Consider the following 272784-nt stretch of genomic DNA (forward strand, 5'->3'; position numbering starts at 1 on the left):
TCAGAGGTGGGGGGCTTACCAACCATCCCACAGGCCACGCAGAGCCTGTATTTGTCATCAGTGCCCCAGATTTCTCTAAAGCAGGCAGACAGCATCCCCACGGCATGCACCCCAGGGCCCGAGGCGGAAGTTTGGAGAAGGGGGCAAAGCCATGTTGGGGCTGCACAGTAGAGGAGGGTGGGACCCCCGAGGTGTCGGGTGCCCACCAAGAAAGGCAAGGAGGCCTCAGCAGCCCCTCCCCACGTGGGCGAGGCTGCGGGGCTCACCAGGCAGCCTGTGGATGAAAGGAGCCCAGAGGCCAGTGCGGCTGCACTGTGACCCAGGGACCCCCGCGGGCCCTCAGAAGTCCCCAGGGGAGCAGCAGCAAGGCCAGGCCCAGGCCCTCTCCCCGGCATTCCCTGGGGTGGGGTGGGCTGCGGCCCACACCCCCCACCCCCTCCCCCGGGACTGCCGGCCTCGCGGCGCCCCTCCCCCAGCGTCCGCCCCGCCCCCCGCAGAGGGAGGCACGAGGCGGTGGCCGCCCGGTCCGCGCCCCCTCCCCGCGCGGGCGGCGGTGACATCACGGCCACGGCGGCGGGAGGGGCGGCGGCGCCCCGCGCACATCACTTCCTCGGCGCCTCCCCGGGGGAGGACGGGCGAACGAGGCGCGGACGGACAGGCGGACAGCGGGGCGGACAGCGGGGCGGACAGCAGGGCGGGCAGGGGGCGGACGGCCACGGCGCGGGGGGCGCTCCCGGCTGCGGCTCCCGCGTCCCCGACCCATGGCGGGCCCGGCCCCGCCCGCGGCCGACGAGCTCCCGGGCCCGGCCGCCAGGCGCCTCTACTCCAGGTAGGACGGGCCGGGGCCGGGGCCAGGGCTGGGGCTGGGACCGGACCGGGCCGGGTCGGGACGCGGGGAAGGCTGCAGCTGGGAACAAAGGCAGCTCTGGCGGGCGCGCAGCGTGGCTGAGGACGCGCCCCTCCCTCCAGGCCGAGCCCAGCCGGCGGGCCGGCGTGTGCCCGCGTGGGCGTCCCCTGAAGCCCTCTTTCTCTCAAGCCAAGGGGAAGGGGGTGGGGGTCTGGGGGGCTGGAGGCGGGGTGGGCAGCTTCTCCAGCCTCACTCCCCTGGCACCTGGCAAGGGCACCATGGGATGCTTCCCTCCCGAGCCTGGCCCTGCCATGCCCGGGGCACTCAGGGGCATCATGGCCAAAGAGACCTGGCTGCTATGGATGGGGCTCTGCCCCTCACCAGCCCTCCATGATCCCAGTGGGATCCGGCTGGGTCGGAAGGGAGCCAGCCGGGTGGGTGTGTACCTGCCTCAAAAGGCATCTACCCACCGGGCACATTCCTGGGTGATCCCAGTGACTGGGCTCTGTGTCCCACGCCTTTGGGGATGACAGGGTGGCCCTGCCCCAGGTGGCATGACTGCCTGGTGACTCCCAATGTCCCCCCAGGGGGTGCCCTGGGCCCAGCCGGGCAGGTGCCTGGTGCCCCAAGCAAGGCTGGGTGGTGCCAGGCCTCAGGCAGAGCCACACGAGTGTGAGGTCCAGGCAGGGGCTTGCGAATGGGGGGCAGCCGTCAGAGGCAGGCCTGGCTCCCCAGAGTGAGGGACACTATTGTCCTCTGGACATCCCTAAAACCTGGTGACCTCCCTGATAGGGGTCCCAGCAGCTGACCCCTGGGGGCGCCTAGCCTGGCCCCCAAGGATTCTCTGGCCCCAGCCAAGCAGCAAGCCTCTGCCTGGGGCACCCGAAATTAGGTACTGGTGGCGGCAGCAGCGGACAGAGGCCTTGCTGCCTCCGGTCTGCTCTCTGCTCTGGTCCCAGACACAGCCCCATTGTGCCGTCCTGGATGGAGCACTGAGCCCCTAGCCTGGCTCCTGGGCCCCACACAGGGGAGGGGCGTGAGGGTGGTTTTGCTGGCAGCTGCTGCCAGGAGCCTGCCCTAAAGGATTTTCAAGGGCTTCCTCCGCTGATCTGATCGACTGTGCAGAGCCGCATGTGCTCCAGGGCGGCTGTGCTGTGAGGGGGATGGATAGCAGCCCTGGCTGGAGTGAGTTTGAGTGTGAGTGTGTGACTGTGAGAGAGTGTGTGTGGAGCTGTGAGAGAGTGTGTGTGTGGAGCTGTGAGAGACTGGTGTCCAAGACCTTAGCCTTGGGTGAGACCTGCACAGCTGACCACAGAGTTGGGCATTCTCCAGGCTCCAGCTAGAAGCCTGGGGTCCCCTGGGGACACGCCAGACAGGAGCCAGCCCTGGGCAGGGGCAGTGCTCAGAGGGACCACTCAGAGACACCCCAGACCCAGCCTTGCATCCCCCTAAGCAGGGAGTCCAGTTGAGCTCCAGGGTTGAGTCAGGCCCAGACTTGGGGGAAGTGCGCCAAGCCCTCCAGCAGGGCCTGTGATGAGGTCCCCCGGGAGTCTGGACCCCACCGTGTGGCCACAGCCCGGTTTGGGCAGGCGGTTCCTGGTCGGAGCTGGCTTCAGAGCATGGATGCCTAGAGGTGTCCTGGGCCAGTGGAAGCTGTGGGCTGGACGGGAGGGCCCTTTGCTGTCATGCTGGGGCTGGAGAGCAAGACAAGGAAAAGTCTCCTGTCTCCTGAAACCTGCGTGCTGGGGGCAGCCCACCTGCTGGCGTGGGCAGTGGGTACGTGGATGCCCTGGAGGTGGGCGGAATCCGTTTGGGCACTCCTCGCGTGGCTGTACTGGGGTCCCTCAATGTGGATGGGGCTCCAGGTTGGCCCAAGGTCTCCTCTGCCCTGTCTACCCCCTTCCCACACTGACATTCCTTCCTGGAGAGAGGAGATCCAGCTTTTAAAATGGGGAACTGTGCCTGGAAAACACACTGAGAGCGAGGCCCATGAACGTGCCCATAAGCCCACCAGGTACCCTGAGGGCCCTGGGTGCTGGGTCGGTGGGGACGGGCCCCTGGGTGCTGGGTCGGTGGGGACGGGCCCCTGGGTGCTGGGTCGGTGGGGACGGGGCCCTGGGTGCTGGGTCGGTGGGGACGGGCCCCTGGGTGCTGGGTCGGTGGGGACGGGGCCCTGGGTGCTGGGTCGGTGGGGACGGGCCCCTGGGTGCTGGGTCGGTGGGGACGTGGCCCTGGGTGCTGGGTCGGTGGGGACGGGGCCCTGGGTGCTGGGTCGGTGGGGACGGGGCCCTTGGGTTCTGGGTCGGTGGGGACGGGGCCCTGGGTGCTACAGTTAATGCTCAGAATTCTGGCCCACTTGCCAGGGGATCCCTGGCCCAGAGCAGGGCTTTGGGGTGAAGAGGCCTGGCGGGGACAGGCCAGTGGCTGAGAAGGCCCCGGAAAGTGGGGAAACCCTGGGTGGTCCTCTCCTGGCCTCCCAGCTGCATTAAGGCCAGCTGAGTGCTCCCCGGGGCTGGGACCGGGAAGGGGCAGCAGAGCAACCCACCTTGGGGTGACCCTGTTAGAGGTGCCCTCCAAGCAGCAGCCATCAGCTCCCAGACAGGACGTCCTCAGGTGTGGATTGGGCCCCCCCGCAACCTCTCTGGCCACATGGCCATGCTACCCCCTACCCTCACTCCATCCTTCCTCCCTCCCCTGTCCCCGTCCTTGGCACCATCCCTGGTGGGCCGCTGGGCAGCGACAGGCCCTAGGAATTCCTGGCAAGCCTGACCCCAGGTGCTTCCTACAGCTGGGTGACCTTCAGTCCCCTCTCCAGTGATTCCAGCTCCCGCTGTGCTCCCAGCCTGGTCCTGCCCCTCACTCTCTCCCCTCCCCGGCCACTGAAGGGGAGTCAGTGTGGTTTTCCCTGGGGCTTTCTGGCTGGGGGATGGGGCAGAGAGAGCCAGCTGTGAGCAGGGTCTCTTGAGCATCTGCTCAGGGGCCAGCATGTAGGTGACGGCCTTGGGGAGGGGCAGGTGCCAATTCTGTTAGCAGGGCTGGGACTGAGGGACACGGCTTTCGGGGGGCCGGAGGTAGTAGGAGTTACAGTGCTGACTTGGGAGCTGGCCTTGGTGGTGGCACCTCAGCCACCACGGAGGGTTTGAGGGTTCAGTCTGTTGACGAGGACTGGGCAAGGGAGAGGCATTCTAGGTCCTGCCCCACCCTTTGGCCAAGCTGTCCTGAAGGTGGACAAATGGCCCGGCCTGAGTAGGACCCCTGAGCCCACAAGGCCTCAAGGTAAAGAGGAGAGAGCCCAGGGCCTGAAGACCCCCACCTGTCCTTGGATTCCTGCCTCTGCTCAGACCCCGTGGCCGTCTCAGGGATAAGACCCGCCCCCCCCCAATCTCCCGCCTCTGTCAGGTTCCAGCCTCCTCATGGGCCACAGGTGGCTGGAGAAGCTGGAAGCCCAGCTGAGAAGGACGCGGGGAGCTTGGGAAGTTTGAGGAAAGGAGCCAGGCTAGGGGAACGTAGTCCATGCCTCCCAAGCCCCATGACCTGGGGAGCGGCATCCCCCAGGCCCCACGTGGCCCTGACCCCATTAGACCTGGGCCCCTGTTCGCACCTTGGCCAGTCAGGTGAGGGAGAGCACAGAGGGCCCGGCGGACGTGGGGCTGGCATGGTGAGGACTCTGAGCCCAACCCCGCTGCCCCATGCTGGCACCGTGGGCAGGTGCCAGGGAGGCTGGGGAGGGGGCCGGGTGGGGTTAGGGGTGGAGCAGAGGAGGCACAGGGGCCTGGAGAACCGGGAGGTGGCCAGGGACCACCACTGTGCAGAATTCCAGCTTTGCCCAGCCCTGGGCCAGGCCCGGGGGAAGAGGTGCTGGGCTGGGGGCACTCACACACTCTGGACGCCATTCCTCTTTCCATTCACAAACGTGCCTGGAGCTCCCGAGTGAGCCCAGTCCTGGGGCAGAGCAGCCTCCGCTGGGAACTGGATAAACGTTTGCAGAGGAGTTGGCGGGTGACTGACGGGAGGGCAATGCTGCTGGTCCCAGTCCCCGGAGGAGCACTTTGGACGGGATTACCCCCAGGGCTCCCCGCCCTGCTGCTGACGAGGCTGACCCAGCCTCTGAGCTGTCCTTGATCCCTTGATCCACATCAGGGCTTGGGGAGGCCCCTGAGCACCTGCTGGAGGACTGGCGGTCCCCCGCCAAGCTTTAAACCCACCATCCTGGAGGTCAGAGGGCAGGGAAGCCTGAGGCCAGCTCACCCCCCAGGACCCGTGGCCATGGTAGGGCGAGGGCTGGCTTGGGGGAGGAGGGCCTGGGGCCTGGCGATGCCATCTTCTGCTGTGGAGGGCCCGCCTCTGGCCCTGAGTTTGGCAGAGAAGGCCGTGTGCAAGGTGGTGTATGGCGCCCCCCGCCCCCGCCCGCTGCTGCTGCCCGTGGGCCTGGAGCTGTGGCTCTACGTGCAGAAGATGCGAAACCTGCAGAGGAAGAGGTGCGGCGGGCAGCGGGTGGGGTGGTCACGTGGGTGTGGGTGCCAGGGCATGGTTGGAGGCTGTCTTGGGATGAGTGGAGGGGACACCCCACCTGGTGCAGCTGCAGGTGGCTGGCTGCATTGCCTGGATCCCAGATTGGAGGTGCAGAATGACAGAGGCCCATCCGTGCACCCATCCCTGACTTTTAGGCCCGGGCCCTTCCCAGGCCAGAAGCCTCCTTCGCCTTGAGCCTCAGATGCCACATCTCTGGCCGGAAGGGAGGTGGGAGGTGGCTCCCATAATCAGATCTGCGGAGCAGCAGCGTCTGGGCTCCGCAGACACCCAGGCCTCAGGCCTGAAGCCCCTCTCCTCCGATGTTGCCTGGAAGGAGGGGGCAGTAAATCAAGTGAGACCATTTGACAAGCGGCTGGGTGGGGCAAGTGGGCCTTAATTAGGAAGCCCCGTGAGTGGCACTGGCCGCAGGATGGGGCTTGGCTGGTTGTCATGGCGACGGTGGGCTCCCGTGACCCACGTGGCATCCGGATGGCCATTCCCAGAGGGATGGGTGAGGTGGCTGTGAGGTGCCTGGCAGGTAGTGGGTGGGAGGTCCTGGCCCTGAAGTGAGAGGATCGCTTGAGCTCAGGAGTTTGAGACCAGCCTGGGCAACATAGTGAGACCCCCGTCTCTACCAAAAAAAAAAAAAAAAAATGAGCTGGCCATGATGGTGCAAACCTGAAGTCTCAGATACTTGGGAGGCTGAGGTAGGAGGATGGCTTGATCCTGGGAGATGGAGGCTACAGTGAGCCGAGATCGCACCACTGCACTCCAGCCTGGGCAACAGAACAAGACCGTGTCTCTATAAAAATAATAATAGTAACATAAGTTTTAAAAATGAAAAATGAAAGCAACAGAAAGCAAACAGGAATGATGGGGCCAGCCTGCAAGCAGCCGAGGCTGAACCCTTCCCCCACTTCTCTGAAATCAGGTCCCTCCTGGGCTCCAGCTGTGCCTGCCACCTCCTGGGGCCCCCCAAGCTGCGCCCTTGCTGAGTCTTCTGTGGCTCTCCAGGGGCACCCTGCAGATGGGGGCCCGCCTGCTCACACTGGGCACCCCATGGCATCTGCTGGGTGTGTCCTCCCCCCACAACCCTCCACCCGGGGCAGCGCAGCAGCCTGAGGTCCATGGGACCTGTGAGAGTAGGATGGAGGAAGACACCAGGCCCCAGAGCAGGCAGCAGGGAGGTGCGGAGCCGGGCAGCCAGGGAGTGACCCCACACTTCTCCCCAGCAGCTGAGTGCCGAGGGCAGCTCCCCAAGGCCCAGGGTGGGGGTCCCTTGGTGAACAGGGCTAGGGTGGCAGCTGACGCACGGGGTGCTTGGGGGTTGTGCAGGGCCCAGGGTGAGGCGTTTCTTCTCTGAAGTCCCTGCTCGAAGGTGGGGGACCACGGCCAGCCAGGGCGTTGGTGTTCAGAAGAGGGCCTGGCCCTTGGGGTTGGGTGGCGCTCACAGGGCGGAGTTCATCTTGGGATGGGGTGCCATCCACATCTTCCCACAGCAGCACTGGGGGTGGTGAGCAGCACGTGGGAACAGCGGGTTCTCAGGCCCGTCCTGGCTGGCAGCGGCGAGCACTTAGCTCTGTGAGTGGGGGACCAGGAGGAGAGGGGCTGGGACTGGCTAACCCACAGCCACACCTCAGCAGCACTGGTCTCCCCTGGAGACTTGGAGGCTGACTGAATCCCCAGGCCCCAGCTGGGAGAGCTTGGGGGTGGGGGTGGAGCTGAGATCAGATCCCCACCCCACCCAACCCCAATGTGGCCTTCACCAGCCCCCACTACCGTCTGGGAGCCTCAGTTCTTGGTGGGAATTAGGGGGGCCTCTCCCAGCAGCTGTGGTCGCTCAGGAGGATGGCGAGGGTGCCTGGCCCCTGCAGCCCATACCTCTGGGATTTGGGTGAAGGCAGGGTATGGGGGCCACACCCCCTCCAGCACCGGCCCCTGGGCCTGAGGGTCTTGCCGGGGTCACAAGCTCACACTTTTGCCCCAGTGGCGTCCCTGACCTTGGCCACACAAGGGGTGGATGGGAGGTGCTGGCAGAGGTGTGCTGGCTGGGGCGCCCTTGGGCCCCACACGTGCTTCCAGGCCTGTATCCCAAAGAGACACTTAGGTCTGTGAGCACAGATGTGGCGTGGGCCCTAGCCCACCCAGGGGCGTCGTCTGTAGTGAAGCCACGGAGGTGCTCCGGCCCCGGGACAACTTTGCCAGGGGTGGGCCATGACACCAAGTTCCTCTGCGCAGGATGGAGGCATCGTGCCTGGAGCTGGCGCTGGAGGGCGAGCGTCTGTGCAAGGCGGGCGACTTCAAGGCAGGCGTGGCCTTCTTTGAGGCCGCTGTGCAGGTGGGCACCGAGGACCTGAAGACACTGAGTGCCATCTACAGCCAGCTGGGCAACGCCTACTTCTACCTGAAGGAGCACGGCCGGGCGCTGGAGTACCACAAGCATGACCTCCTGCTGGCGCGGTGAGTGGGGCGGCCCTGCTGGCGGGTGAGTGGGGACGGCCCTGCTGGCGGGTGAGTGGGGACGGCTGTGCTGGTGGGTGGACGCTTCCTGTCCTCAGCAGTTACAGTTTGAGGAGGGGGACAGGGCAAGCAGGGTCTAAGGGAACGCAGCGGGGAAGCCCTCACCTGGAGGGCAGCCAGGGCTCTGGGAGCCCGGCAGGGAGCTGGGTTTCAGCTGACAGGCGTGAGTGGGTCTGTGTGTCTGCGTGTGAGAGTCTGGGCTGCGACCCGCGTGCTGGGCGTGAGCACTCGTGACTGTGCGGGGCCCGTCTGTGATCCTGTGTGGCTCAGAGCCCCACCCTTTCCCTGGCCCCAGGCCCCGAGCCCTGGGTCCACTCCTGGCCACTGCTCAGTGAGGTGTGGTCCTGCCCTGGGGGCTGTCCCTGCTTTCCCATGGACCCCAAGCTCCCACTCACAGCCTCCTTCCTGTCCGGCGTCATCTACTCCCCAGTCTCCCCAGCCCACTCCCCGCCGCCCCTTGGGGTCTTGGGGTCTCCAGTCGGGTCCAGCCCCCAGGCTGTGCCTCACGGAAGCACGCTTCCCTTGCCTCAGCCCTGTCCAGCGCCCTCCTCCTCAGCCCTGCAGCTGCCCTGACCTCTCAGCAGGGCAGAGCTTCTTGGAGCAACCCTCCCACACTGGCCAGTGAGCTCACACCTGCTCCTCATCACCCAGCCCAGTGTCTGGTGGGCATGCAGCAAATGTCCTCTGAATGAGTTAGCAGGCACCATCAGGCCCCCTAAGTCCTCCCCGGACCCTAACAACTGCAGACCCCAGCCCCCTGCCCCAGGCCCAGGCCTGAGGTCCTGTGTGTAGCTCCTGGCACTCTGCAGCCTGTGCGGTGATGGGCAGGAGCCTGTACCCCAGACACAGCCCAGCAGAGCCCATACCCAGGGCTGCCCTCGGGCCTCACTTGCCTGGCCTGTGGGCCCCTGCCCAGCATCGCCTCAGGGGATGCAGGCTCCTGTCCACTCCATGCTGGTCCCTGAGGCCCAGCTACCCCACCCCATGCTCAGCCTCCCCCCGGGCCCAGCGGCTTGACCAGTCCTCAGCCTGACCCCTCACTCCTCCCTGCCATCCAGGACCATCGGTGACCGCATAGGGGAGGCCAAGGCCAGTGGAAACCTGGGAAACACACTCAAGGTCCTGGGGCGCTTCGACGAGGCTGCTGTCTGCTGCCAGCGGCATCTGAGCATCGCCCAAGAGCAGGGAGACAAGGTGGGGGCTTGGTCCGGGGCTGGGTGCCTCCCACCCCTGCACCGGCCTGCGTCCAGATCCGGGATAGGGGCGGGCGGGTGACACACCACTCATCCAGCTCCTCATGGGAGGGATGACAGGGAGGTCAGTCCCCTAGATCCCGAGTGACTCGGGAGAGTGTGGGCCCCCAAAACAGGCCCCCCTAGCCCATGCTGACACTGCAGCCCAGGCCCCCACCTTCCACCCTCAGTTCTGCCGCCCCTCTCGGTGACCTCCCCCCAAATCCATCCACACCCCCAGTCACTCACTCCCTGGGGGGCCCAGCGGGAGGCAGGGGGTGGCTCTGGGCTGCAGCGGTGGGAGGCCGATTTCAATGGTGGTGGTGACAGCAGGAAGAGTGGCTCCATCTCTGCGTGTGCTGGACCCGAGACAGGCTTTGCTGACCTCCCTCTGGCCCTGTGAGGCGAGAAAACCGAGGCTGGGGGGACGTGACTTACCCGCCGTCACGCAGCTGGAGGTGGCCGAGGGGGCTTGAGCCTGCAGCATCTGGTCCCAGCTGGAGCTCTCAGCCTCGGGCATCAGAGGATAGAGCTGAGGACCTGGCACCCTGGCCACGCCAATCCGCAGAGGAGGGAGGGATGGCGAGGGAGGGCGGAGGCTGGCTTCCCGGGTGTGCCGTCCTCAGGCCTCCGCCCCTGCCTTAGTGTCTGTGACTCAGTGAGAGCCCCCAAGGCCCTCACCGTCAAGGGCTGGGACAGTGAGGACACCAGCGCGCCGGCTCTGCACATCCTGTGGGGGGCCATGGAGACACGCCCCCAACCCTCCGTGCTGCGCGCAGGTCGGGGAGGCGAGGGCCCTCTACAACATCGGGAACGTGTACCACGCCAAGGGCAAGCAGCTGTCTTGGAATGCCGCGAACGCCGCGCAGGACCCTGGGCACCTGCCGCCCGATGTCCGAGAGACCCTGTGCAAGGCCTCCGAGTTCTACGAGTGAGTGGGGCAGGGCCAGCCCAGGGACCGGGGCTGGTCTGTGCATTTCTGAGCTCCACAGACACTTCCAGACCCCCGACCCCAGCCCCACACCTCCCGACAGCTCCCAGGGCAGTGACGGCCAGGTCCGCCCACCCCCCCTTTCTCAGCTGCAGGCTCCCTCCCCTGAGCTTGCCCCTGTCAGGGACTGGGGGGACATGGCCAAGCCCTAGGTCTCAGAGCTCGAGGACCCTGGAGCCCACCCTAGCCACCCTCTTTCCAGGGCATGGCCCTGAGGGCCGCATGGAGGCCGCTGCTCAGCTCTTCTAGCCTGGGGTGGGTGAGGACATGGGCTGGGAGGGACACGGCTCAGAGGCACTTGGCCCCCAGGAGGAACCTGTCCCTGGTGAAGGAGCTGGGCGACCGTGCGGCGCAGGGCAGGGCCTACGGCAACCTGGGCAACACCCACTATTTGTTGGGGAACTTCACAGAAGCCACGACCTTCCACAAGGAGGTGAGCCGGGCAGGGTGACAGGGTGGAGGGGCCGGGCTGCTGCAAGGGCAGGGCTGAGCCACCCGCCTGGCAGTCACAGGGCGGGGTGGTGTGGCCCAACAGCAGGTGCACCCCACCGAGCCCTGGCCTCATCTGCGCTTGGTCCTGCAGCTCCTAGCTGCTCACTCGGACACACAGATCTCTGGCCCGCCACCTGGGCAGGGAGGCAGCCCCCGTCCACCCACGTCAGGCCCCGGGGCTGTGCCATGACCACCCGGCCTCCGGTCTGTCTCCGCAGCGCCTGGCCATTGCTAAGGAGTTTGGAGACAAGGCAGCCGAGAGGAGGGCCTACAGCAACCTGGGGAACGCCCACGTCTTCCTGGGGCGCTTCGACGTGGCTGCTGAGTACTACAAGTAGGTGGTCCCCACAATCTCCCAGGGAGACAGCAGGCCCGGGGGGGCTGGATACCAGGCCAAGGAGGTGCCCGCCCCAAGCTGGGAAACTGACTGCCGCCTCTCCCCTCCCCAGAAGCCAAGGTGGGGTTCTAGGCTGCCCCGGGAAGGGCAGACGGACAAAGCTCATGGGGAAAAAGGCGGAGGGGGAGCCGGCTTATGGGAGGTCTGGGCCATCTGCCTCCTGGCCTGAGCCACAGAGCAGTGCCTGCCAGGTGGAGCCTGGCTGTCAGCACAGGGTCCTGTGCCCAGCCCTAAACTTAACCCCATCTCAGCCTGAGCAGTGGGCACAGCAGTCTCAGGTCCTCCGGGGAGGAGTGGCGGCTCAGGGTGGTCAGGCAACTTGCCAGAGCCTGGCAGGACCCCCCGTCCCCCTGGGGCCAACAGTCCCGCTCTATGGCAATGTGAGGGTGGGGACGAAGCTGGACCCCAGAGAGGCCCCAGTGGGATTCCGGGGCAGGAGACCATCGGGCAGACTGCGTCCCCATTCTTACCTTCCACCCCTCACCCTGGAACCCTCCTCCTGGGGGCTGACCCTGCCACTCTGAACAGGAAGACGCTGCAACTGTCTCGGCAGCTCAGGGACCAGGCGGTGGAGGCGCAGGCCTGCTACAGCCTGGGCAACACCTACACGCTGCTGCAGGACTACGAGCGCGCGGCCGAGTACCACCTGCGGCACCTGCTCATCGCCCAGGAGCTGGCCGACAGGTGCGTGGGCGCGGACGCGGTGGGCAGACCCGGCCCGGCCCACAGGCTGAATTACCGCGACCCAGGCGAGGTGGCCTGGGTCCCATCCCCTGCTCTGCCACTGACCATGCTGTGACCCAGGAGTGGCCACGCCACTGTGGGGACTGAGCCAGACAGTGTGGACATTGGGCTGGCCACTGACCCCTGGCACAAGCGGGTGGGGTCCCCCTCCCATCCCTCAATTCGCCACCCTGTTGCCCCCACCACCCATGTATGTATGTAAATATCACTCTCTGGAGAGAGACAGGCTGGCAAACCACAGGCCCCTAAGTACTGTCCTGTGTGCAGGTCTGGGGTGGGTGGTGGCCGGAACAAGGGGCTCAGAGCCACAGGCCTGTGGCCTTTCACAGGCAGCGGAGAGGAGGGGTCTTTTGAAAGGCTGCCCTGCCTGGAGGCTTAAAAGTGGCCCAAGGTTTTCCTCTGTGGCGTGGTGATGAGAATGTTCTGGAATAGACAGAGGTGCCGGTTGCACAGCATGAATGTACAAAATGCCAGTGAATCATCCACGTGAAAATGATCAAATTCCTGTTAGACGCATTTCCCTCCAATATAAAAACAACTCCTTCACCCAGTGACTTGGGGGGTGCCTCTAAGGGGGGACAGAGTACAAGGAAGGAGGCTCGCCGGCCGCCAGGGGGCGAGCGAAGCCAAGGGCCCAGAAGCTGCCGGCAAAGGCAGAGCGGGCCACAGGCCAGGTTGCTTGGACTCTGTGCGCTAATCCTTTTAACAGGAAGGAAAAAGGCAGAGCTGATTGGGGCTTATGCTTGAAGGTGGCAGAATTTGTGGGAGGTCCGGCTGGGGACATTATCCTGCTGTCCGGTCGATGCCCCTTGGGCCTGGGGGCCCCTGATGACCCTCGAAGCCAGGGTCATGCTGGGGCCATGACCACCAGGGGAGGGGCTGGGGCTGGGGCTGGGGGCAGGCCTGGAGAGGGCAGGTATGAATCTGGTCTCCCTCTCTGGCAGAGTGGGCGAGGGCCGGGCGTGCTGGAGCCTGGGAAATGCCTACGTGTCCATGGGGCGCCCGGCGCAGGCCCTGACCTTCGCCAAGAAGCACCTGCAGATCTCCCAGGAGGTGAGCCAGGCCTGCCCCCGAAGCTCAGGGCACTGCCCAGCCCACTCCAGACGGGCCGGGTCCACTCTGCCCCGAGCGAGCGTTTGCGTGCCTGGGCCCCCCTCATCCTTTCAGGGCTGTTGCAGCTGCCTGGTCCTTCTGAGGCCTGGTGATGACATGTCTACCGTGCCCGGGGGTTTTTCCTGCAGCCCCCAGCTGGTGCCTTCCTGGGCAGCTGCGTCTCCTCCTCCTTGGAGAGGCTGCACAGGGTCTCTGTGGGCTCCGCCCATCAGCACCCTCCTACTGTGGTCAGTTCATCACAGATGAACTCTGGGCCTCCCGGCTCCTGGCCTGTCCTTACATCACCCACTCCCATGCCACTTCCCTCTGCACACCCCGAGCCTGTTCATGCTAAAGACGGTGCCAGCCCCTACTGACCACCATAGACCCGTGTGGGAGGTGGCTGGGTGGGGAGGCCTGCAGGTGCCCAGGTGAGGGTGGAGAGGGGCGGGCATGCGAAGGTCAGCAGAGCCCCCGTCTGAAGAGCTTCTCCACTGGCAGCCAGCAGGCAGCCCCCGTGTCCCTCTGAGTGCAGGCTACAGCCTCCAGGGCCTTCCAGGGCTCCATGTGGCCAGCCTCCAGGGCCTTCCAGGGCTCCATGTGGCCCTCCCCCCAACCCCATGCCACCTCTCTTCTGCTTGACTTAAGTAAACAGTTAGTCCCTGAGTGATGTGGATGTTCCTGGGAGGGTCCCCCACAGAGCCTCGGCGCACAAGGCAGCGGTTGAGAGAGGTGCAGCCGGGTGGGGCCAGGCCCCTCGCGCACCAGAGGGCACAGGCCCAGCCGCCTGGGACCCTGAGCATCTCTGGGGTGGGACTAGGGGCTGTTGAGGACTGTGGGACCACCTCACCTAGGGACAGATCCCCAGACTCCACCTCCGGGTCCACAGTGAGTCCTGGTTCCCTCAGAGGCCCAGGGGTCATTGACCGGTTCAGGTCACTCAGAAGGTCAGGGACAGGTGTACTGGGGGCCATTAAAGTCCCCTTGGAGCCCACAGCAGGGCCCCAGCCACACCTGCCCGCTCCGCCACCCCACTCGCCGCAGATCGGGGACCGCCATGGGGAGCTCACAGCCCGCATGAACGTGGCGCAGCTGCAGCTGGTGCTCGGCCGCCTGACCAGCCCGGCAGCCTCAGAGAAGCCTGACCTGGCCGGCTATGAGGCCCAGGGTGAGTTCCAGGGTTGTGGGGGGGTCTTGCTCGCCACAGGCACGGACCGCATCGGGAGCTGCGGAGGGGTGGGATAGAGTCCGGGCCAGCATGGCTGAGGTGGCAGCCGCCAGAAAATGGCACCTGTAAGCCAGTTCTTCTTGGCCTCAGGGACAGCACAGGCCTGAGGTTCACCCTGAGCCCCTCCCACCCCTCCTGGGTGGCGCCGCAGGGCTGCTGGATGAAGGACAGGAGGTGGTCGCCTGTTGCCCCGCTGGCTGCTCCAGGGCCTCCACCCCAACCTGCCCCTGGAGCACTCGATGCAGGGAGGGCTTCTGTCCTCAGACCCAAGTAGGAGAGGGCCGCTGGGAGGTGAGAGGGCATCAGCCAGAGGGCTGGGCTGGGCTGGGCTGGGCTGGGCTGGGCTGGGCTGTGGGAGCCCTATGTGCCTGGAGCAGTGATCAGGCAAGGCCCAAGGCCATGTGAGGCCACCGTGGTGACCTCATTCATGGACCGCTGGTCGTCCCATGCCAGTCAGCAGTGCTGCAGACACAGGACAGAACATCCCCTGCAAAGCGAAAAGACTAATAGGTGCCGGGGGGTGGTGCCAGGTTGGGCTGACTTCCTGAGGTGGCTGGCAGGTGGGTGAGGGGCAGGCTTGGGGGGAGCAGCTGCCCCACCCATGTGTCCCCCACCACCAAGGGTCTTGAGTTTGCCAGCCCCCGAGAAGGGATGCCTGCCTCCCAGAACGTACCTGGTGCCCCCCAGGCCTGCTAAGGACCAGGCTGGGAACACCAGGCTTGGACGTGGGGCTGGGCTGCCGGAGTTTCTTTTTCTTATTTTATTTTTAATAATTAAATGTTTTTATAGAGATAGGGCCTCACTATGTTGCCCAGGCCAGTGTCAAACTCCCAGCCTCAAGCGATCCTCTCATCTCGGCCTCCAGAAGTACTGGGATTATAGGCGTGAGCCACCATGCCCAGCCATCCCCTGGGTTTTTGTGCCACGGTGCTCATGGGTTTCTGACGATGACCTCTCCTGGGAAATTGGGGGTGCATGTCAGCCATCGCAGAGGTTGAAGACAGAGGAAGGAGCAGAGGCTCTGGGGCCCTCAGCGAGCCCGTGGGACCAGGTGCTGTGACCAATGGCAGTGCGTGGGTAGGGGATGGGCTGGAATGTGCCCCCCAGGATGTCCAGGCCTATTTCTACCCATGGCCGGGGTTTCCTAAGGGTGGGGAGCTCTGCCGAAAGCTCCTGCGGCACCCCTAGTAACCCTCCTGTGTCCCTGGCTCGCTACTGCCACCATCTGGGACCCCAGCAGCAACTGGCAGCAGGGCTGGGAGCAGCTCTGGAAAGGCTCCGCGGAGGCTGCGGCTCTGGGTCCTCCTGACGTTTTCTTTCTTGGAGCCAAGGAAAAGGGGGGCCGGAGTGGGAGGATGCTGGAACAATGCAGCTTCTGTCCCTCTCTGGCTCCTCTGTGCCGCCCCGAGTGCGGGACCCCTTCCAGCCGGCCCGACGCCTCCTCCCCCAGGGCTGGGGAAGGGTCCTCCTCCCCGCCCAGGGCAGCCCGGCAGCCTGGCTGGGGCCGCCGCCCCGCTGCCGCTGTGGGAGGCAGGCTGCACACCTAGAGTCTGGGCGGCCCTGGGTGAGACCCCCGCTCAGCTGAGCCTGGCAGGGACAGGGCCTTGAGGCCGGGAGTCTGGACCCGGCGCTGCGGGTTGGGGGCGCCACGGAAGGATCCACGCAGCCTCCCCATTGGGCAGGTGCGGAGAGCGGGGTGGATCTGCGAGCTGTGGGAGGGGGGCGAGGTGCAGAGCCGCGCTAGAGCCTGGCCGTGCGGAGGGAGCGCCAGTGCGGAGGGGGCGCCAGGGCTGGGGGCACAGGAGGGCGCTGCCCAGCGGGGTGTGGGCGGGGAGGAGGAAGTCGTCTGGAGGCGGGGCTTCAGCCCGGCGGGGACGTGATGGGGCGTGGCCTTGCTGTTGTGGGCGTGGTCCATGGGCGGTGGGCGTGGCAGAGGCTGGTGGGTTCGGTGTCCAGTTGATAAACACAAGGAGACTTACGTGCGGCTGGAGAACAAAGAGCCTCGGCGCGGCTCAGTCAGCGTATTAATCTCACCGCCCTCTGCCGGCCCCTCCCCAGCCAGCAGAGAAGCCCCAGAAGTGTGTCTGGGGGTCACCACCCTGCCAGCCACTGCACTTGTCCAGCTCCTCTGGGTGTGTGGCTTCTATGAGACCCTGACAGCAACCAGCCCCCGCCTCCCTGGCCAGAGGGCACAGGCCCGGGCCTCCCACACTTGCTCCTGGGCTGCCCCACCCCCCACCCCAGCAAGGGTGCCAGGCAGGACGGAGGCTCTGCTGCCACTCTTGTTGCCGGCAGCATGATTGGCATGTTGGGAGGAGGGAGCCGGCCCTGAGCCCTGCAGGACCGCTCCCTGCTCTTGGCCCGTCCCCGATGGCCCTGCCTGTCCCACAGGGTGTGCGACTGCCCTCAGCCCTGCTGACCGTGCTCCTCAGCCCTCCACCCTCTGGGCCCTGCTCAGGGTGTTGTGAGCATGGTACAGAGGAGTTACTGGGGGAGCATGCCACCAGCCTTCCTGGGAGAAGTCCCCTGAACGTCCCAGTGAGTGGCCTTGGGGTCAGGGATGTGCATGGCATAACATCCCCTGCAGTTTAGGCTGTGGGCTCCAGCTCTGGCCAGCTGATCAAGTGACTTGACCCACTTATGCCTCAGTGTCCCCATCTGGGGAACGGGCCCATCAGTAGTGCTGGGAACAGAGCTTGGCAGGAGTGAGAGGCCAGCGAGCCTGAGGGCCCATAAGCCTGTTACGTGCGGGCCCTGGGTGGACGAGGCAGGCGTGGCTGCAGCACCGTCCACCTGTTCCAGCAGCCCAGTGGTCCTTGGGCAGCCGCAGGGATAGAGGATGCACCCTCTGACCGTGTGCCTAAGAGGGCCCAGAGGGGACAGTGTGTGGGAAATGGCACACAGGGTCCCATACGCAGCAGATACAGAGTAAGTGCCTGCTGCTCCATCACCAGGCTCCTGCCGTGTACCAGGCACTGCTGGGGCCCTCGCTGGCACCAAGACCGCTGAGCCGCGTCCAGCAGCTGATAGGTGAGGAACAGGCAGCCCAGGGGTGAGCCACATGGGATGAGCTTTGGGAGAAAGAAAAGCCCAAGAGGGAGGTGTGGACAGGAATGGGGGAGGCGCGGACAGGAGCTGGGGAGGAGCGGACAGGAGCTGGGGAGGCGCGGACAGGAGCGGGGAGGGGCGCGGACAGGAACGGGGGAGGCGCGGACAGGAACGGGGAAAGCAGGCTGCAGCAGCTTCGGGAGGTGACCATCGTGGTCCGTTCCGACTGCCCTCACAAAGCACCGCAGGCCGGGGCAGCAACAGCAGATGTTTCCTCCTCACAGCTCTGGAGGCCAGAAGACCAGGGTTGGGGTGCCGTGTGCTCGGGCGCTGGCGAGAGCCTCTTCCGGGCTGGCAGACGGCGCTTTCTCGTTGTGTCCTCACATAGCAGAGAGAGCAAGGAAGAAGGGGGAGCTTGAGAACACTGGTGGCTTCTCCTAAGGTCACGCGTCATTATGGGGCTCCATCCTCATGACCTCATGTAAACCTCAGGACCTCCTAACACCATCCAATGGGGAGTTAGAGCTTTGATCATGATGCTGCAGCAAAGACTGGAAGTCAGAGAGAAACGAGCCGCAAGCTTAGACGGAGGAACAGCAGTCTGGGCAGAGGGAACAGCCTGTGCAAAGGGCCTGAGGCAGGGGCCAGCCTGGTGGGTGGAGGGATGGGAAGACTGTCTGGAGCTGACGGAGCAAGGAGAGGGCCTTGGCCGAAGAAGGGAGGGCCTCGTGGGCCCTTGTGTGAGACCCCCTCCCCAATGGGGCGGGACCCTCAGGACCCAGCAGAGAAGGGGCAAGGCCTAGGTCAGCCCTTACCAGCCCCCTGGTCCTTGCATGGAGAGGGGACTTAGAGGCAAGGCTGGGGCAGCAGGCAGGTGAGGGGCAGGTGATCCGGCTCCAGGGAGGTGAGGAGGGGTGGGACTCTGGATCTGCAGTGAGGCAGGGACTACCGGGATTTCAGACCAGAGGTGGACGTGAAGGAACAGTGGGCAGCTGAAAATTGGGGTTGCTGAGGTCTGAGCCAAGCCGGCGGGGCGGGTGCTGCCCTGAGGGGTCCGGCAGGCACAGGGGGCGCCAAGATGCTCGATGGGCTTGAGTTGGCCATTGCACATAAACGTCTGGAGCTGGGTGAGGACAGAAATGATGATGACAGTGTGACGGTCAGCGTCGGGTGACGGTCATGGGGCGGTGCTGGGAGAAGTTTCCAGACATTTCCCTCGTAGGCGGGAGAGACAGGAAGCCAAGCCAGTGGGCCGGGCCTGTCTGGGCAGCTCAGCCAAGGGCACTGGATTCACACTGAACGCCTCAGCCGACTACAGACAGAGGGTGCATTGAGCCGGGCACAGCGGGCCTTCCGCCCACCGTCTGTGCCTGGCCATGAGGGTACCCGCCCTGGGGCCAGACGCAGGCTGTGTCTCAGAAGGGCATTTCAGCCGCTGCTGCAGCCAGGGCCCATCCATGCAGCGTCCTGGTGGAAGGCCAGGCCTGGCAGAAGCAGCTGTGCCGGGCCCAGGACCCGGAGGATGCGGTGGGGAAACCAACTTAGGCCCCCACGGCACTGGGGGGCGGCGAGGGAGAGCCAGGCCCCCAGGCAGTGCACACTGGGAGATGGAGCGGGGCTCTAGCTCGGTGTGGTAAGTGAAGGGCCCACCCCAGCACAGACGTGCCCCTGTCATTTCCATGATGAGGGGAGCAGGCCCCGAACTGTGTGGGGTCAGGAGCTGTCCTCAGAGCTACCTTGCTAATCTGTGTGGGGGTGGGCAGCTGGTAGCCCTTCAGAGAACAGGCCGTTGACCCCAGCCCTGTTCTGTCCCTTCAGGCTGCACCACCCGAGGCTGGGGCGGCTCCACCTCAGTGCCTGGCCGGATCCTGAATGTGCCGGAGCTAACCCTGATCCCACTGAGCACTGTGGCCACAGGGTCGGGATGGGAGCCCTGGCCGGGGCGTTTGTGTTGGGAGTGGGAGGAGCAGTGGAGGGCCCCAGGTCCCAGCGTCCTGCTTAGGCCCCTGATGGGCCCCACGTGTGCCTCTGGCTGCACACGTTTCCATCCCAGGCCCCTGGAGAGCAGGAGCTCAGGGTGTGTCCTCGGAGCCCAGAGGCCAGGCCAGGGAAGCGCACAGCCCACACTCAGCCAGTTCCCGATCCCTGCCCAGCTCTCATGAAGCCCTAGGCATTCGCCGTGGGCTGCTCTGGGGCCAGCGGGCTGGAGGCAGAGGACCAGCCTGGGCCCCCAAGTCCTCGGCTCCCTCTGCTCCTGTCCCCGTCCCCCCAGCCGCGTTTAGGATGCTCACCATTTAAACAGGTCACATGGACAGACTCAGGAAGGGGCTGCTAGCAGCCAGGCCGGGCCAGGGGCTCCCCTCTGCCCCATAGGTAGCACCTTGCTGTCCACCAGGTGCCTTCTTAGCTGTCTGAAGCCCCCAGTGCATCCTCATCACTGCCATTCACTAGGTGGGAGCAGGACCCCCTTCCCAGTTGGGGGTGGAGGCTTGGACTCCATTTGGTGGCACAATGCTCCAACAGCAGCCCCCCAGCAAGACCCAGGCCTGTTCTCATCCACAGCGTGGACCTGTAAGGGAGACCCTGAGAGGCGCTGACACTCTGGCCCATTTCCTCCCTCCGTCATGGTTGGGGCCAGGCTCATATTTAAATCAGGGCCCCGCTGAGGCTGGGGTCAGGGGGATGTTGGCTAAGTGACCCAGCTGTGCAGGTGAGGCTGGGACGGGCTGTGTGTGGGACCCAGTGCCTGAAATGACTGAGTGACTGCCTGCCTGAGCCGGCTCTCTCGCTCTGTGGATGTTGTGTTCCCCGGCAGGGCCCAGAACCCAGGGCTAACAGTGGGGTCCAGGTGCACCTGAGGCCCCGGCACCCTGACTGGCCATTCGTGCTGCTAACTTTGACAAGTGCCCCAGCCCTGGTGGCTGTGCCCCCTGATGCAGTGGGGCCTGGATGGGGTAAGGGGGTGTCTGGGCCTGCCCCCCACATCTGCCTGATGCAGGCAGCCACCAAGCAGCTTCACTTTAGGAGCTGAGCCCCTCGGGGGGATGAGTGCGGAGGGGAACTGCCCGGCCTGGCCTATCCCTGCCGGCGCAGTCTGATAAGGGGGGCACTGAGCTCCGAGGCGTAGTAATGGGGCCAAGTCTGCTGGTCCGGAGGTGCCAGGACTGGATTCTCAGAATGCCCACTGATGCCAGGGCTGGCTCTGGCCCCGCCCTCGGACTCACACCGGGTGTGCGCAGGGCTCCTGGGCACAGCCCGTGTCCAGTGTGTCCACGGGTGGAGGGACGCTTGGTTCCCAGGAATACTGGGTAAGGGTGGGCATAGGGGGGTGGGAGCTGTGGGTGAGCAGGGAGGAGGGCCAGGGTCCTGCCAGCTGCAAGAGGCTCCCTGGAGATGTGCCAGGCATAGGGACAGCAGAGACAGGGTCCTCAGTGTCAGCCTCGTTCCGCTGTCATCCCCTCTGCCTAGAACGTTCTGCTGCCTTTTCCACAGCGGCCGTGCCCCCGTCCGTCCTGCCGCTGCCTCAGGGAAGCACCTGCAGACCCTGGCTCTCAGCCACAGCATCAGGTCCTTCCCACAGGGCTTCTTGCCTGGTTGAGGACATTCCCCACTTCCCAGATTCCATCCTGTTTTTCCGTTCGCCACCTCATTTCTGATCTGCCAGGTCTGTTGTGCCCTGGATACAGGCTCTTGAGAGTGCTCAGGGAGCGGCTGGGCTGAGATAGGGCCCACTCTCCCAAACTCCCAAATCCTTTCAGGCCCCACAGGGCTGAGCGACACCCGTCTCTGCCAGGGCCATGTTGGGACAGAGACTTGAAGGTGGGCCTGGCTGTGGGGCTGCCCAGGGGCCCAGGACAGGCACTGGTGGCTCCGCTGAGTCTGTAGCTGGCCAGTATTGGGTCAGGCAGCTGCGCCCCACCACCCCACTGCGGCTAGAGGAGATGGGGGTCCCTTGGGTGGAGACATGGCCAGTAGGGTGAGCCCAGGGCCAGGAGGGATGGACAGGAGCCCGGGGAAGGTCCCACGGCAGAGCTGGTCTGAGGGATTCATCTGAGGCCTTTGCCTCCCCGAGCCTGGCCTGGGCTGCCTGCAGTGAGCTGGGAGTGGACCCAGAGGCCTGCCCCACCTGCCTCTGGGGCACAGCATGATGCACCCTCAGGAGGGGGGATTGGGTGGCCTCACAGAGGTGGCCAGGGGCCACAGGAAGGGTGTCCAGGCAGAGGGAACAGCAGGAGCTGACAGGGGGAGGCCCTGTATGTGGCAGGGGAGAGGCCTGTCCAGAGCCAGGCCCTTCCAGCATGGGGAGCCAAAGCCAGACCCCACCTGGCCCCAGCCAGGGTGCGCCCTGTCTCGACACCTGTCCCCTTTGACTCTGACAGTGCAGTCGGGGAGATGCAGAGGACACTCAGACATGACACTCGCCTCCACAAGGGGGGCTGGCTGTCAGAAAGCCATGGCCGGGCTGGTCCTTGGCCCCCCAGAGACTCTGGCCTGGCCCACCCAATGCGAGGTGCCAGGGTGGTGCTGGGCTGACCGGGTCCCTCTGTCTTCAGGGGCCAGACCCAAGAGGACGCAGAGGCTGAGCGCGGAGACCTGGGACCTGCTGAGACTCCCCCTGGAGCGGGTGAGCCAGGGACACGGGACCGATGTCAGCACAGCCGCTGCCAGAGCACGGGCAGCGGGGTTAATGAGGCAGAGCCACCGCCACCCACCTCAGTCCCTGTCTGCTGGGAGATAAATGTGCCCTCCTCGGCCTGATGCCCTGCGTGGGCCCATCTGCCACCTGCTCACCCATGTCCCTCAGCGTCTGGCCAGCTGTGCCCCAGGCGAGGCGTGGTCCTCACATTTCAGGCCCCCATGCTCCACCCAGCTGCTATGCCACCACACCCTCGGGAGCCCACAGACAGGGACACCCACTCCTGCCTGCTCCCTGCCCTCTCGGACTCTGACCCAAAGTGGGGACAGCTGCTGCAGGTGCAGATGCTGGCTGGGGTTCAGCAAACCCACACAGACAGATTCGGGGGCTGCCTGGCGTAGGGCCCTGGGCTGGCCCTGTGCCTGCCGGCAGTGGGTGCTGTGTGGCCTGGGCCGGCAGCCTGACCTCTCTGAGCCTCTGGTTCCTCTGGTGTGGCCTGTGTAGAGTTGTGGATGGCCGTCAGGGTTCTGCTGTGGGGACGAGACCCAAGGATGCCCACAGTCACTGTCGTTGCTGGTGTAAGCCGGCTGACATTTGGGGGGCCCACTGGCCCTCAAACGCCCCACCCTGCCTCTCCCGGCCCCAGCCAAGGGCCCACAGCCCCAGTCCTCTCCTCCTCTCTGGGTACTGAGCACCTATGGTGTGCGTCCATGAAATGCAGGCGGCCTGGCCTTCCCTTCAGGGTCCTGGGATGGGGACATTGGTTCACAATTGCCCAGGCCATGCGCAGCCTTACCCCTCCCTAGGAGCAGAATGGAGACAGCCACCATTCAGGGGACTGGCGGGGGCCCAGCAGGGACTCGCTACCCCTCCCCGTGAGGAGCAGGAAGTACCAGGAAGGCCCGGACGCTGAGAGGAGGCCCCGGGAGGGCAGCCACTCCCCGCTGGACAGTGCCGACGTCCGGGTGCATGTGCCGCGTACGGTAGGCGTCTCTGACAGCAGAGCCAGGCCGAGAGGGAGGAGAGCTTGGCAACTGCGCCCCAACTCCACTGCCAGCCAACGGGGCCAGGCCAGGCCCAGGCACTCCGGGGAGACAGGGGTCCCTCCCCAGTGCACCTGGTGCAATGCTGTCCTGGGACCCCGGTGGGGGCTCTGGGAAGGGCTGAGTGTTTAGCATGGTGGTCGCACTTGGCCTCAGAGGCCCCGGCCACCGAGGAGCCTCCTGGGGACTCTGGGCTGGGCTCTTCTGCATGGAAGGCCCCACCTCTCTTTGGGCCTCAGTTTCCATCTTGTTCACCAGTTGGGGGCTGGCTCTTCCCAGCCTTCCGGTGGCCTCTCTCTCTGACTCCAGCCCCCACCCTCCTTTGTCGGGATCCTCCAGACCCATCCGCTAGTCGCAGGAGCATGTCCCTGAGAGGGACTGGCTGCCTTCACTGTGAGAGCCGGGCTGCACAGATACCCCGATGGGGTGCCCCTTTCTGAGGCAGCTCTTGGAGGCTCTGGCCAGTGAGGTCAAGCCTGTGTATCCTACCAGGGCCCCAGAGAGGTGGACGAGGCCAACACAGTCCCTGGGGGAATCCTGGGATCTCTGACACCTGGCGGGGTTCCCTGAGCAGAGGGGCCTGAGGGGCACCCAAGGAGCGGGTGGGAAGCCCCCAAGCCCACCCATGGTCAGGCCCTGGTGTGGAAGCACTTGCAGCTCCAGCCGGGCCAAGGTGCTGGGGCCGCTCCTTGTCGGTGCAGGGGCCAGGGCAGGACCGATGGTGAGTGGGGTCATGGAGAGGATGCAGCTGGGTGGCCTGTGCATGGCTGCAGAGCCCCTGGTGAGGGGACAGCAAGGGGCTAGGTCCACTCAGGGTTCCTCCTGGTCAGGGGCTGGGAGGCCCCACCCTGCCCTACCCAACCTGGGCTCAAGGTCACGAGTGGAGCAGAGGGTTACAGCCCAGCAAGCAGCAGCAGCGCAGCCTGGGGGCCACCCGGGTCCTCAGGGCTAGCCAGGAGCCCCCCGCATTGCTGTGGCACACAGAGGTGGCGGGAGGGGTGGGGCAGTTGCAATGACTGCCAAGTGTATGGGTGGACGGACGGGGGACAGACAGACCGGTGGTCAGACTCGGGGACGGTGGGGGGACAGGGGACAGGCCGGGCCTGTGCCTGGCAGGTGGCAGCTGTGCCAGGGCCACCCCAGCCACGGGGGAGCTGGTTGGTGTTCAAGGGCACAGACGGGCCGAGTCCGGGTTCAGAGGTCAGCCTGGAGCACCCCCGAGCAGGACGGCTGGGTCCAAACCACTAGAAATAGTCTGAAACTGTTCTTCCGTGGGCATCAACCTGCAGAGGGGTATGGGTGCCAGGCTGGGATTCGCAGCCCCCCAAGGCTGCCCAAGCCCATCCTTCCCACCAGCAGAGCACAGCCTCCCCTCCCCTCATTCAGCCCCAGCACTGCCCAACCATCTGGGCTAGGTCCATCCGTCCACTGACGGGAGAGGTGCAGAGGGAAGGGCACCCAGGGAGCACCTAGTCAGTCCTTCCTTGGGGTCTCGGTGACCCCCCAGCCTCTCTGGGCCTGGAGGGAGGAGCAGGACTGGGACCCAGACACCTGTCCTGTCCACAGCTGGCCCTGCCCTGTCCACAGCTGGCCCTGCCCTGTCCACAGCTGGCTCTGCCCTGTCCACAGCTGGCTCTGCCCATCACATCTGGGCCGCTAAGAAAGGAGCGGGAGGCTGGCAGCATGTGTGGGACAGACCAGAGTCAGCCGGCCTCGGGAGCAGATGGCTTTCTGGAAAGCACAGCCTCTGAGGGCTTCCAGGCTTCACGTCCCCCCAACAAACTGCCCTGGGTCTGGGCCAGCAGGGCCAGGGGACACAGTTCCAAGTGTCCAGCTGCCTGGCCCAGCACTCTGGAGGCCTTGGCCTGTGCCCCAGGGAGCCCTCACCTGCTGCGGGCCCTGCTCCCCTGGCCTCTGCAGCCACCGCAGGGCAGGACGCCCAGGACAGCCAAGATCCTGGCCCCAGACAAACGGGGTTCCCAGGATCTGTGAGGACGTGGCAGGGCCTCTTGGCTTTCTGCTGACCTGAACCCCACTGGCCTTCCTGAGGTCAGAACCTTGGGTACCTCCGAGTAAGGACTGTCTGCATCTGCATCCTGGTGGCAGCCTGTATGGGGACTGCAGCGAGGGTGGGTGGGGGACACATCCCTGGGGGGTCAGTGGCCGGGTAGGACCCCTTCCCCCTCTGCTGGGGTCCTCAGGGGAGGGCTTTCAGCTCTTGAGTTGGGGTCCTCATCTGCAAAGTGCAGCTGATACCAATACTGCGCCGTTGCTGTTGTTGACCAACCGGCCCCTCCCCTCCCCACCCTGTGCCCAGACAGTGCAGAGGCCTTGCAGCCAGCACAATCGGGGCTTGGGGATCTCAGGCGGTGTGGCTGGGTGTGGTCTGGGGGTCCAGAGAACTCATTCCGGGGTGGAGGGTAGCGGGCAGGGCAGGGTTGGCCTCAGAGGCTGGAGAGAGTGTGGGTCCATCCGGGAATGAGACAGAGGGGCAGCAGCCAGAGGCTGGAGTTGAGCTGGCCAGGAGGCCCTTGAGCTAGGGCACTGGGGAGCCACCGAGGGCTGTGGGGCAGGAAGGGCCGTCCCGGACAGAGGAGTCCAGATGAGGACAGCAACCCGCCCAGGCCCTCTGTGCCTGCCTCCGTAGTCAGGCCGAATAAAGGAGTGGCTTTCCCCACCTGGCCCAGCTCTGGAGGGAGGCCCAGGGGCCCAGGTGTCAGCGGGAAAAGGGCTCTTCAGCAGGCTGTCCGCCCACACAGCCCTCCAGTGTGCCTGCCCACAGGCACGGGGAGGGGGAGGTTCACTGCTGCGCTCGCTGGGGGAGTGTTTACGGAGTGTGCCCGTGTTTTAGTGTGAGCCCATGTGCATGTGTGTGAGCTCGTGTGTGTGTGTGAGCCTGTGTGTGTGCATGCGCTCAAGTGAGCAGGGGCGGGTGCTAGGAGGGCTGAGCCCTTGCCCAGGGTCCTATTTAAGCCTCACGCATCCCAGCCCTGAGGCAGCACTTGGCACTTTGGGCAGGGCAGTGGTGGCCCTGGGCACCTTGTGTCCTGCCTGCGCTCTGTGTGGCCAAGCACCCAGCGTGGCTCCCTGCTGCTGTGGAGAGAGCCTGTGATCCACGTGAGTCTGGGGTCCCTGGGGTCCTAACAGGTGGAGGCTGAGGGAGCACACGGGCTTCTGTGAAGCCGGGTGGGGTGTTCTTGGTCAGGGTGCGTTCCCCTCCTCCACAGGAGAAACTGGGCTTGTGCTAAAGCAAGAGAGACTAGAGTCAGACTTAAGGAGGGACTCTGAGACCTCCGGGAAGGAGGGAGCCAGGGCTTGGGGCAAGGGAGAAGTTAGAGCAGGGAGGCGGAACCCCGAGTCCCACTGGATATGTTCTACTGGGACATAAATGCAGGGGCAGGTGGCCTTGGGGCCCAGGGTCCTGCTCCTGAGGGGCTCAAGGGGCCCCAAACTATCCAGAGCCTCTCCCCGTACCAGGCAGTGAGCCATGGTTTTGCACCTGCGGTCGTGGGCCCCTGCCCCCCATGAGAGGGACACATTAGCCCCTCAACAGTTGGCCCCAGCCTCAGGAAAGGGGAGGGCTGCCCGACATGGGACCCTGAGAGGGGCTCTGCCATGGGGCCTGGGACATGGTCCCTGACGGGTCCTGCCTTTCCCAGGAGGGGCCTTGCTCGGTTCACCTGGGCCCCAGGTCACCTGGAGGAGCCCAGCTTGAGCCAGACACAGAGGCCCCCCGCAGCTGTGCCCTAGGTCATCATAGCCCGGGAGCAAGTCCCTTTTGGACCAGGAGGCCACATCCTCCCGGGGAGGTACCTGTGTGGCCCCCCAACTGGCACTCAGAGAGGCTGGCAACCCCAGTGCCACCCTCTGCCTGGACCTGCAGCTCCCAGAGCCCTGGCCCAAGTGAATGTGGCCCTCCCCGCAGCCTGGGCCAATTCTCCCCTCCCTCCTGGCTGGGGAATCTGGGGGAGTGGGGGTGTTGCCCCCTGAGCCAGGCTGCAGGAGGAGAGCCCTGCGGGGAGAAGGGGGTGCTAGAACTCTCCCTCCCCGGGTCTGCCTCAGGGACAGGAGGTACCTGAGGTTTCCATGACAGCTGGGGACTGACTCTAGGGGCCAGAGCCAGGTGGGGTCTCTCCTAAAACAGGGCTGTCTACAGGGCCCTCGGCTCAGCTCAGGGGTCTGAATCCCAGCTCTTTTTTGCTCCAGTGTGACCTTGGGTAGGTCACACATGTCTCTGAGCCTCACTCTCCTGTGCCCTGGGCTGATTCCAGCAGAAAACTGGAAGCAGGACGGGAGCCCTGGTCCTGGGCTATGGGGGTCAGGTGTCGGGAATTCCAGTTGTCTGTCAGACAGCTGGCTGTCTCCTGGGCTGTGGGGGTCAGGTATTGGGAATTCCAGGCAGCATCAGGCACCCAGGAGGTGCCATCTCCACCAACATTGCATCACTTGTTAACTTGTTCAGCTGTGAGCCCAGCACTTGCAGGCCTGGAAGAGGCCACCAGCCGTGAGATGGACAGGCTGGGGCCAGGCAGGGTGTGCCAGCGCCAGTCGGGAGGTGGACGGGGCTTGGAACCATCACAGCCACGCTTCAGCCCTGGGGCCCGGACCAGGCCCTGTGAGGCTGGGTCACGGGGTGGACCTGCTTCAGCTGGGCCCCTCGGGGGGCCACAGGAGACCACGCCCTCCAGCCTCCCTTGTTTGGGTGTGTGGACTGAGGCCCACGGCGGGGTTCATTCCTTCGAGTTCATTCACACAGCAGACACCAGTGAGGGCTGTGTGGAGCACAGACGCAGGGAGCTCGTGGCAGGGCTGACACAGGGTGTGGTGGGCAACGGGACAGGAAGCACGGGAGGCTTCCTGGGATGTCTGGGGAGTGTTCCAGGCTGAGGCTGGGGAGGCTGGCCCAGGGCAGGTGACGGACAGAGGCCTGAACTGGGGTGGCACCCATGAGAGGGGAGAAGTCCGGGGCAGTCGGCGGGTGCCAAGGGTAGGTGGCACGTCCTGGGGGAGGGGTAGCTGGGTGCTGAGGGTAGGTGGCACGTCCTGGGGGAGGGGTAGCCAGGTGCCAAGGGTGGGTGGCACATCCTGGGGGAGGGATAGCTGGGTGCCAAGGGTGGGTGGCACGTCCTGGGGGAGGGGTAGCTGGGTGCTGAGGGTGAGTGGCACATCCTGGGGAGGGGTAGCCGGGTGCCGAGGGTGAGTGGCACGTCCTGGGGGAGGGGTAGCTGGGTGCTAAGGGTGAGTGGCACGTCGTGGGGGAGGGGTAGCCGGGTGCCGAGGGTGGATGGCAGGTCCTGGGGGAGGGGTAGCTGGGTGCTGAGGTTGGGTGGCATGTCTGGGGGGAGGGGTAGCCGGGTGCCGAGGGTGGGTGGCACATCCTGGGGGAGGGGTAACTGGGCGCTGAGGGTGAGTGGCACGTCGTGGGGGAGGGGTAACCGGGTGCCAAGGGTGGGTGACACGTCCTGGGGGAGGGGTAGCCGACAGGGGGCAGGTGAGAGTCCTGATCTTGGCCAGGGTCTCAGAAGTGTGTTTGGTCCAGGCAAGCAGCCCCCGGTCTCATCTGGGGGTCTGCGGGGCTAGCTTTGGCTGTGGTGACCCCACTCCCTCCCCAGAGCATCCCGAGGGCCCCGTCTTCGGACGAGGAATGCTTCTTTGACCTGCTGACCAAGTTCCAGAGCAGCCGCATGGACGACCAGCGTTGTCCCCTGGACGATGGCCAGACCGGGGCTGCCGAGGCCACAGCCGCCCCCACCCTGGAGGACAGGATCAGTGAGTGCCCCCCTCAGCCGGGCCCTCCCTTGGGCTTGTCTGCAGGGGCCAGGACCAGGGCTCCCGTCCTGCTTCCAGTGAGGAGCTTTCGGGGGCAGACCAGCAGGCCAGCTGCAGAGCATCCTGTCACTGAGGGTGCCCTCCACAGCCCCCGCAGAGCAGCATCCCGGGAAGTGTGTCATCAGCCCGCTCTCCGGAACACACTCAGGCCGCAGGGGCAGTCTCGGGGAGGGTGTGGGAGACCGGCGTTCTCCTCCTGTCACCCCCTGGAAGCCCCAGAGGTGGGCGTGGGACAGCAGGAGGAGCAGCTGAGAGCTGCCTAGGTCGGTCAGGGGAGACTCCCCCAGGAGCCATGGCCCCAGGAGCACAGTGGGCTGGGCTGGGCTGGGCTCAGAGGTCAGAGGTCAGGGCTCACTGTGGCCGCAGCCCGAGCCTCGGGCCTGACCCCGCACTGGGTCCCAGGCCTCACCCTCTGCCCCGCCGCAGCCCAGCCCTCGATGACGGCCTCACCCCAGACCGAGGAATTCTTCGACCTCATCGCCAGCTCCCAGAGCCGCCGGCTGGACGACCAGCGGGCCAGCGTGGGCAGCCTGCCGGGGCTACGCATCACCCACAGCAACGCAGGGCACCTCCGAGGCCATGGCGAGCCCCAGGAGCCAGGGGACGACTTCTTCAACATGCTCATCAAGTACCAGGTGGGCTGCGGCCCTGGGCGGGCATGGCTCATGGCCCCTTTGCCATCCACTTGTGTGGAGGCAACTTGTGTCCTGAGGAGTGAGGTGGGCGCTGGTTCCACCGTCTCAGGTCATGTTTGAGGGACTCCTGGGGGACTCAGCCAGTGTCACCAGATGACCAGGGGTGTCTGAGCCTGAAGCACTACTCCTGGGAACCCCGGGCTGCTGGAGACACCAGAGACCCCCCTGGCAATCCCAGGACACTCCCAGGCTGTGCCACCCCCCTGCCATGCGGGAACTCGGCGTGGGGGCTGGGGGTCACAGGTCCTGGAGCTCATGGCCTCAGGGATTCCCCACCAGCCCTCCACACCCAGCAGGGAAAACACGGGCCAGATAGCACCCCCAGAGTGGGGAGGGCAGGGGGATCCAGGGCTGCCAGCTGGCTGGCGGGACAAAAACAGGGACCATCCAGGGACCACACAGTGGATGGCATGGTCGGAGGGTCCAGCCCGAGGGCAGAGCCAAGGCTGGGGCTCCAGCCTGGCAGCCACGCCAGGAATGACCTCCTCACCTGTGTGGGGGTGAGCCAGGTAGGGTGGCTGGAGTGGAGACTGCTGAGCCAACTGCTGTCCCAACTAGGATCTCAAACTCTGGGGGTCTCGCCATCCCTGTGGGGCACAGCCACTGCTGGGAAGGGGTTCAGGGTCCGTAGACTCGGGAACAGGCTGGGGGTGGAGGCTGCTTGGCCCACCACGAACCAAGCCAGCAAATTTCCAGGTCTGCCATCCTCCCCACAGCAGAGAGGAAACCGCGGCCCGGGGCCAGGCGTCCGACCAGCCACCTCCAAACCAGCCCCACCCAAGAGGCCCAGAGTCCCCTGTCCGCACGCATGCCTGCACCAGCTCCCGTCCCTCCTGCTCCAGGCCCTTCAGAGAAGCCCAGACGCCCCCTTGGCCCCCCGGCCTGCACACTGGAGCAGACGAGGCCCACGGGGTCGGCCACCTGACCCAAGAGGGAGCCCTGGGGGGCGCCACACTTCGGGCTCTGGAAGCTGAGACCTCAGGCCTGCCGGGGTCAGTCCCAGGCTGTGCCGGTTTCCAGGGCCGGGCAGAGGGATGGCCACGCATGCCCGTCCCTGGGGATCAGCAGATCTGGGGAGCAGGCGTCCAATGCCGCCCTAGCCACTGTCTCCTGGGCCTGGCGCATCCATGCCCAGTGGGAATCGTTGGACCTGCTTTTCCTGGGTGGGCCTGCCCTGGGCTCCTGCGGGTTGGTGGCGGGGTCACCAGAAGACTGCGCTCAGGGCCTGGGCTCCCAGCACAAGACCCCAGAGCGAGGCAGGCCCCAGAACCAATTTCCTGGGTGGACAGGGGGAAGCCCGTGAACAGTGCACGCTGGCCTCTGGAACCGCCGCTGCTGACCAGCCCCGGACCACTGGGGCTGGGGGGGGTGAGGCCGCCAACTGCACTGTGTCCACCCAGTCCTCCAGGATCGATGACCAGCGCTGCCCGCCGCCTGACGTACTGCCCCGGGGCCCTACCATGCCGGACGAAGACTTCTTCAGCCTCATCCAGAGGGTGCAGGCCAAGCGCATGGATGAGCAGCGGGTGGACCTCGCCGGGGGCCCGGAGCAGGGGGCAGGCGGCCCGCCCGAGCCCCAGCAGCAGTGCCAGCCTGGTGCCAGCTAAGGCCCTGTGCCCACCGCCAGGCCCACCCTGCCCCCACTCCTGGACGCCCGGCTCACAGTCACAGCCATGTCCTCCCGAGGCCATTGCCGAGGACAGGCATTGGGCATGCAGCCCCACGGCCTCCCCGACCCAGGGCGGCAGGCTCAGGCCAAGCTGCCCATGGTGGGAGGGCGTGCTTCCAACCCGAGCTGGCCCCCCATGGCCCTCGGCTTCCTCCCTTCTGCCCCTGCCGCAGGCCGGACAGGGCCTTCGGCATGTCGGCCCCGACCTGGTGCTGTCAGACTCTCGCACCCTCTCCCCCAAGCCCTTCCCGTTCTGCCCCGCCCTGCCAAATGTGAAACCCTGCTGTCTCCCCCACCCTCCCCAAAGGTGTCTCTGAGCCGCCTCTTGGGGCCACCAAGGACAGGGCCATGTTCTATCCCCCCAGAGCTGGTCTTGGGACGGCCGTGTGGCAGGCATGCTCCACCCCTCCGGCTTCGTCCCGGGGCAGGGCTTCCTCCAAGCCTGTCTCCCCACTCCCTGGCCAGAGGAGGTCAGCAACCACAGAAGGCCCCCCAGACCAGGCATGGCAGACCAGGCTGCAGGGGCAGCCCTGAGGTGCCCCCCGCCGAGTCCCAGGGCCCTGCAGGGGCCTCGACGGGAGCTGGGCCTGTCTCTAAAGCAGAGAGAATGGCTAGGCATGAACTTCGACATTCCAAAACCCCAAGCCGGGAAAAAGGGCAGGGCCTGGTCCTAGGACGCTTGCTGGCAGCGAGAACAGTGCCCAATCACGGTGGGAGGTAGCACCAGGCTCTGTGACCCTCACCCAAGTGGGGGGGGGGGCGTTCAGTGGAAGCTGGGTAGGCTTCACTCAGCTCAACCCTGCAGACCCCCCCATATGAGAACTCCCCTCCTCCCACCAGCTGGGGGAGATGACATTACTGCTCTCTCCATGGGGAGGGGGCTCACAGGGCACCGGGTTCGGGATCCTGAGACTGGCAGGGCCTGCTGGAGCCTGAGATGGGCCCCAGGGGCCTGAGGTTGCCTCCTCCTGTCCAGACCCAGCCTTGGCACCTCCCAAGACCGCTGAGGGCCCTACCATGGCCCCACAGCCCCCAGGGCTGGCAGTTCCATCTAGGAGGCTGCCTCTAGGCCCCACTCTCAGGCTAGGATGGAGAGGCAGATCTGGGCCTGGCGAGGTGACCTGCTTCTGGAGGGGCAGGGCCGCACCCGAGGGCAGGGACAGGTGCCGGAACACAGGGTCTCCAGGACGTAGCGCCCCCCTGCATACTTGAATGTGTGTGCGTATTTATTGCTCACATGTGTGTGCCATGTTGTCAACGGGTCCTTTCCAACCCAAGAGGTACATCTGTTTTTGTTTTTCCTGAAAAATAAAGTCGGCCAAGTGAGTGTGGTTCGTATGGGCTTAGTCCCGGGGGTGGCCTGACCCGGGTAAGAGGCTGCACTGTGCAAAGTGTCCACAGATACCCACTGTCTGGGCCCTCTGAGACCTCAGAAAGATGTAGTTCCCACTGCATTTAACCACGGGGGAGCTGGGGCGCAGAGGGGTAAGGTGGCTGCCTGCTGTCACCACTGATTCCTGCACCCCTACCTCCTCACGCTCCCAGCCCCTAGGGAAACAGAGCATGCTCTGAGCTGACACTCGCGTAGCCGGGGCCAGCCCCCAAAGCAGCAGCCCCCAGGTCAGCCCCACGACCCCTTGAGGACCCAGCCTGCTGCCGCCCACCCAGCAACCGGGGGAGGGAGGTCCCTTCCTGGAGTCTGATCCGGCTGGGCTCAGGGTCTGGACACAGCCACAGTGGAGGAGCCGGGGCAGATCTGCAGTCTTGGGGCTTGTCTGGGCACTGCTTGTGGTGGGTGGCACCCCCACGGGGTCCCCGTCAGAGGACACACAGCTGCGCTGGGCAGTCCTGCTGCCCCTCGCCACAGCCCATCTGGCCATGTTGGCAGCCACAGCCTCTGTACTGGTTGACTCCGTTGCCTCTTCCACCCTAGAAGGGGCCTTGGGAACCAGAATCAACGTGTACTCCAGGTCCAGGGTCCCAGCCAGCTTGTGTGTGGTGGTACATGCACACAGGGTCCAAGTAACCATGCAGGGCCCAGGACCGCTCACAGCCAGGGAAGCGCAGCAGTGCCCCCCACGCTACTGGCTGGGACAGCCTCTGCAGGTGCGGCCGAGGAACCTACTTGGAGAGGCACGCTGTGGTGAGGGATGCCCAGGCCAGCAACCATCCCCGGGAGGCAGGGATGTCCTGGGTGGGCGGGGGGGGGGGGGGGTGCAGAGTGGCAGGAGATTAGGATGGCAAAGCCCCTTGCAGAAACCTGGCTGTGGGAGTGGGGCTGCGGGGAGGGAAGGGCGGAGGGAGACAGGGTCCAGGGGGCCTCAGGCAGGAGCTGGTGGGATGCTTCTGGCACGCGGGGGGTGGCCATAGGTCTTCTTTACTCTAGGAATGTGCCAGCCTTGGGAAGGGTGTCCCTCCAGGGCCAGCCTGGGCCCAGAGGTGCTGGCATCAGACGAAAAGACATGGTAACGTCCACATCCCAACTACCAGCCTCCATCTCCCCATCTGTAAGAAGAGGGGTTGGCCTGAGCGGCTCTCCTTGCTCTAATTCTGCATTTCCAGGTCCGGAGGGCTCCCTGGACCTCCCCACATGCTGGTCCAGGCCCTCTGGAGGCAGTGAGGCAGCCAAGCCAAGCCCAGCCCCACTGCACTTCCAAGTCCCCAAGAGACCCCCAGCCAGTGCCTCTGTGGAGGAGCAGGCCTGCGTGCGGGTGGCTCAGCCGAGAGGACACCTCCATGGAGGAGCAGGCCTGGGTGCAGGTGGCTCAGCCAAGAAAAGGACAGTTTCCACAAATGGCACAGAAGGCTCCGGGTGGCAATAATAGAGGGTTGTTGGCTGAGAGAAGGACGGGGTAATCGAGGCAAAGCCCACGCCACAAGCACACTGGGAACAATGCCGCTGCGCCCCGGCCTCCCACGGGCCAGGTGTAAGCTGGCAGTCCTGGCCGTGTCCCGCTGGGAGGGGCCACACTGGGTCCCTGTCGTGCTCAGTCCTGCCTCCACCTGCCACCTCGCCCCATTCGCTTCCCTGCCAGAGTGTGGCGGGTGATTGATTAATGCTGAAGGTCACGCTGCCCAGAACACTTCTGCAAATAAACAGGCTCCTGTGTTTGCTCGCTTTCATAAACACAGGAACATCCTGCGCACAAACAAGGCTGGGAGACAAACCCCACACACCTCAAAGGGCCCTGGGGGCGTCCAGAGCGCTGTCCACCGAGGGAAGGAGGCCAAGGTGGCTCCCCCAGGAGGGGCCTGGAGCTCCTAACACACGGCCACACCATAGCTGCTCGTCCCGCCTGGGCCAGCAAGCAGCCTGGTTTGCTCACTGTTTCGCCGACAGCCGGTGGCCGAGGGCCAGGGCTCAGGTCTGCACTGGCTCACGGAAGGGAGGCCGCCAGAGCTGGCCAGGGGGACGGCCAGGGGGACGGCAAGGGGCTTGCAGAGGAAGGCTTGAGGCTCACAGGGGTGGTGAGCTGCTCAAAGTCACGCAGCGACAGCCAGGAAGGGCTCTGACTCCACATCCAGCCCCCTTTCCACGCGACCGTGGCCCCTGTGGGCAAGTCCTAGGTGACTCCACGTAGGAGAAACTGTGGTGAGGCGAGAGGTCCTGCGGCTCCAGTGTCCCACCCAGCAGCACCAGGGATTCAGAGCCGTCGTTCTAACTCCAAAAAAGAAAGGCCACCAGGGCGACAGGCCACCAGGGCGACAGGCCCCAGCATCTGGAAGTAATGTCTGTTTATTGATAGAAAACAGACCATGTCCAGAGAGGCCCAGGGCCAAAGCATCCTTCTGGAAGGCAGAAGTCCCACAGTGCCGGGGAGCGCAGGGGTCAGCTCGGCTCCATCTTGCCAGGGCTGGGGGGACCCTCATCCTCACCCGCTTCCGGAGCTGCAGTGGATGTGGGGGCCCTTGTAGCCTCCAGAACCAGTTCCAGGGCCCCCTCGCCCGCCACGCGGTGCACCTGCTCGCCTCTGGCCGCCAGGATCTCTTCGATATTTCTGGGAGGCAGGGAGGCAACATGGCTCTTCAGGGCCCCCCACCCGCCCTGCACTTCAGTCACCTTAGGGCGCCCCATGGCCAGGCCAGAGCTGCAAGCACCAGGCCCAGCACTCCTGTGGCATCAGGCCACACGGGCACTTCAGACGCTGGCCTGTGTGCCCTCACCAGCCCTGTGTCTCTGCCAGTATGTGCCGCCTCAGGAACCCAGTCCTGCTCCTGCCCCCTATGCACCAGAGGGAAGAGTCTGCAGCCCCGGGTCTGATGGGAGGACAGTTCCAGCTCCAAGGGCCAGATACCACCAAGCGCCCGGCATGCTGGTCTCAGACCTGCTGTCGCTGTTACTGTCCTGCCCAGGACCTCCTGGCCAGGCAAGGCCCGGACCAGGCTCCTGGCACCACCTCCACTGCTCTCCCAGCAGCCAGGGCCCAGGCCACACCTCCTGGTCCACATCCCAAGCCTTGTTGTGGGCCAGCCACCCCAAGACGGCAGAGGGCAAAAAAGTTCCACGCCAGAGAGGGACAAGGCTGGCAGTGAGGGCAGAGGGCAGGCAGAGGCAGGGAGGTAGGGCCACAGGACTAGCAAGATTTAGCAAATAAAAACGCACCCCTTACTTGGGGCATACTTAAACTCAAAAGCTATCTGGAGTTTATAGGAAATTCTCATTTAACTGTGTGTCTTGTATTGATAAGGTGGCTGGATTGCCCAAGTGAAATCTATAAACCTCAACACTAGGGCAAGGTTCCCCTGGGGAGACCAGGGTACTTCTGGGTGAACTCCTGGCCCAGCCCTGGGGTACAGGCCTCACCTCTTCCCATTCAGGTCCGAGAACCAGCCGAGGTTGTCCGCGATGATATGGTGGTTCTGGCAGCCGGGGCAGGTCACAATGACCACGCCTTGGTGATAGGCCAGCTTGGAGATGCGCTTGGAGGACCTAGTCCCGCAGACCTGGCTGGGACAGGGTAGCTGGTGAGGCTGTGAGGGCCGCCACGCCCCTCCCGGGAAGACCCGCCCCTCTAGGGGTAGCTCCACCCACCTCACCCTCTCCAGGGAAGGCCCCGCCCCCGAGGAATAGCTCCACCCACCCTGAATCTCGCCCTCTCCCAGGAAGGCCCCGCCCCAGGGACGGTTCCACCCCTCCTCATGGTCTGCTTCCGCTCCCTCCCAGAAGCCCCAAGGGGTGGCTCCACTCCTTCCTGTGACTTGACCACGCCCCCTCCCGGATCCCCGGCGGGCAGCTTGTCCCCGCAAGCCGTGTAGCGTCAGATGCGGGTCTGTCCCCGGTTCCGTCCCGCCGCGCGCCTACCTTGCAGGTGTAGACGAGCTGGTAGTACGCCGCCTCCACGCGCCCCAGAGCCGCCGCGGGCCCCGGCCCCTGCTCGGAGCTTGAGCGCCGCCAGCCCCAGGCCCAGGCCCGCCGCCTCCCTGCGACCTCTGGACGGGCCCCGCGGCCCCACAGCCGCCTCAGGCAGGGCCCCCGGGGCTGCACGCGGCTCAGCAACCTCGGCGCGCCGCCCAGCGCAGCCCGCAGCATCCCGCTCGCCGGCTCCGTCCGCCCTGCTCTGGCCCCGCCCCGCCGCCATCTTGGAAGTGGGCACCGGGCGGAAGCGGCGTTCTTGGGCTTCCGTCGTCCGGGCCGGGGGCGCGCTGCGCTCTGCCGCCCCCTGGCGGCCTGATGGGGCCCTGCGTCCACGTGCAGCTTGCACTCCCAGGACACCGCGGGCCGCAGCGAGGAGGGACGGCCGCGGGGCTGCGCGCGAGTGTCCGAGCGGGAATGCGGGTCACCCGTGCTGTTTATTTATTTACGCAGCTATGTTTTTTGACACTTCTACAATGCATGCATGTACTGTGTGTTACATAGTGAAACAGAACAGACCCTGAAGTTACACAGATGGCGTGTGCATGGGGGTGGCGAGCACCCGCATGGCCTCCGCAAGCTGAGTGCCGCTTAAAAGCCCCAACGCCCGGCGGTCCGGCTGGGCCTTTCAGGGCACCAGATTCCTCGTTCCAGGCTAAGTGAGCGACGGCTCGGGGAAGTCTGCGCCCCAGGGCGTCGGCACCCCCGGGTGGCAGGAGGCCGGGCCGGTGGGTGTGCCCTGGTCGGGGCCTGCGCTGCTGTGGCTAGGAGCCCTCAGTGTCGGTGTTGTCGCTGCCCGTGGTGTTCTCCCGGTCTTCCTCCCCCTGCCGCCATCCTTTCTGCATCTTCCTGAGAGCTCGCTTCCTGCGAAGACACAGGTGTCTCAGGCGCAGACCGGGCTCCGTTTTGGAGAAGGCTGGGGGCCATCCGCCTACCTGCGGTAGTTCTCAAAACTCTCTTTGAGGCGCCGCCGCTCCTTCTCGGGCGGCTCCCCGCTGCTCAGGCCTGCGTCCTGGAGAAGGGGGAAGGCTCAGGCTCCGGCCGGCTCCCCTGAGGGAACCCGCCCTTCTCACGCGCCCCCCACTGGCCCCTGTAACTGCAGACTGGTGAGGAGGCGAGGAGCCCAGACAGCCTCAGCTCAGCGCCAGGCTCGCCCTGTGGGACCTGCCTGTACCCCTGGAGGTGAGCCGGTGTGGGTAGCCTGCATATCAGATGCCAAGACACACCCAGGAGGCCAAGCCACCGCTCCGGCCTGGGCTCCAGGCCATTGTTTCTACAACAAAGCCCGAGGTAGTCCTTGCTCAGGACTCCTGTGTTCACCTCCTCATCCACTGTAAAGGCCCTCTCAGGAAACCAGGACCAGGCACGTCCACTTCCAAAAAGCCCCCCCCAAGCTGCTGCAGTGCCCAAGAAAGGAGGGGGATCCACTTCGCAGCCCAGACACCGCACCCCGAGCACTGAGGGCAGAGACCTTGTGGTCACCCCTCGGCTGTCGTCGGGGCCGCCGCAGGGGGTGCCCAGGGCGAGGAGCCACCCTCCCTGTGATCGGTCACCCTGAGGCCCACGGCTGGGAGGACCCCACCCCAGGAAAGCCTTACGTGGGGGGTCCGCAAAACCTGCTCCTGGTGCAGAGCTGTCAAGGGCTGTTTCGGGCTCCCCCCGCCGGCAAGGCAGCCTGGAAAGGAGAGTCGTACCTGTGGGACCTGCCCACCTGCGGGGCCACGTACAGCACGGCTGCCCCACCCCTCCCCGGCATTGCGGACACCGTGTGGGGCTGTCTTCCAAGGCCTGGTGGGATCCCCACATGGGTCCAGTGTAGACTCTGCCTTCTGTAGATGAGACTGAGGCCTTATGGCCTCGCTTGCCTGTTCATTGCTCCAGGAGGCCGCCAGATGCCAGCCCAGGCCCAATGCTCCTGCCAGGGACCATCCCTCCCCCGAGCTGGCTGCCCGCCAGGCAGGAAGGCCTCCCAGACCTCAGGGGAGCTTAAACCCTGGGCCTGAGCAGCACCGTCCCCCATCACTCCAAAGCATCTGTGGGCATCGCGGCCCTGGGGAGAGAGTTGGGGACAGCTACAGTGGTTGTCTGGGTCCTCCTGATGTGGGGGCAGGGGTACTGCAGCAATTGGGAGAGAACCTTCAGGCGGCTGAACCCCCTCAGAAACCGCCAGGACCTGGGCAGACCAGGGATCAGGACCCTTGGGAAGAAACCATGCACGTCCAGTCTCAGCCCCACTGCGGGGAGGGCCAGGCCAGGACTGTCCTGGCCATTGGCAGCCCCTTCTTAGAGCCAGCCCCTCCCCTGCTCACCCTCCAACCTTCACACCTGCCCCTGCTCCTGCCACAGCCACCCAGGGGATGGGGGCAGTGCCTGAGCTGGACTCCTGGGTCCTGCTTGCCTCTGTGCCTACATGGGGGCTTGGCATCCCCATGTTCAAGTGTTCTGGGCTGCAGCCAAAGGCGCTGGTCTTCACTTCCCCATCTGCGGCTCCTCCTTCCCCTTCCGCCTCTGCTTGGAGGCCACGCCTGGTACTCAGGAAGCTTGTCCAACTCTGATGCAGCCTCCCAGGACCCCTCTGCTGGGCCCTCCCCAACCCCTACCTGACACCACCTTCAGAGCAAACACCTACCCCATCACCATTGCCCGCTCCTGGGCACTCGGGGGCTGCTCCCAGCCAGCCACCCAGTCCTTCCCCAGACAGGCAGAGGGGGCCTGCCCTGCCCGCTAGAAGCCCCTGCCACTGCCTTACCCCCACTGCACCGGGACACAGCAGGCCCTTGGCCACCCCTGCATTTGGCCCTGTCCCTCAAGCCACGTGGGGCCCCGTCTCGCCCCACTTTCTAGCTTCGTGCACCTGGGTGTTTGCTCGTTACCACCTCCCTCTGCCCAGGAGGAAGCTTGGAGCAGCTGGGACAGTGGGCCTGCTCACCTGTGCACCCCGTGGGGGCTGCCCAGAGGGGCCCCACACTCTCGGGACGGTGGGCCTGCTCACCTCTGCACCCCGTGGGGACTGCCCAGAGGGGCCCCACGCTCTCGGGACGGTGGGCCTGCTCACCTCTGCACCCCGTGGGGACTGCCCAGAGGGGCCCCACGCTCTCGGGACGGTGGGCCTGCTCACCTCTGCACCCCGTGGGGACTGCCCAGAGGGGCCCCACGCTCTCGGGACGGTGGGCCTGCTCACCTCTGCACCCCATGGGGGCTGCCCAGACCCCCACACTCTCCACCCCAGGGGACACTTGTCCCACTAGCTGGGGCCCCGGGTTCCAGCTGGGCTCTGTAGTTTGTTCTCTGGGTGACCTTGACCATTATACTTATCCCCAGCCCCAGTTTCCCTGTCTGTGGAGTCGGGGTTGTGGGGGTTGACACAGGCATTGCGGCACAGGCTGCCTGTGCTGAAGATGGGCCTCTCTTGGGGCCGCCGGGAGGCCTCTGGGTGCACTGCTGTCCCCACCTCACCTTTGTCTGAGAGCTGGGTGTCCTCCAGGTCCTGGGGGAGTGAGAGCTTCCAAAGAGAGGCAAGATGTCCCATTAGGCCACTCCGCCAAGGACTGGACCCGGCCACACTGCCCCCCCCAACCCTTGGCCCTCAGCTGGGTGCAGCCATTGCCGTCACCCCCTGCACAGAGCTTCTCAGAGACTCAGGTGCCCAGCAGACAGACGCAGGGAGCCCAGCCAGGAGGGTCCCGCCATGAGGATGCCAGGAGTTAGGCACTGTCCGTGCCTTACCTTACCCCTTGAGCCATCAAAGGCCTTGGCATTTGGCCACCTGCTCTTCCTCCACCCAGCCCAGCCCACCGAGCAGGGCCACGTGACGGGCAGTGTGGGGCTGTGCCTGGTGGCGGCTCAGCCAGGACCCCAGGTGAAGGAAGGCCAGCCTCGTGCTGGCTGGGGTCTCACTCACCTCCTGGGAGCTCCTGGGTGAGCCATCCTCCAGGTCGGAGCTCTGTGGTCATAGAAAATGGGGTGGGTGGGCTGTGGGGGCAGAGGGCTCCCCAGGCACAGGGTGGGCAGGGCACAGAGCGGGATCTTCCAGGGAGCCCTGGGCATGCCCTCAGCCACGCCAGGCCCCCTCCATGCCCTGAACAACCTGCTAGGCCGCCTGATGGCCAGGCCCAGGACCCACCCCAGCCCTGCAGCCCCACTTCCTGCTGGGACCCTGAGCTGCTCGTGTGCCCTCACCCCACTGCGAGGAGGGGTTTAGTTAGGTTGGGGCTTGTCACAGAGGAGGGTTGGGTTAGGAAGGCCAGGGGCTGAGGCTCCATGCTGCCCTGGCCCTGCACCCCACCCGCTGGCTCCCCCTCCTGCCCCAGGCCCCAGGCCCACCAGGACGAGCGTCTCCAGCTGCTGCCGCCTGAGCCTGCCCTCCACGGCCAGTAGCTGCGCCTCACACTGGAACACCTGCAGCTGCAGCTCATCCGCCTTCTCGCCCAGCTCCCGCACCTGCTTGCGCAGCATGTCCTTCTCCTGCAGGCCCCGGGCGTGCTGCGCGTGCAGCTCCTCCCGTGTGGCGATGGCCTGACGGACAGCGCAAGGCCAACCCTCAGTGAGGCCCCCAAGCTCGCCCTGGGCCCTCGGCTCGGCCGCCCAACTCCGAGCAGAGGCCCCGGAGGACGTCAAGCAGCTGGGCGCGGAGGACGTCAAGCAGCTGGGCGCGGAGGCTGGTCACAGCCCCTCCCTTTGTGTGCTCTGCGGACGTGAAGTCAGCATTTGGGGGATTGTAAATGTGACAGTTGTCCCCGCTGCCCTTCTGTCTCCTCCCAAGCCTGTACCCCTGGTGGACACAGCGTGTGCTATGTACCCTCACACATGCACATTTGATAAATTTTGGATGCGACTTGATATGGAGACCCTGACTGTCCATAGCCAAGACTCCTTCATGAGTGCAGCACTCTTTTCCACCCTTGTCCTCACTGCGGACACTGAGGTGCAGGAGCGAATGTGCAAACATGACAGCTTGACCACCCCGGCAGCCGAGGCTGGGAGGCCCTCACCTAACCCCTTCCGCCCGGACTGGAGCAACAGCTGGCAGCTTCCCTAATCTCTGGCCAACGCGCTCCCGCGCAGTCCCGTGGGAGCCCCCGCCCTGGGAGCCACACCAACCCCCATGGGGGCACAGCTGGATCTGCCCTTTTTCCCCTGCCTTGGGGTGGGCCAGACGCGAGTGAGGCTGAGGTGGGGCCACGACAGGAGCTTTGAGCCTGGGCTGCTCTCATGGGGGCCGGGGCTTCCTTTATGGCCCCAGGGGTCTCGTTTTAAGGCTCCTGATGTGGACAAACTGCCATCCAGCATTTCGCCGAAGCAGCAATGGTGTCCATTGGAAACAATGACACCCAGGATGGGACTCAGGACGGGGCATGGGAAGCAGACACAGCCCTGCCCCGCGACGCTCCATCCGGCTCACAGCATGCAGCGCTCGAGGCCTTGCAGGCCTCACTCCCGTGGCCCAGGCTGGAGTGCAATGGCGCAATGGTGACTTGCTGCAGCCTTAGCCTCCTAAATAGCTGGGACCACAGGCGTGCGCCACCACGACCAGTTAATTTTTTTTTTTTTTTTTTTTGAGATGGAGTCTCACTCTGTCACCCAGGCTGGAGTACAGTAGCGTGATCTCAGCTCACTGCAACCTCTGCCTCCTGGGTTCAAGCGATTCTCCTGCCTCAGCCTCCTGAGTAGCTGGGATTACAGGCACCTGCCACCACGCCCGGCTAATTTTTGTATTTTTAGTAGAGACGGGGTTTCCCCATACTGGCCAGGCTGGTCTCGAACTCCTGACCTCAAGTGATCCGCCTGCCTCGCCATCCTAGAGTGCTGGGATTATAGGTGTGAGCCACCGCACCAGGCCAATTTTTGTATTTTTTGTAGAGCCGGGATCTCATCATGTTGCCCAGGCTGCTCTGGAACTCCTGGGCTCAAGTGATTCGCCTGCCTCAGCCTCCCAAAGTGCTGGGATTACAGGCGAGAGCCACCACGTCCAGCCAAGCTTTTTTTAAGATTAAAAAAAGCTACTGGTAAAACAAGACGGAATGTGTCCATTTTTGTAAAACAAAACCAAAAATATATATACATAGATAGGTGATAGATGATAGATAGAGGGATAGATGACAGATAAGTCTGTAAGGTGGAGTGGGAAGGTTGAACACGGTTTTCCCTGAGAGTAGGCTGGGGTGGGGAAGTATTGACTTCATCATCGTTTACTTTTTTTTAGTGTTAAGTATTACTTCTGTCATTTAAAAAACAGGCCAGGTGTGGCAGCTCAGCCTGCAATCCCAGCACTTTGGGAGACTGAGGCCGGAGGATTGCTTGAGGCCAGTAGTTTGAGGCCACCCTGGGTAACATAGCAAGACCCCATCTCAAAAACACATAACAAAGATTAAAAACCGTCTGACAACTGCCCTCAAGGGCTGTGGCCCTGGTGCACCCACCCGCGAGTGGGGCGCTTTGTCCCACCCCTGTGAGTGCGCACCTGGTCCCGCTCAATGGCGACCTCCTCCATCTGCAGCAGGATGGCCTCGATGCGGTCCTTGTACATCTTGGAGTCCTTACGCAGGGCCAGGCACTGCAGCTCGAACATCTCCTTCTCCTCCATGCACTGCAGGGGGCGGCCAGCTCAGCCCCCACAGGCCTGAGGCCCCCCATTCTGGCCCTTGGGGTGTACTCCGGGCAGGGGCTCAGGAGCATGTGGTCAGGCCAGTTGGGATGTTGGGGGAGGCCATAGGAGCCCCCAGGCCCCTACCAGCCCTGCACTTCCAGACCACAGCAGGACAGGGCCCTCCCGCAGGCCTCAGACACTGCTGTGCCTCAGGCACCGTAAGCCCAGAGGTTGGCCTTTGCCATGGGGGGCAGGCGCGCAAGGAGAGGGCACCGTACACTGTGCCTCCAGGAGTGGATGAGTGAAGACGCTGCACTGGGGTCTCCACACCCCACCTTCCAGGCACGGAGTGGGTGGAGCTCAGCCTGCCCAGCCTGGCTTGGCCCCCAGGGGCCGTGTCTCCCCGCCTGCTCTCCTACCCGGAGGCGTCGGGCCTCGCCCTGGCGGAGGTCCTTGCGCAGGGAAAAGATGGTGTTGGCCTGCTCCTGGTGGTCCCGCAGCGCCTGCCGCCAGTCCTCCTCCAGTACCTGGATGTAGGGGCTGCTCCTGTCCAGCTTCCTCTCCTGAAGGGAGCAAAAGGCAATGGCCTGTCTGGGAAGGCCCCCACTGCCCTGCCTGGGCTGCACCTGCCCTGCCTGCGGCCCCACCTGGACGGAGGCCTCCAGCTCCTGCACCCGGGCCTGGAGCAGAGCCTTCTCCCGCTGCAGCTCCCACAGCAGCTCCTGGCTGGGCTGCTGCTCCATGGCGTGCCTGAGCTTCAGCGTGTGCTTGCGCTCCACCTTGCAGTCGTCCTCTGCCTTCATGAGGCTGTGCTTGAGTCGGTCAATCTGCAGAAGGTATGGTGGGCCTGGCTGTCCCCTCCAGGCGGTGACCGCAGACCCATGGGGCCACCCCCGACCGCCCCGGCCTGCAGACCCCGCCAGGCCAGGCGAGGGGGGCCTGGTTCCCCGGGGGCAGCGGGCACACCTCCAGCTGCAGGTCGCGGTTCCGCATGAGCGCGGCGCCTTTCTCCTCACTCTGGTGCGCCAGGCGCATGGCCAGGTCGTAGTTCTCCTCCTTGCAGCGCTTGAGCTCGCGGCTGCCAGCCTCGCACTCCTCCTTGAGCCTCTGCACGCGCTCCTGGTGCTTGCGCAGCAGGCTGTCCTTCACCCGCAGCTCCTTGATGAAGTCATCCTTGGAGCTCAGCAGCGCCGTCAGGTCGTGCACCTTCTTCTGCAGCTTCATGACCTCAGTCATCAGCAGCTGAGTCAGGCCTGACTCCCCGGACGCGTCTGTGGGCCAGGCCAGTGTCTGACGGTGCCGTGTTCCCCGGTGGCCCAGCTCCATCATGTCCTGCGCTGTGGCAGGAGCTCAGGGCTCCTAGGGATGGGGGCCAGGCAGAGGACCCAGCACCACTGCCTGCCCCCCGCCACTGCCTCCCCGTCAGCCCCGCCTCCCCCGTCACTCACCGATGATCATGGAGAAGACGCGGGCTGGCTCCTTGCCCGTGACTTTCTTGTACAGCTGCGGGTAGTAGAGCTCCAGGCTCTCGAGGAAGGCCACGTAGCCCTTGTGGCCGGTCCGCTGCAGGATGTCCAGGAGCACCCCTGCGGGCCAGAGAGGCGGGGCACAGGCGAGGCAGAGGGCTGGGGTGGGTGGGCCCAGGGGCAGGGACAGGTGGAGGCTGGGATGCAGATGAGGTGTGCTGTGGTCTGGGTCTTGGATGAGGTACCCTGCGGGTCTTGGTACTAGGCTGGGGACCAAGTGCTGCCCACCCGCCCCTTGGCCGTCTCAGGAGCCCCCGCTGCCCCTCTTGGCAGCACCGAACTGGCAGGAGAGGCTGGGGGACCGGGCGGCCACATGTCAGGGTTGAGGTTGGGCCTCAGTCGGAGGCCAGGGGCAAAGCCAGGCGGGGCTCTCCTGGGGTTGAGGGGCAGGGTGGCAGAGCGTGCAGCCACCTCCGAGCTGACTCCGTGGTTGGGTTTGGGGCCTGGGGCCCACGGGGCAACACTGACCCACTTTCCGTTTGCGGATGACCAGGTTGGGGTCACTGAGCACCTGCTCCTCATCATCAGGGTTCAGGACCTTGCACTGCCGCAGGTAGGGCGTGATGCGCGAGGGGTCGATGACCGAGGTAAGCGTCACCCGGAAGCCCTCCAGGATGCTCCAGCACTCGTCATCGTTCTCGTAGTCCGACATGGCCTCAGCAGGCAGGCTGGGGAGTGTGGGGCAGTGCTGAGAGTGATGCCGGCTCCTGCCCCCACCCGGGCCCGGCTCCCGCTCCTTCTCAGACGCTGGGCCAGGGCTCTTGTCAGGGCGTCGAGGGGGATCAGCCCAGGGGCATCCAGGAGAGGTGCCCAGCTCCATGTCCCATCCCCACGCTGGATCCCTCAGGGAGGCAGCAGAGACACAGTGACCCACTCCCTACCAGACCAGCCGAGGGCCCCTCCACAGCCTTTCCCAGCCCTTCCTCCTGCCTGTTGGCACCCATGTCACCCAGATATGCAGCGGGAGAGGCACAGATGGGGTCTGAGAGAGGAACTCCCCCCACAGCATGACCCCCTCTGGCCTCTGCCTCCTGGACACTCCCACCACACCCTGGAGCCTGCAAGGGCAGCCACCTCCATGGCTGGAATGGGCGGAGGAGCTGAGGGCAACTGCCTGGCACTATGGCCAGCCCAAGCTGGGTGAGAGCAGGTTGGCCAGTGACCCTCCCACCAGCACAGCAGCTGGGGGAACCGGTTCTTGTGGGACTTCCTCATTCCCCTGACCGACGCCTGCTCACATCCCGGGCTGTGCTCTCCCTCCTCCACAGCCGGCTGCTGATGATGCAAGAGTGGCCACCCAGCCCTGCCGCAGCTGCGGGGTCGCAGCACTGGCCGGGAAGAGCTGCCCACAGGAGCGTGTCTCTGTCACCCCCTGCCGGCCCCGCAACCCTGGGAGAGGCTGTCAGTGTTGCCCTTGGCTGGCCAGGAGTGCTGCTGCGGTGTTTTCTCCAGGTTCTTAGGTGCTGGGCACCAGTGAATCCCTGGACTCTTCTCCTGCCCCAGATGAGGCCCGGCCCCCATCCCACTGGCTGCAACAAGAGAACTACCCATGTTGGAACCAGCCACTGCTGTCCCTTTCTGCCAGCGCGGTGGAGGCCTCAGCCGCTGAAAGCCACTCCCTCTGGGACTGGAACTGCGGCAAGGCTGGGAGCAGCCACGTGGTCCTCAGACAGCCTCCAGCCCCACCGGGAAACGCTGGTTTCCAGCCCAAAGGAGCTGGGTCACTGCTCCTGGAGACATAGTTGCCCCAGGCTTGGTCTTTTGAGGCATTTCTCAACTTCCCGCTGCACTTTGTCACCCCATTCAGGACAGTTTTGACAGACAAGGGGCTGAATAAAAACACCGGCCACACGGTAGACAGTCCTGGGAACACTGGGCCCCTTCCCTGCCTCCCCAGCCTGAAATCCAGGGTCCCACCGGCCACTGTAATTCCACTGAAATGAACACATCTCCGCCCAGTGGCCATGAAAGGGATGAGACCGCATGGCGGAGGCTGCCTGGCTGCCTGTGGGAAGCTTCAGGCTGCTCTGGGGGATCAGTGCCAGGATCCTGAACGAACTAGGCCAGCGCCGACCTTCCTGGCCACCTTTCAGAAAAGCACCAGACCCACGCACCTGAGGGTCTTCCAGGAGCCACCTGCACGGCAGACGCGCCAGGAGCCTGGGCCGCGGAGCCTCTAGGAGATGCTGCCCAGGGCTGCAGGGAGGGAGGAGCGCGCCGGATGCCTGTGCACTTCCTGATGGGTTCTGCTTAACTCCACAGTCCCGCCAGTCCTCCCACAGGGGGACAGTCCCTGGTGACCTGCCTTCTGATTCGCCCAGCCCAGGAGGCCCCAAGAGGCAGACGGAAGTGGAAGTCCTCTGCCCTCCAGAGGAAAGCTGCTCCCGGCCCTCCCAGCCTGGCCGGGGGTCCTGGGGATGCCCCAGAGGCCCAGCCCTGGCACCTGGCAAGTAGAAGAGACAGCAGAGACCCCCAGGGGGCTGGACGAGGCCAGCCCGCACCCAGCCACTTTGACCTGGTCACAGGCTTCTGGAGGCTTCTTCAGTAGGGCATGCTCTGCTCTGTGCGAACACCCTCGCCCTCACCAGCATCTCGGGACAGCGGGGCAGGGCATGTGCAGGGGGTCACACAGCCACACAGCACGGCCAGCACACACCTTGGTCACGGAAGGGCTGCAGCCCACCTTATGGAGCTCAGGAGGCCACAGCAGCCTGCCAGGGGCCATGGCACTGGCCACCACCCAGCTGCACATGAGAGAGAAACATCCCTTCCAGTAGTGTCGCTCAATATCCTCGTTATCCCCATCACGAGGCATCCCTGCTCTCCACCAGGATGCCATGTGAGGACTGAGGCCACTCCCGGGGTCCCCCAAACCAGCTTCAGAAGAGCCGGTGACAGCAGGGCACAGCTCGGCCCCCATCCACGGACAACGGGCAGCAGAGTCTGCCCTGAACTGTGCACTTTGGCATGTGGACTGCCGGAGCCTCGTTCCTGCAGGCTTGGGAACCCCCAGACCCCGCCTCACCCAGTAAAGCTGGTTGAACCGAGTTGCCACCCTACAGCTTCAAGAAGGGGCCACCAGACTGGAAGGCCAGGAAGCTGGTGCGGAGCTTGCCTAACCGTTCTCAGCCTCCGGCCCTCAGGCCTCTGCGGGGACAGCGTCTGACATCACACATTAAGGAGCGGACAGTTAGAGGTCCTCTTGGACTCTTGGGAATGCCACATTCCAGGGGGCCATGCCCCTGCTGGGCCCCTCACCATCAGCGTGAGTGAGTGTGCAGGCAGGGGCCATCCTGGGCCCTGCCAGGGAGCGGGCCAGAGCTGGCGCCAGGCCCGCATGACCCACTGTTTCCCCAGCTTGTAAAAAGAGGACCCCAGTGACTTCCCTGTGGTGTGTGTCCTTAGAAGTTAACACACATACCATGTTCTCTAACCATATCGGAAGCTAAAAATAGGTAACAGATATCGGCAAAATCCCTAAATATTTGGAAATTAAATAATATACCACTAAATAACCCACAGGTCAGATTGGCCCCCAGGAGACTAGGCACCAGACTAGAGAACCAGGCGCAGCAACACAGGCTCAGGAGCGAAGCCGGCCATGGACCGCCCCCATCTGCCAGGTGCCCAGGGCTGAGGCCCCACAGTGGCTCCAGTGAAGGAGCGAAGCCCAGATAGCCAAGGGGGCGCTGCTGCCACAGAGACGAAGGAAGGCGAGCGAAGGGGACAGACGGAGAAGATGGGGGCTGGTCTTATGCCAAGAAAGGCCCATACAAAAGGAACAGTGGAAGTGGGGGAGGGGAGTGGGCTGCCGCCGTGTCTGGGTAGCCAGGTCATCTGTTCCAGGGAACCCCCTGGGTCAGCCGGGGCAGTGCGAGGGCTGGCAGCCATCTGGGGAGGGTGCCGGCTAGCCTGAAGGACAAAGCCACAGATACTTTCCAGGAGATGGGCGAAAGAAAGCCTGCTTCTCTGACGGGAGGGCAGCCGGGGTGCAGAAGGCCTCCAGGACCCCAGCGCTGGGCCCCCAGCATCAAGTTTGTCCCCGAACTACCTGCGCTAGGGTGGCTCAGCCACCATGCGGAGGCCTGACCCCAGCCAGGTGGGGGGTCCCTGTACACTGCCCGGTACCTAAGGACAACAAAACCACAACAGCCTGTGTCCGGCTCCACAATTAAAAACAGAACTTTATTCCTCCAAGTGTTCAGGTGTGCACTTGGGGAACAGCCATGCTCCATGCCACACGGTCAGTCGGCAGGTCTGCCTCTGTTCACTGCGGACCCGGTTGGTCAGTGGGCAGCAGATACCTGGCCTCTGGCTGCCTCTCTTGCAGGCTGGGGGTGGGCTGTCTCTTGTCAGCAGGGCCACGGGCTTCTGAGAAAGTGCTTGTCCTGGAACACAGGAACACCCAGGTGGTGGGGTGCCCTTGACCCCAGCCAGACCCCAAGCAGTGCTGGGACAGACAAACAGGAACCAAGCCCACCCCAGCGCCAGCCGCGCCCAGTCTGCTTGGTGAACCTGACCCACATGTGCCAAGGGCCAGGCCAGGGCACCAGGGCTCCAGCAGTGAAAAGCCAGCCTGGTGGGCTGTGGTTGGTGATGGTGGAGATGACGGAGCAATGCACGGGAACAGGGCCCTGCCAGAACACAGCGGCCAGGGAGGAGCCCAGACCCCAACAAAGGCAGGGAAGAGCCTACGGTCAGGGGCGCAGTGGTGCCAAGGCCCGAGGCACGGGTGGCCAGCAGGAAGGATGTGGGTTAAATGCTTCTCCCCTTAGAGGGCCTCCCTGACCCTGGACCTGCTGCAAGCGCCAAAGAGCCGAGCAGAGGCGAGGCCCCCCGCCATCTGGACACCACCTGTCCCCTGGGTTGTAGGGCAGTGGCCTCCCCACTCAGGACCCACCTGCTGCTCACACCAGCCGCCTCCGCTTCCGGGTGTGCCTGGCATGCCGGGTTCTGAGCACATCAAGGTCGTCAAGGTCCTTAGAAGCATCCAGGCAGGAGGAGGCAGAGCATTTACCGGAGTCTGGGGCTCCCTGAAATAAAATCCAGGCAGTGGGGACAAGAGTGACGCCCCCAAGCCACGATGGGCGGGGAAGGGACAGGGAGCGAGGAGGGGCCCTGGGGGTGAGTGTCCCACTTGGGACGGGGCACCGTCTGCTTGGGCGGGAGCTGCTCCAGGCACTCCTGGGGCCACACGTGACTGTGCTCTCCCTCCCTCGGGGGCTCTGAGCCCGTCTAAGCCATCCCTGTGGTCGGCCTCCTGCTCCCACATAGGACAGCCATCACACCCTGGCAGGGCAGGAGGCTATACACGGATGTGGCACAGGGGGCCTCTTCCCCTGGCTGGCCGGGGTCCTCCACCCACTGTTGGATGTTGCTTCCTCCCACACTTCAGCCCAGGGACTTGCGAGGCACAACCCTGGGGAGAGATGGATGGCCCTCTGCCACACTCCCTACGACAGGCCCACAGGTCCAGCTGAGGCTGCCTGCTTCTGGTGGTTTCCCAGGGAGGCCAGCCTCCTGGCTGCTGCCAAGTGGGCACCCTGGCACCAGGGAAGGAGGCCTCTCTGGGGCCCCCAGCTCCACATGCTTTTCCAGGGTTCCAAACACGGTTTCACCTGCAGAGCTTGGAAAACTCTTCCCAAGGATACTCAGAGAGGTGACAGCAAAGAGGGACCTTTGGGACCCCAGAAATCCAGAGACAAACACAGCTGCCACCCTCCATTGTGCCCATGGCCCACCCTGGGAGCACACGTGCGTGTGGCGTGTGCGGCTCAGAGCTGGGTCAGCGTCCATCCCAGAGCTTCTCGCTCAGACAAGGCCACCTGGCTGGGCAGCACCAGGATGGCCGGAGGCTCCTGCACGAGAATGAGGCCTCTCTTCTCCCCTTTTCCACACTGCCCCAAAGGGAGGCCACTTCTGCACAATCTACACGCAACTGGGCAGGCCAGGAGCCAGCTTCCTCCTCCTAAGACACCCAGCAGCCAGCCTTCCTGCCCGCAACTTCCACCAGCCCCCACCCCACTGCTCCAGGCAGGCGAGGGCACCCCAGGGACCGCCGCCTGCCATGGGGAAGTGGGGCTGGGCGCCCACCCTACCTGAATGGGGCATGTGGCTGTCGTGCAGCCCGGCTGCCCGTCCCTGTCTGCGAGTTCCAGCTCACTCAGGAGGTCTTCATCCTCACTCTCGGAGCCCACCCTCGAGGCTGCTGAGAGGGTGGTGCGGACGCCATGGGGGGCCAGGGTGGCCAGGAACGCAGGGAGGGTGAAGGCTGCCAGGAACCGCGCCCGCAACAGGAGGTAGGCCGGGTTGTCCTGGAGCTGCCCCCGCACCAGCCCCAGTGAGGCTTGCAGCGCTCCAGCCGGCCGCTCAGCCTCGCCCCCAGCCACCAGAGAGGTGGCTTTGTGCTCCAGGGCCTTCTTGTGCAGCAGGAGGCCGGACAGAGCTCGCAGGCTGCACAGGGCCGGGGGCTGGTAGGGCAGTCTGCTTCCCAGAAGAGGCACACGCACCCCCCGCTGGCCCCCCAGCCACTGCTGTGTGGCCACCTCGCCCTCCTGGGACAGCAGGCCCAGGTCCAGGGCCCCCTTCTCAGGCCCAGGCTGGGGCAGGGGCGGCTTCTCCAGGTCTAGGGCCCCCTTCTCAGGCCCAGGCTGGGGCAGGGGTGGCTTCTCCAGGTCCAGGGCCCCCTTCTCAGGCCCAGGCTGGGGCAGGGGCAGCTTCTCCAGGCCCAGAGGCCCCCTGGGCTCCTGTGTCCCTGAGGGGGACCCTGGTGTCCCCCCTGGCTCACTTGCTGGGATGACACCACCGAGGGCTGGCAGCCTCCTGGACCAAGGGGGTTCTGCTTCAGGGGGGTCAGCCTGGGAGGACGTCCTGAGCTCAGGTATCTCCCTGGCCACCTGGGCCTCTCCAGGGACAAAGGCCACACTGCCATCCACTTCTGCAGGACTTTGGGAGGGGGCGTGTGTGGGAGGGACTGGGGCGTCTGTCCTGCAGGAAGGCTCCGGTTCCGTGTTCATATTGGCTGGGGGCTGCCAAGTGCTGCTCAACGCCGGGGCCCTGGGGCCCTGGGCCGCCCCAGCCTCAGTCCGGGGAGGCAGCAGAGTAGCCAGCAGCCCTGCGGGGCCAGGGGTCCCTGGTGGCCCGGGAAGGCTCACCAGAGCTGGCACAGGAACAGGGAGAAGCCCCTGGGCTGTGAGCACCCAGGTGACAGACAGGGGGACACTGGCCGCCACACGTGGCCCTCCTACGTGTGTCAGGCTGAGGGGCTGGACGGGCAGTGGGGTGAGGCTGGGGGCTGCGGGGAGAAAGGGTGGCGCCTCAGGCAGGCCTTGCTTCTGGGATGCAGCGGGGGCCTGAGACTGTCCGAGACCACTCTCGGGGCAGCTCACAGAGATCTGGCCCGGGCCCAGGGCAGGGGCTTGGGAAGCAACAGGGGCTGTGCCCTCGGCCTCTGTGAAGGCAGGAGCGAGGGGCAGGGCTTGCATGGTGGAGAGTCTCTTGTCCTTGGCTGAAGTCCCAGCCTCCTGCCAGGAGCCAGAAGTGCCAGGCTTGGCTGCTGCGGGGGCCCCAGGCCCAGAGAGCGGTACATTTGAGACGGTGGGACCCGGGGCTGAGCAGCCGTGTGAGGTGTGTGGTAGAGGGGGCTGGAGGATCACAGGCGAGGAGACCAGCAGCTGGGACGGGAGCACCACCGGGCCCCGGACGGCCTCCCTGGCACGGGCCTCCTGAAGCCGCTTCTCCTGAAGCAGCTCCGATACAGTCTTGGGCTTGGGCCGGGGGCCGGTTGGAGCCAGCGGGGACGCCTGGGGTAGGGTGCGCTCCACCCGGCTGGACGCCAGTCTTCGGCTCCCTTTGTGGCTGGCACTCTTTGAGGCTTCTTGAGCCAGCACATTTGGGAAGAGGTGGCCTGTGGGGAGGAAAGACCCACACTTGATAAGCCCCAGGCATCTGGCCCAGGGACAGCCCTTCGCTGCCATCCCCTCATCAGGAGGGACCGTGTGGGGAGCCTGGGGTCTTGAGCCAAGAGGGGGCCAAGCGGCACGTCCTGGGTCTCCCAAGTCACAGCGGCTACCCCAGACGGCAATGCTCCGGCCAAAGCCAGGGCAGTGGGCACTCTGGGAAACCCAGCCCATTTAATGCTGGCTGAGACCAGCTGGGAGCCCAGCTTGTCGTTGTTGGGCATGGGCGGACCCTCACTCCAGACGACCCCTGCCCTCTGGGCCACCCCTGCCTCCAGGCCCCATGCTGGGGAAGCCTCAGGGCTGCAAGGGGAGCCCAGGGATCTCCAAGCTGGCCCAGCCGGACTCTCATCCCTGTGGTGGGACTCGAGGGAGCTCTGTCACCAGGGGCCACAGGCTGTGCTGCTTGGGGGCTGCGGGTGAAAGCCAGGGCCAGGTTAGGCCTCTTCCCCACCAGGGCAGAGAAGCAGAGAGTTACCTGGGGTGCTCTGGGCACTTGAGGATGCCTGGAAATGAAGGAGAGGAGAGTCAGCAGCTCAGGTGTCCTCTGCGGGCTTGGACCACCTCTCCTAGCATCTGGACTATCCCCTGCCACTCCCTGAAATGGGACGAGGCCCCAAGGGCTGGTGCTGGCCTCCCACATGCCTCTGTAGGAACTCTGGGGCCACAGAAACAGCCAAGCGTGTGGCACAGCAGGCAAAGGCCTGGCCTTGTGCCCCCCCAAGTGCAGCTCCTCCCAAGGGTGCCCTCGAGAGCTCTTCTGGGGGGTTGGGGGCAGGGTAGGGTCCGCAGGGAGAGGCAGGGGAGCTGGAAGCACAGAGGCCCAGGGGTACCCCACTGCTGTTCCTGCTCCTCCAATGAGTGACACTGCTTTGTCACCCCACCCCCAGGTGACGGGGCTCAGGGGTGAGGAGGCCTCGCTGAACTTGTGTGAGTTTGGTTTCTGGAGCAGAAAGGCAAGAACCAGGCATCCCCGGCAGACAGCGCCCATGTCCATGACCGCCCAGCGGGGCTATGGGGGAAAACAGGCACACGGACCCCAGTGTCAGCCCCGGCCTGCACCTGCCTGACTTCCCCGGGGCCTCTCAGGGCTGCGTCCCCTCAGGCGGGAAGCACAGATGCCTCCCTGAGGGGCTGCGGTGGAGCGGGTGGGGCGGGCAGCGAGCCTCCGTGGAAACCCACTCCAATGCCGGGGCGGGCAGTGGCCATCTTCACTTCTCACCCCAAGTGCCTGCTACCTGCAGAAGATGCACTGGTGGGTCCCGAGCGCCAGCCTGGGGCAGCCTGGGTGGCAGGGCCTTCCTCTCTCGGACGACCTCCAAGCAGCCGGCTGTATCGATCTGGAACAGCTGCGGGACACGGGAGGCAACCTAACCATAACTGCTTTCGGGAGCAGCTCCGAAGCTCCAGAGGCCTAGGCAGAACCTGGGGCAGCCCTGAGGCTGGGGCAGCTACCTCGAGACCTCAGCCTTCCTGCCCTTCTGATGCAGGTGCAGGGGAGGCCGTGAGGCTGTGGACATCCAGGATGGCCTCCCATGTGCCCCAGGCCTGCTCTCCTCCCCCGGCATCTTCCACTCATACTGGGGCCCTGGGGACCCGCTTCCCCGGACACTGTTTAGCCCGATGGGGGCAGTGCGTGCTGTAGCTGGCACCCCTTCCACTTTCACTTGCTAATAGTGTAAGGCATGGAAAGTGCATTTTCAAGGCCAGAAAACTTTAGAAAACTAGACTTTAAGAAATGAATCTACTGCAGATTTCAAAACTTCACCAAAAACTTTTTACAAGGCAAAGGAAAACGAAGCTCTGCCCAAGTAGCTTACCTGGGTAAACAGGGTAAACACAGGGGTGCTGGCCAGGCGGGCCTGCTGCAGCTGCTCCCTGAGGCCATCCGCTGCGGGCACAGGGGGACAAGTGGAAAGCAGCCCCAGCTCCCACGGGCACAGGGGGACGGGTGGAAAGCAGCCCCAGCTCCCACGGGCACATGGGGACGGGTGGAAAGCAGCCCCAGCTCCCACGGGCACAGGGGGACGGGTGGAAAGCAGCCCCAGCTCCCACGGGCCTTTCGAGGCGGCTCTGGGAGCCAGGCCAGGGTGGGAGGGCAGGCCTTGGAACCAGCACCCCACAGCCACAGCTGGACAAGGGTGGGTCCTGTGAGCCCTGTCACCACCAAGCTGCCACATGCTTGGCCCAGGAAGAGTGGTGGGGCAGGGAGGGAGGGCTGGCTCTGACTGGGTGTCCTGGAAACCTTCAGGGATGGGAAGCTGACCAGAGGTGGCACCCACCCCAAAAAGACTCCCCTGCTGAGGCCACTTCCCCAAGTGACCACCGTCTGCTAGGCTGAATGTACTCTTCATCCTCACCCCTCGCCCCCAGGATGCTCCCAGAGGAGCCCCAGGCCATACCTTGAGTCTGCACTGTGGCGGGTCTCTGGGAAGCCTGTGTGCAGGGCAGGACAATGTCCCCCACCCAAGGGGTCACAGCCAGCAGCAGCCTGCGGTTCAGGAGCCGCCGGTGCAGAGCGTGTCTCCAGCGCCGCTGCCCACTCTGGGTGGCTCTGTGCCGTAGCCACTGCACATGGGATCGGGCCACGCTGTCACCAGAGCTGACCCCTGGGGATGAGGTGGGCAGTGGTGACTGCCTCAGCTGCTCTTTCTGTAAGGAGAAGGCAGCACCTGGGGCCCATGGCCAGGCTCGGCCCCTGGAGTGGACCCTGCCCGGTGGCCAGTGCTGCCCTCCACCCCCATCAGGGCATGATCGGCGGGGAGAGGAATCACTCAGACCAGGGCGGGGCGCGTGGTGGTGTGCGTGTGGGTGTTTGCAGCAGGCCTTACCTGTGTGCAGCTCCGAGCAGCCGTGTTGGCCCTGAGCACCCTCAGCATGGTCTCCACAGGCACTGTCAGCAGACGCTTCCCACCCTGATGAGAAAACTGCCTGAGGCGGGGCATGCGGGGTGTACGGGACACATGGGGGCCCTCCCCCTCACTGCCTGCACGCGACTGCCTCTTCACCCAGGCTCCAAAGCGTGGCTGTGTACAGCCCTGCTCTGCCTCATGGGAACGTCCACCATGGGAAGTGTGGGTTCCCCAGGCAGGGCCTCCCAGCTAGGCCTGGCTCCTGGGACATTAACAGGGTCCCATGCCCCCCAGCCAGTTCCTCAGGCTGACAGCAGCAGCCCTTCCAGGTGACGCCCCGGCCTAGGGAGATGCTGGCTATGCAGCAGCGAGCCCCATGCACCTGGCTCTGCCAGTAGCTTCAGTGTCCACTGTCCCTGCCAATGACTCCCAGGACAGACCAGCCTGTTCAACTCTGACTGCTTCCACGGACACAGCCAGAGACGGGCCTGACACAGTGAAGACCAGCCAAGACCAGCAGACACACCACAAGCCAGGCTGGTCCCAAGCGGGTGGACAGGCCCTTCCCAGGGAGGGCCTCCAGGTGCACAGGCTCACGAGGAGGGAGGAGGGGCTCCTCCCACTGCTGCCTCTGCCCTCCCCAACCCTGGCTTGGGGGTGAAATGTTTCAGAAATGCCTCCAGGTCCAAGCGCCCATTCAGCCATACCCTGAAACAGTCAACGAGCCAGGAAAAATGGAGGCTTCCCCAACAGTCCCCCCCCACGCACAGCTCTCCAGAGCTCAGCCAGAAGTAGCACGTTCTGACGCGCACGAACCCTGGGGCCCCTGCTGCTGCACTATCCCCGAGCGTCAGCCCTGGCGAGCGAGTGCCGAAAGTACACTTCCCGTGGCACACCCGGGGCCGGGGCCTACCTCGAGGGCCTGCTTCTCTGCGCCCGCCGGGCGAGTGTCTGCTGAGTGGGAGGCCTGGGCAGCTCTCACGACAGGGCCATGGGCCCTGGCAGGGGCCTGCGCCGGACTTGTCTCCTCTCCAGGAGCCACGGCTGTGGTGGAAGCTTCCTTGCTGCCACCCTGGCTGGCACTGGACCCCTTGGGAGGGCTGAGGGAGGCAGCAGGGCCTCCCAGCCAGGCCCCTGCCCCTCCTCTCCATGGCTGGCTGGTGCTCTGCCTGGCAGGAACCCACAGATCCATGTCCGGGACCACGTACTGTGGGGACAGCACTGCTCTGTCACCCTCCCCGGCCTGCGCCTGCTCTGGCTCTGGCTCCTCCTCCTCACTGCTACTGCTGCTGCTGCTGCTGCCCCCTCCGCTGCTGCCACTGCCACTGCTGCTGCTGCTGCTAGAGCTCCACCGGATGCTGTGACGGGCCCTCCGCCGCCGCCTCCGGAGACCCTGCTTCTTCTGAGGGGAGGAAAGAGCTACTTAGGGGCCTTGGCAACCCTGGTTCACCCATGATGGCAGCAAGCAGGCCAGCCCTTTGGGGAGAGGCCCAAGTGGGGGCACCTCTGGGGTCAAGGGCAGCCGCTGCCGAGGCAGGGTCTCCCTCTGCCCTTGGCCACCCAGAAGAAGAAATGCCAAGACCAGAAACCAAACGCCCCCCTCCCTTCCTCCTGCCCCCTCCCTTCCTCTGGGGGGGGTCAACTGGACCCCACAGTTGACCAGACCGTTGTCTGGTTTCAGATAAAGAAGGAGCGAGTGGCTCACCCCCGTCATGATCTTCCACTTGCTCAGACACTGGGAGCCAGACCGATGGGGCAGCTCAGAAGCTATTTTTGCCCAGTGACCTACAAAAGCCAAACCCCATGGAAATGCCTTCATCCAAAGATTCTTCCCCAAGACAGGCTTGCTGCTCCCCAGGAGACTCGCCGTGGCCCCATCAGAGTGGGGCCTCCTGTGCACTCTCACGCTGGGCAAGAACCAGGGGTCAAGCATGTTGGGCGCCTACAATTTGGCAGCATCTGATTCTCATTGGATGCTCAGCCCCTTAGGAAAGTTCTGCCAAACATGTAACTGAGAAGGAAAAATCGTCCTAAGCGCACACTACGGCCCTCACGTATCTGCTCCTCACAGGCTTCCACACCAGCCACCTCCCACGATTCCCGCTCTTCGCACGGTGTGGGGCAGCGGGAGGAGCACGGCTGCTGCTCTCACAGGGCAGAGCCATGGTATTTGGTGTGTCCTTGAACATGGCAATACCACAGCTAGGATTTACTCTAAGGAGACATTGCAAATATAAGCAAAGACTTCGCTATAGAACACTCAGCTCGTCGGGTGTGGTGGCACACACCTGCAGTCCCAGCTACTTGGGAGGCTGAGGCGGGAGAATGGCTTGAGCCCAAAAGTTTGAGGCTGCAGTGGGCTATGGCCGCACCACCGCACCCCAGCCTGGACGACAGAGCTTGCTCTGTCTTTATCTTGATCTGTTTTCTAAGAAACAAAAAACAAAAAAAAGAAACTAGAAGAACAAACTATCAACAACTTACCAACACCATATTTTTCTATTAATTCAATTAACTGTTCCTCTTCTTTTAAATTCCACCGTCCCTTTTTCAAGCTGAAATGTAATCTCCTGAGATACCTGAACGTGACATGCAAAGCAAAGAACATTTTAGATGCTGAGATGCCGCCCGCCACTGCCCCAAGCTTCTTTAATGGTTTCTCGGATATGACACTAAAGGCGCAAGCAACAAAAGAAAACTACAGATAAAGTAGACTTCATCAAAAGCTAAAGCTTCCGTGTCCCAAAGGACACCATCAAAAAAGTAGAAAGACAGCATACAGGCTGGGAGAGAACGTTTGCAAGTCATGTGTCCGATAAAGGACTTGTATCTAAAACATACGAACAACTCTTACAAGTCAGTCCTAACCAGACAAGTAATGTCAAAAATGGGCAAAGGACTTAAGCAGACACTTCTCTAAAAATCTATTTCTATGAACAGTCACCAACCACATGAAAAGAGGCTCTACATCGGCCACAGGGAAGCACACGCCAAAACCACACCCAGACGCCACTTCACACCCGCCAGGACGGCTAGAATCACAGACAGATCACAAGTGCTGGTGAGAGTGTGGAAAACCGGGGCCCTCATACATTGCTAGTGGGAATACGAAATGGTCGACCCCTTTGGAAAACAGTCTGGCCATTCCTCAAAAGGTTAAACACAGCGTTACCCTGCCTGCCCCAGCAATTTCTCTCGCAGGATATAGCTGAGAAAAATAAACAGATATCTATGTAAAAACGTGCAAGCAAATGTTCAGAATGTTTTCAGGGTTCATCCATGTCGTACCAGAACTTACAGAAATGCGGTATTTATATAAGAATCCCACTCCCCCGCCTTTTTTTTTTTCAGATGGAGGCTCACTCTGTCACCCAGGCTGGAGTGCAGTGGCCCTATCCGGGCTCGCTGCAACCACCACCTCCCAGGTTCAAGTGATTCTCCTGCCTCAGCCTCCCAAGTAGCTGGGATTACAGGTGCCCACCACCATGAGTGGCTAGTTTTTGTATTTTTAGTAGAGACAAGGTTTTACCATATTGGCCAGGCTGGTCTTGAACTCCTGACCTCATGATCTGTCTGCCTTGGCCTCCCAAAGTGCTGGGATTACAGGTGTGAGCCACCGAGCCCTGTCAACCCCTTTTTAAGGCTGAATAATATTCCCTTGTATGAAAATTTTATTTTCCACTCATCTGCTGATAAACGCCTGGGCTGCTTCTGGCCTTTCACTCTTGTGAATGATGCTGCTGTGGACATTGCTGTATCTGAGCTCCTACTTTCGATTCTTTTGGGTTTTATGCTTATCAATCTTGGGGGTATAATTCCATGTTTAACTCGCTGAGGAACTGCCATGCTTTCCACAGAGGCTGGACCATTTTACAATGCGCAAAGGTTTCAATTTCTCGACATCCTTGCCAACACGCTGACTTTTTTTTTTAAATTAACAGCCATCCCAACGTGCGTGTGGTTTTGACTTGCACTTCCCCGATGACTCATGGCGCCGGGTGTCTCTTCACGTGCTCACTGGCCATCTGTGCATCTTCTTTGGAGAGACGGCCACTCAGGTTCTTTGCCCGCGTTTAGATTGGGTTGTTTTTGTTGTTGAATGGGTTTTGGGGTGATGAAATGTTTTACAATTGATTGTGCTGATGGCTGCACAGCTCGATGATACTAAATACTAAAACCACTGACCTCTACACTCCATTTTTTTTTTTTTTTTTTGAGATGGAGTTTCCCTCGTCGCCCAGGCTGGAGTGCAATGGCATGATCTCGGCTCACTGCAACCTCTGCCTCCCAGGTTCAAGTCATTCTCCTGCCTCAGCCTCCCGAGTAGCTGGGACTACAGGCGCCGCCACCACGCCCGGCTAATTTTGTATTTTTAGTAGAGACGGGGTTTCTCCATGTTGGTCAGGCTGGTCTCAAACTCTCAACCTCAGACGATCCGCCGGCCTCGGCCTCCCAAAGTGTTGGGATTACAGGCGTGAGCAACTGAAACCGGCCTTCTACACTTCATTTTAATTAATTAATTTGTATTTTTTTGAGACAGTCTTGCTCTGTCACCTAGGCTGGAGTGCTGTGGCGTGATCTCAGCTTACTGCAACATCCACCTCCCAGGCTCAAGTGATTCTCCTGCCTCAGCCTCCCAAGTAGCTGGGATTACAGGCGCCATCCCCACCATGCCCGGGTAATTTTTGTATTTTTAGTAGAGACGGGGTTTCGCCACGTTGACCTGGCCTTAAATAATCCGCCTGCCTTGGCCTCCCAAAGTACTAGGATTACAGGCGTGAGCCACTGCACCCAGCTTCTGAACTATATACTTTAAATGAACGCATTGCATGGTGTGTGAATTATCTCAATGAAGCTGTTTTTGAAAGGACAATAAGCAGGAAAAGGAGGGAGCTGCAGCTGTCTGCCCAGAGGTCCTGCCCATCAGCAGTCTGAGAGAACTGAGACAATAAGGGTCAGGAAAAGCCACCCAGTGAGCTGTCTCAAGTGGAGCCTGTGCCTTGCTCCGGGCAAAGAGCAATAAAATCAGGCTTGGAAAAAATAGCTTATCCAGGCCAACCCTGGCAACCAAGCGCCCACAAGCCACGCCCTGCTCCTGTGATAGCAAATCACTCCTGGCTGCTGTCGCCCAGCCTGCCCATGGCCCACACGAGTGCACCTGGTCAGCGACCCACACGAGCCCCTCCCTCACCCAGCGCTGCGCGACTCACCGATCTCGGCACTGGGCATCGCTCCTACCTGGCACCTCTTCCCGGATTTTAAACCAATCCTGCTCCCCGTATTTGGCAACAGCTTGAAGCAACTTCTGCAGGAAGGGACAGGCAGACAAGTGAAGCCTCTGCAGGCACAGCCACAGCCTCCCCACCCTGAACCCAGTCAGAGAAGGGACCACTGGGGCACAGCAGCCGCTGAACACAGCCGCGTTACCTTCCCAGAGCCCAGTTCTCCGAGGGTCTCGCACACTTACAGCATCTTCCTCCGGGGCCCAGTACCCCTTCTTCAGGCCAGGATCCAAGCTCTTGGTCCATCGGTAGATCAGCTGCATGGAGTCTCTCCCTTCCATATAGTAGACAACTAGGGACAGAGGAACAGGGAGATCCTGTGGGGCCGAGACACACACCCTCCATACAGTAGACAGCTAGGGACACAGGGGTCCTGTGGGGCTGAGACACCCACCCTCTGTTTGGTAGACAGCTAGGGACAACGGGGTCCCATGGGGCTGAGACACCCACCCTCCAGATGGGTCACATAGAAAAGAGTCACTTTGTCCAGGTGCAGTGACGTCATGCCTGTCATCCCAGCACTTTGGGAGGCAGAGGCTGGCGGATCACCTGAGGTCAGGAGTTCGAGAACAGCCTGACCAACATGGTGAAACCCCGTCTCTACTAAAAATACAAAATTAGCCGGGCGTGGTGGTGCATGCCTGTAATCCCAGCTACTTGGGAGGCTGAGGCACGAGAATCGCTTGAACCCGGGAGGCGGAGGTTGCAGTGAGCCAAGATCATGGCATTGCACTCCATCCTGGGCAACAAGAGTGAAACTCCATCTCAAAAACAAACAAACAAAAAAGTCACTTGAGTCACCAAGAAGCGAACTGTGGAATAGCCAGGACTGTCTTAAGCCCTTGCCTGTCTTGTTGCCTCTCTGTGAATTTTCCCTGCAAGTCTCCAGTGTCCTGATACGGGGCCCTGTGACAGCCTGAGAGCCGTTGGGGTGGAGGGGCCTCACTTCTGCGGTAGGGGATGTGGCTGCCGACGCGCATCTCCTGCACCAGCTGCGTGAGCATGCGGTCCTCCTCCTCTGTCCACTCCTTGCGTTTCAGGGCTTTGTTGCGCTGCTGGAATTTCTGCAGGCACTGGAAGGCGCTGCGGCTGGTCTTCCCAGGCCCAAACAAAAGCAAATGAGTGTTACTGAGTGGCGGGATGTCCAGATCTGGCTCTGAGAGTGCCCCAGGGCACAGGTGGGCCCATGAGCCACTGGGGTGACCCTTCTGCAGACCCCAGCTCTCCTCCCGGACTCTTGTGGGCCGATGGAGAGCACCCCATGGTAGGAAGACACTACACTCACTAAATAGGACCAGGAAGGACCAGGTGAGAGAGGAATCAAACCTTCACTTAAGAAAATATTAAGAAAAATTCACAATAGGTAAACTGATATGACTCCAAAACCACATTGCAACTCACTCAACAGAAACTCCCAGCTTGGCAAGGGCTGGGAGACGCACTGCTCTGCATGTGGCATGCTCTTTAAATGCAGCTGCTAGCACCTTCTCTCCCTTCTCGAGCTCTAGAGTATCTCGCAGCTAAGGGGTGTGGGGTAGGGGAGGTACGCGACAGCCCTTGGTTTGGTGTCCATGTCTCAGGAGATGCCCTCAGAAGAGAGTGCCCCAAAATGACTCTCCCAGCTTCCCTGTGTGGCTCGGCTCAGCAAACCCACCCTCGGTCCACACAGTGGACCATCTGCCCAAATCTTTTCCTCACTCATCTCCTCAAGGGGTTTTCCAAGAGCTGATGAGTGCTACCTGAACCCTGTTCTCTGAAAGTGAGCTGCAGGGTGGCAGAGGGCACGCGGGGCTGGACGTGCTATGAGGTTTGCTTTTTCTGAAAGTGAGCTGCTGGGTGGCAGAGGGCGCGCAGGGCTGGATGTGGTGCCACTGAGCTGTGAGTTTTGCTTCCAAGGCTTTCTTCCCCACCAAGTCCTTCCCAGCTCGCTACAGAACAGGTCAATCTGAGACTCCTTCACCACAAACAAAACCACCATCCCAGGGCGTGCAAGCTGCAGGGCAATCCTAGTCAACGTGTGAGAGCCTCGCCCCCACGCCCCCAAGGGAGTGCTTCTGGGAACATAACACACTCGAGGTCTCACCCGTCCTCCTACACTCAAGCTGGCGCTTCCCAACCAGTGGAAAGAGAGACCCTTCTCACACCTATCCCAAGCCTGCCGAAGGAGCTGGGAAGGCAAAGGACTAGGGGGTGGGGCGGGATTCAGAGCCGGGCCCTGCTCGGGTAGCTGAGAGCAGCAGCTCTCAAAGGGGGCTGGAGGGTGGCTGGAGTGAGGCTGGAGGGAGGCTGCTGAGGCCTTAGCCTGGCTTTTCTTTACCGTGACTAAAAACACTTCCCTGGAAGGAGAAACAATCTGGTGGGGGAAAGTGCTGGCGTCACGCTTTCTGATATTAACAGAGAAGCATGTCTGACTACGTGTTCCAAGGAGATAAAGCCATTAATGGATGGAAGACAGTTGAATTCCCAAAAATCACAAGGAGAAAAACCGGACTTACAGTTTCATCAAACCAGCAAGACAGAGTGGAAAGAAAAGAGGCCACAAAGTAAAACGGACTCAACACACCCAGGAGGGCACCAGGAACACCTACCCTCCCGCAAAGCCAGAGGCTGGTCAGGCGGGTGGGAAAGCAAAACCCAGGTGCATGCTGCTTTCATGAAAACACTTGGAAATGATGATTTGTTAAAAGGCTGGAAATACAGGGATGGGCCGGGCGCGGTGGCTCACGTCTGTAATCCCAGCACCTTGGGAGGCCGAGGCTGACGGATCACGATGTCAGGAGATTGAGACCATCCTGGCTAACACGGTGAAACCCCGTCTCTACTAAAAATACAAAAAATTAGCCAGGCGTGGTGGTGGGGGCCTTGTAGTCCCAGCTACTCGGGAGGCTGAGGCAGGAGAATGGCGTGAACCCGGGAGGCGGAGCTTGCAGTGAGCTGAGATCGCACCACTGCACTTCAGCCTGGGTGAAAGAGTGAGACTCTGTCTCAAAAAAAAAAAAAAAAAGAAAAGAAAATACAGGAATGGGAAAAAAATGTAAAAAAAAAAAAAAAAAAAAAGCAGGAGTGGCAACATTTCTACCAGGAAGATGGAATTTAAGCTTAAAAAGAATAAGGGAGGCCAGGCGCGGTGGCTCACACCTGTAATCCCAGCACTTTGGGAGGCCAAGGCAGGTGGATCACGAGGTCAGGAGATCGAGACCATCCTGGCTAACATGGTGAAACCCCGCCTCTACTAAAAAAATACAAAAAATTAGCCGGGCGTGGTGGCGGGTGCCTGTAGTCCCAGCTACTTGGGAGGCTGAGGCAGGAGAATGGCGTGAACCCGGGAGGTGGAGCTTGCAGTGAGCGGAGATTGTGCCACTGCACTCCAGCCTGGGCGACAGAGTGAGACTCTGTCTCAGAAAAAAAATAAAAAATAAAAAATAAATAAAAAGAATAAGGGAGATAGAAACATAATGACTTTTTAAAAAAGCATAGTTTGCAAAGTAAATATAGTCATCACGGCCAGGTGCGGTGGCTCACGCCTGTAATCCAGCACTTTGGGAGGCTGAGGCAGGCAGATCACTAGAGGTCAGGAGTTTGAGACCCCTAGCCAACATGGTGAAAATCCACTTCTACTAAAAATACAGAAATTAGCTGAGCGTGGTGGTGGGCACCTGTAATCCCAGCTACTCAGGAGGCTGAGGCAGGAGAACTGCTTGAACCCGGGAGGAAGAGGTTGCAGGCAGCCGAGATCACGCCACTGCACTACAGCCTGGGCGATAGAGCTGGACTCTGTCTCAAAAAAACAAAAACAAAAACAAAAAAACAAAAAACAGTCATCATAAAGTTATGTGGGCTGAGCACAGTGGCTCACGCCTGTGATCCTAACACTTTGGGAGGATGAGGCAGGAGGAGTGTTTGAGGCCAGGAGTTCAAGACCAGGTCTCCATTAATTACATAAAAAGTTATGTGTGTGGGGAGTAAGGGGTGGGGATGGAGGAGAGCATCATGAAAAAGAGCTAATGTGGCCAGGCGTGGTGGCTCATGCCTGTAATCCCACATTTTGGGAGGCCGAGGTGGGTGGATCACGAGGTCAGGAGTTCGAGACCAGCCTGGCCAATACAGTGAAACCCCATCTCTACTAAAAATACAAAAATCAGTCAGGCGTGGTGGTGCGTGCCAGTAGTCCCAGCTACTCGGGAGGCTGAGGCAGGAGAATTGCTTGAACCTGGGAGGTGGAGGTTGCAATGAGCTGAGATCAAGCCACTGACTCCAGCCTGGGCAATAGAGAGAGACTCCATCTCAAAAAAAAAAAAAAAAAAAGAAAAAGAAAAAGAGCTAATGAGCTAATAATGCATGCTGGGCTGAATCCCTGGGTGATGGGCTGATCTATGATCTATGCAGCAAACCACCATGGCACACGTTCACCTATGGAACGAACCTGCACATCCTGCACACACAGCCCTGGACTTAAAAAATATAAAAAACAAAAAAGAAAAAAAGAAAGCAGACCCCGATTAAAAAAAGTTACGTGTACCAAACTATGTAGCAGTAAAATATATATAAAAGAAAAACTGATCTCTATTTATTTATTATTATTATTTTTTTGAGACAGAGTCTTGCTCTGTTGCCCAGGCTGGAGTGCAGTGGCGCGATCTCTGCTCACTGCAAGCTCCGCCTCCCGGGTTCACGCCATTCTCCTGCCTCAGCCTCCCGAGTACCTGGGACTACAGGCACCCGCCACCACGCCTGGCTAATTTTGTATTTTTAGTAGAGACGGGGTTTCTCCATGTTGGCCAGGCTGGTCTTGAACTCCTGACCTCAAGTGATCTGCCAGCTTCGGCCTCCCAAAGTGCTGGGATTACAGGGGTGAGCCACCACGCCCGGCAGAATTAAACATCTTTAAAGGCAAACTCAATTTAATAGCTGATATAGATTAGGCCCTACTTACAGAGAGCATACCTTTTTCTTAAAAACAGTTTTGGCAAGTTTAGCTTGGTCTGCTATAATCAGGTGCTCTGCCATAAGAAAGTAAAATATATTTGAAAAATGGAGATTTTAAACATCACGCCCCTAGTTCACGTTGCAATCAAATTCAGATAAAGAACCACCACAAGAACTCCCAGAAATCCAACTATTTAAAAATGGAAACATACACTCCTAGATACACCTAGGTCCAAAGAGGCAATAAAAATGGAAACTAGAGCTACTCTGGAAATCCATGAGAACAGTTCACACCAAGCTGCTCTCAGTGTGGCCTAACAAGCCTCGTTATCAAGACGAGACCCGAGTCAGTAAAGAACTGAGTCCTCACTCAGGAAACCAGAAAAGCGGCAAGAACTCACACGAGGAAAAAGCGTTCTTTAGAAACATCAACAGAATAAACTCCCGAGGCTGGTGGAGACAGAGGAAGACTAGAAATAAGAAAGGAGACAAACTCCGGTAAACGGGGCACGCACCGCTGCATGGGGAGACCTGGAGGACTGGGAAGGCCCAGGGGAGCTGCGGCAATGGCCTAGTGGCAGAGAGGGCCGGGCAGGCTTCTTCCCCATGGCCACAGCCTGGAGGTGGCAACACATAGAAACCTGGCGGTGAGTGAGCACTGGGGACCCCGCACCCGCCCAGCAGCCTCCCGCTATAGGGCCCACACGCCCTCAGGTCTCCTGGCCCCTGGGGTCCAGGCCAGGCCCTTACCCCCAGCTCCTCTGCAATCTTCTGCCACTCCAGGTGGCCGTGTGCAGCCGCGATTGCCTGCAGCCGCTCCTCCTCCTCCCTGCTCCACTCCTGCTTGTTGATGCTGGGGTGCTCCGAGTTCTGCCAGAACTTCTGGATCTCCTCTGCACCGCGGCTGCCTTCAAACTGCACCGACAGAGACACTCAGCCTTGCAGACCACTGACCCCAGGGGCACCCTAGACACAGCTCCAGGCTGAGCTCTTGCTCTCTGCCAGCTGGAGGCTTCCATGGCTGCAAGTAAGCGGAATCTTCGTCCAACTCACTAGGCCTTGCATAGCCAAACACGTAGACTTGGCTCCAGATGCAAGGCCGGGAGCCTTCCAGACCATCTCAGAAAAGGGGCTGTGCAGCAGCGGGAAGGCCCTCACGAGGCCACTCGCCATTCCCGACCGCGGGACATGCGCTTGACCCGGGTGGGTGGGGGGCACAGCAGAACCTGTTGCCAGGGAGGGCGTGGCCTTACCACCCAATTCCAACTGCACCCGGGCTACAGGGAGCTGCGCTCCGAGCTGCTTGGGGCTCAGACCTGCCCCTGACTTACGTTAATATTGGAAATCTTCTCCCAGTCGTGGCTGTCCAGCCGGTTTCCCAGCAAGGCCTCTTCTGGAAGCTGGCTGGAGAAAGGGATGAGGGTATTGGCGCCACACCTGGCTTGTGGGCTCCCCTGGGCCCTCCCGGGAGGCCCCCCTCACTTGATGTCCTGGATCTCCTTCTCAGCTTCCCTGGCCTGCTTCTCCAGGGCCTGCCTCTCCAGCTCACTGGAGACTTTGCTCTGCTTCTGGTGCAAGTATTCGAGCCTGCAAAGCAGAGCGGAGGCAGAAGGGCTGAGGCACGAGGGCTGTGGGGCAGGATGGGTTCTCTGCGCATGACAGGGCGAGGTGTGTGAGCTCAGCAGAGATTCCGAGCCTCCCTCACCCTCCCTGCCTCGGCCTCCTCACCCACGAGGGAAGCTGTAGCACCCACCTCCAGGCTGCCACCGTGGTGGGAAGGGCTGCAGTGTCTGCTGACACAGAGGCTACCACCTGCTGGCCCCCGTGTCTCAGAGCCTTGCCACAGCCCTCCGGAGCCTCAGTGCCCCAGCTCCCAGCCTGTGCCTGGCACAGACACAGCCATAGGCGGATGTCCTGACTGGTGCCCAGTGAGGAGGCCAAAGGCTGTGAGGTCACAGTAAAGAACCACTCCCCAGAGCAGGCCAGGGAGGAAAACCCAGCTCACCCCGAGCCTGAGGAGAGACCCACCACCATCACTGTAAACCCTCACCATGCACATCAGGCCACGGGGGGCAGGCAGGACCCGGGACCCCTGGCATGGCCAAAGCCCTCTCAGTGCCCAGAGATGCCCTGGCAGCTTGCATTCTAAAGGCACCCCCTCTGCCTTGAGAGCTCATGGTGGCTACACAGAAGACAGGTGGGGACCTGCTATGCTATTGAGGGAGTGGCCAACCAGGTGCTGCTGGGTCTCTGGGCTCTGGGAGCAGCTCTGTCTTTGACCAAAGTCATCAGGACAGCAGCGCCTTCTATCAAGTGCGGACAGTAAGGCCGTGCTGTGCCTTGCTTTGGTCATGTGATATCACCCCATCAGCAAACAGCAGGTTTCAAGAATGGGGAAAGGGAAGCCCAGAGAAGAGAAGCTGCCTGAGCCACACCCCTCATCATGGCCGTGTGGACAGACCCCACGCCCCGAGCCACACCCCTCATCGCGGCCGTGTGGACCGACCCTGCGCCCTGAGCCACACCCCTCATCGCGGCCGTGTGGACTGATCCTGCGCTTAGCCGCCCGGCCATGGGGAAGCCCCCTGCAGGGGGAAGGGACATAAAGTCCAGGCATGAGCATCTCTCCGTGGCTTGGCAGGACCCGCTGCAGGGAACGGGCATGCAGCCAAGCTGAACCTCTGCCAAGCCCAAACCAACCAGCCTTGGCTTTTCCTGTTGGCCAGGAAAGGCTGTTGTGTTTGTTTTTGAGACAGGGTCTCGCTCTGTCACCCAGGCTGGAACGCAGTGGTACAATCACGGCTCACTGCAGCTTTGACCTCCTGGGCTCAATCCATCCTCCCACGTCAGCCTCCCAAGTAGCTTGGGACCACAGGTGTACACCACCACACCCGGCTAATTTTTTTACTTTTTGAAGAGATGGGGTCTCACCATGTTGCCCAGGCTGGGCTTGAACTGGGTTCAAGAGATTCTCCTGCCTTGGCCTCCCAAAGCACTGGGATTCCAGGCATGAGCCCTATGCCCAGCCTGAAGGCCGTTTTTCACCTTTGTTTTTAGACTTACTTCAGTAACTTGGGCTGAAGCAATCGCTGCAGGCGGTCGCTCACCACTGACTTTCGGAGCAAGGCCTTTTCCCAGTTTTTCCCTGAGAAGCCACAGCATCATCACTGAGGGTCTGGATCCTCTCCAAGGCCCAGCCCCCACAGTCAGTGTGCACTTCCCGAGGCAGTGGTGGGGGGCCCTACAGCAAGTAAGCAGCACGCCACACCCACAGACGCGGCCCCTCCACCCAGCCTACAGAGCTCCACCCGAGGCCTGGCGCCAGCTCACACGTAGGGCCACAGGGCTCTGCGGCCCAAGACAAGGGCGGGGAGACTGAGCGAGAGGGTGGGGAGCGGCCTGGCCAGCCCCTCATGACTGGTGTTCTGGAAAGGACCTGCTCAGTGTGGAAAGGCAGGAGTCAAGGGGCCAGTCCCCGTGGTCAAGGCCTGAAGGAGCCATGAGGTCACGACAGAGAGAGGTGTGAGAACTTGGGGAGAAACTGGGGAAAGCAGGGCCATGGGGAGGTGTCCCGAGCTCAGGGGTGCCACAGGGCCGGCCAGGGCTCTTACATTTGGTCACAAGGAGCTCCTCGAAAGCCTTGATCCCCTGGGCAGCCTTCTCTCGTGTGTCCTCGTTGGCAGGTGGCCCCTGTCAGGGTGCACAGCATCACCACAGGCACAGACCACATGTGCTCCCTGCAGGCTCAGCACATCCCTCCAGAGCCCACAAAAGGACTCGGGCTCCCCCTGCCTCCTGTCCTCCCGTATTGTGAGGCTGGGGGGTGTAACCCTGCCGGCCACTCCATGAGGCCTAATGAGGTCAGGCCTCGCACAGGCAACACTGGCACCTCCACGAGGGCTCGCTCATCGCTTCACAGGGCAGTCCTGGCAGCCCAGCGCAGAGCAGAGGGCAGCCTGCCCACCACGGAGGAGGCAGTTTGAAGGAGGCTGGCCAATGTTATCTTGAACTCACAGGAATTCAGGACTCCCTGCAGCAAGACTTGGGGACAAGAGCCCTTCCCACGGGGCAGAGCCGTGCCGACAAGAGTAGGGCCACTCACCACGCCCGTGACCCTGTCCTTGAAATATGGCTTCATGAAGTGCCCCATGTATGTGCTTGGGGGCAGGCTCTTGCCATCTTTCACCTTGGCGCCTTTGGATCCAGCCAGATCCCTCATGAGTTCCTCCTGTGACAGACACAAGGCAGGGACCCCTCTGTGGACCAGCAGCAATGACTCTCCCTGTGGAGGAGACCCGGGGCAGACGAGAGGCAGGGAGCTGGGGAGCCCTGGACCTGGGAGGCCCAGCTGTGGGGGGCTCTGGGGGTGGGGAGGTGTGGGCACCGGGGGGCCGAGGCCCGTCCCACCTGCTGCTCCCGGTTCTGGGCCAGCAGCAGGTTGGCCTCGGCCAGCTTCTCCTGGATGACCTCCTGGTAGACCATGTTCAGCTGCAGGCAGGTCTCTGGGTCTTCAGGGAGGGTTTTATCCTTGGGGTCGTCCTCGTCATTGCTGACTTCGCCCCACCTTTCTTCTTCCTGGTTACGAGCCAGAAATGGCACGTGAGGAGATGAGACATGGATGCTCCCCTGTCCTTGGAGGCCAGTCGCCCATCGCTGGGCCTCTGGGACACCAAGGCAGCTCTGGCATAGCAACACCCAATGTGGAAACAGGAAGTGACCCTGGTGGGCAGTGGGAGGGCGTCTGAGTTTGGGAGTGGAGCCTGTCACTCTCAAGGCAGCCTGTGTGCGCTTTTCCTAATCCATGGCAGGCAGAGCCTCCAAACTGGAACGCGCCAGGGCTGGGGCTGCTGCCCAGGACTGGGGCTGCTGCCCAGGACCACAGGCGTCCTGTGAACCCTGAACTCCACCCTCAGCCCCTGCCGTGTGTATCACCAGCAAAGCACGGGGAGCAAGCCTGAGTGGGAGGAAAGTCTCTGCAGAGCCAGGAACTGGACGCGGTGAAAATGCCCACTGGGAGGTGAGGTGCCCACAGGCTACGGCAGGGTGCTCACCCACAGAAGGTGAACCACACAGCCACGCAAACATGACGCAACTCAGTACCCACTGACTTCGTGGAAAAACGAAGCAGCAAATCGCCAACGTTTTCCAAGGTAAACAAAAGGCAGCTAATAAAATAATCACTAGCCTCATAGAGCAGTTGCCAGGTGCTGTTTGGGTGCTCATGTATTTTTTTTTTTTTTGAGACAGGGTCTCACTCCATCACCCAGGCTGGAGTGCAGTGGTGCAATCACAGCTCACTGGAGCCTCGGCCTCCTGGGCTCAAGTGATCCTCCTGCCTCAGCCACCCAAGTAGCTGGGTCCACAGCCACGTGCCACTCCACCAGCTAATTTTTGTATAGCTGCTCGTGTTAACTGACTTGTGCTGTAAATGTCCTCGCTGCCCCACAGGAATCTGAGGCACAGAGAGGCGAGCTGTGAGGGGCGGGACCCGGGTGCACAACTCACAGCTTTCCGCGAGTGACAGATGCCACACAGGAGACAGAGGCATACAGCTATGAGCTCAGAAAAAACCCAAGGGGTGCGATCACCAAGCTGTTAACAGTGGTTATTTCTGGGGACAATTTCAATGACAAATGCTTTTTAATTTTTTTATAACAAACGCGCATCATTTTTATAATGCAGAAAAACCAATATGGGTTCAAACCACGCCCCCTCCCAGGCTACTTTGGAAGGTGGTGGCAGGCCTGACTCAGTGGCAGAGCCAGATCAGGCCAGCAGTTACCGAGATCCGGGGATCGGCAGGATCCAAGTCCTCAGAAGCTGGTGAATCTGTCAGAAACACAAGCAACACAGTGTTGGTGACCAGCATCTGGGTCAGGGTAGGGGCACAGCTCACCACTGCTTCTTGGGCAGAGGGGAGAGGGCCTGGGCTGTGAGGTAGTGAGAGCGCCGCAGGCTGAGGCTGGCAGTGAGCGGACCTCCCCTCCCTGACAGCGGGGTGGGCACTGGACCAAGGCCGGGTTAGCCAGATAGAGAAAACTCTGACCACACACTGGGGACCTCCAGGCACACGGGACAAAGCTACACAGGGTTCACTGGACGGCACAAGCTATCTTGCACTGGAGAGACGGGGCAAGTTTAGCAGAAAATGGACCTCTCCTTCAGGAGCTCAGCTGCTCAGATGGGAGGCACGGACGTAGAGGCCCTGACCACAGGAGAAAGATAGGTTGCCTCAGAGGCAGGCCCTGGGTCTGGGAGAGGTGGGAAGCAAATCTGGGGGGGTCTCCTGTGAGGGCAGCAGCTGGTGGGGTTGGGATAGGCTCAGAAGCCAAAGGGAGCATGGAGGAGAGCACGTGGGGAGGGGAGCATGTTGGGAGGGGAGGCTGTGTGGTGGGGAGCCTATGGGGTGGGGAGCACATGGAGAGGGGAGCACGTGGGGTGGGGAGCACGTGGGGAGGGGAGCACGTGGGGTGGGGAGCACGTGGGGTGGGGAGCACGTGGGGAGGGGAGCACGTGGGGAGGGGAGCACCTGGGGTGGGGAGCACGTGGGGTGCGGAGCACGTGGGGAGGGGAGCACGTGAGGAGGGGAGCACCTGGGGTGGGGAGCACGTGGGGTGCGGAGCACGTGGGGAGGGGAGCACGTGAGGAGGGGAGCACCTGGGGTGGGGAGCACGTGGGGGCGGAGCACGTGGGGAGGGGAGCACGTGAGGAGGGGAGCACCTGGGGTGGGGAGCACCTGGGGTGGGGAGCACCTGGGGTGGGGAGCACGTGGGGAGGGGAGCACGTGGGGAGGGGAGCACCTCGGGTGGGGAGCACCTGGGGAGGGGAGCACGTGGGGAGGGGAGCACGTGGGGAGGGGAGCACCTGGGGTGAGGAGGGGAGCACGTGGGGAGGGGAGCACGTGCGGAGGGGAGCACGTGCGGAGGGGAGCACGTGGGGAGGGGAGTACCTGGGGTGGGGAGCACGGGGGGAGGGGAGCACCTGGGGAGGAGAGCACCTGGGGAGGGGAGCACCTGGGGTGGGGAGCACGTGGGGAGGGGAGCACCTGGGGAGGGGAGCACCTGGGGTGGGGAGGGGAGCACCTGGGGCGAGGAGGGGAGCACGTGGGGAGGGGAGCACCTGCAGTGGGGAGCACGTGGGGAGGGGAGCATGTGGGGAGGGAAGCACGTGAGGAGGGGAGCACCTGGGGTGGGGAGCACCCGGGGAGGGGAGCACGTAGGGAGGGGAGCACGTGGGGAGGGGAGCACCTGGGGTGGGGACCACGTGGGGAGGGGAGCACGTGGGGTGGGGAGCACGTGGGGAGGGGAGCACCTGGGGTGGGGAGCACGTAGGGAGGGGAGCACGTGGGGAGGGGAGCACCTGGGGAGGGGAGCACCTGGGGTGGGGACCACGTGGGGTGGGGAGCACGTGGGGAGGGGAGCACGTGGGGATGGGAGCACGTGGGGAGGGGAGCACCTGGGGTGGGGAGCACGTGGGGAGGGGAGCACCAGGGGTGGGGAGCACGTGGGGAGGGGAGCACATGGGGAGGGGAGCACCTGGGGTGGGGAGCACGTGGGGAGGGGAGCACGTGGGGAGGGGAGCACCTGGGGTGGGGAGCACGTAGGGAGGGGAGCACCTGGGGTGGGGAGCACGTGGGGAGGGGAGCACCTGGGGTGGGGAGCACCTGGGGTGGGGAGCACCTGGGGAGGGCCCCATGTGAGGAGAAGAGATCCTAGGGGTGTGAGCTGTGGTGACCATCCAGGCATGGACTGTCCAGACTGCCATCTGGTGAGGTCGAGGCCTGCCCCCTCCTCCCAGGATGGTCCACTCCAGAAGCCCTGCACAGGCCCAAGGAGGCCAGGGCCAGACCCTGGGATGCCTAGAGCCCACGGTACACACACAGCCAGCTGATTCAGGGGCTAGCAAAGGAGGAATTGTCAGAAGCTCTCTGGCTGGAGTACAGGCAGACACCAGTGTTGGCAAAAAATTGGGTCTGGTCCAAGCAGCACCAGCCATCGTTTATTATTATTATTATTATTATTATTTTTAGAGACAGGGTCTTGCTGCGTTGCCCAGGCTGGACATGAACTCCTGGGATCGAACAATGCTCTCGCCTCAGCCTCCGGAGTCCCTGGGGTTACGGGCCCAAGAAACCACACCCGGCTACCATCACACCCTAATGTGCCTGAGAGGAACCCAGGAGGCAGACCAGCTGTTCTTACCAGGAGGCCAGGTGCAAGGGGCTCACCTGCTTCAGAATCTGACTCGAGACTTGATTCTGAGATCTCCACGTGGGAGCCCGAGGAGCTGGGATCCAAAATCCTTTCCAGCTCCTTGATCTCCTGTGTTATCTTCTCTCTTTCAGCATCTACATCCATGACTTCCGCCTGCCTCCAAAACACACCCCAAGATGTTAGAAACCAAGACTGTGCCGGGATCCCATTCTCCTTCAGACACACCCGCCCACGAGGGATGGCAGGAGCCTGCTCAGCAGTGGGCACTGGGCTCCCCAGAGAAAGATTAAGAGGCCAGGCACAGAATCGGGGAACCCTGGGGCGGGGACCTCAGACCCCACGAACTCCTGCTATGTGTTCTGCCAGGAGCCTAAGCCCCAAGAACATCTCCTGCCTGCTCTGAGGCTGCAACCAGCACAGGCAGGGAATGGATGAACAAGGACAGGCCCCACTGTCCCGTCTCTGCTCCCACACCAAGCCACCCAGTGTAGAAGGTGTGGGGTGCAGCGGCAAAGTCACTACAGGGCAAGGACACGGCCTGTGACCCACTTTGGCCATCCTGCTCTCCCGTGACACAGAGCCGGACCACAGAGGACATTTGAGAAACGTTCACAGAGACACACACTGAGACTGCCCAGGTGACAGGCACTAACAGCATGGTTGGGAAGGAAGCTCCCAAAGGCAAGGCTGGCTGTTCTCTGTGCATCCAGAACAGCACCTGGAACGTGGCAATGCCTGACACTAACAAATGCTTGTCAAGCTTTTTTCTTAGGAACTGTGGTCCAGGAAGTCTGAAGGGAGAAGGACGCTAGAGAGAGAGAGTGGGAGAATGAAACATTAGCAGAGAAAATCTAAAGGAATCACTAGCACAGACGCGGGAGCCCAAAACACCCAACAACAAAGAGAAACGCCCTCCCCCGTCCTTGGCGTGGCTCTCCCTGCTGGAGGTTGACTGGGGCCCTGCCCAACTGGAACAAAACCAAAGCATCCACCGGCGAGCACCGTTAGCCGCATCAGCAGCCCAGGTCCCCTCACTCCTTCACAAAGCCCCTTGTTTATGCCCGAAATGCTTGTGAACCTGTAAACTCAGTTAACAGCCGGCCAGAGGCAGAGCTGGCAGCGACCGCAGGCTGATTCAGCGCCTCCGGGCCGGCGGAGACGCTTTCCCCTGGTAGCCTCACGCAAGAGGCTGCTGCCTCCCCCTCCCCGTGTCGCTCAGGTGAGCAATGATCAGCAGGAAGGAGGTCAAAGTCACATGTGCTGAGCCACTGACATCAGGGGCTGTCCCTCTCCCCGTACCCCTCTCCCAAGGACTGGTCATGAGGGCTGCCCACCAAGACGGAGCGCAGCAGGCGGTCCCTCCAGCCCCAGCTGCGGGGACGCCACCCAGACTCGGCTGGGCCCAGGGAACCCCAGGAAGCGCCAGGACGATGGCCGTTTAGGCACCGGCTTGGGAGAAGACCCGGCCCAGGCCCAGTTCCGCCTCCTGCTCGCTGCGGGACCTGGGGAAACCCCCTCCGAGGCTCGGCCACAGCGGAATCGCCGGCGCAGTACCCGAGACGCACGCGGGCGCCCTGCAGCCGGGGCCGCCCCGCCGGAGCCTCCTCGGAGTCCGCGGGGGCTGCAGCCCGCTCCCAGCCTAGAGGCTCCCAGGGCCGGAATCCCCGTGCGCCCAGGCCACGGGGCCTGGCCGGGCCACGCCGGGCCTCAGTTTCCCCGACTTTGGGCGCTGCCCCGCCCCCATCCCGGGCCTCGGCTATCCGCTCCTCGGGACAGCGCCCCCTCCACGGGGAGAGCCCGGGAGCTGCCGGCGCCACCCGCGCCTCATCCGCTTGGCGCAGACCTTACCTGTCCGCGCGAACCCCGCCGTCGCCCGGGCGACTGCAGACTCGACGCTTCCGGCGGCTGCAGAACAAGAGCGCCGCGCGCCGGAAGTCCCGCCTCCTGAGGGGCGGGGCACGCCGGGACGGCCGCTGCGGCCTGCCGGGACTAGAGGGGAGAACGGCTCGATGCTGCCCTCGCGCGGCCGCCCTGGGGGCCGCCTCCGCGCGCTCTGGAGGGGCGCGGGTGGACGCCGGACCTCAAGGCGGGGGACAGGCAGGGACAGGCACCCGGCCACCTGGTCACGATCCGGAAGACCGGCCCTCACTGGCTGTGACCTTCAGCCATCGCTGGACCTCTCTGTGCTTGTTTCACCCTCTGTTAACGGACATCTTGAGGTTTGGTTAAGCAACGGATGAGAAAGTCTACGTGAAAGGCTTTTCCCCAGCCTGCCCTGCAGGCTTAGGACCGCTGAGGCCAGGCCGATCTCCAGGCACGTGCAGGAGACTGAGGCCAGAGGGCGGGGGCCCGCACCACGCAAAACTCGCTTCCCCGGTCACCTGTGCACACCCTCTGGGCCCTCTGGGGTCTCCTGGCCTGGAGAGCTGCCCCGGGGCCCTCTCCTAAGTGGGCATTCATTCCTTCAGGAACGTGCCAGGGCTAACTCGGCCGGGAGCTGGGCAGGGGCCTACAGTTCCTGGCTCCTGAGAGCTTGTAAGTATCGGTGCTGCAGAGACATCCTGGGCCCAGCCAGTTGAGGGGGCCTCCACTCCACCCTGGGGTGAGCTGGGGGCATTAGCTGGAGAACTATAAAGGAGGTTTGCCCTGCCTACCCAGGAGGTGGGCTTTTGGTGGCAAAGGGCTAGGCCCAGGTGAGGCCAAACTGGGAGCTACGGATTGGCAAGAAACAGATGGAGGGGATGGAACCAGGCAGCTGTGGGCTCCTCGAGCGCCTCGTTTCAGTCCCTGCGTCGTTGGGAACTGCCTGAGTGGGGCTTGAAATCCAGAGGCAGAGGCAGGCACTAAATACCGTGCCACAAATTGTATTTTTAAAGTTCTTACTGTCAAACGCTTCAAACACAGACACCAAAAGAGAGGGGTGCGCAAAACCCACATGCCCATCCCCACCGCGCTTCCCTGGGCCCCACCTGCTCCATGAGCTGCTGGCATGAGGGCCAGGGGACCACCCCGCTTCACGCGCATCTGGCGGACGGGACCCGCCTGGCAATCTGGCCTTTGTGACCCCCACCCCATCAAATGCTGTCTCTCCCCAAGGGCCTCAGGGAAGGTCTGTGGCCTAAGGCATCCTCGCCAGATGCCCCCATCCTGCTGCTACAGGGCTCCCAGAGCTGCCTACACACTCAGAACCTCATTCCGGCACTTTCCAACCACAGCACCCTGTCTCAAGTCAGCTCTGCCAACAGAATCCAGAGCCTGCTTTCACCAACCAGCAGGCGCGGGAGGCGCATAGGGCTAGGCAGCAGGGCTAGGCAGCAGGACCGCTCCACAGTGACTGCTGGAAAGCTCTGGCCTTCACCTGTAGCTAAGGCCAGGGGTCTAGCGGTTCAGACGCCTTGTTTGAAAAACTCAACCACATGATCTGAAAAGATGATTCAATGCTAGAATCCAGTCTGTCCAGCTCTGAAATGTGCAGCTGCGTGACTCACACATCCATCATGTGTGGGTCCCTGTGGTCAGGCCCAGGCAGAAGTGGTCTGAGTCTGCCCCTAACCCCGAGGGCTGAGGACCTGAAGAGAATCTGCCAGCACAAGGCACCAGTTAGGGCAAGAGCAAGTGAGGTGTGGAAGGCCACGGCGTGCTCCAAGGACTGGCTAAGTCAGCAGACAAGAGACAGTGCGGTGAACTACAGAATTTATTAAATAAGAAAGCTATCAATTGGAACAGGAGGAAAAAAAAGTTTAAAAAAAATCTATAGGAAAATAGTCAAAAAAGCATTTAGTGCTTGTCGCCGTCCCTCTGAGGGGGCTGTCAGAAAGGCAGCTGGGACCTGACAGACCCAGGCACATACTTGAAATTCCTGAATTCTAAACTGCATTGTACAAAATGCCACTTGAAACGTCCACCAGAACCCCCAGCCAAAGAGGCACATCTGGACAGCTTCACAGCACGGAATGTGTGACCTTGGTCCCCGTGGGTCCCGGGGCAGGACAGCAGCAGCCACGCAGTGGCCCCTGCACACTCAGGCCATGACTGCAGGGACCGCCCGCTGGGGCCACAAGAGTGACCTGGGAGCCAGAGGGAGCCCTGAGTTTCGATGGAAGGCACAGGTCCCTGCCCAGGGTGGCCATCTCAGAGGCACATTTAGTGTTTGTTCTACTTATGAAATCAAGGACAACCAATTGTACTTATCTTACAACTGATGTTCTGGGATGGGATTGGAAAACACTGATTCCAGAACCACTCTTTTTCTTAAAATCGCTGGCTTTTATGACAATGTCTTCCAAGAGCTCATTAGAATCTATAAGATCGCAGGAATTTCGCCAAGAAGGGCTGCATAGAAACCACAGAGACGACTCGGCCAGGGCTGCTCCCATTGCGGAGGCCAAGAACTGGCCGAGGGCACGACACTGGACTCTTGCGATAAACACTTTACTCTGTGTGAAGACTGCATATTTAAGGACACAACTGCACATTTAGATCAAGCGGTGGTGACCTCAGGGCATACACGGAGCTTCATGCTGAGAACACCCAGGGGTCCTCAAGAGTCTTCCTCCTCGTCTTTAATTTCAGAAATTCTGTCTATAGATTTAAGGATTTCGGCAACAACATTCAGTGTCTCAGCTCCGGAAACCAGTTGCCTGAAAACAAACGCAGATATCAGGATGGGTGGCAGCAGCTACTCAGCAGCAACGGGGTTCTGGGGGGAGAAAGGGGAGGGGTTGGTAGGGGGAAAAACGGAGGGGTTCCAAGGGGTAGGGGAAGGGGAGAGGTTCTGAGTGGGAGGAAGGGGAGGGTTTCCAAGGGGAAGAATGGGGAGGGCTTCCACGGGGGGTGGGGGGGAGAAAGGGGAGGGATTGGTAGGGGGAAAAAGGGGAGAGGTTCTGAGGGGGAGAAAGGGGAGGGATTCCGGGGGGGGTGGGGAAGGAAGGGGAGGGTTTCCAGAGGGAAGAATGGGGAGGGTTTCCACGGGGGGGGGAGGGGTTCCACAGGGGAGGGGTTCTGGGGGGGGGGGAGAAAGGTGAGGGGTTCCGGGGAGAAAGGGACAGAGTTCTGGGGGGGAGAAACGGAAAGGGTCCCAGGGAGATTGGGGTAGGGTTTGCCAGAGGGAGTAAGGGACAGGGTTCCAGGGAGAAACGGACAGAGTTCTTGGGGGTGGGGGGGGAGAAACAGAAGAGGTTCCAGGGAGAAAGGGGTGGGGTTTGCCGGGGGGAGAAAGGGACGGAGTTCTGGGGGGAGAAACAGAAGGGGTTCCAGGGAGAAAGGGGTGGGGTTTGCCGGGGGGAGAAAGGGAAAGAGTTCCAGGGAGAAAGGGGTGGGGTTTGTGGGGGGGGAGAAAGGGCTGGGGTTTGCAGGGGGGCAGAAAGGGACAGGGTTCCAGGGAGAAAGGGGTAGGGTTTGCGGGGGGGCAGAAAGGGACAGGGTTCCTGGGAGAAAGGGGGGGGCTTGGGGGAGAACCACAGGTTTTCCACTCCTAGCTCCTCTTCGAGGAGACCCATACCTGACTTCACAGGAGACGGCTCCCTTGTTCACAGGGAGTGCTCTGGGGGGCCAACACCGCCCTGCAGAGCTCAGCCCAGTGGGTGGCAGACACTCACCACTGTCACAGTGATGGTGGCTGGCGTATCACCAGCCAGGCACAGTAGTAAGGGCCTTCTGGGAATTGCTTTTTCACCAGGAGGGAAACTACCACTATTTCCTTTATTTAGAGCTTTAGTGTCCACAGGTGATGGGGCTGAGATTCAATTCGGGGTGGTGTGGCTGTCTGCACCTCCCAGGTGGGATCAGACACTGCGAGGCAGGTTAGAAAGCTTGTGGTCTGTCCGCACAGTGACCCAGAGAGCTAACAGGACCACTGAGCATGCGTCCCTCCCTGCGGTTCCCTGGTCCTCCAGCCACGGTGCCATCAGCCTGGGCCCCCACCCAGGATCACTGACGACCACTCCAATCTCACCCCTTTCCCCGCCAGGCTTCCCAGTGCCTCCCAGGCACTCACTTAATGGAAGCCTGTGCGCTGTTCATGACCACCCGGAGGTTCTGCAAGGCCACGTCGGCGTTCTGCTTCACCACGGTAAGACTGGCGCCCTGGCCGCACCGCAGGGCTTCATTCTCTCGCTGGAAGTTGGAGACCTGCACCTGGGGGGACGGTTACGGCTAAGGAGCGAGCAGCTCCGAGGCAACCCGGCTGAAAGTCACCACCTGGCGAGGCGAGGGCTTACCCGTGGGGGCCTGGCACTCCGGATGGGTGCTCTGGCCTAACTGGGGGCTCGCCTCTGGAACTGGGGGCCAAATGGCTCCCCCTTCACTCCAGTATATGCCCAGCACCTAGCTCTATGGAAACAGGGACTCCTACAAGTGGACGCCCCGTGCCAGACCCCAAACTCCCAACAGAGCTCCAGGGCCTCCCTCTGCTTCAGGCCCTGACAGGAAGCGGCTGCTGTCCTCATTTGAAGTCCTTTCTCTGCTTGGGCTCAGGGGAAACCCCAGCAGAGTCTTTTGCCTCTTTCTTACTGAATTCATTATGTGACTCCACAAATCAAAGAAAAGCACTGAAGTCCTTTCCTTTAATTACCTGGAGCAAACTGATTTCCTGTTTCAGTTTCACGACGTGGTTTTCTGCCTTTACAGCCCGTTTCTGTTACCCCCAAAAAAAAAACCACAAAAAGCATCACTGATGTCCTCACATCCATACTGGACATGGGCCCCAACCCAGGGAGCAGGAGGCCACCCAACCTGGCTGTGGCCCTTCACAGCCCCTATGCCCCACCCAGTCCCGCCTCCACTCTCAGACCACCCCTGGGAAGGGCTCATCGTGCAGCGTCTGTGTTCTGGCCCCCCACTCCCCACGGATGCCCTCGTGGGCCAGCTATCCCCAGGCACAGTGAGACAGCGACGTCAAGGGACATCGGTCCCAGAGAGCCACATGGCCCTGCTCCCAAGGGCGGGCTGCACCGGCTGCTGAGGACAGCAGCACTTTCTCAGGAGCGCTCCTGCCCCACCCAGCTCATCCGATTCAGAAAGAAACCCATACGGTCATCAGCTCCAGGTTCTGCTCCACCTGCTGAACCACCGACTCCAGGTCGTGGTAGTCGCTTTCCTCCTTGATCATTTTTGCTTCTAATTTCCGCTCAAGTGTCCTCACCCTTGTTAAAGAAAAACCCGAGTTGTTAATTTCTGTGGCTACTTTTAAGAGGACTACAAAAAGATACCTCATTAGCCAGATAAAACCCGCTAAGAGCCTGTGATGGAATGGGTCTCAGGCACCGAGGGGAGGCAGCGGCAGCCTCAGGCCTGGACCTGCAGCCACCAGGCAGGCGTGCAGGGAGCGGCTCTCACAGCACTGCTGCTCCAACAAGGCGTTTGGTGGCTTTTTGTCTAAAGTTTAAAATAAACCTTGGCCAGGTGCCGTGGCTCACGCCTATAATCCCAACACTTTAGGAGCCTGAGGCGGGAGGATTCCTTGAGCCGAGGAGTTTGAGACAAGCCTGGGCAACATAGTGAGACCCTGTCTCTACAAAAATAAGATTTAAAAATTAGCCAGGTGCAGTGGCGAACGCCTGTAGTCCCAGCTACTCAGGAGGCTGACATGGGAGGATCGCTGGAGCCAAGGAGGTCAAGGCTGCAGTGACCCGTGATTTCGCCACTGCACCCAAGCCTGGGTGACACGGCAAGACTGTCTCAAAATAAACTTTTATGCAGAACACAGAAATGTGTTTGATGCTGAACATTTATATACAATAAAACCCAGATCCGGTTTGACTCTGATTACTTCATTATCATTTAAAAACGGATTTCCCTGTGTATTAGATGTTGTGGATTGCATTCCTAACTAAAAGCTTACATACATTTCTGTTTGAGCTTCAGAGAAGCTCTGAACCTCATTCAGCTTTCTTCTCAGCTTAGAATTTTCATCTTTCAGCTGTGGAGAGAGAATATCCTTATTAGAAAGTCAGCATGTCTCGCTCAAAATGGCGTGTGCTTCTGTGGTCTGGCTCCAGAGCCTCCTGATAAGCAGAGATGCTGGGTCAGTGCAGCGTCCACCTGCAGCCACTACAGAGGCAGACCACAGACGGAGGCAGGCGCTTTTCAAAGACCTGTGGTCACAGATGCCGGTTAATTTTACTCAGAGGCCGGGGGCAGTGGCTCGCGCCTGTAATCCCAGCACTTTGGGAGGCCGAGGTGGGCGGATCACAAGGTCAGGAGCTTGAGACCAGCCTGGCCAACATGGTGAAACCCCTGTCTCTACTAAAAATACAAAAATTAGCCAGCAGTGGTGGCGGGCACCTGTAGTCCTAACTACTCGGGTGGGTGAAGCAGGAGAATCACTTGAACTCGGGAGGCGGAGGTTGCAGTGAGCCGAGATCGTGCCACTGCACTCCAGCATGAGCAACAGAGTGAGACACTGTCTCAGGAAAAAAAAATTTTTCTTTTTTTTTGAAACAGAGTTTCGCTCTTGTCGCCTAGGCTGGAGTACAATGGCGCGACCTCGGCTCACCGCAACCTCCGCCTCCCGAGTTCAAGCGATTCTCCTGCCTCAGCCTCCCAAGTAGCTGGGACTACAGGCGCCTGCCACCACGCCTGGCTAATTTTTGTATTTTTAGTAGAGACAGGATTTCACCATGTTGGCCAGGCTGGTCTCAAACTGCTGACCTCAGGTGATCTACCCGCCTCGGCCTCCCAAAGTGCTGAGATTACAGGCGTGAGCCACCTCGCCCAGCTAAAATTTTTTTTTTTTTTTTTACTGAGAGCTTATAACCTTTTAGGTGATTATAATTTTTAAAAAATGTTCCTCCTCTTGGAATACTTAGCAAGCTGGCGACTGCAGCCCGCCTTTACTGAGGGTACAGCCCTGTAAGTGCCCAACTGCATCCAATTCACAGCTTCTAGCTCACCAGTCCTCTTCAGCCGGTTCTATTCCCACGTGTAACCAGAAGCAAAGTCAAAGGGAAAGTGGATAGCAGGCTGCCACGCAAGTCGTCTTGTCCCGGAGATCAAACCACGCCACCCAGGAGGTAGGATGGCTCCAGGTTCTCCCCGGGAGAAGCCGCTGGGACAGGCGCTGTGCCAGAGGGCGCCGCAAGGCTCACTTACTGCTTCGTAACTTATCTGCAGCGTCCGCAGGTGCCTGTCTCCCAGAGACTCTCCATGAGCCGCAAAGTCTGCGCTAGGACTCCCTGCCGGAGAGGCCGGAGACACGCGAGAATCAGTGTCACTCAACGCCCACGAGGGCAGAGACTCGGGCCCTGCCAGCTCCGACGGGGTGGAGAAAAAAGAAAGGTATGTGCTGCAGGGCAACGTGCCGGCAGGGACCCTCTCGGGGTGAGTCTGCTCGATGGCAGACGGCAGGTAGGCCCCACTCCATTGGGTGTCCTCATCCTCCTCCTCATCCAGAAGGTCACCGGCCCCTGTCGGGTCCTCGAAAAATGGCTGCTGATACTCCAGGCCATACCCCCCGGTTTGGGAGGGTGGGGAGTTGTGGTCAAGTCCCAGTAAATGCCTCGAGGCTTCCTAAAAAAAAAAAAAAAAAAATGGAGGCCATGCTTCTGACTCAGAGTGCATCTTCCTCTCTCTGTGTTCTGCCTCGGAACAAGAAGAAAGGCCCAATCTCTCTCATGGAAGGAGCCCAGCAGCTTCTGAGCCCAGAGCTGCTCCCCAGCACTGACGCCTGCCCTGCTCTGCCACACTCATGCACAATTCCTCCTAAGGAGGCTGCAGAGGCCAGAACAGAAACATCCCACAGAGCCATCGCCCACAATGCCGTGGATTTACCTTTGCATAAATTCTGCTGGCCGGATCCTCTTTTGACAGGCCGAGGTTCTTGGTCTTCAGAAACTCTTTAAAGGAGAATGGATTTGCTTCTTCAAGATCTTCAAATCTGTCATCTGAAATAACAGACATCACAAATGCATAAAGTCTACTGAAGAGCGTTGAAGGGGAACCTTCCTGTGCGCCTGTCTTTCCAGAGCATGGCCACATGTGAGATTGGGCAGCCACGCTCGTCACTCTACCATGACTCAGGCGGCACTAGGAAGTGTGAAGGCGGCTGAAGGTGGGCAGTGACACGGACGTGCATCTGCATTTGAAATCTTCTTCCACCCCTCGGCCCCTGCTCCCACACTGTGCTGCTCACTAAAGCTCCCCTGGGGAGCTTTAAAACGACCCAGGCCACTCCATTGCACACACCCAGTTCCCTGATGTGAGGTCAACCTGTGCTAGGAGCTCTCAAAGCTCCTCAGGTGGCCAGGTGTGGTGGCTCACGCCTGTACTCCCAGCACTTTGGGAGGTCGAGGCGGGCGGATCACGAGGTCAGGAGATCGAGACCATCCCGGCTAACACGGTGAAACCCCGCGTCTCTACTAATAATACAAAAAATTAGCCAGGCGTGGTGGTGGGGGCCTGTAGTCCCAGCTACTCGGGAGGCTTAAGCTCCATGTAAAGCTGGCTCCTGTGGCCCCAGCCACCCAGGTGGGGCCTCCCCACTCCCCGATGTCCCCTCGCTCAGGTTCTTCTGCCCTTGCACCTCGCTCCTATTCTAGGGTCGAGACTGAACCCTTGAAATCCCACCCCCACGTGCTCTTTTGGGCTCCAGCTACACCACATAGCCGGTCACATTGACAGTCCCGCCACCAGACACGTGCCTGGCACTGTGTTGGATGGAGACAAGAAGAAAAGGTTGCTGAACTACTCTACCTCCAAAATGTGTCCCGTGGGCTCCTGACGGGCTCTGCTTAGAACATTTCCCCTTTCCATAGCCAAAATCTGCAAAGAAACAATGTCACCCACCATGCTGGCAGGAAGTCTTTATGACCTCACATTTAGTTTTTTTCTTTTGCGCATGGAGTCTCCACTGCAGTGGTTCTCACGGTCTAGAGAACTTTTTTTTTTTTTTGAGACAGAGTCTTGCTCTGTCGCCCAAGCTGGAGTGCAGTGGTGCGATCTAGGCTCCCTGCAAGCTCCGCCTCCTGGGTTCACGCCATTCTCCTGCCTCATCCTCCCGACTAGCTGGGACTACAGGCGCCCGCCACCACGCCCGGCTAATTTTCTTGTATTTTTTGTAGAGACGGGGTTTCACCCTGTTAGCCAGGATGGTCTGGATCTCCTGACCTCCTGATCCGCCTGCCTCGGCCTCCCAAAGTGCTGGGATTACCGGCGTAAGCCACTGCGCCCGGTCAGCCGAGAGAACTTTAAAAAAAACACAAGCTCCCGGACTTGTGACCCTGGAGATGGCCTGACTTGCAGACTGGCCCTGGTGTCTGTGGTCTTAAAGAGGCTCCTCAGCAGGTTTTGAAGCCCAGCCGGGGCAAGCGCGTCCTCTTGTCTTGTGACAACCCCCGAATGTCCTCAGATCCTGGCATAACCACACAAACACTCCTGCACACCCTGGGCACCCAGCGGCACTTCTGCTTGGGTAGAACGAGGATGAACCAGATCGGGCCACTGCCCGGATGTGGAGGCAGATGGAATGCTCCAGCTCGGTTTCCAATCACTGCCCACTAGGTGAAGACACTCCCACTCCAGCCCCACGAGGAAAGCGGGCGTGCTCCTGTGCTCCCCGGGCATTAACCATCCTGTACTGGAACTGTCTGTGGGGAGGTCTCCCCGCAACCAGACTGTGAGCTCCTAGCAGGGGACTCCGCCTTTGAATTCCGAGTGCCTGGCACGCAGTGAGCGCTGTGCTCATTGATGGGTCAATGGACGAGCTCGTGCTGCAGCGGAGGTGCCACAGGTGGCGCGGGAACCGGAGGCGTCCCCGGGGCCTGCGCCCTCGTCTCTCACCTGTGTCTCCCACGGAAGCCAGCACCGAGTTGGGCACATAGCACATAAAGGCCGGCCGAATGCCGAGGAAGGGGGAGTCCAGGTCCCTGCCATGGGGGCGCTCACAGTCTAGCTGGGGGAGACAAGACCGGCGCTCATAGAACGCTGGAGCTGGAAGCAACCACAACAGCGACTTTACTGCGTGCCCGGGCGGCCGCCGCCCACCTGGACCGCTGGACTCGGCCCCTGCCCCGCTCACCGTCGGGAATGGCGAGGCTCCGGGCTCGGGACAGCGGGGTGGCGCCCGGGCGGCGCGGGTAGCCCGACATCGCCGCCGGCCCGGCTGGGCAGGACCTGCCTAGCCAGGCAGCGGCAGCTCCATGGCCCCGGCTCCGCCCGTGCCGCGGCCCGTGTCGCCCGCCCGCGTCGCCCGCCGCTGGGCCGCTCCCGCTCCTCCGAGCCTCTCGCCGCTGCTTCCGCTCCGAGCACCGGAAGCGCGCGCCTGAACGCCTCGGGCCGTCGGCGAGGGGGAGGGGAAGTCGTGAGCGGAAGCGGAAGTGACGACTGAAGCAGGGGCGGAGACGCAAGATGGCGGCTGTGGTGCTGGCGGCGACGCGGTTGCTGCGGGGCTCGGGTTCTTGGGGCTGTTCGCGGCTGAGGTGAGCCAAAGGCGAACCAGGCTTCTACCTGGGGCGGGGGCGGCTCGAGTCTTTCTGGACGCTCCGTCTTTGGTTTCTACTGGTGACATGGCGCCCGTCGGACGGGCTCGCACTTGGGGACACTGGTGTCGTCCCTGAGGCGACGGGGGCCCTGCCTTGCCTTGCGCCTCGAGCCCGGGGATGCAGTCCCATCTGTCTCTCCTCTCCCCGGCTGCTGGGTCCTCTCCCCCCCCTCACCTAACGGGTCGACGGGCTTTCTCCGAGGCCATGCCTCATCTCTGCCCCCGCGCTTCACCTGCCGCGTGCTCCCTCAGGAGGCTGAGCCGGTGGGGGCTCAGCTCTGTTAGACCCGCGGGGTTCTGACACCAGGGTCCTGGCTCTCGGTTGCTGCGCTCTGTCCGTTGATCTCTGACGTTTAAGAACCCTTTCCGTCCCCACCGCTCCTCCCGCCCAAGTGACCGGGCCTGCCTTTCCCCACGCTGGAACTTTGTTCCGACAGCACAGGCGTCGTGCCTCCCCACACAACTAGCGCTGTTTCAGGGGTGCGGAGGTGCTGCCTCCAGGAGATGGATACAGACTGGAGCGTGAACAAAATATCGGCAGTCGCGTAAATGCTTTGGAGTAAACAAGCAGCCTTTCGTGATAGAAAATAACAGGAAAGACTAGACTGATGAGAGATAGTCCTCCATCAGGGTGACATTTAAGGGAAGAGCTGAAGAATGAAAGAAGGGGTAGGCATGGGCAAAGGGCAAGCCCTGGAACGGTGAAGCAGCTTTGGGGATGATGAGTCAAATGTATTCCAGGAATTGACAGAAGAATCAGTGTGACCAGGACCTATGGGGGTGTGGGGGTTCAAGAGATGAGTTTGGAGAGGGAGACAGAGGCCAAGTCACACCCGGCCTTCAGACCAGGTTAATAAGGGATATGGCTTTTATCTAAGACTTCGGTGATGCTGTTGGAGGGCAGAGCTGTTAAATGCTTTATGTGTACAAACTGCACTTAGAGTGAGTTACTGTTAATAAGCCCTGTTTTTACAGAGATAGCTACTAAGACCCAAAGGATGGAACCGGCTTGCTCCGGGTCCCGTGGCTGAGCCTTTGTTGTCAGCCTCTGCTTTGTCTTCCAAAGTCTGTAGAAATAAGTCCTGTAGAAAGGCAGATGCTGACTTTTAACCCAGACAAAACATAACTAACTGCACCTAACACGTCATCACAGGTTCGTTGTCTCAAGCCTGTTGTAACTGGGCTGCTTTCTGTTTTAGGTTTGGACCTCCTGCGTACAGACGGTTTAGTAGTGGTGGTGCCTATCCCAACATCCCCCTCTCTTCTCCTTTACCTGGAGTACCCAAACCTGTTTTTGCTACAGTTGATGGACAGGAAAAGTTTGAAACCAAAGTGACCACATTGGATAATGGGCTTCGCGTGGCATCTCAGAATAAGTTTGGACAGTTTTGTACAGTAGGAAGTAAGTACTGTTGTGGTGTCGTGGGTGGTCCTGCAGTTTTAACATGCACATGCTTTAGTTGACTGTTAGTTGTAATTAGCATGCCAATTATGAATTGTACCCTGAGTGGAAACAAAGTGTACGATTTCGTAAATGTTGAGCTTCACATATACCTGTGAAACCATCAGCACAATCACCCTCATGTAATTAAATCTGATTATTATGTCGTATTGACGTTTTAAAATGTTTGTCTTGATTAAATCTTATTTTGAATATCTGATGCAACCTGTCAGTTTTCTTTTTACTACTAGTTCTCATCAATTCAGGATCGAGATATGAAGCGAAATACCTTAGTGGAATTGCTCACTTTTTGGAAAAATTGGCATTTTCGGTCAGTGCCCAGTTTTGTAATTTTTTAGACTATACTTTTGAAGGATGTTTGAGATTTTTCTTGTCTATAATTGTTATTTTAATAAATTATTAAGTTGCTAAGTTAATGTTAATAAAAGACTTTTAAGTTAAAAGATAATTTTTTGCGTGTGTTAAAGGCAAAAATAAATTTTTTTAAAAAAATTGTATTTTAGGGATAGCCTGGATTGCTTATTTAGGTTTTCTTATTTATTTTTACTAGTCTACTGCTCGATTTGACAGCAAAGATGAAATTCTGCTTACGTTGGAAAAGCATGGGGGTATTTGTGACTGCCAGACATCAAGGTACACCAGCTTTTACGTACAAACTGACTTTGGGTCCGTGGGAACTGACGTTCTTGTCGTTGCTCAGATTCCCTTTGAGCCCCTCCCATCGGGAGGCGTGGAGATTCACGGGGAGAAGGAGCCCTGTCCTGGATGGAGACTTGGGTGGGCAGCGCCTACGCAGAGAAGCATAGCCCCCAGGAGCTCAGTTCACCCCCGTCAGTTCATCCAGGCTGTTGGCTGCATGCCAGGGAGGTAGAGCAGGCCCTGTTCCCAGATAGAGCAGAGGACCTTATATACGTACTGGACCCAGTAGCCAAAGGCTGTAGGAGCCAGGAGGATGAGTGGCTGACTTGGTCTGGAGTTGGGAAAGGAATCATAGGAAAGGCAGGGTTGGGCTGGTTCCTGAAGGAGTTTGCTAGACACACGGGGCACAAAGCATTCCAGACCGGGAGACGGCAGGGGCAAAAGGCACCAAGCCAGGGAGGTGCCGGCTGCTTGGTGGAGGGAGGGGGCAGTGTTGCCTGGAGTACAGTACAGTGGTCTTTGCATGCCAGGTGTGGAGCTTGTTCAGAAAGCACTGGGCAATGTGAGATGGGTGAATATAGATCACAGATTTTTAAAATTGTTAATGATTTAAGTTTGAATGCTAAAGAAATTACACATAAAGGACACATTAAATGCTAAGAATTGAAATTAGCTTGGAGGTAACATATTCACGTTCTAAAACAAGGCCTCTTAATACTCCCTGACTCCCAGCTGCCCCTGCCAGGTTCCTGCCTGGTGTGTTTGATTCTCCGACTCTTGCCTCGAATCTCACTCATCCCAGATGAACGCCTTTCTCTGGCCAGGTGGCCGGTGTCATGACTCAGACCCAGCCCCCCTCGCCCTCAGCTCAGGCTTTTGTTCTTGCCATTCTCTCCATGTGGGCCAAAGTCACTGAGAATGGCTCCTCTTCAGGGTGATGGTCCAGCCAAGTCCCCTCTTCAGAGGCACTGGTGACCACGTCCTGCCTCCCAAGCTCCCTCTTCTTCGCGGCTGTTGCGTCTGTTCTGCATGGTCTCACTTGATCACACTTGATCTCAGATCACCTCATGATTTCGTGCCCGTCCCATGGGCCAGCTCTGCTCTTCTGACTGTGCAGTGCCTCATGCCGGGAACAGATGTTACAGCGAGACAGAAGCTCCATACGAGCCAGCCATTGCTGTCCCCCAAGCCAGCTGAGGCCGATCATGTTTCCACACTCACCAGTGGGTTCATTCAGTCAACAGGAGGCTGGGATGAAACACTTCACCTTTTGAGAGAGACTATAGTTACAAAAACCTCTATCAGAAGTGGCTCCATTTTGACTCAAGCTGTGTGTAGCTGTGAGTCCTGCCTACCAAGCATTCACACTGTAAGACAGGAAAAGAGAAAGGGGAAAAGTGTCTGCTGTTCCCCGACAAAGGGTAGGAGGTGCCCCCTGGCACGCAAAGGCCAAGTGTCCCTGAAATGTCTGCTGGGCCCCAACAAAAGGTAGGAGGTGCCCCTGGCACGCAAAACCCAAGCGTCCCCTGGCTGTTGAGCAGAGTGTGAGTTCAGGGCCTGGCATTGTGGGCTTGTTTTTTCTTCCAGAGACACCACCATGTATGCTGTGTCTGCTGATAGCAAAGGCTTGGACACGGTGGTTGGCTTACTGGCTGATGTGGTTCTGCAGCCCCGGCTAACAGGTGTGGATCCCAGCCACTGGCGTTTGAGGTGGGCCTGGACATAGGGAAGACCGGAAAGGTTTGCAGAAGCCCTGTAGCCATGAGGAAGAGCACCATGTAATTGGAGCTTTAGGCCAACACAAAGTGACAGCGAGATCTCATAAGAAATAGCGCTGGGGCTGGGCATGGTGGCTCACACCTGGAATCCCAGGACTTTGGGAGGCTCAGGCAGGCAGATCACTTGAGCCCAGGAGTTTGAGACCAGCCTGGGCAACATGGCGAAACCCTGTCTCTACAAAAAAGATACAAGAATTAGCTGGGTGTGGTTGCTTACACTTAGAGTCCTAGCTACTCGGGAGGCTGAGGTAGGAAGATCGTTTGAGCCTGGGAGGTTGAGGCTGCAGTGAGCCATGATTGTGCCATTGCCCTCCAGCCTGGGCAACAGAGTGAGGCTCTGTCTCAAAAAAAGAAAGGAAGAAAGAAATAGTGCTAGTAGCCAGGCGTGCTGGTTCATGCCTGTAATCCCAGCATTTGGGGATGCAGAGATGGGAGGATCACTTAAGCCCAGGAGTTCGAGACCAGCCTAAGCAACATAGCAAGACTCTGTTCTACACAAAAAGGAAAAAAAAACTACTGATGATTGTAAAAGTCCTTAGTGTTTGAGAGAGTGTGTATTTGAGACATCTGTGCCCTGGGATGTTTTTAGTGAAATTGGTCCTTTCATTTCAGAAGGGCACCTCAGACTGTCTTTAAACAAGTGGAATGGTATGTGCCAGAAATTTCCATTTCACTGTTTCCATTACCCTCCTCAGCCTTGCAGATGGCAGGACTTTGAGTCCCTGTCAGGGGTGGACCAGGAGAGGGGATTGTTGGCTTTTCCAGATACCCTAAGGGTGCAGTTTCACAGCAGCTTGGGCTTGGTGTTCAAAGGCTACAGTCCCACGTTAAGATCTTGTGGTCACAACTGATGAAAGGCACCCTTGACATCTGTCTGTGCCTCTGTTTCTTTCTGGAGATAGAGTCTCTCTCTGTCACCCAGGCTGGAATGCAGTGGCACGATCTCGGCTCACTGCAACCTCCACCTCCCAGGTTCAAGCGATTCTCCTGCCTCAGCCTCCTGAGTAGCTGGGATTACAGGCGCCTGCCATCGCGCCCAGTTAATTTTTGTATTTTTAGTAGAGACGGGGTTTCACAGTGTTGGCCAGGCTGGTCTTGAACTCCTGACCTCAGGTAATCCACCCACCTCGGCCTCCCAAAGTGCTGGGATTACAGGCATGAGCCACTGCGTCCAGCGTGTGCCTCTGTTTCTAAGCACCTTCGTGTCTGGTCTTGTGTCCTCACAGCAGCACTTGGGACAGACAGGTCCAGTGTCTTTGGTGCCTTTCACCAGCAAGGAAGCCAGGGCTTAGCAGGCTCACGTGGCTGCTTCATGGCTGAGGTGGGATGAGAGGCCCAGGCCCCCTAGCTCCTGCTCCCTGTAGCAGTCCCCCTTACTCACACAAGCACCCAGTCTGCCCCTAGATGAAAGCAGAGGTGACTGCCAACAGCTACCAACAGGTGATACTCAGGCCAGCATACAAGCTGTGGGTCACTGCTGTGTTCCTCATCTGCGCCTGTGCAGACTGAGCCCTCGCCTTTGCGTTCTCTTGCAGATGAAGAAGTCGAGATGACACGGATGACGGTCCAGTTTGAGCTGGAGGACCTGAACCTGCGGCCTGACCCAGAGCCACTTCTCACCGAGATGATTCATGAAGTAAAATGTCGAACTTGAGAATGCCCCCGCATCTCGAACAATGGTCCTCAGGACACCAGGGGTGGTGGGGAGGGTGCCTCCTTGATGTTGTCCTTGCAGGTGATGGATAAATACAGAGCATTTTTTTGTTTTTTGAGATGAGATTTCTCCACATTGCCTACGCTGGTCTCGCACTCCTGGGCTCTGCTCAGGTGATCCTCCTGCCTCTGCCTCCCAAGTAGCTGGGATTACAGGCGTGAGTCACCGCACCCAGCTTAGAACATTCTTGATTTCTGAGTCTGCTGTTTATACCATGTTCGTATTTTCCAGTTTTTATAGTAACTAGGTCTTTACTACTAAACACGATTAATCTTAGGCTTTTTGTGAATTTGTATTCTGGAGAGGCAGATTTTACTCTTTTTATAAATATGCACACAGCTGCTATTGCCAGACTGCAAGTAAAATATCAGCTTGCGTCGGATTTTCCCAGGGCTGGCTGCAGATGGGTGCTGGTGCTGCTTGTTGGAGGAAGCCTGGTCGTGCTGTCTTCAGTCACCTGTGTCTGTGACTCTTCCCCATTAGGCGGCTTACAGGGAGAACACAGTTGGCCTCCACCGTTTCTGCCCCACAGAAAACATAGCAAAGATCAACCGAGAGGTGCTACATTCCTACCTGAGGAACTACTACACTCCCGACCGCATGGTGCTGGCCGGCGTGGGCGTGGAGCACGAGCATCTGGTGGACTGTGCCCGGAAGTACCTCCTGGAGATCCAGCCGGCCTGGGGGAGCGCAGAGGCCGTGGATATTGACAGATCTGTGGCCCAGTACACTGGGGGGATTGCCAAGGTGAAGTGGCGGGAATGTCTCATGGCCTCGGGTGGGGAACACGTTCCCTGGCCCGTGGTGTGGCATGTTTTTGTATTGATTCTGAGGGTGATAGGTGTTGACTGCACCTGTAGCTTTGCCTTAACACATACTGTAGTCCCACAACAGGGCATGGAATATGTCTCCTGCTGAGGGTGAGTGCTGCTAGGTCTGAGTGCAACCCCCGCAGAAGGTGGACTCAGTTCTTTCCTCTAGGGGAGTGGGTCTGCCGCTGCCTGCATTGCGTTGTTTTGTTTTTTTTTTTTTTTTTGAGATGGAGCCTCGCTTTGTCACCCAGGCTGGAGTGCTGTGGTGCAATCTCGGCTCACTGCAACCTCCACCTCCCAGGTTCAAGTGATTCTTCTGCCTCAGCTGCCCAAGTAGCTGGGATTACCACCACGCCCGGCTAAATTTTGTATAGAGATGGGGTTTCACTATGTTGGCCAGGCTGGTCTCAAACTCGTGACCTCATGATCTGCCTGCCTCGGCCTCCCAAAATGCTGGGATTACAGGCGTGAGCCACCGCGCCCAGCTTTTATTTATATATATGTATATATATATTTTTTTGTCTTTTTGGTAGAGATGGAGTTTTGCCATGTTGCCCAGGCTGGTCTTGAACTCCTGGACTCAAGTGATCTGCCCACCTTGGCCTCCCAAAGTGCTGGGATTTTAGGCATGAGCCACTGTGCCTGGCTGGCATTGGATTTCTGTGTAAGCACTCTGAAGATGATCTCATCTGGGGTTTGCGAGCCCTCACTGTTTTTCACATGGCGACACTTGCTTGTTTTCTTGGTTACAGCTAGAAAGAGACATGTCTAATGTCAGCCTGGGCCCAACCCCCATCCCCGAGCTCACGCACATCATGGTTGGACTGGAGAGCTGCTCGTTCCTGGTGAGTCCTGGTGCTGAGTCTGATGGCGTTCCTGATGCAGTGTGGCCGGCTCAGCCAGCCCTGCCCTCCGTCCCTGGCGTCTGATGGCACTCCTGACGTGGCGTGGGTGGCTCAGCCCGCTTTGCCCTCTGTCCCTGGCATCAAGCGGTGCTCCTGATGCAGTGTGGGCGACTCAGCCAGCTCTGCCCTCTGTCCCTGGCGTCCGACAGCGCTCCTGACACAGCGTGGGTGGCTCAGCCAGCTCTGCCCTTTGTCCCTGGCATCCGACGGCGCTCCTGACGCGGCATGGGCGGCTCAGCCAGCTCTGCCCTCTGTCCCTGCAGGGGGAGGACTTCATCCCCTTTGTCCTCCGTCCCTGCAGGAGGAGGACTTCATCCCCTTTGCCCTCCGTCCCCGCAGGGGGAGGACTTCATCCCCTTTGCCCTCCGTCCCCGCAGGGGGAGGACTTCATCCCCTTTGCCCTCCGTCCCTGCAGGAAGAGGACTTCATCCCCTTTGCGGTGTTGAACATGATGATGGGCGGAGGCGGCTCCTTCTCGGCTGGCGGGCCTGGCAAGGGCATGTTCTCCAGGCTCTACCTCAACGTGCTCAACAGGTTGGTTGCACTCTTTTCTGTATCCTTAGGCCGCCAGGCCAGGCCAGGTGTATTTTTGGACCATGAGGCCACCTTCCAGGTGACTTTTCTCCAGTTTCCCGTGGCCTGATCCTGGCGAGTCCCCTTCACTCCCATGACTCTCGCTTCCTCCCAGGCACCACTGGATGTATAACGCGACCTCCTACCACCACAGCTACGAGGACACTGGCCTCCTCTGCATCCATGCCAGCGCCGACCCAAGACAGGTGAGGGCCCCGCCTGCCACCATCCTCGGCGCGGCTGCCTGTCCAGACCTGGGCGTCCCTGCCTAGATGGGTTAGCAGGCTGGCGGGCGCAGGCCACACTGTTATCGCCTTGCCCTTCTTCACAGGTTCGAGAAATGGTAGAAATCATCACAAAGGAGTTTATTTTAATGAGCGGAACCGTGGACGCGGTAAGTGCAGTGTGGTGCCATTTCCAGGTGTGCCTGTGGTGTCTGACAGGAGACAGCCATGTTGTAGGAGTGGCCACCTGTGGGCCTGGTCCCTGAGCCTCAGGGCCAAGGTTCCGGCAGGGCAGGGCAGGGCAGCCAAGGAGGCACAGCCTGGGGCTGAGCTGCTCCACCTGGGAGCCCGCTGAGGCTGTTCTTCCCTGGTCCAAACCCCGAAAACAGAAAAACAGACCACCGCCCTCCCCCAGCGCTCGGTCCACTTCTTTCTCTGAGCCACTGGGGACTGACCGTGTGACCCTCTCAGCTTTGCTGGTGAAACGCTGGAGGAGTTTGTGCGTCTTCCTCAGCCACTCCTGTGAGGTGACTGGGGTGAAGCAGCTAGCACAGGTGGGCTGCAGCATGGGGTGTCTCGAGCCTTTCCCTGGCTCCATTCTATGTTTGAAACTGTATTTGTTTACCAATTTTTTTTTTCTTTTTAAGATGGAGTCTTACTGTGTCACCCAGGCTGGAGTGCAGTAGCTCAAATTCGGCTCACTGCAACCTCCACCTCCCGAGTTCAAGCCATTCTTCTGCTTCAGCCTCCCAAGTAGCTGGGATTATAGGCATGCGCCACCACGCCTGGCTAATTTTTGTATTTTTAGTAGAGACGGGGTTTCACCATGTTGGCCAGGATGGTCTCAAACTCCTGACCTCAAGTGATCCGCTGCCTCGGCCTCCCAAGGTGCTGGGATTACAATTACAGGTGTGAGCCACCATGCCTCTCTGTTTACTAATTTTTTAAGCTTAGTTTTTGATGCTTTATATGTCTGGGAACCTCGTTACTTCCTGGACCAGAACTGGTACAAATAAGCAAGTTTTATACACACACACACACACACACTTTTTTTTTTTTTTTTTTTTTTGAGACAGAATCTTGCTCAGGCTGGAGTGCAGTGGCATGATCTCAGCTCACTGCATCCTCCACCTCCCGGGTTCAGGTGATTCTTCTACCTTAGCCTCCTGAGTAGCTGGGATTACAGGCGTGTGTCACCACCCTAGCTAATTTTTTTGTTTTTTGTTTTTTGTTTTGAGACGGAGTCCTGCTCTGTTGCCCAGGCTGGAGTGCGGTGGCACGATCTCAGCTCATTGCAACCTCCGCCTCCCGGGTTCAGGTGATTCTCCTACCTCAGCCTCCTGAGTAGCTGGGATTACAGGCACCCATCACCACACCTGGCTAATTTTTTGTATTTTTAGTAGAGATGGGGTTTCACCATGTTGGCCAGGCTGGTCTTGAACTCCTGACCTCAAGTCATCTGCCCATCTCGGCCTCCCCAAGTGCTGGGATTACAGGTGTGAGCCATTGCACCCAGCCCCGTGGCGAATTTTTGTATTTTTAGTAGAGACGGGGTTTTACCATGTTGGCCAGACTGTCTCGAACCGCTGACCTCAGGTGATCCACCTGCCCTGGCCTCCCAAAGTGCTGGGATTACAGGCGTGAGCCACTGCACCCGGCCAGGAAAAAAAGCATTCAAGAAATAAAATTGTGGTTACATTAATATGCTTCAGTTCCACTCATGCACTGCTAGAAAAACAGTCCTCCACTAATGTGAAGTCAACTTGAAATAAATATGAAGTATTTAGGTATTGCTTAAAGTTGCAAAAAGACCTGTCTAAATTAAGAATTGTTTTACTTAAAAGAAATGGTATAGAGGCCAGATCCAGTGGCTTTTGCCTGTTATCCCAGCACTTTGGGAGACCAAGGTGGGAGGATCACCTGAGCCCAGGAGTTCAAGACTGGCCTGGGCAACAGAGCAAGACCCTGTGTCTATTTAAGGGAAAAAAAAAAAAAGGCGTAGAATCTCTGCGGCCCATGAGTTTTTGGTGTTTGTTTTTCAGTGTGCTGGCTCCTAGATCTGCCGGCACGTCTTTCTCACAGCACCCCTGCCTGTTGCCTGTGCCCTGAGACAGTCTGAAGGCAGCCTAGGACCCGCACTGCCTCCCTCAGAACCTCCCAGGGACTTTGCTAAAATCAGCTGCCTGGGCCCTGCACTAGAGGCGTCTGGGGAAGCCCCAGAACCTGTGTTTCATTTGTTTCCCCCTGAAACAAATGAAACACGGCAAACCATGTTGCCACCTTGGGGTCCTGGCGTTTAGGAGTTGACTATTTTACCTTCTCCTGCTGCGTGTCACACAGACAGTGAAGAAGAACTCAAGGGAGGCACATTGTTCTCATATTTCAAGTGTGGTAGAAGCCAGGTAACACGTAGCACAGCCCTTCCCTAGAAAACCTGAAGGGGAGACCAGCAGGGTTGCCTGTGACTTGGGCCTGGGTTCCCGCCTTTTTTTTTTTTTGTGACGGAGTCTCGCTGTGTCGCCCAGGCTGGAGTGCAGTGATGTGATCTCGGCTCACTGCAAGCTCCGCCTCCTGGGTTCATGCCATTTTCCTGCCTCAGCCTCCTGAGCAACTGGGACTACGGGCGCCCGCCACCACACCCGGCTAATTTCTTTTTGTATTTTTAGTAGAGAAGGGGTTTCACTGTGTTAGCCAGGATGGTCTCAATCTCCTGACCTCGTGATCTGCCTGCCTCAGCCTCCCAAAGTGCTGGGATTACAGGCGTGAGCCACCGTGCCCGGCTTCCCTTCCCTTTCTTATATTCAGCTTTGGGCACAGAGATGGCCTTTTACCATTGCTCGAGTGGGGGTGGAAGGTGGCATGGGGCGAGTACGTGCTCACCTGACCGGACGCTGGCCCCAGGTGGAGCTGGAACGAGCCAAGACGCAGCTGACGTCAATGCTCATGATGAACCTGGAGTCCAGGCCTGTGATCTTCGAGGATGTGGGGAGGCAGGTGCTGGCCACTCGCTCCAGAAAGTTGCCGCACGAGCTGTGCACGCTCATCCGTGAGTACCGCAGGGGTAGTGAGGGGCTGCCGCAGGCCTCGGCTAGGCTCAGAGGAGGCCATCTCGCCCTCCCGCTGGCCGTGGTGGGCCTGTGGTATGTCCATCACACCCGGAATCTGGGGCCTTCACCAGTTGTCCTCAGCAGGGGCAGCCAAGGGCAGGGCCGTGGGGTCGCAGACCTGGTCTCACTTCCCGGCCCCACCATGTACCTGCTGCCTCCTTGGCAGGTGACCCCACCCTCTGCACCCCCGGGAGGGGCTGTCACTACTTTCCAGAGCTGTTAAAGAACTCAAGTTAGTAGGCGAAAAGGGCTCAGTAGAGGACTGCTACATTGTACGTGGAGCAGCGGCGGCTCGGAATGCCGCTGTACCGTTGCTGGCTCTCAGGCAGGAGTCTCAGCCCCAGGTTTCCGGGGCCCCCATGAGTGACCTTAGGAGGTCTGCATTTCCTGAAACTGTGTGCCAAGTTGTATGTACATCGGACTCTTCTGGGAGACAGGCTTAAAACCTGGCACAGGCTGCCTATTAAGTTGGGGTGGCTCAGGCTTATGATGTCACCTGTGGGCATCTCCTTTCCAGGCCTGGAGTCCCGGGCACTTGCCCTGTCCCGTGTGGGCCCTTGTCCTTCCCTCAGGAGCCCCCGCTTAAATCCTCAAGCGAGTGTCCAGCCTCTCTCGGGCCTCGTCTTCTGTAGAAAACAGACCCACCTGGACTCTATCCCTCCTGTCCTGAGGTTCCTGGGTGCAGCCCTTTGGCCCTCTCTCACCCCGCCCTTCTGTCCATGCGGCCCTCAGGGGCTCAGGGTTTTTTCTGCAGACCCGTCCTAAAGTGAGTTCGTCAGACATGGAGCTTGCTGTTCTGTAAGTGTAACTCTTCTTGGGTGGCTTTGTCCTACATTTTTAGGTCATTGCCATGTCCCCATTTACTGAGAACTCACTTCTGTCACTTTTGGACTCACCCTTGGCTACACCCAGTGGCTGCCTTTGGGCCCAGGTGCCCCCAGCAGCAGCACAGCGTGAGTGAGTGGTACAGACCAGCCACCCCCTCCGTGTGTTTACTGACGCAGCCTCAGCGTGGAGGCTGTGGCGCGCTTGTGTGACGTGCGTTTGCCCTCTGCACTAGGCAACGTGAAGCCGGAAGATGTGAAGAGAGTTGCTTCTAAGATGCTCCGAGGGAAGCCGGCAGTGGCCGCCCTGGGTGACCTGACTGATCTGCCCACGTACGAGCACATCCAGACCGCCCTGTCGAGCAAGGACGGGCGCCTGCCCAGGACGTACCGGCTCTTCCGGTAGAGCTGCTCCCCGGCCTGACAGACCTAGGAGCTGCAGCTGGAGTCCGTTTCCGTGCGTGTTAGTTTGGACATGAATTTAGTCTAAAAAGCTGTCTGGTTGTATACACGGTGCGAACAATGTCGCCGCAGCACCCACGCGGTTTGCATTATTTCAGAATTCAATGTGCCGATCAGTGGAGTCAGTATTGAGCCTGACCACCGCAAGCCAGAAAGCAGGTGAAGTGCCCAGCGCTGGAGTGCAGCGTGCCACCAGGAGGGCGCTCCTGGTCAGCGCTCCCCTCCTCAGGGGCTTTGGGCACATGGGGCCCCGCAGGTTCCTTGGAGGAGCCCTAAGCCGGGAGGCAGCAGAGATCAACCTATCAGAGCCTCCCCGGAGGCCACCGTGCTCCTGTGTTGGGTACCAGGACTCACCTCTGACAAACAGGACAAGGCAAGGGCCCAGTCAGCTCCGAGGAGCACGGTCCACGCGTGTGCACACGGCTTCCTTGGTAATAAAGAGCTGGCATCTTTCTTAGCACGGTGTTTTTCTTCTCGCCTGGGGAGGGGCGGTTCTTAAGGGCTGTCTGAATTGGCAGCTTTTCTAACATGGAGGCCTTCCTCCCTGTGAATCATCTGGTTTGACCCCGTGTCTTGAAGCTGTTCTCGTGCGACGCGCTGATGTCAGGGGTGTCGCAGCATGCATGGGGCAGGGTGACGGCGGGGGGTAATGGTGACCGGCAGTGAAGCCTGCAGGTGCCTTAGAGGTGGGGAGCACCGCCAAGCCAAGGAATGGCCGCAGATGTGGGTGTTTCCAGAGATCTGAAAGGCCGCATGGCTTAGGGAATAGCAGCTACAGGGTAACTTTTCATGTGGTGTAAAAACTTGTACAAGTGGCCGGGTGCGGTGGCTCACGCCTCTAATCCCAGTACTTTGGGAGGCCGAGGTGAGAGGTGACAGCGTGCTGGCAGTCCTCACAGCCCTCGCTCGCTCTCGGCGCCTCCTCTGCCTGGGCTACCATTTTGGTGGCACTTGAGGAGGCCTTCAGCCCACCGCTGCTCTGTGGGAGCCCCTTTCTGGGCTGGCCAAGGCCGGAGTCCACTCCCTCAGCTTGCAGGGAGGTGTGGAGGGAGAGGCGCGAGCGGGAACTGGGGTTGTGTGCGGCGCTTGCGGGCCAGCTGGAGTTCCGGGTGGGCGTGAGCTTGGCGGCCTCGCACTCGGAGCAGCCGGCCGGCCCTGCCGGCCCCGGGCAATGAGGGACTTAGCACCCGGGCCAGCGGCTGCGGAGCGTGTACTGGGTGCCCCAGCAGTGCCAGCCCACCGGCGCTGCGCTCGATTTCTCGCCGGGCCTTAGCTGCCTTCCCGCGGGGCAGGGCAGGCCTCGGGACTGCAGCCCGCCATGCCTGAGCCTTCCCCCGCCTCCGTGGGTTCCTGTGCAGCCCGAGCCTCCCCGAGGAGCGCCGCCCCCTGCTCCAGGGCGCCCAGTCCCATCGACCACCCAAGGGCTGAGGAGTGCGAGCGCACGGCGCGGGACTGGCAGGCAGCTCCACCTGCAACCCCGGTGCGGGATCCACTAGGTGAAGCCAGCTGGGCTCCTGAGTCTGGTGAGGACGTGGAGAGTTTTTATATCTAGCTCAGGGATTGTAAACACACCAATCGGCACTCTGTATCTAGCTCAAGGTTTGTAACACTCACCGCGAGGGTCCGCGGCTTCATTCTTGAAGTCAGTGAGACCAAGAACCTACCAATTCCGGACACAGAGGCGGGTGGATCACCTGAGGTCAGGAGTTTGAGACCAGCCGGACCAACATGGAGAAACCCCGTCTCTATCGAAAATACAAAATTAGCTGAGCGTTGTGGTGCATGCCTGTAATCCCAGCTGCTTGGGAGGCTGAGGCAGGAGAATCGCTTGAACCCGGGAGGCGGAGGTTGCTGTGAGCCGAGATCGCGCCACTGCACTGCAGACTGGGCAACAAGAGTGAAACTCCATCTCAAAAAAGAAACAAAAACAAGCAAAAAATGTGTACAAGTTAAAACTTGTAACGTGGTTCTCAAACACCCATAGAAGCCTCGGGAGCTCCAAGGGGTGTGGGGAGGTCGGGCCTGGAAACCTGCATGGGCCACCTCCAATGCTGCCTGTAGTGCAAGGGTAGCTTCCTGCATGTGTGACTCAGTGGGCTGCACAGAGCTGTGTGGCACAGTTTTGTCAGGAGGAGAGAACGGTCTCTGGGCCTGTCTTTTGGGTAGCTGAGAAGCGCAGCCTCTTTGCAGTACTGATGGGAGAGGGAGTGGATATTTTCAGGAAATTAAACTTGTAAGCTTTACTCCTCTTAGCCTCTTATTGTCCTCTGGCTGTTGTTTCTGTAAGACCTAGTGCCTTTACAACACACACACTCCAGCGACGGTGACTGCTTGAATTTGCCCATGTGGGAAGCGTCAGCTTGCTGCCCACCTGGTGGGATTGGAGGGCCGGAGCCGGAGGACGATGGTGTCTGTTCTAACAGTGGACTTTCTGTTAGAAACTTCCTATTGTTAACCACACCTGGGACAGAAGCTCCTGGCAGCACACAGGCCCTGATGTTCAGCTGCACAGTGAACGCAGAGCTCCGGTGCCACATGCGTCAGGCCTGGGGTTGAGCTTCTGAAGATTCCAGTGAAGCACAGTCCCTGCTCCAACTACCGAGTAGCCTGAGGACATTCTAGAAACTGCTACCAATTAGCCCTCAGCGTCTGTGTTTTGGAAGCTGAGGCCAACACAGGTTCTCTCCATTCCCGGCCACACAGCTGGCTCTCCCTCGCCACCTCCTCTCTAACTGAAGGTCGCACACCCGCCTTCCCTGCCACACTCCTCCCCACTTCGCTTTTTCCTTTTTTTTTTCCTTTCTTTTTTTGAAATGGAGTTTCGCTCTTGTTGCCCAGGCTGGAGTGCAATGGCGCGATCTTGGCTCACCGCAACCTCTGCTTCCTGGGTTCGAGCGATTCTCCTGCCTCAGCCTCCTGAGTAGATGGGATTACAGCTATGCGCCACCACGCCAGCTCATTTTGTATTCTTAGTAAGTAAAGACGGGGTTTCACCATGTTGGTCAGGCTGGTCTCGAACTCCTGACCTCAGGTGATCCACCCGCCTTGGCCTCCCAAAATGCTGGGATGACAGGCGTGAGTCACTGCGCCCGGCCCCGTTTCACTTTTTCTTTGGAATTAAGGTGCACTTGAATTTGTTTATAGTTGGCTGCCTTTTTAAGATGGTCACCTCCCCCAAGCAGGCTATTTGGTTCATTCCAGTGTCCCTGCTGGTGGCTAGACCATCTGGCCTGGAGCAGAGCTAGGAAAGCACTTGCTGAACAAAAGACACAAGCAAAGCATGCTTGAGAGAACGAGAGCTGAATTTTTTTTTTTTTTTTTTTTTTTTGAGATGGAGTCTTGCTCTGTCACGCAGGCTGGAGTGCAGTGGTGCGATCTCGGCTCACTGCAACTCTGCCTCCCGGGTTCACACCATTCTCCTGCCTCAGCCTCCTGAGTAGCTGGGATTATAGGCAACTGCCACCATACCCAGCTAATTTTTGTATTTTTAGTAGAGACAAGGTTTCACCATGTTGGCTAGGCTGGTCTCCAACTCCCAACTTCAGATGATCCACCTGCCTCGGCCTCCCAAAGTGCTGGGATTACAGGCGTGAGCCACTGCGCCCGGCCCCGAGAGCTGAATTTTTGAAACCACCTTCACACAGTCGTATTTCACAAATTTTTTTCTTTTTTTTTTTTTTGAGATGGAGTTTCATTCTTGTTGCACGACCTCGGCTCACTGCAATGTCTGCCTCATGGGTTCAAGGGATTCTCCTGCCTCAGCCTCCCAAGTAGCTGGGATTACAGACACCCGCCACCACACCTGGCTAATTTTTTGTATTTTTAGTAGAGACGGGGTTGCACCATTTTGATCAGGCTGGTGGTGAACTCCTGACCAGCCGCCTAGGCCTCAGGTGATCCACCCACCTGGGCCTCCCAAAGTGCTGAGATTACAGGCATGAGCCACCGCACCTGGCCACATTTTTTTTTCTTTTGCCAAATTTAGCAGTGGAGAATAGTATACCAAAGTTGACACTAATATTAAGTTCTAAGAACCCACTACTATCGAGCCAGCTTTTTTTTTTTTTTTTTTTTTTTTTTTTTTTGAGATGAGGTCTGGCTCTGTCGCCCAGGCTAGCCCTGGAGTACAGTGATGCAACCACAGCTCATGGTAGCCTTGACCACTGGGGCTCAGTTGATCCTCCCACCTCAGCCTCCTGAATAGCTGGGACTATAGCCGCGCTAATTATTATTTTAGAGATGTGATCTAATTATTAGTTTAGAGATGGGGTCTCACTAGGTTGCCCAGGCTGGTCTCTAACTCCTGGCTTCAAGCAATCCTCCTGCCTCAGCTTCCCAAAGTGCTGGGATTATAGATGTGAGCCACCGTGCCTGGCCGTATTTAACAACTCTTTTATTTTCCAGAGATTGGCCAACATCATTTGCATTCATTTAAACTCCTTTCTGAGTGAAATTCCATTAATCTAAGATCTAGCAGTGAGTGCCAAGGGAGTCACCTCACTTTCGATCCATGACCTTACTAGACACGCCATATCCTGCCCTCACCACAACCGCCGCCAGAAGACTTGGAGCCTCTTACTCTCAAGCCACATGAAAACACTCCAGGGTCGGATCAGAATCTCTTTAACAATTGTTTGGGTCGGAGAAAAGGCCTAGGAAGAAGCCATAAAAGCTGACTCATTTTAAGCCCCATTACCATAAACATCTTGGTACAGATTTTCAATGAATTAATTTGAAACTTAGGGCACATTTGTTCAGGCAAAGTCTTTTTTTTTTTGGAGACAAGTCTCACTCTGTTGCCCAGGCTGGAGTGCAGTTGTGCGATCTCAGCTCTCTACAACCTCCGCCTCCCGGGTTCAAGCAATTCTCCTAACTCAGCCTCCCGAGTAGCTGGGACTACAGGCGCACACCACCACACCCGGCTAATTTTTTGTATTTTAGTACAGACGGGGTTTCACTGTGTTACCCAGGCTGGTCTCGAACTCCTGAGCTCAGGCAATCTGCCCTCCTCAGCCTCTCAAAGTGCTAGAATTAAAGGTGTGAGGCACCACACCCAACCCAAAATGTTATACATACAGGACATCAGATTAGTTAACTGAAATTAGATGAGATTGGCTGTGCCCTCTCATTAATGGAATTTCTATTGACTTCTTTTTTTTTTTTTAGGAGTCTCGCTCTGTCGCCCAGGCTGGAGTGCAGTAGCACGATCTTGGATCTTGGCTCACTACAACCTCCGCCTCCCAGGTTCAAGCAATTCTCCTCCCTCAGCCTCCCAAGTAGCTGGGACAACAGACACCCAGCTAATTTTTGTATTTTTAGTAGAGATGGGGGAGTCTCACCATTTGGCCAGGCTGGTCTCAAACTCCTGACCTTGTGATCTGCCCACCTGGGCCTCCCAAAGTGCTGGAATTACAAGCATGAGCCACCACGCCTGGCCCAAGAGACTCATTTTTATCAAGAGACTGGGTGTTTGTTTCCCTACTTTTTAAGCTGCTGCTAATAAAAGTTTTCTGTATTATTCACTGAATTGTTGATAACCAGCATGTTTCATCAGGTCTGAAGTATTTGTGTCTTCCTCAAAAGACTCTTTTCCATCTAACGCTGATCTCTGGGGCAGTGAACTAGGAATGCAGGATTTTATGTATTTATTTATTTATTTTGAGATGGAGTCTTGCTCTGCTGCCCAGGCTGGAGTGCAGTGGCGCTATCTCGGCTCACTGCAACCTTTGCCTCCTGGGTTCAAGCGATTCTCCTGCCTCAGCCTCCCCAGTAGCTGGGATTACAGGCGCCTGCCACCACACCCGGTTAATTTTTGTAATTTTAGTAGAGATGCGGGGGTGGTCTCACCATGTTGGCCAGGCTGGTCTCGAACTCCTGACCTTGTGATTTGCCCACCACTCAGATGATCCACCTGCCTCAGCCTCCCAAAGTGCTGGGATTATAGGAGTGAGCCACCGCACCCAGCCGAATGTAGGATTTTAAAGATAGCAGAGATGAACTGGACAAGATCATAGTCAGCTGTTGAGGGTTGAGACCAAAGTTTTTGCCTGTGGATTTTACAGCCTTTCAAACAAGGACATTGTGAGAACGGGTTATCAGTCTTTGGCCAGAAAGAGACTTTAAGACTCAATATATGCATTTATTTAAAAATATAAATATGGAAAAATAAATAATTTAAAAGACTAGATTGAATGTCCCTAGATTTTCACACATTCAAAGACTACATTTTTTCAAGAGATAGAATGGGACACAAAGCAAGAATGAACGGTTCTATATTCTCGAAGAAAGAAACCCGGGACATGGTGGGGATCCCTGGCCTAGGTGTTCAAGGTGGTGGCATCCTAAACTTCCAGCAGTTCCCCAGCTAGGCTCCACTAATGTCATTCCGTGGCTGGAGCTGAAGCAAACGGTCGACATCACCAAAACCATGAGACGGTTTCACACAACAGGCTTGGCCTATGAGAGGAGGGGAGGTGGCTTCTTACTCAGCCGGGGAGGCCCTTATGCTGGGGTGCAGGCCTTCTCGCCCCACGGCAGGCGACCTGCAGCCAAGTGGAGGGGAACCGTGCTGCGTCCTGGAGGCTGTGTGGCTTCCTCAGCTGGCCTCTGGGGCCTGCTTAGAGGTCTGAGGCCCCAGGGGTCACCTAGCCCAGATCCAGCCTTGCTCTGGATACCTGTGTGACATGGGGTGCTGTGTGTTTGAGGGGCTGCCAGGAGGACACAGATGGACGCCTGCTTCAGGTGTGGAGGGAGAGGCTGGCACAGAGCACGGGGGTGTGAGGGGGGCTCTGTGACTGCCCCCAGGGCACGGGAGCTGCTCAGGAACGGATTCTGACATCTGCCCCTGAGAGTGGCTGGGGTCCGTGGTGCTGCTGGGTGGGTCCAAGCCCTGCCCACCCATGCCGTGTGGACCTGCCACGGAGGACACGCTCGCTCAGGGTTGGCTTCCTTCCTGGGACGCTGGCACAGCGGCACAGTCGCCACAGTCCCTCGGATCCCCGAAAGGCGGCAAACTCTTTGTCCTTCCCAGTGGGTTTTGATCAATACAATCACCCCACGTTGCAGTTGTGAGTCCTCGTTCAGCAAACTTCAAGAAACGGAACAGATGGTGCTGGAGTTCTGACTCTGTAGTGCTTGCTGCCTCTGAATCTCCTTTGAAATGCGTCTTTTAATTCCTAGTAAGTACAGTTCTCTATCAAATTTGCCAGCTGCCAACGGAATGCTGTGGAGGAGGACGGGGCGTTAGGAGGAGGTCGGGCCTGGAGGAGAGACCGTTAGGAGGGGGCTGGGCCTGGAGGAGGGGGCGTTAGGAGGACGCCCACAGCCAGGAGGAGGGGGCGTTAGGAGGGGGCCCAGGACCAGGAGGAGGGGGCGTTAGGAGGGGGCCCAGGGCCAGGAGGAGGGGGCGTTAGGAGGGGGCCCAGGGCCAGGAGGAGGGGGCGTTAGGAGGGCGCCCAGGACCAGGAGGAGGGGGCGTTAGGAGGGGGCCCAGGACCAGGAGGAGGGGGCGTTAGGAGGGGGCCCAGGACCAGGAGGAGGGGGCGTTAGGAGGGGGCCCAGGGCCAGGAGGAGGGGGCGTTAGGAGGGGGCCCAGGACCAGGAGGAGGGGGCGTTAGGAGGGGGCCCAGGGCCAGGAGGAGGGGGCGTTAGGAGGGGGCCCAGGGCCAGGAGGAGGGGGCGTTAGGAGGGGGCCGGGCCTGGAGAAGGGGGTATTTAAGAGGGCACCCAGGGCCAGGAGGAGGGGCTGTTAGGTGGGCACTGGCCCGGGTTGGCACTGCCTCCAAGCACACAGGGGCCTGTTCCTGGGACAGAGCCGCAGGAAGGATGGGGCGGATGCCTGAGTGCTTAAGGCCTTCCTCCCTCCAGCTGGGCCTCTCTTCACTTTCCAGAGCCTTTCCCCTTCTGCCTTTTTCCTGCTCCAGGATGAGTCCAACCGATCCCGGGGAGCACAGCCCTGAAGGTCCCAGAACAAAGCCCCAAGTGGAACCCCACGATGACAGGGACCCTCTTAGCTCATGGGAGGACAGCACGACCCCCGGGCCCAAGGGGGAAGGTGAGCTGGAGAACACTGACTTGTCTCGCCCCGGCCTCACTTTCACCCGGAAGAGGCCATACACCGGGCGGTGGTCGGACGTCTTGATCCCGGGGCAGGAAGAGTAGCTCACAGGACAGATGTCACCCTTGTGGCGGCTTCTGTACAAGACGCGGTCCTTCGGGAAGATGCAGAGGCAGGAGGCCCAGTTACTCCTGAAGAGCTGTGGGGCGTGGCCCGCTCACCTCCCCGCTGTTCTCAAGCGCCCCCCCACAAGGAAGCCTTCTGGGACCCTGGACACTCATGTCCATTTTGTTGCCTGGCATCTGTGGCCAGCTGGGCCAAGGCCTGTCCCTTGCCACTGGAGAGACCCTGTGGACAGTGGCTGCTGCTACCCTGCCCTGCCTCAGTGGCTTCCTGAGGCTTCCAGCAGACATCGGGACGTGCCCAGAGATGCAGCCATGGGCCTGGCGGGAGGGTGAGCGAGGGTGCAACGGGCAGAGGGCAGAGGCTCTGCAGGCCGGGGGCGAGGGCATGGCTGGTGCCCTGTGTGCCAGCCGGCTCACCCAGCCTTGAAAACACCCATGGAGAGGGCGCCGTTCTCCACCAAAGGGGACTCCCACAAGGCCAAGGTGCAGAGCTGAGGTTCAAGTCCAGGCCGTCCAGGCTCAGACCCCTGATGCCAGGCATCGGCTCCCAGCTGTGGGAGGCACCTACCCTGGAAGCACTCTGCACCGCAGCGGCGGGCAGGCCTCACCGTGTATGAGGGCGTCCTCTGCTTGGAGGTGCTGTCGTACGTGTCCTTCCCAATGTCAAACTTGTATGATGGGAGGAAGTGGATGTCCGGCTCCTGGAAGCCCTTGAAGATGGACCCTGCCACGGGATGGGCACTTGGACTGGCTCAGACCAGCTTGTGCCAGCCGCTGCACTCCAGGCCCTCAACTTTCTGTATCTCCCGCCATGCCCTCACTTCTCCTCATCTCCCGCCACGCCCGCCCCCGCCAGGCCCTCACCTCTCCTCACCTCCCGCCACACCCACCCCCGCCAGGCCCTCACTTCTCCTCATCTCCCTCCACACCCGTGTCCCCCACCGCCGGCCCTCACTTCTCCGCATCTCGTGCCACACCTGCCTCCCCCCAGGCCCTCACTTCTCCTCATCTCCCTCCACACCCGTGTCCCCCACCGCCGGCCCTCACTTCTCCGCATCTCATGCCACACCTGCCTCCCCCCCGGCCCTCACCTCTCCTCATCTCCCGCCACACCCGCCCCCACCAGGCCCTCACCTTTCTGCATCTCCTGGATGAGCTGGTCGTGCTGCAGCAGCGCCGGCACATCCACCACCAGGCCCTGGCACAGGAGGGCATCCACAACTGTGCGCCCGCCACTCAGGCGGAAGTTGAAGTCTCCAAACCAGAACACCTCATCGAAGCGGGTGGTGACGTCCGCTGCGGCACAGTGGGCCATGCGTGGGCACAGGCAGAGGGACGGCAGGTCCTTCCCCTTCCCCAGAACGTGGCCGGGCAGTGGCTCTCAGAGGAAGTGGGTCTTGGGCGCCTGTTGGTGGGGCCGGGCCCTCTGGGGTGGGATTCGCACTGGGACAGCTCCAGAAGGCACCTGGAGCAGCCTCAGGAGCAGACGGTGCCCACGGCAGGTGATGGCCACGTCTCTGCTCCTCTCCGCACAGCCAGGGGAGGCAGCAGGGCGGGCAGTGGTGAGGACCAGGACCCAGGTTAGCGGGCCACGCTGAGTGGACAGGATCCGCCCACCCCACTAACCGCGCTAAAGAACCACAAGGGGCCATGCGCTGGGGGCACTGGACTTTTTGGCCCTCGCTTCCCAAAGCTCAGGACGCTGCCTCTGCAGAGCTGCCCTAAAAACGACGGGCGCCCGTGTGTGAACCATGGCGGCACCACCCGCATGCAGCGTGGGCACCCTCACCTGCGCTAGAGCGATAGGGGTTGGTGTCAGGCACATTTCTGGGCAGGGCCAGGGCTTGCACGGTCCTGGTGTAGTCCAGCAGCCGCTCCGCCACCTTCCCGTCGCCCGCTGTGGGAACAGAAATGGGGTAGGGGCCACAGGGTTCCGGATGCTCGAGTCTCCCTAAAGCGCCACACCTCTGGACCGTGCCGACTGCGCACCCCCTGCAGACACAACCCCACCGGGCATCCGCTGCCAGGCCCAGCCGGTGACATTTCTGCCTCGGAGGACAGAGCACGGGCCCAGCACCGCACGCCCTCAGTGCCGGGGCTTGCCGGGGGTCCTCGGCGTGCATCTTAGCAAGCATGGTGCCCGCCCCACGGCCCTGGGTGGAAGATGACGCCAGCGGCCAGGACCCCTGCCTTGGACAGGGTCCCGGTCAGGAGAGGAAGGCTGTTCTCACGCAGCACCTGTGGTGCGGGCACCAAGCAACTTACAGGTGAAGTGGGACGTGATGAAGAGGAAGGAGGTGCCAAAAAAAGTGAAGCTGATGCCCAAGGCCCCCTTGGTCTTGATCTGAGACACGATGCGTGTGGTCACCGTGGAGCACTCCACCTCTGTGGGAGGGGCAGCCCTCAGCTCACCTGCGGGACGCTGCCAGGCCGGGGGTCGTGGCCGGACCCGCGTGCCAGTGGGGGCTCGCTGCGGAGCCCGGGTATGACACAGCAACCCCCAGATCCCAGACGCAAAGCGTGACTGTCCTGCCAAGGCCCCGGGTCAGCCGTGGAAAGGGGGGCTGCCACCTTCCTGCTGTGCTCACCCCTCCAGCCGCGCCCACCTGAGCAGAACCAGATGAGGTCCCTGCGGATGAAGAGCGACATGTAGAGCACGCCGTGGGCCGCCGAGGACAGCAGCACGTAGTGCGGGCCCAGCGTCTCCTGCAGACGGGTCTCCCACTCCCGCCTGCAGAGGAGAAGCGCGGCCGGCTGGGGGACGTGGCCTCCCAGCTCCGCCACCCACAGACCTGCTGCCCAGAGCCCCTCGGGGAGCTACCAGGGAAACCCCACGACCTGGCCTTGGTGTCTTGTGTGGAAAAGCATTTGCCAGAAGGCCTGGTGGGCCAGAGTTGGGACCTGCCGGGGGCCACAGGCCCCAGTTCCACTTGAGTGGCTCCACTGGATCCCCGCCGAGACCTCAGTGAGCAGAGCTCCTCCCACCTGCGGGACTCATGGGCCGGGGGCTGGGGCCCACCTCAACTCCTTCCCCCAGAGCACCTGTGTGGGCGGCAGCCACCTGCTGTTCCCGCCATGACATGGGGGCCCGGGAGGCCTTGGGGCCCGGCCCTGCTCCTGCTGCCCTTCTACTCTCGCACGTCAACAATTTGTTACCAAAATCAAATTTCATTGATTTTAAACTCTCCGAGTTGCCACTGGAAAAAAATCCGACCCATGCATCCCACCCAGGCGTGGAGGCCGCTACCCGGGTCTCAGCACCCAGCAGCTTCAGAGACGGCAGCCCCCGGGCAGGCACTGCAGATCTGTGCCCGGCCGCGACCCGGGTCTCAGCACCCAGCAGCTTCAGAGACGGCAGCCCCCGGGCAGGCACTGCAGATCTGTGCCCGGCCACGACCCGGGTCTCAGCGCCCAGCAGCTTCAGAGACGGCAGCCCCCGGGCAGGCACTGCAGATCTGTGCCCGGCCGCGACCCGGGTCTCAGCACCCAGCAGCTTCAGAGACGGCAGCCCCCGGGCAGGCACTGCAGATCTGTGCCCGGCCGCGACCCGGGTATCAGCGCCCAGCAGCTTCAGAGACGGCAGCCCCTGAGCAGGCACTGCAGATCTGTGCCCGGCCACGACCCGGGTATCAGCCCCTAGCAGTTTCACAGACGGCAGCCCCTGAGCAGGCACTGCAGATCTGTGCCCGGCCGCGACCCGGGTATCAGCCCCTAGCAGTTTCACAGACGGCAGCCCCTGAGCAGGCACTGCAGACCCGTGCCCAGCTGTGACCCAGGTCTCAGCGCCCAGCAGCTTCAGAGACGGCAGCCCCTGGGCAGGCACTGCAGGGCCTGCGGCCTCCCTACCTGTCAGAACAGCCCTCCTGGACCCCGATGACATACAGGTCCTGGGCATAGTCGGCCTCGGCTGGGAGCAGGAACTCATCCAGGCTGGGCGGGAGCTCCTGAAACGAGGGAGCATGTGGTGGGCCGGCTCCTCCCGAAACCTGTAGGCGCCTGTGGGTGAATCCCACTGCAGTGCCTTGAGTACCAGCGACTCCTCCGAATGAGGGGAAACTGAGGCCAGGGCCAAGAAGGGATCTGCCCGGTCTCCGAGGCAGCCTCTGACACACCAAACACACCTCAGGTTGGCCCTCGGCCTCAGTTTCCCTCTCCAAACACAAGTCTGTCCAACGACCACCCCGTACGACCCTCCCGTCAGCATGACCCCAGCCTGTGCTGCCCACCCTGCCCGAGCCGCCCCGCGCATGCTCCGCTGGCCGCCCCCCCGCTCACCTTGAGCAGACGATTCTCGGCCAGGCCCGTTGCCCCAACCCCCTCCCCTACTTTCTGCAGCCTCGCGACCAGGGAGGTGGAGGTGGGAGCTCAGGGAGACGGGGGTCCTTACCCACTCTCACCCTCCTGTACTGCGGTTAGCAGTGGGGTGCACCTTGGGGCTCTGCCCTTCCGGCCCCAGGACGAGGCGCAGAGCTGCCCCGTCTCCCTCACCCGCCTCTGTCCAGCACCACCCTGCCCTTCCCTGCCCAGCACCACCCAGAGCCACTCACCTTCTGGCCCTGCATGTTCCAGGTGGCCACAAAGAGTGCCACGTTCCGGTCTGGGAAGTAGCGGGCCAGCTCATCCGCCCCCAACAGGGCCCCGCTGGCCAGGAGGCTGCCCTCCAGGTAACTCCTGTGACGGGAGGACCCCAAGCTCAGGGCCAGGCACAGGACACATCCCTGGGGGTCTGGGCCAGGTCCCCAGGGACAACAGCAAAACCCATGGAATGTCAGGAGCTGCCCCCAGCCCCAAGCAAGGACTTTCCTGGACCCTGTGGCACCGCTGTCTGCTCTCCAGGAACACAAGGCCTGACCTGGTTGCACAAACACCCAGAGCAGGTTCACACTCACTCCCTACCTCCCGGGAAGAGGCATGAGAGGGTGACGTTTTGGGCTTTTTGGTGGTGGGATCCTGGGAAAGCCAGAGAGAGGAGCTCCCAAACTATAAGCCAAGGCGGTGCGCACAGGGTGCTGTTCGGGGAGGGGCTGGTTCTCCTCCTTTCTCCTTTGGCCCCAGCACCAGGCAGGACGGTCTAAGATACAGAGACCAAACGAGCCACACGGAAATGCGTCCATCTCCTCGACACCCCGTGGCTTTGATGCACTTTTGGGTTTGCTTGTTTTGGTTTCCGGTGGGGACAGGGTCTCACTCTGTGCCCAGGCTGGAGTGCAGTGGCACTAACACAGCTCCCTGCAGCCTCCACCTCCTGGGCTCAAGTGATCCTCCTGCCTCAGCCTCCTGAGTAGCTGGGACTCCAGGTGCAGTGCCACCACGCCCGGCTAGTTTCTTATTTATTTTTTATTTTTGTAGAAACAGGGTCTCGCCACGTTGTCCAGGCTGATGCTTTCAGATTTTAATACGGCAGTGCACACAAATGGTTAAACACCGTGTGGCACAGCAACGTCCCTGCCCCTCCCCACACTCAGCACCTTCTGCCACGAGGGCTGGTAACCCGTCAAGAGGCAACAGCACACACCTGCCGCTCCGTGGGCCATCCAGTGTCTGTCACTGTGGGCTCTGCTACTGTGGTGCAAAAGCCGCCGGGGATGTGGACACAAAGGGCGCAGCCGTGTGCCCAAGACGCTTGATTTACAGACACCGAAATCTGAATTTTACAATTTTCTTGTACTATGAAACATTATTAGAATGGTTTTGACTTTTTCCAACCATTTGGAAACGTAAAACCCGTTCTCAGCTCGCCGACTATACAGAAACGCCGTGGGCTAGGCTTGCCAGCCGTCCTCCCCACTCCCTCTCCAAGTAACACTTTTGCTGCTCCTTCTGGATACGCTGTCTTCTGACATGGTTCCCTTTCGCAAGGGCAGACGAGAGCATAGTGCCGGATCCTTGTGACCCCCCACGAGAACTTCTTCAACCCTGGCTGCAGCTCACCAAGCTTCGCCGGACACGATGAAATCATGTCAGCAGGGAGGAACCTCGCTACTCACCCCTACAACTGTTGACAATCCCGGTCGGGACAGCTGTGTTCACAGTGGTCGTTCGGGACAGAGAGCGCTCCTATGGCCACCACTGTCAAGTGACCCCGGGCCCAGCAGGGGCTCCTCGATCACCAGACCGGAGGCCCATGGCCCCTTTGCCGGCAGCGCCCATCATGTCCACACCAGCAGCCACGTGGTCGGTCTGCCCAGCTCTGTCCAGAGCATGGCTAGTAACAGCAGGCCAGGGGCGGCCCTCACAGCCATTCCTGTGTCTAGGCACAGGCAGGGGCAGAGCTGCCTCGGACCCCCATCCAGGGCCAGGACACTGCAGAGCTTCTGCATGAGGACACTCAGGCCGGCTGCCACAGCCTGGGCCAGCTCTCAGAGCAAAAGGAACGGGTGGGGAAAGGCCCCCTAACCCGCTCTGGCAGCCCCAAGGCACTGGCAAAAGCCAGCAGCCATTCTCAAACACGGCGGACCCAGCCCGTGCACGTGCGGCCTGCAAGCTCAGAATGGGTTTTACTGTGTGGAACGGCAGAGAAAGGAAAAAGAGCAAGGTTCCAATGTATGTCCCTGATAGACTCACTGGCACACAGACGCCCTTTGGTGCCCCCTGCCTGTGTCTCCCCCTTGACAGAAAGAGTGTGCCGACCCCTATTCTAGAACAGACCGGAGGTCTGGAAATGGGAAGTTTTTAGGCAGCAGAACTGGGTTAAAGGATCCACATCAACCCTCGTTTCCTGGTTGTTTGAAAACAATGACTTGAGGATCCAAATTTGAGACACGACTGTCATTTTCTCTAACAAGCGTCTCTATGTAAACCGGATCTAATTTTAAAATGTGATGCTTTAGATGCATTAACAAATCTTACTCTTTACAGGAAGCCCTGCAGTGAATTATTTTAACCAAAGCAACAATTTTGCCCTGTATGTGATCGCACCTGCTCCATCCATGCACAGGAGGGGATTATGGCGGGGGAGCCAGGCACGGGCCCTCACTCCAGGCCTGAGCCCACCTGCCTGCTGGTGGACTACAGGCGCAGGGAAGTGAGGCTACCTTCGGGGGCTGTGGTGAGCTGAACAGTGATCCCCAAAGCCATGTCCACCCCCAGAGCCCCAGAACCTTGGAATGGGACCTTATTCAGAAACGGGGTCTTTGCGGACGTGTTTAATTAAGGATCTCGAGATAAGACCACCCTGGATTTAAGGTAGGCAGTACATTCAATGACTGGTGTCCTCATAAAAAGAGAGGGGAACACAGAGAGACAGGGAAGAGGCCACATAAAGACAGAGGCAGAGACTGTAGTGTGCGGCCACAAGCCAAGGAACAAGTGGGGCCCCAGGAGTGGGAGGACCCTGCCCTGGGCCTCTGGAGAGAGGCTGCCCGGCCACACCTTGATTCCAGACCTCTGGCCTCTAGAACTGGGAGAGAGCCCCTCTGCTGTTGCAAGCCTCGCAGTCTGTGGTCATGAGTTACAACGGCCCCAGGACACCAACATAGAAACCACCTCACACCTCTCCCTTCTCACACCTGTCCTGCCTCCCACCGCCGCAGACAGACAAGACTTGGGCGCCATGGCAGTGGGGTGGAGGGAGGAAAAGAAGGGTGCGGGTGGCTCTGCCAAATCATAGTGGGAGCATCTCAGGACAGACCCCCAGACTGAGACCCCAAGACAAGACCAGGCTTGGGAGAGGTCATGGGTTCAGCTGCAGTTCCTTCCAGCAACAGCTGGAGCCCACCAAAATGTTCCTCGTGAGCAAGTGGCTAAACGAAAGTAGCCTCAACACATCTGGGGCCTCTTGCGGCAGAAAAAAACACAGGGGGCAGGCCGGGCGCAGTGGCCCACGCCTGGAATCCCAGCACTTTGGGAGGCCGAGGCCAGGAGTTCGAGACCAGCCTCGCCAACACGGCGAAACCCCGTCTCTACTAAAAATACAAAATTTAGCCGGGTGTGGTGGTGGGTGCCTGTAATCCCAGATACTCAGGAGGCTGAGGCAGGAGGATCCCTTGAACCCAGGAGGCAGAGGTTGCAGTGAGCCGGGATCACGCCACTGCACTCCAGCCTGGGCGACAGACAGAGTAACCAACAAAAACAACCAAAGGGGCGGATCATATACATTGACGACATTTCCCAAGACTAAACAAGAAAAAGCGCCAGATACGTAATTGTATGCAGGATGCCATCTTGTCTACCTTAACACAACGTCACGCCCATGAATGGTTCTGAAACACACAGGAAAAGTTCTGGGAAGTTCGGGAGAGATGGGAAGGGCGCTGCTGTGGGGAGGGGCTGGGAGATGGGGTGGCTGCGGGAGACCCGCTTCGTTCTTTCTGGTTAGGCATCTTAAACGCTGCTGATGGGAACGGTCTCACCAGGTTCCAGCAGCCTGAACACTACACTGAAGGCGGCGCAGGGGCTGCACCCGCCAGGCCCTACCTGCTGCGGACGTCCTTGCTGCGGATGGGCGCCAGGAGGCTGAAGGAGGATTTGGCCGAGCGAAGGGAACAGTCGTCGCAGGCCAGGGGGCTCCGGGGCCGGCCGGGGCCCAGGCTGCTGTGGGCCCGCACCAGGAGTGGCTGCGCGCGGAGCTTGTAGTCTGCAAGATCCGAGTCGACCTTGTTTGCTGTCCTCAGGGAGTCAGAGGCGATGTCCAGGCTCAGGGCAGGCGGTGGGCGCGGGGGCAGCAGGCTGGGCAGCCTGGGCGAGCTCCCCGACACGGCGGCGTCTCTGTGCGGGAGGTTCGGGGAGCTGCTGGCCACCCCAGAGAGAGGGTTACCCCCCGAGGACGGGCTCCCTCTCTCACTGCTCAGGACCCCGCGGGATTTGGGGATTTCCTGCAAGGAGGTGCTCAGGCAGGGCGGGGAGCAGCTGTGGGCGGGGGCCCCGGGGCCCTCGCTCTGCTCTGAGCCCCTGGAGGGACTGGTCCCATTCCGGGCTTCCAGGTCCTCCTGGCTGCCTCGAAAACGCCTCCTCCTCCAGCCCTTGTCGTCCAGGGACAGGGCTCGCTCCAGTCGAGGCCTGGCGGGGGGCCGCGGGGTGATGGGTGCTGCTCGGGCTGGCGGGTCCTCGCCGCTGGGCGTGGCCGGAGTGCTGCAGGCAAGCGCGGGGCTCTCGGAGCCCGGAGCATCGGGTGGGGACCCCGCGCGCTGGGCCAGCGGAGCGCCGGGAAGCTGTCCTTGGAGCGTCCTCCCTTCCGGCGGCTGCGGGGCCGGCTCCGAGGGCCGCAGATTGTCCGCCTTGGACGGCATGGACGGGCCCTCCCGGGGGAGGCCTCGGCGAGGGGCCGCAGGCAGCGCGAGGGGTCAGGGGTGCCGGGTCCGGGGTCGCCGGCGCAGCGACGAGCAGAAACGCCGCTGCGGCTCCCGCTTGGGCCGGGGGTGGTCGCGGAGGGGCGGGGGCGGCTGCCGCATGGCCCGGACCCCGAGTCCCACCAGCCCCTCGGGGCTCCCAGACGCCGTTCCCAGGGCGGTCCGCAGGCAGGGCCTGGGGGAACACGCGGCTGGGCGCCTGTTGCGGGGGAGGCTCGACCCCGACGGGGACGCCGCTCGGGGAGAGGGGTGGGAACCAGGCACCCCCGGCTGGGCCCGCAGACTCCGAAGTCGACTCGGTACTCGCGGAGGCCCGGCCGCCCAGAGGCGGAGTCAGCCCGGCCGGGACCCAGCAACGGCCGCCGCAGGGCCGCGCCCGGTCCCCGCCCCGCCCACAGCGGCCCCTGGCGGCCGGAGGACTGCGCCGCACCAGGCCCGGACGGGTCGGCCACGCCCCTCCCCACCCGGCAGCCCGGCAGCCCCGCAGCCCGGCAGGTCCCAGCGAGGCAGGTGCAGGTCCCCGGAGAGGACCTGGGCGCGGGCCAGGAGAGCGCCGAGGCCTGCGGACACCTGCACTCACTCGCTTCCAACAAACCAAAGGGAACCACAGGTGAAGGTGCTTGAAGGAGCGCAAAATATTTTATTCAACAATTTGCAATGTAACAATTCTCATTTAGGAAAAATAGCCGCTCCCGCCTGGAGGAAGCTTCTTGAATCAAAAGTCGTGGCAGTCGACCCCAGAACAGCGGGCAGGGCCGACCGGAAGAGGTCCCAGGAATCACACGAGCTGACCAAGGGACAGAGAGGGCTGTCCCGTCACAGGGACTGGCCTTTCTCCAAGTGACAAGGACAAACGGATCCAGCGGGACACGCCTGTGAAACATTTTGGAAAACATCCTGGGTGGGCTGGGCTAAATGATCAAGTGAAACAGAAAGCCAGGAAGGGCCTGTGCTAATTCCACATTCTACAATTTCTACACTTAAATTTAAAACACCAAACAGTTTATATTCCTCCAGCAGAACCTACAGAAATTATCTACTGATTTTTATTAGTATTTAAATCTTTTCTTCAGTCTCTTTAGACTTGACAAGAATACGAAGAGTTTTCAGAACAGTCAGAGAAGCCTTAAAGCTTTGCATCAGTGAGAGGAGGCCCGTCTCTGAGTTCAACAGGGCTGAGTCCACCAGGAGCTACTCAAAGTCTCAGTGTGGCAAAACTCGGGGCAGAAATACTAAGTTCCAGGGCTGCTGTCAAGAAACTGTGTTAAGATACTCTCCCCAAGATGTTACCAACCCCTGACCCAATGTCTCCCAGGTGAGAAAGTGGGTCACGTGGATTGCACCATGAAAAGTGCTCACGGAAAGTGTAGCCTTTTAGAGAAGTGCATCCAGCTTCCTTAACTGTGAGTCTAACCGTGCTCCTATACATGAAATGAAGCCCAAATCAAACATCACACGATCAGTTTTCAACCTGGATGACCACCGTGAGCCATCATGTCAGACAGCCGGCTCTCTGGGGCTCCTTCCCAGTGACTGGGCCACACGGTAGGCAGTCCCCAGCGCTTTGGGTACACAAAATCACCCATGGTCCTCATCAGGCCACAGAAAGTAAAGCGAGGCTGGAAATGTCTTTGCAACAGGAAAGAAATTCACTTCAGTAACTAGGGCCTCTCTCAAAAACTGTGAACTAATGCCGAAGGAACCCCGCGGCTCCTCGGAGGCGCTGATTGAGAACACAGCGCCCTCCACTCATTCAGCCAGGTTGAAACATGGTGAGGGCCCAGATGGTGCAGAGCAGGGGTCGGGGTCTGCCTCAGTCACTCTCTCTTTGCTCCCAGCACCTTAAAGGAATCGCGGGACTTGCTGGGCAGTGACTCACAGCTGGGCTTGGAGAGGCCCTGGTTACCACCGACCATGTGGCTCTCCTGTGGCAGAGACAGCTCCAGCTTCACTGAATGAACATTCTTAAATGACCAGGAATATTCTATCCTTAAATCATCCTAAATGACTAAGAAAGTCACATCATTCTTTTCGGCAAACAATTCTGAGTCAAAGATTCAGTCTTTCCATCCAGAATCTGAAAGGATGGTGGAATTAATTTTCAAAATAATTCATTACGATGGGCAGTGAGGAGGGAGGTGCAGCGTGTGACCAGCTCTGAGTCACTGCTGTGTCTCCCTGGGGGCGGGACGGAGATCGCGGAGGTTGGTCAGGTTCTTCGGGAAGAACAGCAGCGTCAGGGCTCCAAGTGCAAGTTCACAGCAGGGCGAGCCTAGTTCAGCACCAGGTGCTTCCTCTGGCCAATCCTCCCTAGCCTTGAGCTCCCGGAGGTGGCGCAGGCCTGGAACGAAATCAACAGCATGACCTCTGCATGCCTGCCCCCAGGGTGGGCAGTGCCCGGGCGCAGCGTGGCAGGGGCTGGTCCACATAATGAACCGCACCGGCCATTGGCGTAGACAAGCTGAAGGCTTCATTTTGTTTCCAAAAGCCTCTGGAAACCGACAAGTCAGTGCCAAGTCCTGGGTTCCCTTGAAAGCACTGAGTCCTTAACCATAAATGTTTACTGTGAGGGTTGCCAGGAGGTGCTGCGGTTTCGTCAGGGCCATGAGATCTAGAGCTGCTCTGCAGAGCCAGCCTGGCTGTCCAGAGTCCAGGGACAAGTGGTGGCCAGGCCTGGCTTACTGCAGGGGACGCGGGGACCCCAGTTGCAGACAGCTGGCCAATGCAGGCATCCACTCTTGCTCCCTCGCAAAGCCTCATGGAGGGGAAAGCCAAGGAATTTTTGTAAAGGCACTAACCACATGGTAAAGGGAGCAGGACAACACCAAAATCGACTAGTCTGGATACTGAAAAGCAAGTGACAGCCAGGAGCCAGCTGGGGGGCAGTGGTCCTGGGCCCCAGCCCAGGAAGCCTGCAGTGAAGAGTGTGTGAGGCCGTGAGGGCAGGCTGGGGTGACAATGGGGCTGAATCCCAACGGGCCCCAGACCTTGGCCCCCGCTCAGCTCCCCTACACTGGCAGCTAGTCTATACTCCACAGGCAAGGGAGAGGGGAGGAGAGAAGAGGCTGAGGGAGGGAAACCACAGGAAACATTCTAGAACACTCCCCAGCTGAAGGGCATGCAGTCAGGCCCAAGGGGGCTGAGGGTGAAGCCCTGCAGGTCCCAGGGAAACGGACCCTGAAAGGGGCTGCAGGCAGAACGGCCCTGGGGTCTCAGCAACCACAGGCAGCAGGAAACCTAAGGCCACTTGCAGTTCTGAAGAAAGTGACTTTGGCCCAAGAATTCTACCAGCCAGCCAGATAGGCCGGAGAAGAAAGGCAGCTCCAGACATGAAAGGCTTCTCCCAAGTCACCCCGGGACCTTTCTGTCAAGAAGCTACTAGGAAAAAGAAAGAAAAAACATACAAAAAAAGCAAGAGCTACCAGAGGATGTGTGTCACCAAGACAAACAGAATAACTAAGAAAGGCAGCAACATAGGATTCCAAAGCTGGGGGACCCACTCTGGGGAGACCCGGGTGCCCGGGCCAAGGGAGGAGAGATCACACTCGGCTCAGAGACCACAGGCTCCAGGAGGACAGAATAACAGGCTCCAGGAGGACAGAATAGCAGACGCGGCAGAGCTGGGGGCTGAATGAGGGATACACAAGTAGAAAGCCAAGCACGTTTTACAATCTACAACCTAGGAAAAGGCAAAGCGAATGCAGGAGCACCGAGGGCCTGGTGTCCACACAGAGCTCCACACGGGAGCAGGGAGGGCCTGGTGTCCACACAGAGCTCCACACGGGAGCAGGGAGGGCCTGGTGTCCACACAGAGCCCTGCACGGGAGCACGGCGGGCCTGATGTCCACACAGAGCTCTGCACGGGAGCACGGCGGGCCTGGTGTCCACACAGCCCCACACGGGAGCACAGAGGGCCTGGAGTCCACACAGAGCTCCGCACGGGAGCACGGAGTCCACACAGAGCCAAGCACGGTGGGCCTGGTGTCCACACAGAGCCGAGCACGGAGGGCCTGGTGTCCACACAGAGCTCCACACATGAGCACGGAGGGCCTGGTGTCCACACAGAAGGAGAAATGGCAGCCAGGGAGAGCCCAGCCTGGCTCCTCACAGTGCCCTGTGGACTGCCCCCCAGTAGGTGTGCAACTTTCATTCAGAAAAGAGAAGCTGGGCACGGTGGCTCAAGCCCGTAATCCCAGCGCTTTGGGAAGCCAAGGTGGGAAGATCGCTTGAGCCTAGTAGTTCAAGACCAGCCTAGGCAACAAGGTGAGACCATCTCTACAAAACATACAAAAATTTGCCAGGTGTGCTGACCGTGCCTGTAGTCCCAGCTACTCAGGAGGCTGAGGCAGGAGGATTGCTTCAGCCCAGGAAGTTATGGCTGCAGTGAGCTGAGATCAGAGATCGCACCATTGCACTCCAGCCTGGGCAATAGAGCAAGACCCTGTCTCAATACATAAATAAATATATTTTTTAAAAACAAAGAAAAAGAGAATCTAGGGAAGAAAGCTGCCATCACTGAGCAGCAGGGTCAGGAAGTCAGTGGGCATGTTAGGGTCTCGTAGGGAAAGGTAGGAGTCACTCACCTGTGCCAGCTGAGCAGGGTTGTAGAAGGGCACGGCCCCGCTGGGAAGGGCCCCTGCAGCAGGGAGGTTGCCAGGAGCCTGAGAAGCACAGAGAAGTCACCTCAGCAGGGCTGCGCTGCACAGCAGCTGGCATTTCAACTGCAGATACAGACACCACTTCTATGTGGGATTTACAGTACTTTTAAATAAGCTACAGAAGCAGATCAAAGACACTTCTTGCAATACTGGATTTAGTTATTCAATGGTTCATAGAAAAATGGTGAAAATCAAAGCAACGTGCAGAGCAAATGTTTTAAGCACCGGAACATGCAATGGGAAGGTGCACACAGCACTGAGGTGGCACCGAGCGTGCGAGGTGGTTAGGAGGTGCCCACGGCTGCAGATCTAAGACTCCAGCCATGACACGAGGCCCAGGGCTCTCATTTGCAGGCGGAAGGGTCGCCGCAAGCCTTTCTGCTGAGCCACGGCTGCAGCTGGTGCTGTGACAGGCAGAAGATGAAGCGTTCGTTCACCTCCCTCCCACACTGGCCGCAGGACACCGTCACTGCTGCACCCGCCCCGGCCTCAAACCAACGTTCTCATGCTTGATCAGAAAGGCGCAATTTTCCTTCCAAAGGAAAGCATCCTGACTGGGGAAACACTCACTCGGCGAGGCCACGACCCAGGCCCGTCATTGGAAAAACCAATTTGGAAAGAGCAAAGTGACAGCACCCACTCATTGACTAGGACACCTCAGGGTCAATCCAGTCACCCCGTGTATGTTGATACTGAACAGCAAACCCCCTTTAAGGCCATTTAAAGGAACACTGCTGTAATCTCAGCACTTTGGGAGGCTGAAGCGGGCGGATCACCTGAGGTTGGGAGTTCGAGACCAGCCTGACCAACATGGAGAAACTCCGTCTCTACTAAAAATACAAAATTAGCTGGGCGTGGTGGCTCATGCCTGTAATCCCAGCTACTCAGGAAGACCAAGACAGGAGGATCGCTTGAACCCAGGAGGTGGAGGTTGCAGTGAGCTGAGATCACACCACTGCATTCCAGCCTGGGCAACAAGAGTGAAACTCCGTCTCAAAAAAAAAAAGGAACCCTGTACCCTTGGTCACGTGACGCTGAGGGAGACAACGGGCGAGGTTAGTGGCAAAGCGCACGTGGCGAACCGGCACTGCGTGCTCAGGAACACAGGCGGCACACGCCAGCTCTCATGTTAGTGAGGACCACCAGCTGCAGGTACCTGATTAAAATGCTGGCTCACTTCACGTGATAATGAACTCATTGAACTACAGCGCGAAAGCTACAAAACAGCAAGAACACACATAAAACACGGACAAAAGTCAACATGCGCGTCACTGTCCAATCCAAGCCGTCAGTTCCATTTCAAAAGCTTTGTGATGCCATTAGAATCAATATAACTCAAAAGGGGAAAAAAGCCAGTGTTAGCTTAAGATTTCTGTCTTAATGTAAAGCTGTTATCCCGAAACAACCACTAGCTTAGGGGAGGGCTGGGAGGAAAAGTCCAGCCTCGGCCTAAGCCAGCTTCACCTCCTGACACCTCACAATTCAAGACGATTCCATGCTGTTGAGGGGAGAGGACCGGGACTGAGGCGACAACTCAAACCCCTTGCACCCCTCCTGGAGCTCCTAAACAGTTTTGCTAAAACAAGTGCAATTTTTTTTCCCCCAGGAACACCACCTTCGAGGTGCTCTTGTTTCTAAACTGCCTCTTCCTACCCAGTACCGCCCTCCATAAAGGAAGAGGCGCCTGGACAGTGAGCTGCTGGGGAGGCCTGGGCTGCGGGGGGCCCTGGCGTCGGCACTCCTTACCTCTCCTCTCTGGGAACCCTCAGGCCTGGAGGAGGGGAGTTCAGAGCCAGGGAGGGACGCTGCAGAGCTTAAAACCTGCCGAGAAAAAGAAGAATTGCAGCAACCAAATCCCAGGGAATTTAAGTCTCTCACACTAGGCCAAAAAATATGAAACTGTTCTGGCCTGGGTTACAAACGCCCTCTTCCACATAAAGTGCTCCTCAGAGAGAAGTGAAAAGTGCCTCATGTGGGTCCAGCCGCACAACCCTGTTGGCTCTAGACCCCTGCAGCTCTCTACCAGGTGCCTGTGTGTGCCCATGACAGGCTTGCAATCTGGGGCTACTGTTATTCTCATTTTACAGAGGGGAAAACTGAGGCTTAGAGAGGTGAGTGACTGCCCCATGCTTTACACAGCTGATGAATGGAGAACAGGATTAGGCCCAGGCCTGTCCCACCGTAGAGTGCAGTCTGAGCTGTGGGTTTTTTTTTTTTTTTTTTGAGATGGAGTCTCGCTCTGTTGCCCAGGCTGGAGTGCAATGGCGCAATCTCAGCTCACTGCAACCTCTGCCTCCTGGGTCCAAGCGATTCTTCTACCTCAGCCTCCTGAGTAGCTGGGATTACAGGCACCCGCCACCACACCCAGCTAAATTTTGTTTTTTTTTTTTTAGTAGAGACGGGGTTTTACCATGTTGGCCAGGCTGGTCTCGAACTCCTGACCTCAAGTGACCCACCCACCTCAGCCTCCCAAAGAGTTGGGATTATAGGTGTGAGCCACAACTCCCGACTGGTCTGAGCTGTTCTACTTCACATGGGAGTCATTTTTTTTTTTTTGGATGAAAATATACTTAACTTTTATTATCGGTAGGTAATTTCTCTTTTAACTTAGAGTAATTAATTTTTTTTTCCAACTTTAAAAATTGTAAAATATACATACCATAAAATTTGCCACTTTAATCATTTTTAAGTTTTAAGCACATTCACTGTGCTGAGCAACCATCACCGCCACTATCCCCAGATCTCCGTCTTCCCAAACAGCTCTGTCCCACCCGGCACCCTGCATTCTACCTTCCATCTCTATCATACATAAGTGTGAGGCGTTTAAGGCGGAACACTCTGCGTACACATTGGGTACTGACTTGCAGAAGGCAAGGCCCTGTCTGGCAGGATGGGGAGGTGCCTCCTCACTGGGTACCTTTCCCCTCTTTCCCACCGCACCCGCTCACCTTGGGCTCTGGGGCAGGCTCTGGATTGGCCAGGCCCCTAGCTGCTGCAGGCCCTTCCCTGTGAGTCCCGTCTGGAAGCTGTGGTTCTTCTGCATCTGGGGATGAGAGAGTGAGGAGGCCATCATTCCATCCAGAACGTCCCTGGGGTCTCACTGAAGACACCCCGAGAGGAAGAGAGTTTCACGCTGCACACGCGGCACACTCATGTAGAAACAGGCAAATCAAAAAAAAACACAAACCAACCCCAGGCTCTCTGCATGCTGGCCAGGTCATTCTTTTAACGGGAGATTTAGGAGAGACTCATAGAAAGAGGGTCAAAGGTCAGGAGACTGGGGACTGACCCGGAGGGGCTGGTGCTCGTGCTGCCTACCTGGGGTTGGCACGAACAAGTTAGAAGGAATTGGGAGTGGCGCGAGTGGAGCGACAAAGTCCGCAGGAGCAAGAGCCGGCTCACTCCGCTGGGTCCCGCTTGGGTTCAGGACGTCAACGTAGCGAGCTCTGGTTCCGGCTGCAAAGGGGAGGGAAGCAAATTGAGGTGAACGCGCCAGGTGGCCTCCAGCTTCCAAACGCTCTGCGCTCACTATGTCAGAGGAAAAGCACGCAGGAACGTGTGGGAAGCCATGTCGTGGCCCACCCCTGACGAGGACGCCTTTCTACACAGCAGATGTGTTTTGGCATTTGGCCCTGGGGTGGTTCCCTATCTCATCCCACTGTGGCACAGGCCCTGTGCTTCTGGATGGGACACGGCTGTGCCCACAGCTTGTCAATGCAGACGGCTGCTGAGCCACGCAAAGCTCTGGAGAGCTGCACTTGTCCGCAAGGATTCCTCCTTGTGACACCAGCATTACCTTCCACGGTGTGACACCCATCACCTCCTCCCCACGCACAACAGCTACACGTCGGCCTCTCTCTCTGGGACAGTTAATCGTTCAAGCAAGCTCCCACTCCAAGGCCACCCTTACCTGCTCTTCTAGAGTACATGTTTACGGGGGCTCCAGGAGGCCCTGCGAGAGCAGGCGGGGCAGCTTGCACAGTCTTGGGCATTGAGGTTGGAGGTGGGGGCGGGGCTTTCTTCTGCAGAGGGAAACACAGCTTCAGACACCCACTGTGTGCACAGAAACCCACCGGGACAGCATAGTCAGGAGACTCCAAAAGGGGCAACAGCCACCCAAATATCACAGGGCCACACAAGGCTGTTCCCTCCACTCACACTTCACACCCAACGGGAACTAGAATGACAATTTACCTCCTCTTCTGGCTCATTTAAATTCACCCACTGGTTTTTCTTTTCATCCCAAACAATCTGCCAAGATTTTAAAAAGAAAAAAGGTCAGTAGACTGAACCTAAACAGAATTAGAATCTGATTAATGATGACACTTCAAAACTTCAGGGAACACCTACTCAGGTCTGCTCTGAAAGTGACAGAAAAATCATTACAATTCCTCGGACGTCCCGTGCGTATTTGACAGCACTCACCGATTTGTTCTTGTCATCTGGCAAATAAGCTTCTGTCTTCTTCTTTCCAGGTAGCCAACGAAAGAACCAGGATTCGCCCTAAATATAAAAAACACAAGAACAATTTTGAAAACATTATGTTCCATGAAATAAGCCAGGGCAAAAAGACAAATTCTACAGGACTCACTTCTGTGAGGCCCCAGAGTCACCAGATCCACAGACACACCAGGAGGATGGAGGTGGGGAGCAGATCCAGAGACACCAGGAGGATGGAGGTGGGGAGCAGATCCACAGACACACCAGGAGGATGGAGGTGGGGAGCAGATTCAGAGACACCAGGAGGATGGAGGTGGGGACCAGATCCACAGACACACCAGGAGGATGGAGGTGGGGAGTAGATCCACAGACACACCAGGACGATGGAGGTGGGGAGCAGATCCACAGAGACACCAGGAGGATGGAGGTGGGGAGCAGATCCAGAGACACCAGGAGGATGGAGGTGGGGAGCAGATCCAGAGACACACCAGGAGGATGGAGGTGGGGACCAGATCCACAGACACACCAGGAGGATGGAGGTGGGGAGCAGATCCACAGAGACACCAGGAGGATGGAGGTGGGGAGCAGATCCAGAGACACCAGGAGGATGGAGGTGGGGAGCAGATCCAGAGACACACCAGGAGGATGGAGGTGGGGAGCAGATCCACAGAGACACCAGGAGGATGGAGGTGGGGAGCAGATCCACAGAGACACCAGGAGGATGGAGGTGGGGAGCAGATCCACAGACACCTGGAAAATGGAGGTGGGAGGGAACTGGGAGTTGTTTCAAGGGGACAGAATTTCTGTTTGGGAAGGTGAGACAGTTCTGGAGATGGATGGTGGTGATGGCAACACAACAGTGTGAATGTACTCAGTGCCACAGAACTGTGCACTCAGAAAATGGTTAAAATGTGCATTTTGTTCTGTGTATTTTACTGTAATTTAAATAGGTCAGAACACTGACAAAGCTTCCGACATCCTCCCCTTTGAGAAGTGGAAGGCGGGCTGTCCAAGTCAGTGTGTCTTGGAGGCAGACACAGCCCTCTGTGTTTCCCATGTGTGGAGAATTCGATTATTAGGAAACTTTACTTTATTCTTCACATGATGCACTTCATTTTTGTTTGTTAGTTTTTTGAGACAGAGTCTCGCTCTGTCCCCCAGGTTGGAGTGCAATGGCGCGATCTCGGCGCACTGCAACCTCTGCCTCCCGGGTTCAAGTAGTTCTATGCCTCAGCCTCCCGAGTAGCTGGGATTACAGGCGCCCACCACCATGCATGGCTAATTTTTGTATTTTTAGTAGAGATGGGGTTTCACCATCTTGGCCAGGCTGATCTTGTACTCCTGACCTTATGATCTGCCCGCCTCGGCATCCCAGAGTGCTGGGGTGACAGGCGTGAGCTGCCGCACCCTGCCTCCCAGAATGCTGGGGTGACAGGCGTGAGCTGCCGCGCCCGGCCTCCCAGAGTGCTGGGGTGACAGGTGTGAGCCGCCATGCCCGGCCTGATCCACTTCACTTCTACTGAAGAAAGAGAAGCCTCAGCAGCTACTACACACCCTCAATTCTGTTTCTCTGTGAGTTCTACTGGCCAGACAAGCTGTCCCGGGGAGGCCTGTGATAGCCTATGCACTGGAAACCTGCTCAAGTATCGTGTTTTATCTCAGAGCTCACACAAATTTGGAATTAAATGTGTGTTTATTTTCAAGACAGCAGCCATAAAAGAAAAATGTGATCACTGAACTTTATTAAAATGAGGAATGATATTCTTCATAAAATACCATTACTAGGCCGGGCATGGTGGCTCACACCTGTAATCCCAGTACTTTGGGAGGCCAAGGCAGGCAGATCACTTGAGGTCAGGAGTTTGAGACCAGCCTGGCCAACATGGTGAAACCCCGTCTCTACTAAAAATACAAAAAATTAGCTGGGAGTGGCGGTGGGCACCTGTAATCCCAGCTACTTGGGAGGCTGAGGCAGGAGAACTGCTTGAACCTGGGAGGCGGAGGTTGCAGTGAGCCAAGATCATGCCAATGCACTCCAGTCTGGCTGACAGAGCGAGACCCTGCCTCAAAAAAAAAAAGACAATCTACAGATTGGGAGAAGATATCACAATAAATACACCTAACAGAGGACTTATATCCATAATACAGAAAGGACTCCTGCAAGTCCTTAAGAGAACACCATTAAAAATGGAGAGGAAAGCCAGGTGTGGTGGCTGCACCTGCAGTCCCAGCTACGAGGCAGGAAGATCACTTGGGCCCAGGAGTTTGAGACCAGCCTGGGCAACATAGTGAGACCCCATCTTTATGGAAAAAAAACAAAACAAAACGGATAGAGACTTGAACAAACACTGCCCCAAAAGAGCGGTGAGATGGTAACAGGGACACGAGAAGGTGCCCAGCGTCACACCTCGCCGTGGAGATGCAAAGGAAGACACAATGAGATGTCATCAGCCCCAGCACAACGGCTAAGTTAAAGAACCGGCACTGCCCAGTATTGGTGAAGATGAGGGATATCTGGGGCCCTTGTCCTCTGCTGCAGGATGTGTGACTTGGTCCAACCAACCATTTAGGACAACTGCTCAGCAGTGTCTCCTAAAGCTGAACACATGCTCATCCTGAGACCTAAACCCTCAGCTCCTCGGCGCGCACCTAAGAAAAACAAGCACATTCGCCAAGAGATAGGCAAGGAGGCTCCTGGGGCCTCACTGATCCCAGCCCCACACTGAAAGCAGTCTCAAAGTCCACGGCTGGGAGAAAGGATCCGTGAGCTGGCGGCAGGCACACACCACAGTGACAAAGCAGTGGCTGCCGTCTGGTCCCTTGCGGGTGGGTCTGATGGGTAATGGCCAGAGGGGACCTCTGGGGGCCGGCCTGTGTCCCCATGCTGACCTGGGTGGGCTATTATCCTATTATCTGAAGGCACAAATACACAGACACCTATCATGCCGTGTGCACTGTAGACACTCGGCTGTTTGTATCAGGAGGCTATTTGCATGTGTGGTAAATTAAGAGGACAGCGCTCTGGGAAGCGTGCCTCCTGCCCAGACCCTCCTGGCCACCAGGCGCACCGTGGGCAGGCTGTACTACCTTCTTAGGTTCCTTCGTTTCTTTCTTGGCTGCTTGTCCGGGTCTCTTTGTTTCGGGAGCGGGTGAGAGAGACAGAGGTGGCTGCGTGGGACCCGAGTCGGCACGATCCCACCCTGGGGGGGCCTCCGAGTCTGGCACCGTCCTCGAGGGGGTCTGTCACAAGGAAATGCAGAACAGGCTCTCCTGGGGCTCCTCACAGGAAACAAAAGAGAGCGGGGGACACAATTCCCCAGGCGTGTTCCCTAAATACATCACTGAGAGGCTGGACGACTCCGGTGACCAGAGGGAGGCAGGAAGGGGGCTGGGGAGAGCAGCCCCCTGACTGGGGCTCCCGGAGCCTCTACCTGGCCTAACTAGAGAAGAGCCAGCCACACTTAATAAGCAGCTCCGTCTGGGAGCACTCAGCACTCAGAATGCAAATGCAGGCATTCGATGGAGATTCCGGGCTGGAAGAAACGGAGCGTGAGCACACACTGAGGGAAGACTGGCCAGAGGGGGGCGGTGGGCGTTCTCAAAGATACAATGATTTTTAAAAATATTTATTCCTGGGTCAAGTCCCAGTTTTAATAGCTCAACCCTCATTTTTACTTTTCCAGGGACACAGTATTTTAAAGGGTAAAACACCTAATGCAAGTTCAAACTATAGCAATCGCCTACTGATGGGATGCCCGTGAAGGGCTGGGTATCTGTAAAGAAGGTTCCAGAATGTGGTCTGTATAAAAGCAACCATCCCTCCTGGTTAGGAGTAGAGCAAACAGAGGAGGTATTTATACCAAACATGTCTAATGAGATAAATCTCACTTTCAGGAAAACCAGTGACAATGTTAGAAATTCTACTGAATTCCAGGACATCCTCTTGTGAGATCAAAAAATTAGAAAAGAAATTCTACTGTAGAAAAACAGACAGCCAGGCCGGGCACGGTGGCTCACGCCTGTAATCCCAGCACTTTGGGAGGCTGAGGCGGGTGGATCACGAGGTCAGGAGTTCAAGATCAGCCTGGCCAAGATGGTGAAACCCCATCTCTACTAAAAATACAAAAAAAAAATGAGCTGGGTGTGGTGGTGGGCGCCTGTAGTCCCAGCTACTCAGGAGGCTGAGGCAGAGAATTGCTTAAACCTGGGAGGCGGAGGATGCAGTGAGCCAAGATCGCACCACTGCACTCCAGCCTGGGTGACAGAGTGAAACTCCATCTCAAAAAAAAAAAAAAAAAAAAAGAGATGGCCAGGTGCAGTGGCTCACACCTTAATCCCAGCACTTTGGGAGGCTGAGGCAGGCAGGTCACTTGAGGTCAGGAGTTCGAGACTAGCCTGGCCAACATGGCGAAACCCTGTCTCTACCAAAAAATACAAAAAATTAGCCAGGCATGGTGGCACATGCCTGTAGTCCCAGCTACTTGGGAGGCTGAGGCTGGAGAATCACTTGAACCTGGGAGGCGGAGGTTGCAGTGGCCAAGTTGGCGCCACTGCACTCCAGCCTAGGCGACAGCGCGAGACTATGTCTTAGGGGAAAAAAAAAAGGGCCGGGCATGGTGGCTCACACCTGTAATCCCAGCACTTTGGGAGGCTGAGGCGGGTAGATCATGAGGTCAGGAGTTTAAGACCAGCCTAGCCAACATGGTGAAACCCCGTCTATACTAAAAATACAAAAACTAGCCGGGCATGGTGGCACACACCTGTAGTCCCAGCTACTTGGGAGGCTAAGGCAGAGAACTGCTTGAACCCAGGAGGTGGAGGTTGCAGTGAGCCGAGATCACACCACTGCACTCAAGCCTGGGCGACAGAGCAAGACTCCGTCTCAAAAAAAAAAAAAAAAGAGAAAAAGAGATGTAGAAATCAGAGAAGGTGCCCATTTTGGAAGTATTAAAATTAATAAGGGGATTTCATGATATTTGGGTATTTCTTCTACTTAAAGTAACTGTTTTTACGCTACTGAATTCTCTCTTCCCCATCTTTCCCTACCAGTGTTTTCACCAACTCTTCATATTTTAAGGATGAAAGCTATTTAGAAGCACTTCCGCTTTAAGAAACAATTTCATAGTCCTCACTACCATCATCCTACTTACAACTCAACAAGGAGTCTGGGGGCCCACTCGATGATCTTTACGGAAAACAAATAGTTTAAGAAAACGTGACAAAGTACCAGATTAGCAAATTTCCCATCAAAATTTTCTTCGCTTAGCTCGGAAAGTGAGTTTCCAACAGGCGCCTCCTGCGGCACTATCCCTGTCAATGGGAAAGAGAGCAACTGTGATCTCAGTCACAAGAAGGCGGGACGTGTGTGTGGCGCACAGATCAGCAGGCACACCACCTTCCCACCCAGCTACCGCCACACCAGCATGATCTGCAGAAACCAAGACTGAACATCTTCCCACATGTGTGCACACTTTTTTATTTTTAAAGCTAGGCCTATGTGTTGCTTTGTCCATATACACACATGTAGACATAGGCACAGACCAGGGACAAGATCCACCAAATCGAGTTCCAGACAGAAGTTCATGACCTGCCCCTGTGCATCTCACCAGGTGTTCAGGAGGGCTGTCTAAAGACAGACCCCAGGAGACCCATGGCCACCATGCCCTGCCCAAATGGCCATTTAAGCTTCATAACAAAAAGCCAAGTTACAAAAGGAACTGGCATTAACACTGCTATTGTAGTGAGACTCTGAACCCATCCGGTCTGTAACTTCCAGAATTTTTGGTCTACATTAAGACAAGTAATGTAAGTTGTTTCAAGCTCAAATAACTTCAATCTCTTCCACCAATCCCCACAAACACCACACCCCATGCTGCTTCTGCTCTTGAGACAGCATCTCTGCAGCCCCACCTGGGTCTGGGCTCCTGGCTTCCTGGAGCAAGTGTCTCCTTTCCTGCAGAGGTGGCACACCAGGTGGGAGGCCAGGCCCGGAGGGCTCCAGGAAGCCAAGTGCAGGCCCTGGGTTCACACAGCCAGGACCCAGCTCCAGGGGCCCCGTGGGCAGTGACACTGGGAACATTGGCACCCTGGCAGGACTGGCCAATGGGCCATCAGGGAGCGTCTGCGGAGCTGCATGGGAAGAGTGGAGAAGAGATCTGGGGTTACTGAGGGTAGCTTGAGTCACTGGAAGGAGGTGACACTCAACGTGTTTATGACAAGTTATTCTGTACAGCCCCATTTCTTTTATAAGGGAGCTCCAACAGAGCAAAAAGCCCTGAAGCCACCACCCCACCCGAACCATCAGTGGTTTGGAGAAAAGCAGAATATTCGCTTCCTTTTCTAGGGGTGGGGGCAGGATGAACACTTGTGCAGTCAGAGCACCACGTGGGCTCCAGGGCACGGCCCAGCCCAAACACAAGCCCATGGCGGCCGCCTGGCACAGAGCTCTGCTAGACTTGAGTCCCCTCCTCCATGGCCAGTGGTCAAACAGGCCACTGATTCATTCATTCATTCTTCTGACTCAACATAAAACCTGGGAGGGCTGCTGCCTACCAGCACCATGCTGGGCCCTGGATGCTTCAAGAACAAAAGAAATGCTGGGTCCTCATGGGGGTCGGGACAGATGAACTGAGTAAGAAGAGAAAGCACTAAGGAGAGCAATCAACCAGGAAGTGGTAACGGTGTCTGAGGACGAAGCAGAGTGGATATCAGGCATGGAGGGTGGACAGTGGGCCCAAATCAGGAGTGTGGCTGGTCCACAGCATGGGAGTGGACATGGCACCAGGGCAGGAGGGCTTAGGGCCAAGCCTGGAGGGCCTGTGGCCACCGTGAGGACCCTGGCTTGTCCTCAGGTGAGATGGAGAGCCTGGAGGGTCTGGGGAAGAAGCAGGAGGCGAGCAGGAAGGAGCCATGCTCATCCAGGCATGCGGCCCTGCGTGCAGGCTGCGCTGGCGAGGTTCACTGACGAAGGAAGCCGAGGAGCGCGAGAGAGGAGGGAGCATCTGGACTTGACTCCCTGGAGCTCTGGGCTGGCCCTTCCTCCGACGGGGCCGACTGGGAGAAGCAGGCTACAGAGGGGCACAGCCGAGGGCGCTGCCCAGACACGGTGCGGCTGAGGCTCCGGAGAAGCAAGCGGGGGAGCTGAGCAGGCAGTGGGCGCTCAGGGCAGTGTCACCAGCACATGGGTATTTATGGACATGGAAAGCCATGAGCCTCCCCTCCATGGGCTCATTAGGGGAGGAAACATCAAGGGAAGAGGGAGGAGACCGAGGAGCCCCACAACCACCGAGGTGGTGCGAGACACTGCCTCCAACGGTCCACATCTGAAAGCAGTTCTCCAGGAGGCAAGGGCGCAGGCCACGGCTCAGCCCGCAGGAAGCCGGGGCTTGTCTGAGGGCAGCAGCCGCGCACCTGGGCTCACCTGAGGGCAGCAGCCGCACGCTCGGGCTCGAGTGCTCAGGGCTCGGTGCAGGCACCGCCAGCAGAGGGTTGGCAATCCCCAGGGCCGCTGGCTGACTGAGTCCTGGCCCGTCCAACTGCTCCACCTCAGAGCTCGGCGTGCTGGGACACTGTTGCGGGAAGGCTCCGTCCTGATGCCATACTCCAGCCCCCTCCTGAGGGAGAACAAGACCCACCCTGTGGAAGCCGCCTGTGGCCACACTGCAGCGCCGCCTGCCACCACTGCGCTTGCTGTGTCCCTACTTCAGGACAGGAGGCACTCAAAGCCCTTTCTGGGGAATTAGGGAATTCTCACAGGCACATATTTGCAGTTATACTGTCTTTAGATACATACTTTCAGTGTGGAAATGACAGGGACAGAAGCCACCTTGCCAGACGCCTCTGTGCCACCCCAAGCCAAGGCTGTACCTTCATCTGCTGCTCCACCTGCTGCAGGTGAACCAGCCACATGGGTGCAGCCAAGGACTCCTCTTCCGGCTTCTCTTTCAGCTGGGGATCGAAGAGTCGTAACTGGGAAGCCATCTAGACACGGGCAAAAATCAGAGGCCCTTGTCACCACTGGGTGATGGCAAGTGAGCCGTCTTCAAAATGCCTGGGCAATGCAGCTTCAGTGTTCACTGGTGATAAAGTTTAATTAGCTGCATACATGTTTCTAGTATGTGCTTAGGTGACATACCCAGCACACGGGACGCTGGGTGACTGGGAAATTGCTGTAGACAACCTCTTGGCCCACGGGCACTGGGTTGGCAGCGCTGGGCACCCCCGTGGAATAGGCCTGGCCCGAGACTACCACCTGACCATGTGGACCTGACTTAGCAAAACCTGGACTCCCCCGGGAATGTCTGCATGCTTTCATTGGGAATTTGAGGGATGCAGAGCAGGGCAGAGGGGGGCAGAACACAAGTTTGGCCTTGTGTTCATAATCACTAAGGTAGGAGATGAGTAACTAAGGACTCATGAATGACTCTCTGAACTTTGAAATGGGTCTAAAAATGTCCCTAATACATTTTTTGGGTATCCCATGAGCACGTTCTCACAAGTGGAACTACTGACAAGAGGTGAAGATCCTGGTGCAACACAGGCGCCTCCCATACTGTCAGTCACGCCGCCTCCGTTTTACAAGGGAAGAAACTGAGGCCTGCAGCAGTACAGCCAGGACTCAAGCAAAGGCTGCTGGACTCTGGACACTTAAGCTATCAACCACCAGACTAAATTGCCTCAAAATAAGAATATCCTGGCCAGGCGTGGTGGCTCACGCCTGTAATCTCAGCACTTTGGGAGGGGATGCATGCATCACTTGAGGTCAGGAGTTTGAGACCAGCCTGGCCAACATGGTGAAACCCCATCTCTACTAAAAATACAAAAAATTGACCAAGCGTGGTGAGGGGCGCCTGTAATCCCAGCTACTTGGGAGGCTGAGGCAGGAGCATCGCTTGAATCTGGGAGGCGGATGTTGCATTGAGCCAAGATCGCACCACACTGCACTCCAGCCTGGGTGACAGAGTGAGACTGCGTCTCAATAAAAAAAGAGTATCCTACAGACAGTTCCTTCTGATTGTGAAACTCGCTGCCAAGGCTCTGTGCTGGCACACGGTGCCTGAGAGTCCCCAGGCTAAGACGCAAAACACGAAGCCATTCAAAGATCTTCATCCGCCCAAGAGGCAGGTTCCGAGCGCCTACCACAATGCACGTCTGAACCATCGCTACCCCCATGCCCGGGGGCTCTGGCAAGCCCTCATTCCCTGCAGTCAGCACAGCATCCCAAGGACAGGCGCCAGGGGCAGCACCTGCACAAGCTGGCTGATCAACACTGGGGAGTACAGTTGCGGCTGCGTCAGGATGCTCTTCGCGATGGCCTCACAGTAGTGGAAGGCTTGTGTGGCCAGCCCCATTTCCGCCAGGCGGCAGGAGTAGATGAACTTAAACACCTGAAACGACAGAAGCCTTGCTGCCCCGCGGCTCCCCCGGGTCTGAGCATTGCTGATGGACAAAGCCTTGCTGCCCCGCGGCTCCCCCGGGTCTGAGCATTGCTGATGGACAAAGCCTTGCTGCCCCGCGGCTCCCCGGCGTCTGAGCATCGCCGACGGACAAAGCCTTGTACTGCCCTGAGGCTCCCCTGCATCTGAGCATCACCCTGTGAGCTGTGAACTCTTCTGGACACTTCACTCATCATCGTCTCCCACCCACCACACCCGCTGACCACAGTCCTAGTCCCTGTTCCCCAAGGGATTGCAGGAGCAAAGTAAATGACTAAGCTAGTAAGAAACTCACTCTGCTTTTCCCCCAGCCCCTTTCATGGGGCCACTCGGCTCTCACGGTCACAACGCCCCAAGAGCACGGCACTGAGACCACTGCCTTCCGTGCAGCTCGAGCTGCTCCACAGACATTCTCTAGATACTTCATTCTTTTTTTTTTTTTGACAGGGTCTCACTTTGTCACCCAGTCGAGAGTGCAGTGGCACAATCACAGCTCACTGCAGCCTCAATCTCCTAGGCTCAAGCAATCCTCCCACTTCAGCCTCCGAGTGGCTGGGAATACAGGTGCGTGCTGCCACGCCTGGTTAACTTTTGTATTTTTTTTTTTTTTGGTAGAGACAGGGTGTCATTATGTTGCCCAGGCTGGTCTCTAATTCCTGAGCTCAGGTAATCCACCCACCTTGGCCTCCTAAAGTGCTGGGATTATAGGCATGAGCCACCACACCCAGCCTCTCTCTATACGTTTTATATACACCACTCCCATACTGCATCAGAGAATACCTCCCTCAAATATTAAAAATAGCTCATACGGCCGGGCGCGGTGGCTCACACCTGTAATCCCAGCACTTTAGGAGGCTGAGGCGGGCAGATCACAAGGTCAGGAGATCAAGACCATCCTGGCTAACATGGTGAAACCCGGTCTCTACTAAAAATACAAAAAATTAGCCGGGCGTGGTGGTGGGCGCCTGTAGTCCCAGCTACTTGAGAGGCTGAGGAAGGAGAATGGCGTGAACTCGGAACGCAGAGCTTGCAGTGAGCGGAGATCGTGCCACTGCACTCCAGTCTCGGTGACAGAGCGAGACTCTGTCTCAAAAAAAAAAAAAAAAAAAGCTCATACAGGCTGGGTGCGGTGGCTCACACCTGTAATCCCAACACTTTGGGAGGCTGAGAATGACTGCTTGAGCCCAGGAGTTTAGGATCAGTCTGGGCAACACAGTTTTTTCCTACAAAAAATAAAAAAAATTAGCGCGGCATGGTAGTGCTGTCTGTAGTCCCAGCTACTCTGGAGGCTGAGGTGAATCACTTGAGCCTGGGAGTGATCAAAACAGTGCACTCCAGCCTGGGCAACAGAGTGAGACCCTGTCTCCTTTAAAAAAAAAAAAGTTCATGAAAAGAATTGAAATCAAATGCAAATGGAAAGCCTCAATTCAATGTGATCTTGTTTCTTAGCATTTTAGATCAAATGTCTTCTCAAGATCCTCCCCCAAAAAACTCACATCATTTTTTTCCCTAACAATTCAAAAAAATCTAAGTAGCCAAAAGCTTGTTAGCACTGAGTGCCTGCCCACCCATGACAGCTGCAAGCTGGCAGCACCTGCTTACCTGGAAACTAGGCAGGGGGCAGGTCTGGGCACCCAGGGACTGGGCATACTCATAGGCTTCCGTCCTCTGGATTGCTTCGTTGGTTGCGAACTTTAAGAATGGCAAACTGTAGAGGAAGTGAATTATTCTGATTTGGAAAAAATGGCCAATTATTGGCATAGTCAACCTTGGAGTAAATCATCCAGAAGTGTGTCCCACCACGTGACAAATAAAGATATGATTCTGGCCATTTCTGAATTAACTAAAGGAGAAGGATTTTGTTTTACTTTTAAAGGAAAACTTACAGGACTACATTGACTTGATTCTTTACCTGTGATTTGATCCAATTAAGACAAGCTTTGTAGTTTTCTTCGTATAAACACCAAATCCAACCTGGGCCATAAGGTAGCAAAAGTGTGCCGCATCTAAGAGGCCCTTTGAAGCTGGGGAGAGACGACAAACAGGCGGAGTCTCAGTGACTGGGAATGCTTGCAGAAGTCAAGGATGCGCACAGAAGGCACCAGAGACGCGAGCTGGACCGCGAAGGCCGGGTTCTTGTGATTTCTGCCAACACCACAGACAACCGGGCCTTCGGCGCTCCATCCGCGACGCCTGATGCCCATCTCCACCCCTGACCTACCCAGAGTGTCGCCCATGGTAGCCATCGTCCTGGACTCGACATCCATGTTGTTGTTCAAGTTGGACAAGACCATGGCGAGGTGCGGCCTCCAATCTCCCCATTTCTCATCTCCACAGCACTAACATGAGGAAAAACAAAACGAAGCCTCATCCCCGGAAGCCAGCGCCATTTCAATTCCACACAGCTGGGCTCACCAGCATGAGGAGGCACCTCACGGCCTGTGACAGCATCACCCATGAGCAAACTCCACACAGGCAGTGGAGCCTGTGCGAGCCACCAGGCAGTGCCACTCACCGTGGACGCGGCAGGCATCCGCCCGGACATGAGCTGGTAGACTGTCTGCAGAGGGTCGTTGATTGGGAGGCTGTTGGCAAACCTAGACAGACATAAACACAGAAAGACCCCATGCTGGCTCAGCTAAAAGAAAAAAGCCGGCCGGACATAATGGCTCAGGCCTGTAATCCCAGCACTTTGGGAGGCCGAAGTGGGCGGATCACCTGAGGTCAGAAGTTAGAGACTAACATGGAGAAACCCCATCTCTACTAAAAATACAAAAATTAGCCAGGTGTGGTGGCGCACACCTGTAATCCCAGTTACTCAGGAGACTGAGGCAGGAGAATCGCTTGAACCCAGGAGGCAGAGGTTGCAGTGAGCTGGGATCGTGCCACTGCACTTTAGCCTGGGCGACAGAGCAAGACTCCGTCTCAAAATAAATAAATAAATAAAATAGTAATAAAATAAATTTTTTAAAAAATCAGCCCTCAGCCCTCTGATGTAATGATTAGACTTATATTTCACTTAGGCAAAGTACACACATCTCAATATTTTATTTTTCTTTCTTATCTCAATATTAAAAAAAAAAAAAAAAAGCTGTAAAAGATAAGGCCAGGTATGGTGGCTCACGCCTGTAATCCCAGCACTTTCAGAAGGCCAAGGCGGGCAGATCCCTTGAGGCTAGGAGTTTGAGACCAGCCTAGCCAACATGGCAAAACCCACCTCTACTAAAAATACAAAAAATTAGCTGGGTGTGGTGGTGGGTGCCTGTGGTCTCAACTATTTGGGAGGCCAAGGCGTGAGGATCACTTGAACCTGGGAGGCAGGGGTTGCGGTGAGCTGAGATCACGCCCCTGCACTCCAGCCTGGGCAACAGAGCAAAACTCACAATTAAAAAAAGCTATAAAAGATGAAGACTAAGGAATTCACTGAGATTTTACATGAAGTATTAAAAATCATGCAGTTAATTAAAAACTTTTTAAGCTCTCCACAACACGACCCAAGGAAGCCTCGAGGCCAAGGAAGCCCGAGTTCGTGTGGGAGCACAGCACAGTCAAGTGAGATCCGCCAGCCGCCTGCCCCCAGGGTGCGGACGCCGCGTGCTACAGGGAGCCAGCCCTGCCACCTGCCGCCTGCCATCAGAGTGCGGACGCCGCGTGCTGCAGGGATCCAGCAGGGCTCGCCACTGGACCAGGCCACCGTGGGACTGTACCTGGTCATGACTCGGGCATGTGTCCGGCTGTCCATCTTACTTGCAAGTAGCAGAGCGTGACCCCACAGGCCGTTCTTCATTGCAGACTCCAAAGCATCCTGCGAAAGGCATTTCAGGGACCTTCGTGGGTTATCGGCGGCGCTCACGTGACATGAGTCAAGACAGGCAACAAGCCATGTGTCCTCACGCAGCAGCAGATACACAAACAACCCAAAGGCCTCAAAAACACACTTATTCACCATTTGGAGACTGAAGACACATAACAATTCATTATTTTCCTGAGTTTCAAAGTCCCTGTGGTAGTGGGTATTTGTAGATATTTGCTGCTTTTATCCATTTTCAGCGTAAAACACAAGCACGCTAATCACAAACAGGGCTAACCACGCAGCGCTACCCACCACGCCGCCCCGTCCACTGGGAAACACACTTGAGTCAACTCTCCAGTTCTAACAGGAGGCCTCCGCGAATATCCTGTCAACACGGACAGTGACTCCAGTAAGGCAGCCTCCCCTTTCACCAAAATCATCCAGGGCATAATTTAGAACTTCTGGCTGGGAGGCAAAAATGTTACAGTAGAGGAAGATGTTAAAAAAAGCTAACAGGTTACATGACTTCAATCAGTTATAAAACATCCATAATAGACTCATACTGATCAGGCTGGGCGCAGTGGCTCATGCCTGTAATCCCAGCACTTTGGGAGGCCAAGGCGGGCGGATTGCTTGAGCCCAGGAATTCGAGACCAGCCTGGCAACATGGTGAAACCCCATCTCTACAAAAAAAAAAAAAAAAAAAGTTAGCCAGGCGTGGTGGCGTGCAGCTGTAGTCCCAGCTACTCAGGAGGCTGAGACGGGAGGATCACTTGAACCCAGGAGGTCGAGGCCACATTAAGCCGTGATCACGCCACTGCACTCCAGCCTGGGCAAGAGTGAGACCCTGTCTCAAAAAAAATTAAAAATAAAAAAATAAAAATACTGGTCAAATATGCCCTTTCTGAGTTTATCATGATATAACAGGACAGAAAACTCTCAGCCTATCCAATGTCTCTGCTGTTCAGGGCCACACATGCCTGTGAGACTGGCCTCTCTCCTGCTTAGCACATCCGAAGCAAACATCATGCACCCTAGACAGCCCCTCCTGTGCACATACTGTCCCTGCTGCAGTCACTATGGACCCCCCAACCCCACTATCCCAGAGCAGGCTCCTGTCTCAGGCCCCCCGCCTGCCCTGGTCCCCACGCTGCTGTGGCCCCAGTCACTGGACGCTACACGCACTGGCTGCTCTCCTGCCCATGGCCTTTCCATGCACTGCGCCTCTGACAGGCTCAGTGTGCCCTCCCAACTCCCAACGACTTCTGGGCTGTGGACTCGAGCCTGACTTTGTGAGAATGCCACAGCTTGTGTCATGCACGTTTCATCTGAGATTTGGCACACACAGCAGGGGCACGGCCCGTGCTCAACATGTGCATTTATCGATGACTGAAAATTCAATCTGCAGGTCTCCAACACTGGAAACAGTTAGAAGGAAACCAACATTAACACCTCCAGAAGGATGGCATACAAGAGTCAGGCATTGTTCAGGAAACAGCAAGACCCGAAGCCCCACACCGCAGCGCAGATGCTCCCGAGAGGGGGCCGCGTCCCTCCCCGAAGGCTGCAACCCCACACTAGGCCCGACCCAGTGGACACGTGCAGGCGCGGATGCTCCCGAGAGGGGGCCACATCCCTCCCCTAAGGCTGCATCCCCACACCAGGCCCGACCCAGTGGACACGTGCAGGCGCGATGCTCCCGAGAGGGCGCCACGTCCCTCCCCAAAGGTTGCATCCCCGCACCAGGCCCGACCCAGTGGACACGTGCAGGCGCCAGGTGCCAGGATGAGGAGGCGCACCTTCTTACGGCCATACAGCAACAGCTCCCTGAACCTCTCGGTCTCTCTCTCAAGCGAGCTGGCGGCAGCCGTCGGACCACCAGTGAGGAAAGAGAGCTGGGCCTCACCAGACTCCTCCTCTTCCACCTGCTCCACTGCCTCATTCGTGAAATCAATCAGGTTTGCTTCATTGGGCGACTTCCCAGGAAGCCACACTGTTCTGTGGTCTCGTAACAGAAGCTCCGCAATGTCGGTCCCTACCACGGTCTGTTTGGGTCAACAGGAACAGGAAGGAGAACAATGACTCTCAGGTGAGGACGCTTTGGACCACCACAGGCACAAAGCCCCACCCTGGACACAGCCAGACCCACAACTACCCGAAAGGCTGGCAAGGCTGGGCTGAAACCTCATCCCATCCCAACTGTACATTCCCTCTCCCTCCCCACCCAGCCACTACAGTGTGCTTCCTAAGGGGGCCCCCGAGGCTCCCAGAGCTGGGCATGCGGATCCCACCCTGTTCCTTTGGGAGGCTGAGCATTCCCAAGATGAAATGAAGACCAGCAAGAAGAAACACTCTAGAAGTAGAAAGAAACATACCCCATTTTGTCTGCATAAGAGAACAATAAAATTCCAAAGAAGACTTGCAGACTCTTTGTCAATTAAGTTTTCATTGTGTAAACATTTCATAGCTTTGTTCTGTGCAAAATTAATGACATCCACTTTATGGGTGTCGTCTCTGCAGAAAGAACACACAGTGAGCAGTGATGTCTGCAAGGCTGGGCTTATAAAGAAATGCCTCAACAAGGAACATACTTGGCCAGGGGTCCTGGGAACGCCCGCATCTCCTCCTGCTCGGACGTGTGCTGCAGCAAGGCCTGTGAGGAGAGGGCTGTGGGTCAGTGGCGGCCAGTGCGCAGCCACCCTGCTGGCAGGCCGGCCAACCCAGGCACAGATGCTGCCCGTGAGAGGAGAGGATGGCATGGCCCACCCGCCCCACCCCACAGTGGGTGAAGGCTCTGTCAAGGCTGTTACATGGAACATGGCCTGTGTGGACCACAGCCATGATTTCAAACTTTATTTTAAGCAGTGAAATCCATTTTCTCTCCCCAAATCCTGAGGCAGAACCCCAATACATGTGACAGAAGCCTGCAGAAGCTGCAGGAAGAGGCGCACGCCAGCCCCCGTCACCTCGGCAGCACCACGCACATCCACCCCACCCGCCCCCTTCACCTGGGCAGCACCGGGCCCACGCACTGCATCTATCATTGAAAAGCACCAATAAAGCAAACGTCCCCAAAACGAGGACAGAAAATGCATATACAATCAAACCGCGTTGAAAACCCAAGGCAGACTCTTACAATACTGACTTCTAGGAAGAAAAAGATAGGATCAAATAGAAGAAAAACCCTACAAATTGAAAATTCACAGGAATAAACATTTTCCAAGGACATATGTCCAGAGACAAGGTCTGACAACTGAAGATGACAAACTGCAAAGCACAGAGTTCCCCAGGGCAGCAGAGCAGTGACGCCACGCTTCCGCGTGTGCCATTACCTCCATGCTGTGGACCTCCACCAAGGCCGGCTGCCCTTCTGACGGCAGATTGGGAATCACTTTGATAAGCTGACCGCCAGGGCCAAACCTGGCACAGACATGAGGCACTGAAAATTTTTCAGGAGAAGTTGGTCTTGATGAAACTGCATTTAAAATAAATTGAAAAAGAAACAATCAGCTTGTCACTGTTTGATGCTTCTGAGCCTAGACTTTCAATGGGCTCACACAGCTGAAATCACAGGTTAGATTTATCATGACAAACTTCCAACTCAAAACTCGGTAATTGTTTAATATCATACTTAAAAGTAGAACTTAAGCATATGTCAGGAAAAGAAAAATATCTGAATCATTAAGCATGAAAGCTATTCCCTTGTACACTGAGAAAGCTCCCGCGACACCCTCATGAGCCACCCTGAGGCTCCTGCAGCAGTGTGTGCTCCTCCCAGGCCTGGCCTACTCCCGAGCTCTTTTACTTTCACAAAATCAAATTCAGACTGCGATGACCACACAGCACCCAGCAAAAAGGACAGCAAAACACCTCAAGCAAAAAAGAAAATAAGGAGCCAGGCATAGTGGTGCATGCCTGTAATCCCAGCACTTTGAAAGGATCCAAGGCGGAGGGCCACCTGAACCCAGGAGACAGAGACCACGACTGCGCCACTGCACTCCAGCCTGGGTGACAGAGCGAGACTCTGTCTCTTAAAAAAAAAGAAATGAAAAAATGTTAACTGAAACAATACTTTAAGAAAGTAAGGCCGGGTGCAGTGACTCACACCTGTAATCCAAGCATTTTGGGAGACCAAGGAGGATGGATCACTTGAGGTCAGGAGTTTGAGACCAGCCTGGCCAACATGGCAAAACCCCATCTCTACTAAAAATACAAAAATTAGCTGTGCATGGTGGCAAACACCTGTAATCTTAACTACTCAGGAGGCTGAGGCAGGAGAATCGTTTGAACCCGAGATGCAGAAGTTGCAGTGAGCCGAGATTGCGTCACACTGCACTCCATCCTGGGAGACAGAGTGAGACTCCATCTCAAAAAAAAAAAAACTCAGTCAGCCTACTATTAAATTCTGTAACTTTATATCTTTACGTATATTTCTGCAATTTGCCAAGAAAAAGCATTTGAGCATCCTGGAAGAGAACTCTGACTGACATGCGGGACAACTGCATGAGCGGAGTCTCCAAGGGGAATCAGCAGCTCCCTCCTGCAAGCTGCTGAGCCACGGGGTCTGCGATGGGGGTGTGACCAGGGTCTGCCCAGAGCCTGGATATGAGCTGTCCTCAGAGTCACACTTTAAAATGCATGTCGGGGCAGGCAGGGCAGCTCTCAGGCCTTAAACCAAACTGCAATCGAAGAGACAGCATCGGCCCGTCCTGACACGCTCTGCCTCTTGGAAGGACGGATTGGATCAGAGCCAGGCCAGGACATCACAATTCCAATCCCAGCCCTGACTCCCATGTTCGGATGCCGGGCTGGGTGGCCGCTCCAGTGGGGTTAGCCAGTATCCCTCTGTCCTGCTGAGCACACACCTTGCTCCATGGCAGGCCAGACGGTGTCTGCAGGGTAGCCATACTCTGGGAAGCCGGGGCCACTGCTGAAATTGCTGCGGTAGGTGCCGTAGGCGAAATCGCCGTGAAAGGAGCCCGGAGGAAGCGGGGCCTCGTAGGAACTGGCAGCCACATTGTGGCTTCTGTAAATCTGACTCTTAGAAAACAAAGCAAACGGGCAAAATCAATTCCCCAGGCACAGCAGCAAAACTTTAGGTACACTGCAAACAGGATGGTGGTTCTAAACACAACTGTCTGCGTATCTGTGAGGTGCTGCTGCACACCTGGTGTGAGTGGGAGCTAAGGCTGCTGCGGCGGCTGGCCAGGCTGTGTGCGCTGTGCAGGCTCCGTGCCGAGTGCTCGCTGTGGACGCTGCGCCGGTCCACCTCTTCCCCATAAGGGTCTCTGTGCGGATCGGGGTCATCGTCAAAACTCCCCGTGAAGCGAGGATCGTACCTCCAGTTGTTGTCACGTTTCTCGGGCCTAGAGGAAGCCGGGGGACAGAGGCAGACGAATGGGAGTGCAGGAGGCCCCGTCCCCATTTGCCACGCAGCTGCCCAGGAGCCGAGACTGAGGCCCCTGGGGCCGAGCCACAACACACCACACCCGACACTCAGGGCCCTCTGACGTGCAATGTTAGAGAAGTACTGCGAATGCGTCTCCAGTGTGGTCACTTCTCTGAGCTGCAGGGCGCGACCGGTAAGAAGGGATGATGAGAAAGAGTGAGCCCAATCTCCCAGGTGCTCCCAGAGGTGCTGAACAGTCCTCTTGCTGAGGCCAGTTCTCCTCTAACAGTCCAAGCTGGGAACCCTGGGAGGGTCTGCTCCCTCCTTCCTTTCAGACAGGGACCAAAACATCAGGCGGACGCTCACCCAAACTACCACAGCTCTTTGTTAAAACCCAGACATGAGGGCAGAGAAGCACTGGCGCACCCTGGCTGCCCCCAGCCTCTGCCCCCCGAGGGGTGCTCCACCAACCTGTCCCCGTAGGCAGAGTGCTCTCTCCTGTACGCATCATACTCTGCATCACACCAATACCTCCGGTCATAGGTGCGGGGGTCCCTGACTCTAGCACTGTAGTGGTAACGATCCCAGTGACCTGGATCTGTGAGCAAGGAATTAATGATTAATACAGTAACATGCAAAAGAAGAAATGCCTCAGATATCACTAAAGAAGTGACACCACCCCAGGACTTCATGCTCCAAGGACTCCTCGAGAAACCCAGCTTCTCTCCTGGAAACCAGCACGACACCAGGAAGCCATGAGATCTGGAGGGCCCTAGCTACCTAAAGGCAACTGGCTGATTTTTCTCTCAATACAAGTGTTTTAGATTAAAAGGAAAAAATATTTTTAGAAAAGGTGCTAAAAGATTTCTTTATTAAGTTCTTTTTCTTCTTCTTTTTTTAAACAGAGATGGGGTCTTACTATGTTTCGCAGGCTGTTCTTGAACTCCTGGGCTCAAGTGCTTCTCCCACACCTCGGCCTCCCTAAGTGCTGGGATCACAGGTGTGAGCCACTGTGCCCAGCCAGTTCTCTTTCACGGTTGCTGCTTTTGACTAGTTAATCCCCTAACTGTAAATTTTACTACGATTTCTTCTCCTTAATGTGACTCATAAAGTTTTCAAAAATAATCTCAATATTAAAAGGTTACTTTAAAAGGGCTGTAAACAAACTGGATATACCATTTTCAGCAAGTGTTTTTAGCAAGTATTAAGAAAAAGTTCTTAAAAGGTCTCTTATCATCTTTTCTAAAGATGTTTTTCTTTTTAAAATTTATATTTAAAACAGGTGCAAATATCAAAGGGGATATTTGATATTTGTCAAGGGGATTCAGGGCAGGAGCGACCGGAGGAGGCTCTTCGTGGGGACATGGCCACTGTGCCGCACACACTGCATGGAGGGCAGACGTGGCTGCAGCTGGACGTTGCCAGGGAGCACCCAGGTCGCTGCCCAGTGGGCGTGGCCCATGTCCACACTGCCCCAGGCAGCAGCTGCCAGCCTCCTGTGGTCAGGAGTGCGGGAGACACAGCTGGTGGGACCGAGGAGATGGTTTTTCATTTCACTTCCTTTTCATCCGTTTATGTTTACGAAGGCATATGTGGACACAGCAGCTCTCGAACTGCCGGTTATGCTCCGCTAGAAAATCAGAGAAATCTGCCAATATGACAAAGACGCATTCATGCTAAGATTAAGATGTAATTTAGTAATGAAAAATATCAATATAATTATTTCCAAATACAAAGTATTTTCAACTATTTTGGCTCTTGGGCAAAAACATAAAGAGATTAATAAAAGGGGACATTTCCTGGAAGTTACCAGCAGGTGCTGGCTGGCCAGGGCTGCATGTCATCAGTGTCTTTTGCACAAGGCACCTGCTAAGGCCAGCTGCTTGGAGTTCCTTGACATACCTCCATAATCGTACTGGCTGGAGTAATAACTTGCATAGTAATCGCTCTGACTGCTCCATCCACTTTTGGAACTATAGTATCCTTCAGGATACCCTTGCCTGAAAAAACACACAGTGCTGTTAAAAAACAAATTACCTATTTCTTAAAGTGTGACATCAGCCAATACAAATAATTCCCAAAGCAATGGGCATTCATCAAAGCACTTTGGTTGTACAAAAATTCCAATTAGAAGATTTAAAACAGTAGCAAGGATGAGATTGTGGAATTTCCCACCATACGGCTAATTCAAATTCATCTTGGTAAAATAACTAAGAGCCGTTCGGCTAAAAAGAACTGACCCTTTTTGTGTACTCACTGCTGTAGCCTATAAAAGTCAATGCTAAAATAGGTCCTAGAATTTTTGATATTATGCTCAGTAGAGGACAAAATGGACTGAGCTTGTTTTTCTTGAGACAGGTCTCACTCTGTCGCACAGGCTGGAGTGCAGTGACATGATCTCAGCTCAACACAACCTCCACCTCCCAGGCTCAAGCAATCCTCCCACCTCAGCTTCTGAGTAGCTGGGACTACAGGCACACGCCACCACACCCGGCTAGTTTTTTATTTTTTCATAGACATGGGGTTTCACCATGTTGCCCAGGCTGGTCTCGAACACCTGGGGTCAAGCGATCCACCCACCTCAGCCTCCTAAAGTGCTGGGATTGCAGGAGTGACCCACAGTGCCCGGTCTCACTGAGCCATTCAAACCAACCTAAAATGCCAGTTTCACGGCCTCGACCCCAGACCGCTGGCTGTTGGTGCTCCCTGCACGCGCGCAGGGTACCCCCTGTCAGAGCCTGTGTGTGTGCTCCTAGAGCGGGACTCTAATGGCCCCACCTCCCCCTCAGGTCTCCTGGAGCCGATGGGGTGTCAGATTCCTACACATGCCCCAGAAAGGCTGGTTTTGTAGACCAAGCCATGATCCTGACTCTCACTACAGGAAAAGCACAAGTTAGTACAATGATCAAGTATCAGACCTTCTGGTACCTTCAAGATTCTTGAAAGGCCAGCCTGGTAAACACAGTGAGACCCTGTCTCCATAAAACAGTAAAAAAATTAGCCAGGCATGGTGGCACACACCTGTAGTCCCAGCTACATAGGAGGCTGAGGCAGGAGGATGGCTTGAGCCCAGCAGGTTTTAAAGCTACAGTGAGCTATGATGGCACCACTGCACTCCAGCCTGGCTAAAACGGTGAGACCTAAAAAGACTCTTGGAAGGATGTAAGACCATTTTATAATTTTCATACAATATTTAATTTTCAAAATGTGACCCTTCCCACGCCCCTTCAGGAGACATCACGGGAGCCGCACACCCACTGCTGAGGTTGGCTGCTCGGTTGGCGCAGCACCTCTGCATGAGACAGAGCTGCTGCTGGGTGGCATGGGGCCCGGCCCACTTGTCCCCCTACATCCAACTGCTCAGCCACAGTAACGAGCCCTACTGACCGACAGCCTGAGTGGCCACTCTAGGGTCTATTACATTCACGTGGGCCACAGCAGGTTCTGGAGAAATTATCTGACTTGGGGTTTCCAAGGAGCCGCCGTGTCCTCAGCCAACCTTTCCAACCCCAGTCATTCATCAGGAGCAACACAGTCTCAAAAACCACAAGGCTGAGACAGGCAGTGCCTGCGGATATCTGACCACACCAGGCCCAGAGAGGTGAGTCCATGCCACGCACAAGCGCGGAGGCTGAACACACATGCGAGACGTGTGCTCCCCAACCAAAGCGGGGGAAGGAGCAGAAAGGATTCCCCAGAGCCTGCGCAAGTCAGGGCTGAAGGCAGCCGCAGGATCCGAACACGGGAAGGAGGAGTAAGCCTGCGGATCCGGTGACAAAGCCACTCCTGCGGTGACCTGACCCTGCCTCTGGTGAGGCCTTCTCCGTATCACGAGCCACCACTGGCCTCTCAGAATCGGTTCCTAGGTGAGCTCGGCAGGGCGGCCAGCAGAAGGAAAACGCAACAGTGAGAATCCTCCCTGGCTGTCTCTCCTCTGTGCTCTCGCCTCTCAGGGCCTCTAGAAAACACCTGTCCGCTCACCCTCACCCGGAGCTGGAAGGCTTTGAATTGGAATATGATCTTAACTTCAAACTCCGCTTCCCAGGTGACAGGGTGACACACAGTAGCTCAAATCCTGGGAATTTTCTCACAATTACAGCCTCCAGAGAGGTGAAGCCTCACAGTGCCGCCTGCTTCACAAAGCACCTCCAACATCCAGCTGCACACCGCCCAGTGCATGGCCTTGGAGCCGAGTACACCAAGGCCAGCTGCGTGGGCAGAGGTTCACAGATAGAGCCTTTCTCTTTAGGTAAGCTCCTAAAAACCTCTAAGAATAAGCATGAGGAACCTTTCAAAAACAAGTGCAGGTACAAAGACTTCATTAATGACTAGCTTTTTCTCTATTACCAAGTTTAAGAAGCAATATCCCCTTGCAGGGAGCCTCTACCTGTGAGACAGTCTCTCCTCAGATCTCGCAAGGAGCAAGTGCAGCTAAGGCCCTGGAAGGTGCAGCCTAACGCGGTGGCCAGGACTACGCCCACCCCTCGCAGGGCTCTGCGCACCTCCCTGAGTGGAGATGAAAAACAACAACAGCCTCCTCTGCTCTAGGGCCCAGGAGGACTCTGACCCGGCTTAAAGGCCTACTCAGCTGAAGGCACAGTGCCACAGGTCTTTCCAAACCCCTCTTCTGTAATGGCAAACAGAGGCATGGCTGGCCTTCAAGCAGAGGAGGCAACGTCAAGGAGAAACATAGGCTGGCCGGGCGCAGTGGCTAATGCCTGTAATCCCAGCACTTTGGGAGACCGGGGCAGGAGGATCCCTTGAGGCCAGGAGTTTGAGACCAGCCTGGCCAACATAACGAGACCCTCATCTCTACAAAAAAAAAAAAAAATGAACAAAATTAGCTGGGTTTGATGGGGCATGTCTGTAGTCCCAGCTCCTTGGGAGGCTGAAGTGGGAAGATTGCTTGGGCTCAGGAGGTCAAGGCTGCAGTGAGCCAAGATGGCACCATTGCACTCCAGCTCGGACAACAGAGTGAGACCTGCCTTAAAAGAAAAAAAAAAAGAAGAGTAAACACAGGCTTTCAAGCCCTGCTTTCTGTAGCCAGCCTGACAGGTCTAAGAATTAAGTCACCTCTGTGACCAGTCCTCCCAGGCCTCCGGAGACCGGTGAAAAGCTGCCGTGTCTCTGGGGGGCCTGAACACCCCATTAGCAAATGGCCAGACCAACAGATGTGCCCCGGCCAGAGGGACTCACAGACAAGTCAGAGGCTGCTTCTCTGCAGCTCTGAGCAGGGTCTGGCCCCAGTTGAGGTGGGGCCGAATGCTAACTGACCAGCACAGCTAGTGATCACCCGGGGCAGTGTTTAATTTCATTTAAAAACACATCCTACAATTTGTCCGTACCAAGAAAATGTAAACATATGTTAGATAAGTTTGTATAATTCTTCAGAAATACGGAACTTTTCGAGTCACTAAGTTATCCCCATAGCAAGCAACACAGACATGGGTCTGAGTATGACAGAGAGGCAGCCAGGGTGGGCGCGGCCGCACCTGGCAGGTGGCCGTTCCGAGGAGTGGCTGGCTCGGGAGCTGGGCCGCTCGGGCTCGGGATAGCGGTAGTTCTCGGCGTAAGCAGACGCAGCACTGTCATAGGGCCTGTATCGAGTATCATAGAGGCCGTAGACATCCTGTGGGAGGAAGCATTTGGGCAGGATTAGATACCAATCAAGAGCGAGCTCGTCCAACAGCCAGCCTGAGCTGGAAACACTGCAGAGGGCGGGCAGCATTAGATACCTACCAAGAGCGAGCTCGTCCAACAACCAGCCTGAGCTGGAAACACTGCAGAGGGCGGGCAGCATTAGATACCTACCAAGAGCGAGCTCGTCCAACAGCCAGCCTGAGCTGGAAACATAGCAGAGGGCTGCTCTCCAGCAGGACTGAACATAGCCCTTTTCTCATGCACAGACTCCAAAGCACAGCCACACCCACAGGCAGCGGGGTGTCCTAAGACCCACAGCCCTGGCCCTGTTCAGGAGACCCCCGGATGGACCCAGGGCACCAGCATGTCAGCAGACAACCCCAGGGGGCTGTGGTGACTTCCGGAAGGGGCTGTTAGGTTTCTGCTTCCTGAAAGTCCAGTGTGGAGATGCCATGATTTGAACAACCCCTGCGTCCCGCTTCAGATGCCACCTCCGTTAAGTCAAAGAACCAGGGTCCCAGTGAACAGAGAGCCACAGCCAGGAGCGGCCTCTAAAAGCAGACCGTCCTTTATTCTCAGGAGGCTTCAGCCCCATCACCAACCAATTAGTGGCCACAGATCTGTCCCCAAGGGGGCCCACGTGGACACATGAGGATCTGAAGACATGCAGTGCCCCGGGCACACGCCAGAATTCATGCTTAAGGGCCTCAAAGCCTCAAGGCCTCGACGCTTCCGCTGCCTGGCAGGTAATGTGAAATCACAGCAAAACGGACTCATCCTTGGCCACCCAGACACCACAGCAAGAGGCATGGCGGGAGGAGTGCACTCCTGCGGAGGGAGGTGGCTCGCAGCAGGAGGACTGGACAAAGGACCTGAAGTGAGGCCACGGCTTCCCCTCGCTCTGCACCGGCCCCACCCCAGGGCTCCCAGCAGAGCTGAATGTCCTTGTATGGAAATAAAAAATGCCTGGGCTCCTTCTGGAACCTACACAGGTCTGAAGGGTCAGGTGTGCACCTGGTCACATGCACACAAACCATGATGCTAGAGGCCCATGGGGGAGGCCCAGCCCCATTCCCTGGGGCAGTACCCAGCCAGCCACGGCAGCCTTGCTCCTCGGGGCGGGCCCCCTTCTGACTGCAAGGCCTTCCTGTGTGGCCCCAAGTCTGGTTCCAACTGGCCTTACATACTGCAAGACCATGGTTTTCCAACTCCCTATCACACAACCCTTCTACCTGGGGTGACACTGAATCGGTGAACCCAATCGGTGTATGCTGAACTGGGCTAGAGGGTAGGAAAAGCAGATAATGATCAAATGTGTACACAGACACTTTTCGAACAACTGCAGGATTATGTGGAACCTAACTCAAATGTCATTCATGAGCTGGTGTCCCTGTGGAAAGAGGCACAGAAGAATCTTCTGCACGAGCACAGCCGGTCCCCGAGCCGCTGCCCGCACCACCACGTGCTGAGAGCAGCTTGCGGGACTCCGCCTCGCTTAGCTGGTGCGTGTGGCTCATGCTCCAAAACTGACTATTTTCTCTCCGTGTTTTTATTCTCCAAGGGCATTTAAAGGACTATGGTTATGCCCAGTGCTTCTGACGTAAGCTTCCAGAGGCTAGCCCAGCTTCCCAAGGCATGCAACACACAACTTTTCTGCAGACAGCCAGCAGGAGCAGGGGTGACAGGAAATGGAGGGCTCTTTTTGTCACATAAGCTGGGGAGGCTGGTTCAAATCCTAAGCAAGTATTATAAGCAATTCAAGATGCTAATGCATGGTGTGAACTAAGGGTGGCCTGTGCTTGGGAGAGTAGGTTCTGGAGCCGGGAGCCCTGTCCTCAGGAAGCGTTACTGGAATACTGTTCTCACGCCTGCGGGACTGTGGGTGACCTTGGAACCAAGTGAACAAACACTACTAAGGAATACACCGTGAGTGAAAGGGACTCAACTGGTCAAAGCAAGCAGAGAAAAGTGGGTTACACATGCGACTCAACTCTACCTGGTAATAGAGGGAGGCTGCGCCAGGCTCCGGTGGGTACGGCAAGGGGTACTGAGGCTGGTAGGCATCGTACAGAGGCCGGTAGTAGTAGTAGGCGGCCAGGTCCTGAGGCGGCGGGCCGGGGGCAAGTGCAGGCACTGGCTGTGGCCACGGCTGCTCTGAAGGCACAGCTGCCTGGCCGGAGCCACTGGACACCAGTGATACGCTAGAGGACTGAGGAGGCCGAGGCGGCAGCTGCTGACCCGCGTCGACCGGAACCAGACTTGCCGGTGGCTGTGCTGAGTTCTGGGCCCGTCCCTGTGTTGGCAGACTTTCTGGATTTGACAGCTCTGAAAACGTGGCTTTGGGTAGTTGTGGGGGAGAAGCCTGTTGCTGGGGTGGCACCAGCTCCTGCTGGGCTCTTTCGAGGCCAGGCTGGCCCTGGGCGTCTTTCGTGACCTGCTGATAAAAACGGTCAAGGTTAGGCGCCCCAGGCCCAGATTGTCTGGGATGACTGGCAACAGTTTGCTGAGAAGCGAGGCTGTCAGAATGGGAAGGGCTGTACACGCTTACAGGATTTTCCAAAGTCCTGCTTAAGGTAAAGTCTAGGGCTCCGTAAGTGTCTTCTTGATGACTGGAATGGTTTGCCTTATTACCATCAGGCACCAGGGTGCCGTGTGTAGGTGGAACTAACACCACACTTGTGCTTCCAGCAGGGCTATTAGCAAATCCGGGAAGAGCACTTCCTGCCTTACGATCCTTTTGACTTTCTGGAACCAAGTTCTCTGGAACTGGCTGGGATGGTGGTTGAACCAGCAAATTAGCAGGCTGATTAGAAACCATTTCGGAAGCACCAGAACCTTGTGGAAAATTACTTTGGGCAACACTGCTAGGCAGAGACAAGCTAAGGACAGAGCTGGTTGGAATCCCAGACAAAGAAGTATTCTCCCCAGAATCACCACCGAGAGCCCAACTGCTGACTGCAGGTCTATCCCCCACCAAAGCCTCTCTCCAGGACTGATTCTTCTCATTAGAGTTCGATAAGGACACAGGAAAGTTAATGGGCTGAGCCAGATTATAGCTGTGATCAGGCTGAGCAATCAAGACTGGCGGATTCTGCAGAGACTCAGTGGGCGGTGAGGATAATAAACTTGCATAACCAGAACTCGCCTGGGACTGAAGGGCCTCCTCCTCTCCCATTTTGGGAGGATTCTCAAGGTTCTCAGAAGCACCAATGCCACCTCGGCTCTGCACAGGGGCCGCCGAGCTTGGGTTCCGTGACTGCTGCCCGGACATCGCCTCTTCTGGAGGCTGAACAACTTCAGGTGGCTGAGGTTTTGCACACACATAAAGCGCCGGGGCTGCAGGGGCCAGAAGGACGTTGCCTCCAAAATCTGGCAGCTCACTTTGCGCCCACAGAGTCGTTGCTGGGCTCTCACACTTCATGGGCCCCTGGGCCCTGGCTGAAGGCCTCTTCTCAGGTGCTGGATACACAGTATCCAAGGGCGGCGCCCCTGCGTGCGGAAGCACGTGCGCAGCTTCCGTGGTGGAGTTAAGAGGCAGGGGACAGACCTGGGGTGCACAGAGGGTCTCCATGTTGTCTGGCGGCTGCTCCAGGTTGCCAGGGGAAGCATCGGGCAGGGCGGCAGCTGGTCTGCACTGCTTCTGGCGGGCACAGGTCTCCCTTACTTCACCAACCACGTTGGCACGATCTGCCTCAAATGGTTTTACCCCAACTAAGTGCGATTTTACCGGTTCAAAAGAACTATTTGCACTTGTCTGAAATATTCCTGTAGGTTTCGGGGGGCTCGGGGTTGAGGGCTGGGACACGCTGCCACGGTAATTCTGGCTCACAGTGGTCTCGTCTGTTTCACCTCCTACGGGAGAAGAATCAATTTGCTTAAAAAAACTACCTGAAGCTTCATCCTCAGGTTTTCCAACTTCTTGCTGAATGAATGTGCCAACCAGCTCCTGGGGCCTGGCTGAGCCTGAGAGCCTTCCGTGGCTTCTGCTGCTACAGCTGGATGACACGCTGTCAGGGTGCACTGTGTGCAGTGTGGCATCAGGGGCTCCAGCGTGGCACACAGCACCATGCCTGGGCACAGCTGGCCCAGGAAGGGGCCCGTATCTGAACTGGTCACTCGGGGAGGAAGGGTCCAAATTGAGGGGCTCACTTGGCAGAACTTCTTGATTCTGAACAAATTCTAAGTTCTCAACATTCTCATACTGCGAGCTGCTGGCATCCGGCACCCCTGTGCTCACTGCGTCACCCCACACATCACCAGCAGCCTCATTGCTGGGGCCTGGGAGAAGGGCCTGGCAGAGGTTGCCTGCCCCCATGTGTGCAGGTGCGGGCGGACGGCCTAGCCCAGGGCTGGAGCAGAAATCGTCGAAGTCTGCTTGACCAGATAAGCCTGCTTTTTCAGATGAGAGATTCTCCTCATTTTCTGTCTCTCCCCCTTGGAAAAACATCGCCAGAGCTCCTGAGGCTCCCGAGTCTGCTTCCAGCGGGGCACAGCCAGCCCCGGCCCCAGCCCCCAGTGGGTGGTGCGTACGGTTTTCTGGGCTATCTCCCTGGGCGAGGGGATTCACAAGAGCAGAGGTGGGCCGGTGCTCCTTCTTCACTCCTGAATTCTGCCTGAGCTCTGGGCTTGCCCAATGATTCACAATTCTGGGATTTTGCCTGAACGTATTTTCAGGATCAAAGTTATTGGCCAGGTGGCTTCCACTTTGCAAGTGGCCCACCTCGTCTCTTCCATTACTGGGCAAGGCTGCTGGGGGAGCCACCAGAGGGCTGTGTTGCTCATGACCAGGGCCCTGATGTAGGATGGACGGGGTGGGGAAATGAGGAACGCTGGTGGTACAGGGCACCCCGCTGGGAACAGGTCCTTCAGGGCAGGGTGAACGATGTTGCCCCGAGGGCTGTGGGCCTCCCTGCAGTGGCCCCCACTGTCCCGGCATCTGCAGACGAGGCTGAGGGAAGGAAGGGGATGCTGCTGGGGTGACCACACTGTCATGCGGGTTTTGCCTGCTCAGGGGTCGGTCGAGCCCAGGCATGTTCCCATGAGGATGGCCCCCATGAGACGTTTCAGAATCCACTCCTGGAATGTAGTGAGGCAGATACGGCAGAGTCTGAACTTCAGGCTCTGAACTGGAACCAACCTCTGCACTCCTGTTCATCTCAGGCCCAGGAGGTGCTGAAGGTGTCAACGCACCAGAAAATGGAGTGGCATCTGCTCTGGGCTGTGTCAGAGGTCCAGGCAGGGGCTCACAGGGTCCCTGAGAGCTATCTCTGGCATGTGTGTGAGGCACAAGCAAACCGGGGTGCTGAGAAAACCCTGCGGGGGCTGGGCCTTGCAAGACAGGTGGACTGCTTTTGGACGAACTGCCCAGTGGTGTACTTTGGAGCGCCTGTCTACTAAAAGCAAATGGATCTGTGACCGGCTGCAATGGGCAAGTTGTCGGAGCCACTGCTGCATTATTATTAGCCCGTCTCCTGTAAGGGCTGCTAGCCCAGAACACGCTCCGAGGATTCCCGGCTGGAGGTGGCCCAGCCACGCCAGACGGAACCGCCTGGGGCGGCGGCTGCATGACTGAACTCTTGCACAAGTCGATGCTGCAGAAGGAAGCAGGATACAGCTTTTCCTTAATTGGAGCTGGAAAAGAAAAAGAGAAAATCAGCATAAAATCCATATATTCAAAGTCCTAGCTGCAATCAGGAAAACTAAGGAAAAAGAGAAACACTGAACATGATTTTATGTCACTTAAATCCCGAGGATTCTCTCTCCTCTACACCCCACCCCAGCAGAGAACACCTGTCCCTGAGGAGCTGCTCTGGGGGGCAGTGGACAGAGTGAGAACCCTGGATGGCCTGGCCGTGAGCTGATGGAGTATGTCTAGATGGCCACTCCCTCCTCTGGGATCCTCTACTCACAAGGCCCATTGCTGCCGCAGACCTGCGCCACAACAACAGGGACAGTGTGGAACCTGACCACTGGTGTGATATGCTGCCAGACCCACAGATACTCAACGTTTTCCTGTAAACCATCCCTAGATCCAGGAAGAGCCAACTCTTCCATTAAGAAAGAAAAACTGGCCAGATGTGGTGACTTATGCTTGTACTCCCAACACTTTAAGAGGCCAAGGCGGGAGGACCACTTGAGCCCAGGAATTCGCGGCCAGCCTGAGCAACAGTGGGATCTCATTTCTACAAAAAAATACAAAAATCAGCCAGGCGTGGTGGTGCACACCTGTAGTCCCAACTACTCAGGAGGCTGAGGCAGGAGGATTGCGTGAGCCTGGGAGGTCGAGGCTGCCGTGAGCTATGACAGCACCACTGCCCTTCAGCCTGGGTGACACAGTGAGTCCCTAGCTCAAAAAAAAAAGAAAAACTTTATATCATACTTTCCATACATGTTAATTTTAAATTTCAAAAGGGATACAAAAGTTTCAAATTCGTTCTTCCATTTTCTTTGATGAAAGAGCATTATGAAGTACAGTTATAAAAGCTGCGAAGTAGGCTGGGAGCAGTGGCGCACGCCTGTAATCCCAGCACTTCGGGAGGTCAAGCTGGAAGGACTGCCAGAGCCCAGGAGGTCGAGACCAGCCTGGGCAGCACAGCAAGCCCTTGTCTCTACAAAAGAAGAGAGTTAGCCAGACATGGTGGCACACACCTGTAGTCCCAGGGACTCAGGGGGTTAAGGAGGGAAGATCACTTGTGTCCATGAGTTCGAGGCTGCAGTGAGCTATGATTGTACCACTGCAGTCCAGCCTGGGCAACAGAGCAAGACGGTCTCTATTTTAAAAAAATAAATAAATAAAAATTGACACAATCATTTTTTTAAAAAGCACTGCAAAATAAATATATTCATCTAAATGCCTTTTATCACACCTCTTCATAGGTCTCATTTTTTGTACTGTGACTGGCTTAAGGTCTGAAAGGACCACCAGCAAGACGTTACCTTTGAACTGGAGCTGTAACTGTGCCTGGAATGGAAACTCCCAGGCAACTTAAAGCAGCTTTACGAGGCACAGACTGGATTCCAAAATTTTCAACAACAGGCAGAAATGCCAAGAAACCTCTTATAGAAAACAAAGGGGCAAAAACCTCCATAGTTTTTAAATAAAACATAGTAGATACAAACTTGAATAGTTAACCTGGCCTCTTAAGGCAAAAATTCAAGGGCTATATCTTTAGGAAAGTTCTTTTCTTTCTATCAGTCTTTCTTCTTGTCAGCACCACCCTCATGAACAAACAGATAAGTTTAGCCAATCAAAGGAAAAATTAAACCAAAGGGGAGGACCCTGGAGTTTAATCCACACATTTTTTTTTTTTTGAGACGGAGTCTCGCTCTGTCACCCAGGCTGGGGTGCAGTGGTGCGATCTCGGCTCACTGCAAGCTCCGCCTCCCGGGTTCACGCCATTCTCCTGCCTCAGCCTCCTGAGCAGCTGGGACTACAGGCACCTGCCACCACGCCAGGCTAATTTTTTGTCTTTTCAGTAGAGATGGGGTTTCACCATGTTAGCCAGGATGGTCTTGATCTCCTGACCTCATGATCCACCCGCCTCGGCCTCCCAAAGTGCTGGGATTACAGGCGTGAGCCACTGTGCCTGGCCAATCCACACATTTTTGCAGATGTATATTATTTTGGTCTCTTGGAAATCTTTCTGATATTCAGATAAAAGAAGAAAACATTGGCCAGGTGCAGTGGCTCACACCTGTAAGCCCAGCACTTTGGGAGGTAGGAGGACCACTTGAGTTCAGCAGTTTGAGACCACCCTGGGCAACACACAGCGATACCCCACCACCAAAAAAAAAAATGCCGGTCGTGGTGGTGCATGCCTGTAGTCCCAATTACTCGGGAGGCTGAGGTGAGAAGATCGCTTGAGCCAGGGAGGTTGAGGCTGCAGTGAGCCTTGTTCAAGCCACGACACTCCAGCCTGGGCGACAGAGTGAGACTGTCTCAAAAAAAAAAAAGAAGAAAACACTGATCAATGTATTTTAAGTAAAGCTATTTACTAGGAACAGCAGCAAAGGTTTCATTGAGGTTTTAGGCTCTCATCTGAGAACAAAGAACGTTCACAGCTCTATTTTATATGGACTGAAAGGAGAACAGGCAGAGCATCTTCCTCTGATCTGTGCACTAGCATTATCTTCCACTGGGTCCTACCAACTGCACAGCTACAGCAGACACAGCGACACCTGACCACCGCCAGAACACGCAAACGCCAAGCACCTCCTGAAACTCCGCTGCCAGGAGAACAGGGGTCCTCCCTCATCTCTCAAGACATGGCCTTCCCTGGGAAGATCCTTACCGTCCTCAAAAGCTTTTGTTTGCTTTAAACACAGAGCACGGGCCTAGAGGTCTATTCCTTGGCTGCTGCTGTGAGAGCAAAACTGAGCGTTCAGGTGAGTGGCTCGGGGCAGCCACTTCTCTTTCTGCAACGTATTTTTGTCTATAAAATGAGAGAATCGATGTGATTATTTTTTCCTAAAAACCCCAAGTTTAATCTTATGAGATTCTACTCACAGTGGATTCTGGGATGTCCTAATCCCACCTGCTGTTTAACAGGGGTGGCCGGGCACGGTGGCTCACACCTGTAATGCCAGCACTTTACAGTGGCCGAGGTGGGTGGATCACAAAGTCAGGAGATCGAGACCATCCTGGCTAACACGGTGAAACCCCGTCTCTACTAAAATACAAAAAATTAGCTGGGTGTGGTGGCAGGCGCCTGTAGTCCCAGCTACTCAGGAGGCTGAGGCAGGAGAATGGCGTAAACCTGGGAGGCGGAGCTTGCAGTGAGCCGGGATCGCGCCACTGCACTCCAGCCTGGGCGACAGAGCGAGACTCCGTCTCAAAAAAAAAAAAAAAAAAAATGATTCCGCAGCTCTCCTAAACTAAGAGCTTTTTTATAGCAAATATTATCACTTACAAGGTGCATTCCAACCTTCACGCTCCCTAATTGAGAGCTTTTTAGCAACATGCCACTTTCATTTGGAACAATCTTGTGACTTGAACTGATTTTTTTGATCTTTACTCACCAGGAGAAAAACAATGCAACTGCCTATCACCTATGTCACCACTACAGAGAATTTTATTCTGTAACCTCAAGTCATCTAACTCTTTTATTGTTCCAAAGAGGCCAGCTGATCTTGAAGATGCAGTATCCATAAACCTAGCTAGTCAGTTAAACTGCCTTGTAACCATGTGGATACCTAAGCAAAACTCTTTTTAGTATAGTTCTGGCTACAGAACTGAGGCATTTAAAACGCATGCACACCCCTCTCCTCTTGCTGCCACTGGCTTCACATTTTAAGTGAGGAAAACAATAGTGTGCCAGGAAGCCCCTGAGTTTACCTACTGCCTACAGTCTCCCTCACGGTGGCTGCTAGTGACGCGCTGTCAGACTACGGGATGTTTGACGCAAAGACATGATCAACTCCAACTCTTCTAAGTTAGAATCGCAACCACATATAGTTAGATGTTGTGGAGGAAGCCAGCAACAGAGGAGGCCAGCAGCCTAACACTGCTGAAAATGACGGAGACCCTGGTACTCATGAAAGATGCTTTTACAGAAGAAAAAATCACATGAACATTTACCCACTGCCATGGCCTCTTGCTGGGTTTGGCAAAAAAAGAAACAGAAAAAAAAAGCGCCCACTGCCCCAAAGAAAACAAAAGAAACAGAAAAAAAAGCGCCCACTGCCTCAAAGAAAACAAAAGAAACAGAAAAAAAAAGCGCCCACTGCCTCAACGAAAACTTCCAGTACAATTTTGAGACCCACTGTATTAACCACTATTAAGAGTAAACGAGGGACAACGAACAAGAAAGATGCGCTGATTTGCCTCTTGTCTACAAGATACCAGCACCGGAACCCTAAGAAAGGGGGTGGGGAAAAAACGCAGGGAGACTTGCAAAAGTATCACTTCTAGGAAGAACTGTCTGCGGTTCTGTTTGCTTCGTATTGCCACATGGGGGATGGGACATACCTCTTTGGTTAACATCGGCATCATACATGTAAAACAAAACCTTAATATACAATCCACACCCAACTTACAAGCCATTTAAAAGGGTTCTTAAGCGGCAAAAACTGACTTTAAATGGCTCTGATGTTTCTGAAGGATCTGCTGTAACACTTCCATCAAAAAGGGGCGAGCCGGATCACACACACTCCTCTAACCCTCGGCCTCTGTTGCAACACCCTGATCGCCCAATCAAGAAATTACAAACAACTCTGCTCTTTGGTTCAAATGTAAATGTGTCTTCACCAGCATCGCTAAGGAAGCCTTCCAGCCGGTGAGGACAAGACACGCTCATTTGAAAAGTCAGAGTCTTACGAGGGGTGCCTGGGAGTCCAAACTCCCGCCCCGGGAACCGGCGTTACCGCAGCCCAGCCGGATCCACGTCAGCCCCTCAAGTCCCACGGCGGCCCGCGCCGCGTCCGGCCTTCCGCTCTGGCCCGCGGGCCCGGACGTCTGTCCCCTCGACCGGCCCCGGCGGGACCCGAGATGCGCCGCCCGCTCGGGGCTGGGCCCAGCCGCCTCCTCTCCTCCGCGCCCCGGCCTCCACGGCCTCGCTCCGCCGGCCGACCTCCGCCTTCCTCCTCCCGCGCTCGCCCCCTCACCCGCGCGGCTGAGACCGATCCCTCAGGAGCCGCGGGCGAAAGCCCACCCGACGCTGGCGACGAGCGCAGACACCTCAGCCGCCGCAGCCATCTTAGCACATCCGGCTCCGGTCTCCGCGGCCGCCGCGCCGCCGACGTGTCCGGCTTACGACATCAGCGCGCGCCCCGCCCCGACCCCGCCCCTCGGCTCGTCGACCCAGACGCGTTCTTTCAGCCCTTCACAGCCCATCCCTCGGCCCCGCCCCTCGCCGGCGTCCGTCCTCCCCGCCTCATCCCTCTGTCCCGCCCCCTCTGCCCCCGCCCCTCGCCAGCGTCCGTTCTTACCCGCTTCATACTTTCGTCCCGCCCCCCGCCCGTCTTCCACGCCTTATCCTGTGGTTCCCGCCCCCCTTGGCCCCGCCCCTCTTCCGTCGTTCCTCGCCTCATTCTTTCGTCCCGCCCCCTTAGCCCCGCCCGTCGTCCGTCCTTCTCCGCCTCATCCTGTCGTTCCCGCCCCTTTGGCCCCGCCCCTCGGCCGTCCTTCTCCGCCCGTGGCCCCGCCCCCGCCGGCGTCCGTCTGCCGCCTCACCACTTGTCCCCGCCCCTCGCCACCTGCCCGGCCAGGCTCGCCGGGGCTGCCCCGGGACGTCGCCTGGTTACGCTGGCTCTTTCTCCCAGTCTTTTTTCGTTTTAAGATGTGAGAAGAGATGGGATTCTTCAATCAAGGCCACAAGCGGGAAATCAGTCTGCAGGACCGATGCCAGCAGGCTCACGCACCGAGAACGGCTACTCCGCCCAGCTGAGAAGCGCGGGGCCCTGACGCGGGCGCGCTCCTCGCATTCTTCCGTTGGGCTGGGAGGCTGGAGGGCAGGCGGCGGCGGCCGCGCATGCGCCGGGAGCGGCCGGCGCTGCGGGCCGCGGAGGGCCGACTGCGCCTGCGCGCTGGTTGCCTGGCTACGGCGTGGCCGCGGGCCCCGAGCGGCGCCGGAAGTTGGTCAATGGCTGCCGCCAGTCTCTGTCCAGCGTCCTGGGGTTTCCCCGACGCATCCTCTACTGTCCCTTCGCTCTGCACAGAGGCCCAGGCAGGGAGGGGCGGTCCGGCCACCGCGCGGAGCCCGGTCTCCGCCGACTCGCAAGGGGGACGCGCGGGCTCCTCGTCCCCAAGCTCCTCTCTGCGCCTTTGCTGTCCCGGGCCCTCCCAGGCCCACCCTGGCCCCGGCCGCGCTGTCCTCCCGGGGATACGCGGCCTACTCGGTTCGTCCCCTCGGCCGCCAGCCCCACAGGGGCGCTGGGGTCCCAGCCTTGGCTAAGTGCACGTCGGTGGTGTGTGGGCCCGGGCGCTCGGGCAGCCAGAGCGACCCAGCGGCGGGGTGAGGCGGGTAGGCGCTCCTGCGCCTGCCACGGCCAGGCCAGGCAGCATCCACGCCCTCTCGCGGAAGATCACAGGGAACAGGTGGGCACTATCATCTGTGCCCTTATTTTCCGTAGGAGCCGAGGGAGGCTGAGCGGGTGAGGAAGCGACCAGCCATGCCGGGCCCACTCACCTGCACACCTGCCTGGCAAGGGCAGGGAAGAGCCGCGGCCTTCCTCTGCTGCTTCTTCCAGAGGGCAGGCGCCGTGGTGGGGGTGCCCGCCCGATGGCATCGCGGGAGGCTGAGCTCCCAGCAGCGGCTGAGGTCCTCCCTGGGTGGGAGCCACCCTTGTCCCCAGCTGGGCCGGCGGCTGGTGAGGGAGGGAGTGGTACCCGTGCCACGCCAGCAGGGCCGCAGGCGGTGCAGGGAGAGCTTCAGTCCGGCTGACGTGGCACCAGGGCCACTCTGCTCAGCTAACATTTGCCTTTCAGGAGTCAGATTCCCGACCTGTTTGAACAGAGTTAGGGAGCACGTGGTAGGGCCCAGCCCCGCTGCCCCAGCTGCTTCTTCCCAGTGGTCAAGGCGCTCTGCACCCTCCGCAGAGGGAGGTGTCATTGTTTGCCCTTGCCAAAGAGGGGGATGCAGAGGTGGATGCTGCCTCTCAGGCGTGGGGCTCGCCTTTTGCCGCTCGCGAGTTCAAAGAACCCAAGAGCCAGGAGCCCAGGGCTCGACCTTCTAGGGTCCTCCGAAACCCTGTGGTCCCACCCAGGTGGGCACTAAGCTATGGGAGAGACCATAGCTGCAGAAATCAACCTGCCCTAGGCATAAAATGCAAGGTCTCTGGACCCCAGGGCAGGGATATTAGAAAGCAGCTTCTGTTGGCTCCTAGGGGTGTGAATCACCACATCACCTGCAGGGGGCCCGGCTGTCTTTCTTCCCCCTCTTCTCTCTAATCCTGAGTGCAGGGAGACAGCTCTCAGCAGTTTGTAGCCTGGTGTGGAGTAGAGGGTTCCTGCACCCTACACCTGAGCCCATCCAGCGTCTGGGCCATAGACCCTTCCGTTGAAGGCCCAGCCTGCCCCTGAGACGCTGTGTGCCCTTTTTCAACTTCCTTAGTCTCTGAGCATCAGGTCTTCATCTCTAAGATAGAGCAAGATGAGCACCTAAACGTTTCGCGGCTGAAATGGGGTTGCCAGGATGACAAGCATGGCAGGGGCAAATGGGGACATCAGGTGACTGGCTGCGAGCCAGCAGAGGCCTCCACCCAGTGCTGGGAGGTGTCCAGCCCATGGTGGCCATCACTATTCCTGGTGGGGCTTTGTTGCTTTTGCCTGCAGCATCCGCTGGTTTCTCCATTCTCCAAGTCTCTGCCCCTGCTCACACTTGGAGGCTGGACACAAACGTCACCACTTCCCTGAACCCCCCTAGGTGGGCTGGAATCAGCACCTGGTGCAAAGCTCTGTGACACTGCTGTACCGCATTATGCAGAGCACACAGGACAGGCTCATGTGCCTCCAGGCTGTGCCAGGAACCCGCTGCCTTTGCGTCATCTCAGCCTTGGTCACAGCGTGTCTTTGGTGCCTCCGCTGGGTCAGCTCCTCCCATTAGCCATGCTGTCCAGCACGGGGGCCGCTGGTGCTTGCTGTGGGACTGAGCTGGACTCTAAGTGTAAACTACATGGTAGGTTGTGAAGGATGCAAATATCGAATCGATCATTTTTTATTGCATATTAAAATGACAATATCTTGGATGTATCAGATTAAACAAAATACTATTAAATTTTATTTCACCTGTTTCTTTTGTTTTTGACATAGCTGCTGGGAAATGTAAAACTCCATATGGGGCTCGTGTTATATTTCCACTGGACAGTGCTGGTCTAGAAGGCAGGCACTCAGCACCCCTAGCCTGTGCTTATAGCCTCCTATGATAGGGGCCTGAAATGCCAGAGGCTGACGAGTGGACCTGGCTCTTTGCTGACAACTGGCGGGCCAGTGGCGGTCCTCCAGGGAACCCCCAGCAGAGCAGCAGTCTCAGTGAACGCAGGACGGCCCCTCACCGTGAGCTTCTGCTCCTCTTTCCTACCTGTTGTAAAATAGCAATGGCGAGTATGTCTGGGTGCTAGTGGAGGTTTACTGGGCAGGCCTGCTCCCTGCCGGACACTGTCCTCGGCCCCTGACACAGACCCTTAGTCCTGGACACTGAAGCTGGAGGCTTGGCCTGGAGAGAGGAGACAGGGTTGGCTGGGTGGTCCAGGTAAAAAAACATATGAAGGCCTCCAAGGTGGAAAGAACTGACACAGAGCACTTCCTGGAGGAGGAGGGAATAGGGCCGGAAAGCTGGAATCAGGGGCGAGGAAGCAGATCTGGAGGCAGGGTCCGTTCTGTGTTCTGTGCAGGTTGTTCTGTGGCATTTGTTCATCAGGCCCCTGCAGGGGTTCCCTGTCAGCATGCCACCAGGCTGGCCAGAGGGTGGGCCAGGCTTCCTCTTCTTACCCTCGTAGAGGAGAGGAAGTCCCCTCTGTGAGGGGAAGGCCAGACCCCCAGGTCCATGGTGGGCAGCATGGAGGAAGCCTCAGGCCCACTCACTTCCATGTCCAAGGTCTGCCAAGCACACAGCATAGGGTCCGCAAACAGATGCTCACCACGCTGCCACCCCCTTCCTGTGTTCTACTCACCTCTGAGCCCCACCCTAACCTGGAGTGCTCGCCCGGTGTGCTCGCCAGGGGTGTGCAGCAAGACAGCACTGTCCACTTTCTAGGCCTTCCCAGGGCTGACATGAGGCCGAAGGTGCATCCCCGCCCTGGCAGATGTGCCCTTGCTCTGGGCTTCTGGGGAATGGGTCCCACAATGCCTCCTCCCAGCACAGGCAAAGGCGTCTCCTTTTGGGGGCCCACCTGGCTAGCAGAGCACAGGTAAGATGGCTCCAGCAATGGTGGGCTAACTACTGTGTGTCCAGCTGTACTGCAAGCTTCCAGAAGCCAGAGACCCTCAGCCACCACCCAGGTGTTCAGCCTTGGGCAAGCTACCTGGCCTTTCCAAGCCTCTGCCTCCTCCCCTGTAAAAGGAGGTGACAGCCTTGCCCTTTCCCAGCCTCCTGCAAGGACTCCCTGGACCTGACCTCACAGGGTGGCAAGCGTATCCTCCACACCAGGCCTACCTGGAGGCACGGGTACATTGATGGCACTGCCAGCAGCCTCGTTACTGCAGGAGCATCATGCTCCTCATCTCCAGCATCTTCAAGCATGTTGGGCACATAGCAGGTCTCAGAGAACATTTTTCTGGAATCATTGAGCCAAGTACTTACCGTGTAAGGTGTTAAAAAGCACTAGGAATGAAGCAGAAAGCTCAAGGCTAATGTCGATGTCACAGTAACCTGGGACTGCAGGCCCCCAGGGCCACAGGAGGAACTGCTGGGTGTCCTTGAGCTGCAGCACGGCCTTGGTAAGCCCACGAGTCCTCTATCCCCAAACCATGCACAGATGTCTGCTGAGCCCCTGCTGTACCCCAGGCACTGCTAGGAGCTGGGCTGTGGCCATGAGACAGACAGGCCCAGACTCTGCCCCCGGGGAACATGGATGCTGGCTGGCCACAGATGTGCCCATACAGAGGGCACCGTGCAGTGTCTGCTGGGGACGGGCAGGAGGAGAAGGAGCATTTCTGGATGAAGTGAACAGTCCACATGAGGCTTCTGTGGGGCGAGGGGCCAGTGGGCGTGGGCTGGTGTGGACTCTGTAGACCTTGCTAAGAGACTTGCAGGTGATGTCTGGAAATATGGGAAGTTTCCAGAGGCTTTTCAGCCAGGAGCGATGCAACCAGTTTGGGACCCAAAGGCTCTCCAGGTTAGGGTTAGAGCTAGGGACTAGGGAGAGCCAGGGCCCAGGAGGCAGCCTTCGGTGGCCTAGGAGAAAGAGGTGCTGAACCCGGGAGAGTCCCCAAGAACTCGGGAGAGTCCCCGAGGGCACAATCCTAGCACAGCACGGGGTTCACACACGGCAGGCAGGAGACAGTCCTGAGCGTTGAGTGATGATTTAAGTGATGGGCATGGACTTGGTGGCCTGGGGACTGTGGATAGGGAAGAGAAAAGGGCTCGGGTGGAGCTGGGAAGAGCTCCAGTATTCGATGCCAGGGCGGTCGTGGCATTAACTCCTGGCAAAGTATCTGATGCCAGGCTGGCCACGGTATTGACTCCTGGCAAAGTGGCCCAACAACCCCCTTCTCCCCTCTGAGCAGCCGTCTCCCTGTCTGAAAAGTCACCAGGCTGGATGGCATCAACTCTACAGGCCTTCCTGCTCCTCTGAGGGCAGGTGACTCCTCGTGGTTTGACACGGACCGGGAATCACATAGCCCTGGCTCAGTGAATGGGTGAACTTGGCTAAGTCGCCTAACCTCTTTGAGCCCCAGCTTCCTCATGTGTAAAACAGGATAATAGCACTATCGCAGGGGATGGCCCTGGGCGTGGGGTGAGGGCCATTTCTGCCCTGTGGTCACTTGGGAGGACCTGTGGGGCGCTGGCAGAGCAGTGCCACCAGGAGGAGGCAGAGAGCCGCCTCTGAGTCGGCCAAAGTAACAGTTGCATGCTTGCCAGGTGAGGTGGTTCCCATCTGTCGTCTCAGCATTTTGGGAGGCGAAGGTGGGAGGATCACTTGAACCTAGGGGTTTGAGACCAGCCTGGGCAACATAGCAAGATTCCATCTCCACAAAAGGAAAAAAAAGTAAAGTTATACACTTTTCTTTTTTCTTGAGACCGAGTTTCACTGTATCCCCCAGGCTGGAGTGCAGTGGTGCAATCTCAGCTCACTGCAACTTCCTCCTTCTGAATTCAGGCAATTCTCCTGCCTCAGCCGCCAAAGTAGCTGAGATTCTAGGTGCCCACCATGGCGCCCAGCTAATTTTTGTATTTTTAGTGGAGAGGAGGGGGTTTCACCATGTTGGCCAGGCTGGTCTCGAACTCCTGACCACAGGTGATCCTCTCGCCTCGGCCTCCCGGAGTGCTGGGATGACAGATGTGAGCCACCATGCCTGGCCGTAGTTATAACTTTTCTAAGGTTCATTTTATTAAATGGAGAAATGCCAAACAGAACGACAAAGGCTGTGGTAGAACGTGCACGTTTGTGTGGACCCAGGGCACATTTTCACCAGAAAATCCCATGCAATAGAGTGGAAGATATACCAAAAGCCACAGCAAATATCACGCATGCCTCTGCAGAAAATTATAGATTCCTAACAAACACTGAGAGTGTGTCCTGTGCTGTGAGGTCCAGGGATGGGCCACAAGTTCAAGGTTGTGTGAAGAACACCGGAAACCCACCTGAGGCCCTGGGCACCCGGCGCCTGTCGTGTTGGGCATGAATAAAGCTTCGCAGCTCAGTCCTGCAACCTCCATGAGCCTAGGCTTGTCCATCTTAAAATGTAGATGGTTAGGACACCTGCTGCAGGGGCCGCCAGGCTTAACTGTGCCAACACGGCATGCACGTGGAGAACAAAGAACGCGATTGAAAACCTCGTAACGATAACAAGAGCTGTTCCCTTTCTGAGCCCTCACCACGTGCCCAGTGTGCACCAGCAGCTCACCATCGCAGGCCCAGGGCCAGCACCCAGGTCCCCACTTGACCCACGAGGACACTGAGGTGCAGCAACAGCCAGGACAGCAGCCGCCAGGTGGAAAGCAAAGACACAAAGCAGCCAGATCGGGAGTCACGTCGAGGCAGGTGAGTGAGGCGCCACCCAGCAACCTTCAAGATGCAGATTGAAGAACAGCCGTTCCCAAAGCTTGCTCGCTCACTGACCCTGCGTCTTCATCTGCAAAGCCCTTTTTTTTTTTTTTTTTTTTTTTTTGTGAGACAGAGTCTTGCTCTGTCGCCCAGGCTGGAGTGCACTGGCGCGATCTCGGCTCACTGCAAGCTCCACCTCCCGGGCTCATGCCATTCTCCTGCCTCAGCCTCCCGAGTAGCTAGGACTACAGGCACCCGCCACCACGCCTGGCTAATTTTTTGTATTTTTTAGTAGAGACGGGGTTTCACCGTGTTAGCCAGGATGGTGTCAATCTCCTGACCTTGTGATCCGCCCGCCTCGGCCCCCCAAAGTGCTGGAATTACAGGTGTGAGCCACCACGCCCGGCCAACGCCAGCACTTTCAACGCACCGGGACCAAGCTGGACCACACTGTTTAGGTTTCGTTTTGAAACACTTTTACTTTTGCAGACGAATACGTCGGTGTCCCACCGGGAACTGCTGCTGGTGGATACTCATGCGGGAAGCAGCCGCGTGACGCTCCCCCTTGTCTGCCTCTGCCCAGCACTGCCCCTCCAGCAGAGCTCCTCATGTGTGGTTGGTGGATTTGGGTCCACGATGAGATAAGGAGCCACACAGAACGAAATCAGTCCGCCGCTGAGCATGCAGTCGAGCCCCACGGGCACCCTTTGCAAGTGAGACTTTTGGGATGAAGCCAGCACAGGCCTGTCGATCCCTGGAGCAGCCCGGGGGGCTACGGCACCGTGCTTCCCTCTTGGACGGGGGCCACAGCACCGTGTTTCCCTCTTGGGTGGAGGCAGCCCTGCCTGCTGGGAGCCTGATTTGTGGGCCCTGATGAGTTGGTGCCTCCGGGCTCTCAGGACCCTCCTTTGCTCTAGCCAGAGGGACGCAGCGCCATACTTGGGGTTCACGCCGGCAGCGGCGTGGAATGAGTCACCAGGCTGAAGATACACTTGGTGTTTTCTTGTGCTGGGTGGAGCTGTCTGGAGCCCCTTTGGCATCCTGCTGAAGAGTCTGAATCTGCACATGAGCCTCCTGGAGATATTGAACACCTTTTAAAGTGTGGCCAGGCCCAATCCAGTGTGCTGTGAGTGTACTGTACACCCTGGGTTTCAAAGACACAGTACCAAAAACAAACAAACAAAAAGAATATAAAACATCTCATTCACAGCCGGGCGCGGTGGCTCACGCCTATAATCCCAGCACTTTGGGAGGCCGAGGTGGGCCGATCACAAGGTCAAGAGATCAAGACCAGCCTGGCCAACATGGTGAAACCCCGTCTCTACTAAAAATACAAAAATTAGCTGGGCATGGTGGCAGGTGCCTATAATCCCAGCTACTCGGGAGGCTGAGGCAGAAGAATCACTTGAACCCGGGAGGCGGAGGTTGCAGTGAGCCGAGATCGCGCCACTGCACTCCAGCCTGGGTGACAGAGGGAGACTCCGTCTCAAAAAACAAAAAACAACAAAAAAACTCATTCACTTTTTATGTTGTGTTGAAATAATATTTTTGATATATTGGATTAACTAAGCTGTAGTATTAACAAAAACTTTGCCTGTTTCTTTTTACCTTTTTAATGTGGCTACTGAAATATTTAAAGTTGCATGTGTGGCCAGGCACAGTGGCCCACACCTGTAATCCCAGCACTCTGGGAGGCCAAGGTGAGGAGAGGACTGCATGAGCTCAGGAGTTCGAGACCAACCTGGGCAAAAAAGTGAGACCCCCATCTCTGCAAAAAATAACAAAAATTTTGGGTGGGTGAGGTGGTGTGCACCTGTAATCCTGCTGCTGGAGACACCAAGGTGGGAGGATCACCTGAACCCAGGAGGTTGAGGCTGCAATAAGCTATCATTGCACCACGGCACTCCAGCCTGGGTGACAGAGCAAGACCCTGTCTCAAAAACTTTTTTTAATTAAAAAAAATAAGATATTGAGGTGAGATTCGCAGAACCTAAAATTAACCACTTTAAAGTGTACAAGTTAGGCCAGGCGCAGTGGCTCACGCCTGTAACCTCAGCACTTTAAGAGGCCGAGGTGGGTGGATCACTTGAGATCAGGAGTTTGAAACCAGCCTGGCCAACATGGTGAAACCCAATCTCTACTAAAAATACAAAAAAAATTAGCCAGGTGTGGTGGTAGGGGCCTGTAATCCCAGTTACTTTGGAGGCTGAGGCAGGAGAATCACTTGAACACAGAGGCGGAGGTTGCAGTGAGCCAAGATCATGCCACCACATTCCAGCCTGGGTGACAGAGCGAGACTCCGTCTCAAAAAAAAAAAAAAAGTGTCCCTGTTATTGGCATTTAGTGAATTCGAAGGGCTGTGCACGCACCACCTGTCCCTGGGTCCAGAACATTTGTGTCACTCCAAAGTAAAACCCCGAACCGTCTTCATCCATGTCCCTACAAAGGACATGAACTCATCATTTTTTATGGCTGCATAGTATTCCATGGTGTATATGTGCCACATTTTCTTAATCTAGTCTATCATTGTTGGACATTTGGGTTGGTTCCAAGTCTTTGCTATTGTGAATAGTGCCGCAATAAACTAAAACTTAAAGTATAAAAACAAAACAAAACATGACAAAAAAAACCCCAGGCCGTTTAGCAGCCACTCTCCTTTCCTCCTCCCCCCGGCTCTGGGAACCATCAATCTACTTTCTGTCTCCATGGGTTCGGTGACCACAGGCACCCCATAGAAATGGAGTCATTGCACCTGCAGCCCTTTGCGGCTGGCACCCTTCACTGAGCATGGTGCTTCCAAGGCTTGTCCCGCATGGTGAGTGTCAGCGCCTCCTTTTCTACAGTGGAATCATATTCCCTTGTGCGCATTCGTCAGGGTTCTTCCCGGGAAGCGGAGCCCATAAGACGTGCTTCTGGAGAGGTTATTGCAGGGAATTGGCCACACGACCTCGAGGCCTGCAGGTCCCAGGGTCTGCAGTTGCAGGCAGGAGGCCTGACGGCATTGCGAGTCCGAAGGCCGGTGGGCTCCAGGCCCAGGAAGAGCCACGTTTTCAGTTCAAGTCTGAAGGCAGGAAAAGACCAATGTCCAGTGCAAACGATCGGGGGGGAGGACCCCTCGCACTTGGCCTATTCTCCCCGGGCCTCAGTGGACCGCACGGGGCCCACCCACACTGGGGAGGGCGGACCGCCTTACCCGGGCTGTGGATGCAAATGCGAACCTCATCCAGAACACCTCGGAGACACATTCCATTTGGCGAAATGGCCCGGCCAAGCTGACACTAAGGTTCACCGTCACAGCAGACGGTTTTGCTGACCTGTCGTTGGCAGTGGACACTCAGGCCGTCTGTGGCTGTACTGAGTGATGCCGGGACAGCGAGTGGCCACGTGCGTTTGTTTGAGTCCCTGTTTTCACTTCTTTCGGGCAGACCCCCAGGAGTGGAATTTCAGGGTGCTGGGAGTTTTATGGGCAGGACTCCGGCTGGGTCATCCCCTTTGAAGACAAGAGTCAGGCCACTCGCTGCAGTTCCACCGTGGCCCCTCCTGGTCCTGGCGCCCAGCACTGGCTGGCAGACGCAGCCCCCAGCCATAGTGGAGGCCTTGGGCTCACATCCCTCCTTGGAGAGGTTGGGCCTAGGGCAGGCAGTGCTTTGCAATCCAGAGAGGGACCTCAGACTCCCCACTGCTCTGGTTTGAAGCCACTGGCCTGCGCTGAAGGTCTGGGGCTAGGCAGAGGCCCAGGCAGTGGGGAGAGAAGGGGCCCACCCTTGTGTGAGGCTGGCAGCTCTACTCAGGGGCAGGGCCCCAGGACCAGGCCGCTTCTGCCTCGCTCAGCCAGTCCCTTAGGATCACAGAACTTTCCAGACTCTGCCATGCCCCATGCTGCCCTGCTCAGAAGCTTCGACAGCTCCCTTTGCCCTCCTATAGGGGCCAGAGTCCTCCCTGTTGTCTCCAGCCCATAGAGGGGTCATGCCACTGCCTCAAGGCCCTCCCTATGCAGCCCCCTGCCTGCTGCAGAGCTCCCTGAGGGGCTGTCCCCAGGATGGCTGGGTGGGACCTTCATCCCTCCGAGGCTGAGAGGAGAAGAGCCCGGAGCTGCCAGGAGGGCCAGACTCATGCGTGGGTATCCTGGGAGCCGTGTCACCCCAGGCACGAGCCCCACCTCCCATAGGGCTGCAACCCCCTCGCTGCTGTGTGTCCATCTCCCTATAAAGGGCCTGGACCAGGCAGGCTGCGGACACCACGGAGTCCCTGGAGGCAGCATGGTCCCCGCACCCCCGTGGGCCAGGACTAGGCAGCTTCACCGTCACTCTCCCAGCAGAAGGGGCCCTCGACTCCTGGCTCCCTCAGAGCATAGCAGCCCTGCCTCCCTCCCAGAAAGGGAGCCAAAGGCCAGAGCAGAGGGGAGTGGAAGCCGGATCACCATCAGTATCATTTTTATTGCAAATCGGTTAACAAAAAAGATGAAAAAAATACATCATCTACAGTTCCTCATGTAGATCACTTTTTTTAAAGTTGTCTTTTTCTGTAAACTACACTCTATTTTATAAAACACAGTAAAAATCAACATCTTGGGACGCATCTGGTCATGCCCCCTGGGGATGGCACCACACGGCCCCCATAGAGCCGGGGGAGGTTGCCCTGAGGAGCGCAGGCCGCACGGCAGCGGAGCGTCCCCAGTGCATGGGCGGCTAAGGCTCCCCGAGCTGAGCCGAGTCTGACGTCCCTCATAGGCATGACACACAACAGACTCATTCATTAAGATTTTTTAAACAAAATCCACCTTTAAAAACATATTTACAGACATTTTTTCTGCCATAGGCTATACTTGGTATTGCAAGAGTCTGCTCCTCCCAAACTAGGAGGGGTAGCCCAAGGGCAGCCCCCGCCTCCCCCCAGCCCCTGCCTGACCGCGTGCCCCCTGCCAGGGCTGCGGGGATAGGACCAAAGGACGCAGCCCGCGGTGTTGCACAGCTCGATGTGCCTGGCTCTGGCAAGTCTCCTACAAAACACGGGAGCCCACGGGGAGTCGGGTCCCACGAGCTGGGGCCCAGGCTGCGTTGCTGGCGCATCTTCTTCGGAACCTGGGGGACGCCGTGCAGGCTGAGATGCTGGGGCCGCCACCGGGGTCAGCCCAGGCAGTGTCTTTCCTCAGAAAAGGGTAGGATGCCTCCGTGTGTGACCCAGGCAAGTGCCACAGTCCACACATCTCATGTTTGACATGCACGATGCCTACATTTCAAGAATGGGAGGGGGCTGGGCTGGTTCTGGAGGGACCAAGAACTTGTATAACCAACGAACAACTACGTAATACTGAACCTGAAACAAAGATTCATGATTGGTACCATGGGTGCACTCTTGGCATACACACTCCAAGAACACATTTTCACAAGCATGCTTGCAAAAAACCATTTAAAAACACATCGCAACGTCTAACCCATATGCTTTTACTTAAGTTTCCTATTTTAGATGCAAATTAATCCGAGTGCCGAAGGTGTGCCGACTTTGCCTCCGTTTGCCTCTGGATGCAGCTTCTCCTAACAGGCAGGTGATGCTGGTGGAGCGGCCGGGCTGGCTTGGGGTTGGGTGGGCGTCGGGGAAAGGGCACAGCCTGGACGCCCCAGGAGCTTTTTGGACTATGCTCGTTCAACTTCCCTCCTCCAACATCATTTCTTTTTGGATTTTGAAAAAAGGAATCAATAAATAAATGGTATTTATAAATCATGAATCTTTGTTTATATTTTATAAACACAGAAGAATCTTTTCATCCTAAGTAGGAAAATCCTGGCTCTCAGAACTTGCTTGTTTTCTTAGAACAGATAAAAGTTTCTACCTGGAGCCAGATAAAACAGTACATATAAATAAAAAGGCAGTGTTTCTGTGTAAAATAAAAGTACATAAATAAATACTAAAAAAATTTAAAATCCTTGTTATTTTGTATAAAAACACGTGTTTTTAAAAAGGCTCCTCTGGTCGGCCCTGGCATCCACAGAGCGCACACAGACGCCCGAAGGCTTGGGAAAGGAAGCCGGGGTCTCGTGGGGCACGCCGCTTACTTGAAGGCCTCCGGAATGCGGGCGATCTGGGACTGCATGCTGGTGGGAGGGCTGGAGACGCCCTCGGACCAGTCGGAGACGTTGGAATGCGGGGACGAGCTGGACCACTGGTCAGGGGACTCAGGGGACGGGGTGAGGAAGGGGTGCTCAGGCACCTGTAGCTGGTGGCTGGGGGTGTTGTCCACAGGCGAGGAGGAGTAGCTGTGCTGCGAGGGGGGCGTCAGGAACTGGGCTGCGGTTACGGGTGGGACCAGCGAGGATGGCAGCGACGTGGGCAGGGCGGGGCTCTCCTGGGGCAGAATAGTGTGCACCGCCAGGCTGCTGGGGCCCAGTGGCTGCACGTCTGCCTGGCTCGGCTCTCCACCCAGGAAGCTCCGGCTCAGGTGGCCGCTGGCTGCTGAGCTCACGCCAAGGTGTGGCTGTGGTGGTGGTGGTGGCGGCTGCAGGCTTTGCTGCTGCTGGATGTTTGGTGGCTGCAGGTTCTGCTGCTGCATCTGTAAGTTTTGTGGCTGCACCTGCTGGGTCTGCACCAGGTGAGGCTGGGTGGCCAGCCGGGTGCTGGGCAGGCCCTGGTAGCTCATCATCTGGGACAGGGCGCTGGCAGCAAGGCTACTGTGCAGCGGACCCACCATGCCATGCTGCAGGGAGGGGGCCTGCGTGCTCAGGGGGCCTGGTGCCACGCTCCCCCGCATAGGGTTGTATTGGTTCGGCACCATGCCACTCTGCAGCCGGGACAGCCACTCGCATTGACCATTCAAACTGGTGGACCCGCCCACAGTGAAATTCAGGGCCCCTCCGCTGCCGGAGCCCAGGACGGTGCTGGTGCCGGAGGCCACAGGCAGGTGAGAGAGACGAGGGGGGCCGGTCTCGAAGGCCAGCCGGCCGCCCCCACCCAGCGCCGCCATCTCGGGCTTGGCCGCCACGTTCAGGTGCCCGATGCCCAGGTGGGTGTCGGGCATACCAGGCAGGTGGTTGAGGGGCACGGACGGAGACTGCTGGAATGGGGAGGGCAGCAGTGGCGGCGAGGCCACGTCTGACAGGTAGCCATGGGGTGACTCCAGGGAGTCCACGGGCGAGAGCATGCCGGAGCTGTCCAGCAGGCAGCCTTTGCCGTCCTGGGACTTCTTCCTCCGTGCCTTGAGGTCCTTGGCCTCCTTGCTTCCACAGGCCAGGCCTTTGCTGCTGGGCTTGCGGACCTTCTTGCCCTGCACACTGGGCTTGAGGCTGCCCAGGTAGCCGTTGGGCGAGCAGAGCGGGGGTGACAGGGTGGGCGTGCCCCCCAGCGGGGCTCCGTGCAGCTGTGGGCTGCGCACCAGGTTGTACTCGTCCAGCAGCCTCACGATGTCATGGTGCATGCGCTCCTGTGCGATGTCGCGTGGCAGGCGGTCCATATGATCCGTGATGTCCCGGTTGGCAAAGTGGTCCAGCAGCACCTTGGCGGTCTCGTAGCTGCCCTCCCGGGCGGCCAGAAACAGGGGTGTCTCCTCCTGGGGGATGAGGGCGGGGGCCGGTGAGGGAGGCCAGGCCAGGCGTGGGGACCCTCCCTAAGGCTCCATACCAGGGGAAGCAGCAGTACAACCTCCTCCGTGGGGTGGGGGGAGGCAGGCTGCTCCTCAGGACCCCGCCCCAGTGTCCTGCAACCACCCAGCCTGACTCTTGTTAAATGTTAAGGCTTTGATACATCTTCTGAAACCCACCCAGAGTGGGGGTCTGTGCAGTCCTCTACCCTAGATCAGCAGGGCTCCACCTCTATGGGGGGTCACAGACCCCACTGAAAATCTAACCAACTGCAGGCCCTCTTCCCTGCCCCCAATAAGGCACAAAAGGAAATTCCCGGAGCAGTTCAGAGGCACCGGCGAGGGCACCAGGGAGGGAGCTCATCATCTGGACGGCCACCAAGCTCCTTCCTGGGGTCTCCTCTGTGTGGTGGACACATCGCAGGTTTGGGTGAGGCTGCTGTGTGGGAGTGGGAAGGGGCTTCCCAGGCCTTGATGCCCTCTGAGGCCCAGTCTCTGTGGGGCCATGCTGCCATGGACTGGGGAGCGCCTGCCCCAACATGCCCCGGTGCCCAGGCCCGCTGTGTGCCCTCACCCAGGAGGGAGAGACGCCTTAGCCTGACATGCCAAGGGGGCAGCAGGAGTCGGGGCGGGGGTGGGGGTTCTGGCGGCAGGGAGGTGGGGGTGTCTGCACCTGTGCCCTGAGCACCCAGGGGAACCCAACAGCAGCTGTTGAGGTCAGCAGCTCGCCCAGGAGCTGCAGGGCCAGGATGAGGGCTGGAGGCGGCTCCCCTTGGATAAAGTTCTGGGACTTCTTCCTCTGAGCCTTGAGGTCCTTGGCCTTAGTGAATACACCAAGAGGCCCCGCCCCGCATGCTCTGGCTCAATCTGCACCACCTGCGTCACCACATTCCCATCCCCACCCCCGCCTGGTGACAGCTGGGGACAGAAGGTGAGGTCCAGGTGATGGTGACAGAGCAGCGGCAGCAGCAGCATTCCCCCACGCCAGGCTGTATGCCCCGCCATGACTGCCACCCAGGAGGGTAGGGCTCGGTCTGTGGGGCGAGCCGCCGTGTCCTGACAGCTGGACCTGCACTTGGAAGGGCTCCATAAACAGGGGCTGAAGGGGGGCAGGAGCACTAACGAGGTGCCCAGCACCATGCGGGTGGGGCCTGCATGCGGGCCCAGCGACCCTCGAGACCCTGTGGGTCAGGCCCTTGTGTCCCTGCGCCCCGTGGGTTTGGCCCTCACTTCTCTGTGGATTCAGCCCTCACGTCTCCCCTGGCATCCCAGCCTCGCGCTCACCTTGTTGTTCTGCATGTCTTTGTTAGCCCCGTTCTTCAGGAGCACAACTGCGGCATCCACATTGTTCACGGCGGCGGCCCAGTGCAGGGCGGACTTGCCTGCGTGAAAGAAGCAGATGGGGTAGGTTGGAGACCAGCTGGAGGCAACCCAGTCCCACCCGTCCCTGTGGTGGTCCCGCCCCACGACAGTGCAGCCCTGCCCCCGTGGGCTCACCCAGGTCATCTACGGCGTTGACGTCGGCATGTGAGTTGATGAGGTCCTCCAGCATGCCCTCCACGGCCAGGCGGGCAGCCAGGATCAGCGGCGTCGTGCCGTCATGCATGCGGGCATCCAGGTCTGTGGCTCGGTTCCGGATCAGGATCTGGGCAACAGGGAGAGGCTCAGGCGGGTGCTGGGCAGACGTGCACCGATGCCTCCTGCCCAGAACGAATGCCTGGACGGGAAGCCCCACTGTCTTCCGGACACAGACGAGACCCTCCTGAGATCTGCACGGCCGGGCAAGACGAAACGCCATGGGGCTGCCCCTGAGGAGGGGCCGGGATGGGGGCAGGGGCTGTGCTAACCACAGACAGGCCCTTTGGGGACAGTGGGGTCCATCGTGACCACGTGTGGCCTCATTTAATCCTCACTGTGGTCCTAGCTGCCATGACCTACAAAACAGAGAGGTCAAGTCCCTGCCCCCAACAGGGATTACAGCTGGCACTCAGGAAGCCGGGCTAACGGCCCTACAGCCGTCTCAGAACCACCGAGCTACAGTGTCTACCTCTGCCCGGAGAGGGGTGGGCAGCCCTTGTAATGCAGCCTGGCCTCGGCCTCTGGCAGGAGGAATGGCCCCTGCTCACTGGCGGGTGCAAAAGGCAACTTGGCCTGATTCCTGCAAAGCACCTGGGAACTTCCACATCTGTGCAAAGAAGGCGGCTGGTGAGAGGCACACACCAAACCCGCATGGGGCTCCCTTCGACGCTCTTTCTGCTCACCTACATTTATTTCTGCAAGATGACAATGTGTCACCTGAGCTAAGAAATCATGAAACGAGAAGCTCTGTGGTAACTCCCCGGGCTGTGCCCAACTGAACTTGCTCCAGGGCTGCCTGGAGCCTGGGGACTCACAGCAGGGGTGACTGCAAAGGCAGCCCCTGCCAGGGACATTCCCTGGAGACCCAGGCATCCAAATCCCTAAATCCATTCTTGCCACGAGCTCACCGGCAAGCTGAGCCCTAGGTCTGCAGGCACCGAGCGGCAGCCTCTAAACCCTTCTTCTCACTGCCACAGGCTACGCCGGCAGCCAGGGTTGAGGAAGGGGCGGGGCCGCAAGGGGCTGCAGCGGTGGGACCTGGACCTTGAGCAAGGCCCACAACCCTGATGGAGCCTGTCTTGCTGGGGGTGGGGAGGTGCTGCCTCACTCAGCAGATCCCGCAGGCCTCCTGCCAGACCCGCCTCTGCCTGGCTTCCCTGGAGAACACAGATGGGCCGGACGCCCTCCCCTTCGCACCTCGCTGACTGCAAAGGTCCCAGGTGGAGGCGCCAATTGTCCCGGACTCAGCTGTGCTCGGGGTCAGGCTCCCAGGGCCACGTAAGCCTGGCCACTGCCCTGGACCACCAGGCGGCCCTGAGGAGGGCAGGTGGGCACACAGGCAGCCGCTGCCTACCTGGAAGACACCTTGTGCGTCGGCAGACACAGCCGCATGCAGCGGGGTGCGGCCCATGTTGTCCTGGATGTTGGCGTCTGCGCTGGCCTCCAGCAGGCGCTTGGCGGCATCAGAGCGTGAGTAGCGGGCGGCCAGGTGCAAGGCGGTCTCGCCCGTGCGGTCTGTCTGGTTGTGCAGGCTGGCGCCCTGGTAGATGAAGTCGGAGATGACAGCCGGCGCGTCCTCCTCCTCCTCGCTGTTGCCCGTCTCCAGGCCGCCCCCGCTGCAGGAGGCGATCATGAGCGGGGTGAAGCCATCTGCAGAGGCAGAGACGGGTGCTCAGTCTGGAGGGCCGGTCCCCAGCTGCAGCCCAGGGGGAGGGGCCAGCAGCCCCGAGCTCAAGGGGCCACGGTGTGGATGCACCACCCAGCACTTGGTGGCCCTGCGCGCACAGCCACCAAGGGGCAGCTGAAGTCCACCTGGGCGGCTCAGTGGACAGAGCCGAATCCAGCAGTAAACTCCTGGCGGGCAACTGCTTCCTGACCTGCCCAAGACCTGGCACCCAAAATCCACCCGGGAAAAAGAGGACCCCAGAAACATGCAGTTAGAAAATTAATGCTTCGGCAGGACGTGGAGACTCACGCTGTCATCCTAGCACTGGGGGAGGCCGAGGTGGGCGGATCACCTGAGGTCAGGAGTTCGAGACCAGCCTGGCCAACATGGTGAAACCCCATCTCTACTAAAAATACAAAAAATTAGCCAGGTGTGGTGGCAGGAGCCTGTAGTCCCAGCTACTCGGGAGGCTGAGGCAGGAGAATTGCTTGAACCCCAGAGGTGGAGGTTGCAGGGAGCCGAGATCGTGCCACTGCACTCCAGCCTGGGTGACAGAGCGAGACTCTGTCTCAAAAACAAAAAAAAGAAAAAGAAAATCAACGCTTTCCATGTCTCAAGAAGAAGGTTTCAGAAAAGAGTAATTTACAGGGACAGAGTGGCCCTGCGGTATCACCCCAGGAAAGGGTTGGTGGAAGAACAGGAGGACTCCAGGATCCCCCCCATCTACTCTGAATGGGAAGCACCCCAATGATGAAAGCTCTCACCCCCAATTCTAAGTTTCCAGAGTATCAACTGTACCCCAGCCTCGGGGCTTAGGGGAGAGAGGCAGGTGGGCCATGGGGCTAGGGAAGTCCTGGCTGCTGGCACCCTTACCAGGCCCGCGGACATTGACGTCCATGCAGTCGGCGTCAACCTCACCCTGGGGCGGTGTGGGGGCCATGGCAGACATGCGCAGGTCAGCAGCATCCAGGTGCTGCTGAGTCCACTGCCGGTGGTCTGTCTGGTCGTCCAGGTCAGGCAGAACCACGGGCTCCTCGAACTACATAGGGGGAGTGAGCAGAGCCTGTCAGGGCAGCCCAGCGGCAGGTGCCTGGGAGCCCAGGAGCCCGGGAGCCTCGTGACTCACCCGGAACTTCTTGGTCTCCAGGTCCTCGTCCCCCCACTCATTCTGGTTGTCGTCCATGAGGGCACCGTCTGAGGCGTTCTTCAGGGGCCTGGGGGGTGAGGGGTCGAGAAGTGAGGCTGAGCGAGCTCCCTAGGAAGCCCCCAGAGGCCCGTGGCCCGGGCCTGGCATGGGAGGTGGGCCCTGGGTCGGGAGGGGCAGACTCCCCGTGAGGATGCTCGGCCAGGTCCCACCTCCCCCCGGGGACCCAGAAGCAGGGGCAGCGTCCGCTCACTTGAGGCCCACGGAGTCCTCGCCAAGGGGTTCCCGCCGTTTCTTCTTGCTGGCCTCGGACACTTTGAAGCCCTCAGGGAACCAGAGTTGGCCATGCTGCCGCCGGCGCTTGCGGGATAGCAGCACCCCGCAGCCCACGAAGAACAGCAGCACAAAGGCGGCCGCTGCCACGTACATGAAGTGCAGCTGCGCCGGCGGGGGCGGCTCCACGGTCTCACCTGCGGGCACCGGGGCCAGGGGCAGGCGCCCAGACATCAGGCGGCGGCTACGCAGCAGGCTGGTGGCCGGGGGGCAGCGGACTGGCTCCGCGGCCAGGCGCCTCCTCACCCACTCTCCTCCATCCCGCCCCCCAAAATAAGGTCATTTTCTATGCGATTAATCAGAATTGCAAACTATCGCTAAATTCTCTCCTGCACCAGCCGACTGTATCTGGAGACGGCTTTTACTTTTTTCTCCTTTAAGGGAGGAGGATTAGTCAACTTCAAATCGCTGCACTCGCATTGAGCTGTTAAGACAAAGGATTTAGAGGGATTTTCAAGATACAAACTTCAACACTTCACATGACACCGATCAATTCTTCTCTCTCTCTCTTTTTTTTCTTTAAAAAAAGCCGTAATGATTTTGAAATAATACCCAACAAAGAAAATTCAGGAGGAAGGGGTGGGGAGAGAAGCAGGCACCCACTTTCCCGTGACTGGACTCGTTCCCAGGTGGCTCCACCGGCGGCTGTCACCGCCACAGGTCGGGGCAGAGTGCCATTCAGAAAATTCCAGAAAAGCCCTACCCCAACTCGGACAGCAACGCTCACACCCGTGGGTGGCAACTGGCACAAAGAGCCAGCATGTCTGGGGCATGAGGGGATGGCATCCCCTGCAGGCAGAGCCTGTTCCCGGCGGTGCTGGGCTGGGAAGCAGGGATGGGGCCACACTTACTCTGCACAGCCTCGATCTTGTAGGGGATGTTGAGGCTGCCCAGCGAGGCGAGTGCTCCCAGGAACGCGGCCACGTCGGTGGCACTCTGGAAGCACTGCGAGGATGCCTGCACACACTGCCGGTTGTCAATCTCTAGGTAGACGATGGAGCTGGGGGGACAACCAGACAGGGGCTGGGACCCGAGGCTTCCTCCTCCCCCACCCACCGGCCTGGGATGCTGCCCCAGGGACACCGCAGCCCATGACGCCACAGTCAGGACATGGTGAGGCAGCCTGGGGTGGCAGGAAGCCAGGTCTGACAGCAGCTACCCTGCAGGGGACCAGTGCCCTGCAGCCCCCCGACTCCGTCCAGTGCTGATCACGGCTCATCCCAGATATCTGCCAACGCGCTCTCCCTGGCCCGCCCTGACACCCTCTCTGGCTCCTGCTGGTGCCACAAACACGTTTCCTCATCTCAGGACAGAGAATGTGCCAGGAGCCCAGTCCTCCCCCAGGAGCCATCCCCAGGCCCTGCGGGAAGTGCGGACGTGAGGTGGGGGTGGGTGCGATGGTGGGCTGTGTGGTGATGCTGGCTGGGGGTGAGCTCTGCTCCCCAGGACTGGATTCCTGTGAGCAGGATCCCATCCAGCCTGTGAGATGATGCTTCCGACCGCCAGGATTGCTCCAAGCCAGCAGAACTGATGGGCAAACCCACTAGTGTCAGGCACACGAAGGGCACAACCAACCTGGCTCCTGGGTCCAGCTGCCCCAGATCAAGTAGGCATGGGCGGGAGCCTCGTGGGGTGCCCCCTGCACTCAAGCTGCTCCTGCCTGTGTTCTCCCACCGCGGGACCCCCGCCCCCACCAGCTCCTCCTCCGTCTGCAAGGCCCAGCAATGCCTGCCTCCTCTCCAGCCCAAGCCAGGCAGACGCCATGACCAAGCGGCATTCTTGTCTGGGGTGGGTCTGTTCAGCCCTGTGGGAACCCCTGGAGAGCTGAGTTTTTTGCTTTTTACTTCTTTTAATACTTTTTGAAAAAAACAGAGACAAGGTCTCCCTATGTTGCCCAGGCTGGTCTCGAACTCCTGGGCTCAAGGGCTCCTCCTGCCTCAGCCTCCCAAAGTGCTGGGATTACAGGTGTGAGCCTCCTCGCCTGGCAGAGGTCTGAGTTTTAATCCGTGTAGTATCCAGTGCCTAAGGCACAGCTCAATCTCAAAATCACCTACTGGGCACAGGAGTGCTGCCTGTCCAGGGGAAGGCAGTGGCCCAGGGAAAGGGTGTGGCTGTGGGGTCAGGGCCCTGAGCTGGAATGCTGCCTCTACTTCTTGCCTGTGCGGGCCCTGAAGTCCCAGGTCCTCTCAGAACCTCCGTCTCTTTTACCACAAAGTGGGGAGAGTACTGCTTGCCATGGCGCCGGCTGTGAGGGGCAGCGAGGCCGTGGGGGAGGGCCCAGGAGAGGTGCAGGGATTGACTGTGGGTGCCAGGTCTCACTCACCCGCGGACGTCCATGGGGTCCAGCTCCCTCCGCCGCCGCCCACCCCCGCTGCCATCAGGGAGCAGCGAGGCCTTCACCTGGCCCAGCAGGGCGTCAGGTGCGGCCCAGCCCTCGGCGGCACGCTTGATGGGGTGCTTGCGCAGCTCCTCCTCGCGGCCGTAGTAGGGGAAGATCATCTGCTGGCCGCGTGCGTCACGCTTGAAGACCACGTTGGTGTGCAGCACGCGGCTGAGCTCCCGCAGGAAGTGAAAGGAGCTGTTGCGCAGCTGCTCCGGCGGCATCAGCACCACCACCACCAGCGTGCCGGCCGCCAGCCTCTCGGGCACATGCTCTGCACAGTCCAGCCCGTCCCACTCGCACTCCGCACTGTTGCAGCCCTGATCGCAGTGCCCATCGCTGAAGTGGTCCTTGCAGTACTGGTCGTACAGGGGGCTGTGGGGGGTGGGACACGCTCAGGCCGCCTTCCTCGGGGGGCCTCACCCACCGTCCGGTGCCTCCAGCCTGCTGGCCAGCTGCGGGGGACGTCTCTGCACCCCCTGAGCAGAACCTTAGGAACTGCATGCTGGCCTCTGGGCCCAAGCCAGGTCACATCCAAGTTCGGGTCCTCCCTCAGCCCCATGAGCCCCACAGCCTTACTTGCACTGGCCTTCCGCGTGCTGGCAGTCGAAGCCGTCGAAGAGGCAGCCAGCCGAGTTGCACTGGCTGTCACAGTGGCCGTCACTGAAGTACTTCCAGCACTGCAGAGACTGCGTGCAGTTCTTCCAGGGATCATTGAAGTTGAGGGAGCAGTCGCCGCCGTCCCAGCCGCACGCGTGGTTGTTGCACTGCAGGCTGCAGACCTTGTTGCCCGCGTCCTCCTGGCACTCGGGCAGCTCGCACGCCTCCTCGATCAGCGGCGGGGGGATGTCGCGCCCGGCCCCGCCCCCAAAGCTGTAGTCCAGAATGTGGCACAAGAGCCCATTGAATTTGGCGGGGCACAGGCAACGGTAGAAGGGGCTCTCGGATGTGGGCTCACAGGTCCCCTGGTTGTAGCAGGGGTTGCCGCCCAGGCAGGGGCTGCTGGCTGGGAACTGGCATTCGGGGCCCGTGAAGGGGCCCAGGCACAGGCAGGTGGGGCTGCGTGGGCCGGAGATGCATGTGCCGCCGTTGAGGCAGCGCAGGCTGCCGCAGGTACGAGCGTCATTCTCACACGTGGCGCCCTCAAAGCCCTGCCCAAGAGGGAAGACAGGACGGTGTCGGGGTGGGCCACCCCCCACCCCCCGCCACCTCACACCCAGCCCTCGGCCAGCAGTGCCACCGCTCTCCTCTAACCTGGGAGGCAGCCTGCAGCCTTGCCCCCAGCAGCAAAACCCTTTACACACATTCTACCAACAGAGAAAGATCAGGAGGTGCCAGGGAGTTGGGAGATGGAGGAAGGGGTAAATTGGTGGAGCACTGAGGACTTTAGGGCAGGGACTCTCTGCCGTGATCCTCCAAGGGTGGGCAGGCATGTCATACCTCAGCCCAAACCCACAACCACAAAGCCAAGGGCAAGCCCCAGGTACAGGAAGGGCTGGTGTTGGTAACAATGTACCACTGAAATCTGGAGTGAAGTTGATGCAAGCTGCTAACCAGGGGAACTGCGTGCAGGGGACAGCCACCCCAGGGAGTCTACTTCCTGCTCCATTTTTCTATAAATCTAAAATGTCTCTAAAATCATTTATTGAAACTAAAAAAAAAAAAAAAAGACATCAGGGTGAGGAGGAGGATGAAGGCCGGGAGGATCGCTGCCCGGTCTGTGCCCTGTGGCATGCAGACCTCTCCAGGTGTCTCCCCTGGAGGGCCCCTGCCTCCCTGCACCCCTGCACCTACCGCAGGGCACTTGCAGATGAACCCGCGGGCGGTGTTGGAGGCCACGGCGCAGGTGCCCCCATTCTTGCAGGGCTTGCCTTTGCAGCCATTGATGACGGACTCGCAGCGGCGCCCTAGGGGTGAGAGCAGGGCAGTGAGAGGCTCACCCTGCTGCCCCGCACGCCCCACCCGCCTGGGTGCGGCACCCACCGGTGTGACCGGCACGGCACTCGCAGTGGAAGTCGTTGACGCGCTGCACGCAGTTCTGGGTGCCACGGGCGTCGCAGGGATTGGACAGGCACTCGTTGACATCCCCCTCACAGCGCTCACCCACGAAGCCCGGCGGGCAGGTGCAGCTGTAGCCCCCCACCTGGTCCACGCAGGTGCCCTTGTTAAAGCACTTGGGGCTCCGGGACATGGGGTCAACGGGGGGGTTGCAGTCATCCACGTTGATCTCACAGTGCACACCTGCGGGGCCAGGTGCCATCAGCGGCCCGAGCTCGCCACACCCCAGCCCTGCCGTGCCGTGTGTCGGTCCCAGAAGATAAGCGCTCAGTCTGGGGCTTATCAGTCCCGAGCACAGATGCTCGGGAGAGGCAGGTATCAAGAGTGCCATGGAGACACCCTTCCCACTGGGACCCCCGCTCTAGGCCCTTTCCCCGGGCAGCTCTGCGCTGGCCTTGGCCTCACACGGGAAAATGGGAGTTTCTGGCTGGTTCCTGGATGCCTCTGGCTGGTCACGGGGTGCCTGCCCTGCCCCTGCCCTGGCCATGGATGGCCGACACCAGCCCTCCTTGCGGCGGCCCTTACCCTGCGTGCCCCGTGGGCAGGAGCACTTGTAGGTGTTGGGGAGGTCGAGGCAGGTGCCCCCATTCTGGCAGGGGTGGGACAGGCACTCGTCGATCTCCTCAGAGCAGTTCACCCCGTGGTAGCCGGCCACGCACTGTGCAGGCGACAGAACGAGGGGCCCTGCGGCTCAGCCGGCGCCAGGATGCAGCGCTCCCCCACCCCACTGTGAGGGCTGACAGGGCCACATGAGCTGCCCTCAGGTCCAGCGGAGCCACGGAGCCCTCGCTCCTGTCAGACCTGGAGGGAGACCCAGCCCAACAGACCCTGGCAGGGCCTCGGTGACCGGAGTCACTGCCTATTGGGGGTGGGTGGACCCCGTCCCATAGGAAAGAGGTGAGGGCCTCAGGGTAGGTGTTGGCCAAGCCTAGACACAATCTAGGGGAAGGGAAAACCCCATCCCACTTAGCATATTCACCCTCCTTCAGGCTCTCCACAGGCTACCTCTTCCAGGCAGTCTACCCTGACTACCCCAGCCCTCCACTAATGAGACTGAACAGTGCATGGGGCCTGTCAGGTTCAGTTTTCTCCACTGTGCCAGCTCCCAGCCAGGGCCCGGTGTGTGGCAACACTTGTGCCAGCCACAACCCTCACCCGAGGATGGACCCCCACCTTGCAGGAGTAGCCGCCCAGGTAGTCCGTGCAGGTGCCCCCGTTCTGGCAGGGGCTGGGTGAGCACTCGTCCACCAGGTCCTCACAGTAGCTGCCTGTGTAGCCCGCCTGGCAGCGGCAGTGGTGCGTGTTGCCCGCGTCCACACAGAGCCCTCCATGCTGGCACAGGTGGGCAACGTCAACACCTGCGGGGGATGGGGTGGGAGACAGGTGAGGCCCAGGCCCACGGAGGACCTTGATGGGCTGGGACCCGAGCCAGGTGGGCCCAGCGGGTTACCTTGTCGCTGCGCAGCCACCTCACAGGACACGCTGGGCACGTCGCAGTAAAGGCCGGTCCAGCCACTGGGGCACTCACAGCGGTACTGGGTGTGGGTCTGCCAGCATTTGCCGCCATTCTTGCAGGGCGAGGAGTCACACCAGTGCACAAGGTTCTGGGGGACAGGCTGGGGTCAGCTGGGTGCCCGCCCCCCGGCCATTTCCCCGGTAGCTCAGAACGCACATCCGCCAAGGGGCCTACTCCAACCCAGGCTACAACCCATTCTACAGAAGTGGAAACTGCCGCCCCTGGACTCCCCACCACCCCCACACCAGGAACAGCCTGGGCTGGGTCTCCCTCAGGGCCCTCAGCAGGTCCAGACCACCCTCGGCCTTTGCTAGAAGGAACATCTTTCCTCAATTCCCCAATTCCTGAGCTCCCGCCCCGGCTCCAGAAACCTGGGATTGAAACGAAGGTGCCTGCTGCTTCCGCATCAGGTTCCTTCACTGGCTGCTCAGATCCCCAGAAGCCCTCTGCCCAGGAGTGTGGGGGCGACCCCGAGCCGACACAGTGGGACCTGGGGGTGACCGTTCCCACCTCCCACAGGCAGGCACCCACCCAGGGCCTCTCCCTCGGGCACCTCTGTGGCTGGCGCACTCACCTGGCAGTTGGGGCCGGTGTAGCCCTGGGGGCAGGTGCACCTGTAGGAGCCGCAGCCGTCCTGGCAGGTGCCGCCGTGCAGGCAGGGCTGTGAGTCGCACTCGTTGACATCGTGCTGGCAGTAGCTGCCCGTGAAGCCGGGTGGACACAGGCAGGTGAACGAGTTGATGCCGTCCACGCAGGTGCCACCGTTGAAGCAGGAGCTGCAGGGGGTGGGCAGGCGGGGGCTGAGCAGAGGGCATCGGTGGGTCCCCACTCCAGCAGACCCCGCCTCGCCAGCACCTCCCCTTCCGCTCAACTCTAGGGGCCTGATGGCCAGGACAGGCCCAGGGCAGCCTGGCTGACCCAGGGAGGCCAGTGGGAACCCGGGGCCTGGCTCTCACACCACATCACATCTCCCTCCCCTGCCTTCTTTATAAGTCAGGTCGAGAGTGGCTTTACCAAATGCATGGGCACAGGGCGGTTAAAGTAAGAATGAGGGAGAAACCAGAACCCATCCTGGTAACACGGGAGGTAATTACATCAGAAACCAGGCACGAGACTGACGTTTACCAAATGAGCTTCCTGGTAACCACAGCAAAAAGGAAACAAGAGTGACAGAGTTCTCGTTGTCTAATAGAAGGAAGCGCGCCAGTTCTTCAGGACAGACTACTGGCGTTCCTGGTGCGGGACACAGGAGGAGGTCACAATGGCCCTCTCAGGAGGGACACATCGGTACAATGAACAATGTCTGGACTCAATGCAGCCAGCGCTAAGCGCCCAGCAGGCCTAGGCGGATGCCTGCGTGGTGTCCCAGGCTACCAGCTACTGCGTGTGGCCCACACTGCCCGTTCCCGCCCACGGCCTCACTCGAGCCCCGCGCACCTCTCTGTGCAGTCAGGCGTGTTGTTCTCACAGTGGATCCCGCTGAAGCCCGCGGGGCAGGTGCACGTGTAGCTGTCCACGCAGTCCGTGCAGTTGGCCCCGTTGCGGCAGGGGTCACTGGCACACTCGTTGATGTCCTCCTCACAGAAAGTGCCCTGGAAGCCGGGCAGGCAGTCGCAGAAGGCCGTGTTGATGCCGTCTGTGCAGGAGCCGCCGTTGTGACACGGGTCTGGGAGGGGACGGAAGGGTGAGTGTGAGGGGCAGGCACAAACCACACCTGCGGGAGGGGGCCGGGAAGGCTGCACAGCTGGGGACAGCCCAGCCTTTCGTTGCTGAGGCTCTAGTGAGCAGCCCTGTGACAAAGGTGTCTGGTGGGGAGCCCCAGCACCCACAGGCTGCGTCACACCCGTCTTCTGTGCTTGGGGTCTCTCTCCCCACCTGCTCCTGTCCTCAAGCCCCAGGGCAGGGGACAGCTTTGCAGGCTTCACAGACCAAGCAGGGGAGGAGTGACATTTCTTGTCTCTGCTACTGTCCTCAAGCTCCAGGGCAGGGGACAGCTTTGCAGGCTTCACAGACCAAGCAGGGGAGGAGTGACAGTTCTTGCCTCTGCCTGCCAGGTGATGCCAGCAAGACCCCCGGCTTCTGCCAACCTCAACCTCTGTGAAGCAGGGCTGGGAGGCCTGAGAGCCCTGGCCTGCAGTGGGGCCTGATGAGCCAGGCGGGAATGCAGGCCGGGCCCGAGCCATCCTCCGCTCAGTAAAGAGCCGTGGGAGAGGCTATCGTGACTCTCCCGTGAAGTGCAGGGAGGGGCAAGCCGGCTCTGGGGCCCTCCCGAACCACCCTGGCCATCCCTCAGCACATCCCCCACACCTGACCCAACCCTCCCGGCCACACTCAGGCCTCCCTGGGTGCTTATGGCCAGCACCATGTGCACCGACACTGCCCAGGGAAACTGAGGCCTGAGAGCTTCCTGGAGGAGGCCAGAGCCGCGGGGCCACTCACTGGGCCGGCAGTCGTCGATGTCGGTCTCGCAGTTGCGCCCGCTGTAGCCGGCCTGGCAGTGGCAGCGGTAGCCGCCGTGGGTGTTCTGGCAGGATGCGCCGTGCCGGCACGGGCTCAGAACACACTCGTTGATGTCGACCTCACAGGTCTGCCCTGCGGGGCAGGAGGAGGCCGGTTGGTAACCAGCAGCCCCTGGCCCTCCAGGCACTTCCCAGGCTGGCCCACCCACCTACAGTGCCTCTCCCGACCCAGGAGTGGGCTTCTGTGGCCCCAGGACCACCCTCTCTCCCCTAATTTTGGCCTAAGAAGGTCACAGGAACTGGAGTTGGGAACGGTGCTCCTGGGTCAATTCCTGATTCCAGAACTTCTCCGACCAGGGCCTCCTCAGCACCCACCGGCTCCTCTCCAAAGACTCATCTAGCCTGCCTTGGAGCTGCCTGTGTCCCGCAGACATCCTGACCTCCCATCCCAGCCCTCACCGGGCCCTGGCCAGCCTCACCTTGCCAGCCCGTGGGGCAGACGCAGGAGAAGCTCTCATAGTCCTCGGATTGCCTGCACTCCCCGCCGTTTCTGCAGGGGCTGGGGGCACACGGGGCCAGCACCACCTCACACGTGGCGCCTGCGGGAAGGAGACACACGTGACCCTGGGGGCCTCACCCAGAGGGATCTCCCAAATGAAGGCCGTCCTGGCCATCGCCCGCTGGTCTTTCCGTCATCAGAGCGCCGTCTGCTGGTCCCGCCGGGAGGCAAATGTGCACCGAGACCCCTGAGCGCTCCCGGCTGTGCCAGGACCCTGACCCAGCGAGGAGTGGAGCACAGATGGGGGGACGCTGAAGACAAGCTGCACAAATGTCACGCTCAGAAGCCACCCCTCGTTCCCGGTTGGCAGCGGAGCACAGCCTAGGCCTCACCCCGCCAGGAGTGCCCAGGAACAAGGACTGCACCAGGAGAGGTGGCCTCAGTCGGGTGGGCTCCACAACACTGCAGGGACCTGGGCCCACCCCCGACGCCAGCCCCCTCATCTCTGGGTGATGAGGAAAGGCCCTGGCCTGAGACCGAGGCCTGAAACTAATCCTGGGGCTCCGTGTCACAGGCAGCAAACGCCCATCACGGGAGGCCAACGAACAAGGGCTGCAATGGAGGGGACAGGCCCAGGCCCCCAGCACATCCTGCGTGTCGGGGCATCGGGCACAGCCTGGAGACCTCCAGGACCACGCAGGGTGTCTGGCAAAGGCTGTGTAGGAACCACGTGCACAGCCGAGGGCCTTTCTCTGTACAACCCCACGGCCGAGCTTCCTGTTTATAGCCGTGGAGACTGCGTTATCTTCCCTATCCCCCATTATCTCCCTGGCCTGCTGGGGCGACTTTCCAGGGCCTCTCTTCCTATTGGTTTCCACGGTGACCTGGGCAGGCAGGAACTGCGCCAGAGTTTCCGACAATTGTGCGAAAGGAAGCAGGAAGCGGGCAGATAGGAAGCGGGTCAGCACCGCCGCTCCTCTTGCCGGCCTGATCGGCGTGTCCAAAAGGGACAGGGGTGCCTGGCTGTGGAGGGAGGGTCCTCACTGACTGACACAGGAGAGAAAACCCAGGTCCTTAACCTCGGTCAAAGAAAACAGCGTTCTGGCCACAGGCTGCTGGATGTCATGGGAACCGCAGGCGTGGGACCTCCAGCCCGGCTGCCTGGCCCAGGCAGGCCCACCCTGACCAGGCCCTGTGGCAGCACCCTCTGCCCGCTCCTGGGAAGCGCCAGGACCCCGGTGCTTGTGGACTCTTCTTTGTCTTTTCTAGAGGAGATCATTTCCTGTGATCCCCTTGGCTGGGTTCATGGCAGGGGCTGGACAGTTGGGGGAACATCCCCCTCCCTGCTCAGCCCAAACAGAGGGCTCCTTGTTTCCCTCACACAAAGAGGGCCGCCGTCAAAGGAATCCCTCAGGCCTGGCTGGCGGGGGTGGGGAAGCCCGGCCCCTAGAGGCCCCCAGCAGGGTGGGCGCCGGGAGCACGGAGCCCAATGGCCCAGGCCCGGCCCTGCTAAGGGTTCACCTGCATCTTACCTGTGTCTTGCGGCTGGCTTGCCAGGTAAAACACATGCTTGCATGAAAATTTTCTCCCAGGCATCCTGTATCCTTGCTAATCTGCCAACCCCACCCCCGGGGGGAAGGCCCACATACTGCAGGGGCCTAAGGCACTCAGTAAGGAGCAGAACCTTCTGGAAGTCCCAGCCCCAAGAAAGCCACCACTTTACCCTCCAGTCACAGCTTCCCAGGCCACCCCCACTCCTGGCCCCACCCTCTCCAGCACAGGCCCCGCCCTCCCACATAGGCCCCGCCCCCTCCAGCATAGGCTCCACCCACCCCTCACCTGTGTAGGGTAGCAGGCAGTTGCACTTGTACCCGGCAACGTCGTCAATACACGTGCCCTGGTTCAGACATGGGTTGGACGCACACTCGTTGATGTTGGTCTGGCAGTTGGGACCTGGAGGGAAAGGGACAGCACTCAGCATGTCCACCACTCCCAGGCATCTTGGCAGGGCCCCACAACAGCAGCCCTGGGCCTGCTCCCCACCCCAGGCCCCTCCTCATCTCCAAGAGCCAGAGGCCTGGAGCTAAGGTTTTGCCACGGGAGACAAACACCATGCATGGTGCTGGCTGGACCTGGGTCCTGATCCTGTGTCTCCAGCTCCCCAGACTCGAGGGCAGCCCTCTGCACTGGGAAATGCGCAGCCTACTCACCGCTGAAGCCCTCCCGGCAGGTGCACACATAGCCACTGGTCATGTCTTTGCAGGTGCCGCCGTTGATACAAGGGTTGGACTCACACTCGTTGTTGTTGATGTCACAGTTGGTCCCACTCCACCCAGGGTCACAGTCGCACTTGTACCTGCAAGGGGGACCACACTGCAGGTCGAGGGAGGCCCGAGCTGCAGACTCCCGGGTCTGCAATGCCCCATGGGCTGGCGGAGGTGCCCATCCACTCAGACTCACAGAGTCCTTTAGTGGGGGCAGGCTGGGCGCGGTGGCTCACACCTGTAATCCCAGCACTTTGGGAGGCCGGGGTGGCTGAGTCACTTGAGGCCAGGAGTTCAAGATCAGCCTGGCCAACACGGAGAACCTCCCCCACCCCATATATACTAAAAATACAAAAATTAGCCAGGTGTGGTGGCACATGCCTGTAATCTCAGCTACTCGGGAGGCTGAGGCAGGGGAATCACTTGAACCTGGGGGGTGGAGGTTGCAGTGAACTGAGATCATGCCATTGCACTCCAGCCTGGACAGCAGAGCAAGGCTATGTCTCAAAATAAAGAAAAAAGTGGGGGCCACAGCGCTTCCCATACCCAAGACTGCGGCAGGGGTTTGGTTCGTTAGCGAGGGGACCATGCCAAGTGCAGGGCAGTAGGGTGCTGTGAAAAGCCCCCCACCACTTGCCCGCTGTGTGGCCCCGAACAAAGCACGTGCCTTCTCTGTGCCAAATGAGGGCAATGGGGTCCCTGCTGATTTAAATGGTCCCATCCTGGCAGAGTGCTGCCAGGCACATCATGGGCATCAGACACACTTGCTGCTGTTACCATGAAAATGTGTTTCAGGGGTCACTTTGGGCCTGTGTCCTGAGCCCACCATGCAGCCCACAAGGATGTGCAGCACAGAGCTGCTGGGTGCAGGGCTGCCGGGTGCAGGGCTGCCGGGTGCAGGGCTGCTGGGTGTGGACTGCAGGCTGACTGAGGCCCCAGAGGCACATGCATCCCTGAGGGGAGCTCCCTGCCACCCGGCCCCGTCCGAGGCCCGTTTCTGGCCCATCTTAAGGTCTGTGCAGGTGCCACCCTCCTGACGGCAGAGCTCCCAGGGTTTAGGACTGATGTGTCCCCCTGATTGGCCCCGCCGCATACCCGTTGAGGCTGTCCCGGCAGGCCCCGTGGACGCAGGGGTTGCTGTTGCACTCATTGACCTCAGACAGGCAGGTGGGGTCGTGGTAGCCCTCGGGGCAGCGGCAGGTGAAGCCATTGATGCCATCCTCGCAGGTGCCCCCGTTGTGGCAGGGGTTGCCCGCACACTCATCGATGTTGATGTTACACATGCTCCCTAAGGGCAGGAGCAGGTCAGACTCTGAGGCCCAGCGCCCAGGGGGTCCCACCCGCGTCAACCTCGGTTTCCCTGTCTGTTGAGCCAGGGCAATCACCCTTCTGGCCGCATCCTTCCAGGTATCAGAAACCATCTTAGATCACAATGTGCCATGTGCCAGCCTCCTCGGGGACCAGTGCCCACTCAAGTCATCCTCCCAGGGGTCCCAGGGGCAGGGGCTGCTGCAGCCCTGACTGATGAGAATCTGAGGCCCAGAGAGGCAGAGGGACCTGCTCAAAGGTGCTGGTGAGCTGCAGAGGCAGAAGGTACTCAAGCCTGGCCTCAGGGCTGGCCACCCCCTCTTGGCCTGCTGTGCCACTGTGCCAACACGGCCTGGGACAGCTCTGACCAGAGACAAGAGGGGTCGGGGGGACCCATAGTGCTGCTGGTTATAGCCCTGGTCCTGCTGCAGTCTCTGCTGCAGACCACAGTCTGCCCAGGTGGGCAGCACCAAAGCCCCCACCCAACCCCTCAGCAGCCCCAGAGCAGTGGCTCACCTTGACCTTTGAGCACAGTGCAGTCAGCCCCCACGTGCAGGGCCACTCACCTGTGTAGCCCGGCTCACAGGCACACTCGTAGCCATCAATCTTGTCCAGACAGGTGCCCGAGTCGCAAGGGCTGCTGGCACAGTCATCCAGGTTGATCTCGCAGTTGGGTCCTGAAGGGGTGGCACGTGGCGGTCAGTTCTCGGGCGCACCCTGCCCACTGGCCACCCACCCGCCACCCGCCTGGCCGGCCACCTGTGGTCCCCTTCAAGCAGAAGCAGAGGTAGGCGTTGTCACGGTCCTGGCAGGTGCCCCCGTGGCGGCAGGGCTGGCTGGAGCACTCGTTGATGTTGGTCTCGCAGTGGTGGCCCGTGTAGCCCGGGCGGCAGAGGCAGGTGAAGGTGGCGACGCCGTCCTTGCAGGAGCCGTAGTGGCAGGGGTCGGGGTTGCACTCATCGATGTCCACCTCGCAGTGCGTCCCCGTGTACCCTGGAGCGCGGGAGGGGCAGGCACATGAAGACTCAGGACTGGCTGCTCCCGGGACACCCATGACCAGACCTGGGGTCACCTGTGCCCACCTGAGGAGGGCTCCGAGCGTGGCATTCCCACCCACTCAGGATTGGGGCTGAGATGTGCTCTCGGCCTCTGGACCAGGTGGCCCAGACCAAGGCGTCCATGACCTTGTCAGACTGAGTGCCCTGTCCCCTGTCCCTCCCCCCCACTGGTGGGCAACGGCCCGCACCTTCCGTGCACACACAGGTGTAAGTGTTGGGTCCGTCCAGGCACTTGGCACCATTCTTGCAGGGGGTGCTGGCACACTCGTCCACATCATACTGGCACAGATGCCCAGTGAAGCCTGGGGCCGGGGAGGGGAGGGAGTCATGTGCAACAGCACTATGGCCCTTCAGGGACCCCTGGCCAGACCCCAGCAGTGAGCGCCTGGCTGGGCTCCCCAGGGCACACTCAGCCTGGCCTCAGCCAGCCCCAGCTCTCCCTGCCTCCCGCCGCCCGCTCCCCGAATCAAAGCCCCTCCCCCAGCACCGCACGCCCTCGCTCCCACAGAAGGGGCCTTTTTCCCAAACCGACTGGGTTGCTATGGCTACAGTGGAGCCGGGCTGAGAATGGGGCTCCCCTGGCTGCAGTGTCTGGGACGGGTAATCTATGTCTCGGGAGCCTGGGCTTGGGCTGGCAACGCCTCCCTGGGCTCTGCGCCCCGGCCCCCAGCTCTGGGACAGATGGAAACACCTTTCACCCAGGCCCCTGAGAGTTCCTCCAAGTCCGCCCCGGGCAGCCATCATCTCTACTGCAGGCCAACCTGCCCCACGTGGTTCTCTGCATACCCTTGAGGCTGGCGTGCCGTTGGGCAGGGGACATGGCAGGACAGGGCAGGCTGGCCTCTCTCCCAGCCTCGAGCCCTCAGAAAGCCAGGCTGGAGCCTCCTCCCTGTCTGGGCACTGCAGCTCCTGGTATACCCTTCTCTCCAGGCAGGAGGGGCTGCACCCAGATCAAGGAGGATCTCCTGGCCCTGGGCTCCACCGTGACCCCTGGGCAAGCTCCCACTCCCCACTGGGCCCTGCCCTTCCTTCGGGGAAGTCTGAAAACACTCCCATCCACTCATGAGGCAAAACCCTCCCTCTCCTGGGAGTCTGAACACAACCAATGGCCAGGCCCCCCTCAGGAGGCTGGGGTGCAGACGGCCCAGGGGCAGGGGACACAACCCACGGCCAGGCACCCCTCAGGAGGCCGGGGTGCAGACGGCCCAGGGGCAGGGGACACAACCCACGGCCAGACACCCCTCAGGAGGCCAGGGTGCAGACAGTCCGGGGGCAGGGGGCGGGGGCAGGGGCGGCCCTCACCCGTGGGGCACTCGCACTGGAACTCATTGATCTTGTCCAGGCAGCGACCATTGTGCAGGCAGGGGCTGCTGGCGCACTCGTCCGTGTTGACCTCGCAGTGCACACCCTCGTAGCCTGTGAGGTGGGGCAACAGTGAGGGGGGGCATGCGCGGCCCCAGTGCCCCACTGGGCACATCTGTGGACTTGGGATGGAAACGAACCCTGCCTCCAGCCCAGTATCCCAGCCACCACGGGCCCCCTGTGCACCCGCTCCCCTGAAGCCCCTGCGGCCCCTGGCCCAGCACCCTCATCTACCTAGTGCTGCCCCCATGCTCTGCTGGCCCTGCGGCCTGGCCTCAGTTTCCCCATGCCCCGTACAGGCTGTGGGCCCAGAAGGCATGGAGGCTGGGGAAAGGGGAAGCAACCCAAAGATGTTCCCGGGGCTGCCCCTCCAAGGTTGCCCAGCCTCGACTCGGTTTCCTGCCCTGGCCCCGGCCGACGCACCAGGCATACAGATGCACTGGAACTCCCCAATCTGGTCCAGGCAGGTGGCGTCGTTCTGGCACGGGTTTGAGACGCACTCGTTGACGTCGATCTCGCAGCGGGGGCCTGTGTAGCCCTGCAGACACTGGCACTCGAAGGAGCCCAGCGTGTTGATGCACTTGCCCGCATGCTCGCAGGGGTTGGCACCTGGTGAGGGCACACGGGTGAGAGGCTGCTCCAGGCACCCTGGCCCCTGCAACACCTCGCTGCACACCCCCCTCATCGGACTGGCAGGGTCCCATCCCCCATCCAACCGGGCACCCCATGAAGCCAGAATCGACTTCCCACCGGTTCTGGGGCCAGGCTGCCACCCCCACCTGGCCGCAACCCCTGTGCCAGCACCTACCCAGCGAGCACTCATCCACATCCTGGCTGCAGGCCGGGCCCGTGTACCCCGAGGGGCAGGTGCAGATGGCCTTGCCATTGACGGGGTTGGTGTCGCAGTTGGAGCCCTCGTTGCAGGGGTTGCTGATGCACGCATCGTTGAGGTGGCACAGCAGACCTGGGCAGGCAGCGGCGGTCAGTGGGCATGGCCCCTGGGCCAGGCATGGCGCACCACCCACGGCTGGGGTCCATCCCCACTGACACCCCAGGAGGAGCTGCCCGCCATGACCCCATCGGGCGTCCCGTGACACTTGGGATGTTCCGGGAGACTCACGGCGACCACCGGCCTCCCTGACCAGAAAGGCCCTTTCAGGTTATCCTGGGCGCAGGAGGGCCATAGTCCCTGGGTGAGGTCACACAGGTCAGGCCTGGCCCATGTGAGCCCCCCACGCCCACCTGGGCCTCAGGGCACTCACCTGTGCGGCCGTGGGGACACTCGCAGTAGAAGGAGGCCACGCGGTCATGGCAGGTGGCGCCGTGGAAGCAGGCGGCGCTGGCACAGTCATCAATGTTCTCGCTGCAGTCCTCACCAGTCCAGCCGTTGACACACACGCAGTTGTAGCCACCGTGGGTGTTGTGGCAGGTCCCGCCGTTCTGGCAGGCATTTGGCATCAGCTGGCACTCGTCCACATCCTCTGTACAGTACTGACCTGCAGGGAACACGAGCTGTCGGCCCCGGGCAGCTGCCACTCCCTGAGCTCCTTGTCCCCTAAGATGCAGGGTGGCAATGCCACCTCCTCCAGGAAGCCTTCCTGGGCTGACTCCTCCACCCACCGCCGCCAGCCTAAATCACTCCTTCCTCTGCAGACCCAGCACCATGGAGTCTTGCCTCCTCTTTGTGCTCTGTGGACACCGCTGCGTCAGGGTGCACCTTTGCCTGTCACCCCATCAGAGGGTAATTCCCGAATGCAGGGCCTGTCTGTTCATCCAGGCATCTCTGTGACCGGCCCAGGAAGCGTGGCCTGAGTGGGGTGCTGAAGGCCCTCAATGCCGGGACACCCCACTGGGCACAGGGGCTGCCTGGGGCCAGGTTGCAAACGGCCCACACAGACCAACCAGGGCCCTGTCTGTGCTGACCCCCGAGGTGAGGGGCGTCAGACCCTGGCCATGGGAAAGTGGGGCCCCCATCATGTTGTCCTTCTCGGCCAACCCCAGCCTGCCTGGCTTGGGACAGGGTCTCGGCTGCTCCCCACTATGCCTGTGAGTGCAGTTTAGTAAGTGGGTAGCAGCCCCGCCCCAGCTACCCCACCCTGCGGCCACCCGTGTACACGCCTGTCCACTCTGGCGGGCAGCGGCAGTTGTAGGTGTTCACACCGTCCACACAGGCGCCCCCGTTCTTGCAGTTGTTTCCTGGACAATCATCGATATTTTCCTCACAGTTCTGGCCGGTGAAGCCTGCCGCAAGAGGAGCCGGGTCAGACTCTTCCCTGAGGTCCAAGCCGGCTCCTGCCTGGACCCCCGACACACTGCTCTGTACACAAGAGCCTGGCCTCCACGGCCCTGCCCTGGGGCCCCCGGGGTCTGTGCCCATCCCCTGCCTCACTCCAGTGCCCAGAGGGACATGCCCTGCTCTAAAGAATCATTTTGGACAAGGCTGGCTAAACAAGGACTCAGAAACACAGGGTTCCAGAAGATTCTGTCACAAAAACCTTTGGGTCTCTTAAGAGTTTCCGGCAGCTCCTGCACCTGGGTGCCGCCTGCATGCTCAGAGCTCCCTATAATGTCTCAGTAGGGGGGCCACACACCCCATCTTCAGGGGCTGACACTGGGGCCTGGGCTCTGAGCCGCAGGGGACATGGGGCCAGCAGGCTGCTGGCTGGGGCAGGCGGGGCCCCTCGCAGCCCCAGGGAAGCTGCAGAGACTCAGATGGCCCATCCTCCCTGGGGCAGAGCTCTGGCGCCCACCTCCTCCTCCCCCTCCTCCTCCACAGGCTGCCAGGGCCCCCTCCCCCGAGGTATGGCCCCACCCAGGCCTCCAAGGCAGCCAGTTAGCTATTAATCCGCTCAACTCCCGCTGGTTCAATGATCAACCCAGAAAGGCGCGTTCGGCAACAGCCAAACCTGCAGCCGGTTACTAATTGCCACCCTCCGGAGATGCCTTTGAACCCCCCTTGCCCTTGGAGCTCCCACCTGCTCGGCCCCTCCCTCTGAGACATTGCCCCACCACCACCACCCCGTCCGTCCTGTCTGTCTGCTAGACCCGAGCAAAAGCAGGCAGCCAGAGACAACCAAAATCCAAAATGCAAATCAGCTTGGCGAGCGCCCAAAACCGGACCCCAGCCCTGGCGCGGTGGCTTACGCCTGGAATCCCAGCACTTTGGGAGGCTGAAGTGGGTGGATCGCTTGCGCCCAGGAGTTCAAGACCAGCCTGGACAACATGGCGAAACCCTGTCTCTACAAAAAAAAATACAAGAAGTAGCAAAGCATGGTGGCGCGCGCCTGTCGTCCCAAGCTACTTGAGGGGCTGAGGCAGGAGGATCGCTTTAGCCTGGGAGGTCAAGGCTGCAGTGAGCTGAGGGCATGTCACTGTACTCCAGCCTGAGTGACAGAGACCTGTCTCCAAAAAAAAAAAAAAATTCAGAGCCTGGAGCCTGAGTCCTGGTCCCACTCATGTGTGGGACCCTGCACCCCGGCTCTTAGGCAGGTGGGGCCCCTGGCTGGGCTGCGACCCCAGGGCTGCCCTGCGCAGCGCTGGCTGAAGAACGCAGTGGGAAAGAGGATGGGAAGCCAGTGAGAGCCCCGTGGACCCCAGCTGGACCCTCTGCGACGCAGCCTCGCCCAGTGACCCCACGAGGAGACAGTGCTGACGTGCCAGGCAGGCTGTGCGACTCCAAATCCCAGCCAGTTCCTGGGCCTGCAGAGCTCAGGGCTGCCCCCACCTCGGTTCCCCGTGACTCCACACACAGCTGTCTCCTGGGCTCCTGACCACCCAGAGGTGGCTGAGGGCCCTTCAGGGGGCCTGGGTGCAGGGGCCACCTGGGACAGTCTGAAGCTGGGTCTGGCAGGCCTGAGTCATTTGGGGAGGCCCCCGGATGGTCATCTCACCCTGAAACGGCCAGACCCCACAGCAGGCGTGAGCACACCCTTCACCGGACGGGTGACCCAGCCCCCAGCACCCCAGCCTCTGAGATCTGCCCACACTCAAGTGAGTAAACCCCACCAGCCCCTCCCCTCCCCTCCCTGCCCAGTCCCCAGGGCCCTGAGCTGCCCCTGCACGGGCAGTGGCTTTGAGCGGGCCCAGGACCCCTGGCATCTCTGCTGCTGGGCCTCACCGGGAGGTCCTCACCCACCCTGCCCAAGGTGGGTGGGCATCAGCTCTGCACACAGGTGGCCTTGGACAAGGCCGCACACACCCCACCTGCCCTAGCCTGAACCACGGGTCCCCGAGAGCTTAGCCCCTCAATCCGTGTGACTGGAGGTAGGGTCCCGTGCTGCTAGGAAGGCATCTGAGCCCCCACCAGCAGAAGGGCTCTGCGCCCCACCCTGCAGAGATCCAAGCTGGCCAGGGAGTGTCTGTCCCCACCCCACGCTCGCCCAGTGACTTGCAGGAAACGCACACGTCTGGTGTCTGCACGCAGAGTTAGCTGGGCTCAGCTGACTGGGCAGCCAGGGAGCTTCCCCTTTGCAGGGGCCAGGCCAGCTTGGGGCTTCCAAGGGGGTGGGGCAGCCCTTGGGTCACCCGTGGGTCAGCCAGGACCCTGTGCACCCTCCAGCCCCACCCCTGCCTGAACGCCCTCTCCCCATTGCCACCTAACAGCCATTATGCGCAGCTGAGATGGGACGTTTTCTTTTTTCTCTTCACTCTTTTTTTTTTGAGACGGAGTCTCGCTCTGTCGCCCAGGATGGAGTGCAGTGGCGGGATCTCGGCTCACTGCAACCTCTGCCTCCTGGGTTCAAGTGATTCTCCTCCCTCAGCCTCCGGAATAGCTGGGACTACAGGCGTGTGCCACCACGCCCGGCTAACTTTTTGTATTTTTAGTAGACACAGGGTTTCACCGTGTTAGCCACGATGATCTGGATCTCTTGACCTTGTGATCTGCCCACCTCGGCCTCCCAAAGTGCTGGGATTACAGGCGTGAGCCACCGCGCCCGGCCGAGACCGGAGGTTTTCAAACCTCTTCCTTATTTTTAGAGCTGCTGCAAAATTTACTCAAACAAGAACTACAGCAGAAAGGCTCTACATACAACACGGGGATCGGGGAGCACTGGGGACACGGGCAGGGGGCTGCGCCTACCTGTCACCCCCACCCGCAGGAGACCAGCAGGACAGCAGGAAGGGCCACGGCTGGGGGAAGTGATGTTGCACCCGCAGCTCCCACACCCTCTCCGGCCCCAGCCCCACTCCAGGGGAAACCCCAGGGGTTACGCAAGCCAGGGTGCCTGCACTGGGGGGAGGCAGGGCGTCCTACAGCTCGAATGTGAGTTCCAGGAAACTCCAAAGACACGGGCTGGCACCTGGACCCTGTGCAGGCCTCCTCCCAGCGCACACCCCGCTCCAGACGCATCCCCCCAACACCACACGCAGTCTGGGGAACTCGCCATCCCGCCTTCCCAACTCCCCGCCATGGGCCCTCCCAGGGCTGCCCCTATACCAGGTGCCCCGTTCCCACCCCCTGGGCCTGGCAGCCGGGGAGGGGCTCGTGCACCCTGGCCAGCGGGCAGCACTACCTGGCAGGCAGGCACACTCGTGGGTGACGTCGCCCGTGGGGCGGCAGGTGCCCCCGTTCTGGCAGGGCGAGGGGCTGCAGGGCACATAGGGCCGCTCGCAGTTGGGGCCGGTGTGGGTGGCGCGGCAGACGCAGCGGTAGGAGCCGACCTCGTTGTGGCAGGTGCCTCCATGGCGGCAAAGCCCGGGGTTCTGGCCGCACTCGTTGACATCCTGCCGGCAGGTGGGGCCGTGGAAGCTGGGTGGGCAGTGGCAGATGTAGGAGGCCTCGAAGGGCAGGCACTGGCCACCGTTGGTGCAGGGGTTGGAGGCGCACGGGTCAGCCTGCTGGCACGATTTCCCTGGGGACAAGGGGACAAGAGGGTCGTGCTGGCCTCACTGCTCCCCGAGGCCGGGCCTTCCCTCCCTTCAGGCCGCCTGGAGGTACCAGCCTGGGCTCCACCTTAGGTGCTATCACATTTGATCCTCAGGACCTGCCATGAGACCGGTCACCTTTGGCAGATGAAGGACCACAGGTCCCAAGAGGCCTGAGCCTGGGCCGTCTCTTCCCAGAGCTGACACCTCCAGACACCCTTCACCCTAACAGGTGAGGGCCAGTGCACGGCAGGAGGAACGGGGCAGGGGCGGCCTGGACACCGAGGCTCCCCTTGTCTCGCAGAAGCGGGGACAGCAAGAGTTGGGCCAGAGCAAGCAGCTGAAAACAAGGTGATTCCAGGTCTGGGAGGGGGGCAGGGACCCTGGGGCAGGGGCTCTCAATTACTTCCGGGTCAGAGACCCAGGCCTGGATCCCACCAAGTACCTCCAGTTGCATGGGCGGCTGGCGGCAGGCCTGGGTCTGCCCACCCCTCAGGCTGTGGGTCCTCCCTCACCTGACCAGCCGGGCGGGCAGCGGCACTTGTACTCCATCAGCGTGAGCAGGTCGCAGGTGCCCCCATTGCGGCAGGGGTTGGTGAGGCAGGCGTTGTCCAGGGGTGTCAGGCAGAGGGGCCCAGAGAAGCCCAGGGGACAGCTGCAGGCATAGTCTGCCACGCCTCCACGGTCCACCACGTGGCATGTCCCGGCGTTCTTGCAGGGGGTGCTGAGGCATGGGTTGGGGTCCTGGCATCGCGGGCCCACGAAGGCCCCGCCACAGCTGTTGGCAGATGTGCCAGGGCAGTTAGTTCCCACCTGCTTCCCCAGCGCCCCCGCCACTCAGCACCGGGCACCTGTCATGGGTACAGCTGCCTCCCCCCACACCCCGGGCATGGGCACGATGGCTGCTTAGCAGGGCTCCCTTAGGGCTGATAAAATGTTCTGGAACTAGACACATGCCGCGATTGCACAACTTTGGGAGTGTACTGAATGCCACTGAATGAGGCTGAGGCAGGAGAATCACTTGAACCCAGGAGGCAGAGGTTGCAGTGAGCCGAGATCACGCCACTGCACTCCAGCCTGGGTGACAGAGCAAGACTCAAAGAAAGAAAGAAAGAAAAAGACAAATGACTGCTAACTTGGGGAACAAGCTAGAGACTAGGATGTTCCAGCAGGACCCAGCTTGGACTCCACAGCCCAGGCAGGAGTCTCGGTCTACACCTGCGGAGAGCCATGGAGAGGAGCCAGGCACATCAGCTCCGTAGAGTCTCCGGGTCTGCAGGCCTATCTGCTTTTCCTTCCAGCTTTGCTAAAGCGAACAGGTGTTGCTTGGGCAGTAACAAAGGCCGTGGTTTTTCCAACCTTCAGGTGTCAACATGACGGCAGCCATGGAAAGTGTGGATCGGGGCCCCTTCCTACGTGGAAGCCTTTCTTTCCTTTTTTTTTTTTTTTTTTTTGAGACGGAGTCTGGCTCTGTTGCCCAGCCTGGAGTGCAGTGGCGCGATCTGGGCTCACTGCAAACTCCGCCTCCCGGGTTCAAGCAATTCTCCTGCCTCAGCCTCCCGAGTAGCTGGGACTACAGGCACCTGACACCATGCCCGACTAACTTTTGTGTTTTTAGTAGAGACGGGGTTTCACCATGTTGGCCAGGCTGGTCTTGATCTCTTGACCTTGTGATCTGCCCGCCTCGGCCTCCCAAAGTGCTGGGATTACAGGCGTGAGCCACCGCGCCCAGCCAGGAAGCCTTTCTGATGCGACACCTCACGCTGAGACCGCAATGGGGATGGGACATCTCATGCCAAGATCGTACTGCAGATGAAGGCCGGCCGGTTCCCTGCCCACGCTCAGCCCCCAGACACATTTCCCTTTTGGCACTGAGTCTTCATAACTCACATCCAGGCACATTGGCCGGGAGCAGAAGCACCCACATTACAGCCGGGGAAACCAAGGTGCCAGGAGGAGGTCCCTCTGCCAGGTCTCTGCAACCCCGTCAAGGTGGGTGAAAGGCTGCCCCTCACCCCGGACACACAGTCTGGGCTCAGAGGGAACAAGGGGAGCCAGGGGAGGGGTCCTGCATCTCCGCCCAGGCCTGGTCTCACCTGTTCCCTGCGGCGACAGGCGCAGAGCCTGCCCCCAGCCACCTGCTGTGGTCATAAATCTCTGGCCCCAGTCACCTCCTGGCCTTGTGCTCCGGGGGAAGGTCTGGGACCCGCCGGGCGCGGCTCTTCCCAGTGGTGAAGCCTCTGAAGCAGAACATGCCACAGCGGCCCGGGAAGGCAGAGGCCCCACGGCTCAGGCCCTGGGTGGGCGTGGCCTCCTCCAGATGGGATGTACAGGGGGAACCGTCCTGCCTTCCAGAGCCCACCTGGGTGCGGGGCTGCGGTGGCCACCTGCCCCAGGACTGGCCCTGAAGCTGCCGGCTTCGCACAGGACCCCCACCGGCCCCCCAAGTCCTCACCTCCTCTCCCGCTTATTCCCACCCCAGTGTCTCCAATCAAACCTGTGATATGTGTGGCAGTGGCCTGGGGGGGCCTTACCCCGAGGGGCTTGTGGAGACTGGGGGTGGGGGTTCCTGTGCGTTTCTCAGCAGCCAGCCACGCCCCTGTCCCAAAGGCCCAGGAGGCATCTGTCTTCCCTGAAGGCTTTTACCCGTGGCCACGGCTTGGGTAGAGAGAACGCAAAAGGGCCACTCTGGCCGACCATCTGTTGCCAGAAGCCAAAAGTCCCAAACCAACTGGCTTAAAGAAAACACATGTCACCTCCTCCAAAGAGGCTCTGGGGAATTCACTCAGGCCTTGCTATGGCTCCTGCCAGCCCGGTGAGTGACGGGCACAGCCCCGTGAGTGACGGGCACAGCCCCGGAATGAGGCTCCCCCTCCTCCATCCCATGTGGCCGGTCACTCCGGGGCTGCAGCGACAGACCTGCCTCTCCGGGCACCTGTGGGGAGGGCAGACGTGGTTCCCACTGCACGCAGATCCAGTTACAGGCTGGCCGGTCCCCGAGGTGGAGCGGCCGCTGGGAACCCGTGGAGTGCACAGGCTGGGCTGGGCTGGGCTGTGGCCACAGGAGGGGCGCGCTCCCTCCACATAAATGCCCCATTGTCAGGAGGGAGTTGGCCACGGCTCCCGCTTGGAGAAAAGGCCCTTTTTTCTTTCCCAGCCGCTGACAAAGTCGGCAGGGGGTGGGTACAGGACAGAGGGCGCTTGGTCATCAAAGCCGGGGCTGGAGCCTCCTCGGACTGGCCCATGCAAGCCGGTCCCCTGCCTCCCGGCCCCTCAAGGCTCCAAGGAGCGGGAAAAGCTCACCTGCTGGGCAAGACAGGGAGGGGGGGGCAGGGGAGGCCCACCCCACAGCTTTAGGGGACCCCAGAGGGGAGACGGTGGAGGTCCGAGCCCCTAGAGCAGTCTCCCACCAAGTGCCCTGAGGTCACAGGATATTGGCTGTCCCTGAATGGACCACAACGCTCTGCCCAGACACCAGGCCCCACTCCCCACCCTGAGTGCGGACCCCAACGTGGAGGACTGTGGGAGAATCTGCCCAACCGGACACATCCCAGTTAACGAGGCTGTATCACGGGGAGGCTGTATCACGCAGGGCCAGCAAGAGGAAAACACGCCCCATAAATCAGGCGTCGGTGCTCGGACAAAGGGCGGCTGGGAGCAGGTGTCGGACGTGGTGGCAGCTGCTCCCAGCGGGTGGGGCAGGAGCCCCAGCCGGAGGCCTGAGGAGGCTCCCGTGGGGGAATGCAGGCTGAGAGGGCCCATTGTCCGCCCCCACTCCCAGCCTGGGCATCGGACACCACAGGGAAGGCCCCTGCCACGGCCCCACAGCCACGGCCTGGAGGTGCTACGAGACACGCTAGCTGGGGGGAACTGGGCCGAGCCTGGAGAAAGCTTTGGGACAGGTGTGGGGGTCTGTGTGTGGGGGGCAGCTTTGGGCCCAGTCTCCCGCTGCTGCTGTGGGCAGCCTCCAGCCTGTGCCCGCCCCAGTCTGTACCTCTCTCCCACCTGGCCACAGAGCTGGAGCGCCCTACAGACGGCGAACACCTGCCCTCCGCACAGCACCCAGACGTCCCTGAGAAGGTGGGAGGGACCTCAGGCCTGCAGCGTGGCCACGCCAGGACCACCAGCCTGTGAGCAAACCCCTCACTGCCTTGGCGCTGGCCACACCCCCGGTACCCGGGCCACTCTGTCTTCAACGCCGTCCTGGCGGGCGGGTGGGTGTGGGCCGCGAGGTGAGCGCCAGGGCTTGGCCGAGTGAGGTGGCACCCAACAGCTGCCGCGCCCACGGGGATCCTCAGGGCTTCCATGAGTGACCCGCACCCCACCTTCCACCGTCCCCGCATCTCCTCCTGTCAGGGGCGGTGGGGAGACCCCTCTGGGGCTAAAAAGTGGGGCTTGAGATAGGGAACGCCAGTCTCCCCCGACTGGACGAGAGAGCTGCCCTGTCCACCAAGCCACCCAGCTCTTGGGCTCCCACGGAGGAGACCCAGCCCACGCCAGGTGTGCCCCATGGACTCCCCTTCCGTGCATCCCTCTTAGGGTCACCCGGCACCTGCCTGTCCCATCCCCCACATTCAGTGGCCTGGCAGCGCAGGGGTAACCTGTCCTATCTGGTGAGTGGCGGACGGGGGCTCCAGGACGGCTGCGGGGGGAGGGTGCCAAGTGGCCCCGGCGCCTGCTGTGCCACCACCACCACCTCCACCACCACCACTTTGTTCCCGCCTCAGTATTTCCACTGTGCCGCTCCCACCCTCCCTGCCAGGGCCGCTCCATAGAAATGCGACTCCAGAAAGCAGCGGGGGGCAGATGCTGCCGAGACCTTTCACCCAGGACTAATTCTAAATTGTGCTGTTTTGCTTTCTAAACTAAGCGGCCATCTGCCACCCCCAGGGGACAGATGACAGTTCCCTCCACCCCAAAATGAGAAGGAGGGGTGAGAGGGACTCAGTGGGGGCAGGACTCACTCACTTCCTGCCCTCAAGGAGTTTATGGTCATGCAGGGCCAGGGATGGGGGTACAGGCAGAGGCCGAGCAGAGGGGTCGGGGTGTGGGGTCAGCTGGACCCAACCCAGCTAAGGCGTCGGTGATGTGGCTGGCACTGCACCCGCAACAGGAACCAGAGACCCTGGGCGGGAGGGGTGCTTCCCATGGCTCCACCAGGTGACAGCACCTCCCAAGGCAAGGATGGGCAGGGACAGTGGGGGGGACGGGCAGGGACTGTGAGGAGGACGGGTAGGGACAGTGAGGGGATGGGCAGGGACAGTGGGGGGGATGAGCAGGGACAGTCGGAGGGACAGGCAGGGACAGCGAGGGCACAGGCAGGGACAGCGGGGGGACAGGCAGGGACAGTGAGGGGGATGAGCAGGGACAGTGGGGGGACAGGCAGGGACAGTGGGGGACAGGCAGGGACAGCGAGGGCACAGGCAGGGACAGCGGGGGGACAGGCAGGGACAGTGAGGGGGATGAGCAGGGACAGTGGGGGGACAGGCAGGGACAGTGGGGGATGGGCAGGGACAGTGGGGGGTGGGCAGGGACAGTGGGGGGTAGGCAGGGACAGTGTTGGGGGGATGGGCAGGGACAGTCGGGGGGATGGGCAGGGACAGTCGGGGGGACAGGCAGGGACAGTGCGGGGGCCTCTCCAGTGCACAGGAGCTGCACTTCCCAGAGCGGAAGGAACGGCCCTGCACACTCCGGCTCCCTGGGAAGGGAAGGGGAGGAGCTGCCTGGCCAAAATCAGCATCTTAACACACCCCACCTGTTCCCCAGCAGCGCCACACGTCCAGCCCCACCTGCCCTCCTTGGGCCTCACTGCCAATCCTGGCCCATTGTCCTGCCACAGAAGTCCAAGGGTCCCCTGGCAGCAGTGTGGTCCCTCACAGGGCAATAAAGGGGGGTCTTCTCCTCCCCAGATACCCCCAGCAGCTGCTGCTTCCAGGGAGCCCGTGGCCATGTCCTGCAGGAGCCAATCGCTAGGCGGCCAGCCTGAGGGTGCCCCTGCCCCTGGGACCCCTCCCTCACCAGCAGGACCTGCCCCCAGCCTCAAGGGGCTTTCTGCCCAGAGGGAAGTCTAGGGCTCCCACTCTGCCTGCTCCTGTGATGCCAGGGGCACCCCCACGCCCTCCCCAGACCCAGATCCTGCCATGCTCTGCCAAGACCCAGCAAGGCTGACCACCTTCTACCTATGCCACTGACAGTGGGCCCCACCAGGTGACCTGGCCCACACAGACAGGCCCACCCATTGGCCTGCCCAAGCAAATGGGGCCATATGTGGACTGGCCGGGGGGACACTGTGACCCCCTACTGGAGATGGGGAGACAAGGCCAGACCCGGGTGGGGATGCTTCCCAAGGCAGGCTTCCACAAGGCCAACGAGCCCAGCTCTAGCCTGGACCAAGGCTTCTGGGGCAGGGGGAGTCCTGGGACCTCATCCCCTCCCTTGGGCAGAGGCTAGTCCAAGTTTCCCCAATCCCAGTGGGCACCACCCACCTTCCAGAAGGCACTGGCTGCTAAGAAATGAGCTGGGCAGGGGGCTCGGGGTCCCACCTGGGGTCCTCTCCCACTGGAATGGCCAAGCAGCCCAGCCCTGGGGGACGGAGGAGCCTTGGGAAGATGCTGGAACCTTGTTGCTCGCAGCCCAGCCCTGGGGGACGGAGGAGCCTTGGGAAGATGCTGGAACCTCGTTGCTCACAGCCCCTTCCCTGGCCTCCCCAAATGCCCCAGAACAAAGAGCTACAGCAAGGAAGGCCCTGGGCCCCTCAAACCTGCCAGGACCCCGTGTCTAAACCCCTGTTCAAACGGCTGGCTGGAGCCTCTGCGGTGGCTGGGAGGCCTTGAAAGGCGCCCTGCAGCCACTGGGTCTTTCTTCCCTTTCTGCTCCCGGCTTCCTTCCCCGCCTTGGACAGGAGAGAGGGATGCAGGCACCAAGGGGGCCAAGGGGGCACACGGTAGCCAAGCACCGCCAGGCCTGCTCACCGTTGGGGCACAAAACCACGAGTTTGGGGGCTGCAATGTGAGATGGCTGCCTCCAGCCACCACCTGCGGTCCCACCTGAGCTGTGGTCTTCCCCAGCCCCTGCAGCCGTTGGGCTGGAGCTGCTGAAAGCTGCACAGGGGCCCTACCCTGGCTCCCAGGGCCCCAGGAAGGAGGAAAGGGGCAGTGGGGGCTTCAGGGAGGTGGGGGCCCAGAAAAAGAGCCAGCCCCAAACAGCTGCAGCTCCTGAGACAGCGGGCAGCAGGGGGCGGAGTTGGGGGGGGCGGGGGTCGCAGCCGGCCCGCCACAGCACAGGGACCCAGCCGGGGTCTGAGCCGGGGCCAGGCTTTCCGGCCCAAACAGCTGTTGCCGGCACCCCCGGTTCTTTTGTCTGCAAATCTTTTCCCCCAGTTGCATCCTCGGATGGTTTAAAATGTGCTGAAGGAGGAAGTGCAGGAAGGCCAGGTTTCCTCCTCTGGCTCCGGGGAAACCCTTTGTGTGGGAGGCGGGATGGGGACAGAACCTGTCCTCCCGGGGAAGCCACCTTTCCTGCAGCCGGGAAAACAATGCCCTCACCCGACGTGGGAACGCTGCCCGCATCTGACGGACAGAAGGCCCCTGGAGATGGCGGAGCTGGGGTGGCCACTCTGGGGGGCATGTGGCCAGCCCCTCCCCCAAATACCAAGGCACAGCCCAGCAGGCTCTGAGACCCCAGGAGCCAGGTGTCACCATAGTGCCCCGCAGGCTGTTTGGAGAGTGAAAAATGCCTGCTGGAGCCCCACCCGCTGCTCCACTGCAGGAATTTCCCAGTGGATCCCCCAAAAGCAGGCATGTGCCTCCTGCCCTTGGTCGTCCCAATGGCCCCTAGGGACCCACGTGGACAAACCTCTTGAGCTGGAGAGGCCAAGATGGCCATGACACGCCGGGGCTCTGCTCCCAAGAAGACCCAGCCCAGCCCTGCACCCCACGATGGCTCAGAGGCAGGGAAGGCAATGGACAGGCCCACAGCAGCGCTGCTGGAGGGCTCAAACCACACTCCGTGAATGAAGTCGGGCATCACAGGCTGCGCTCCGGGCCAGCGCCAGACATGCTTCTGGCAACCTCCCACCACTGCTCCCGAACAGATCCTGTCACTGGGGGTGGCAGGAAGGGGCTGCCCGGAGGGGCTCCTGTTCTCCTCTGGAGTAAGCCCCACAGTCAGCAGGGCAGTCACCCGGAGGTCCTGGCTCCATGTCCAGCGTCCTTGTTAAGAACGCTGCAGGGATGGGAGGGATCCCGAGACATCTGTCTGGCATACACCAGCCCAGCAATGAAGAAACTGAGCCCACACCCCTCCTGGCCTGACCTACACTCGGGCTTTCCAAGCTCTGTCTCGTGGGACCCCCACAACTGCCCTGGGGCCGTGTAATGGGCCCATTTCACAGGTGAGAAAACGGGGCAGGTATGCCCAGCACACCACCCGGGTCTGAAGGCAGCTCAGAACCACTCCTACTGATGGGGACCACAGCGGGGCAGGGCAGGGCAGGGCAGGGCGGCTCCCCAGGGTGGCGCAGGAGCGGCAGAAGCTCCCTGGGAAAGAGGAGGAAGGCGCGTGTCCCCCGCACCTCTAGCCCCACCCGCATGGTCTGGATGTTTTGCCTGACCCCCTGATCTCACAGGACCGGGAAGTCTGGAGCAGACAAAGCATTCTTACAGCTCCACCGAAACACAAAACCCTAGGGTGGTGGGGGCAGGGCCCTGTGCGAGAGAGACCCAGCCTCCCGCTCCTCTTCCTTCCTCCTGCCCAGCAGGAGGGCACCGATGCCCCTTCACCCACGGGGCGTCGGCACTGGTGAACAAGGGACGAAGCCGAAGCCCACGCTGCCGGAGGAGCACTCCTGGCCTCCCGGGGGCAGATGCCGCCCCCCTGCGCCTCCTCCCGCCTGTCCTGGGAAACCGCCAGGACACCTCTGTGCTACCTCCCGACTCGGCCGCAGATGGATGGCGGCTTCAGTGGTGGCCCCAGAGGTCACCTCATCCCCATCACACCCGCCGGCTCCCTGCTCTCTGACCACACGAGGCACAGAGGGGCCTCCGAGCCCAGGAATCCTCCTCTCCGAACACCCCTCGCCTGCCAGCCCAGTCCCAGCACCCAGCCCGGCTCACACACAGGCCCACTGTGCCCCTGGCACCCCCTCAGAGCCTCACTCTGCCCAGGCCCAGCGTGGTCACTGGGTGCCTGGGACACCGCACACTTGGGAAGTGGGATCCAGGCAGGTGCCTGCAGCCCTGGGAGGGACCCATGAGGAGGGGTGCCCGGGGGAGGGGTCTACACTGCCACAACCTGGGGGACACCAGGGTGTCCCAGGACAGCTGGCACAGGCCAGGGACTGTCTGGGGTACCTTTCCCTATGGGGAAAGTTGGGGATTCTTGGGCTGGACTTGGCAGGTCCTAAAACTTCTGCCCCTCCAAGGCACTGAATAATGCCTGGCCTCGCCCAGTGCCTTGTGGCCTCGCCCAGATATCTCGCACTACCTCACCCAATCCCGCAGGACCTCGCCCAAATCCCACACATGACCTGGATCAAATAGCGCACAACCGCATGCAAATCCCACACGGTCTCCCCAGAGCCTGTGGCTGGGGCTGGCCTCTGGGAGAGACCTTCCTGGAGGGGCCCCCACAGCACCAGAAAGGGGCTCCAGGGTGGATGACATAGATGACACATCCCCGGGTGAGCCGGGCATGCCGCCCGAGACCCAGCTACACTTCCCACAGCCGCCATGACTCTGCAGCCAACTCAAAAGAAGGCGCAACAATTCGAGGCAGTTGCCCGGCCGCAAGGACGGCAGCTGGAGCTGTCAGGAGCCCCGGCGGACACGTCATGGCCCCAGCCACTTCCCATCTCCTAAGGAGGAAGGGAGCTCAGAGAGGTGGCGGCGGCCCGGGGTCGCACAGCCCACGTAGGGGAAAGAAGCCTGTGGCCTGTGTTGTCGACCCAGTGCCACCCCATGCCTGGAAGGGGGAAGGCCTGGTGGGGGTGGCCGGCCTGGACTGCAGCCCCTGCAGGCTGGAGCCAAGGCTTCCAGTCACCTGCCTCCACCTCCATTCCCAGCGCCCACCTGGCCCCAGGGCTGCCGACAGCCCAGCCAGGCCCGTCCACCAGAGAGCTGCAGAGCTCTGTGCTGGGCCAGACCCCGGAGGCGGCCAGGACAGGACTTCGCCACGGCCTGAGCCCCGCCACCATGTGGACCCTGGACACTCAGCCCCGCCTGGCCTCCCCACCGGGCTCTCCGTCAGACAGGAATGAGGCCAGGAAGTCAGAAGGAGGCCACCACCAGGGGCTGCACCCCCGGAGCTGGGACCAACCCAGGTCCCCCTATAAGGATGGAGAGTGGAGGCCCAAGGGGCAGACTCTGGCCCAGCCCCCTCTGCGCACCAGTCAGCGCCCAGCCTGAGCTCAAGCATCTCTTACTGAAAAGCCGTCAGGGGAACCACACATGTTCAACCCCTGGCTGCTCCCCCAAACCTCTCATTTCCAGTAACTGTGTATTTCCGCTCATCAACAGCTGAAACCGGGCGGAACTTGTGGGGGCCCCGCCACGCGGCCCTGCTGTGTGGCACGGGCCTCTCTGTCCCCCGGCTGCGGGGAGTCAGCTCTCACCGCCCACCTCCTTCCCAGATAGTCTCTGTACCCACTCGACAGCCCGGCAAGCCCGGCCCCTGCCCTGCCACGGCCACAGCGGCCTCAGAGAGGGCAGGCCAGGGTCGGGGCCTGAGCTGCTGCCTCCCGCAGGGTCGAGGGCAGGGCACTCGTCTGAGGCTTGGGTGGGGCAATGGCACCTCCTCAGGGCCTCGGCCCCCGGGCAGGCTAGGTGACCATGGGCCTACAACAGGGAAAATTCTGGGCCAAAAGCTCCAGCCTCCTACTAAGGCATCTGTCTGCAAATGCACCTTAACCTGACCGCTTGGGCTGTGGGGGAACCTGTTTCAGGGATAGTGAGGGACGTGCCAGTTTCCTCCTTTGGACTTGATGAGGCACGAACGCGTCTCTAATAAAGCCAGGTCTCCCCGCCATGGCTCCCTGGGCGGGCGCCTGTGACTCGGGCCATGAGTCACGCTGGGTAACCCCAGTACGGGGAAGAGGGCAGGAGGCCGGGAGCCACCGCCTCTGTGCCCGGTTGTCATCTCGGCATGAGGGCAACCGTCGGCTTCGTCCTGCCCTCCATGTCTGAGGGCTTTTGGGATGTGGCGGGGGACGGGGGAGTCCACTTCTCAAACCTGGCGCATCCTACAGGGCTGCTGCACTCACAAAAAGGCTGACTCAACACAGGACCTGCCTCCCCCGGCCTTAGCTCAGGCTGGGGCAAGACTGGCCTCCTGTGCTACCTGTGGAAGAGTTTGTTCAGCAAATTGACAGTGTCAACAGAATGTCAAGGGGGCATTTACCCAGCTTTAAACAACCAATTCAAGCCCTTCAGAGATGCACAACAGACGCCCAGGCCAGGGGACAGCGTAGACAGGGTCGACATCTGATGACAAACTCTCATCTGCCGATTAGAGCAAGGTCGGGGCGTGTCACCAACCTCAGTGCCAGGTGGAGCAGAAGGAACAACACGACTATTGCTTAGGGGAAAATCTCAACTAGCAACCTAGGAGCTGGCAGGCCTCCCACTGGGTGAGAACAGCGCCCACCTAGTGCCCACTGGGCTGAACAGCCCCGCGCAGGTGAGGCCGGGTGAGTGTTCTGTGGCCATTGGTCCTCACTGTGGCAGTAGGTGCTGTGGTGGGAGGGTCTGGGCAGCATCTGGGCCTGGCCTGATCCGGAGACGCCCTTGGTACTCGCCACTCACAGACTGTGATTGCGAGGACCCCGATGGGGCTGCTGTTTGTGCCTGGGAACTGCAGGTGTGGGTGTCAGAGACAAAGCCTCCCCTGTGCACACCCAGCACATCAGAGCCCCCCGTCCCCTCCCCACAGAGCCCCCCAGTCCCTCCCCACAGAGCCCCCCATCCCTACCCAGAGCCCCCCCAGTCCCTCCCCACAGAGCCCCCAGTCCCTCCCCACAGAGCCCCCCAATCCCTCCCCACAGAGCCCCCCAGTCCCCTCCCCACAGAGCCCCCCCAGTCCCCTCCCCACAGAGCCCCCCCAGTCCCTCCCCACAGAGCCCCCATCCCTACCCAGAGCCCCCCCAGTCCCTCCCCACAGAGCCCCCCAGTCCCCTCACCACAGAGCCCCCCGTCCCTCCCCACAGAGCCCCCCATCCCTACCCAGAGCCCCCCAGTCCCTCCCCACAGAGCCCCCCAGTCCCCTCCCCACAGAACCCCCCAGTCCCTCCCCACAGAGCTCCCCAGTCCCCTCCCCACAGAGCCCCCCAGTCCCTCCCCACAGAGCCCCCCAGTGCCTCCCCACAGGCCCCACTGGACACCAGGCCCCAGACCTCCTTCCAGGAAATTGCAGGAACCACAGCAGGGCAGCCCCACAGGCCAGACCTCAGGGAACCGCTGCCCCACCCCCGCCCCAGAGAGCCCTGGTGTCTGGGCTGCAGCTGAGGCTGAGGGGCCGGGGACTCGGAGGATGGGATCTCCCACCTAGCGGATGCAGCCAGGTGGGAGGGGCCAGGCCCCCTGGGTTCACAAGGCCCCTTGGGGACCCACGCGAAGCCACCGCTTTGCATTAGGGAGGGCTTGCGGAGAGGGCCCTGTTTAACCGTGCGGGCTCAATCTGGAGTGTAGATGGCAGGACACCCCCAACCCTGGGCCCCTGAGCCTGTTAGTGGGGGGTTCAGAAGTGAGGCCTCTACAGAAGCATCCTTCCTGGGGGCAATGGGTGCAGGGTGTGTGGGGGGGGAGCACTCAGGATCCCTCCCAGGGGCAATGGGTGCAGTGGGTGGGGAGGAGCACTCAAGATCCCTCCCAGGGGCAATGGGTGTAGGGTGGGTGGAGGGGGGAGCACTCAGGATCCCTCCCAGGGGCAATGGGTGCAGTGGGTGGGAAGGAGCACTCAGGATCCCTCCCAGGGGCAATGGGTGTAGGGTGGGCCGGGGGGAGCACTCAGGATCCCTCCCAGGGGCAATGGGTGCAGGGTGGGGGGAACACTCAGGCTCCCTCCCAGGGGCAACGGGTGCAGGGTGGGGGAGCACTCAGGATCCCTCCTGGGGGCAATGGGTGTAGGGTGGGTGGAGGGGGGAGCACTCAGGATCCCTCCCAGGGGCAACGGGTGCAGGGTGGGGGAGCACTCAGGATCCCTCCCAGGGGCAATGGGTGCAGTGGGTGGGAAGGAGCACTCAGGATCCCTCCCAGGGGCAATGGGTGTAGGGTGGGCCGGGGGGAGCACTCAGGATCCCTCCCAGGGGCAATGGGTGCAGGGTGGGGGGAACACTCAGGCTCCCTCCCAGGGGCAACGGGTGCAGGGTGGGGGAGCACTCAGGATCCCTCCTGGGGGCAATGGGTGTAGGGTGGGTGGAGGGGGGAGCACTCAGGATCCCTCCCAGGGGCAACGGGTGCAGGGTGGGGGAGCACTCAGGATCCCTCCTGGGGGCAATGGGTGTAGGGTGGGTGGAGGGGGGAGCACTCAGGATCCCTCCCAGGGGCAACGGGTGCAGGGTGGGGGAGCACTCAGGATCCCTCCTGGGGGCAATGGGTGTAGGGTGGGGGGGGGGAGCACTCAGGATCCCTCCCAGGGGCAACGGGTGCAGGGTGGGGGGAGCACTCAGGATCCCTCCCAGGGGCAATGGGTGCAGGGTGGGTAGAGGTGGGAGCACTCAGGATCCCTCCCGGGGCAATGGGTGCAGGGTGGGTGGAGGGGGGAGCACTCAGCATCCCTCCCAGGAGCAACGGGTGCAGGGTTGGGGGGTGCACTGAGGACACTGCTGGGGAGTTTCTCCTCCCAGAATTCCACAGGTCTCGGAGATACACTGAAAGCAACCCCAAAATGCTGGGACCGCCTATAACCGCCCTGCACCACCCCTGGGGCAACCAGGCACCCCGATGCTAACACGCACACATCCGCCCGACAGGGACAAGTCCCCCAGCTGCCTGCAGATGGGGTCTCGCTGTCAAGGGCCACTGGCTGGTCTGGTGCCCTGCAAGGGACATGGCGCTTCCCTGTCCCAAGGGCAACTCGGAGAGGACACCATCTGTGTCTCAGAGTGAGGGGCCAGGCTCCTAGCTCTCTCCTGTCACACAGGCCTGGGTCTAGGCCAGGGCATAGCCAGTCACTCTAAGCTGACCCTGAGGGTCCAGGGGGAGAAGCAGCCTGGAGCCAATCACACAGAGCTCTGTCCGGGGAAGGGAAGGCCCCGGAGCAGGCAGACCGGGCAGGTGGGGGCTGAGATGCCTGCCCGCCCCAAGATGTGTCCAAAGCCTCACTGCCCCCCGCTGCCCCAGCCCCCGCCGCTCCTTTGATCTGGAGCTCCCTGCTGCTGACCCTGTCCCAGCCAGCATGGAAGCTGCTCCGTGGTGGGCCTCACTTGAAGGCCACGGCAGGTGCCCCCAGGTGGGGTCCCACAGCACTGACTTTGCACGCAGGAGGCCATGAAGGCTGCAGCGTCTACCCCTAGCTGTGGCCAAGCCCGTCCATCCTGTGGCCTGGTTCTTAAGCAGCATGCTCCTCCCCTGCCCGGGGGGCCTGTATCTGCCATGCCCACCCATATCCCAGGGTTCAGCATGTAGTAGATGCTCAATAAAGACCCTCTACCCTGCATTCTTATAGCACCAGGCGTGTGGATGCTCAGTGACCGTGGCCCCACTGTGCGCCTCCTGTGGGCTGAGGGATGCTGAACGGCTTGGCGGCTGGCGTGAGTGAGGCCCGGGGACAGGTTGTGAGCCTGTCTCGGAGTCCTGAGCAGGGCAGGGGCCGCGGGCACGCCAGGCCATCCTACAGATTCACCCGGGAATATGCCAGGACTCCCTCTAGGGGGCTCTGTGGCTGTCGGGCGGCTGCACCAGCCCAGAGTGAGCGCCATCTCTTCCAGGAAGCCACCCCGGACGCCCTCCCAACACCTGCCTCCTCTGGACTGTCTGGGAGCTGGGATGCTGGTGTCCACCTCTGGCCAGTCCCTGATGCTTTTGGCTTCTAAAATTTAGTCCTCATAAGAATCCAGTTCTAGTCCATGCATGACACGGATGAACCTTAAACACACCACGCTCAGTGAAACAAGCCAGGGGCCAAAGACCACCTATGGCACAGTTCCATTCATAGGCAACGTCCAGAAGAGGCGAATTCAGAGACAGAAAGAGGGTTAGTGGTTGCCCGGGGCTGGGGCGGTCGGGGCAGAGTGACGGTATTTGGGTAGTTTCTGTTTTGCGCAGTGAGAAAGTCCAGTAACTACACAGTAGTTGAATGAACTTGTGAATGGACTAGACGCCAATCAACAGCACGCTTTAGTTCAAAAGTCACATTTTCAGCCTGCGCAACATAGCAAGACCCCACCTCTGCAAAAAATTTAAAAATTAGCTAGGCATGGCAGTGCACACCTGTGGTCCCAGCTACTCTGGAGGCAGAGGCAGGAGGATCGCTTGAGCCCAGGAGTTAGAGGCTGCAGTCAGCCGTGATCCTACCACTTCAGTCCAGCCCGTGTGACAGGGTGAGACCCCATCTCAAAAAACAAAAAAGTGGCCGTGCGCAGTGGCTCACGCTTGCATTCCCAGCACTTTGAGAGGCTGAGGCAGGTGGATCACCTGAGGTCAGGAGTTTGAGACCAGCCTGACCAATATGGTGAAACCCTGTCCCTACTAAAAATACAAAAATTAGCTGGGAGTGGTGGTGTGTGCCTGTAGTCCCAGCTACTCAGGAGCATCGCGTGAATCTGGGAGGTGGAGGTTACAGTGAGCCAAGATTGCGTCACTGCACTCCAGTCTGGGTGACAAAGCAAGACTCCGTCTCAAAAAACAAACTAACAAAAAAAGGCAAATTTTGTAATATGAGTAAGTCATCACCCAGAATCCCTCCATATACATATCCATCCCCCAAATCAGTCCTTAGCTCCCTTTGCTCCCAGGGAGCAGGGTGGGGTGGGGCAGGGCCACAAGGAGAACCCAACCAGGTAACTTTGGAAAAGGGCTTCCCTCCGCCCTCCTACCCCTGCAGCCACTGCCGCTTCCCCAGCTGGGGAGACCACCCAGCCCAGCGCAGGCCTCACCGCAGGGCCCACAGCCACCACCATGCCTTCAGCCCGCCCCAGGGTCCCGCTGGCTGTAGTTGGAAGGGGAATCACATACAGATGGGGAAACTGAGGCCCAGGGAGGGGACTGCGGGAAGCACAGCAAATCAGAGCCAGCCCTGCTTCGCATCCCCTCTGAGCTCCGGGCCCCACAGGAGAAAGCACCAGCACTGCCTGGGAAACTCGAGGCCATCAAACGCATCCCGGCCCACAGGTGTGATGCCCCAAAGCCAGCCGCTCGTTAAAGCTGCTGGTATTTCCTCCTCAGCCCCGGGAAAGATCCGGAAAGTTCTGGATACGCCTGCACATGAAGGTGAAAGCTGACGCCAGCCTGCCTCAGATCCCCACGCCCTCACAGCCACAGCTTTCCCACCTGTGCGCTGAGGATGAAAACGGCACTGGCACACCTGGAGGGTGGGCGGCCGTCTGCCAGGGCTTTTACGAGGCTGGGTAACAGCAGCGTCCTGAGCGTGGAGCTGTCATCGCTGCATTATTGAGGAAGGCAAGCTAGACGCCCAATCGATTCTGCAAAGCCACATCCTTTCACTATTTATAGACGAGACATGAAACAGGAAAGGTCCCCTCCCCACAGCAAAAGGGTGCAGTCCCTCGGCCCGGCCTGGAACTGCCCAGTGGGCACCGGTGGCCGCTGCTGCCCATCACAGGTGCAGAGAATGAGGAACGAAGCCAGTCCCGGCTCCCGTGGGATCTCCAGTTTGCCACCCGCATCTGGGGGTCCCCGCACCCGGCTCTGCCCTGTGGAAGCACTTCTCCTGGTGCACTGTCTGCCCTGCCCTACCCTCTTCCTGCCAGGGTTGCTGTTTTCTTTCTCCCTCTCTCTTTTTCTATTATTATTCTTTTCAATGAAAAACATGTTGGCTGCTGTTCAGAGGCGGGGCCTGCCCCAAGGAGCCAGCTTCCTTCAGAGCACTCCAGGCTCCCACCCCAGTCTCCGCCCCAGGCCTTCCTGTTCCTGACGTCTCCCCAGTCTGAGTAGGTGAGACTTTCTATTTGACGCTGCGTGGGGTTTTTTTGTTGTTTTTTGTTTTTCTGAGACAGAGTCCCACTTTATCACCCAGGCTGGAGGGCAGTGGCACGATCTCGGCTCACTGCAGCCTCCGTCTCCTGGGTTGAAAGGACCCTTCTGCCTCAGCTTTCCGAGCAGCTGGGATTACAGGCACACGCCACCGCACCTGGGTAATTTTTGTATTTTTAGTAAAGACGGGTTTCGCCATGTTGGCCAGGCTGGTCTTGAACTCCTGACCTCAGGTGATCTGCCCACCTCGGACGCTGCATGTTTTTAAACACGTTTTTCTAACCCTGGCGCCCTTGAAGACCAGGTTCTGCATAAACAGGAGGTCCTATCACAGACCTTTCCGCTCAGCTCAGCATGAGGAGGAGAATCAACCTGTTCCTCCCTTGGCCGCGCCCAAGACGAGGCAGGTGACTCAATGGAAACAGCCAGACCGGGTGACAGGAGCTACCCCGTCCCTCCCCAGCCTCCCAGGCCGGCTGCAGGGCCAAGTCACTTCCCGCCTGAGCCTCCTTCCTCCTCTTTTAAGGGGAAGCCACGCCCCCAGCCCGCTTGTAGTCGGGAAGTGAGGAAGTGACGGGCAGCTCAGGCTGGCTGGGGCTGTGGTTAGGGACATTCGCTTGGGAGAAGGAGAGGGGCAGGGCTAGTAGGAACTCTGCCACCGCTGTGTGACCCTGGGGCTGATGGCGACTTCTCTGGGTCTCTTCTTCTCATTTATTGGTGCCTGATCCAGACAGCTTTACGGGGCTGCCAGGAGCTATGCCAGGCCACCGCCGGGCCGGCACACCCCCAACATGTCCCACACATGAGCCAGGTGCCTCTCTCACCCCTTGCTGGGAAGTGAACTCCACAGGAGCAGGGGCCATGTCTGCCCTGTCCCCACTGGGGGCCTGGCCTGGAGCAGAACGCAGCACACAGCAGGTGCTCAAACGTGTCTGTGAACTGGAGCCACCCTGGGAGATGGACTTCCCCGGAGCCAGCAAGTCCCTCCCCAGGCAGTGCCAGGCCCGGCCCACCAGGCAGCACATTTAGGATTCTCTGAATTCACTCGTCAATCAATTAAACATTTAGGAAGGAGGCTCTGGAAACCAGCACTGTCAGCCGACGGGGAGAAGGCGGGGAGAAAAGGAGCACTGATCAGGTGCCCTCTCCACGCGGTTCTCATGCAATCCTCACACACCACCAAGAGATCCAGCCCGGCTGACATGCTGGGGAAACTGAGGCTTGCATAACCTGATGACCCAAGGTCACGGAGCTAGTGGGTGGCCAGGCCAGGCCTCAGACATAAGCTAAAGCCCACCACCCAGCAGGCAGCTGGACATCCTCCCGGAGGTGCTGGGTGTGACAGCCTACCCCCATTTCTCCCAGCTCCTGGAAGACACCCTGTGTCATTCTGACTCTGCCGTCAGCAGGCAACATCTTAGCTGCCCCCTGCCTCAACGCCCAGCCCAGACCCAGGCAGCCCTGGGAGAGCGTTTCAGACCAAGGACGCAGTCTCACCCAGACAGATAAGGTCCCTGCAGCTCTCCCCAGCTCTCCTCAAGACAAAGAGAAAAAAGGGGGAGCCCTCTTCAGTACCCGCTGCTCACACTGACGGAGCTGATCAGGGGGCTGGAGAAGAGCCAAGGGCCACAGTGACCCCCGGGCCTGCTCAGAAGGCCACCATCTCTGACCACAGCCACCACGGCCATACCGCGCACAGCAGCTGCCCAGAGACCAACCATCCTCCGCCCACCAGCATGTGCTGCCAGGTGCTTTCTACCTGGCCACTGGCTGACCGGGCCACGGTGACACTCTGACCTCCTGGGAAGGCATTTTCCACCAACAAAACCACTTTTTCCAATCCCGAGCCCTGCAACCACCTGATTGGCAGCTTCCGGTGAAGGTTCCTTCTCTTTGGGATGGAAAGAAATGATTCACCCAGTACTAGTGTGCCAGGCACTGTGACACCCATGATCATGCCCCTTCTACAGTGGAGGCAGCAAATGGCACCAAAAGTCAAAGCTCTTTCCGGGGTCACAGCTGGATACCACGGGGCCAGGATTCCCACGCAGGCTGGCAGGGCTCCAAGAGCCTGCACCCCAGACTCTTTCGAGAAACAGTGTGGGTTTCTTCCCTTGCTGGGAGAGCCAGGCCTCCTGCAGGTGCCCTGGCTAACTCCTGGACAGACCTCCTGGGCCTTCTGAGAAGGATGGACAGGAACGGGAAGGCAGGGGCGCCTGAGGGGTATATGTTGGGTGGGGCTCAAGCCCAGGCAGGGAGCCCGGGGCCTTCTCCGAAGCGGTTGCAATGCCCCCCTAACTGCTGTGTGAGCCCTGACCTGTGCCTCCACAAGCCGGGCCCGGCTGTGACCCTGGCCTCCAACCCGGCAGCCCAGAAGCGGGAGCCTGAGGACGCGCTTCCGTCCCATCTTCTTGTTGGACTTGTGGGGTGTGCACAATGGGGTCTCTGTGGGCTGAGCTCGGCTGCCTGTCAGGCCAAACTGAAGCAGGCTTCCCGCCAAGAAGGAGGGGGCGCCAGGCCCCAGCGAAGGGGACAAGGCCAGACACCAAAGCCGTGGTCGGCGGCCTGCCTTGGGCTGGAAACAGCTCACCAGGATCCCAGGTTTGGGGAATGGGAAAGTGGGCCCATGACACCAATGTTTTGCGGCCCTGTGGCAGGGTTTTAACCCAGACACCAGGGAGCTGCAGCAATCTGTACCCCAAAGCACAGCCCTCTGGCCCAGGGAGACCTCAGTCCCAGACCCCTGTGGGCCAGGCTGTGCCTACTCCCTGGTGCCACTGAGAAGAAGCAACAGGCCCCCAATTTTCCCAGCATGGCATTCCTCCCACCCTCCCAAAGTCCTCTGTAGGAGCAAGAAGCTTCTCCCAGAGCTCCGAATGGGTGAGAGGCAAAGTCCGAGCCGGGAACGCAGTGGCGGGGAAGGGGGTTATACATTCTGGGAAGCCACGCATAATTAATCACACGGCATTAATCCGCCTCCCCCAACAATAGCTGCTGCACTTCCCCTGGATCCCAGCTGTCGGTCTCTGAATGAAAGGAAACAAGATTTAGGGCATCAAGCGTCCGTGCGGCCTCTGCAGAGGGAGAAGGGGGCCCCAAAAAGCAAAAAAAAAAAAAAAAAAGTAGTGCGCATTCATTAGCGTCTGACAAAGACACAATCGGCTTTGTCCATTAAACTGCTCACAGACCTGCTTAATTGGCTTCAGTTTGGGGAGGGTGGGGGCCGGGGAGGGAGGGAGGCCGCTGCCCACAGGCTGGGCAGTCGGCACAGGCAGGAGCCGGGCTGGGGTTGTCAAGGGAATGGGACCTTCTGCAGTTGGAATGAGGGCGCGCAGACTGGCTGGGGAGCCATTTCTTCATCTGTAGCTCCTGGGGGGCGGAGGGAACTCTTTTTCCAGCCACCAAACACCTCCTCATTATTCTCATCAGGGATGGACTCAAGTTGAAGGGCATCAGCCACAGCAGAACAGTTCCCCACGGCTGATGGGCACTCACAGGCAGGCAGGAGGGAGCGGTTCCGCACGACCTCCCAGCCCCCTCTGTGCCCATTTTACATCTGAGGCTGGCAGACCAGAAGGGCCACGGGATTTTGAGGTCAGAGTTTGCAGATGCCAGGACAGAAACCAGACTCAATAATTACCCCACACCCCTCGCCAAAACATGAGTTCCACTTTCTCTTCCCCAGCCCCAGCCTGAGGCCGGGAGGAGGGAGCTGGGGCAAACAGAGAGCCCAAAGGCAGGTCCGATTTTGAAGAGTCAATTTCCTTCGAAGAGGCATCACCCACCCGGAGGTGGCATCACCTGCCCAGGAGGTATCACCTGTGCCTAGAGAAGGCATCACCTGCCCAGAGGAGGCATCACCTGCCCAGGAGGCATCACCACCTGCCCAGAGCAGGCATCACCCACCTAGAGGAGGTATCTGTGCCTAGAGGAGGCATCACCCGCCTAGAGGAGGTATCACCACCCAGAGAAGGCATCACCCACCTAGAGGAGGTATCACCACCCAGAGGAGGCATCACCCACCCAGGAGGTGGCATCACCCGTGCCCAGAGGAGGCATCACCGCCAGCCCAGGAGGCATCACGCACCCAGAGGAGGCATCACCCGCCCAGGAAGTGGCATCACCTGTGCCCAGAGGAGGCATCACCCACCAAGAGGAGGCACCACTACCAGCCCAAGAGGCATCACCACCCACCTAGGAGGCATCACCCCCCCTAGAGGAGGCATCACCTGTGCCCAGGAGGCATCACCCGCCCAAAGAAGGCGCCCCAAGTTGGCAGGGTGGTGGGGGCTGGGCCTCTCAGTAAATGGTCCAGAGCTCCCCCTGGCAGATCAACTGTTTCTTGGGGACTTTAAGAAGAATTGGGGTACTGGGACTCCCACTTAGTAACCCAGGAGCCTGAGGTGGCCCACGGAGGAGTGCCCAAGCCCCCAGCAGCCAGACCAGCTCCACACGCAGCATAATTGCTGGTGATTAAGTAATTGCCAGACTTTGTCCAATAAAAGTCAGCACGTGACCATGCCCAGACTCTGGGCCATCTCCAGAAAACAATGGCCTAGTGTTCTGTCCCCTGCGCGGCTGCAGAAGGCAGGGGCTCTGCCCTCGACAAAGCAACAGGTCCCGCAGGGGTGGTACTCACACGCAGGCCTCCGTGCCATTGGCCGCTTCACACTTCCCGCCATTCAGGCAGGTCTCACCGGGCTGGGAGCATCGCGGGCCTAGGCAGGGGCAGGAGAAGAGAGGTCAGTCTCACCCGCACCACCACCACCACCGAAGGCCCTTGTTACCCTGGGGGTGGGACCTGCACCCAGCCAAGGGGCATCGTCCGCCCCCCACCCCGGACGCACTCTGCTCAGTGTCATGGGTTGCTGGGACACGGGTCCGCAGGAAGCCCCTCCATGAAACCAAAGGGGCGTCAACATTCTGCCCAGAGTCCTGTAGTCAGAAACCGAGGGGAAGGGGAGCAGCAGGGAACACGTCCTGCTTGAAGCAGGGTGGGGTGGCCTGATGTGCTGCCTGGACGCAGTGGGGGAAAAGCAGAGACAAAGTGGGCTGCTCTCCGAAGAGTTGCCCCCCACCCTGGAAGCTCACTGAGGAGTCTGGCAGGGCAGGGCCCCCCATCCAGCCGCCGAGATTGCCTCTGTTCAAACCCGTTCTGCAAGGGGGCAGAGCTGGACGGGGGGAGGGGGGGTGGCCACACTCAGCTCCCGCCCGTGGGAAAATGCGACAGCTGCTCGCCCGCTGCCCCGCCCGCCAACAAAGCGCCGGCCTCCGCCTCGGAATCAGAGCGGCCCATTGTGGAGTCGGAGCCGCCTCCAGGGGCACCGGGACTGCACCCTGGGGACCCGGCCCCGCCTCCGCCGACACCCAATACCTGCTTCCGCGGGCGCGCATCTCCAGGGCAGTCCCCATACACCCACAGGAGGGGGATGAAGGTCCCCCATTCGGAAGGAATTCGACCCCATCTCGAGAAGGGATCAATTACTCAAGCCCCTCCCTCCCCATCTTACCCGGGCTGAGAAACGGGGGAGGGGGGTGTGACACAGAGCCGCACTTTCTGGAAGAGGACAGACAATTCTCGCCTCCAACTCTCGGAGAGAGAGTGGATTAATCACTCGATTCCCCAGAGACCCCGCTAGCTGTGCGGCGGGGAGAAATGTAAGAGCCCCCCACCCGCGTCCCGCTCTCCGCCCCCAAGCTTTCCAAACTTCAACTCCGCAAAGCAAAAGGAAAGTTCAGTCCCCCCGGGGGCGGCGGCTTCTTACGCAACCCCTCCCCCAAACTGAGAGCCGGGCTGGGGGGCACCGGAGGGCGGGGCGACCGGGAGCCCGGGGACCCAGCCCGGCTGCGCGGGTCAGTGAAGGCAAACGCGGCGCGGCAGAGCCCACACTCCGCGCCCCAACATCCGCCCCGGCGTGGGCCAGAGGCGAAGAAGAAAGATAAATGGCCCGGAGAAGCAACAGGAAACCAAAACCGACTCTATTCAAATCGAAAAATAGTAGGCAGCCCGCCCGCCCGGCCGACCGGCGGCAAGCCCCACGCGCGGCGGGTGAAGGGCGGGCCCGGAGTAGGGCCTCCGGGGCCCCAGCACCCCACGCCGGCCTTCAAACTCGGCTCCAGGCACTGGCGGCGCGAGTCCGCCTCCACGGGGGGATCGAGGGGGAGGGTCGGTCCTCCCCGAGCCCGGGACTCCAGAACCTCACGCCCCGGGCCGCCCGCTCTTCCCTCTCCATGCTGGCCTCCCCGCCGCCCGCTCCCAGCCACGGGGCGCGCGCGCCGGGCGCCGCCAAAGTTTCCAAAGGCCGCGGAAAGTGGGGGCTCGCGGGTGGGTGGGCGCCTACCTCGTGCGGCGAGCGCGGGCAGCAGCGCCAGGCAGAGCAGGGGCGCCAGGAGCGGCGGCATGCCTCCCCACCGGCTGCCCTCTGCGCCCGGGCGGCGGCCTCCTGCTCTGGCCGGCGGGGCTGGGACGCACACGCGCGGCGTACGGTCCCGGGCGGCGGCGGACGGTCCCGCCCTCTCTTCCCCGGCTGGCTGGCGGCGCTGTGCTCTCGCGGGCTCCCGGGCCCGGCTCCGCGCCCCGCTTGTTCCTTCGCTGCGCTCGCGCCCGAGCCCCGTGCCCTGCGCCCCGCGCCCCGCGCTCCTGCGCTCCCTCCCGCGGCCGAGGCACTAGTGAGGCTCAGAGTCGAGGTGCGCTCCGCCCCCGCCGGCCCCGCCCCGCCCGGCCCCGCCCCCGCCGGTCCCCCCGCCCCCTCCGCGGCCCCCTCCTCCCGCGCACCCCGTCCGCCTTTGCGCCTCCCCGAGCTGAGCCGCGCGTCCCGAGCCCAGCCTCTCCGGGGAGGAGGGACCCGGCGTCGCGGCGTGGGTCGGGAGCGGGCGCCTGGGACTACTTCTCGTTTGAAAGTTTTCAAAGGCCAAAAGTTTGAGCCGGTGCTGCGGATGGATCCGGCTCTGGCAGTTGCCGCGCTCGGCGACAATTGGCGACGTAAATTTGCATGTGAATAAGCGGAGGAGCCCGGGGCGGAGTGGGGAGGGCGAGGCCGCGGATAGCCGTGTGCACCGTGCGCTGGGCCAGGCGGGGAGCAGCTGAGGCCACGTTGGGGGACCCCGGGCCCGGGGCAGGGCTCTGGGAGAAGTGGCCTAGCCGTGTGTGCGCCCCTAGCCCAGCGGCTTCACTCTCTCCCGAGGGCCCCGTGGCCGCGGCTTTAGGCGTCCAGAGGATCGATCGCCGCCAGACACACCTGGCCGTGATTGCCCGAGCACTTGACCGCGAGGGATGGGGGCGCCGCGGCCTCTGGGCAGGGGGCTTAGGGCGCCCCGAGGGAGCAGGCGGGACCACTGCCTCGCGGACGGATTGTGCCCCGCTCCCCCAAGGGGGACCCGCGTCGACACGCTCCTCGGTCACCATCCTCCTCCTGCCCGGGCGCCGCCTGCCTAAGGTGGCCCCAGAAAGCACAAACGGGTCGGGCGGATCTGCCGCTGGCGCCGGCGCAGCCCCTCCCACGTGCTCCTTCCGGCTGATTTATTTCTCCACCACGATGCCAGGCACGGGCACCCTGTGCCAAGCCTGGTTAAGCGCCAGGAGTCCAAAATGCCTGCCATAGTCCCTGCGCAAAGTTCACGGCCTCGTGCCAGGGACAGACAGCGCCCCCTCCCCACCCCAACACAGGGTGGTGAGTGTGATGGCAGAAGGCGCGTGTCCCGGGTAGGAGTAGGAGGGCTAAGCCTGCCCTGCGGGGAGACTGAAAGGCTGAGAAGGACCTAGGACTCTGGGGGCCTGCGGGGAGGGCTGCAGAAACCCCAGAGCATGGTGGCAGAGGCAGGCACAGAAAGCGGGACAAATCTCACACCTGACCCCAGCAAGCCTTTCCTGGCACACCTCTTGCCAAGTGCTGAGCACTCTGGAAACAGCCAGTGCAGGCGGCCTGTCCCGCCCCTGTAGCTGCTGCCGGGAGCCTCCCTCGCCTGCGTCCTCCCAGAAGCTGGCCTCACTTCTGCAGGCCTGGGGTAACATCTTGGGGTCAGCGCCCCAGGAGAGGAGGCGCCTGGAGGCAGCAGAGATGTTTATGTAACAGCAGCCAGGCAGCCTGGAGGAGCAGATTTTCCATAGAAGGAAGCACGGGGCTGTGCAGCTCCCAGGCTGACTCTGCCGGCCACCACGTCCTCTGCTCCGGGTGGGTGGGGGTGGGGTGGGGCACGGGGAGGCCCGAAGGCCTCAGGCCTGGTGCTGATCGGGTGCGGGTGCGACTGCCTGTGTGCCTCCATTGGCATCTCTGCCTGTGGGCCCCAGGCCAGAAGTAATGACCCATGTAGCCCTAGCTCGGGGGCCAGTCCTCGGCATTTTGCGGAGGGGCAGCCTGGGAGGGGAGGAGGGGATCCCTGGATAGGGGGTCTCCCCTGGTCTGCCCCAGCTGTGCGGACAGCACCTCCACCTTGGGCCTCCATCTTCTACCAGCAGAAGAGAGTGGCCCATTCGATGTCCACCCATCAGGCCACCCAGTAGCCAAGCAGGCTCATAAGCGCACGTTACAGATGGTGCGGCCGGGCGCACAGGCCCGAGGGAAGCACAGGCCTCGGCCTCCCATTTCCCAACCCCTGCACCACCCGCAGCTGGGAGTACCCCATGGACAGCTGTGGCCAAGGAGAAGCCAGGGATGAGGGGGATGGGTCTTACCTCCCCACCAGCCTAGGAAGGGGGTGGGCCCCTGGCAAGCAGGTGAGAAGCTTTTTCATTCACAAGTTGTCCGGGATCCCCATTCCTCTTTGTCAGGCTAGCAGGTGTGGGCAGTCGGGAAAGGCTGGGGTCCTGACCCAACAGGAGTACATCTGCTGGCCTGGGGCCTGGAGACCTTCTCCTGCAGGTCAGGGGGCAGCCCTGGGCAGCAGGCATTGCAGGGGCTAAAGAGAAACAAGAGAAAGCAGGTTGTGTGCAGGGCACCCCAGCCACTCCAGAAACCCAATGGGAGGGTGGGGGCTAGGACCCCAAGAAGCTGAATTGGGGTGCAGTGCCGCCAGGCCTCCCCTGTAGGAGTCACTTTGGGCTTCCTGTCCCAACTTGTGGTGGGAGCTGGGACAAGGTTCCAGGGGTACCCTGAATGAAGGGGCTGTTCCCAAGCTGGCCAGGGAGCCTGGAAGCAGATGAGATGGGGCCGCAGAGCCTGGTTTGCGGAGGGGAGAGGCAGCCGTGTCCCGCAGCCCTCTCTTCTTCAGAGGCCTCCGGCGGGTGCTGAGGGGAGAGTGGCTTAGGCGTTGCACCCCAGGAGACTGAACTGGTCAGTTCCCCCTTGTTTGCTGCCAGAGAAATGGGGGTACCATTGTCAGGGTGGGCTAAGGAGGCCCTGCTGACATTGGCCCAACCAGGCCCCTCCTTTGCGGCTGCTGTGGGGGCTTTCGAGAGCAGAGCACACCCCTAAGTGCGTGGAGAGGCAAGCACAGGTGGTCAGCACACAGGGACAGTGACGGAGCTCCTGCCGCCTTCTCAGCACCAGGTGCTGTGCAGCATGGAGACCCAGGTGACCTTAAAACACCCCAGGGCCGGCTCCAGCCCCAGAGATGTCAGGGTGGTCTGAGTAGAGAGAGGGGTCAGCAGTGACCTGGTGGGCGGGTGTATTTGAGGGGTGCCTGTGTTGAAAGCTCTGCAGTAGATTCTAAGGCGCAGCCAGGGCTGAGACCCCCGGTTCTGAGCCCAAGGCCCCTTTCCTTCCCGCAGGAATTCATCTTGGCTCTTGCAGCCCCCATGACCCTATGACGCTGGGGGGCGGGTAGCATGATGCTCCCCATTTTTCAGGAGGGAAGCTGAGGCTCAGAGACATCATGAGGATGCCAGCTCAAGGCCCAGCCAGGCCTTGGTCCTCAGCTGCTGTCATCCAGTAGGGTAAGTGGGACCCCCAGGAGGTGTTGGGGGACACTCCTCCCCTCCCCCACACTCACGGTCTGTTCACTGCACAAGGCAGCAGGCTGGACTCGGTGCAGGGACCATGGCTTGGCGTGGCCAGGTTGGAGTGGCCCCTGGGACTGAAAGCAGGGGGAGTGGGGGCTCTGAAGCCGGGCTGAGTGTGGGGACGTCCTGTGGCGGGTACCTTGCCGGGTCCTGAGTGGGGGCCACCACCAGGCAGCTGTGGGAACATTCCAGACCACCTGGGGTAGGGCCTTCCCCTTTTGAAGCTTCACCTTCGGAAGCTGACTGTAAAAAACATCTGACCTGCGTGCAAAGCTCAAGCCCAGAGGCCTCCAGGGTGTCCAGCCTCCAGGGTGCATCCTACACAGCCTCCACGTCCCCATCCACTGCAGCCCCTGACCATCGGGCACACGGGGGGGGGGGGGGCTTTGCTGGCCGCCGGGCCTCAGGTTCTGCTGCACCAAGTGATTTTTAAAGTCCCATCTGCCTTTCTCCACTTAAAAAGAACTTGGGACATTTCCTCGAGGTTGGGCATTTTTCCAGATGTGGTTTCAGTGTCTGGCTTGCTACCTGGTCGCCTGTGCTGGGCAGTCCGCTGTGATGCACCTGGCAGTCCTTCCTCTAGGATGGATTTGGGCCGGCCCTTGTTCTGAGAATAGAGAACGGCCCTTGTTCTGAGGAGGCTGGGGTCTGGAATCTGCTTCCTGGTCCCCTGCTGTGTGCAGACAGCCACCGTCACCCAGGCCCAGGGGTGCCTGCAGGTGCTGGGCATCTCACCCTGGCCCTCACAGGGGCCCCTCACGCCCTGCACCCCTCGGTCTGTGCCGTGAACTTCCCTGCTCTGCTGTCGCAGGCCTCGTCCTCTGCCGAAGTGGTCTCTTCCCCACGTGTCCCTGAGACTCCTCAGCCATCCCAGAGGCTCTCGGCCATCTGAGCACCCCCGACCGTGGAGCCTTCCTGACCCGCTCTCTGTGTGTGAGGCAGAGCCCATCCCTGCCAGGACCCAGGACCCACACCAGAGGCTCCGGAAGGTTTGCTGACTGACCTGTGACTGCAAGAAACTGAAGGAATGTGGGCGCAGGCCCGGCAGGGGCTTTGCTTGGTGCAAAGTCAACTGGCTGTCCATGCAAGCCTGCTGCTGTGGCCAGCCCTCCTGCCAGGCACCTGGTACCCTCCCTGGACCCAGTTGCCAGGACAGTGATCCCCAGCTGTGGCCAGGACTCTGCCCGGGGCCCTGTCTACTCAGTGTCTCCAGCGGTCCCCATGCAGAAACTGTCCCTCTTGCTGCCCATGAGGCATGGGATAGGGTCAGCATCCGAGAGGCAGGCCCTGCTGTTCCCCTCTGCACAGAGGCCGGGGGAGTGAGTTGCCCGGGCAAGTCCCCGGGCAGGCACTGGGCCTTCTGAGTAGGTGAGCTGAGAAGGCCCCAGCTGGTGTAGGCCTCGAGGGCTGCAGGACTGGCCATGGGGCAGACCTGGCATTGTCATTCTAGAGCTGGGCTGGGGGGGTGGCTGGTGCAGTGCAGATCTCAGGTGGAGGCCACCTGCCAGTCCTTTCCATGTGGCTCAGGGCTCAGACCCACCTGCCTGTCTCTGGAAGCCCCTAGACTGCTCAGAGCACAGACCTCAATGGGAAAGACAGTAGATAGGCCTGGGTATGGTCTCCCAGCCCTGAGAAGTGGGGAGAACACTCAGACCTTTCCAGGACCCAGGTCCCCTCAGCAGCCCACAGAGCATAGGTGGAGCTTGGGCTGGGGTTGGGTCACTTGGGGGCCAAAGGCTCATTTCTGCTGCTTCCAGGGACTCCCAGGGAGACGGCAGAGGCAGTGCCTGGCTGGGGCCCTGGTGGGCACGCCATTTGGGGGGTGCATGCACTGGGAAGTTGGCCAGGCCTGCCCAAATCAGGGGGCTTCCAGGAGGACAGACATCAGGAGGGTGGGCACAGAGGCGGCTTAGCACCAGGGCTGGCACCTCCAGGCAGGGGCTGTTGGGGGCTGGACCAGACAGGGAGGCTGTCACGATGCCTGGCTGTTGGATGGGGGCACTGAGGCTCTGAGTGGGGTGGCAGAGCTTGGCCACCAGGTCCATCTGCAACCCCCATACCCCCTCACTACCCCCAGACCCCCATGATCCCAAACTACTCAGTCCCAGGGACCCCTGCAGAGCCTGCGGTGGGGGGGAACTTCCACCCTGTCTGGCCCCTGCCCACCTCACCTCAGAACTGTCTCCAAAAAGTAAGAGCCCCGGGGGACGAAACTTCGAGGCTCCACCCCTTGGGCTCTGGTACAAACCCCGAGCCTCCTCCGAGGGCTGAGTCACTGGGAAAGCCGGGATGGGCTGGCCTCCCCCTCCCTCTCCTTCCTTCCTCCTTCCCCCTTTCTCGGTCTCGCTCTTTTTCTCTTTGCTTTACTTCTCTTTCTTCCCTCCCTCTCTCCCTCTCTTCTTTCCTTCCTTTCATCTTCTTCCCTTCCTCCGTCTTTGCCTTTCTTCTTTTCTGGGGGTAAAAATAGCTGGAAACCCCCCTTAAAAAAAGTTTATTTTAATCTTAGAGGGACGATGTTGGTGTCCCAAAGCACAGTCCTTTGCCCCGGAGGAGCCACCAGCAGAGCCAGGAGCCCCCGAAGGACTTTGACCACACCCCCCACCCCACCCCGACCTGTGCGTGGTGCCCCGAGTGGAGCCCGGGCCATCCTTGACCTCACCGCTGGGGTGATGGAGAAGCTGCTGCCCGAGGCGAGAGTTTCTCAGGTGGCCGGGGTTTCCCCCCATTTGCTCTAGACACATTTAAACAAGCTGAGAACTTCCGTCCCCCCACACTCCCCCCGCGGACCCCCATGGACCCCTCTGCATATGAACATGGGCCTGGAAATTGGGGTGTGGGTTACAGAGAGCATGGGGAATTCTGCTTGTGAAGTGACACGGAGCATGAATATGAGCAGGTACCGCACATCTGCGAGCTATTTTCGGGTCTCCGGGGGAAGGCAAAAAGCCCTAACAAGCCTTAAGTAAGACCAGGACTCTTCTATATTTTTGCTTTGACAGCTAAGGAAAAAAATCTGCCAAAAACCAGAGGCGCTGCTGAGTGTTGGCGTGGGAATGTTAGTTTAGTCAGAGCCTTGCTCTGGGCCATTTAAATAAAAACAGGCATGTTGGTGGCAAATGCCAGTTGAACACGCGGGACAGCGGTGCTTCTGGGGCCCGGAGAAGGGTTTGCAGCTGCACTCGCTCTTCCCTTTTTTCTTGGCCTCCCCAGCCTTCTTATCATCACGATCAGCATTTCACTGGTAAACATTTGATGCAATAATTTTCAAAAATCAGCAAGGAAAGTCTGAGCGTTTAATGTGGCTGTGACTGCACGGCCCCAGCTGGAAGCGTGGATTCCCAGTGCCTCCCAGAGCCTGTCTCCGAGGGAAGCGTGGATTCCCAGTGCCTCCCAGAGCCTGTCTCCGAGGGAAGCGTGGATTCCCAGTGCCTCCCAGAGCCTGTCTCCGAGGGAAGCGTGGATTCCCAGTGCCTCCCAGAGCCTGTCTCCGAGGGAAGCGTGGATTCCCAGTGCCTCCCAGAGCCTGTCTCCGAGGGAAGCGTGGATTCCCAGTGCCTCCCAGAGCCTGTCTCCGAGGGAAGCGTGGATTCCCAGTGCCTCCCAGAGCCTGTCTCCGAGGGAAGCGTGGATTCCCAGTGCCTCCCAGAGCCTGTCTCCGAGGGAAGCGTGGATTCCCAGTGCCTCCCAGAGCCTGTCTCCGAGGGAAGCGTGGATTCCCAGTGCCTCCCAGAGCCTGTCTCCGAGGGAAGCGTGGATTCCCAGTGCCTCCCAGAGCCTGTCTCCGAGGGAAGCGTGGATTCCCAGTGCCTCCCAGAGCCTGTCTCCGAGGGAAGCGTGGATTCCCAGTGCCTCCCAGAGCCTGTCTCCGAGGGAAGCGTGGATTCCCAGTGCCTCCCAGAGCCTGTCTCCGAGGGAAGCGTGGATTCCCAGTGCCTCCCAGAGCCTGTCTCCGAGGGAAGCGTGGATTCCCAGTGCCTCCCAGAGCCTGTCTCCGAGGGAAGCGTGGATTCCCAGTGCCTCCCAGAGCCTGTCTCCGAGGGAAGCGTGGATTCCCAGTGCCTCCCAGAGTCTGTCTCCGAGGGAAGCGTGGATTCCCAGTGCCTCCCAGAGCCTGTCTCCGAGGGATACTCCAGTCACTTGAGGGCCTTTGCACAACATGAATCAGACCGACTATCTCTAGAGTGGAGAGGGGGATAAACCCACTTGCAGCAAGTGAAGGCCAGAGGCTGCCCTGGGATGGCATTGCCTGTTCCCAGGGGCTTGTGGTGGTGGAGCAGACATGGGGACCCCGCAGCCCCCTCCCCTCCTTGCTGGGGATGCCACACAGACCCACGTTCAGGGACTTGAATTCAGAGCCTGCCCCAGGGGTGGCGAATGTATCTGGGACACTGAGTGCCCACCTACCGGGTGCGTCTCGTGGCCTTTCGGTCTTTTCTTTTGAGACGGAGTCTCACTTCGTCGCCCAGGCTGGAGTGTAATGGCGTGCTCTCTGCTCACTACCAGCTCCGCCTCCCGGGTTCAAGCAATTCTCCTGTCTCAGCCTCCGAGTAGCTGGGATTACAGGTGTGCGACACCACGCCAGCTAATTTTTGTATTTTTAGTAGAGATAGGGTTTCACCATATGGTCAGGCTGGTCTTGAACTCCTGACCTTGGGTGATCTGCCCACCTTGGCCTCCCGAAGTGTTGGGATTACAGGCGTGAGCCACCGCACCTGGCCAGCCTTTCGGTCTTGAAGGGTCTCTGGGAGGGCCTCAGAGAATGCCTTGGTTTCCTCACTCTTGGATTCCCATCGACTGAGGTCAGGGCTGGGAAGGGGTGATGAGCCCAGGACTCTTCTGGCGAGGGTGAGGGTCCGTGTTGGGGGGCTCCCTTCTGCCACCTCTCCTTGGTGACATGGAGCTGGCTGGAGAGTCCCTCCATGCCCGGGAGTCCCTCAGTGTGGGGGGGGGAAGGGGGCCACTGCAATGAATCTGACACCAGACCCCTCTCTCTCCACCCTGCTGGCAGCCCTCATTCATACGGGGGGTGGGGGGCGGGGTCTATCCTCCTTTCCCCAAAGCTGGGGGTCCTGAGTGTGGTTGGAGTAACGTCTGGTCCTCCTTAGAACAGTGGGGCTTGGAATTCATTCAAGGGAAGAAGAGTGAAGGAACGCAGATGCCAACTGCATGGAGCCCCCCCCGGGCTGCAGCTCCTAGAGCCTGGGAGCTCTGTGAGCCAGAAAGAGAACAGCTGGGGAGAGGGCTGTGTGAGGCCCTGTTCTTCCAAGACCGCTGCGGAGGACCGACGGGGCCCAGAGACCCTGACTGAGGTGTGCTGAGCACAGCAGCTCTGGACAGGCCGCACCGGCCTCTCTGTCGTCTGTCTGTCATCTGTCCATCTGTTGGTGGGCAGGAACAGACCTGATACTGTGAGAAGAGGCCCCCTGGGCTCTGCGTCTCCCATTGGCTGAGCCTGGACTGCAGACCCAGCCGCCCTCACGCTGGGCACAGATGACCAACTTAGGTTTTGAGAAGATCCAAACAGCAGCAGGACGTGAGCCTGGTAGGGGTATGAGGGCCTCCCCTGGACTCAAAAGTGTATTCGCAGAGCCCCTTCCCTGCAGTGTAGGCTCTGGGGGACAGTGGCTGGGATGGAGGCCCTCGTGGAAGGAGGGAGACGTGAACAGCGAGCCTCCTGCATGCAGGCCTCTGGGGAAGAACATTCCAGCCAAGTGGCTCTGAGCACACCCAACCCCGGCCATCCTGGCCCTGTGGACCAACCCTGGGGCCCAGGATTAATGACAGCCAGTGCTCGCTGGTGCCTCCAGCCTGGGCCAGGCCTGTGGGCCCGTCCCTTCAATGATGGGGCAAGCCTAGCCCCATCCACACCCTTCTCCTCCTCCTCTGTGCTTCCCTCCACCCCCAGGAGTGGGCTCCAGGTCTGTCACTCGTCACTCATGGGGGGCTGTGGGTTGACTCGTGTTCCCCTAAAAGACAGCTGGATACCCCCAGAGCTTGTGAGCAGGACTTGTTTTGGAGATGGGTCTTTGCAGATGTTGTCGAGTTAAGACAAGGCCACGCTGGAGTGGGGCCCGCCCTAATCCAATGACTGGGTCCCTTGGCAGGAGAGGGAGATTTGGGGAGAAGGCCCTGGGAAGACAGGCAGAGGCTGGAGACAGTGCAGCCCCAAGCTGGGAGCACAGGGGTTGCTGGCACCCAGCAGAAGCTGGAGGAGGCTGGAAGGATCCTCCCTAGAGCCTTGGGAGGGGGCCCGGTCCTGTGACACCCAGATTTTGGATTTCTGGCCTTCGGAACTGAGAGAGCACACATTTCTACGGTTTGAAGCCACCAAATTTATGGTAATTTGTTCTGGCCAGGAAATTAATACCAGGGATAAAGGTGTTTTAATGCAGACAAAGACAGTTTTTGAATTAACCAAGCTTTGCGCAAGGCTGCCGGGATTGACTGGGGGAAGTGAGGGACTCAGCAGCTTCCCTGAGGCTCACCAGGCACCGGCCTCCGCACACACTTGCTGGCGGTGGCTACGGCAGGTCTCTCTTCAGGTGAAACCACATAATGAGCGGCCTTAAGTCTGTCAATTTACACAGCAGAGGCTGCCTGGCCTGGCGCTCTCCCTGGCTGGAGGACTCCGCCTTCCCCGTCTGCCTGCCCGTGGCCACTCAGGCTGCAGAGGAGACTGGCAGACGACGTTCTCATCCCTGGTCGGGGCAAAAGCTCTGCTCAAATATGACAACGGTGAAACTCGGAATAGCGACAGAGCCAACCCATGATTGAGGCAGGGCTGGAGGCTTTCTGGAAAACGTACAGAGAAACACAAGGGCCCAGCTGTGCCCTGGGCCGCCCCACGAGTTCAGCCTTCTTTGTCCCAGTCCCTTCTCCAAGGAAAGGACAAAACCACTGAAAGGGTTCATCTGGGTCACAAAACGTCCCAAATTGGCTTCCGCGTGGAAACTAAACCAGGGTAGGTCCCAGCCCCTGGGATTCAGGTGAAACCCGAGGCCTGTCTGAGGTCACAGCGTCTTCCCGAGGACATCAGCCCTGTTGGCTGTGTCTGGGGCCAGGCTGAAGCATAGCGGGCCGGGAGGCCGAGCTTCCCAAAGGAGCCGCACTGCCTTTTCCTTAGAATATGAAATCAGTGTCTGCTGCCTTGAATCCTTATGGACAAGACTCCTTGGAAGCCAGCCTGTGTCAGGCCTAGCGTCCCCCAGGGCTGACACCTACACCCTCGCATTCTCAGCGTGACTCGGGACAGCGGCAGAACCCGCTGGGTTCTCTCTACGGGAGTGCTTTTTCTTTTCTTTTCTTTTTTCTTTTTCTTTTTTTTTGAGATGGAGTTTCACTCTTGTTGCCCAGGCTGGAGTACAATAGCATGATCTCAGCTCACTGCAACCTCCGCCTCCTGGGTTCAAGCAGTTCTCCTGTCTCAGCCTCCCGAGTATCTGGGATTACAGGCGCACACCACCATGCCTGGCTAATTTTTGTATTTTTAGTAGAGATGGGGTTTCATCGTGTTGGCCAAGCTGGTCTCGAACTCCTGACCTCAAGTGATCCACCTGCCTCGGCCTCCCAAAGTGCTGGGATTTCAGGCATGAGCCACCGCGCCCAGCTCGGAGTGCATTATGACTAGAGGCAAAGACAGCAGCATGATCTTCAGCTTGCAAATGAGACACAGAATGACAATGAATCGTCACCGAAGTTAACTTGAACCTGGATGGATGAGTGGCCAGGTCGCCAAAAATCTCGTCGGACCCTGCCAGAGTGTGAGCTGCGCCAGGGGGGCCGGGGCTTCAGGCTCGCGGGCTGGGCAGTCACTGGTTCCCCCAGGAAGGGCCACACTCCGGTGAGCAGACAGAGGGTTGGGGATGGTGGTGGGCAGCCAGCCACCTGGATCCTGGCCTGGGCACCGTCCCGCAGAGCTTGTCCCGCACAGACTGTTTCCTAACCCAGCAAGCGGGAGTCCACTGTGAGAAATCCAGCCCTATGCAGATGCGTGCAAATCCCCTAAAAGCCATGCCTGAGCCCTTGGCAGAAGCAGTTGGCTCATCCTGTCATGCAAAGGGTGGCATTTTCATTCCTAACAGGGAGGTGGCCCTGGAGCATCCAGTTCAAAGGAGCTGGGATGATCCAGGGTCCTCTCACGTGGGCCTTGGTGAGTGGCTACACCCTCTGAGACCCCCTTTCATCCCCATAGAAAGGCCCTAGCAGGGCTATGCCAGGGGGATCCGAGGGTGGCAGGGTGGCTCCGTCTGCGGCGGGCCCAGGAGGATAGCAACAGGACTTAGCGGTGGTGGGATTGTATTTCTGGGCCCTTCTTCCCCCACAGCCCACAGCCTCCTGACGGGAACCCCCAAAGCCTGAAGGACGGACCTCAGGTGTGGAGCTCCCTCACCAGACAGAGGGGAGGAGCCCAGGTCCATCTCCCCAAAGGGACCCACCAGCCCCTCACACTGCTGCACAAAAGGCAGTCCCAGCCAGGCCCCAGGTTGAGGCAGACTCAGCTGGTGTCCTCAAGAGGCTCCCGGGAAAAGGCAGGACCCACAAGCTTCTCTCTCGGCTGACATGGCCTTTGGGGGCAGCCTTTCCACCCACATCCCCAGCATGAGCCCCAGCAACTTGGAGCCCAGAGTCCAAGAAATGGCCTTTCTGCCACTGACCCCTCCCGTGGAATGGCCCCTTCTGAGCAAGGAACCTCTGCTGGGACCCGTCAGCTGCAAGAAGGCCCATCCCCGAGAGAGCCCTGTAGGGCAAGGGGAGAGGGGCCCCGGGGTGGAGAGCAGCTGAGGGGAGAGACACAGGGAAGACCAGGCGGGGGCATAGCCTGCTGATGGGGGACGCCATCCTCTCAGTCACAGCTGAGGTGGGGCAGCCTCTAAGCTTCCCAAGTGGGGAAACCGAGGCAGAGGACCCCAGGACTGGGGCCACAGCTGTAGTCAGCAGGTTGGGGGTGGCCTGGGCCCCCCCCAGTCTCCACTCTTCCATCCGGCTTCATGGGGAGCAACTTTTTTTCACCTCAAGGCCAAGTTAGGAAGAACAAATATGTTTTATTTATCAGTGTCACTTTTTTTTTTTTTTTAGAGACAGGGGTCTCACTATGTTGCCCAGGCTGGACTTAAATTTCTGGGCTCAAACAATTCTCCTGCCTCAGCCTCCCAAGTTACTAGGACTACAGGTGCACCACTTAGTTACATTTTTTTATACACGTGAAAATAGCTTTTTTGCTGGGCACAGTGGCTCACCCCTGTAATCCTAGCCCTTGGGGAGGCCGAGGCGGGTGAATCACCTGAGGTCAAGAGTTCGAGACCAGCCTGGCCAACATGGTGAAACCCTGTCTCTACTAAAAATACAAAAATTAGCTGGGTGTGGTGATGGGAGCCTGTAGTCCCATCTACTCAAGAGGCTGAGGCAGGAGAATGGCATGAACCCAGGAGGCAGAGGTGGCAGTGAGCCGAGATTGCGCCATTGCACTCCAGCCTGGGCGACAGAGTGAAACTCTATCTCAGAAAAAAAAAAAAGAACAAGAAAGTAGTTTTTTACCCCCCGATGCTAAAAATTCAAACAAAGCAAACAAGCAAATTTTTAGAGAAGAAAATTCCATTGGCCACAATCTTTAGCAGGGAGGGCCGTTTTTTTGTTTTTGTTTTTGTTTTTTTTGAGATGGAGTCTGGCTCTGTCACCCAGGCTGGAGTGCAGTGGTGTGATCTCCGCTGACTGCAACCTCTGCCTCCCGCGTTCATGCCATTCTCCTGCCTCAGCCTCCTGAGCAGCAGGGACTACAGGTGCCCGCCACCACACCCAGCTAGTTTCTTATATTTTTAGTAGAGACGGGGTTTCACCATGTTAGCCAGGATGATCTCGACTTCCTGACCTCGTGATCCACCTGCCTCGGCCTCCCAAAGTGCTGGGATTACAGGCGTGAGCCACCACACCCGGCTGGAGGGCTGTGTTTTAAATGAAACATGCACCTCTTTGCTCCTTGATATGGTTTGGCTCTGTGTCCCCCACCCCCAAATCTCAGGTCGAATTGTAATCCCCACATGAAGGAGGGACCTGGTGGAAGTTGATTTAATCATGGGATGGACTTTTCCCTTTGCTGTCTCCCTCTCCTGCTCTGGCCGTGTGAAGACAGAACCTGCTTCCCCTTTGCCTTTTGCCATGATTTCCTGAGGCCTCCTCAGCCATACCTCCTGTACAGCCTGTGGGACCGTGAGCTGATTAAACCCCTTTTCTTCATAAATTACCCAATTCTCAGGTAGTTCTTTATAGCCGTGTGAGAAGAGACTAACACAGAAAATTGGTACTGGGAGAGGAGCACTGCTCTAAAGATGCCTGAGAATGTGGAAGCAGCATGGGAACTGGGTCATGGACAGAGGCTGGGACAATTTGAAGGACTCAGAAGAAGACAGGAAGGTGAGGGAAAGTCTGGAACTTCCTAGAGATTTGTTGAATTGTTGTAACCAAAATGATGATAGTGATATGGACAGTGAAGTCCAGGCTGAAGTGATCTCAGATGGAGATGAGGAACTTATTGGGAACAGGAGTAAAGGTCACTCTTGCTATGCTTCAGCAAGGAGACAGGCAGCACTGTGCCCCTGCTCTAGGGATCTGTGGAACTTTGAACTTGAGAGAGATGATTTAGGGTATCTGGTGGAAGAAATGTCTAGGCAGCAAAGCATTCGAGATGTGGTCTGGCTGCTTCTAAAAGCTTATGTTTATTTGCATAAAGAAGGAAATGACCCGAAATCGGAACTTATGTTTAAAAGTGAAGCAGAGCATAAAAGTTTGAAAATTTTGCAGCCTGACTATGCAATTGAAAAGTAAAACCCGTTTTCTAGGGAGGAATTCAAGCCTGCAGAAATTTGCATAAACAAAAAAGAGCCAAATGTTAATCACCAAGACAATGGGGAAAATGTCTCCAGGGCATTTCAGAGACCTTCACAGCAGCCCCTCCCATCACAGGCCTGGAGGCCTGGGAGGGAAAAATGGTTTAATGGGTCAGGCCCAGGGCCCTGCTGCTTTGTGCAGCTTTGGGACATGGCACCCTGCATCCCAGCCACTCTAGCTCCAGCCATGGCTAAAAGGGGCTAAGGTACATCTCAGACCATTGCTTCAGAGGATGCAAGCCCCAAGCCTTGGCAGTTTCCATGTGCTGTTGGGCTCACAGATGTGCAGAAAGCAAGCGTTAAGGTTTTGGAGCCTCCACCTAGGTTTCAGAGGATGTATGGAAATGCCTGGATGTCCAGACAGAAGTCTGCTGCAGGGGGTGAGCCCTCATGGAGAACCTCTACTAGAACAGTTAGGAGGGAAAATATGGGGTTGGAGCCCCCACACAGAGTCCCCACTGGGGCACTGCCTAGTGGAACAGTGAGAAGAGGGCCACTGTCCTCCAGACCCCAGAATGGTAGATCCACTGACAGCTTGCACTGTGTGCCTGGAAAAGCCACAGGTACTCAACGCCAGCTTGTGAAAGCAGCCGCGGGGGCTGTATCCTGCAGAGCCAGAGGGGTGGAGCTGCTCAAGGCCCAGGGGTTCCACCCCTTGAGTCATTGTGGCCTGGATGTGAGACATGGAGTCAAAGGAGATTATTTTGGAGCTTTAAGATTTAATGACTGCTTCAGATCACTTGAGGTCAGGAGTTTGAGATCAGCCTGGCCAACGTGGTGAAACCCCATTTCTACTAAAAATACAAAAATTAGCCAGGCGTGGTGGCAGGTGCCTGTAATCCCAGCTACTCAGGAGGCTGAGGCAAGAGAATCGCTTGAACCCAGGAGGCAGAGGTTGCAGTGAGCTGAGGTTGCGCCATTGCACTCCAGCCTGGGGTACAAGAGTGAGACTTCATCTCAAAAACAAAAAAAAGGTTTAATGACTGCCCTGCTGGGTTCAGGACTTGCATGGGGCCTGCAGGCCCTTTGTTTTGGCCAATTTCTCCCTTTTGGAATGGGAGCATTTACCCAGTGCCTGTACCCACATTGTATCTTGGAAGTAAGTAACTTGTTTTTGATTTTACAGGCTCATAGGCAGAAGGGACTTGTCTTGTCTCAGATGAGACTTTGAACTTGGACTTTTGAGTTAATGCTGAAATGGGTTAAGACTTGGGGGTCTGTTGAGAAGGCATGATTGTGTTTTGAAATGTGAGTGGGACATGAGATTTGGGAGGGGCCGGGGCTGGAATCATATGGTTTGGTTCTATGTCCCCACCCAAATTTCATGTCAAATTGTAATCCCCACATGTTGAAGGCATGGCCTGGTGGGAGGTGATTGAAGCACGGGATGGACTTCCCCCTTCGCACTCTCTCTCTCCTGCTCTGGCCATATGAAAATGGTGCCTGCTTCCTCTTTGCCTTCCACCATGATTGTAAGTTTCCTGAGGCCTCCTCAGCCATGCCTCCTGAACAGCCTGCAGAACTGTGTCGATTAAACTTCTTTTCTTCATAAATTACCTAGTCTCAGGTAGTTTTCTTTTTGAGACAGAGTCTTGCTCTGTCATCAAGGCTGGAGTGCAGCGGCTCGATCTCGGCTCACTGCAACCTCCGCCTCCTGGGTTCAAGTGATCTCCTGCCTCAGCCTCCTGAGGAGCTGGGATTATAGGTGCTTGCCACCACGCCCAGCTGATTTTTGTATTTTTAGTAGAGACGGGGTTTCACCATGTTGGTTGGGCTGGTCTCGAACTCCTGACCTCGTGATCTGCCTGCCTCGGCCTCCCAAAGTGCTGGGATTACAGGCTTGAGCCGCCGCACCCGGCCTTAGGTAGCTCTTTATAGCATTGTGAGAATGGACTAATACACTCCTTTACTTTTTAGAGCCCCTAGGAGTGGAGTTGAGGGTAGAAGTGTGTCCTGGGGTCCAGCTCTATCCCTTTCCTCAGCTCACAGGACCCTCTGATGGAGGCTTCCACAAGCCCCACAACCCAGACTGCTGGGCTCGTCATTATGGTTGGAAACCACAGTCATTTTCTTATAACTTCACTCGGTGTCCATTGCCCCACCAGACAGGGACCCGCAGAGGATAGGGGGTTGGGTGGGTGCAGCATGCCAGGGGCAGCACAGAGGACAGGGGTTGGGTGGGTGCAGCATGCCAGGGGCAGCGCAGAGGACAGGGGTTGGGTGGGTGCAGCATGCCAGGGGCAGCATAGACTTAGTGCTTGGATGGTGGTGAGTCAAGCCAGGGCCCTCTGAGGCAGCACTGGGTCGGCTTTCAGAGCATCGGTCCTGGGACTGGCTCTGTGGCATCCTCCCAGTGGCCATGCCCTCCAGTCACAGGAACTCTCCCTTGTAGCCCAGGATACTTGGCATCTCAGGAAGGCCCTGCATTCCAGGTGGGCCAGGAGCCCCTGCACAGCTCATCTGATGGAACCAAGTGGACAGGAGACTAACCCAAGATGCTCTGTGCTCCAAAAGTCACTGAGTCTCTTGAGAACAGCCTTTGACCCAATGGTGGGGAGGCCCTGTGGTCTGGTGGTGGCTGTGGTCAGATCACCGTGGCCGGGGTGAGTGAGGACATGTGCTGGACAGTAGCCTTGTTTTCTCCGGACAGTGCTGGAGCTCATCTGGGACTCCACCACCATCCAGTGCTCGCCAGAGACCAGTGGCTCCTGTGGCAGGAGGGGACCCCATGGCCCGTGGCTCCTGTGCTCCTGCCTGGACTGCATGCCTTCGATTCTGGCTTCCCTGGCAGCCTTGAGTCGCACAGCTGAGAGGGAAGACTCCCGAGAGAGCTCCACCCAGAGGCGCTGCTGAGGGCCCACCCTGGCCGCGTGTAACCAAACCCTCCTGAATTGTTCACCTTAGAGCCAGTGTGTGTAGCTCATCTTAAAAATTGAGTTTGCATTTGTTTTAGAGTGAAAATATGATTTGCCCCAGGTGAGGCCCGGCTCCGGAATGAATGCGCTGTGCTTTATGCCCTGGACTTGGGCTCTCACTGGGGTCCAACAGGTGCCCCTGTGGCATCCTCCTCACCCCAGCTTTCTTCCCAAGGCAGGAGTAGACACTGAGGCTGCAGGCCTGGGACGGGCATTAGGACTCGCTTCCTGCCCTGCAGGGCTCCTGAATCACTGCGGAAGCCTGAGGAGAGCTCAGGAGTTGAAATTCAGCCCGTGGAACCGGGATCCTTGATCCTCATATCCACTTGGTCTCTGCCTGAAGCTGGGTGACCTCAGGCAGGTGACACTTCCGCTCTGCACCTTGGGTGCCCCTCTGTAGAAGGGACTCAGTTTTGGCACTTGTGAGGGGATGAGGTGGGCTCAATGGACACTTGGTGCTTGGCCCTGGGCCTGGCTTGTGGTCAGCACTTTCAGTGGACAGCTGTGGTTTGGGGACCCACTGTTCCCCTAACCATCTGCCCATGTGTTTGGACTTCTGGGCCCAGGCTGCCTGGAACAGGGGGACCTAGGACCTGTGCAGACCCCATCTTCCAGGGGAGTTGCCGACCTGGGGGACATGGGCCATCTTTGCCACACCGTGGGAAGGGATTACCAGGGAGGGAACCCACATCAGGGTCAGGGAGCCCAAAAAGGGACAGACACAAAGTCCAGGCAGCATTGCCGGAGCCCTGGATCCAGCCACGCCAGGAGCTGCTGTGATTCTGCAAGCGTTCACTGCTTACAAGGCAACTGAACAGTCATCTTCTCCTTTTGACCCCCAGCGACCACCCCTCAAGACCTCTGGGAAACTGAGGCCTGAGAGGGAAGGACAGCATTGAAGGTTGTCCAGGAGGTTAGAGCAGACGGAAGGAAAGCCCCGGCCTCCAGGTCTCCTTCCCACAGAAGCCCGCTGGCTGGGTGTGCGGGCTGCCTGCCTGAGCCGCTGCTGCGGGAACCACCTGCTTCCTGAGCTCTCTCCTGAGCCCCGCCCACTGCCAAGCCAGACTGAGAAAGCCCCTGTGGCGGTGAGCTCGGGGCTCAGAGCAGACCCTTGGCCCAAAGCCTGTCACAGCAGACGCCACATCCACCCCTTTCCTCCCAGGCCCCCGTGGCCAGGCTGGGGTCTGCCCTGCTAGCGGCCTCTGTCCTGGAGCCTCCTCCTGCCTAGGCCCAGCAGTGGGCCCCCCACCAGCATGGACCCTTCTGTAGTCCCCGCGCCCACCTCCTCAGTCCAGAGCCAGCTGGGGCAGGCTGGCCGCACAGCACATTGAGGAGAGGGTGTTGGCTCCGTCGGGAAACGGCGACCCGATGTCCTCCCACATGCTGAGCTGCACCCGCCCTGCCAGCAGGTGCTTCGGGAGACTCAGAGGTTCCTGGCGGGGTCAGAGGCACCTAGGACCCCACGGCCAGGCCCCCATTTCTGTTTACTCCTGGAAGAAGAGAGTTCTTGTCCTCCTTGGCAGGAACTGGGCTTCAACAAGTCCCCTGAGGGCCCCTGGACCCTGGCGGGCCCTGCGCTGAGCCAGGAGCCACTGCGGACCAACCAGACCAGGGTCTGACACCTGCCCGGCTGAGTCTGGTTTCTGTTTCTCAGGTCACAGAGGGGTTTGGTGGCTGGCGTGGGGGCCATGGAGCTGGGTTCTCAGGCGACTCTGCTGCGTCCACGCTGTTCCCTCAGTCAGCTCCATGTTCTCACCTGTACAGTGGGGCTATGGTGAGACACGCAGGGGGTGGCTGATCAGGTGCGCACAGCATGAGGCCAGCAGGCAAGACCCCTGCCCAGAAAGCTGTGGGGCCACCTGCCCACCCAACAGGGCCTGGACCATGCCCTCCATGTGAGAGCGAACTGCCCAAAGCAGCTGCCCCAGGACAAATCTCCCCCTACCTGGCCCTGTCATACCCCAGACCCCGGGATTTCCAGAGGCCTACGGGCTTGTGGCGTAGAGCTTGGGAAGTGCTCAAGGGGAGGGGCCCAGGACTAGGCAGAAGGGCAGGATTGGGGGAGGGCCGTGGGACTCCTGTAGTGACTGCAGGGAGGAGGAGCCCAGGTCACAGCAGAAGGGGCTGACGAGGAGGGTTGTTGCACGCTGAGGGTGGGTGTGAACCTGACCAGGAGGCAGCCACCAGCCTCAGCTGAGAGGGGCGCCCTGCAGCCATGCCTGGCAGGAGGTCCCTGGAGCCTGTCCCGCAGCCTCCTGCCTTGCCCTAGAGGCTGCATTGTCTCCCGCTGGAGAGGCAGGGAGGGCTTCCAGGAAGGGGCACAGTGGGCAGCACCCCAGGCCTGGAGTTAATACGTTGGCTGCATTAAGGAGCTGGCCGGACCAGCGCAGCTGCCTGCAGGCTGGGACCTGGGGGCCGAGGCCCAAAATGGAATCTGACAGCTAAGCCCAGCTCAACCAGGTCAGGGCCCACCTCTGGGGTGCAGTAAACAGGAAAGTCCACGGGGGACCAGAGGCTGCCACGAGAAAGGAAAGGGCTGGGCCAGAGGGTTTCACAAGATGTTTCAGATCAGCAGGAAATGGTGACTTCTCACTGTCTGACTCCACCGGCCTTATTGAGCCAGCACTGCGGCCAGCAACTGCGCTGGGTGTGTCTGTGAATTTCAAGGGAGCCCACACATGGGCTGCAGTCACCCCGCTGGACTCCCGAGAGGAAGCCCCAGCTCCCAGCCTCACCTCTCACCCCGTCCTAGTGAGGCCCTTCTGCATGTGCCGTGACTCTGGACCTGCCCAGGCTCCTGGCTGGAGCTGGGCATGAGAAACAGGCCCAGCAGGGTCTGGGCTGGCCCAAGGGTCCCCGCCTCCCATTGATGGGGCCCCACAAAGAAGCCCCAGGTGTCTCAGCAGGTCCCCGGCCCTTCTGAATCATTCCCCAAAATGTAAATCTGGCTTTGTGCATCTTCTGGAGTGAGAACTGTTTGAAATTGGGTGGGCCACGCAGCGTGAGGCCCCGCAAGCGCAGTCCTGGGTTGTGTCGGCTATGCAGCATGAGGCCCCGCAAGCGCAGTCCTAAGTGGACAGAGCACGGCACTCCTGGCACCTGTGCACAGCCACGCAGGCCCAGCTCCTTTCCGGAGAAGGTCCTGGCTCTGGAGAGGGGTCCTCGCTCTGTTCCAGATGGAGTCCAGATTCCTTCTGATGACCGTGTGTCCTAAGAGGCATAAAATGCTCGTGTTTTTGACCTAGTGATTCTCCTTCTGGGAGTTTATCCTGAGGAAATAGCACGAAGCCAGAAAACCTTCCATGGTTTTATTTATAACCGGGAGAAGCTGGAGCTGGCCCAGATGCAGGGGAGGCCCGGCTGGGAAAACCATCCCCTGTCTGTCTAATTGAATAATGTGCAGTTGTTAAAAGCAAGGCCTGTGGAAAGTTCTAACAACGTGGGAAACACTCATTATGGGGTGGGAGGTGGAGATGTGGATGCGTCGGCCACCAAGGACTCTCAGCCGGCAAAGCCGACCAGGGCTGCGAATTCGAGACCTGCGCGTGTGGGAGGCAGGAGGTGCCCCACAGCCACCCCGGCCGTCCTGCAGGGAAAGAAGTGGTATGGGTTCTGCCAGGTTCCACCCGGGTTCTGCCAGGTTCCGCCCGGGTTCTGCCAGGTTCCGCCCGGGTTCTGCCAGGTTCCGCCCGGGTTCTGCCAGGTTCCGCCCCGGTCCTGGCCATATGGTGATCTATAGGGGACCCTCTTACCAAAATGGATATGATTTATGGGACTGTATCTTCACCCCGACTCAGAGACTCTCCCCATGAGGCCACAGGGGTCAGTATTCCAAGGTCTGTCTCTGGGTTTCTGAGTGGGCGGGGTGAGTAGGCGGCAGGGGGAGGAGCCAGTTCCCACTGGGGCCAGCAGACCCCCTCCCTAATGGGCAGAGAGTTCCCTTGGGGCCTGCTCCAGCTGTCCTGGGAGTGGTTTCCAGGCCCCAGGCCTTTGGGACGCAGCAATGAGACCGGCCGTGGGGGTCGCACCCCCAAAGGGAAGGGAAGAGTCAGCGGCCCTTGGGGAGTCCTGCAGATGCTCCCTCCACATCCCCCGAACCTCCGTCCCTCTCCGATTTTTGTGGCTCCCCCTTCCCACCCGCTCGGCTGCTGGGGGCCTACGAGGCCCTTGAGGCCAGGCACAGGGCTGGGCACGGCAGGTTTCCATGAACAAAGAAGGATGAAGACTGAGGCAGGATGGGGTGGGTTGTCAGGGGTCTGACCAGGTAAGGGTGGACCCCCTCCACCAACACCGTGTGCTGACTCTGGAGTGAGGCCTAGGCCTCTGGATGGGGAAGGTGGGGGAAAGGACCTGAGCCCCCGAGGGCCAGCGGGTCCCCGGGAGCACAGAGCCCTGGGGTGGGGATGAGGGACCCCTGCCTTTAGTTGAGTCCCTGGACCCCGACCCCGGAATCACCAGGCCTGGGGCGCAGCCACCTCTGGCCAGCAGCGGCCGGGTCTGCCAGGGCCAGAAGGCAACTCAGGACTCAGTGCGGCTGGCGCTCTGCCCTCCCCCTAACCAGGGCAGGCCGAGGAGAGGCCTTCGCACCCCAGGTGTACAGGTGGTCCCCGGTGGGTTCTCACGGCACCAAGGGGTAACAGCAAACCACTGGGCAGCCGAGGGCTCTACTCCTCCTTTGTCTGACTCATCATCACAACAGCCCTGTGAGATGGGTCCACATTAAAGACAGGGTAAGGGAGTCGGGTGAGGAAAAGGCAGAGGCCGGTGGGGCCCAGACCACTCCAGCAGCCACTCAGGCCCCAAGGAGGTCCCGGGGTTCCAGGGAGATCTTCTGGGGAGAGGATCTGAGCCTCTGCCAGACCCCAAAGCTGCCGAGCCACGGGAAGGCAGACACGCGGGAAAAAGGCAGACGCGCAGGAAAAAGATGGATACGTGGGAAAAAGGCGGACACGCAGGAAGGTGGACACGCGGGAAAAAGGCAGACACGTGGGAAAAAGGCGGACACGCGGGAAAAAGGCAGACGCGTGGGAAAAAGGTGGCCATGCACGAAGGTGGACACGCGGGAAAAAGGCAGACGCGCGGGAAAAAGGCGGACGCATGGGAAAAAGGCGGCCATGCACAAAGGCGGACACGCGGGAAAAAGGCAGACGCGTGGGAAAAAGGCGGACGCATGGGAAAAAGGCGGATGCATGGGAAAAAGGCGGACACGCGGGAAAAAGGCGCACGTGCGGGAAAAAGGCGGACGCATGGGAAAAAGGCGGCCATGCACGAAGGTGGACACGCGGGAAAAAGGCGGACGCGTGGGAAAAAGGCGGCCATGCACGAAGGTGGACACGCGGGAAAAAGGCAGACGCGTGGGAAAAAGGCGGCCATGCACGAAGGTGGACACGCGGGAAAAAGGCGGACGTGCGGGAAAAAGGCGGACGTGCGGGAAAAAGGCAGACGCGTGGGAAAAAGGCGGATGCATGGGAAAAAGGCGGACACGCGGGAAAAAGGCGGACGCATGGGAAAAAGGCGGCCATGCACAAAGGCGGACACGCGGGAAAAACGCGGACGCATGGGAAAAAGGCAGATGCATGGGAAAAAGGCGGACACGCGGGAAAAAGGCGGACACGCGGGAAAAAGGCGGACGCGTGGGAAAAAGGCAGCCATGCACGAAGGTGGACACGCGGGAAAAAGGCGGACATGTGAGAAAAAGGCGAACACGTGGAAAAAAGGCAGACATGCAGGAAGGCGGATGGCCAGGGCTTGTGTCCCGCAGGCTGCCCTGAGCCCCATGCCCCACACTGGCCACTGGCACCCATCCCAGACGGAGCAGCTGGGAACTGACCCGGGCCAGGGAGTGGCCGTGGCTGGGCTTTGTACATCTCCCGGCAAACAATCTGTCCTTTCTATTGAAGACTTGAGTGCAGGGATGATCTACAGCTCCAGGGAGCTGCCTGTGCTTGGGGGGCAGGGTCTGCCCGGGCTGGAGGGGAGGGTCTGCCCGGGCTGGGGAGGAAGGGTCTGCCCGGGCTGTGGGGAGAGGGTCTGCCCAGCCCCCCGTGAATTTCAGGCCTATAAGGTGCCCCGGGTACAGCAGACATTTTTCTCACCATTAATCATTTCCATACCCACATAAGATGCAAATGAGGCGAGGTAAGATGTCTCTCTCCACCCTGCGCAGTGGATGGGATGGGCCCAGGCAGGCCTCCCCCAGGCTGCTATGCGTGGGAGGGGCTCCCTCGGCCCTTCCACAGGTGAGGCAGCCTCTGTCCCTTTCACTGTGCTCAGGGCCACACCAGGCCCCTGAGGCTGGAGGGTGCAGCCTCCGCCTCTCAGAAGGGGCTGGACGGCAGGACCCTCGGGGAAGCCTTGCTCTGTGACTGCTGATGAGCCCATTCGCCCGCCGAGCCTCAGTCTTCTCTCCTGAAAACCAGGCAGAGCTTCCTTCCTTCAGGGCGGCTGGAAGAGCCCCTGGCTCCCGGGTGGTCCTGGGGACCAGCTGAAGCCCTCAGACCTGGGCACTTCCCTGAGCGTGAATGGGAACGACCAGGAATGAAGTCTGACCCAGGCCACGTGCGGAGAAGCCCCGAAAACCCTGTACTCTGTGAGGCAGCAGACACCCAGGCCACACGCGGTCATGTTCCATTGCCATGAGACGCCCAGAGCAGGCCAGCCCGGGGATCCGGGTGCAGACAGCGGATGGGACCAGGGAAGGGTAATGGCTCCTTAGCGGGTAGGGAGCTCCTTAAAAAGCGTTTTGGAGTCAGAGGCAGCGCCACTCGGCCTCCGGCTGCACCGAATGCCACGGGGCTGTACGGTTTTAATGGACGTGAGTTTCAACTCAATTTGAAAAACAGAAGGGGTGCAGGTTGCCCTCTCTGGGCAGCAGGCCCCACCCCAGCTGGGGAGGAGGTGATCTGCCCACGGGCTGTGGGTGGGGCTCGAACCCGGGTCTCTAACGGCCACGGGGAAGTGCAGAGGAGCCACCCGGACTCAGCTTCCCCTTCCAAAATACAGGTCTTGTTCCGGGGGCCAAGGGCCTGTGTTCCCGAGGGCACCCTCAGAGCAGGAACAGGCTGGAGGAGTCATGGGCAGAGTAGGGAGGGAGAGGGTGGCAGTGGGGGCCGAATGGGGCCGTTCACAGCTCCTTAGGAGGGACAGCCCTCCACCCGCATCCGGGGCGGCTGATGGCCTGAGGCTGGGCCTGACCCTGTGCACAAATAGCTCCTATCCCCTGCCATGTCCCTGCGGCCCCTCACCCCGGGTAGAGGCCTCTGTTCCCCTCCTCTTAGCTGGGGCGGGCAAGGGACAAGGAAGCTGGCCAGGCACGGTCTGGAGCCAGGGCCAGGGCTGAGCTGAGGCCTCTGCTTCCTGTCAGGTCCCAACTAGCACTTGAACCCTGTCTAACACGGTAAGCACAGGCCCTGGACCCCTGTGGTGACCGCCTCAGCCGGGACTGGGAGGGTGTGACGCAGCCCCCATCCTGTGTCCTGGCCTGGCTGCCCCAGGCCCTCCTGCTGGAGGCCCAGGAAGATCTGGCGCCGGCCCCTGCACTGTTTGGTCACCACGTTTGAGCCCCTTCCCTCCTCCAGGCCACTGCTCCCACTCCTGCTGCCTCTTCAGAGAACCCTCACCCTTCTCCCTGCAAGATAAATCCCCCGGCAGCCCCACCCTCACCTCCATGGACTCCTCCCTGCTCCACCTCACAGGCGATGACCAACTCTCAGGGGAGTTGAGGGAGCCCAGCCCAGAGCATGTGGGGGCTTTCACCCACTCGACACCAAGCCCAGGTTCCTGGTGACTGTCCAGGGCTGTATGTGTGCCTCTGTGTGTGCACTTGTGTGTCTGTGCACATGTGTTTGTGTGTGCATGTGTGTTTGTGTGTACGTGTGTGTGTGCAAGTGTCTGTGTGCATGTGTGTGTGCATGTGTGTGTCTGTGTGTGCATATGTCTGTATGCGCATGTGTGTGCACGTGTTTGTGTGTATGCATGCGTGTGTGTTTCGTGTACGTGTGTGTGCATGCGTCTGTGTGCGCATGTGTGTGTCTCTGTGTGCATCTGTGCGTGTGTATATCTGTGTGTGCATGCATCTGTGTGCATGTGTCTGTGTGTATACTGGTGTGTGCCTGTGTGCATCTGTGTGTGCGTGGGTCTGTGCGTATACTGGTGTGTGCATATGTGTATCTGTGTGTGCATGTGTGTGTCTCTGTGTGTGTGTGTATTGTTTGGGTGGGGGTCCCCGCTTGCTCTCAGCCCTCTCTTGGCCCGACCCTGCATCCCTGGGCCTGAGAGCAGGTGGCACTGGCTTGGGCAAGCGGAGGGGAGAGGTGACTTCCGCCCAGGTGCTGCTGGTGCCCTCCTGCCTTCCCAGGCTTGTGGGGTGAGAGGCTCAGAGCAGCCCAGAACAGAGAGGAGGGGAAGGCGCCCCACACAAGGCACAGGCAGCGAGCTTAGAGCAGACCCTTGGCCCTGGCTGGGCGTGCAGTCACCATGGCACCTGATGCAGTCACGCCAGTGTCACGCCAGGTCAGCGAGAGGTTCTTGCCACAGACGCAGCGTCTCTGGACCCCTGACTCGGGTCCCCAGTCCCTAGCCCTGCTGCTACCCCCAAGTTTTGCTAGGCTGTGCCCGAGATGTGCAGACCTCCTGAACTATCGGCCAGGCTGGGCAGTCAGGCCCCGGTCCCTGGCCAGGCTCATTGTCTGCCCCACCCTTCTGTCCTCTGGCCTCCCTCACCAGGACTGACCCCCATTTTCCCCAGACTTTTTGGAGCCCCCTGTATATCTCTCCTTCCCTTGCTGGGTGGCCCTGCTGGAGCCCTTCGCCCTGTCCCCCAGGGGGCCAGTGGGCTGGCGCTACCGCACCCCGAGCTGGAAGGGAAGAGCCGCCCACCCCAAGCTGAGGAATGAGCAGCTCCCGGGCCTCTGGGGGCCCTGGCCAATCCGCAGGCCCAGGCTGGTGTGCTGGTTCTCGGTGCCCGGCTGCCGGGGCCATGGGCATAGAGAAGGGTAGGGCCCTCACCCCCTCCCCAGCCTCTCCACAGCCTCCACAGAAAACCTGCTTCCAGGACAGCACGACGCCCCACGGCTGGGACAGAGAGGGGACAGACCCCTGTGCCCAGGGCCTCCTGGCTGCCCTGGCCTCCTTTCCCCTAGGTCCTGGCCTCTTCCCTCTGTTGTCCTCCTGAGGCCCCCACAACCCTTCCCTCCCTCGCCTGCCGTCACCGCTGGACAGGTCCCACCTCCCAGCCTTCGCGCGCAGTTCCTTCGGCCTGGTGTGCGTCTCCCGGGAGCCCGGGAGCTGTGGTGCTGACTCTGGGCTGGCCTTTCCTCCTGACGTTTATCGGCCGCTCACCTCCCACACCCTAGGAGTCGTTACCACCTCCCCAGTTTCACAGATGGAGACATAGAGACACAGAGACACAGAGACAGAGCCCCAACACTCAGAGCTGGGGTCAGTCCCAGGTGGCCTCAGCCACCACACCGTGCCACGCCCTCAGGGTGAGGATCCAAAGAGCCAACATTCTAGGGGGCTGAAGGGCAGTGTGGGGGCCTCAGGGATATTCCCCACTTGGTCCTGGCTGTCCCCACTGAGAACAGCCCTTCCTAGTCCCATTTCTGAGTGAGCTGGGGTTCCTGGGGTGAAGGCCATGGCTTCAAATGTGGGCCAGGGCAGCCTCCCCCGGGTTCCTTCTCCCCGTGTGGACAGCTCAAGTCCCTGCAGTCCCCTCCATCCTGGCCCTTCCCTGCTGTCCTGTGGGGTTTGCTGGGGAATCTGAAAGGCCTTGGAGGGAACAGGAACCAGGTCGTAGGAGCCCGCAGGGACTTCTGAGCTGCTGGCAGTCTCCCCACGCTGGCCGACCTCGCAGCCCCAGCGCTGGCCCAGAGTGAAGGTCTGCACGATGGACCCCATGCAGCCGCCCACATGGCCCTCAGCCTGTCGGTCAGGAGGACTCGCCCTTCTCACGTCCTTAGTGGATTTCCTCCCTTCCTCTGTCCCCTTCTGCCCCATCTCATCTTCCCATCTCCCCCACGCCCTCCCCACCTTGGGCTGAAAGCAGATACCTTCTCAGGACGGGGTCTCCTGTGCCATTTTACTGCTGAGACCTCTGAGGCCAACAGAGTGGCTACAGGGTTGCTGGCAGTTGTAGCCACCCAGGTCAATGGCACTCCCGGGAATTGTGCAGTGCACAACCAGCACCACTGTGCTTGGCAGCTCTTGATGACTCCTGCTTGGTGCGTAAACCTGGCCAGTCTCATCTCTCCCTACCCTCTGTGCTGACAGGCTCGAGTGACAGCAAGCATCGGAGACTTGGGGGTGCGGGGCCGGCCCCTTGGTGGGCTCTGCCAGCATTCTTGGGATGCCTGTGTCCATTCAGCAGTCAGGGCACTTGCTATGCAAACATGCAGGGCCTCACACAATGGTCCCCGCCAGACCTTCCCACCTCCTCCTTACCCCCATTGTCCTTCCCTCTGGGGAAGGGCAGCATAGCGGGGAGGCAGAGACAGAGCCAGTGCCTTTCTGCAGGGCTGGTGTACCCAGAGGTGAACGGCCACGCACATAAGACGCTGATGAATGAGGCCAGTGTCCCCAGAAACGCAGCCCTGGGAGCTGCCCCAGCCCAGGCCGGAGGGAGGGGCTGTCCCACCTCCCTGTCCCTCCCGCATCTCTGGGCCTGAAGCTCAGACCCTGGGAACTCCCTTCGGGTGGAGGGGGCTGCCTTGTCGGGCCTCCCGCCTCAGCGTGGTCCACTCCCTTCCCCCAGCTCACTGCAGCCTCCTCTGGGTCTGGCCCCTCACAGCATTGCCCTTGTCACAGGAGATTGTCATCACCCACCCACAGCTTGTCACCCCGTCCCTCTGCCAAGGTCTGAGTTTGAGAGCACAGGGCCTACCTTGCAGGGTTGAGCTCTGTCTGCCCAGTGCAGCAGTGTGGGATGAGTGAATAAGCCACCGGTGGGCCCTTCCCCATGAGGCCCTGCAGGCGTGCTGAGCTCTCCACCTGCCCTGGGCACCTGTCTCTGCGTTCCGCCCCCGCTCTGCACTCTCTCACCAGCTCTGGACACCAGTGGGCACGGCTCCCTTCTCACCTGCAACATGGAACTTAGAGACGGTCCCTTATCACAGCCCGAAAACCTCCTTCCTCGGTCTTTTCTTTGCTCATCGAATATTCTGCTGTGCTGTGTGGCGTGCACAGGCCAGTGATGAGTATTTAGGTTTTTCCTGAGAAGCTAAGGAGCTGCGCTGCAATGACCTCGTCCCCAAGATCGCCACAGGCAGCACAACTTCCTCGAAGCGGGGTCAAAGGATTCGTCCTTCTGAGAGATTTTTCCGAATTGCCCTCTGTAGGGAGTGCAACCACTTACAACACTTGCCGGTCCCTGCCTCCTCCCGGTGCAGGCAACACTGTGTAATCAAAGCCGTGGCCAACCTGATAGGAAACACGCTGTCAGTGCCATTTTAGTTTGCATTTCTCTCAGCAAGAAGGAGGTGGAGGGCCAGGCGCAGCGGCTCACGCCTGAAATCCCAGCACTGTGGGAGGCCGAGGCGAGCAGATCACCTGAGGTCGGGAGTTCAAGACCAGCCTGGCCAACATGGCGCAGCCCCATCTCTACTAAAAATACAAAAACTAACCGGGCATGGTGGCACACGCCTGTCATCCCAGCTACTTGGGAGACTGAGACAGGAGAATCACTTGAACCCGAGAGGTGGAGGTGGCAGTGAGCTGAGATCGCACCACTGCACTCCAGCCTGGGGGACAGAGCGAGACTCTGTCTCACACATACAAAAAATAAAAATAAAAATAAAAAAGAGTGGGGGGAGCATCTTTTTGCATGTTTATGGAGCATTTGTTTTTCCTTTCGTGTGAATGCTCTGTTCATTTTCTTTGCTTTCCATTTTTTCCCTGTGCTGGATTATAACCTCATTATTGATTTGTTAGAGCTCTTTCTAAGTGAGAGAATTCAGCCCTTCGAGGGGGATAGAGTTCACAAGGACTCCCTGGCTTGCCGAAACAGCAGACTTTGACTTTGCTTAATGTGGTTGTTGCTATGCAGAAATTTTATTTTGTGGAGTTGAATTCATTTATTTATGTATTTGAGGCTGAGTCTTGCTGTGTCCACAGGCTGGAGGGCAGTGGTGTGATCACGGCTCACTGTAGCCTCCGCCTTCTGAGCTCAAGCGATCCTCCTCCCTCAGCCTCCTGAGTAACTGAAACCGCAGCCCTGTGCCATCACACCCAGCTAATTTTTGCTTTTTTATTTTATTTTATTTTTTTGTAAAAACAGGGTTTCTCCATGTTGCCCAGGCTGGTCTCAAACTCCTGAACTCAAACGTCCACCCGCCTCAGTCTCTTAAAGTTCTGGGATTACAGGCATAAGCCATCACGCCCAGCCTATGGAATTGAATTTATTTTTAAAAATGTATGTGTTAGATTTTTGTATTTTGCATCATGCTTAGGAAGGTCTCGCCTCAAGCTTCTAAAGATGCATCTTCTGTTGCTTTCTAGACTTTGTGGTTTTATTTTTTACATTGAAATCTCAGATCCATCTGAAATTTATTTTGGTATGAGGTGTGAGACACTCAACTTTATTTTTTCTAGATGGCTCCCTGGCTTCCCAGGTATGGAGGGGTTTTTGAATGATCTGTTTTTATCACTGATTTGAAATTCCATCTTTGTCACATGCCACATTCCTTATGTGTTTGAGTCTGTTTCTGGACTCGGCGCCATTGGTCTTCATGCCTATTCTTGTGCCAGTATCACTCTGTTTTAACCACTGTGGGGTTTTTTTTGTTTTGTTTTGTTTTTTCTTGAGATGGAGTTTCGCTCTTGTTGCCCAGTCTGGAGTGCAGTGGCACAATCTCAGCTCGCTGTAACCTCTGCCTCTCAGGTTCAAGTGATTCTCCTGCCTCAGCCTTCCAAGTAGCTGGGATTACAAGCATGCGCCACCACCATGCCTGGCTAATTTTTGTATTTTTTGAGTAGAGACGGGGTTTCACCATGCTGGCCAGGCTGGTCTTAAACTCCTGACCTCAGGTAATCCGCCTGCCTCGGCCTCCCAAAGTGCTGGGATTACAGGCGTCCGCCACCGTGCCGGGCCACATCCTCTCTTTCCTAACACCCATCTGTGAACAGGCCTCGCTCTGCCACTTGCTCGGCTGAGTCTGTTCTCATGAGCCTGCTTTTTGTTTTGGTTTGTTTGTTTGTTTGTTTGTTTTGAGACGGAGTCTTGCTCTGTCACCCAGGCTGGAGTGCAGTGGTGCGATCTCGGCTCACTGCAGCCTCCGCCTCCTCAGTTCAAGCGATTCTCCTGCCACAGCCTCCTGAGTAGCTGGGATTACAGACATGCGCCACCACGCCCAGCTAATTTTTGTATTTTTAATGGAGATGGGGGTTTCACCATCTTGGCTAGGCTGGTCTTGAACTCCTGACCTCAGGTGATCCGCCCGCCTCAGCCTCCCAAAGTGCCGGGATTACAGGCCTGAGCCACCATGCCCAGCCCTGATAAGGCTGTTACACCTCAGCATCCGGGACACAATTCGGTTACTTAGAACATCAGCAACTGAGCTGTGCTGCTCTAGAAAGATCTTAGCGATATCTGATCCAGCCTCCTGTGGTACAGATGGGGAAACTGAGGCACAAAGCAGCAGCGTGATCTGTGGAAGATCACAAAAGGAGACGGGGAGTCAGGCACAACCGTCAGCACCGGTGTTTATTGGGCACCTCCGAGGGGCCAGGTGCAGGTGGAGGACCTGCCGTTGTTGTCTGGTTTTACCCTCTCTCATTAGGCTGGGCCTGAGTCCTAGCAAGAAAGGCAAGGCGCAGAGAGGCAGCAGACTGGCCTGAGGCCGCACCACCAGTGGGGCGGGGAGGACCAGGTCTGGAGCCGGGAGGTCTACACCTCTGGGGTCTGCTGATCTCCAGTTCTGCCGGCCTGCAGTGTTTTGGGTGCTGGTCTCTGCCGGGAGCTGGGGGAGGGTGGGGTGGCCTGGCAGAGGCCGAGGAACCCAGCCCCGCTTGAATCCAAGGCCACGTGTCTGCAGGTTGGGGGTATCAGGGAGCAAGTCCAGCCGCCTGGAAGAGGAGCCGAGGCAGAGGCTGAGGGTCCAGACAGAGGCCTCCTGCCTGCCCAGCTCTGCCAGTTGCCGTCACACACCGATGCTTGCAGAGACATAACAGGGTGTGGAGGCGACCGGGTAGCTTGGCAGGACCCCCGACAGGCACAGTCGCCCGGGATCCGGCAGAGGACACCTTGTCAGGGCAGGCCTTGTGCGCAAAAACAGGTGCTGCGGGCCCAGCCTGCCCAGCCCGGGGCCCGGACTCCACGCGATCTGGGGCTGCACCCAGCCCCCTGCCAGCCCCCCGCCTTCCCTCCATTTTCACCACCACATGCTTTTCTCTCTCCTCTTTCAGTCTCCCTACCAAAGCTTAATTCCTGCCCTTTCATCAAGCCGTGTTTGCACATGAGGTGCTGTGCCAGGCCAAGGACCTCACTGCCAGCTGGGCCTGGCAAGGAGAAGGGACCTGACTCACTCTGGGAGCCCAGGGCGGTGCGGCTTTCCCCACTTGGGCCAGAGTAGTGGTGAGGAGGCTGTCTCCGGAGAGGCTGAGGTGAGGGCAGGAGTAGGAAGGAGATTTAGGGTCGTGGCAAGGCTGGCCTGGGCCCTGTGGGGTGGCAGGAGAGGGCAAAGCCCGGGACTCGGGTCCCCACTTCTGGCTGAGGCTGGGCTGTCAGGAGGGCCACACCCTCATCCGCTCCTCAGTGCCCCCTCGTCCACTCCAGAGGACACAGTGGTCCCTGCCTCTTGGCTTCCCACCCTTGGCCCGCAGCACTCTGCTGGGAAGTCCCCTCACGCCCCTTGAGTAACTGGGGGCCTTTGTTCCCCAGAGCAGTGAGCCAGATGGTGAATGGTGGCCCCCAAGAGCCATGTCCACCTCCTAAGCCCCGGAACCTGCAGATGTGCAGATGGAAACTTATTTGGTTTTTTGTTTGTTTGTTTTTGGAGACAGACTCTCGCTCTATCTCACACGATCTTGGCTCACTGCAACCTCCGCCTCCCGGGTTCAAGGGATTCTCGTGCCTCAGCCTCCCGAGTAGCTGGGATTACAGGCATCCACTGCCACGCCCAGCTAATTTTTGTATTTTTAGTAGAGACGGGGTTTCACCATGTTGGCCAGGCTGGTCTCGAACTCCTGACCACAAGTGATCCGCCCGCCTTGGCCTCCCACAGTGCTGGGATTTCAGGCGTGAGCAGCCACAAAGCCCGGCTGGAAACTTACTTGGAATTAGGGTCTTCGCAGTCGTGATCAAGGAAGGGATCTCCAGCAGATGATATTATCCTGGAGTACCTGGAAGGGCCCTAAATCCAGTGACAGGTGTCCTTCTAAGAGGCAGAAGAGGAGACACAAACACAGAGAACAGGAGGCCACTCGGCAGTGGTGTGTGGAAATCTGAGTAGACAGTGGCTGAGGCTTCCCCCGTGCCCGTCCGCCCCATCCAGGCTCCAGAAAGAAGGAGGCGTCTGTCCTTTTCTCTCTCACGCTGTGTCCTCAGCACCTAGAACGTAACAGGTATTTGTCTGAGGATGGACACACAAAGAGGTGAGATTGGATCAGAGATCCCAGTGAGCAGTGCCCAGGCTCCAGGGCCGGAGGAGCTGCGGGGCTCGGACAAACCCCAGGTGCTGGCGGCATCACCACGGGCTCCTTTGACTTCAAGACCCATAAGTGTAAGGCCGGGCACGGTGGCTCATGCCTGTAATCCCAGAACTCTGGGAGGCTGAGGTGGGTGGATCACAAGGTCAGGAGATCGAGACCATCCTGACTAACACGGTGAAACCTCGTTTCTACTAAAAATACAAAAAAATTAGCCGGGCGCGGTGGTGGGCGCCTGTAGTCCCAGCTACTCAGGAGGCTGAGGCAGGAGAATGGCGTGAACCCAGGAGGCGGAGCTTGCAGTGAGCCGAGATTGTGCCACTGCATTCCAGCCTGGGCGACAGAGCGAGACTCCATTTCAAAAAAAAAAAAAAAAAAAAAGACCCATAAGTGTTCCCAGTCTTCCAGAAAATGCTGATTGCATCTAAAGAAGTAATCCCATAAACGGGGTAAATCTGCGCAAGAACGCAGGCTTTGGTTAAGATGTTTTTGGACAGGTGGAAACCAGCCAGCTCTGACGGTGCCAGCATGGGAGTGTGTGGCACATTGGCATCCCTGTCGTGACCATGCGGTCATCGCGCTGCACTGCTGGCCTGGCACCTCCCGGATACCAAACACCCAGACAGCACCTCCTGCTGAAATCCCCACAAACACGGCTGGGGGACACTGAGGCCCAGAGGGTGGGGTGTGGCGGTGGCCTCGGGGCATGAGCCAGGCTCTGGGCCCCTCCCCACACCGGGGCTAGCTATTTCTCTTCCTGAGTGATGAGAATTTCAAGGCCGTTCTCTGAAAAGTCAGATACAACCTGAGCCCGCTGTAGTGCAGCAGGCGAGCTGCCAGGCGCCCCCACAGCTGTGGCCCAGGAGCCCTGCCCTGGGGAACCCTGATTTCCTGGCGGGAGGCTGTGTCTGTGGGACTCTGATTCACAATAGCATGATGATTCCGAGTGACATGGTGAGGCTGTCGGTCCCAAGCCACGTCCCCTGAGAACACCATCAACGTGGAGTGTAAAATGTGACAAGGAAGAGGCTGGAAGGGGCCGCCCTCTCATCCCACTCCCCGGGGTCCGTGGGACAGACCCTCACCTGCAAGTTTGCAGACTGGACCAGGCAGCTTCTCAGGAAGCCGAGCCGGGAAGCTCTGTTGGGGAGCACTCTCCCCACCCAGCAACGTTCAGGGGCCTGGCCTGGGGCGGGGCCTGCGGTCAGAGGTCCCTGAGGCTGGGGGCCCACATGAGCCCTGCAGGGACTGCCATTCCCAAAGAAGTTATTTTTATGCCATAAATGCTTGTGGGAAAGTGAGGGGGACCCGTGGGAGGCAAGGGAAACATTGAGACCCCAGTCACAGGCAAGAAGGAAGGAACCGTTTGCTCCAATGAGGCTGCGCCCACCCCAGCCTGGGGAGGGACATGTGGGCGGGGCACCACAGGAGGGACATGCTGGCCTTCCCCCGCCTGGCTGAATGCCAGGGGTCAGGGGGAGGGTGGTGGCCCCACATCGCAGGGCCCCTGGTCCTCCCAGGGGACGTGGCTGGGTGCTGGGGGAGGGGCTTGGAGCTCCACACTGGGGCCAGGCGCCTGGCCTCCGAAGGAGATGTGGACCCTCACCTCTGGGACCCTCACCTCTGCCTTCAGCTGGGATTCAGGGCTCATTCTGGCCACTGAGCATGGCCGGGGACGGGGGCCCTGCCCCATACACTGGGTGCTGAAATGAGCTTGTTCAGACAGGACCCATGCAGTTTGTCTCCCTCAAACTCCAGGTGCCTCCTTCAGTTCCCAGCTGTGTTGAGCCACCTGGGGCCCTCGGTGGCCAGGGCAGCCCCAGCAGGGCAGGGACGGTGTCTGCCCAGCTCTGCCTTCAGCCAGGCCCCCAGACCATTTGAGGCTCCAGTCTCAAACTGGGACCTCCAGCAGGGTGAGCCTCCTGCTGGCAGTGCCCTTCTGCTGTGCTCAACTGCAGCCTCGGGGGCCCAACCCAAGACCCGCTTAGGAGCCAGCACACCCTGCTGCAAATACCCGTCCCCGCCTGGGCCTCCCCTCACTCCCCCCTACCTCTCCTTCACTCAGTCACTTGCCCACTCACTCATTCACTCACTCCTTCATTCATTCACTCACTCATTCACTCATTCACTCACTCCTTCATTCATTCACTCATTCACTCATTCACTCACTCGTTCATTCATTCACTCACTCATTCACTCATTCACTCACTCATTCACTCACTCACTCATTCACTCACTCATTCATTCACTCACTCACTCATTCACTCACTCATTCATTCATTCACTCACTCACTCATTCACTCACTCCTTCACTCAATCACTCACTCACTCATTCACTCACTCATTCATTCATTCACTCACTCCTTCACTCAATCACTCACTCACTCATTCACTCACTCCTTCACTCAATCACTCACTCACTCATTCACTCACTCCCTCTCTCATCACTCACTCACTCATTCCCTCACTCATTCACTCACTCCTTCACTCAATCACTCACTCACTCATTCACTCACTCCTTCACTCAATCACTCACTCACTCATTCACTCACTCCTTCACTCAATCACTCACTCACTCATTCACTCACTCACTCATTCACTCACTCCTTCACTCAATCACTCACTCACTCATTCACTCATTCATTCATTCACTCACTCCTTCACTCAATCACTCACTCACTCATTCACTCACTCCTTCACTCAATCACTCACTCATTCACTCACTCCTTCACTCAATCACTCACTCACTCATTCACTCACTCATTCACTCACTTGCTCACTCAATCACTCACTCACTCATTCACTCACTCCTTCACTCAATCACTCACTCACTCATTCCCTCACTCATTCACTCACTCGCTCACTCAATCACTCACTCACTCATTCACTCACTCATTCACTCAATCACTCACTCACTCATTCTCTCACTCATTCACTCACTCCTTCACTCAATCACTCACTCACTCATTCACTCACTCCTTCACTCAATCACTCACTCACACATTCCCTCACTCATTCACTCACTTGCTCACTCAATCACTCACTCACTCATTCACTCACTCCTTCACTCAATCACTCACTCACTCATTCCCTCACTCATTCACTCACTCGCTCACTCAATCACTCACTCACTCATTCACTCACTCATTCACTCAATCACTCACTCACTCATTCCCTCACTCATTCACTCACTCCTTCACTCAATCACTCACTCACTCATTCCCTCACTCATTCACTCACTCGCTCACTCAATCACTCACTCACTCATTCACTCACTCCTTCACTCAATCACTCACTCACTCATTCACTCACTCCTTCACTCAATCACTCACTCACTCCTTCACTCAATCACTCACTCACTCATTCACTCACTCCGTCTCTCATCACTCACTCACTCATTCACTCACTCCGTCTCTCATCACTCACTCACTCATTCACTCACTCCCTCTCTCATCACTCACTCACTCATTCCCTCACTCGCTCACTCATTCACTCACTCATTCATTCATTCACTCACTCATTCACTCATTCACTCACTCATTCACTCACTCACTCATTCCCTCACTCGTTCTCTCACTCATTCCCTCACTCATTCACTCACTCACTCATTCACTCCCTCATTCACTCCCTTGTTCATTCACTTCCTCTCTCACTTACTCATTCACTCACTCAGAATTCACTCACTCATTCACTCACTCACTCATTCACTTACTCATTCACTCACTCATTCACTTACTCATTCACTCACTCATTCACTCACTCATTTACCCACTCACTCATTCACTCACTCATTCACTCACTCACTCATTCACTCTCTCACTCACTCCCTTGCTCATTCACTCCCTCACTCACTCATTCACTCACTCAGAATTCACTCACTCACTCATTCACTTGCTTATTCACTCACCCATTCACTCTCTCACTTACTCTTTCAATCACTCACTCATTCACTCATTCATTCACTCACTCACTCACTCATTCACTCACTCACTCATTTGCTCACTCACTCATTCACTCACTCATTTGCTCACTCACTCATTCACTCACTCATTCGCTCACTCACTCATTCACTCACTCATTCGCTCACTCACTCATTCACTCACTCGCTCATTCACTCACTCACTCATTTACTCACTCATTCAGTCCTTCACTCACTCACTCTTTCATTCAGTCACTCATTCACTCACTCACTCATTCGCTCACTCATTCACTCACTCACTCATTCATTCACTCACTCATTCAATTGCTTGCTCCTTCAGTCACTCACCCACCCACACACTCACCCACTCACTCACTCATTCACTCACTCATTGACTCTCACTCAGTCACTCACTCATTCACTCACTCATTCATTTGCTCACTCATTCATTCACAACTCACCCACTCATTCACTAACTCATTCGCTGATACACTCACTCATTCACTCTCACTCACTCATTCAGTCTCTCACTCACCCACTCACTCATTCACTCACTCACTTGCTCATTTACTTACTGAATCACTCATCCATTCACTTACTCACTCATTCAGTCACTCACTCATTTGGTCACTCATTCATTCACTCATTCATCCATCCATTTATTCAACAGATGTTGTCTGAGCCCAGCTGTACACCAGACACAGAGATAAGGGAGGTAGGGAGACAGGAAAAAGGGAGGAAGGAGGGAGCCTCATGGCATATGAGCCAACTGACCGCCTCTGTATCCAGTGCCCTGTGGGCTGTTGCAGGCAGGAGGCACTGGATGTTCCTGGGGAAGGTTGCCACCCGTGTCACAGGTGGGGCCAGGCCTGCTGTGTGGCCCACTGGCCCCTGTGGCTGTTCTTCTGCACTGGAGTCTCTCCTGGTAGGCACCATGCACTGTGGAAGCCTGAAACAGGTCCTGGGACAGCATGACAGGGCAGCGTGTGTTTCTGAGGCCTCTCAGCTCCCTGAGACATAGGTGGGCAAAGGGGACACTGCCAGCCACACCTTCCTGGCCTTGCCCTCAAGGTGCCTGGAGTCAGGTGCTTTGTCTCCAGAGAGACCCAGGGATGGGCCAAGCATGAGCTGCCCCTGACCCACTGGGCACCTGTCACTGAGGGAGGGCCACCTCCCTCTATCCTGGCCCAGCTCAGGGAAGCCCACATGCGCCTCCTCGGGTTCCCAGCCACGCTGAGCCACCTGGGGCCTTCGAAAGCCAAGACAGTGCCTGGCAGGGCGGGGCAGAGACAGAGTTTGCCTGCATCCACCTGTGCCTGCCTGTGCCCAACTGTGCCAACCTGTGTCTGCCTGTGCCCACCTGTACTCACCTGTACCTGCCCATGCCCACTGTGCCTGCCTAGGGCCTTATCTGATGGGCCTGCTGCATCCCTGGAGAGCCTCTCTCTGCCTCTCCTTGCTTGGGGGCGCCCCTCCAGGATGGCTAGCCGGCTCCAGCCCATCTCAGTGTGGCCTGAGATAAGGGCCCAGCTCAAAGCTGCTTTGTTCAGCCAACAAAAGGACATTTCTGCAGCACCCTGGGAGCCGGGCCATGGGCTGGCCCAGGCTGGCCCAGGCTGGTGAGGCAAGGACCCAGTGCAGGCACCAGCTCGAGAAACCCTAGCCTGGCCCTGGTCGTGCCTCAGGGGCTGGGGACGCTCCCGCCATAGGCTTCCCAGGCCCTCGGGTCCACAGGCGGTGTCTCCTTTCTATGCCCGGCCTGGGTTGAGCCCTGACTGTGGCCAGTGCCACCCATTGCCCAGCCCCTGGCTTTGAGGCCTGGAGCCTTCACATCCACGGCAAGGAAGGCCACCCGTGCAGAGTGGAGCAAGTGCACAGCCGGGACCCTGAATACCCAGCCCTGCCCCCTGGCCTTTACCCAGGGTGTCCCCTCTGCAGGTGCACCTTCCCCACAGCTTCCCCGGGAAACCGACTTGAGGTCACTGGGGGCTGGATGCAACCCCTGGGGAGGCAGCGGCAGTGCCAGGGCAGAGGGGCGGCCCCGGCTGAGGGCCCTGGCATTGGGAATGGGTTGAAATGTGGCCCCCCAGGATGCATCCACCCGGAACCTCAGAGTGTGAACTTACTCTTTGCAGATGGAATTAAGGTGGGGATCTTGGGATGAGAACTCCCTGGCCTCGGGTGGGCTCTAAACCCAATGTCAAGTGTCCTTGTGCCAGCAGGAAAGGCACAGAGGCCAGGGAAGCTGGAGTGAGGGAGGCAGAGGCTGTACAGAGAGGCGGGAAGGGCCTCCTGAGGGAGCGCAGCCCTCCTGACACCTGCATCCCAGGCTGTTGGCCTCCAGAAATGGGAGGGGATGCATTTCTGCTTTAAGCCACCCAGTCTGTGGAACTTCGTTACGGGAACTGGAGGACAGGCTTTCAAGGGAATGTGACAAAAGCAGGTGAAGGACACAGGCCCGATGGCCTTAGGACTCCCACCCCCACAGCATGGCCTGGGGCTTCCTTGGGGCCCACCAAGTTCCTGGGACCCTCCCAGGCTAGTCAGGGCTCCCAGCAGGAGCCCCCTGCGCCGGGACGGCTGTGTCCCCTGCTCCATGGGACCACAGCACCCACTGTCACACACACACACAGCCACTGTCCCGTCAGGCACCCACATCCCCATGGGGCCCGGCTCAGCCAGGGGTTGCCAGTCTCCCGGGGTGGCCTTGACAGCTGGGGGAGGCTGGCCTTGGCCCCATCTCTCCCTCCCCCACTGCTGGGGGGTCTGAGGCCCTCCCACTTCCTCTCCTCTTCCCCTAAGGTCCTGTCACAATGAGGAGCTCCCAGGGGCCGGCGCTGCAGCCACCCTCCCCGGGCAGGCTGGAGCCGGCCTTCCTTCCACCTCACCCTCCACTTCCCACGGGCAAGCTGCTCGCAAGGCAGCCGGCACGCTCGGGTCACGAGGTCAAGGGCAGCAGGAGCGACCAGGGAGTTGCAGTCACCCTGCCCCGTGCCACAGCCTCGTTCACAGGAGGGAAATCAGGCAGGCCCAGAGAGGGCAAGCAACCTGTATAAGATCACACAGCCGGCGCAGGGTGAGGCCTGGGCTCTGGGCGCCTGACTCTCACGTGTCACTCGCCTCTGCTCCTCCCTCCCTCGGTGCTGGCTGCCCCCTGAAGCTGTCATCCAGGGACCAGCGAACAGAAGTGTCTGAATGAGGCAACACCATGGCCCCCGCCCCAGCAGTTAAAGGTTTGGGGCAGATCCGCATAGGACTTTGGGCCAACACATCCAACTCTCTGAGCAGGACAGGGAGACGGGGCCAGCGGGTGGAGACGGGCAGCCCAGGGTGAGCACGTGGGCAGGGAAGGCCTCTCTGGGAGGAGCAGGGAGCTCGCTGGGCAGTTTTCCTCCTGGGCCCTGCATCCCTTTCCCGGTTATTGGCGCTCTCTCAGCTAAGCATGGACTGATTTCTTCATTCATTCTCTGCTCGAAGATCTGCTGAGCCTCTTGAGAGTCAGGCTCTGTCGGGGTGTAGCAGTGCCCTCCCTCCCCCAAGACCCCGCATGGGAGGGGCTCGCCCAGCGAGGATGAGGCACCTACCTCGCTGCGGCGAGGGCCCCCCAGGGTTCCAGCCAAGGCCAGGAGGATGGATGGGGGTCACGTAAGCCACCAGAGGGGACAGCGAGGTGCCCCAGACAAACAGACCAGAACCCTGGGGTGGCTGGAGGGCGAGGGGAGGGGGCAGGCTCTTCCAGGCAGGGCTGCAGGAACTGAGCCCTGCAGTCAACGGGAGGGCAGACGGTGGCAGGAACTGGGCTTCCCAGAGATGCTTTGGCTGCAGGGAGCGGCTGGGGAGGCAGCCCACAGAGCCAGCAGCTCTGGAGGCCATAGAGAGGGGCCAGGTCCCACCTGCACCCTACCTACCTGCTGAAGCATAAAGAGGGAGACTGGCCCCACACTCATCCCATCCCCCACTGACACACAACACCTGCATGCGCCTGCAGGAGATACCCACAGCCATTTATCCCGGGACTCAATGGACAGGGTCATCCCGGGATGCATGAGCAGGGTCATGAGCCCCCAGGGCCCTGTTTGCAAGACTCCCCACCTAGGCCAGGGGGATGAGGTGGGGAACAAAGGCTCCTCCAGATGGCAGGAGGCCCGACAAGTCCCCAAGGTCCCCAGGGTGGTGGATGCCCAGTCCCTCTGTGTGGGGAGCAGGCTGGGCAAGGCACAGGTCCCTGGTCTGCTTGGAGAGCAAGGATGCCCCTCCACATCCCAGGGGACAGCTGCTGCCTCCCTCCACACAGGGCCTGAGGATGGCTGTGGCGGCCACAGGCTTCAGGGGCCAGGCCTGCACCACACTACATCATCGTCTTCTCTCGGGCTCTGCCTCCTCAGCTAGAGCCTGCGGGGAGTTCTCTGAACCTTCACCCAGGCAAAGTGGGCTAGGAAAAGGACAGGGGGTGGGGAGATGCACAGAAGGGGCACCAGGGGCCACTGTCACACGCACAAAGCCGGCGTGGGGTTCCCGGGGAGAATGACATTCAGGTGTGCACATGTGTGAGAACGTGTGCGTGTGCACCAGTGCTTGCTCACCTGAGTCCACATGCAGGTGTGCAGGTGTGTGCCCGTGTGTGTAGAGGGGTGCATGTGTGTGCCTCTACATGTGAGGGGTGAATGTGTGTGCATGTGTGAGAGTGTGTGCGTGTGCGTCCTTGCTTACGTGAGTGTCCACACGCGGGTGCTCCCGTGTGCATGCGCATGTGTGCTCGTGAGTGCTTGTTTGCATGTGTGTGCACTCACATACATGTATGCCAGTGTGTGAACATATCTGTGCATGACCTCAATGGCGTAGATTGCATGTGTATGCTTGTGTGAGTTTGTGTATGTGTGTGCCTGTGTATGCACACTGTGTGAGCATGTGCACATGTGGGAACAAGTGTATACATGTATGCACACATGTATCCACACGTGTGTGTGCCTGTGTGTGTGCAGGGCAAGAGTGTCGGGACGCCATCGGGGTCCGTGGCCCAGGCGAGCCTCCTGGAGGGCGTGGCTCTTGTGAGTGACGGTGCCTGGCAGAAGCTGGCCCTCCAGGAACCCTCCACAGTGACAATGGGTTGAGCAAGGCCTGCAGGGCTGAGCCTCCAGCCGTCGCCAGGGTGCTGTGATGAGGCAGCCAGGGAGGCCGAGCCGGACCTGAGGGTGCAGCACTGGGCCGAGGCCAAGCTGGGACCCAAAAGGGGCCTGTGCTGCCCATCTGGGTGGGTCAGCCCCGGGCCCTCCTCAGTCTCTCCATCCGAGCTCATGTGTCCATAGCCCCAGTGGCGAGGGCCGATCCTGCCTGTGCTGGGCTCTGCAGCCACTTCCTCCCGCAACCCCCTCCCCACGGGCAACAGTCCCAACATCTGGTTGGTGTTTCCAGCAAAGCTGGGGGCGGGGCCGGCGGGAGCCAGAGGAACAGCTGCGGACAGTGTGGGAGTCTCCGGTGGGGCTGTGAGAACCAGCACTAGCCGGATGGTTGCATTCCCAGTGCAGCCCCTGCCAGTGCGGTGGGGGTGATGGAGACTAGGGAGGAGAGGTGACTGGGTCACAGCCACTCCGGAGGCCCGGCGCCTCCCTCAGACACGGCTCTGCTGGAGGAGGGGGCCGTGGGCTGCCAAGCCTCCACCCCAGCCTCCAGGCAGCACATGGTGAGGGCCTGCCCTTGCTCCCGGGCCCCCTGCGGTCATCTCACCCCAGCCTCAGTTCCCTCCTCTCTGAAATGGACCCTGACGGTACCTGCCTCATGAGCTGTGGGGAGGACTCCAGGAGCTCAGGCTCAGGGGTCGCTGCCCAGTGTGGTAGGGGTGGCCTCACCCCTCGGGCCCACTCCTGGCTGTGTGGGTTCATCCATCCTACAGCAGCGAGGGCTGCGGAGGTCACCGCGCAGGCCTGGAGTCAGACTGGGCTCCGAAGCCCGGGAGCAGGGTCTCAGGGTGTCTGCCTGAAAGCCAGGCTGGCCCACTGCCCAACAGGTGGGCATCAAGGCGGGGGCCTGGCGCAGCATCTCCAGCCTCAGCAGGGTTAACTCCCAACCCCAATCCAGCCCTGGCTGCAAGGGGGGTGCTGGGCCAGTTGTGGGGGAGGCACGGGTGGGGACTCAGCTCCAGGAGCCTGCTTAGGATCAGGCCTCCTGCTCAGCTCAGCCCTTCCGGGTGAGGTCATGGGAAAAACTTGCCTCAGACACCCCCAAGACGAGGACCCCCAAGGCCGCCTGCGGGTTAATAGTGGCTCCTCCCAGCTGCAGGGGCCGCTCAGCCAGACCCTGGCTCCTGAGCAGGTGTGCGCCCCCCAGGTCCCAGGTTGCACACCCCCATGGGGGCGGGGGAGGCAGTTTCCTGCTTCTCAGACTTCTCCCGCCGGGGCTTCTTTCCGGCTGCGGCTTTGCTTTTGTTGTGTTTTTTTGTTCGCTCCCCCTCCCCCCTGGAGTCAGTCTCAGGAAAGCTTCTGGGGCGATGGGAGCAGCGGAGGAGCCAGCGGAGGAGCCCAGGCCGGAAAGGGGACAATTAAACCCAGGGAAGAAAGGGTTAACCCTGGCTCCGCCCCCCCCCGCCCCCATTCACCAGGAAATAAACAAGGAGCTTTGTTTCCATTCACCCTGAAAAATACAAGGATTTCCTCTCCCACTGGTCTACACTGTCCCCCAAGGACCCCTCAAACCCAGAGGGGCAGGGCAGGAAGGGGACCCTGAGGTGGGCAGGGGTCCCTGGGCTTCCGGAGACAGGGAGATGTTTCGAAGGTTCAGCACAGCCTGGGTCATGGCAGGTGACCCAGAGCCACTGAGAGCAGGGTGAACCCGGGGCCTGTCCTCACCCACCCACTCACCCGTCTGTTCCTAGAGGCCCTGCTGTGTGTGGCTTGCAGAGGCCGGGCCGATGAGGGCCTGACCCCAGGAGCGCACCACAGGCTAGAGAGGGTGCTCCCACCCTCGCAGCCCCCATCAAAGCCGTGGAGGGGAGAGAGCTACGCTGGGAGAAGTCATTTGTGGCCCTGACAGTCCGGAAAGGCCTCTGGGGCCCTGAGGGACAGGAAGGGGGCCTGGGCATCCCCAGAAAAAGCGTATACAAGGCCTTGTGGCAGGCAGGCTCCCGGGCCTCCAAAACAGACAGGGGAAGTGGAGTCCACTGGTTGGTGGGGCCCATCCCGAGGGAGCCCAGCAGCTGGGAGGCATTTTGCATCTTGATGTGATAACAGTGGGAAGTCCCAGGGCAGCTCTGAGCAGGGGATGCTGCCTGCACCTTAGAAACTGCAGCTGTGGGTTGGGCGTGGGGGTTGAGGGAGGAGAGAGGTGAGTGGGAACAGGGGTCCTGGCCTGGACATGCCACATGGGTGGGGTGCCGTTTGCTGAGGTGGTGTGAGCAGGAGGCAGGGGTGGTGGGGAGGGGGTCTGGTTTGGGATGTGTCCAGCCTGAGAGGCATATGGGGAAGTGGCTGACCCTAGACCTGGGAGGGGGGTGCAGGTGGGACCTGATGAGGCCTCCCAGGGAGGGCAGTGGAGGAGGCACGATCTGAGGATGAGACCTGGTGGGGGGCCTGAGTCTATCAGAGGCAAGGAAGGGGTGAGGCCGTGGTCAGCTCCCGGGGTGTGTGGGCTCCGCATGGCCTGGTGGGAGCAAGGTGCGGGGTCCTTCCCTGTCAACTGGGGACAGTGAGTGAGTGCACTGAGCCCGTGAGGTTGAGACACTACAGGAAACAGCAGCGGCTCACAGAGCGGAGGAAATCTGTGGATGCCCCCACCGTGCGATGCCCCCCACAGTGTGACACACCCACCGTGTGACACACCTACCGTGTGGTGTCCCCCCACCGTGCGATGCCCTCTCATCCCGTGTGATCCCCCCACACTGTTCAGTGCTCCCCCCACCATGTGATGCCCCCTCCACAGTGTGATGCCTCCTACTGTGTCCCCTTGGACCTCTGCCATCTCCATCAAGGTGTCATCTGCTGGTGACACCTGTGCCCTCACCCACTCGGTTCTCGGGCCAGAATTGGCACCATCTGGGGCAGCCAGGGGTCCTGCGGGGTTGCTCCAAGTTCTGCACCATTTCCCAACCCGGGGGACAGCCCTGACCCATGCTGGGAGCCGGCACCACACCTGCCGGTTACCTCCCGTCCTCCATCCACCCCCATCCTGTGCCGCCTGTCTTCCCAAATAGATGGCATCAATGTGCACCCTGATCCTCAGGGGTGCTTCTAAGAGCCACACTAAGTCAGCTGGGGCCAGAAGGGACTCTGGGAGGGGACTTGGGATGGCTGAAGGAGCCCCACTGCTGGGGCGGTGGAGGGTGACAGCCCTGGGGTGCAGTGCAGTGTTGGACCTCTGCCATGGCAACTGGGAAGGGCCGTGGGAGCCGGAGGCCCCTGCCATGCGGTTCTCCAGCATTCAGGAGCTATGGAGGCCGCAGTGACCATGAGGACATGGGAGCCGTGGCTACCGGCCAGTGTCACAGTTGGGGCCCGGCTGGTTTCAGCTGACCTCTCCTCTGGCCATGGGACACAGTAAGGGCATTCCAGTAAGGGAATTGCAGAGGAGGCTCCTGGAAGTCTCCCAGGCTGGGATCAGGGCTCTGACCCAGAAGGAGTGGGCCTGAGCACTGGCCTGGGCCACCTGGGTGGGTCTGTTTGAGAGGATGACCTCCCGGAAGTGCCTGCTCCTCCTCCATCATCTCTGCCTCCTCAGAGAGTCCCGAGGACACCCCTTAGTGGAAGGCGTCAGGAAAGCTGCCGTCAGCTGCAGTGAGAGAAAAATCCTTCACAGTATCCTAGACGTGGCCGGCTCTCAGATCCAGAGCCCGCAATTGGAGGGGCGGCCAGGTGCCCTTGAGGAGGGACCCTACAACACAAAAGCACACGTGCACTGTTCCCCCGCTGCATCCCCAGAGGGACCACTGGCCATTTACTAGAGGAACTGGGCGCTAGAGAAAGGGCCCACCCGCTCCATCAGTGCTGTCTGATGTCCAGCCTGGCTGACGCCAGTATCAGGAGACCACGGTGACCTCATGGCATGGCCCCTGTTAAGGCGGGAAAGGATGGACACCGGGTGATAAATGGGGCCCTGGACCAGCTCCATCCAGTGGGCCCCTAGGTCCCTGGGCCACTCTGTGGCCACTCCCCTTGGCCTGAGTGTGTGGTTGGAGGAAGGGCTGGATGTGGCAGCTGGCAAAGCCCTTCTGTCACTTCCTTCTGCGGTGTAAGAGCCTGGATGGCTGAAAAAAACAAGTTGAAACTCCCAAAACCATGACTCCCCACGCGTGCACACCAAGATGGTAAACCCAAAGCAGATGCCTTCTGAGATGGCACGGATTCATGCCACCCACAAAGCCTCGACAAACACACACACAGTGGTCCCAGCCTACTCTCATCGATTTCAGCAGTCCGGACCCTGCGAAAGTCAGACAGACCACGGCAGGTGGGTGATGGTCAGCCTAACAAGCCGGGAGTCCTGGCCACAGCCACTCTGCCAGAGGTGATGTCTGGACTGGAACAGGCCAACCCAAGCTCGAGCACCGGGCCTGGGGCTCCCGGGAGGCAAGTCTGGAGACCGCATGGATCCCAGTCCCTGTTGGGGTGGAAGGGGCATCATAGCAGTCTGCACGCGCATGGGAAGGACAGCAGTGCACGTGCATGACCCTGCCCAGGGCGGTGACTACGTTCCTGCTCTCCACACAGCCCTGAGACTCGCAGGCCATCCAGACGTTTCTTGGAACATCGCGAGAGCTCACTGCACAAAGGCTATGGAGTTAATCTGCTGGGGAAGCAGGAGTTGCATTCTGATGCTTTGTGCTTGTGTGCCAGAGGACAGACGGTAAACCCCACCGAGATTCTGGGGCTACCATATCCGCTTTCAGGGGTTCAGTGGTCTGGGATGTGATGGCAGGGACTAACGCACCCTAAGAGACTGCAAGGAGACCGGTGGTCTCCTCCACATAAAAAACAAGTTATTCAGCCTGGGCAACACACCCAGACCCATCTCATGCCTGTGGTCCCAGCTGCTCGGGAGGCTGAGGCAGGAGGATCCCTTGAGCCCAGGAGGTCGAGGCTACAGTGAGCTGCATGCATTCTGGGCGGCAGAGTGAGACCACATCTGTAACAAAGAACAAGTGATTGCTCCTCACACCTACACCAAGGAAGCAGTGCAATGCTTGGCTGTCTCTTCGGGTTCAACAGGCAGCTTTGGAGGCACCTGAGGCAATGCTCTGCCCATTTGTTAGATGACCCAGAAGACGATCACTTTTGAGTGGGGCCCAGAACAAGAGAGGGCCCTGCATCAAGCTCAGACAGTGGTGTCAAGACCCCGAGCCACTGGAGGCGTCCATGCAGATCCAGACACTTGGAGCCTCCCGGACAGCTGCAGCCTAGGGGGCCTCCAGGATTCCAGGGCAAGTTCATGCATCTGCTAGCAGAGAGCCCCCCTCCAGAGCCTCAGAATGTGACCTTACCAGGAAATAGGGGTTTGGAAAATGGAATTAAAGATCTCGAGAAGAGACTGTCCTGCATGTAGGGTGAGCCTTTAACCAAAGGACTGGTGTCTTTATAAGAGGAGAGGATGCAGAGACACAGACGAAAAGCCACATGAAAACGGAGGCAGAGACTGGAGCCAGGCGGCCACAAGCCAGGAATGCCTGGAGCATCAGAAGCTGGAGGAGGCAGAAAGGACCCTCCCCTGGAGCCTCTGGAGGGAGCGCGGCCCTGGGACACCCGGGTCTCTGACTTCTGGCCTCCAGAGTGGGGAGAGCACATTTTGGGTGCTTTATGCCCCCCGATCTGTGGTCCTTCGTTACAGCAGCCCCCAGACACAGAGAGCATCTGACCTTGGGTGCTGGAATGACCCTGTCAGAGCCACCCGCATCTGTCGCTGGAATGACCCTGTCCAGGCTGCCCATGTCTGTCGCTGAGTCATGAGTCCAGGCAAGAGTGTGCTGGGTATGGGTGACCCCGGGCAGCCCTCAACCAGCGACAGGCCCGAGCCAGCCCCAGAGCTGCTGCGCCAGCTTGCCTTGGCTGCCTGGCTACCCCATCTGTAGCCAGGCTTCTTGGGAGAAGGTTGGGGATGGGACCATGGGAGGGGACACATGGAGTGCTTGGCAGCGCAGACAGTCCCAGCTCCACCTCCACCCCTGAGGCCCATGGGGTGAGGCTCCAGCCCCCGGTTTGGGTTGCAGGGGAGTGTATGGCACCCTTTAGCGGCCACCTTCTCCTCCTCTCTCATCGCTCCCGTCCCCACTCCTTCTGCCCCTCCCCATGAGCTGCGGTCCCAGGGCTGCCTCTGGAAAACCCCAGTGAAGACCCCAGCTACACCTGCCTCCGGAGAATCCCAGGCTCCAGCCAGCCTCGCTCCCTCATTCTTGAATCCTCGGCTTTGTCCTCACTATCTCCGACAGCCCCTTCTCTTTGGTCCCCAGCCCCAGTACACTCTGGCTCTCAGTCTCTTAACCTCCTGTTCCCTTGTCTCTGGCTTCCACAGGACCATGAGCCCTGTGTAGATAGGGGTTCATCTGTCCTGCCATCACAGCCTGGGGTCCGTCTGTCCTGACGTCACGTCCTGGGGTCCGTTGGTCCTGACATCGCATCCTGGAGTCCGTCTGTCCTGACGTCGCATACTGGGGTCTGTCTGTCCTGACGTCGCATCCTGGAGCCCAGTGCAGAGCTGGCAACCAGTGGGTCCCCAGGGAGGGTTTGTTGAATGAATGGCCGACCTCGGATGTTGAATGAATGACACTGAAACCCCCCCAGAGGAAATGAGGCTCCAACTGTGGATGGACAAAGAAGCTTAGAGGAACACAGGCAAGAAAATTAAAAAATAAATTTGCACTAAACTTCTCTGCATCATAGGACACTGTCAAGAGTGAAAAGGCAACCCAAGAATGGGAGGACACACTTGCAAGTTATATGTCGGGTAAGAGGTTCATATCTAGAATATATTTTAAAAACTCCCACAGCTCCACAAGAAGAAAACCAAACAACCCGATTAAAAACAGGCGAAAGACTGCAATAGATATTTCTCCAGAGAAGATACACGAGTGGCCGCTAAGCACATGAAAAGATGCTTGCCATCATTAGTTAGCTGGGAGATGCAAATCAAGAGACGCCACTTTACACCCATTATCATAGTATTATTAAAAAAAAACAGAAAGTAAGTGTTGGTGCGGAGGT

At 59.5% G+C, this 272784-nt stretch overlaps 10 protein-coding genes and 2 long non-coding RNA genes across 56 annotated transcripts; 4 read left to right on the forward strand and 8 right to left on the reverse strand.

The window, feature by feature from the left end:
* Window positions 1-571: 571 nt before the first annotated feature.
* GPSM1 (G protein signaling modulator 1) lies at window positions 572-32302 on the forward strand. 2 transcript variants are annotated; one of them, XM_054501455.2, is made up of 14 exons: window positions 572-829; window positions 7598-7819; window positions 8938-9073; window positions 9891-10042; window positions 10412-10535; window positions 10813-10928; window positions 11520-11675; window positions 12680-12788; window positions 13872-13995; window positions 21657-21727; window positions 22546-22722; window positions 28395-28551; window positions 29038-29246; window positions 30707-32302. In XM_054501455.2, the coding sequence occupies exons 1-14, from the start codon at window positions 762-764 to the stop codon at window positions 30911-30913; spliced, it is 2028 nt and encodes a 675-aa protein (XP_054357430.1). In that variant the 5' UTR covers window positions 572-761; the 3' UTR covers window positions 30914-32302. The 2 variants fall into 2 exon arrangements, with proteins under 2 accessions (XP_054357430.1, XP_054357432.1); XM_054501457.2 differs by lacking the exons at window positions 572-829; window positions 7598-7819; window positions 8938-9073; ... (4 more) ...; window positions 12680-12788; window positions 13872-13995 and adding an exon at window positions 18347-18736.
* A 2393-nt stretch (window positions 32303-34695) lies between these two features.
* On the reverse strand, window positions 34696-36559 carry DNLZ (DNL-type zinc finger). The gene is made up of 3 exons (XM_054501458.2): window positions 36278-36559; window positions 35780-35919; window positions 34696-34973 (listed from the first exon to the last, which is right to left on the reverse strand). Exons 1-3 carry the CDS (start codon window positions 36503-36505, stop codon window positions 34805-34807), a joined length of 537 nt encoding a protein of 178 aa, XP_054357433.1. The 5' UTR covers window positions 36506-36559; the 3' UTR covers window positions 34696-34804.
* A 187-nt stretch (window positions 36560-36746) lies between these two features.
* CARD9 (caspase recruitment domain family member 9) lies at window positions 36747-46703 on the reverse strand. 9 transcript variants are annotated; one of them, XM_054502459.2, is made up of 13 exons: window positions 46555-46703; window positions 44909-45108; window positions 44363-44500; window positions 43881-44185; window positions 43562-43741; window positions 43334-43477; window positions 42789-42914; window positions 40652-40843; window positions 40230-40271; window positions 39785-39830; window positions 37927-38003; window positions 37264-37340; window positions 36747-37192 (listed from the first exon to the last, which is right to left on the reverse strand). In XM_054502459.2, exons 2-13 carry the CDS (start codon window positions 45090-45092, stop codon window positions 37093-37095), a joined length of 1611 nt encoding a protein of 536 aa, XP_054358434.1. In that variant the 5' UTR covers window positions 45093-45108; window positions 46555-46703; the 3' UTR covers window positions 36747-37092. The 9 variants fall into 9 exon arrangements, 6 of the variants coding, with proteins under 6 accessions (XP_054358434.1, XP_063506123.1, XP_063506124.1 ...); XM_063650053.1 differs by lacking the exon at window positions 46555-46703 and adding an exon at window positions 45988-46379; XM_063650054.1 differs by lacking the exon at window positions 46555-46703 and adding an exon at window positions 45679-46379.
* Window positions 46704-48598: 1895 nt separating this feature from the next.
* Window positions 48599-75585, reverse strand: SNAPC4 (small nuclear RNA activating complex polypeptide 4). 5 transcript variants are annotated; one of them, XM_063650057.1, is made up of 25 exons: window positions 75520-75578; window positions 74325-74479; window positions 73686-73824; window positions 71241-71287; window positions 69866-70033; window positions 69561-69686; window positions 69070-69148; window positions 68522-68603; window positions 66941-67045; window positions 66790-66862; window positions 66209-66373; window positions 61479-61626; window positions 60718-60824; window positions 60461-60555; window positions 57735-57829; window positions 56956-57035; window positions 56164-56652; window positions 55230-55313; window positions 54801-55050; window positions 54219-54289; window positions 53637-53747; window positions 52877-52904; window positions 50539-52346; window positions 49341-49473; window positions 48599-48828 (listed from the first exon to the last, which is right to left on the reverse strand). In XM_063650057.1, exons 3-24 carry the CDS (start codon window positions 73813-73815, stop codon window positions 49348-49350), a joined length of 4467 nt encoding a protein of 1488 aa, XP_063506127.1. In that variant the 5' UTR covers window positions 73816-73824; window positions 74325-74479; window positions 75520-75578; the 3' UTR covers window positions 48599-48828; window positions 49341-49347. The 5 variants fall into 5 exon arrangements, with proteins under 5 accessions (XP_063506127.1, XP_063506126.1, XP_054357466.1 ...); XM_063650056.1 differs by lacking the exon at window positions 75520-75578 and adding an exon at window positions 75006-75497; XM_054501491.2 differs by lacking the exon at window positions 74325-74479 and having other exon boundaries at window positions 75520-75585.
* A 1762-nt stretch (window positions 75586-77347) lies between these two features.
* ENTR1 (endosome associated trafficking regulator 1) lies at window positions 77348-85959 on the reverse strand. Of its 7 annotated transcripts, XM_054500675.1 has the most exons (10): window positions 85685-85959; window positions 85447-85596; window positions 84361-84429; window positions 83440-83552; window positions 82762-83178; window positions 81516-81589; window positions 80702-80813; window positions 80243-80305; window positions 79667-79806; window positions 77348-78311 (listed from the first exon to the last, which is right to left on the reverse strand). In XM_054500675.1, exons 1-10 carry the CDS (start codon window positions 85752-85754, stop codon window positions 78212-78214), a joined length of 1308 nt encoding a protein of 435 aa, XP_054356650.1. In that variant the 5' UTR covers window positions 85755-85959; the 3' UTR covers window positions 77348-78211. The 7 variants fall into 7 exon arrangements, with proteins under 7 accessions (XP_054356650.1, XP_054356652.1, XP_063506138.1 ...); XM_054500677.1 differs by lacking the exon at window positions 84361-84429; XM_063650068.1 differs by lacking the exon at window positions 79667-79806 and having other exon boundaries at window positions 85685-85937.
* Window positions 85945-99103, forward strand: PMPCA (peptidase, mitochondrial processing subunit alpha). 4 transcript variants are annotated; one of them, XM_054500670.2, is made up of 13 exons: window positions 85945-86084; window positions 87346-87548; window positions 87839-87918; window positions 88159-88241; window positions 89835-89929; window positions 91561-91661; window positions 92223-92486; window positions 93304-93396; window positions 93872-93990; window positions 94145-94235; window positions 94361-94423; window positions 97059-97299; window positions 98421-99103. In XM_054500670.2, the coding sequence occupies exons 1-13, from the start codon at window positions 86014-86016 to the stop codon at window positions 98588-98590; spliced, it is 1674 nt and encodes a 557-aa protein (XP_054356645.1). In that variant the 5' UTR covers window positions 85945-86013; the 3' UTR covers window positions 98591-99103. The 4 variants fall into 4 exon arrangements, with proteins under 4 accessions (XP_054356645.1, XP_054356646.1, XP_054356644.1 ...); XM_054500671.2 differs by having other exon boundaries at window positions 97155-97299; XM_054500669.2 differs by having other exon boundaries at window positions 97155-98445.
* Window positions 99104-104764: 5661 nt separating this feature from the next.
* INPP5E (inositol polyphosphate-5-phosphatase E) lies at window positions 104765-116492 on the reverse strand. 5 transcript variants are annotated; one of them, XM_054501810.2, is made up of 10 exons: window positions 115243-116492; window positions 111375-111498; window positions 110674-110771; window positions 109434-109558; window positions 109093-109212; window positions 108617-108724; window positions 107962-108123; window positions 107436-107551; window positions 106720-106856; window positions 104765-105868 (listed from the first exon to the last, which is right to left on the reverse strand). In XM_054501810.2, the coding sequence occupies exons 1-10, from the start codon at window positions 116052-116054 to the stop codon at window positions 105736-105738; spliced, it is 1935 nt and encodes a 644-aa protein (XP_054357785.1). In that variant the 5' UTR covers window positions 116055-116492; the 3' UTR covers window positions 104765-105735. The 5 variants fall into 5 exon arrangements, 4 of the variants coding, with proteins under 4 accessions (XP_054357785.1, XP_054357786.1, XP_063506129.1 ...); XM_054501811.2 differs by having other exon boundaries at window positions 109434-109456; window positions 115243-116466; XR_010123397.1 differs by having other exon boundaries at window positions 105856-105868; window positions 107436-107568; window positions 115243-116469.
* A 233-nt stretch (window positions 116493-116725) lies between these two features.
* SEC16A (SEC16 homolog A, endoplasmic reticulum export factor) lies at window positions 116726-160968 on the reverse strand. Of its 17 annotated transcripts, none has more exons than XM_063650074.1 (33): window positions 160639-160857; window positions 157760-157900; window positions 152614-155099; window positions 151465-151902; window positions 149321-149457; window positions 145731-145828; window positions 144300-144426; window positions 143607-143805; window positions 143305-143479; window positions 141772-141914; window positions 141031-141092; window positions 140815-140953; window positions 140239-140484; window positions 138354-138451; window positions 137162-137243; window positions 136868-136985; window positions 136559-136670; window positions 136249-136354; window positions 134458-134598; window positions 133079-133192; window positions 132633-132825; window positions 131123-131341; window positions 130440-130522; window positions 128300-128452; window positions 125198-125275; window positions 124967-125023; window positions 124683-124794; window positions 124091-124228; window positions 123721-123815; window positions 122519-122593; window positions 121929-121988; window positions 120698-120775; window positions 116726-118455 (listed from the first exon to the last, which is right to left on the reverse strand). In XM_063650074.1, exons 3-33 carry the CDS (start codon window positions 155032-155034, stop codon window positions 118387-118389), a joined length of 6366 nt encoding a protein of 2121 aa, XP_063506144.1. In that variant the 5' UTR covers window positions 155035-155099; window positions 157760-157900; window positions 160639-160857; the 3' UTR covers window positions 116726-118386. The 17 variants fall into 17 exon arrangements, with proteins under 17 accessions (XP_063506144.1, XP_063506150.1, XP_063506151.1 ...); XM_063650080.1 differs by lacking the exon at window positions 160639-160857 and adding an exon at window positions 160071-160200; XM_063650081.1 differs by lacking the exon at window positions 157760-157900 and having other exon boundaries at window positions 160639-160968.
* Window positions 160969-161371: 403 nt separating this feature from the next.
* Window positions 161372-163130, forward strand: LOC129043818 (uncharacterized protein C9orf163-like). The gene is given in 2 exon segments (XM_054500877.2): window positions 161372-161952; window positions 161955-163130. Coding segments are annotated over 2 exon segments (603 nt in total). The 5' UTR covers window positions 161372-161576; the 3' UTR covers window positions 162182-163130.
* Window positions 163131-171527: 8397 nt separating this feature from the next.
* On the reverse strand, window positions 171528-223986 carry NOTCH1 (notch receptor 1). 3 transcript variants are annotated; one of them, XM_054501738.1, is made up of 34 exons: window positions 223657-223986; window positions 221955-222033; window positions 200687-200949; window positions 199820-200158; window positions 196425-196547; window positions 195569-195802; window positions 195115-195270; window positions 194730-194915; window positions 194247-194360; window positions 193133-193246; window positions 192646-192879; window positions 192453-192563; window positions 191674-191866; window positions 190525-190670; window positions 190154-190267; window positions 188295-188414; window positions 187796-187948; window positions 186794-187022; window positions 185931-186132; window positions 185291-185444; window positions 185014-185198; window positions 184366-184498; window positions 183766-184023; window positions 183577-183689; window positions 182362-182933; window positions 181726-182157; window positions 180254-180402; window positions 179323-179539; window positions 179052-179139; window positions 178799-178964; window positions 177614-177909; window positions 176179-176326; window positions 175966-176063; window positions 171528-174651 (listed from the first exon to the last, which is right to left on the reverse strand). In XM_054501738.1, exons 1-34 carry the CDS (start codon window positions 223715-223717, stop codon window positions 173161-173163), a joined length of 7671 nt encoding a protein of 2556 aa, XP_054357713.1. In that variant the 5' UTR covers window positions 223718-223986; the 3' UTR covers window positions 171528-173160. The 3 variants fall into 3 exon arrangements, with proteins under 3 accessions (XP_054357713.1, XP_054357714.1, XP_063506131.1); XM_054501739.2 differs by having other exon boundaries at window positions 183886-184023; window positions 223657-223973; XM_063650061.1 differs by lacking the exon at window positions 183766-184023 and having other exon boundaries at window positions 223657-223973.
* A 2725-nt stretch (window positions 223987-226711) lies between these two features.
* On the forward strand, window positions 226712-233643 carry LOC129043425 (uncharacterized). Its single transcript, XR_010123398.1, has 2 exons — window positions 226712-227186; window positions 228064-233643. It is a non-coding gene; the product is annotated as an uncharacterized LOC129043425 (long non-coding RNA).
* Window positions 233644-254923: 21280 nt separating this feature from the next.
* Window positions 254924-262861, reverse strand: LOC129044754 (uncharacterized). Its single transcript, XR_008504756.1, has 3 exons — window positions 262732-262861; window positions 256312-256588; window positions 254924-255105 (listed from the first exon to the last, which is right to left on the reverse strand). It is a non-coding gene; the product is annotated as an uncharacterized LOC129044754 (long non-coding RNA).
* Window positions 262862-272784: the final 9923 nt, after the last annotated feature.

The sequence above is a fragment of the Pongo pygmaeus genome, chromosome 13 (assembly GCF_028885625.2).
Source record: "Pongo pygmaeus isolate AG05252 chromosome 13, NHGRI_mPonPyg2-v2.0_pri, whole genome shotgun sequence".
In the NCBI taxonomy this organism is placed as follows: domain Eukaryota; kingdom Metazoa; phylum Chordata; class Mammalia; order Primates; family Hominidae; genus Pongo; species Pongo pygmaeus.

Bases quoted from the DNA above. Each gene is read 5' to 3' on its own strand.
- GPSM1 (XM_054501455.2), top strand. From the start codon at position 762: ATGGCGGGCCCGGCCCCGCCCGCGGCCGACGAGCTCCCGGGCCCGGCC. The intron at 830-7,597 runs GTAGGACGGGCC...TCCTCTGCGCAG, and splicing joins GCCAGGCGCCTCTACTCCAG to GATGGAGGCATCGTGCCTGG. The intron at 11,676-12,679 runs GTGCGTGGGCGC...CCTCTCTGGCAG, and splicing joins GCCCAGGAGCTGGCCGACAG to AGTGGGCGAGGGCCGGGCGT.
- DNLZ (XM_054501458.2), bottom strand. From the start codon at position 36,505: ATGCTGCGGGCTGCGCTGGGCGGCGCGCCGAGGTTGCTGAGCCGCGTG. The intron at 35,920-36,277 runs GTAGGCGCGCGG...TGTCCCAGCCAG, and splicing joins AGCTCGTCTACACCTGCAAG to GTCTGCGGGACTAGGTCCTC. The intron at 34,974-35,779 runs GTGAGGCCTGTA...CCTGCCTCCCAG, and splicing joins TCGGACCTGAATGGGAAGAG to AAATATCGAAGAGATCCTGG.
- CARD9 (XM_054502457.2), bottom strand. From the start codon at position 45,260: ATGGAGCTGGGCACCTCTCCTGGATGCCCCTGGGCTGATCCCCCTCGA. The intron at 44,186-44,362 runs GTGAGTGACGGG...CCTGGCCCACAG, and splicing joins CGTCTTCTCCATGATCATCG to ACGCGTCCGGGGAGTCAGGC. The intron at 37,193-37,263 runs GTAGGCGGATGG...GTGTCTTCGCAG, and splicing joins AGTTTTGAGAACTACCGCAG to GAAGCGAGCTCTCAGGAAGA.
- SNAPC4 (XM_054501491.2), bottom strand. From the start codon at position 73,815: ATGGATGTAGATGCTGAAAGAGAGAAGATAACACAGGAGATCAAGGAG. The intron at 69,149-69,560 runs GTGAGTGGCCCT...GCACCCTGACAG, and splicing joins AGGACAGGGTCACGGGCGTG to GGGCCACCTGCCAACGAGGA. The intron at 52,347-52,876 runs GTAACTCTCTGC...TCCTCCCCACAG, and splicing joins AAGTGCCCAGAGCACCCCAG to GCCACCTCTTCCCAAATGTG.
- ENTR1 (XM_054500675.1), bottom strand. From the start codon at position 85,754: ATGTCGGGCTACCCGCGCCGCCCGGGCGCCACCCCGCTGTCCCGAGCC. The intron at 84,430-85,446 runs GTGAGAGACGAG...GTTTCTTTGCAG, and splicing joins GGCTTCCGTGGGAGACACAG to ATTTTGGCTATGGAAAGGGG. The intron at 83,179-83,439 runs GTAAATCCACGG...TTTTTTTTTTAG, and splicing joins CCAGCAGAATTTATGCAAAG to GAAGCCTCGAGGCATTTACT.
- PMPCA (XM_054500669.2), top strand. From the start codon at position 86,014: ATGGCGGCTGTGGTGCTGGCGGCGACGCGGTTGCTGCGGGGCTCGGGT. The intron at 91,662-92,222 runs GTAAAATGTCGA...CTTCCCCATTAG, and splicing joins TCACCGAGATGATTCATGAA to GCGGCTTACAGGGAGAACAC. The intron at 94,236-94,360 runs GTGAGGGCCCCG...CCTTCTTCACAG, and splicing joins CCAGCGCCGACCCAAGACAG to GTTCGAGAAATGGTAGAAAT.
- INPP5E (XM_054501810.2), bottom strand. From the start codon at position 116,054: ATGCCGTCCAAGGCGGACAATCTGCGGCCCTCGGAGCCGGCCCCGCAG. The intron at 109,559-110,673 runs GTAGGGAGGCCG...TCTCCTCTGCAG, and splicing joins CAGGAGGGCTGTTCTGACAG to GCGGGAGTGGGAGACCCGTC. The intron at 108,725-109,092 runs GTAAGTTGCTTG...CTGTTCCCACAG, and splicing joins CATCACGTCCCACTTCACCT to CGGGCGACGGGAAGGTGGCG.
- SEC16A (XM_063650070.1), bottom strand. From the start codon at position 155,034: ATGCAGCCGCCGCCCCAGGCGGTTCCGTCTGGCGTGGCTGGGCCACCT. The intron at 141,915-143,304 runs GTGTGTGCTCAG...TTTTAAATGCAG, and splicing joins CTGGCCTGCCATGGAGCAAG to TTTCATCAAGACCAACTTCT. The intron at 125,024-125,197 runs GTGAGTGCTGTC...AAATCTTGGCAG, and splicing joins CAGATGACAAGAACAAATCG to ATTGTTTGGGATGAAAAGAA.
- NOTCH1 (XM_054501738.1), bottom strand. From the start codon at position 223,717: ATGCCGCCGCTCCTGGCGCCCCTGCTCTGCCTGGCGCTGCTGCCCGCG. The intron at 222,034-223,656 runs GTAGGCGCCCAC...GCCCCTGCCTAG, and splicing joins GCCCGCGCTCGCCGCACGAG to GCCCGCGATGCTCCCAGCCC. The intron at 190,671-191,673 runs GTATGCGGCGGG...TCCCCCTTGCAG, and splicing joins TGCCGGGACAGCCTCAACGG to GTACAAGTGCGACTGTGACC.